General features: G+C 40.0%; 3 protein-coding genes across 4 annotated transcripts; 2 read left to right on the plus strand and 1 right to left on the minus strand.

Annotated features, from left to right (window-relative positions):
* Positions 1-47,398: 47,398 nt before the first annotated feature.
* ADAM23 (ADAM metallopeptidase domain 23) lies at positions 47,399-200,675 on the plus strand. 2 transcript variants are annotated; one of them, XM_079781845.1, is made up of 26 exons: positions 47,399-47,943; positions 49,053-49,270; positions 83,850-83,926; positions 122,332-122,395; positions 131,220-131,302; positions 132,376-132,439; positions 137,384-137,456; positions 138,787-138,863; positions 141,459-141,524; positions 147,132-147,203; positions 149,312-149,475; positions 150,934-151,018; positions 151,949-152,039; positions 154,324-154,372; positions 156,548-156,647; positions 160,286-160,357; positions 160,977-161,066; positions 162,671-162,751; positions 169,251-169,301; positions 169,898-169,961; positions 171,259-171,364; positions 173,963-174,082; positions 175,643-175,811; positions 178,028-178,139; positions 189,790-189,880; positions 197,120-200,675. In XM_079781845.1, the coding sequence occupies exons 1-26, from the start codon at positions 47,733-47,735 to the stop codon at positions 197,166-197,168; spliced, it is 2,499 nt and encodes an 832-aa protein (XP_079637971.1). In that variant the 5' UTR covers positions 47,399-47,732; the 3' UTR covers positions 197,169-200,675. The 2 variants fall into 2 exon arrangements, with proteins under 2 accessions (XP_079637971.1, XP_079637972.1); XM_079781846.1 differs by lacking the exon at positions 189,790-189,880.
* A 20,173-nt stretch (positions 200,676-220,848) lies between these two features.
* FAM237A (family with sequence similarity 237 member A) lies at positions 220,849-221,316 on the plus strand (the record flags this gene model as incomplete). The annotated part of the gene is made up of 1 exon (XM_079783098.1): positions 220,849-221,316. The coding sequence occupies one exon, from the start codon at positions 220,849-220,851 to the stop codon at positions 221,314-221,316; it is 468 nt and encodes a 155-aa protein (XP_079639224.1).
* Positions 221,317-227,742: 6,426 nt separating this feature from the next.
* On the minus strand, positions 227,743-273,599 carry DYTN (dystrotelin; the record flags this gene model as incomplete). The annotated part of the gene is made up of 12 exons (XM_079783099.1): positions 227,743-227,846; positions 234,495-234,996; positions 236,608-236,782; positions 251,290-251,417; positions 252,773-252,884; positions 258,683-258,846; positions 259,090-259,161; positions 262,157-262,257; positions 262,774-262,859; positions 264,965-265,163; positions 268,595-268,669; positions 273,581-273,599. The coding sequence occupies 12 exons, from the start codon at positions 273,597-273,599 to the stop codon at positions 227,743-227,745; spliced, it is 1,737 nt and encodes a 578-aa protein (XP_079639225.1).
* Between the last annotated feature and the right edge of the window lie 5,081 nt (positions 273,600-278,680).

The raw sequence follows: 278,680 nt of genomic DNA on the forward strand, positions 1-278,680 counted from the left end.
TGTCTGACTCCTTTTGCTCAACATTTGTCGGTAGAGTCGTCCACGTTTTTACACGTAGCTGTAGTTCCTTTATTTTCATTTAAACTTGAAATTGATTCCTTACAAGCAGCCTTTCCTCTAATTTTTAAAAAAGCTGGGGATGTGTTTTACTTATATCTCTTAAAAGCCATATGTTTATCAATATGCATACTCTGTTGGCTCAGTCATTTGTAGATCAACCAGAATCTGTAGGCTTTATGTAGTCACAGAATTGTCCTAGGCAACTGAGAAAGCCTCAGCCACACGCAAATAGAAAAATATCTAGGCAGGAAGGTAACAAGATGGTCTAGCAGTAGGTACCAGGCATAAATACTAATATTAGCATTTTCCCTGAGACCTTCCAGAGAATGTTATGATTTAGTGGAAAGGTTATAATAGTGAGGGTTTCAGGTCCTATGTCAAGTTGGAAGTGCAAAAATTTATGGGCACATGCACCTTTCAATATCTCTCAAATCATACAATGTAGATAGGTGACTGCTAGTTTTGAATTTGTGAATAATTGGTTTCAAATCTGAAAAAGCAGTGTCTTGCGGGGAGTTAGAATACTTCTCATTTTATGAAGAGCATTGAATTGAGCTTATCTGTGCTGAAGAGTTCATTGTGCTGAAGAAAAGCCAGTGAATTGGCATGTGAACAGAACGCTGCTTCACACCCAGGACCCACCTTTCCCCCAACTAATCTCCCCTCCCCTCCTCTTTCTCTTTACCTCCCTTCCCACTTGCTCTCACATCTGCTGGAACTCTTTGCAGAATTCATTGTTCAGGCCAACTCATTTTGACATAACTGGCAGGTTGATGACTCATGTGACTAGTTAAGTTAATCACCAGTTAGAAGTCTGTCATTATAGTACCACATTAAAGCTATCAAAACTCAAATGTCTTTTGAACAAATTTTCTTCCCCTTGTCTTCAGCTTAACATCTCATTTCCATTTGAAATGAGAGGTTCCCCGAAACTGTCTTTTCTGTCTTGCTCACTATGCTGGCTTAATTCAAAATCTTTACTGCTGAGCTAATTGGAGTTGGAATGTTATTTCCTCTATTTTGGAAGAGATATAACATGGTTGGAATATGGTTTACCAGTAAATAATATAGTTTCTGCAAGATGTACCTGTTTTGCAGTAAGCACAATTATCATAATCATTTTTGGGGCATATAAACTGTTCAGATCAGGGTTGGGTCATAGGTCTTTGGAGCTCAAAGGAGCTCAGTTATAGTTTAGTTAAGAGACCAGCCTGTTCTGGAGTAGTGATTTGGTCACATTGGAGAGCTTTTTAGTAGCTAGTTAGCAGCTATACTTTAATGCGAATTAAACAAAAGGAAAATATTATGGATATAGAATATGAGATTCTTAAAACTGGAACCCATGTTTATTCATTTAAAAATATTTTTATTGATATATATAGAGATGGGGAGGAAGAGGGAGAGGTGGGCCTCCCGCACGCCCCCTACCTGGGATGAAGCCTATAACTTGGGCATGTGCCCTGACCGGAATCGAACCAGCAACTTTTTGGTGCACAGGGTGATGCCCAACCAACTGAGCCACACCAGCCAGGGCTATGTTTTACTTATTTTTTATATATGTAAGTATTTGCTAAATATATTATTGACCTGAAAAAGTTTCCCTTATTTATCTCCCTTCACTTATCAGACAGACACCTGTGTGATTTAAGAAATACTGAAGGGTTTATTTGCCCCCCAATTTTTGCCATTTCTGTTTGACATGGTGCCTGAAATCCTCACCATGATATTCATTATGTTAAATTAAGTCATTCTCCTGGAAGGTCTCTGGGAATATGCAAACATTGGTACTTCTGATTAGTACCTACTGCCATTTATCTCTAGTAAAATTCTCATTATTCTTGATGTTACCCTCCCTTTACCCAGTCAAACCTTTCATACCTCCTTCCTCAGAACTTCCGTAGCACATTGTGTATTTAACCAGATGGTGGTTGTTTCTGCCTCTGGCATGACCTCCACCACCCTTGAAGTAGGAATTAGTTATTCTTCACATTCCCCGAAGGAATATCTACTCTGCACAGATAAGGAATATGACTCAGAATTTCATAAGATAGATTGAGGAATTTAAAAAGGAAGATTCACAGGCTTTGAGGAGCCTCCTACTAGCTTCTGATATCTGATCGGAGAGTTAAAAACTGTGAGTCATACTTTCTCATAAAACATCTAATATTGTCAGGCTATGATTTTCTTGAGATAATTTAAATGGATTCTTTTGATGGATTTTATTTTTATTGGAGAAGTCAGTCATTGGATTTTAATCTTTTTTTTCCAATTATAGTTTACATTCACTATTATTTTGTATTAGTTTCAGGTGTACATCATAGACAATCATATACTTTTACAAAGTGTCCCCCTGATATTTCTTAATGGGTTTTAAGTTGTAGAACTATCAAATTTTAAATGAAAATATTCTTCTGTCCTCCCACCCCCCACATCTGCTTCAGAGTTGCCTCTATCATGTTTCTCAATACTTCAGAAGTCCCATTGTTTGGAAATAAAAAGTCAGTCAAAGATTCTCACTTTCGCATAACAGAATGCCTGTAGGGAGTTCAAAGTGTTTCAACGGGAGTGGAAGAAAGAGGAATTGCCTAGTAGAGAGTGATAATCAAAAAAGTTGGATTACAATGACAAGATTTTTTTTGAGTACCCCTCCATCCCAAGAATTTTACTATACTTTTGACACCTCAGAATGTTTCTGGAGTCTTAAAAAAATGCGCGTCATTTCTCTTCATTTTACGTTTCTTTTACATTTATCTTCACAAGCCTGCTATTCTAAAAATGCCCACATGGACCTCAGCTGCCTATCTCAAAAGTATCCTTTCATTTGTCACACTGTGTCACTTTGTTCCTGCTCCCAATTTAAGACAACCATTGAGTTTTCTTCTCGGTCATCTTTGGCACTTGGACTGCAAAGAGGTTGTGAATACAATGAAGATATTCCTGAGAATAAAAGGGAGAAATGCAATCTGCGTAACGATGGAAGAACCATCATCATCCCACGAATAGCCCCCAACACTTCTATTCTCATACAGACGCATCAGGAGTTTTGAGATTGTTAAGATTTGATGTCATATAAGTCTTCTGAGCCAACCTTAAAGACCTGTGTCTACGTCTTTGAGAAAATACCTGTAACAAAGGAGTCAGATTCCTCTGAGCCAGGCAGAAGGGTTGAGTGCCGGTGGTGAGATCCCCTTTAGCCATCTGGATAGAAATGGCAGAGGCAACACCAGCGGCCATGGAAGAGAGCGGCAGCTCTGTGGAAGCTGCACCTGCCATTGTGACGACACTGTGCTAGAGCAGAGAGCAGACGGGCTGGGGCTACAGAAGCAGCAAGAAAGCTGGAATGACCTCTCATGAGAAAACCACCAGACCCTCTGTCTTGTCAGTGGAGAAGATTAGAGGCACCCACAAGCCTTGTGCATCTGTTGGAGATGAGACCTGCTGGGGTCTCCTCCCCTGACCCGGAATCTCCAGAATGTCCCAGAGTATTGACAAGGAATAAGACTTACACACCATTTCCTGACAAGATGAAAGCCAACAACAACAGTCCCGATGATGAGGGTAGCTAACACACGGTGCTTGCTGTGTGCCAGACACAGGTCCAAGGGCTTCGTGTAGATATTAACTTATCCCTACTACCACCCTCTCTTCCTCTCAACCCCTCAAAGGCACCTCGTGGCCACTGCCAGCCTCGCAAGACAGGAGGGCAGTGAGGATTGTGTTGTGGGAGGGGCAAGTCGGTGTGTGGATCAGGTCTTTCTTCCTCTGAATCTACTCTGCTAAATTTTGAAAATGGCTCAGGAAACTAATTCTTTTTTGCTCAATTATTCTCTTTTTATTCTAAATTAGGAAGTAATTTTCATTTGGGAATGGCATTTATGGGTCCCAGTGGGGAGCAACTAGGATAACAGATTAGTGCTGGGCAGTTACAGCTTGTATGACACATGGTTTATGCACGGGTGGTTTCCCACAAGAACAACAGACTAATTATGCTTCTAGGACTATCAGTAGAGTTTTCATTAGTAGCTGCCTATTTCTGCTTCTATTCCTATCTTGATAAAAACTTTTTTTTTTAAAGTGAAGTTTTCCCCACAGGCTACTGGGCAATTATCCACTGCTACCTGATAAAGCACGACCCTTAGTATATTTGGCAAGAAAAGCAATTTTTGTATTTCACAATTTTGACACAATATCAGTCATTGCCTCCTTGTTACTTGATTGTCAAAAGAATGGTCAAAACACCGTATTTTTCAATGTAATAAATGCTTGAGTTGGTGCTAGAGGAAAGCCAGTGGAAAATCAGCTGCAGAAATTGATTGTGTCCCTGAAGGTGCTCAATACTCCGTAGCTTTTGGTGTATCCTTAAATGAGACTGAACATTTTAAGGGTGTGGAGTAAGTGGATTCTGTAGCAGCGGGGGGCAAAGCAAACACGAGGGCAATAGCTGTAAAAATAGCCATTTCCAATTTTTACAAAAAGCATCGCATATACAAGAATCAATATAAACAGATACATAAGAGCTGGATATAGTAATATCTAAGGTTTATCCTGAAGAAGTGTTGCTGCATGTTTTCCCTACAGACATCTTTGATTTTTAAAACAATCTTTAGGCAAATCTTCATAGATGTGAAGGTTAAACCAATTTAGGTAAAACTACATAAATAATCATTCTTCTTAGAAGAGAGGAGGAAGAGAGAAACATCGACTGATTGCCTCAAACCTGAAACCTGAATAAGTGCCCTGACCTGGAATCAAACCCACACCCTTTGGTATACAGGACGGCATTCCAATCAGCTGAGCCACACCAGTCAGGGTAGCATTCTTCTTTTTTTGAAGATTAGTATCATTTTGATGATTTTTTTTGATGATGGTTATTATCCTTTTTGGTTGAAATTGTTGCTGTCGAGTTAATATATCAAAGTTTTAATGACTTTAAAAGAGAGATATAAGTTCTAGTTAGTTGTAAGTGGACAATTTAAAATGATTGATATAAATTACATTTCTTAATCAAGAGAAAGGGAACTCTAGTGCTTCAGCTATTATTTTCAGGTTCTAAAATGGTCTTGAGGGAAATTATCCCGAGGTTGTATGGACTATCAAAAAGACATTAAAGCTCTTTAGAATGTGGGACAATCAGCACGCCAATTAGAAGTAGGAGAGAGCATGGCTTATTTTCACAATTAGAAACAAAGTAAAGAGTTTTGTTTTTCAAAACACAAAAGTTTGACTATAAAATGCATTCGAGCCCTTGTGTGCTTCTTGCTACTCTAGTATCCACGCACATGTCTGCATAACACAACTTTACGTGGACAGAAAGCATCCCAGAGTCCTCCATGCTTCAGCCCTCTCCACCCAGTTAGAGCGGACGCTACACGATGTCCCCATTGTGATAGAGGGAGATACCACTCCAGGTTCTCCTAACTTTGTGATGTATTCATGGCCATTTTTAGGCCAGTAGTGGCCTCACTCCTTCCCTGGCTGTCTGGTGGCCAGGAGGCTTGATGAAGCCGTCTCTCTACTTTTCACCAGGCCCCCACCAGCTATACGTGGACGGCCATAGTTCCATTGAACGAGGCCAAGGGATGAAGCCGGACTTACCTTTCTAAACTGCAGGTGGGATCATACCACGTCCTCACCAGTGGTTTAAACACCATTCACATCCAGTCTCCTGGCGAAGGTGCCAGTGTGCACGTCTTTTGAAAAGTGTTTGCCAATATTTATCAAGAATTTAAAAACTATATCTGTCTTGTGACTCAGCAGTCCTATTTCTCAGCAAGCAGTCCTAAGCAAGGTGCTTTATAGACAGAGATGCTTCCTGCAGCGTGATTTGTATAATAAGGACTTGGAAATAAACTTAATGTACAGACATATAGGGGAATGGTGAAGTAGCCCCTGGTCTACCCAATGAAATATTTCTCAGCAACTGAAATACTTAATTGCATTATTTTACAGTATAAAACGTGCTTATGCAACAAAGTTTAGCAAACATATTAAAATACAGAACTGTACTAAGTGTCCAAAAACACAAAAGACAGAAAAAAGTTTCCTTTCCTTCTTCCATCTCTGCCACCCCAACCTGAGGTGAGATAGAGGATGATCAACCTCCTCTTGCCTCCAGCACTGACAAAAGAGTCTCAGAAATGCCCTGCCTAAGGAATCGACTTAATCCAATGAGAAAGAAAGAGAGATTTTTAAGGCTTTGCTATTCCCATGGAACCAGAGTGTGGCCCTCAGAGACGGGTGGCTCTGATCTTGCAAAAGGCCCAGCAGGCCTCCGGGAAGGGTGTGTAAACCGGGGTATTAGACGTAGTTGTGGGTGGTGCGGCTGATGTTGCTTTGCGTAATAAAGATAAAATGTTATCTTCAATTTATACGAAAACCATATGGACTCACATTTAGGAAAATGTTTCTCTAAACCCTTGGTATGAACCGAGACTGCTCTCTATCTGAGGAGGGGTGTGTGTCTACCAGGAAGAAAGAAGAGGCATCCTTTACCTCACAAGGGTAAACAGACCCCTTTCCATCTTCCGTGGAGCATTATTCTGGACGGAGGAACTCAGACTTGGCGTGTCCTGTAGACTGGCCGAGGGAGGAAGGAGGCGGAAGGCAGGGTTCTGGGTCTGCACTTACGTGTGTTTGGGGTGATGGTTCTTTTTTCTGGACTAGGAGAGCAGTCACATCTGGTGCATGGTTTGCATTTTTTCTTCTGCTCTGCGATTCCCTTTCATGACCTCCAATCTTCCAGAAAGCCCATTATTCTCCTCCAGCCTGTGTGGTATTGTTGAGGGGAGATTAAGGGGCGGGTCGGTAAAGGCCGTGTGGGCCCCTTTTCACTTCACCCGTCCCCTGAGGTCAGCGGCACAGAAAGCAGCTTTGGGGAGGACACTAGGCCTGAGTGCCACGCGCTGGCGGGTGGAGGAATCAGCATGGCCAGTGCAGAGCTGGGGAGTGGAGGGGGTAGTCCTCCACAGGCCGAGCGGGCAGCCAAGGGTGGCTCCACAGGGCACTGAGACCATTAGCTTCTTCTTCAAGGAGATTCAACAGAGATGCCACCCCAGGCTGCTCACTGGAACCACCTGGGAGTTATCAAAAGCTGATGGTACCTGGGCCCCACCTCATAACAGTTGAATGAGGATCTCTGGGGGTGGGTCTGGCATCGGTGTTTTGGAAGAGTCCCCCAGTTGGTTCCAATGTGCACCCAGGATGAAACCCCTGCCTTCGAGGTGATGGGGAGTGGAGAAGCTGACCTTGGGTAGTACATGTCGCATGCAAATCTGCACAAAAACATCGCAAACAAGTTCTGCATATTTAAAAACCTAGAAGGAAACACAGTAAATTCTCATGATGGTAGTTATGTTCCATAAAGCCTGGGAACATAACTCGGAATGAGCTAATACTGATTCATTGCTCCCAGGGGAGATATGTGCTTATATATACACGTACCTCGCATAGATGATAATCTTTAATCCTAAAAGCACGTCATCCTGGTAGATTCTATTTTTCCTTTATTTTACAAAAGAGAAGAAAGGAAGTTCAGCGGTGTTAAAGTGATTTGCCTGAGACCATCCCAATAACAGGTGCCAAGGTTGAGTTTGAAAGCCCGTCCGGACAAAAAGATAGATACAGAGACAGTAAAGCATCAAACAGACTGTCAAATTACAGGGGGAAGGCTAGGGAGAGGTGGGGGAGATAAGAAATCAAACGAAGGACTTGTATGCATGCATATAAGCATAACCAATGGACGCAAAACTTTGGGGGGTGAGGGCATGTATGGGTGTGGGGTGGGGGGGGCAATGGTAAGATATGTACACATATAATACCTCAATAAAAAAAATAATTAAAAAAATAAAATGACTACCTTTAAAAAAAAAAAAAAAAAAGCCCGTCCGGCTGACCGCAGAGCTGGTGCTTCTTGCACTGCACTGCACTGCCCCCTACTGACTCCCTCCTCGGCCACCGTGCGTGAGGGGGGAACAGGAGAGCTGCAAGCAAGTGCAAGTCTGATGGGCCACTCGACATTTTTCACTGCTGTGTGCATGTCCACGAGTATTGATTTTGGACTTACAAAGAAACTTTAGGGAGTAGGTGAATTCTTAAATATGGAATCCACTGATAATGATCAACTCTATGTAACTTACAGTAGTTGCATTTGGATAGAATTAAATGACCTATTCTTCCCCATTTATCTGTTCTCTAAAATTCCTATTAAACTACATGTTACTTTTATAAGGAAAAATGTGAAAAACAGACTAAACACCATTTCCATGGCATCCCTCTGTCTCCAGCCCTATTTCTTCTCAAAGTGGCCTTTCCATATTTACATCAGAATCACTTTAAGGAATAACTGAAAAGGTACATCCCTGTCTTGTCCCTTCCAAAACTACTAAAAAAGAATCTCCAAGGACCCAAGGAAGTACAATTGACCAATTTCCCCAGATTACTCTTCTGCGCACTAATGTTTGGAAAACATTTGCTCTTGCAGCCTCCAAAAAGTTAGAATGAAATAAAGGTATTTCAGATAAAGTGGCTGAAAGAATTTCCCACTCATAAGCCATTGCTGAGAAAGCTACCGAAGGGTATACATTACTATATAAGAAAGGAATTAAACCTGCGATGAAAGAAGCAATGGTGAGCAAAACAATAGAAGAAAGGACTGCGATGCAAGAAGCAATGGTGAGCAAAACAATTGCTAAGCATGTGGTAAATCTGAATAATTGTCTAAAGCAGTGGTTGCGGCTCGCAAGCCACATGCGGCTCTTTGGCCCCTTCAGTGTTCTAATGCCACTTCTTCAAAACAGTCTCGCCCAGCCCGAAAACCGACTTCTGCGCATGGGCCACGAAGTTTCAATCACACTGTACGTGCGCGCCCGCACGTGGCATTTTGTGGAAGAGCCACACTCAAGGGGCCAAAGAGCCGCATGTGGCTCGCGAGCCGCGGTTTGCCGACCACTCGTCTAGAGTAAAGAAAACAAAACAAAGCGAGAGGAAATTAAAATGAAATGGAATTAAATTAAAATGAAGGACAACCAAAGCATGGGGCAAGAGAATGTGTGATTGGTGTTAAAGCATTCTAAAATCTTTGAAGCATTTGGGAGAAGAAAGAAGACACCGATTAAATGTTTGGAGGGAGGTCATAAGCATGACTTAAGAATAAGTGGATAAAAATATAAAGTATAATTTAAAAATCAGTAGGAAAAGAAATTTAAAAATGGGATAACCATAAAAGAAAGGAAAACAGAAGAAACAAGCAAAAATCGGAGGAAAGAACAGTTCAAGCAAAGAGAATATGTGGGCAATAGAACAAAAGTAGAAAAGGGGCTCTGTTGTCAGGTCTAAAATTTGATTTTACTCTACTCACATGCAAATAACTTTGCCTGTTATGGTTTCATGAATGTTGCAGAAGACACAAGATTCCCGGGTGAGATACAAAGGACTATATCACTCACAGCCTTAGCATAAGCATCCGTCAGCATACTTGTGACAGTTGCCTTGTTTCCTAAGCCCTGTGACAGGGACACAGAGAGCCGAGATGGATGTTTGAAACTGAAGTGAGCTGTATAGCAGGAGAGAAACACTAGCTTGGAAACCTGTTGTTTTATAGCAAGCAGTAAGCAAGCCTGCTCTGAGAGAGAGAGAGGGAGAGAGAGAGAGAGAGAGAGAGAGAGAGAGAGAGAGAGAGAGATTGATTGCCTGATTTCCAAAAGTTGCTTGCTGCAGACATAACTCTAAGAAATAGTTCTGGTAAAGATCAGTTAGGGCCTTGCATTCTTGGCACACCCAGCATGATATGCAGGAGCACAGGAGGCCCACGGAGGAGTATCTCCCGAGTGAAAATCTGAGTCCATTGGTTTGGGGAGGAAGCAGAGGAGTGGGAAGAAGTAGAGAGCAGTAATTTAAAGCCCCACTGCTAAGGGCCTTGTGTGGCAATGAGGGATGCTATGAAAAACACCATAGGCTGGATGGCTGAAACAGTATTTATTTCTCAGAGTTCTGAAGGCTGAGAAGTCCAAGATCCGGGTGCCACCGGGGTTGATATAGCATCTCAATAAAGAACAATAAATTTTTAGAGAAGTGACCAGACAAAGGAAGAGGACTTTGAGCAAATTGTGGAAGTGTGAATATATGGGGGGAACTACAGGAAGATAACTTCGTTTCAGCAAAGTTTGTTATTTAGGCTTTTCTGGAGCCATCGTTGGGCTCACAAGAGTCTAGCGTTGTCTCCAATGATTAAGAATCATCCTGCCCTTTTTGCTAGAGAGGTGGAGGGTAGAGAGTCTTGTGTCTGCTTCTTCTCAATTGCTTTCAGCTCAAAATAATCCTTATGCGGAAGGGCCATATTTTGGGGTGCCATATTCTGAACCCCTTCAACCACTACATTCATTCATTTATTATGTACCTTTAAAAACATACATGAAAATGAATTTAAGAATGAGATAACTATATAAATGTATATTGAATAATAATTTGAATATTTTCTTCCTTTGTTGCACTAGATTGTTTTATGTACCCCTGGTGTGTAGAACTCAATTGGGAGACCAATGGAGTTTAGCATAGATATATTTGGAAATGTATTCATGACATCATAATTTATTTTCTACTAGTATAATCCACTTACCCCCCCCCCCAAAAAAAAAAAAATAAATTACACTGAACATCCTTGGGCAGATATCCTTGTTTAAGTCTGTAGAGTAAATTTTCTTTTTGTAGTAGTAATGTTGAGTCAAATGGTATGTGCATTTTACATTTTGGTAAATACTCTCAAATTACCCTACAAAGAAAGCTGCACCAATTCCCATTCCAAATGATAGTCTATAGAAGTCTCTTTCCCCAAATTTTTTGCAAAAGTAAGTTTCAATCTTTAAAATTTTGTCAAATCTAATAGGTGAGAAATAATATATTGTGGTATGAAATAGCATTTCTCCTCCTCCTCCTCCTCCTCCTCCTCCTCCTCCTTCTTGTTTTTGCTGCAAAAAGCTTTATTGTTTCATTTGGTCCAATGTGTGGGAGAGAATTTCAGCATGGTTAAAAGAATGGCTAGTACAGTGGTCGGCAAACTCATTAGTCAACAGAGCCAAATATCAACAGTACAACAATTGAAATTTCTTTTGAGAGCCAAATTTTTTAAACTTAAACTTCTTCTAACGCCACTTCTTCAAAATAGACTCGCCCAGGCCGTGGTATTTTGTGGAAGAGCCACACTCAAGGGGCCAAAGAGCCGCATGTGGCTCGTGAGCCACAGTTTGCCGACCACGGGGCTAGCAGTTTCGGGAAGAGGCTCAGGTGAAAGCCAGACACCAGGGGATGCAGAGGGGCCCCTCAAAGGCCTCTGGGCTCCACGGGCTCCTAGTCGTGCTTGAGGGTGAGCCTCTCGAAGATACTCGCCCAGCCCAGCCTGGGGGCCGGCTGCCTGCGAAGGTGAGGCAGGTGTCGCCCATCTTCTTGATGAGTTTCACCTCCTCACCCCGGAAGTGGTTCTCCCGGAAGTCACGGAGCTGAGGGTCTGTGCGGTAGAACTAGGGCAGGCAGCTCCACAAGGGCCTGGGTCAGGCTCCTCTCCAAGGCCAGGGCGGCCTCCATGGCGCCCTGCGTTTTGCCCACTCACCCTGGGGAGGCTCCGGCACGTCCTGGAGAGAATGCGACCAGGGAGCTGGTTTTGCATCTTTAAGAGCCGCTCAGCGCCCTTCTGCTTCTTCTCCGCCAACTCGTGGAAGAAGCGCCCAGGCCCCTGAGAGCCACATCTTCACGGTGGAAAGAGAAGCCCAGACAGAGGTAGGTGTGGGAGGCTCGTAGGAGCAGATGATGGCGACTCTAACCATGTGGAGTAATTCTGACGAATTTGGGAGCTCATGGTTATTCAGCAACAAGAAGTTAAGAAAAACCAAAACCAAAACAGTGTTGTCTGGTCTTGGAGGCTGAGGAGGTTCCGAAGGTGGTGACTGGATAAGACGCTGGGGGGTGGTCCGAGGCTGGAAGAAGGGGTGTCCCTGGGTCTGTTCTGTCCAAACACAGTTGAAAGAAGAGACAGATCCAGGACCACTGAGGGCACTGTCTCAAACAGCATTTCTTTAATTACGATTAACTTCAAACATTTTAAATTGGATTGAAGCCTCTGGATTGCTTGTTGATAGCCCATGCCAATTTTTCCTGTTTTGGGGGCACATATACCTAAGAGCTCTGTGTAAATTAAGAAAATTAGACATTTGTCTCATATGCTATAAATATTTTCTCGGGGTGCCTTTGTTTGTTGAATGGTTTGTGGCCGTGCAGAAATGTTTGACTTTTAAAAAATATGTGGTCAAATCAGTAGCTTTTCTATAGGCACTTGTGCCTGGAGCAGCATGAAGAAGGCAGTAGCCTCGGCATCCACTTCCTTGAATGACAGATTAGGAGCTGGAGTGCAGAGGGGAGGCCTTAGGGTTTATGATGTGAAGGGTCAGGATACTGAAAAGACCAGCAAAAGGGAGGCAAGTTAGGAAACTCTTAGGATAGCCAGGTAATTGGGCCACATGGGGAATATGAATAAAGGCTTTAGAATCAGGCTTTGTGGGTTCAAATCCCAGGACTAATGTTTATAAAATAACGTGGGGGTGGGGGTGGGGGCAGACAACAGACTTTTCTGTGCCTCAGTTTCTTCATGTAGAAATTATCAATATTTTATCTGAGGCTTAAATGAGATAAGGTACTGGCACAGTGTCTGGCAGATGGTCAGAAATAAAGAAATAAAGAGAACTTGGACCAGGTTGTGGGGGAAACAGAAAGGAACAGATATATGGAATGAAGGCCAGCAAGATCGAGAGCAATGAATGGCCCCCTTTCTGTGGTTAAAATCATAAGCATATGAATTAAAACTACAATAAACACAGTGATGTTGTGGTATGGATATTCGAGGAAGAGACCCTAGAGCTCGACTTGTTCCAAGTTCCAGCTCTACCCCCTATCTAATGACTTAATGTCTCTCTACCTTGGTTTCTTCAGCTGAAAGTGTGGAATAATAATTATGCTCACCTTATAGATGAGGAAATGAAAAGTGAGTTAATATATGTAAAGCTTGGAATACTATCGGGCACAGAATATGTACTTAAAAATATTAGCTATTCTTCTTATTTGTTTTGCACTGTATCAGTTTTTTTCCCCCACCCTCTCTATCATCTCATTTGAGTTTTCTGAGATCCTTTTTCCTTTTAATATGCATTCACCAATTGCCAAGATGCTTTTTCTGATTTCACCAGGTTTTAAATTTTGGGGCTGATTTAAGTCTGTCCTTCCATATCATGGATCTTTCTTAGTCCCCGCTAAACTAATAATATTCTATGTAATTAATAGGCATTGATAACTTCATGTTATCCTTCTCTGATGACATTTGCATTTTAACAAGAATTTTCAAGGCCTTGACTCCAAGGAGTGAGTAATGTGGTTATTTTAGGTATCTTGGCAGAGAAACAGTCCTTGAGCTGGGAGAGCTCTCCTAAACTCTAAATTTATATCAAACCAGCAGCTGCCTACACTGCTCACTCAGAATGTGGTGTGGGGGTTGTATTGGTAATCAGGGAGCGGTTTAGATCAATTAACCAATATTTTTATCACTTGTTATATGCCAGGAACTATAATAATTAATGTGGAGAAGAATATAAAAATGAATAATTCTTGTTTCAAGAAATTCATAATCTAGCTGAAGAGATCAAGATGTAGAAAAATGAAAAAAGAGAGTTATTCTCATTGCCAAGGTCAAAATAGACCTGAGAGTATTGCCGACTGGTCGTTAGTTGAGGTCTTAAGAGCCAGGTCAAACCAAGAGGAAAATTACCTGGAAAGCTGCTCATATGATTATTTTTTCCCTAGAGTCAAAGCTTGAGCAACTGCTTAGAAATGGAGCTGGCTCTACAGTCAGAACCATTGAGGGGGGATACTACACTGAGTTATGCAGCCACTGGAGTGTCTGGATGAAGCATTAACAGAGATGGAGAGCCTGGGGCAAGGACTGGGGCCCAGCGTGAGTGAAGGTGTGGGAATCAGGTAACCTAGTGGAGGGCCTCTTTTACATGAGCTCTGCATGCTTTGCTGAGGTGGGGATGGGTCTTAAAGGAACCAAACTGGGATGAACAAATAATAAGATGTTGGCTCATTTGTAAAACGGGGAAGGTTGAAACACGAGCAAAAATATTCTCCAGCTCCAGTGTCTATAAGTCAATCATTCCAGGACCAGACAAAAGGCAATAATAAGTAATATTTAAATGAGCCATATAGACTCGGGTTTTTCATCAGAGTTCTTGCATTCTTTTGCTGTGAAATCATTCAATTTTCTTATACTATCACTTGAATGTGTTAAGTAAATGTAGATTCCTTAGTTCTTCAAAACTGAAGTGGTCTCCTTTACAAATTCCTGCAAGGTAGGAGAAAGAAGAAGAAAAAAAACCACAACAAATTTAGCCCAAATGCAATGATTTAAATAGTCTTTTTGCTCTTTGGTCTTTCTGTTTTTATCTCTGACCAAACAGTTATCAGAGCACAGATTCCCAGTACTTGGTGTATGGGCTCTTTTTTACCGTAGTCATCCTGGCTCCTGAGGCTTGCATGTAAGTAGCTCTTAGAATATGTGTACAGCCTCCTGACAATAGGTAGCTGCTACTGTGCCAAGAGATAAAATTGACTGAAATTGACCACAATTTACTGTCCAAGCTTTTCCTGGAAAGTTGCAAACCTTTAGTAGACTCCAGAGTTCAAAAAATGTTATATTAGACAGACCTTGCCAGTACAATTGTTGCCTAGGTGAGGAAACTGATTCCTGGTGCTTTCTACTCTGCCATATTCCCAGAATCCTCTATCCACTTAATGATAACTAAAATTTGGACCACATAAAAGATGATTGGAATTCCCATAATGCTTGGAAGAACTGATTCTTATGATTGCATCATCAGTGTTGACTTGAGTTGGTAATGGTTTTCTAGTCATTCATTTAATAAATATTTATTAACATACCTGAGACATTACCATTAGGTTTTTCTTTTGTTAGATTTTTCTTGTATCATCATCTTGATTAGTCTTCTTAAATTCTTTTTCCATTGGAAATTAAGAATAAATAGCGTAAATGGGCTGCCATAAAAAATGTTTGAGATGTGCCAATATAGTCCATGAGTCAATGGCTCAATTGGTTTGGAAAAGCTTAATGGTCATTTAGGAGAGAAAGATGGCATAGGGATTTAAACTGCTATTTAATTCATTCACCACTTGGGAGAACTGGCGATCTGGCCAGGGCTGTGGCCCATAAGGCTAAGGGATAGAGCGGGGACTCCCAACTTAATTCTGTGGTGAATTTAAAGTCAGAGATGTAAATAAAGCTGAAAACAGTTGCACAGCTCTGAGATTCAAGGGGTTGTAAGGAAAGCCTTGGGGCCAGTCACAGCTGAAACACTAAGGCAGCCAGTCTTTAAAACAAGAGTCACGACTTCTGTGATCTCACTTCTGGGTAGCAGTCAGAATTTTTGAGTAGGTTGGGTGTTGTGAGTATATTGAGTAGAATTAGACAGCATCACCCAGTTAGTCTCCTTCAGAACCACCTGAGCTATCGCCTTCTTTTGCTCTGTCTCCATGCCTTTGCTCAATTGTACTTAGAAAGCCAAGTTGTTGCAATCAGGCTAGCTGTAGGAAGGGCAGGTAGATATCCTGGTGAATTTTTTTTTTTTTTTTTTTTTTTTTTTTTTTTTTTACCAACCTCACCACCTGACAATCAGCCTGTTGCGGACTCCCCATTTTCTGGACTGCTGAACTATCTCCACTGGGTAATCAGAAGTCCTGAAGTATTCCCATAGAGAAAGACCTTGGATAGCAGTTGGTCAGCTTCCAGGAAAAGCAAGACTCAAGAAAGGCTTCTCCCTCGATCCTGTGTGTCCATAGGTAACTATAGTTAACCTAGAAAACTTGGGAGTTTGCTGGTTTTCGCCTGGAAACACAGCTGCAGTCCCTGAACCCTTGATTCTTAATGTGCTGAGAGTGAGGCCACCTGTCCCTATATCTGTATTTTTTTTTTTCTCAAAGAGCTGAGTGATTGCCTAGAACAGCTGTGGGTATTTGTGTTTTATTTTTATAAGCCCTAAGCAACTGAGTGAAAAGCAAAGGCAATTATGTCATTGAGTTCTTCAATATGTATGAACAGAATAGCAGAAAACTGAGTTAGCCATGACAAACACAAGGTTTACATAGAAGAAGAAGCACTGAATTTTACAGGGGAATCAGTGAACAAAAGAGGCAAATGTTTGTTTTGGGGAAGACTTTTTATTTTGTTTATGTTCGTTTAGATAAGACCTTTAGACACGATTTCTTTAAATCGTACAAATACTGAATTTATCAATACAAGATGACAGAGGCAGCCTGGTGGAGCACGTGCTACATACAAGTCTAGCCAAGAGAGTTAGGTTTCTATGTGTAGTAACCCCGACAGATTTGTTTGTTCTTTGGGCTGTTTAAAATACCTTTCCCATTTTCTTTGAATTATATGGATTTTAAATATTACCATAAAGTTCAACATCCACCCTGAACACTTACTGGCAGCTTCATAGTATTAAGTCAAGAATTTGGATACTTGGAGTTCCATTTCTGGCATTTATATAAAATGTCAGAGGGCCTTTTGACCACTGGCTACCAACAGAGTCTTCAAGTCAGTGTATGTGAGAAGGCAGACTTAGTGTGTGTAGCATCTTATTTGGAACTACAAGACTTTTGGATCCTGGGAATCCACCACTACAATTTTAGTGGTGGTGATGATGGTGAGGGGTGACACTTTGGGATGTCAGGTAGAATTTCTAGTCTTAATATGAAAACTTATAGAATTCTTCTATCTAGGAAAAAGGCCACCAAAATTGGGGCATTTTGCTCTCTTTTTCTTCTTATTTTAAAGTAAATCCAGTTTGTCTCAGTTATGATTTTTTCCATTATGAAAATACTACTTTTAAAACTTTGGAAAATACAGAAAAACTGAAAATAAGAAAAAGCCTATCCAGAAGGGCAAGTGTTATTAGTATCTCTGTTAATCCTGACCTAGGTCTGTGTGTGTGTGTATGTGTGTGTGTGTGTGTGTGTGTGTGTGTGTGTTTTCTCATAATTGAGACCATATTGTATGTATAATTTTGTATTCTTAAAAAAATTAGCCGTCACAAGCTTTCTCCAATGTTATTAAGAATTCTACCTCTTCCTCTTTTACGTCTCCTTCTCTTTCCTTCCATTCTCTTCTTTAAAAAGTATTGTTACTTTTTTTTTTCTTTCTCCATCAAAATGCCATTAGGGAGAATTTCGCTTTTGGACAAGAGAATAGGGACTGAGTTTTCCCTGTAACCTATGAGGAGATGGCAGCCAAGGGGGCCACAACAATTAGAGTTCATGGAGAAATGGAGAGATGTTGGTTAAAGGCTATAAACTTCCAGTTATAAGATGAATGAGATTTGGGGATACAATATTCAGCATGATGGCTATTGTTAATACTGTATTATATACCTGAGAGTTGATCTGAAATGTTCTTACCACCCATGTATACAAAATTATAGTTATGTGAGGTGATGAAGGTGCTAAGTACCTTATTATGGTAATCATTTCACAATATGTATGTGCATCAAATAATCATTTTGTATACCCTAAACCTTTATATTGTTACTTGTTAATTATATCTCAATGAAGTTGGAAAAATATGTAAATAAATAAATTAATGAGAAGACTAGAGAAGTCTTCCTTAGAGTACAAGGCCAGCTACTAAATGTAGAACTGATGATATTAGAAAAACCTCCATTTGGCAAAAATCAGAGTAATAATTAACATTAATGGATGTCACAATTAGAATTTTAAGTAAAAATGTTTTAAAAATTCTGGAAGCATATTTTTATTGGTTGTATAATATTCTACTTAATGAATCTACTGTAGTTTCCTTAGCCTAGTGGTTCTCAATCCTTAACATGGAAAACCACTTGGATAGTTAAAAAATATAATATCTGCTCAGAGCCCAACTCCAGAGATTTTTATTCAGTTGTTCTAAATGAGGCCAGAACACCACTATTGCAAAAATAAAATTCCCTAAGTGATTCTAATATAGAACCAGAAAAACCAGAAATGAAAAACACTAAACTAGGAATGCTATGGCAGTAACCAATCCCTTAATATTGACTATTTAGATGGTTTCTATCTATAACATTTCAATAAGAATCTTTGTACATAAAACTTTTCCCTTATTTTGTATTATGCTCTTAGTATCAATCCCCAAAGTCAAAGGGTATGAATATTTTTAAGGCTCCTACTGATATTTTTTTCAAATTGTTTTAAAAAAAAAAACTGTCCAGTGTCTCTTCGACTGTATATGAATACACCATTCTAACATTTTTTTCACATCTTTGTTAACATGATATATAAAAGATCTGATCTTGTTTTCATTTTTATTTCTTTGACTTATTTATTTTTTATTTTATTTATTTCATTTTTTTAAACGAAAGTATTTTATTGATTTTTAACAGAGAGGAAAGGAGAGGGATAGAGAGGTAGAAACATCGATGAGAGAGAAACATCGATCAGCCGCCTCCTGCACACCTCCTACTAGTGATGTGACCGCAACCAAGGTACATGCCCTTGACCGGAATCAAACCTGGGACCTTTCAGTCTGCAGGCCGATGCTCTATCTACTGAGCCAAACCGGTTAGGGCTTCTTGGACTTTTTTAGAGGGTGACACATTTGCAATTTTTGTTGCCTATCAGTTTTTTCTATTTTGGAAATAATCTTCATATCCTTATCTATTGGAGTGATAGTCTTTCTCTGATAGTTTTGTAGAAGTGCTTTATCATTGTAGTTGCAGTATTTCCCCAGTTTGTGGTTTGCCTTTAAATTTTGGTCATTTTACTCTTTAAGAGAAAGAACACTTTCTTGGGAATCAGAAAATATGCTGCTGCAGCAAGAAGAACTGCCAAATGTAAGGCTTGTTCTATATCTGGAAGGAGTCCCTAAGACGAGGAGGAAGAAAATACTGCAGGCTGGAGCTAAGGGGCTCTGTATTTTGTGTTTTTGAGGTATTTTTGGGGTTGAGAATGCGTATCAAACCCATTATGCTTTATTTGGTTCTTAATCATAGGACTAGATTAGACCCGTTTCGAGGACTACCGTAGAGTAAATGACACACACTAGAGCTATTTTTTCTTTTTGGCCACTGAATAGTTGAAAAATAAGGTACTAAATTAATTGTAACATAGTTCTGAAAATAAAAACTTGCTCAAAAAAATGAATTCACATAACAAGTGCTGTGTGGGTTGGCAAAAAACATAGGAATAAGCAGATTGTACTCTCTGTTATTGAGAAAGATATTCTGGGCTAACCCAGTCATAATCACTGAAGTATTCAGTGTTTCAGGACAAGAACCCATCAAATAATGATGTTATTTCAGAAAACACTATAAAAAACGCATTGAAAGAAAGTCAGAATTGCACACAGACCTGAAAAATCTGGGAGAGCCTGTAAAAACCTATTCACCCCATCCGGCTTAGTAGAAGCCTGCAGCCACGTGGGGGAGCTCAAATCTCACTTCCCTTAGCTATTTCTCCACCCCCCAAAGAGGGTGACCGCAGACATTGGATCAGTCAAGTCCAAGAACACAGTTTAGGGCACAGTGCTAGGGCCTGGAACTTTCTGTGTTGAAGGAAAGGTTAACCCTGGTGGCAAAATTTATTTTTGGCTCATCATTCTGTAGGGTGTTCTCTTTAAGAAAATTGGTTTCCCACACTGTTGGGTTGATCAAAGAGGGCTCTGCTTAGATGGAAGTGCCTCCGGTCCCCCTGACTCCCCCAGAAGGTCTTGGGGGGCAATGGATCGTTTTTAGAAACTAAGAAAAGCTTTCCATCCCTTCCTCCCTTTAATAGCAATTTGATTGGAATTGTCTTTTTCTCTCCACCAGAGCCAAACAATGAGGATATCTGCGGGCCAAGCAACATCCTCTGGGTAATGAGACAGAACTGATCGTAATGGGTTAGGAATTAGTTCCAAGGGCAAAGGAAGGCTCGTCTCAAAACAGAGCGTCTCTGAGGAGAAGTTTGGACTGGTGGTGCGGCAGTTGTGGACTGGAGAGTGTTTCACAATCCAAGGGTTTGTTTTTCTTTTTATCCCCTGTTTCTCAACCTGGCTGACATAAATCCTGATAATGGTATGGATTTTGGAGCAATAGAAGTGTCCAATAAACCAGAGCTATGAAATCCATCACTTAACAGATGAAGAGGGACGAAAGCCCTCTCTGTTATCTTCCCCTCCCTCACTCCCTCCCTTCCCTCCTTCCTTCCCTCTTTCCTCCAAACTAGAAAACACATGGGAGAAGACCTTCCTTCCTTCCTTCCTTCCTTCCTTCCTTCCTTCCTTCCTTCCTTCCTTCCTTCCTTCCTTCCTTCTTTCCTTCTTTCCTTCCTCTTCTCCCTCCCTCCCTCCCTCCCTCCCTCCCTCCCTCCCTCCCTCCCTCCCTCCCTCCCTCCCTCCCTCCCTCTTTGTTCATTTATTCTTTTCCTTTTAGAGGTGGTTCTGTGTATGATATAAATTTTCCTATTTAAAATTAATTTTTAACTATATAAGTGATTCCTGAAGATATTCTCCTTCCAAAACACCAGGCACCTATAGTTAAAGCTGCCGTGAAGTCCTCTGGGACACTGTCCCACTATCCCAATGCGGTATTCCAGGCATTGTCGCAGAGTCTGCCACTTAACTGCCTGTGCAACTTTAGGCAAGTTATTTAACCTGTCTGTGCCTAAATTTCCTTATTTGGAAAATGGATGTGTTATTAATACCTACATCATAGGGTGGCTTTAAGGATTAAATGGAATGATATATGTCAAACATTTAAACACCATATCATAGCAAGTACTTAATAAATGTTAGCGACTATTATCTCACTTCTCACTTGTGACATATACTTTTCCCCAGTTCCCAGAACTAACCACTATTATGAGTTTTCAGAATGTTATTTTAGTATCGTTGTGTGTGTGTGTGTGTGTTTGGCAAAATGCTGTACTATTATGCATGTTATTCTTCAGGTGGCCTATTTCAATTAGCAGTGATGTTTTGAGATTTATCCATGTTGACACAAATGGATCTAGCATAGTCCTTTTAACAGCTATAAAATACACAATGGGTATCTACAATTTCTCTAGCTGTTTCCTTACTGGTTGGCCATTAAAATATTACTAATTTTTGTCTATTATAAACAGTGCTACATGGAACCTTCACATACGTGCCTGTGTTAGATGGTGCACAGTACCAGAGTTTCAAATAGAAACCTGTATGTGGAGTTGCTGGGGGTAGGGAAGGTGCAAATTGGTTAAACCAACTTACATTCCCACTAGTAATGTCAGAGAGTATTCACTTTCTCAAAACCTTGCAATAGCTCATTAATAAAATGAAACAGTTTTGCCAAACTAATGGAGAGAAATATTATGTCATTACTGTTTTAATTAGTATTTCCATGGTTTCTAGTGAGATTGAACATCTTTTCATGTATTTACGGGCTATTTGCATTTTCTTTTCTGGAAATCATCTGTTCCTAGCCTCTGTTCCCATTTCTATTATATTGTTAGTCTTCTTCTTATAACTTTGTAAAATGATCTTTTTTCCAACACGTGGCCGATACTTTCTCTCAATTAGTTTTGCTTATCTTTTAGCTTTGTCCATGGAGTCTTGGATAACACAGGCCTAAATTTGGCTGTAAACAAGTTGATCAAACTTTTTTTTATACCTTTTGTTTGTTTATCATTTTGTTTTTAGCATCTTATTTAAGAAATCTTCTTTACCACAAGTTGATAAGGATATCTAAATACTAGTATATAAGGATATCTATATCTGTATCTATAACTATTTTTTCCTAATGGATCCTTTCTATTCAGGGATGTGCCATCTGCTTGGAAAATATAAAGGCCTATGGCGCCAGAATACTCTGATTGTAGATATGTTGTGTTGAGAAGCTGGAATTGGTGTATTGAATTAAGAATAGGCAGTTTATAATTGCTGAATGAGGTAGGGCACAAACCACCTACACAGGGCTGCCAGGTAGCTCCCTCAGCTCATCCGAGCTCCCGCTTTGGGGAAGTGAAACCATGGGGTCATTTTGATTGAAGGCACAGTTCCAATATGCACACACAAAGGAAGTAGTCACAAAATTTATTCCTTCCATATTCTAGAAGCAGGGTGCCCCCAGTCCCTCTGCAAGGAGCTGGGGAAGGGCAGTCCTTGGTCCTAGGAGAGAGAGAGAGAGAGAGAGAGAGAGAGCAGGTAGCAAGCAGCTATGACTTAAAGGTGGTTGGTTAGTGGTTACTAACTTTTCAAGGTCTTAACTCTATGTGGTTGTTTTAAAAAGTGCCTAAGAAAACAACAACAACACCAGGAGTCCTTAACTCAAATTTTTACCTGAATGCCCAGACTCTGAAATGAGCAGCATTATCATACCGTCAAAATGCCTAGCAGCAACTCAGAAAACAAAACTTGTTTTTCTCATCACGTGTTTGCTCAGGGGCAGAGGAAAAACTGCAAGACAAAGAAAAAGAAGAATTCACAACCCTCTGTGGGATCAGAAAAGTATTGCTTGGGTTTTGGAAGCGGCAAGTGTGGAATGAGGATAGGAACTAGCTTTAAAATTCTTTTTGTCTTGAGATCAAGTGGAAAGCAAACATAATTGGTAAGGGTGACATCAATCAGACAAACAGCGCAAGCCTACATATTGTAGAGAAGAGTGGGACTAACTTAGGAATAGGTAGAAGTTTGGAAAGAAACATCTGACTCTACCTGATTAAAAAAAAAATAGGGATTCCTTAGGGGGACATGGAAATGGGACACAACAGTAAGGAATTAGGTTGGGCTGCTGCAGAAAGAGAGGCAGAGAAGCAGTATTTCTGTTGGCCTGAAAGGAAGCTAAAAGGCACATGGGAGAAGACATACTGATTGCATTTCTTCTGAATTTAAGGTCATGGGGGTTGATGGGATGGACGGACTCTGTAAAATAATATGGATTATTCTGGCAAGGTTTTTATTTATCTTTTCTTCTTTCTCTTTAGAATGTGTCTGTATTAGTCTTTTTTTTTTTTTAAAAAAAAAAACAACCCTATATTTTTATTGATTTCAGAGAGGAAAGGAGAGGGAGAGAGAGATAGAAACATCAATGAAAGAGAATCATTGATTGGCTGCCTCCTGCATGCCCCCTACTGGGGACTGAGCCCCCAACAGAGGCATGTGTCCTGACCGGGAATCGAACCTTAACCTCCTGGTTCATAGGTCAATACTCAACTGCTGAGTCACACTGGCTGGGCTCTGTATTCGTCTTATAGTAAATATGCAATTGAACATTATTCTTTCCCTCAGCCAACACACCTGCTGCCTTTGGTTAGATTACTTCTGTCTTTGGAAACAGGGCCATGCTTAAGCAAAACTCTAATGTCCTTCACGTTCTGACCCCTGATCTACAGATTTATCTACAGTTAACCCTACTTTATTTTTCTTTCCAGACTTCCCCCATCAAGTGGTACTATGAGCGTATCCTTAAGAATTTCCCCTCTGCTCCAAACTTAAAAGACAGTTATGGAAAAAAACACACAACCAAACCAAACAAACAATAGCTAAACAATTTTATGGGCCAGAAATGGAAACATTCAGCAGTAAGCTGGGACTGCAGCATAGGCTTGCTGGGCTGTAGCTCCAGAAATAGGCAGAATGGAGAGTGTGACTCCTGCTGCAGAATGAAAACCAAAGCGGCCCACATGTGGTGGGGCACCCAGGCCAGCATCACTGTGTAAACACAAAGGCTGGGCGGACCCGTCCTGACCATGAAAGGAGGTTGAAACAACTCTGATCTTTGCTTGAAGCTGTGACTTTATAAAGCCGAGTCCCTGCAGGGGACAGGAGGAAGTAGAGCAAGCCCAGTAACAGGACCTGTTTGGCTTAGTAACTAGATCTAAAATAGCCCCATCACTCTGTGCTTGGAGTTGTCCCTCCAGGGTAAGACCAGGTTATGGAGTTGGGTGGTGGGTCTCCCTGGGGCTGAGTGGAGGCAAGTGCAAAAGTTAGAACTGGAACTAACTAACATTACATTTTTCTTTTTCTCCTGACAGTCTTGAACATAAGGGTGCTCCTTAGCCCGGCTAGTATGGCTCAGTGGTTGTGCATTGACCTATGAACCAGGAGGTCATGGTTTGATTCCTGGTATGGGCACATGCCCGGGTTGTGTGCTCAATCCCCAGTGTGGGGCGCACAGGAGGTGGCCGATCAATGATTCTCTCTAATCACTGATGTTTCTATCTCTCTCTCCCTCTTCCTTCCTCTCTGAAATCAATAAAAAATATATTTTTTTAAAAAGGCGCTCTTTAGATCAATCCCTGTTTCTCATCTTTCTCCCTGTGTTACTGTATGTGTTTTTCCTACATGATTTGTTTTCTATGGCTTCAATTTCTTCCTATAGACCAAAGACCTGAAAATATTAATCACAAGAATAATTGTGCAATTATATATCACTGTACCATGGTAGATGATACATGGACCACTGTAGCTTTTATTATTGCATAGTTTGCTAGAATAGTAAAGCTGTTTTCAGCCAACATAATGCATTACACTTGGTACAAACTGGCTTCCAAAGTCTCTCCTGACTTTCTACAATAGGCACTATTATGAATAAGCTGAAGAACCTCCAAGTATTCAAATGACATATAAATTATATTTTATAGAATTAATCTGACAAGCTCACTTTTATCAATGTGTTCCCTTCCTAAAATTGATTGTGAATTTTGAAAATTGCCTATGAGACTCTGACTTTAACCTTACACACACCTACTTTGAGGATACTTCATCCTCAGAATTCAATTAAGGAGGCAGACCCAACTTCAAAGAGTTAATGTTGTTGAATGACCCAGAAAATAGCTTCAAGTGCCAGTAGAACAGGAATTAACAACATACTGGACCATGTATTTACTTGGAGCTGACTGAGAAAAAGGAATTTGGTTAGCGGATAGAATTTTATATCAAATTGAATGAATAGCTGTTCTCTGGACTGTAACCAATAATCTGATGACTTGGGAACCTGTGAAAGATGCTTCTTGTACCTTCCCAATCTCCCTCCTCCCTCCTTTTCTAATAGAACCCTGGTTTTGTTCAGGATGGCAATGTGTTCAGTCTTAAGCAAGAAGGATTCCCAAGTAAGACCCATGGTCTAAGTATGACGATGCTGTTCTCCACTTTCACAGCCTCCCCTACTCTTCCTTAGGGTGGCTAAGTTCTAGTAAGTAGGATGTAAACAGAAGTCTACTAAGAGGAAGAGAGATGTGGTTAGTGCTGCTCCTATATCTTTTCTTCTGCCTTGAACTTGATGTTTGAAAATGTGGCAGCCATCTTGCAACCATAAGGCAAAGACCAAGGGAATTGTAGAATACCAGCCCTAACATCCATTGAGCTGAGCAAACGCCAGAAGGATCCTACCACTTGACATTTTGTTAAGTGAGAAAAATAAGCTTTTATCAACATACTGTTAGCTGTACACAGTTCTAACAAATACAGTATGGAAATAAGATAGTTGGCTTCTGTATTTTGAATGACTAAACTGACTAGATCAATTCTAGGCTGGAATAAAAAAACAAACCATGTAAACTGACCCACACTGGAGAAGAACATATGCTCATAGAAAAGAGAATAGGAAACATTTCCCTCATAACTATGGCTAGAAGAGTTTTCAAATGGACATGTCAATCAACATGAACATATGAACCATGATAATGATATCTTGATTGAATTAAATGAGTTTTTTAAATGTTTAAATTACTATATTTTACAGAAAAGTGTCCTTTAGAATGGAGAAGCATATAATAACTAAAGAATTGAACTGAAGAGGGCATAGAGGGGATAAACGGTGTTGGAGAGGGGAAAAAAAAAAGAATTGAACTGAATGTGAATGTCTTGGGCTATCTTCCCTGTCACTTACTAATATCAATAATTGGCTTGCTTATTAATGTAGTTTTCAAATAATTTTAAGCTTACAGAAATGTTGTAAGATTAGTACAAAGAATTTCCATATACCCTTCACCTAGTTTCACTAATTGTTTTTTTTTAGTTTTACTAATTAACATTTTGCTACATTTGCTTTATCATTCTTTCTATTTAGAAGATAGATATAGATGTAAATATTTTTTCTGAACTATTTGAAAATAAGCTTTAGATCTTATGGTTTATTTACCCTTAAATCGTCCAGTTTATACTTCTAAAGAAGATGGAAATTCTCTTACATAACCATGGTACAGTTATCAAAATCAGGAAATAACATTGATAGAATATTATTATCTAAATCTATAGACCTTATTCTAATTTTGGCAATTGTTCCAACAATGTGACAGATGAAAGATAGATAGATAGATAGATAGATAGATAGATAGATAGATAGATGATGTTTTGTATTTAGTTGTCATGAACCTGCTAATTTTATAATTAAAAACATGCCTTATGCTTATTTTCTTAGATGACTATACACAAGTATAAAATAATAAATGCCACATTGAATCATATTCACTGTCCAGCTCATTATGTTGGAAATTGAGGGAGATAATTTGCAAGAGTATGGATATTGTCCTTAATGTAAGCTTTAAATTTGTACTGAAGTTTTAAACGTATTTGTTTAAATAGTCAAATAATTCCACAAGTTTCTTATGTAAAAGCAGCAGCCTCTTCCTGGACTTCTTTTAAATCTTCTCCATTCCTCCTTTCTCAGAAGCAAATGTATGAACTATTTTAGCTGATTGTGTTCTCTTCCTTTCCTTTTTGCTAAGGTATATACTAATTTTTTATGTGTAGGTTTTTAGCCAATTAATAGCACATTATTCAAGAATGAAACGTTTAATAATTAAAAGACTTTACCCAACAAGTTTCAGCAGAATTAGCTAGAAAACATTTTTACTCAGCCGAAAGAAGTACCTTTCATTATTAATACAGAACTACAGGGCATAGTGAGACATCAGAGGCTCAATCATCTAAAAAGAATTCCTAGGGAAACAAAAAAAAAACTTTCCATTTCGTTCTGTGACTGCTCTGTAGTGAGAGGAAAGCATTCTTTCTTTTTTGGCACGCTCTCTTTTCTCTCCACCTCAGGACATACGGACAGATGCACTGGCTGCTTTACAGACAGGCTAAAAGTTCTTGCTGTGGTTGATCAAAGTTGGAATGCCTGAGGAAATTACTCAACTTAGACAGCCCGGAATTATATCTAGCCAAATCGTTACAGTGCTCTACTTTTCCCATGTGTTAAAGTAATATTTTAGCTATCCTGGATGTAAGTTGAGAGAACATTGGTTTGCATCACATTCTGTGAACACTTGAATCAAATATAGTATGTTGAATGCCCAGCTTTAGTATCTGTGACAGTTCATTTTTTTTTTTTTTTAGCTGTTCAGTTACACAAAAGACAACATACTTTATGTTAAAAAACAAAACCCCACATACAACAGCATATGTATTAGGAACTAAGGCTTTTATGATCTCGAAGCATCCAAGCTCCCCTGGAAATGTCAGAATAAATGCCGCCAATGTTGATATTTGTTCATTAGAGCATTTGTTGATCTGGCATGCAATCCTCTGTCAACAAATGGAACCTCATTTGCTCTAATTTATTATTAAAATTTTTTAATAAAACAGCACTGCACATCTGTCCTTACTCTTCTATTGATCTGCCTAATTTGCAAATAAACATATAAATAGTTAAGCAGAAAAGGACATCATAGCAGTGTATGTTCATGTTTTTTAAATTAAGAGTCACAGAATCACAGCACAGAGACTTACACAAATCTCTAAAATAAAATATTGGCTTCAATAGACATGCACATCTGAAATAGTTTTAAACTTTGTTTTAGTTGGATTCTTTATGATGTCCGGGAAGAGGTTAGCACACATGGTACCTGAGATTGTTCTTTCCACATGAACTGCAGGAGAAAAGACAAATGCAGCTGTTTTTCCAGGAAAGTCAAAATTGGCATCCACTTACACTTCCTGTCAACCTAAATAATTACACCTTTCAACCATGTTGACAATAATATGGAAATATCACTGAATAAAAACCCAAAACCACACCCCTAACAGACCATGAACTTATCTTAAACCATCCTTCTATCAAATGTGAGGTGAAGACAGGATCAGAATTGGGGAGGGAAGAGGGGTAATACTAACTTATAAGTAGTAATTTATAACTATGCTTCTTTTTATTAGAACTCCACCCCTCTTTAATATGTTAACATCTGCACATACTCCAAGAAAGGAAGATGTAAATAAGTTCCTCACTCTCTGTTTTCTGAGAAAACGAATGCGTTAAAGCATTGGTGGCCTGTGTTATGGATATGCATGTCAAGGACTGTCAGGAAGTGAATACCCCACGCAGAAGGCTGGACCCACACAATGACTGCCAGTGAAAACTCCTGGCAGTGGGAATGGCCAAAGAACTCTTGTCACCTGGGGCGCCTAGGATTCAATGTTAAGTTGCTTGCTCTGCTCTAGTGAAATGCAATCCCTCATTCTTCTGACAGCAGATAAAGCCTGCTGCAGGAAACTGATCATTGTCAACAACCTTCATTGCTCTGAAAGGTCAGAGCTATTGCGCTCACTGCTTAGTTGAAACATTGTTAGCTGAAGCAGCCTCCACCTCTGTTTGTCTTATGTAAATTTGTGTTATTGGAGCTTCCTGCCCAAGGGCTAGGGGTGTATCCCATAGTCTCAATAAAAGGGATAGCAAGGCCAGAGCACCGAGTAGTCCTCCCACTAGAGGTGGGCTCCCACCTGGCCCCCAATATTCCCAAATTAATACTTTTCAAGTCTCTTTTCATTTGTGTGCGGCCTTCTCCAGAACCCGAACCCTGAACCGGAACCCTGAACCACGCGGGACGTGAAAGGGCTTCCACATCTGGCGCCTAACGTGGGACATCTGGAGGAGATGATTTTTTTCGCCTAGAGTGAAGGAGGGAAAAAATACACAGAGAAAAGGTGTGGAAAATTCACCGAAAAACAGGTGAGGGAAATTCACCGCACCAAAAGCCCACGGCCAGCTGCAGAAACCGGATCTGTAAGTAGGGTGGGAACATCTTTTTCAGCCAGGCTAATGGGGAAGAATTAGGTTATAAATATAAAGTAAACTTTATTATAGACTTTTGGTTTGCATGCTTAAAGAATGTGGTTTCTTGTTCAAATTAAAATCTTAGTTTGTATTTGGAATTTAAAATCTCTAATAAGAAGTGAAACTCCACTGCTGAAACCGCCTCTGGTGAGGAGAAATTCAAAGGTGGCAGGAGAGGGCAGGGCTATCTGCTCTCCTGCAATGAGATTACTCAATGCCTTGTTTAAAAATTATAAAAGAACTCGCAGGGAAATGCAGATCTTGGCCAAATTGGGTGTTAGTTATTACTTCGGAAAGCGAAAAAGAAAAGAAAAAATTTGAGATCTGTCTTTATTAAGCATGAAAAAATGTGTGGCCAGATCTGTTGCTGATGCTTCCCCCAAAGTAAGCAGGATGTGGGGGAAGGGAGACACGTGGAGATCCAATATGGAAGCCCACTCTCCCAGTATGCTAAGGAATGTGGTAATTTGCATTTGAATGGCTACAAACTTCCTCCTAACTCATTTGGCAGAAAAACATTTTTTTTTAAGTTTGCTTAATTATATAAATAATAAAGTTAAAGGTTTAGATATTTTGAAATGACAAAACGCTAAATATTTGACTTGCCAGCTTTACAAGTTCAAAATGCAAATTAAATGGGGAGAAATGATATAGTTGTGGTAATTAAATGCCTAAAGTATAAGAACTTATTTTTGAGAAAATAAAATGTTGTGTTTTCTCTAATAATTAGGAATTCAAAATAAGTTGCTTATTATTGGTCTAATTAAAAAAGAGATTAATTCTGTGATCTCAACCAAAATTTTTCTATGCAAAAACCAGTTTAAAATCTTATTGATATCTTAAGATAATTACAAAAATATTATAATCTTTAAATCATATATGGATATATATAATTTGATGGTTTTTTTCCATGTTAAAATTTCAAGGTCTTAACAGAGATGATTCTTGGAAAGCTCCAAGGGCCCGGAGTAATACAAGAAATTTATTCTGATGATAACCCTAATTGGTTTGGCTCAGTGGATAGAACGTTGGCCTATGGACTGAAAGGTCCCAGGTTCGATTCCAGTCAAGGGCATGTACCTTGGTTGTGGGCACATCCCCAGTAGGAGGTGTGCAGGAGGCAGCTGATCGATGTTTCTCTCTCATCGATGTTTCTAACTCTATCCTTCTCCCTTCCTCTCTGTAAAAAATCAATAAAATATATTTAAAAAATCAGATGATAGAATGAATGAAAAAATTAAGCAATGTTTTGTTCTTTTTTGAAGCAGTGTTTAGGATATGCTCTTGATGGGATTCCTAAAAATTATGTAACTTGACTTTCTTCCTCATTTCTTTCCAGATTCTGAATAAAGGCCTGAGTAGGACAGATAGATACAAACTTAAAGTTAAAAGGCAGTCTTTCAGATTGATCTTCAAAATATTAGCCTAGATTTTGCTGAGCACAGAAAAATCTTCTTAGCTCTTCATTTCTAAAAACAACACCCCAGTAGATGTTAGATTATAACATTTAGGACCCAAATGATATAGATCCAAACACACACACACACACACACACACACACACACACACACACACACACATCCCACACACATTCAATAGTCACACTATAAATCCAAGAGCCAGTAAACCTAATATCTCTATTAATATAGGAAAGGAAGACATTGTGCACTCAATCTGAAAGTCTAAATTGCTTCCACATAGACAAAATACAGGATTACCATCAAACCCACCAAATGACCAAATGTAGCTTTAAATGGCTCAAAGCTGAATTCCAAATCCTATATAATAAAAGGGTAATATGCAAATTGATCGAACCGTGGAATGACCGGTCGCTATGACGGGCACTGACCACAAGGGGGAAGACACTCTATGCAGGAGCTGCCCCCTGGTGGTCAGTGCACTCCCACAGGGGTAGCTCCGCTTAGTTAGAAGCCGGGCTGATGGCTCCTGCCTCTGCGGCAGTGCTAAGGATGTCCGACTGCAGGCCTAAGCCATCAGTCAGACATCCCCCGAGGGCTCCTGGAGTGCAAAAGGGCACAGGCCAGACTGAGCACCGCCCCCCCTTCCTCCAGTGCATAAATGTCATGCACCAGGCTTCTAGTGTAATATATTTTTGAAAGTAACAACTCCCAGAGCTAAATATGGGCTCCTATATGAAGCGACATACTCCTTAGTAATTGCCAAGTGTGGACTTGGACCTGTCTTCTACCAGATTCAGCCAATAGTAATACATCAAGTCAGGTCCATGTAAATCATCAAGAAATGGATAGCAAAGCGTGGAAAGTCTTTCATCTTCCCATCAGTATAAAGTAAAACATAACATGCTCAGTATAAAGTAAAGTGTTTTGACTTGGTAAAAAACTAATACAATGCACAGTTTTAGTGCAGTGTAAAATTCATCTAGAATATAATTGTTGATTCATTTTTATTTTTTATGAGCATGAACTTTGTGCTAGAGAGCATGTTTAATTTCTAGGGTCTTAGACAAAGAACAGATATACCCAATGTATAAAGACCAATAGTAAGTTCCTCTTCTTACCAAAGACAAGAATTAGTATCTGGATTCAAAAAAGTGTTGTTGTTTTTTTTGTTTTGTTAATCCTCACTCAAGGATATTTTTTCCATTGATTTCTAGGGAGAGTAGAAGAGAGAGGGAAAGACAGAGATATTGATGGTTGCCTCCTACACCAGGCCCAGGGCCCAGGCCAGGGAGGAGCCTGCAACCAAGGTAGGTGCCCTTTCCCTTGACTGGAATCGAACCCGGGACCCTTTGGTCCGCAGGCTGATGCTCTATCTACTGAGCCAAACCGGCTAGGGCTAAGAAAGTATTTTAACAGAGAGTGTAACTTTTACTGTCCCAGGCTCACTGGGCCCTACCTGGTGCTTCTTTGTTTGCATATGACCACCCAGAGCCAGTCTTCTAACTAAATTAATGTTGTAGCAGCAGAGCAAGCAAGCACATACAGCTCTTCGACACATTGTCTTTGGTCAGAGGTAGACATTCTTGGGGGAGGTGATTTTTCCTGCCTCCTCCCCAGGACATGGTTACTTGGCTGGATGCAACTCCATGAAGTGTAACTGTGTGTGTATGCCTCAAAAAAAGAAAAAAAAAAAGAAAAAAAATGTTTTGTATAAACAGCTGGAAAGCATAGACGTACTTAAGCACCACTGGAAATACTGCTGAACAGAAAGGCAAAAGAGGATATTTGACTGAAATAATCAATGATATCAGGGTGGAAAAAAAAGTAAAAAGAGCATCTAAAGTCAGAACTCCAATTTCATGCAACAAAAGCATTGTAAGTACTACAAAGGATAAAAGGTAAAACTCCTTGCTTCATACACAGAAAAACTGGACCTCGTCCATTAACAGAGAATAAAAGGTATTATCAATAGAAGAGAAAAGATTAGACCTTCAGCGGTAGTAGGTTTAAATTTAGACTCATTAGCCACATTATGGTTAATGGCACTTGTGTACATGTGTGCTAAAGGCATCAGGCTTTCAAATGTGTCCAGCCCCATGAGGAAGGGGGAGGGGAGGAGGAAGCAAGGAACCACTGAAATACTCAGCTACCCTCTGCTTATGAAAAGATGATTTCTGCAAAACAAAAGCTGTGCAGAAGAATAAAGATGCTCATTCATTTAAGTAATTTTCAACCTTCCAAATAAACAGAAATGACTGGAAAGAAGATATTCCTACTTTTTTCTGCAATAAAACCCAAACACTGAAGTAGAGTAGGGAGCAGGGTGTAATTAAGCATCTACTCACAAAGAAACCCCATATGGGAACTTGTTACAGGTTTGGTGAGAGAAGGGGGGTTAGGTCCATCAGCCCTTCCTAGTGTGTCTTTCTCTCTAGATATGGCCACATTCCAGCAGCAAGCCACACCATCTCCATGACCACTAGTCACTGATTTTTTTGGTGTTTACTTCATATCTCTGAATAACATGCCTTTATTATTACTTCTTTTTTTAGCAGCTATTATACATAATCTATTGATTCCCTGCTATGGAAGTTGCTATGGCAGAGGAAAACACACCCATGTACATATCCAACCTCCCAATAGAGTAATATTATAATTTTAGTTTGATTAATATTTGTAGTTAATATTATTATTGCTATAAAATGCTATCAGTAGCTGATATTATACGATGACTTGTCCTTTCCTGCTTTTTGCTTTTCTTGGACTTAATAATAACGTTGTTTTTCCTGTTTGCTAATTTTTTCTATGTATATGTTGCTAATTCCAGGCGAAATTCCTCCAGCTGTCTAAGTCTCTTTTTAGTATATTCACATGTATTAAGTCTTTTTATCAATTCATCTTCTTGACAAAAATCTCCACCCCCCCACACCAGCCCTCTGACCATCTCTCATCTGGATCTGTTACCTCCCTCTATCTGGGGACCACTGTCATTCAGGCATCTCTGGATCTTAGTAAAATATGTTGAAGATGAAAAAGACAACAAAGAGACATTGTATTTTCATTGTCTTTATGTCTGTTCAATAGTATCTTGTTTCTAGAAGTACTTTAAATTAAAAAATGTGACTTAGCTGGAGTTGTTTGGGATGGAGAGATAAGTCACTATCTGTAACAGTAGAGAAAATGTCAAAGTTTAACTGCTGTTTTCAAGTCTAACAGTGACTGCAGACTAAATTATGAACATGGATTTGAATGAAGTCTTTTCAAGCTTACAATGAGTCTGCTTTAGTCTCACTGATGTTTTTCTGAAAGATTTTTTTTCTTGCATGCTAGTTAGATGTTCCTCCAACTTAGCCTTATTTAATCTTCTACTTAAAAACAATTCTACCAAGTATTGCCTAATGGTTGAATTTTAAATAAATAAAAAAATAAAGAATTTTATTGCAGTTATCAATATAAAATTAATCTATTTTTATTGTGTGAAATAGAAAAATGCAAAAAAATAGAAAGGAGAAGGATAATTACCCCAATCTAATTACCCGGAGACAACCACATTTGTCATTTTGGAGTTTTATTTTCTAAAAATATACTTTAAAATATGCTTTTTACAGTAATAATATATTGTATTAAAATTATGTTTTTTGGAATCTCTGGTGAGATGTAAAGTGCTTATAACAATAAGTAAAAAAATCAAGATGCATAGTGTAATTACAACTCTTCTATTTGGACTGTGCAGATATCATTTATGTTAGCACCTCCAAAAATAAAATCTTAAGATATAAATCTAACAAAATATGTATACAACCTATATGAGGAAAACAACAAAACTCTAATGAATAAAATAAAAAGAACTATTCTATGTTCATGTATAGGAAGTCTTGATATATCAGTTCTTCCCAACTTGATCTATAGATTTAATGCTACCCCTATCAAAATTTTAGCAAGCCATTTGTCAGTATCAATAAACTGATTCTACACTTGATATGGAAAGGCATTACAATATTGAAGAAGATTAAAAAAGTTGGAGGCCTGATGCTACCCCAATCACTTACTATAAATCTATATGTAAAGCAAGACAGTGTGGTATCAATAAAAGAATAGACAAATAGATCAATGGAATAGAATGGAAAGCCCAGAAATAGACCCACATAAATATAGCCAACTGATCTTTGGCAAAGGAGCAAAAGCAATAGTCTTCAACAACTAGTGGTGGAAAAACTGGACATTGATATGCAAAAAGGTGAATTTAGACACAAAATTAACTCAAAATGGATCATAGACCTAAACGTAAAATGCAAAATTATAAACCTCCTAGAACCGTGGTCGGCAAACTGTGGCTCGCGAGCCACATGCGGCTCTTTGGCCCCTTGAGTGTGGCTCTTCCACAAAATACCACGGCCTGGGCGAGTCTATTTTGAAGAAGTGGCGTTAGAAGAAGTTTAAGTTTAAAAAATTTGGCTCTCAAAAGACATTTCAATCGTTGTACTGTTGATATTTGGCTCTGTTGACTAATGAGTTTGCCAACTACTGTCCTAGAAGATAACATAGGAGAAAATCTGGGCGACCTTGGGTATAGTGATGACTTTCTAGATACAACCACAAATGTACAATTTGTGAGAGAAGTAATTGATAAGCTGACCTTTATTAAAATAAAAAACGTATAATCTGCAAAAGATAATGTCAAGAAAATGAAAAACAAATATAGACTTGGACAAAATGTGTGTAAAGGTACATCTAATAAAGGACTGTAATCCCCAAATATACAAAGCACCCTCAAAACTCAACAATAAGAAAACAAAAAATTCAATTTAAAGATGGGCCAAAGACTTACTAACCAAACACTTCACCAAGGAAGATATACAGATGACAAACAAGCATATGAAAAGATGATCCACATCTTATGTCATCAGGAAAATGCAAATTAAAACAACAAAGAGACACCACTACACATGTATCAGAATGGTCAAAAACACAACACCAAAGGCTGGTGAGGGTGTGGAGCAACAGGAACTCTGATACATTACTCGTGGAAATGCAAAATGGGACAGCCACTTTGGAAGATAGTTTGATGGTTTCTTACAAAACTAAACATACTCCTACCATGTGATCTAGTAGTCATGCTTATTGGTGTTTACCCAAAGATGTGAAAAATTTATGTTCACACAAAACCTGCACACAGATGTTTATAGCAGCTTTATTCATAACTTACAAAAACTGGAAGTAGCCAAAATGTCCTTTAGTAGGTGAATGGGTAAATAGACTGTACTTCCCAACAATGGAATATTATTCAGTTAAAAAGAAATGAGTTGTCAAACTGTGAAGAAACATGAAGGGACCATAAAATGCATATTATTAAGTGAAAGAAGCCAATTTGATAAGGCTGTATACTATTTGACTCCAACTATATGACTTCCTGGAAAAAGCAAAACTATGGAAACAGTAAAAACTTCAGTGGTTGCCAAAGGTTGGGAAAGAAGGGGTGAATAGTTAGAGCACACAGATTTTTAGGGCACATACTTTGTATAATGCTATAATGCTGGATATATGTCACTATTCATTTGTCCAAACCCCTAGAACGTATAACACCAAGAGTGATTGTTATGTAAACTATGAACTTCGGGTGATTATGTATCAACATAGACTCATCAGTTGTAATTGAAGGGGGATGTTGAAATGCAAGTGTAGGAGTGGGGGTATAGGGAAAAGATCTGTTCCCCTCAATTTTTATTTTTTAAAAATCTTTATTGTTCAGATTATTACAATTGTTCCTCTTTTTTCCCCCCATAGGCCCCCTCCACCCGATCCTCCCCCCACCCCATACCCTTACCCCCCCCCCACTGTCCTCATTCATAGGTATAATATTTTTTACCAATCTCTTCCCGCACCCGTCACACTCCCTTCCTCCCGAGAATTGTCAGTCCACTCCCTTTCTATGCCCCTGATTCTATTATATTCACCAGTTTATTCTGTTCATCAGATTTTTTATTGACTTGATTTTTAGATTTACTTGTTGATAGATATGTATTTGTTGTCACTTTGTTGTTCATAATTTTTATCTTTACCTTTTTCTTCTTCCTCCTCTTCTTAAAGAATACCCTTCAGCATTTTATATACTCCTGGTTTGGTTGTGATGAACTCCTTTAGCTTTTTCTTGTCTGTGAAGCTCTTTATCTGATCTTCAATTCTGAATGATAGCTTTGCTGGGTAAAGTAATCTTGGTTGTAGGTTCTTGCTGTTCATCACTTTGAATATTTCATGCCACTCCCTTCTGGCATGCATCGTTTCTGTAGAGAAATGAGCTGACAGTCATATGGGTACTCCCTTGTAGGTAACTAACTGTTTTTCTCTTGCTGCTTTTAAGATTCTCTCTTTGTCTTTTGCCCTTGGCATTTTAATTATGATGTGTCTTGGTGTGGTCCTCTTTGGATTCCTCTTGTTTGGGGTTCTCTGAGCTTCCTGGACTTATAAATCTATTTCCTTCACCAGGTAGGGAAAGTTTTCTGTCATTATTTCTTCTAATAGGTTTTCAATATTTGCTCTCTTTTTCTGGCACCCCCATAATTCGGATGTTGGTATGCTTAAAGTTGTCCCAGAGGCTCCTTACACTATCTTCATATTTTTGGATTCTTTTTTCTTTTTGTTTTTCTGGTTGGATGTTTATTGCTTCTTCATATTTCAAATCTTTGACTTGATTCTCGGAGTCCTCTAGTCTACTGTTGAATTTCTGTATATTATTCTTTATTTCAGACAGTGTATGCTTAATTTCTGACTGGTCCTTTTCCATTTTTTTGGCATTCTCATTAAGATCCTTGAAGGTCTCATAAGTTCCTCAGAGGTTTCTAGAAGATTCTTGAATAATCTTATAACTGTGGTTTTGAACTCTATATCCAATAGTTTGCTTTCCTCCATTTCTTTCATTCATGACATGTTTCTTTGTCTCCACATTTTGGCTGCTTCCCTGTGTTGATGGAGTGGCTTTGTGTGGTAGGTGACCTATAGGGCCCAGTGGCTCAGCCTCCCCAATCACTCCTGGTGCACTCTTGGTGGACACTCTTGATGCACCCCTTTGTGGGCTGAGTGCACAGTTTTGTAGTTAAGCCTTGATTGCTTTTGGTATCACTGGGAGGAATTGACCTCCAGGCCAATTGGCTGTGAGGACCCGCTGTGTCTATAATGGAATAACTGTTGTGCTAGAAACACCCTTATGGGGCAGGACTTGCTTCAGTGGGGCTTTGGTGCTCACTGAGTCTGCCTCTTGAGTGTGTCACTTATGGATGTGAGGAATTGAAATCTGGTATCGTCTCACACTGACCACTAGGTATACTGGCTCCTGGATCTCCAAGGAGGTACAAGTCAGCTACTGCCTGAGGCCACCCAGCAGGCATTATAGCGAGATCTGCAGATTTCTCCTCTTTGTTTGGGGTTTAGAAGTTTTGGAGCTCTCTGACCCAGCTGCAGTTTGTTAGGTTAAACTGCGATAGGACAGGCCATTCATATGCAAAAGCCACTGCACACAGCTTGGGTGGGTTTGTAAACTGGGTGGGGTGGGGTCTCAGGGAATCACCAGAGTGTAGCAAACAGCAGTGACTGCCAGTCAGCCTTCTCTGTGTCTCCGTGTCCCCGCGTCCCAGTGCAGTAAACAATGATTCCTGCGAGCACCTCTGAGAGAAAGCCACCCTCACTTTCTGACCTGATGCCAGACAATCCAGTTTCTTCCTGTAGGAGTCTGGGTCCCCAGAGTCTTTCCGGAAACTGGAGTTCAGAGCAGTCGGGAGCTTGTAACTCCCTCCCAATTGAAAAAAACAGCGCACTCAGTTGCCAGCCCAATTCGCGCGCCTCCGTACCTCTGCTTTCTACGCCTCTGCACATCCTACTCGGTCTCAATGCGCTTTTTTCTTTCCTTCTAGTTGTAGAACTTCTACTCAGCCAACTTTCCCGTGGTTCTGGGTGATAGTCGTTTTGTCTTTTAGTTGTAGTTTTGGTGTGGTTGTGAGAGGCAGCACGTACAGATGTATACCTTATGCCGCCATCTTGGTTTCTCCTGTTCTCCTCAATTTTGATGTGAACCTAAACCTCTCTAAAAAATTATCTTACTTTAGAAAAAGGCTCAAGCAAAAACTTGCTTGACCACACTGAGCCAATCAAGTGTGCCTGGAAGGTGGGACGCTGTGAGTGGTCCATCTGGAGTCAGGTTCCTGATTCTAAATGAACAAGCTGTGGCTGGGTTTGTGGAGTAAATGGGGGAGCAAGACCATGAAGTACAGGCATAGTCACGAAAACCTGCTTCTCAGAATGTTTTCAAAAGTGGGGCGATATCTGAAGGTTCCCCAAGAGCAGTCTACAACTAATAAGTTTAACAGGATATGTGGTATTACTTGTTATCTGCCCAAAATTTATCTCTCAAACTTCAGATGCTACCTCTTCATTAAAATATTTTAGAATTTGGATGGTTATGTTCACTTTATCTACACTGTCTATGATTTTAAAGTCTTAGAAAATATTCTCTTTCATTCTTTACTTTACCAAATGGTATGGTTCTTGAGCTTTTAGGCAGCAGCTTGGTCATTTAAAATGCTTTTTCCTGGACGCAGCTGGTTTGGCTCAGTGGCTACAGCGTCGGTCTGCGGACTGAAGGGTCCTGGGTTTGGGCCCTGCTGGGGGCTCGTGCAGGAGGCAACACAATCAATGTGCTTCTCTCACATTGATGTTTCTTTCTGTCTTTCACTCTCTCTAAAAATCAATGGAAAAGTATCCTCGGGTGAATATGAAAAAATAATAATAAGAAATAAAATAAAATGCTTTTTCCTGGACCATGTCCAATTCCTTTTTAGGGCTTGAAGCCCATAATTTGGTATAATTTTTATAACATTTTCTATTGGTCATCTATATTGTTTTGTTGGCATTTTTAGATCAAGTTGTTTCATTCAAGTAACAATCAACTCAATAGTCTGTTTCTCATATGGGTGTTGAAGGATTGTGTGTGTGTGTGTGTTATTGCCAGCTGTAATTTGGGTAATAATCTATGTGTACAGCGATGTTTGAAGGTGGTGGGATGTATAGCTATTTTGATATATAAATAGTTTAGGTTACTTTTGCCAAAACTTACTTTTGATATTGAAATTATTTTATCAGTTTTCAGGCCATGTCACACAGCCCCAGAGAATTTGTTTATTGTTTATCTTAGTTCACCCAAACATTTTGTTACATTCAAGAACTTAATGTTTCCTGCAAGACAGGGCATTTCAACATGCAATGTATCCCTCTAGTAATTTATCAGAATAGCAAATAAAACTTCTTAGAACTGGACTCTAGAAAATCCTAGAGTTTATCTTTTCCTTCTGAAGAAGTGATCATCTGTCTCTATTATTTGTTTTTTATCTCTAAGCCATGTCTATATCCATGACATGAATAGTCTAGTCCCAAGACAATCAAACATAAATAATATAGCGAGTTCAGTTTTAATTTACGTGCTTGGATATGTATAGTAATGATGAAAGGTGTGCAAATGCGCGTCATATGATCTAAGGAGCTATAAAAATGTTAGCGGTTCTTTTTGCCTTAGGACAACAGAATAAAAATAGTTAATGACAGCTGATCAGGGTTTAAGCTTTCATAGTTATATCCTTAGAAATCTGAACATGTTAATGTGTTGGCAAAAGCTAATATTATAATTTGAGGCTTAGATTAATAAATGTTGCTAATTATAATATGATAATGAAACAAAATTTAATGGGTGGCTATGTTGGTTAATGTAAAACTTAGAAAAAATTAAATTATCTGGTAAGTGAGGCCTTCTTTTGTGGAGTAGTACTTCAATTTAAAGTAACAAATGTCCGCATCATAATCAGGTTTTGTTTTGGAATTATAAAATAATTGCATAATATCTCTAATGAGAAGTTGAAAACATAATTCAGAACAGTCCTGTGTATGGCTCAGTATGTCAGTGGTTTCAAACAGACAAAAACAAAATTTAAAATTGTATTTATAACCAAGTGTCATGATACAAAAAAATTATAGGTTTTTTTGAAGAGACTGTCTGGTGATTCGTTTGGGGACAGTGGTCAAATAGATTATATGACATCAGTGTCTTTTAAATCTAGTTATAAAAAAAGTTAATTGCTGATTAAGTATGGAATGGGCAGAGGATTAACTTGCAGTATTTTTTTGGTGAATTTTAGTATTAGTGGTGTTTGTGAGTCATTATGTTGTGGTTGGGAGTTTATGCTTTGGAGTTAGGCAAACATGGTTCCTGGCCCAGCCCTGCTTCATAGTAGTCATGTGACCTTAGACAAGTTATTTAACTTCTCCAAGCCTCAGTTCCCTCATCAGTCAAAATGGGGGTAATAATAGAATTATTACTTTCATAGAGTTGCATGAAAAAGTGCTTAACACAATATCTGGTACATAGTAGATGCTACATAAATAATTTCTCTTCTTCCTCTTCTTTGTCATTATTGCTATTAATTTTGTTTTTGTTATTTCCTATTTTCTTTTTTTGTTTCTCACCAAATTTGGCACTACCTAAATAAGTATTAGGGATTTAAGAAGCTGTAGTTGTTGAATTCTTAAGAGATACTGAGGGTAATACAAGAAACTCATCGCATGTACCTTGGAAATATTTGAGACACAAAAGACAAGGAAAATAGAACAACAGATATTGCATTTGGATGGATTTCCTCTAAAGATGTGTGGGATGTCTCTGACAGTACTTCTCTTTCATACTAGAGACCCGTTGCACGAAGATTTGTGCAAGAATAGGCCTTCCTTTCCCTGGCTGCTGGCACCAGTTTTCCTCCAGCACCCAGGACCCAGGCCTTCGCTCCGGCTGCTGGCTTCCGCCTTCGCTCCGGCCAGAGCCTTCAGTCTTTGCTCCAGCCGGAGCGCCGCTCCTGTAGCTCCCTCTGCCCCCTACCCTCCCCCTCATAACAGGCGTCCTGCCACGGCTGCTCCGTGCCTGCATATGCAAATTAACCCACAATCTTTGTTGGGTTAATTTGCATACTCACTACTGATTGGCTGGTGGGTGTCATGGAGGTATAGTCAATTTGCATATTTCTCTTTTATTAGTGTAGATTAGGTGTATGCTGCAGTGTGAGACTGTTTCATGCTGTCAAACTATAGAACTGGGCTTAAAAGAACCAGTGATGTTGGGACACAGACCTTATAGCTATAACCTTCTTTATCTCTACAAATCAGTGTCATATGTGAGACCAGAAATGGAGCTGTAGACTGACCAGAATTTTTGCAAGTCAAAATTTGTTTTTAACAAACCACATACAAAGCACAATGGGAAGTGCTAGAAAGCTAGAAAAAAGAAACCTGAATCCAGTCCCAGTTCTGTCAGAGATTAGTGTGACCTTGAGCAACAAGCTTAAACTCTGCAGCTTTGTTTCTGTAATTGTACAACAATGCTTTTCAACTCAGATGATCTAAAAGAACTCAAATGTTTTCTAATTCTGTATTTTCTAAGATCCTGAAGCAATTATACTAAACTAATTTTTAATTCTTTCCTAGTTCAAGGTTGACTTGTTATAAGAACAGAAATGAGAAGAAAACCTTAGGACTCAAATTTAGGGTCCTAATTCATATTCTGGTTTCCCAAGCTGTGTGATCTTGAGAAATCTCTTTACCCAATGTATCTTAACCCTTGGCCACACTTTTCAATTAATCTGGAGGATTTTAAAAACACTCATGTTTGCCCAGCCAGTGTGGCTCAGTGGTTGAGTGTTGACCTATAAACCAGAGGTCACGGTTCGATTCCAGTCAGGGCACATGCCCAGGTTTCGGGCTCTGATCCCCAGTGTGGGGCATGCAGAAGGCAGCCAATCAATGGTTCTCTCTCATCATTGATGTTTCTCTCTTTCTCTCCTTCTCTCTTCCTCTCTGAAATCAATAATGTACAGCCAGGAATGTTCCAAAACCAGTGAGCTTTAGTGTCCTTGTATCCCAGATGGAGCTCCTAAAAAGAATAGTAATAACTGCCCTCTCTGTGTCACTGAGTTGAGGATCAAATAAAAGAAAACAGATAAAAGTACTTTACAATATGTAAATGCACAGTAATTATTAAAGTAAGCATTACTAAAGGGCTTAGCTATTGTTATCATGCAAATGGCAGGGATTAGCATTAGTGTATTAATTCTGTTGCTGGAGTTCTAACCTTTTCAGATAAAATTCACTTGCTGTACATGGCAATTTACTTCTGCAGAGACTCCCAGTGCTGCTCTGTGACCCAGTGAGGGCTTAATAATTACATGTTGACTCAGTGATTATTCCTAATAAACACAGTCCTTCAAGTTTTTTCGTAGCATGTATCATCACCACAAATCATCCTGACATACCTGTTTATCCCTTTGTGCCACAGCTTGTAAACGCATCAAACTGTGGGATAAACTCTCCTAATGTTTATGTAGTGGGGGAAAAATCAACTATTTCTCAAATTTATCTTATTCCATCAAGAATTCCTAATTAACCTTCATTTAACGTAGTATCTTTTAAGAACTTAATTTATCTTTTTTTTTTTTATCTGACTTATCTCACTTAGTATAATAACCTCTAGGTCCATCCACTGGTCACAAATAGTAAGATTTTATTCTTTCTTGTGGCTGAGTAATATTCCATTGTATATATGTAACTCATATTCTTTATCCAATCATCTACCGATGGACACTTAGGTTGTTTCCATATCTTGGCTATTGTAAATAATGATGCAATAAACACAGAGATACATACATCTTTTCAAAGTAGTGTTTTGGATTTCCTTGGATAAATATTCAGAAGTGAGATTGGTGGGTCATATGGTTTCACTTATATGTGGAATGTATAAAATAAATGAGCAATCAAAACAGAAACAAACTCATAGATACAGAGAACAATCTGATAGTTGCCAGATGGGAGGGAGGTTGGGGGCTGGGTGAAAAGGTGGAGGGATTAAAAAGTACAAATTGGCAGTTACAAAATAGTCGTGGGGATATAAAGTACAGCAGAGGGAATATAGTCAATAATATTGTGATAACTATGTACAGTGTCAGACTTATATGGGAGATGACTTCATAAATTATATAAATGTCTAATCACTATGCTATACACATATAGTATTGAATGTCAACTGTAATTGAAAAATAAAAAATATTTTGAGATAAATTAATTTTAGGTTTCTCCAGTGGTTATCTTTCTTCGGATATTTTCATGCTTGGACTCTTTGGTACACTTTTATCTGTTCAACTATTCTACTAGGAATATCTGTGACCATTGCAGTTTAGATAATAGATACTTGTTATTTTCCCAGTAGAGTTGGAATAAGTCACACCTTGACTTCTGAAATTGGCCCACTGTGGTCTATCCTTCAGGATGAGCAGAGGTGCATTTAACACAGACTTGTAGACGTGTTTTTCATGAACTCAAAGCTTGCCTGAGACATCTCTGTGTCTGGGGAGTGTACTTGCTGCTACGAGGCTGCTCTTCAGGACTTGAGTGTGAGGAATCCAGGCCGATGACTGATGGTGACAAGCACCAAGAAGGATTGTCACTGCAAGGATTTGCATCCATTCAGCATCTCCGTGCTCACCGGAAAATACATCTTGGCAAAAGAAAAAGAAAAAACCACTCTGGGATCTCTCCAGTATCTGCATTTTTTTTTTTTTTTTTTTTTTGCAAATGATTTCTGACATTTCCATTGTCAAAGTCTGGGAATTACCTCTAAGAGAAGAAATGCTTCTTTCCTTAGGAGTCCCTTGAAGTGATGAACATCTATCAAGAATTAAGCAACTACTACTTATTCATGAAGTTAAATTTCAGTGAAGAACTAGCTCTTTTGGAATTAGACATGCAGACTGTTGCACATACTTTTCTGCTTATAGGAGATAATGCAGTTGAGGAAAGATTTTAAATATATATCTACACACACACACACACACACACACACACACATACACATATAGTTACATTTATATATATGTAGTTAAAATGGTAGGTTTACAAATGAGGGCCCGATTTTTACTTTTTTTCCCCAAGGGTTGTTAAAAAAAAAAAAAAAAGAACCAAAGAATTTATGTGTTAGAGACCACAGGGCACACAAGGCCTAAAATATTTATTATCTGGCCCTTTATAGAAAACGGCTGCTGACCCCTGAACCACGTGGAAAGTACCAATAATAGAGCTCACTCAATTTTTACTTTCACCAAGAAGGAGTACATTGTCTTCTTTCCTCGGAGGGATTAATTTCCACTTGTAATATCAGTCTTCACAGCCCTTCTTAAAAGAGAATGAGAAGCCTCGGATAGCTGGCTCCGAAATAGAATTCTCTGCCCCCAGCCACTCTGCTGTAGCTGCTCTTGAATCAGAGCTGCCACCCTTGGCCCCTGTGGGTGCTGTTGCTCTCACTCTCCCAGGCGGCTCCCCGGCACCATGGCCAGCCACCGCTTTGCTGCACACCTTGGTTGACCTTGGCTTTCTGGCCAAGTAATGATTGCGTTCTAATTGCTCTTGGGAATCTGCCGTGCTACAGTGCCCTAATTTTTCGCCGGCTTTCCCACTTTAGGGCCCCTCTTCTGTATCCCTTTCTCTACCTTCTCGCCCAGAATCTCAGCTCTGTTGAGGCAGGTGCCTTCCAAATGTAATGTTCCTACCCTTACCCTTCAATTGCTCTTGTCTAGGCCCAGTTTTCTTGCTGGTTTCAAAGCGGGTCCAGTTCTGTGCCCTGCGACAGATTATAGCAGAGAGAGGATTTCTGGGTGGTTTCCTTCACTAGGCCAACTGAGGCATTTTTGTAAGCAGTATTGATCCAATGGTAAGTCCCTTCTAAACGACTTAATGAGAATAATCTGATGAATATGTCACTTAAAGAATATTTAATTCTGTTTTTAACCTCCCGCTAAATATATGGTTTAAGGACTAAACTTACGGTAAAGTTTTCTGAGTGATTGCTCCTTTTCTGACTGACTAGCTCATTTACTGACACATCATCTTGCCCTCAGGCCTGCCTATAATCATTAAAATTCTGTAAATAAATGCAGCCTTTTTATTATAGCGCAGAAGACAACATCCTTCTTTGTAAACACGCCCACATGGAAATGTAGCTTTTAACTGGTGGGTGGTCAGTTGGTTCAGGCTGACTCATAGCTTTCATTTTTGGAATAGGCTTTGAGATGTTGCCACTCAATTGCAACAGATGCCTTTCAAGTAACTTTGTCTCTGGGCATCTTTTGCCTTTCATTTCCTTCTCCCTTCTCATTTCTTATTCACTTCCCTTCTCCCAAGTCCCTCTTCAATATTATATCACGATGTCAAATATAAACTGGGAACACCCAGCCAGGACACACTTGCCACCCCCAAGCACACTGACCTACTAGTAGGAACTACAGGGAGGTGGGGGTGTTCATTCATTCATGACATATTTTCTGACACCCTTCTTCGTGCTACAAACACCACGCTTGGTTCCAGGGAAACAATATTGAGCCAGAAGGAAAATGTTGCTGCCTTCATTTGGGGGAGGCAGCATCCGTCACAGGTTTTTATGAATAATAAATGTGTAATAAATTAATATCCTAGCTCTGATATAGAGAGGAAGAACTCATATTAGTGTTCAGCTCCCTAACAGCTGTGATCTCTGATCCCCGTCTGTGTGCATTTCTCTCTCCCTCCCCTCTTTTCCCTCTCCCTCTCCCTCTTTGTTAAATCAGGGTGGAGAAAATGGCTAACAACACCAAGTCTTGTCCTTTGCTGCATTGCTACAGTGCTTTATGCCAGTGGAATTCTTGATTTCCCCAAAAGTAGGTGCTATTATCTCCATTTTAAATACCAATAATGGAGTAAGACAACATTGCTATTACTCAGACTGTCATTGGAAGGGTGAATAAATGTATGTTTGCATTGTGGAGCCTAGAGGCAGAAATATGCCACAGCCCCTCATTGAAAACCATCAGATTTAGTTAAGGCTGCTAACCCACCTAAACCAGGGACTCTGGATTTACCAGGATTGGGTCTCAGAATTGGAGATGCATGCCACATGGTGAAAAAAAACAACACCCCACGATGCATTTCCTAAGCCAGGTGCCGCACACTCGGTCTCTAAATCCCTTTTTTCTTCCCCCACCGCCAGAAATGCCTAAATCCCTTACGAGTACGCCCAGTCATACTTTGTGAACTTTTGAGCAAACATCTTTAGCTTCTGTTTCCCCGCGGAGCCCCCAGGCACAGGCCCGGGAACAGAGGCCTGGGCGGAGCGATCCCCCCGCTGCGCCAGGGCTCCCTGCGAGGGGGTCTGGCTCGCTGGGGGAGGCCGCCCAGCGTCGGTAGCCACCAGCCTGCCACGCGTGAACGTGCTTCCCAGCCCTGGTTCCCCCCCGCGGCGCGCCCCCGCTGCCATCCCTTATAGTTATTTGCAGGAAGGAAATGAAGGCAGGATTAAGAAAGAAATGCTTGGTCTTAGTTTATTCCTGGGGGAGGGAGCTGGACTAGAGCGGTACGGGGTGGCGGAGAAGGCAGGTCGATTTCTCTGCAGAGCATCCTCGTCCCTGGCCTGGAAGCCTCATTCTCTCCTTCTGGCTAATCCCCGGCTGACGACTCCCCCTCCCCCCACCTCTCGAGGTGCCGCTGTCACCTCGGAGGCTGCCGGGGTTGCTGCATCACTCCGCTGCTTTTTTCTTTCCCTCTTCCTCTCCCCTCACAACAAAGCATGCGCAGTGCGTCCCGTGCCAGGCACCGCATCAGCACCAGCATCAGGACCCGAAGCCGCGCTCGCGCTCGGCGCGCTCCCGAGGGCAGGGAGCAGGCCCGCCCCGCGCGCCCGCCGCTCGCTCCCGCGCCGGCTCCGCATCCTCAGCCCCAGCAGCAGCCCCCGCAGTCGCCGAAGCGGCCGCGCCCGCCGCAGGGAGGGAGGAGCATCTGGGGAGGTTCCAAGTTGGCGGAGCCACTGGGACCCGCCCCCCCCCCCAGACTCTTCAGCAGCTGCTCGGGGAGGGCCTGAGACACGAGCAGGGCAGGGGGCACCGCCTAGTCCCTAGTCCCCGAGCCCCGAGCCTTGACCCCTGCCCGCGGCCGCACTATGCGCGCTGAGCCGGCGTGACCGGCTCCGCCCGCAGCCTCCCCGCAGCCTAGCCCGGCGCTCTCCCCGGTCATATCGAGCGGCGCCCCGGAGCTATGAGCCATGAACCCGCCCGGCAGCAGCTCCCGGCGGCCGCCCCTCGCGGGCTGCAGCTTCCCGCGAGCCTCCAGCGACCCCCGCGGCGGCCCCGCCGGCCCGGCGCCTGCCCGCGCCCTGGCCCGCGCGCCTCCCTGCCGCCTGCTCGTCCTTCTCCTGCTGCCTCCTCTCGCCGCCTCGTCCTGGCCCCGAGCCTGGGGGGCTGCTGCACCCAGCGGTGGGTATGGCCCTGGTGCCCTTTGCATTGCCTTGCCTGCGGGGCCCTGCAAAGGAAAAGAAAGGACGCGCGGGTCCGTGCGCTCCAGACACGTCCCCAGCTCGGCCTTTCCGCACCTCCCTGCCCGCCTCTCTCCCTTTCTCATCCTCAGACCCCACTTATTCCACTTCACTTTTGGAAGTTCGTTTGCGTTGCATTCACTAAAAACCCATTCTGATTACTGTCGGTCCCACTGGAAGGCATCGAGTGGGTGCTGGGCCCCTCTGTGCAACTTGGCTGAGGGGAGCCCGGTGGATGGGGAATGCAACGAGGGAGCAAGTTGCTTCTTGGGTGGTGGAGCCTGCCTGGGAATGCGGAAGGGTGTCCTGGTAATAGTGGGAATGTGTTGTTTCCTCAAATTCCCTTCTGGGTTTATCCCCTGCTGTTGGACTAAAAGTGGGGAAGAGAAACTTTGGAGATATAAACCTTTGGTTTGTAATTTCTCAAAATGCTTGTCATTATCATGAACAATTCAGATAATATAATGTTCAATACAATCGAAAATCAGTGAAAGCAGAAAGATGTCCTTGGCAGGATCATAAAAAGGAATTGGAGAGCTGCCAGCATCTGCATCCCTCTATGGCAAAGGAGTTTTGCTCATCTCAAAGTTAGAAGAAAAGGGAATTGTCCTTTTTGTTAAATGATCAGTTCCAGTGAATTCAGCACTAGAGTTAACGTAGGAGCATTCTTAGCTCTTAGATGGGAAACTCCTAGTCAGAGAGTCCCTTTGAGCTTCTGTGGACTCAGAGAAGGGTCACAGCCCCTCCACCCCCGACCCCATACTTAGAAGTCTAGATTTGAGACTGGTTAGAAATATCCATACAAAACATAAATCAAAACAAACAGTACATTAACGTAGAAGCCTTACTGGTTGTTAAACTTATCCAGGCCACTTCACTGTTGCCATAACTTGCTTTCCTGTGTGTCCACTTCTCACCTGCTTATCGATAGGAAACCTTGTTGTTGCCATTAATGGAAAAGTGCACTGTGGTATTTATGAATTTATAGGATATATATATATGTGTGTGTTTGTGTATGTTTGTGCCTCCTGCCCCCTTCTCCCCAACCAGCTCCACTTTGGAATGAAACTGCAGGAAAAAAATGGGGAGTCCTGGCAGATGAAGACAACACATTGCCACAGAACAGCAGCAGTAACACCAGTCACAGCAATGTCATGCAGAAAGAAATCACACTGCCTTCAAGACTGGTCTACTACATCAACCAAGACTCCGAAAGCCCTTACCATGTTCTCGACACAAAGGCAAGGCACCAGCAAAAACATAACAAGGTAGGCAGGGCGCTGGGTATGCAAAAGTGGCTGCCACAAAGAGTTACTTTTGATTTGATGTTCCGCCAGAATCTGATTTCACACATTTTACTGAAGCGTTTTATTAGGCAATCAATGAATATCACGATAGGGCAGAAACTGGAGGGACTTAACCTGGGCTGTCCTGGAAGAGGATTGCTCTTTCTCTTCTCTGGCTCTAAACTGGAGTTGGAATTTTCTCAGTGGCCTCATACATGTAGCAGCTGACATGTGGTCCCTGTATCTTTCAGGTGCATTGGACACTGAACAATAGTAAAGTGACTATGTTTATGATCCTGACTTATATCTGTGAGGCTTCATGTAAGGGTGCAGCATGCTCCCTCCCATGATGACAATTGCTTAACAGTCTGGACACAGACGATTCTAAGAAGAGGCTGTTTGGCTGCAGATTAACATAGAAGTTGAATATTTAAATTTAAGCAACTTCTCTCTATCTCTCTTTAATGAATCAATAGGAAAAAAATACTTTGTCTTATATTTTCAGTAGGTAAAGAAATTGACATTTAAAAAGACTATGGTGACTATAAAACCATTTATACACCATAGCAACCGGTTTCGGTCAATATAATCCTTCAGACTTTACCTGAATTCCCTGTAAGTGGTCGCTTTACTGTCTTTCAGGTTGGTTCAGAGAGTAGCCCTGAAGGTGGGGAAGGTGGAGGTGCTGACATCCAAAGACTTTAAGGGACTTTTCCCCTTGCTTACTATTCTTTATTTGAGTTCATAGTGTTTTGGACCCCAGCAGATGAACACATTGGGTTATCCGTGCCTCTGCTCATTATCAGGAGCAGAAAATTGAGTCTGTATGTCAAATATTTTCCTTTGGATTATCTCCGTTTAGTTGAGAAGAACAGTAACTGTCTCAACACCCAGAACTTTAGAAAAGTATCTATGGTTTACATTATTGTTTTTATTAGTTTTCTAACATAGAGGTAAATGGTAACTGTTTATCAAATGGGGAGTTAGAAATGTCAGGCTTTGAAGGGAACTGTCCCAAGATTGTAAAACAGCTCATATAAAAATTCAGAAGGCCTGAATATTTAAGTTTTACAAGCCAGGTTCCTGAGAAAATGCTTCCTTCGTACTGGTTATTATTGGAGAAGTTAATTTTGTTTCACAAGATTATGAAGTCGCTGCTACCCACCTCGGCTGAGAGGAATGGGTCTCTGATCTTGCAGTCCTCTTCCCATCAGCTCCTATGTCACGGAAAGGGTTGATTCCTGGATCACGTCTACCCATTTGTCTTGTTTCTAGGAGTGGTGTCTTTACAGTAGAAGAGTCCAGCGCTGTCTCCATGAATGCCTTGAGGCCCTTTTCATGGCTTTCCTAATTAAAGAGACCTTCCATGGTTAAGTGGCCAGTTCTCAAACTCCAGTGTCTTTGCATAAGATATCGGAGGAAGTAATAAAAACTGCCTCAAGGGCTAATTTAAAGAATGCCCAAGCCCTCCTGAGCTGAGACTTGAAAGAAATCTCAGGGGAACTTCTTTGTAACTCAGGTGTTGGAGGTTATGAGTGATGCCTGTCTTATAGTCTAACCTTGTGTGGTTGCTTTGTTGGTAGTACATGGTTTGACTACAATATGTCTGAATTTCTATGATAATAGGTTTGTTATAACTCCACCCACCACTTATGTTGAAGAATAGGTTTTTCACTATGCAACTCATACTTGTTGTTGGAATGATTCTACCTCTCCACTTTCATCCCCCAGGATAGTTGGGCTTCTTTTATCTTAAAAAGATGTTTACAGAGAAATTATATTTGAAAGCACTTTTCTTCTTTTTTTTTTAAAATTAGTTTAATTCAATAAACATTTGTTGCATGTTTCTATGTGCAAAGTACTATGTTGTAGATTCAGAGATAAGAGGTAAACGGTACCAGGAGGAATAAGACATAGTATGGTTTTCAGGAGACACAAAAATGAGATAAGCAACATTCTAAAAAGTGCTCCTATACAGTTATAAACTGTTCTTCTTAAATGGCACAGTCCCTGAAATTCCCCTTTGTGTTCTGTGACTTTACTTTTACTTCTGTTTTTAAGCATCTCTTGAATTAGTTGACAAAAAGAGTTTCCAATGCTTTCTGCTTGTATCTTGATGACTTGCCTAATAATAGTGATGATAGAACTTGTTAGTTTCGCTGCTTTACAAATACTTCAGTAAGAGAAGTACAGAATTTCTCCATTTTTTATTTTATAAGTTTTGATTTTAATATCTCTGTAGCATGTACCTTTTTTTCTTCCCTGATTTCATTGCACTCAAGCACATTTTAAGGAATGTCTGAGAAATGCTGAATCATTGTGCTATTCTCCTGGATTCTCATAGTTTGGGGGTAGACGTGGAGAGGTAATGTCCTAGATATAGGTTGCAAGGCAGAGCTCTGTATTTATTTCATAAATATTCAGTGTTGATCAGGCCTTATTACTTTGCAGCTGTGAAAGTTAAAATGTTTAACTCTTTCAAAATTGGCGAGTTCAAGAGCAGATGGTACAAAACACCTCTGTAATACCAGTGCTTTTGAAAACCTTACTGTTTTCCTTGTGGAATTGTTAATGGCAAATATTAGAGTTAAACCTCGGTTCTTGAGTTAGGCGAAGAAAGAATTCAGAGCAAAGAACTCTGATGCAAGATAAAGTTTATTTAGAAAGTCACGGAGGTTGAAGAAGTGAGCCAGTTGGGCTGTATGGACTTAGGAAACAAGTTACAGAGGCAAAAGAAGGGCCCTTAGAACTTGGTAGAAAGAAAGCAAAGGTACCTGCCTGAGAAAGAAAGTGCAGACGAGAGAGAGCGAGAGGGGGAGAGAGAGAGAGAGAGAGAGAGAGAGAGAGAGAGAGAGAGAGAGAGAGAGAGAGACTGAGACTGCACAAGCACTCCCTGTGCCCTTCATCTTAAGGATTTTTATTTATTTTTCAAATGCGAAAATTTTAGGTGAGGTCTCCGGAGGATCTCAATAGCATGTTTATTAGCTTTCCAATTGTGTGTCCTACTGATTAGTGGACACTAGGGTAGAGGGTTATTAGTCATTGCATCTGGTCCTGATGCCAGCCAGCCATGGTGTTGCTTGGTCTGGTTTTGCTGTTCTTCTGGGCTTGGAGCTAAAACACAATTGAGGCCTAGATATTATCTCTAGTTTGACCAAAACTCTGTCTCTGTGGTCCATAGACCCAAGGTTTTGTTCCTAAGATTATTTGATGCTGATTAGAACCTCATTGTCCTAATGCTTAATGCTTAAGGGAGTGGTCATGCGAGGACTTGTGTGGAAGTTGTCTGAGGCTGTTCTCTGGCCCCTTGTTCCTCCTTTAAGGGAGTCTAAACTGGATGACTAGCATCACACTAGGGGAGAAAACGTCACCCTGAGGGTCAGGTCCTAGGCGATAATAGTTGTTTTCTCTAGTGTTGCCTGTTGCTAGGTACCCAGGACTTTCTGCCCTAGTGACATCTTGTATCTGGCCTCTTCCTGCTCTGCTCATGCCTGTCTAACTGCCTACTCTATCAGAATCTTTTTCTTTTTTAAAGAATGTGTTTTCATTGATTTCAGAGAGAGGGAGAGAGAGATAGAAACATCAATGATGAGAGAGAATCATTGTTTGGCTGCCTCCTGCACACCCCCTACTGGAGATTGAGCCTACAACCTGGACATGTACCCTGTCTGGGAATTGAACCTTGACCTCCTGATTCATGGGTCGATGCTCAACCACTGAGCAATACTGGCTGGGCTCTATCAGAATCTTTTTATCTCCAGATAGGCTGATAGATGACTTATTTGTCCAAAGTACTCCCTTTTTGAGCGTGAAAGAGGGCACACTTAATAATTATTCCAGGACAATAGGCATAAACCAAGATGGTCCAGAGCAGAGGGGGAATGTGGTCACCTCAGTTCTAAGTAGTTACTGGTTTTTGGTGCTTATTCAAATTCAAGTTTCTTCATAGTTTCTTTTCTTTTTCTGATGATTTATTACAAATTTTTCTTACTAGCTAAGATGTCAGTTTACCATGTAGAAGTATTAGGGTCTGAAATGGAAAAATGTAGTTTTGCTTTTTTACCAAGGCATATGTTCTTCATTTGTAGATACTTTTATGAGCATAAACAGAATTTTTATGGTTACTAAACATAAGCATTTTATTAACCACTAATGCAATATATGAATAAAATGGAACATACATTTAAAAAGAGAGAAAAACTATTTAGATTCCTTCATTCATTCATTTAATCTGAGATAATTTTTTTGAGGTCTGTTCCTAAGAAATTTAATTTATCTGTGGGGGAGGAAAAATAAATATTTTCTCTACCCTACTAGGTACTTGGCCGAGACACACACTGTGTTAAAAGTCAGATTAACAGGAGAACAACAAACAGAAATTTAAAGCATGTTACGTAGGAGAGGCCCAGGAAAACTGGGTAACTCTTCAAAATGGCCCAGGCCATCACCTTAAATAACATCTCCTGCTAAAGACAATATCTTGGAGGTGGGGAACCAGTTGTGGGAGGGTACAGGGAAAGCACAATAAACAAGGTTAAGGTGGTTATGCAGACTTCAGTCTCTGCCTTCTCCATTGATAAAAGTTTCTAGAAATTTTAGTCAGCCTCCTCTTCCTGCTACATAGAGGGAGACAGGGGTGGTATATTCTGCTCCTGTTCACACCTTTTCCTAAAACTTTCCTTTAGTCAAAAATTATTGACCCTGGATCCTACTGTCTTAGGATTCTTTTCTCTTCCACATAAGAAGGGATGGATGAAGTACACTGTGCATAGCACAGGGTATCTGGGGACGATGAATGCCATCTCTTCTGACTCTAGTTGGCCTGCTTATGCTCAGTCTTTTGTTACTTATCTGCTGTGCTGGGGAGACCGAGCTGGTGTTTTGAATTAAGACTATGCAGACCATGTCCAACTGAAAGAGAGGGCACAGCAACCCACAGTGGGTAGGCAGGTGGTTCCCTCAGCCTCTGAGCTCCCACTTTGGGGAAGTGAAACCCACGGGCCTTTTTGATTGGAGGCTCAGTTTTAGTACACTCACACAAAGGAAGTAGGCAAAGATGTATTACAGATCCCCAAAGCAGGAATGGGGTGGGGAGGCAGTGAGCTGGGGGAAGGCCAGTCCTCCCTCCCAGGTCCCATCCCAGGTCCCGAGCCATCAGGAGACAGAGAGCAAGGTGGCCAGCCCCTATTACTCATAGGTGGTTGGGCTGAGGTTACTAAGGTTTTCTCAGGCTTCATTCGAAGTAACTATTTTAAAAGGTGTAAAAGCAAAGTGGGACCTTCTGGCGGGAATCCTAAAGTCTTCATCTAAATGTTCAGACCTTGGGTGTGAGCAGAGTTGTCATACTGTAAAATGCTTATGCAGCAGCTCAGGAAAACAAAAGTTGTTTTCTCAGCACCCCTACTCCCTAACACCCCAGGCTGAAGAGAGAGAAGAGAGATGCTTGAATTAATTGAGATCATGATGATCATCATTACTTGCTACTCTACTTCAGGACAAAGCCAGGGCCACATTCTGGACCATGCAGAAGCCAGCTGCCCCCTTGTTCTGGGTGTGGGACAGCAGAAAGACACACAGGGTCCTTTCTCAGAATTGGTAGAATGGCAGCTATTAGGCTACAGGACAATATAAACTTTTGTTTTGGCTTCAAGAGCCTTCCCCAATTTTCTAGGTCTTCCTGAGCATCTAGGAGAAAATTGCAGTCTATAGAATTCAGGCTTGTAGTGGTTTTACTTGGAATGTCTGGCATATAATAGGCTGTCAGTAAATATCTGTTGAATGAATTGATGATTATTAAACACTCACGTTAGAAAGAGTGCCGTGCTTTCTGTGCATTTTTATGTTATAATCAAATTGACCTTCAAAAGAGCCTCAAGTTGCTGTTAAGCATTTGACAGATCAGTAGGAGAGATAATGTTGTGTGTGCGTGCTTTTTTTTTTTAGCACTGCATAAATCACACCTTAACAGTTCTTAGATTATCCCTATCACTGACACCAGCACAATGAATGTGGCTAATCAAGAGCTGACCATGTGGTAGTTGTTGTCATTGCCATGGGTTACTTCTCAGTGTTGGAGCAACATGGGAGCAAGAGGTGTCCACTCACATAGTACCTAGTAAATTGGATTTGTATCTGTCAACTGTTAAGTTCTGTTTGGGTTAGCAAACATTTATCGAATACTTGTTTTGAATCAGGCACCATGCTGGACTCTGGTAAAAGTGATGACAAGGAACACTTAGTCCCTACTTTTACTCATAACTTGATGGGCATCAGAAAAAGCCAGCTGGTGCTGCATGGTTCATGTCAGTGCAGTTGCTAGTTGCAAGAACCAAAGGTTGTGGGCACTTAGGAAAGTCAAAAGAAGACTCACAGAGGAAGAAACAATTGAGCTGGCTCTAATTAGCCATTAGGAGGTAAGTTTTGGGGAGAGGGGCCCACAGAGTCAGAGGCAAAGGCTCTGGCCAGCTGGGAGGTGGTAGGGAATTTGATGTGGTGAACGTGAGAAGGAGAAACCCAAGAGTGGGAAATGTAAAAGAATTGGACATTAATATTACATTTGTAGTCAATTAGAGAAAACCAATTCCTCTGGAAACCCAATAATGTACATGTTTATAGATGTAGCCGTTGAGATTCATAGTTAGTGTCTTCAAAAGGACAAACAGCTAGGAAATATCAGTCAGGATTTGAACACAGGTCCTGTCTTGGCAGAGCATGTGCTGCAGAGTAGGGTGCGCTGGGAGGGGCAGGTAATGAATGTGAAATGTTGTGAAGGCTGTAACAGATGAGGGGTTTGGATTTATTCCCTATCAAATGGTTAAATCCTGAGAAGGCAGGAGGTAAGCACATCGTTGATTGAGCATTGATTTATGGCCAATTCTGTGGCTCCTCAGGGAATTGATCTTCTAGTGGGAGGAGACAGACCATAAACACAACAAGAGCAACAACAACACAAAGATTTCAGGTATTGACAAGTGCTCGAAGAAGAAGATGAAAGAGTATATATGGTAGAGGATGTGGGTGGGATGATTTCTCTTGAAAAGTCAGAAGAGTGGGCCCATGATCTTGGGTGGAAGTAACCCATCTGCTGTTCCTCCTTTTAGATGGGGGTAGGGATGAGCCTTTTCTTCAGTCCCCTCCACTCCTTGCTACCTAACACCCTTCTTCATTTTTGTTACTTGCCTGGTCTCTGGAAGTGTTTGAGTGTGGACCCTGGTCTTTGATTCTTCTCTCTCTAGAGTCTGGACCATTTGCGATCATCTCAGCCTGGATTGATTTGGCTGCCTCCATGCTTCCCAACAGGCCAAAGCTAAGCTGTGCTGTTGAAAGTCTTGCTTCAGCGTGTATCCCTGCACAACATTTTCTGCTCTCTGCTCATGGGTTGACTTATTCCGGCTGACTATATAACAACTCCTGTCATTCTGTCTTTTACTTATTCTCAGTTTTTGTTTTTCTTAACATATTAGGCCACCGTCCCTCTCTCGACAGCCAGTCAAAAAACAACCCAGGAGCACTTACTTGCCTGTTGGCATTGCCCAGGGTTGGGGGCATCACCCTTCTGAAGGAATCAGACAGGATGAGAGCCGTCCTTCCTGCCTTGCTCCTTTTTCTCAGCGGTACCGCTGCTTTCCTAGCCCTCTGAGAGTGAACCTTCGAGTCATCTTTGACTCTTTCCTCGCCTTCATCTTCTGTCTATAAATAGTCACTTATTAAGCCTTGAAGTTTCTCCCTTGAATCCATCCCTCCTTCTCTCTCTGTATTGTGTTCTTGTCATCGCCCGTTGTTTCTCCCTCGCTGTCAGTTCATCAGTCCCACTGCTGACAGATTAATCTTCGTGAAACACTTATTTCTCACGTGACTCCCTTTATCCTCATGCAACAAGCATAATGTCAGCTAGATGCATTTTACTTGTGGAGCGAAGGAGAGACTGAAGCGCTCTGGAAAAGCTGCTGCTCCCCTCAGTATACTACACATTGTTCTCCTTTTAGCATTTTTCCAGGCCTGTTTACCCAAAGGTCAGTCCCTGGCAGGAGGCAATTTTGTCTGGACGATCCCATTCATTTCTGTCCAAATTCTGGGACTAGTTATGGAAATCCCTTGTGATCAGTGATAACAGCTTAACCTGTCAGTAATATGTTCTTAGGCTTTTGTTTTAGGTTTAAATACGGTTAAATTCCTGCTTCAGAAGATCCTGTTGTCTCCATCTTTAAGACCTGAGTAATTAGTTGCTCCTAGTATATGTTTGCTGAATGAAAATATTTTACTCCTCTCAAAAATGTACATAATCATAAGGCTTTATTCGCACAAAGTACTTAATTCACAAGTGACGTGGGTACCCTTTAACCTTATGAAAGACTCATTGATTCACATAATTCACTCATTCAAATCCACTGAGCATGTGATTTTTGCAGTTTTTACAAAGGAGTCTTTGTATTTAGAATTTATATAAATTAAGGACAATTTTAATCAAGTCTAATGCGAGGAACTCTACTATAAAAGAATAGATCCAGTTATCATATTTTACTCGGAATAATGAGCTGTTAAATCAATCATGTTCATTCATAACAAATTAGGATAAAGTGTTTGCTTTTTATAGAGGAACGTGAGAGGTGCATTTCCCATCACTGGGCACTCGTCTGGGACAGAGCCAAACCTGTGGATTGGCTTGATGCTCCAAAGAAGGTTCTGTTATATAGGTGTCTTCTCTGGCTGAGGAGTAGACAGAGGCTACTTTCTGGACCTGGAAAATTACAAATTAATGGATTAGGGCACTACTTTCCATTTTATTGTGAAATACATTTATTTGTTAACAAGTTCTACCTTAACGCTAAACGCTCTCCAAGCTTTCTGTTTAGAAATGAAAAGGATGGAAATTAAAATAATCGCCTCTGTCAATAGACACTAATTACAGAGAGTTAACTTCAAGCAAACCAATGAACAGAATTGTAAATATGACCAGTGACTGGACTGCTCTTCAGCTTGGATCTATGGTCATCTGCTGGGGACATCCACCTCTTTCTTATCTGCATGACAGGGTCCACTTGAAGGGTCATCGTGGCACATTTTTAATCCTGAGAGAGTAGTGGGCACAAGATAATCACAAGCTCCTGGACCACCCCCTTCTGCTCTCGTGGGGCTGAAGATTAATTTTAGAAGTCAAATCTAAGCATGCCTAGAGGCATATCATAAAAAACATGCCAGAGCCATGAAGACATTGATTTTTGAGCATCTGCTGAATTCCAGTCTCTGCTCCAGTGCTTCCTTTCCCTTGGTGTGGATATTCAAGAATTTGCTCTATCTGGTTGTAGTCTGGATCACTTAATTGGGTGGTTTATACTACCTTTTAATTGAAAACAGGCCTGCTAATACCATATACTCCCAAACTTAATAGTTGTATTGCAGATGGCTCCATTAACAACATTAATGATATAAATGAATCAACACTGGGGGCGTGCCCATCCTCATGTCTCCTTGCTCTTTCCTTTTTCAGCTCAGTGAATGCATTAGATTAACTTGCAACTCATTCTGCAATACGCTGGTAATAACAATATGATGTATTTCTTTTGCAGTGAACCTGAATAGTTTTATACCTATAATCATACAGCATCCTCACAGCAATAACACACATTTAAATATTAGATGTTTATTATGTATGTGTTGTAGGTGAGAAAACTAGGTCCAAAGAGGCCAGGTCCATTGGTCCAGGTTCCAGGAATTATTGGCATGACCAGAATGACCAGACCTGGGTCTGTAGATTTCTGGTTCCTTATTCTCTTATCACACCACGTCTATGGGTTGAAAAGGGACGTTTCTGTCCATTTTAGACACCTTTTCTGTCAATGATCAGGACCTGTGAACTAATTACCCATGACTACACAACCATACACACACCGATCTGGCCTTCCTCCACAGCTGTTTGTCTCCTTTTTTTTTTTTTTTTTCCTAAATGACTACTCCAGAAATATAATCTTGTGTAAAATGCTGACATTTTTACAATACTTTGCTTACCTTTCCTTGGTGATCTTCCTTAACTTTCCTTTTCCTCTATCAGCTTCCCCGTCTTCCTTGTTTTCTGAAGAAGAGTGTTCACGTTTGGTGTTCCCAAATTATCAGACATTAGACTAGTCTAGAAAAACTTTTCTTTTGTTTGAAAAAATATGCTCTAATTCAGGCTTCTACAGCCTGATGAAATAGATCTTTAAAACAAGGTGGGTTGAATAAAAAGGAATTGGTTAGTTTACCCTCTGATTTTTTACTAACACCCAATCTAAACTTTTTTGTCCACATGCGATAACCAGCGTTTCTACACAGACATGCTGTTATTTCAGGGCAACACGGGGAAATTGGCATTTTAATGATGCAGTAGAGGCATTTATTTGTGGGATAAACGTGATGTGCACTAAGCTGTTTAGAACGTCAGATAGTCTTTGGCTTCGCTTACGAACTCCTTTGCCACATAATGGGGAAGAATGGTGGGGGAGTCGCATCCAGGGTGTGACAGATCTACTAATACCAGCTATTTAGGCTTGGGCAAGTTACCTAGCCTTTCTAAGCTCTTTCTTATCAATAATGTGGACATAATAATAGTGCCCAAACAGAGGCTGTGCCTGACTGAAATGACATCACCTACGGCGTGGTTTGCACAGTACCTGGCATACGGGAAATACTCAGTAAATGTTACCTATTCACTACTGACTAGACGCCTAGGGAATCCAAGTTGTGAACTGCTCTTTTATGAATGAAGGGTTGTTTTAGTAAAAAAGAAGCTGGAATAACGAATATAAGTTTAGAAGTACTGGTGAGGATGTTTGTGTGTGTGTGTGTGTGGGAGGGGGTGCGGGGGGGGGTGACTCAGGGTCTTCCTGGTTCTGTGGCTGCCGATGAATGGATTGCTTCACTGCCCATGAGAGTGGAGTGAATGCTTGAGGATGTGAGATGTTTTAGAGGCTGTAGTCCTCTGAACCAAGGCGAGGCAGTGGCCTGTCAGCATGGTGTTTGTACTCGGGAGGATTGGAGTTTTCCCTAAACCTTTGTCCATAATCAGGGCGCTCAGGGCAGGCTTGGAATTGGGCATTTTGGTGAGTTGAAATGTGAACTGTTTTCTTTGTGGAGCTAACTGTTAATGTGGGCATAGTGTGTCACCAAATACTATAAAGAGTACATATTCATATGCTCATTTCTATAAGAAATATCCCACCTCTATTCCTCCTGACAATTCTTCAAACAAAACAAAACCCAAGAAATACTTTCATCTGCCATTGATAGTTTTCTGGCTTTGGAATGCAGTGTAACAGTTATAACACCATGACAATTAGAATAGCATAGAGGACTCCCAGCCAGAAACACTGAACAGAACAGGTAAAAATATCAGAAATAAAATTCTATTCTGATTTATACACTGGGATCTTATTGAACACTAGAGGCCCGGTGCATGAAATTCGTGCACAAGGGGGTGCGGGGCAGGGGGGGGGGTGATGTCCCTCAGCCCAGCCTGCACCCTTTCCAATCTGGGATCCCTCGAGGGATGTCCAACTGCCCGTTTAGGCCCGGACAGGGATAGGGCCTAAACGGGCAGTCGGACATCCCTCTCACAATCCAGGACTGCTGGCTCCCAACTGCTCGCCTGCCTGCCTTCCTGATTGCCCCTAACCACTTCTGCCTGCCAGCCTGATCACCCCCTAACCACTCCCCTGCCAGCCTGTTTGCCCCTAACTGCCCTCCCCTGCAGGCCTAGTCACCCCTAACTGCCCTCCCCTGCAGGCCTGGTCACCCCAACTGCTCTCCCCTGCAGGCCTGGTCCCTCCCAACTGCCCTCCCCTACTGGCCATCTTGTGGTGGCCATCTTGTGTCCCCATGGGGGCAGCCATCTTGTGTGTTGGAGTGATGGTCAATCTGCATATTACTCTTTTATTAGATAGGATAGAGGCCTGGTGCATGGGTGGGGGCCAGCTGGTTTGCTCTGAAGGGTGTCCCAGATCAGGGTGGGGGTTCCCTTGGGGTGTGGGGTGGCCTGGGAGAGGGGCCTGTGGTGGTTTGCAGGCCGGCCACGCCCCCAGCAACCCAAGCGGAAGCCCTGGTATCTGGAGTTTATTTATCTTCTACAATTGAAATTTTGTAGCCTGGAGCAGAGCCACGCCTTCTGCTTGCTCCGTGGTGGCAGCCATTTCTGTTGGGATTTATGTATCTTCTATAATTGAAACTTTGTAGCCTTAAGCGGAGACTTGGGCCGGCCAGGGTGTGCAGAAAGCTTGGCTTCCTCCATTGCCGGGGAAACCCAAGCCTCCCTCCTGCTCTCTCTGGCCGTAGCCATCTTGGTTGGGTTTATTTGCATATTCGCTCCTGACTGGCTTGTGGGTGTGGCTTGTGGGCATGGCTTGTGGGTGTAGCAGAGTGATGGTTAATTTGCATATTACTCTTTTATTAGGTAGGATACTATGACCAGGAAGTAAAAATTTGGGCATTGCATCTTAACTGCCCTAACCAAGAAAAATTAATAAATACACTTATTCCCCTTTTCATGTAAATTATGGCAAAAAGAGTTAGTAAACTCTATTAGTGAACAGTTAGTTAATTACTTTGCTAATTATTGTGGTCTGCCCTGCCCAAAGCAATGAACTTTCATCTCTGCGAAATGTTCAGACTACAGTTAGAGGCATTTATCACTGTTGGGCAGCAGAAACACAATCACTTGTTCCCTTCAGAACCAGAGGGACATTGGGATGATGCTGTCTTGTTATTTTTGGCTTTGCAATGGTGAGTAAGACTCTTTTTGAAAATAGTTAACTATTATTCCTTTCCTTCCTAACAAACCATGTTTATATTTTTTCTCTTATTTTATTTGGGACATTAATCCTTTTAAGACCTACTGTTTCATTTTAGGATGATTACCCAAATAGTATAATTATAAACTATCCTGTCTACCTGTCAGATCTTAAATCGTTCTTCCATTTTAGTTTTCTAGAGTTCTTGGATATCCCCTAACATGGTTAAAACCCTAATGCGTTAAAGTGTATGAACTTATTGGACTTACTTTTAAGAAACACTTGTTTGTGATGGAACACTTGAGAATCCTGGTTTCTTCACAGAGTGCATAACCTCTCCCTCGATACCCATACTCACATATCTGACTGTTTATCTCGTATCTCCACTTGGATACCTGACATGTCCAAAACAGAACTCTTGCCTCTCACATCTCCTATCCCAACCTGCCCTGCCCACATTCTTTCCCACCTGAGTAAATGGAAGATCACCTTTCCCGTTGCTCTGGCCATTTTCTTTACCTTAAGCGATTACTTCCAACCTTGTTGGTTCTTGCTTCAAGGCTACGTAGAGCCAGACTATTTCTGTCTCCATTGCTGCCAACCTGGTCTAATTTACCATCACCTCTCCCTGGTTTAATGAAAATATCTTCCCAACTCGTGTCCCCGCTTTTGTCCCACTCCCATCACTCGGGCTCCAGTCTGTTTTATATGCATCAGGCAGAGTGATCTATTTATATATTAACTTGGAGCACGTCACGCCTCAGCTCAATAACATGCATTTGGAGAATCATTCAGGGTGACTTTTCCCCCTTCTCTTAATCACAGTTTGGTTACTGGCGAAAATTGAATTCTGAGGATCACAGTTTTTATTTCCATGAAGAGCAGTGCTTTCTTACTTCTTGGTAGCGGGGACATTGCTTGAGGCCAAAGAACAGAAACTTCTGCGTGGTGACAGGAGTCTTCACAGAATGTTTGGAAGGGGGCTCTTATGTCAGACCCGCGGAAATAATTGTACTGCACCCTCTGGGCCTCATGAGGAGAGGTTGATCACAGAAAGGTGGGCATCAGCTGAGGTTCTAAAGAGAATTGCTCAAAAGGAGTATTTGGACAAGTTTTGCTGGAAGCTGAGATTTACTAATTATTAGATGAATAAAACAAAATAATGTTTAAGAGAAAGAAGGATGAATAATTCAGTTTTTGCATGTTTAAAAATATTTTTGTGGTAAAATATGTATAACATAAAATTTACCATTTTAACCATTTTTAAAAAATATATTTTCTTATTGATTTCAGAGAGGAAGGGAAAAGGAGAGCAAGATAGAAACATCAATGATGAGAGAGAACCATTGGTTGGCTGCCTCCGGCATGCCCCCTACTGGGGATTGAGCCCGCAACCCGGGCACATGCCCTTAACTAGAATCGAACCCAGGATCCTTCAGTCCTGGTGATGGATGCTCCATCCACCGAGCCAAATTGGCTAGGGCCCATTTTAACCATTTAAGTATACATTTCTGTGGTATTAAGTATGTTTACATTATTGTGCAACCATCAACACCATCCATCTCTAGAATGTTTTCATCTTCTCCAACTGAAACTGTACTCATTAAATTCTAATTCTTCATTCCCCCTCTGGCAGCCTCCGGCACCCACCATTCTACTTTTTGCCTTTGTGAATTTGACTAGTTAGGTTCCTCATGGAAGCAGAATTATGCAGTATTGACCTTTGGTGACTGGCTTATTCCACTTAGCATATCTTCAAGGTTCATCCATGTTGTATCATGTATCAAAATTTCCTTCCTTTTTCCATTGTCTTGTATATACCACATTTTGTTTACCCATTCATCCATTGATGGACAGTTGGGCTGTACCACATTTTGGCTATTGTGAATAATGCTGCTATAAACATGAATGTACAAATATATCTGTTTGAGCCCCTACTTTCTTTTTTTAAAAAAATATATATTTTATTGATTTTTTACAGAGAGGAAGGGAGAGGGATAGAGAGTTAGAAACATCAATGAGAGAGAAACATCGATCAGCTGCCTCCTGCCCACCCCCTATTGGGGATGTGCCCGCAACCAAGGTACATGCCCTTGACCAGAATTGAACCTGGGACCCTTCAGTCTGCAGGCCAACGCTCCATCCACTGAGCCAAACTGGTTAGGGCTGAGCCCCTACTTTCAATTCTTTTAGGTATATTCCCAGAAGTGGAATTGCTGGATCATATGGTAATTCTATTTTTAATTTTTTGAGACATCACCAAAACATTTTCCACAGCAGTTGTATTATTTTACATTCCCACCAGCAGTGCATGAAGGTTCCAGTTTCTGTACATTCATGTCAATACTTGTTTTCTGTTTTTTTTTTTCTCGTTTTTGTTTTTTTGTTTTTGTTTGATAACAGCCATACTAATGGGTATGAAGTGGTATCTCATCATGGTTTTGATTTGCATTTTTCTGGTGATTAGTCATGTTGAGCACCTTTTCATTTACTTATTGGCCATTTATATATTTTTTTGGAGAAACGTCAGTTCAGTCCTTTGATCATTTTTAATTGGATTTTGAGGATTTTTTTTTTGTTTTTTGTTTCTTACTGTGCTGTGAGAATGTACTTTGCACAAAAGTTTTTAATTTTGATGAAATGCAACCTATTTTTCTTTTCTTGCCTGTGCTTTTGGTGTTATTTCCAAGAAGTCCTCACAAAGTGTAATGTCATTAAGCTGTCCCCCTGTATTTTATTCTAAGAGTTTTATAGTGTTAGCTCTTATGTAAGTCTTTGTTTCATTTTAGTTAATTTTGTAAATGGTGTAAATTAAAGGTCCAACCTCATTTTTTATATGTAGATACCCCGTTTTCCTATTACAATTTGTTGGGAAGACGGTCTTTTCTCCACTGAATGGTCTTGGCACCCTTGTAAAAATTCATTGACTCCATATGTGAGGGTTTATTTCTGGGCTCTTTAGTCTGTTTATCTATATATCTATTTTTTATGTTAGTACCACACTGTTTTGATTATAATAGCTTGGTAGTAAGTTTTGAAATCAGAATGTGTGAGACCTACAGCTTTGTCCTTTTCCAAGATTGTTTTGACTATTAGGGACCCTTGAAATGGATTTTTAAAATTTCTGCAAAATTAAAATTAAATAAAATTTTAAATTTCTGCAAGAAATGTCATTAGAATTTTGATAGGGATTGCATTGAATCTGTAGATTGCTTTGGGTAGTATTGCCATCTTTTTTTAAAAATATATTTTTTATTGTTGATAGTATTACAGATGTCTCCCATTTTCCCCCCTTTACCTTCCCAGTCCCTACCACCACCACCACCACCACCACCACCACCACCACCACCACCACCACCTAGATCACCACCAACCTATTGCCCGTGTCCACAAGCTATGCATAGAAGCATATAAGTTCTTTGGTTTATCTCTTCTCATTCCCCCAATCCCACATTAGTATTGCCATCGTAACACTATTAAGTCTTCCAGTCCATGAGCACAGGATGGCTTTCCATTTATGTGTGTTTGATTTAATTTTTTTCATCAGTGTTTTATAGTTTTCAGTGTCCAAATCTTTCACCTCCTTGGCTAAGTTTTTCATAAGTATTTATCCTTTGTGATGCTATTGTAAATAGAATTGTTTTCTTAATTTCATTTTAGGATTTCACACTGTTAACGTATAAAAATGAAACTAACTTTTGTGTGTCGATTTTGTATCCTGCAACTTTGATGACTTCATTTATTAGTTCCAATAGGTGTGTTTTTTTTTTTTTGTATGTGTGTGTGTAATTTTAGGATTTCTATATATAAGACTATGTCATCTACAAACAGTGATAATTCATGTCTTTCTTTCTAGTTTGCATGCCTTTTATTTTCTTTTCTTACACTGTCTAGGATTTCCAGAACTATGTTGAACAGAAGTGGCAAAGGTGGGCTTGTTTGTCTTGTTCCTGATCTTAGAGGGAAAGCTTTTAGTTTTTCTTCATCGAGTGTAATGTTAGATGTGGGGGGTTTTCTTATATGGCCTTTTTTTATGTTGAGGTAGTTTCCTTCTTATATTTTTTGCATTTTTTAAAATCTTACAGGTTCCTTTAAAAGAGATGCTGGAATATATACCAGTAGAATAATGAATTGGCTGTATATTAGGTAGGCAATTTTGGGCAAACCACTTACCTCTCTAGAATTGACTTTCCTAATTTTAAAAATAAGGAGATTGGGTTAGATTTGAGGAATCTCAAAGTTTTGTGTACATTGGAACCACCCCAGAGGTTGTTGAAAACAATTTGAGTTTGTTGATCTGTATGAGGTGCACTGGTTTGTATTTTTATATCTCAGGTGACATTGATGTGTGTGAGTTTGTCCTCAAGAGTACCTTATGGCCCTAAAATTCTGTGAAGTATCCTCCACTAAGAGCTGACTGGGTGTTCCTTTGAGGTGAAGAAATACAGATAGAAGTGATTGAGTTAGGGATTGTTCATTATTCCAAGTGAGGGCTGCATCTGTGGAGTAGCTGCTTCCCTGAGATGCTGGCGTGTTGGAAGAAGAGTAGGAGTTATTATTATTATTAAATATATTTTATTGACTTTACAGAGAGGAAGGGAGAGGGATAGAGAGTTAGAAACATCAATGAGAGAGGAACATTGTGGATGCACACCCCTGACTAGGAATCGAGCCCACAGCCAAGGTACATGCCCTTGACCAGAATTGACCCCGGGACCCTCATTCTGTAGGCTGATGCTCTATCCACGGAGCCAATCCAGTTAGGGCAAGAGTAGGAATTATAAAGTATAGATCTTACTATTGGAAAGTGAGGAGAGAGTAGCTGGCTCCAGAAGTAGTTGGTGCGAGGTTATTCAGGGAGAAAAGAGTTTTTAAAAACAGAGGCAGAGGAGGCCTAAGGAGCACTGTTCCACAGAGAGACTGCTGGTGGGGTGCTACTACCCTCTGATTTATCACCAAGGAATCCTTGGCGCGACAGTCCGGAGGGGGAATTCCAAAGAGCAGTGCTGGAATCAGAGGGAAGAAATGTTACAATAGGTGAAAAAATGGATGACCAATTTGCATACGTAAACATGCATACACTCACATGTAAACTTAGTATAAATCTTGTATGAAATTAGTACTTATTCTACTATATTTATTTACATGGTCTAAGCATTCAAAGTTCATAAAGGAATACATTGAAAAGTAAAAGTCTCTCTCCCATCACTCCCGAAGACTGTTAAATTTTTATTTTTAGTTCTTTTAACATTAAATAATTTATCTCTGCCCTATTTTAGATCCATCAACCTAAGATAGCTCCTTTTGTCTGCCTGCTCTGAAACGTGAAGTATATATCACACTATGTTGTGCTCTTTCCTTTGTTTCCCTACCTTCTGATTTTTTTTTTCTTGCACATTTAAAAATTCCTGGTAGTTTTATCAAGAACTTGGCAGTCAAAACGGACTTGGAGAGGGAGGGCTTAGGGTTAGAATTATGTAGCGAGCTGCTGTCTTCTGCCTTGGGAGAGAGAAGTACAATCAGAGACTCGGGAAGGGCGGCTGAAACCCAAGCAGCTCCCTTTGATAAGTGGCTAAGAGCTCCTGCTCGTTGTACAAGGCCTGGGAAGGTTGAGGGTGAGAAATTCTGTGGAGGAAAAAATTGCGTATTTTTTTTCTCCATTATTTTTTAAAGGTAAGAAGGGGCCAGAGGATGAAGGGCCCATTAGGATTTTGTTCTGATTATAATGGGAAGCCACTGATGGGTTTTGAACAAGGAAATAACATTCTTTGATTTATATTTTGCGAAGATCAGAGTTCTGGCAGCTTTAGAGCCCAGGACTGTAGAGGGGCAAGAGCGGCACCAAGGAGATTGGCGAGGAGGCACTCACAGGCAGAGTCCGCATGGCCTTACTGGGGTGGTAGCAGAGGAATGACAGGGAAGCAGTTGATTTGGGATATATTTCAGAGGTAGAGCTCCCAGATTGTTGATGATTGGCGAGGGTGGAGGTGGTGGACTAGAAAAGGAGAGGAGTAGTGATAGACAGGATAATGTCCCTCCCCCAAAGGTGTTCATATCCTAATAACCCAAATCTGTGAGTAAGTTGCCTTATATGGTAAAAGGTGGTTCTGATCAGCAAACTTCATTGTGTGGAGGAGTTCTGAAAGATGAAACAGAGGGCCGGAGACCATGGGATACCAGAATACAGGCTTTATTGGAGATCACCCTGCCAGCTGCATTCCAGAGGGAAAAGAGAGGGCGAGGCAGGGTGAACACGCCTTTTGAGGGGAGGAAAGGAGAGGACAGGGCTTAGGGTACTCAGCACACGCTGATTGGTGGTTTCATGTAAGGTACATGATTAGGGACCTAGGGACTTAGGAATCGGGGGCTTAGGGTATTTGGCAGGTGCTGATTGGTGGTTCAATGTACAGTCCATATAAGGTGTTCAGGAATGTCCGGCTGCAGGTGGAGTTTACGTCATACTCCGTCCATCAGTTGGGGGAAGGGAGGATCTATCAGGTTCCCCACACCAACAGGCAATTCTTGGGACACAGGGTCCCAAGAATTGCCTGTTGGTGTGGGGAACCTGATAGAAAATTCAACTCAATTCTGACACTATTTTTATCTAGAGATAGTGCCAGATCCCACAGGTTAAGGGGTCAGTCCTACAAGACTCCCTCCCACCACCCCGCCTTTCTGATGCCAGTTGCAGGTCCAAGTATGTAGCTGTACTTCCGACTGACTGACTATGAATAAGAAGTTCCCAGGACCCCCTCCTCTGGTTTGATTAATTTGTTAGAATGGCTCACAGAACTTGGAGACACATTTACTAACTGTCTATTGTAAAAGGTTATAACTCAGGAACAGCCAGATAGAAACGATGCATAGGGCAAGGGAAGTACCTCTCTTCATACCTCTCCATGTGTTCACCAACCCCTCCTTTTGGGCTTTTATGGAAGCTTCATTACACAGGCATGATTGATGAAATCATTAGCCATTGGTGATCGATTGAACCTTGAGTCACTCTCCCCTCCAGAGAGGCCCGGGGGTGGTGGGGAGGGGGGCGGGAACTGAAAGTTCCAACCCTTTATTCATGGTGGGTGCTTCTGGCAACCAGCTCCCATCCTCACGTGCTTTCCGAAAGTCACCTCATTGACACAGACCCAGGGGTGTGGAAAGGGGCTTGTTTTGAATAATCAGGCACGTCCTTCCCCTTCATGACTCTGAAGTGATTTCAGAAACAGGACAAGAAACCAAATATGACAAAAAAGCTCTCTTCACACTTATTGCTTAGAAAATCCCAAGGGTTTTGGGAGCTGCGAGCCAGGAACCTTGCATGAAGACCAAGTCTGTGTGAGAAATATATTTTGGTCCTCGGAATGACCAGATAGAAAGATTTCTTATAAATCACCACATCTCTCATGTCAAAAGAGACTTTGTAGATGTGATTAAGTTACGTATCCTGAGATGGGGAGGTTATGCTGGGATTTCTGGGTGGGCCCAGTGTGAAATCACAAAGGTCCTTGCGAGAGGGTCAGAGAAGGAGATGTTATGATGGAAGCAGAGGGGGGAGTGATGCGAGGAAGGTCACACAAGCTGCAGAATGCAGGCGCCTCTAGAAGCTGGAGGTGATAAGGACATTGATTTCCCCGCTGGAGCCTCCAGAAGGGACCCCCTGCCGACACCTTAATATTGGACTCTAGACTTTTAATTTGGACTTTTGAACTCCAGAAGCACGAGATAATAATATGTGTTGTTTTAAGTCACAACATGATTGAAATTTGTTACAGTAGTAATTGGAAATTAATACAGAAGTCAAGAATGACTATAAGGCTTTTTCCTGGGGAGTAGTGCTCCTTTTTCCCAGCATGGGAGAGGCTGGGAGGCAAGTTTAGAAGAAGGCGAAGAGAAGCCTTAACTTGTTCTCTTCAGGCGGACTGCTGGTCATCTACGTGGGTATGCAGATGATGGGGTGTGGTCTCAGGGGCAGGTTGGAACGAGATGGAAATGTGGGAGCCACCAGCATATAAATGGTATTTAGAGACCTGGGGTTTTATACCCACGGAGAAAACATATTACATTAATTACGGAAGGACAGCTTATTAGCTTCCAAACTGAGACCACATGCAGTTATTCCCCCTCACTTCTTGCTGTTTAAATTAGAGTTATTCTCTTTTGAGTCACCAAGTGACATTTCAAAAGATAAGAAGCTGCCACTTTGGGAGGGGGAAAAAAAGCAACTTTAAGTATACTTAAAAAAACAACAACACACACCAAATTTCTGGACTGTTGCAGCATTTCTTTATTATTATTTTTTTGAAGACTACATGTGAGCTCATTTAACAGATTTAAACTCATAGTTTAATTTGGGGAAATTTCTGTGGGTATAAATGTTTAAGAATTTGCTTTGGAGCAGATAGATAACTAACTTTTGAAAGAACCAAACTCCCTTTTTCTGTGGGTATCAGTTGCTTCCTGCTGTTTTATCTCAAGGGCTTTGGTGACAGCTGAAAGTGAGCTTTGAAATTAAGGTTACATATTTTGTAAAGGCAACACACCTAGAGGAATCAATATAAAATCATACATCTCCTGAACATACGGGTCAAGGGTTCTCAACTAGGGAAGTTTTGCTCTTCCCAGAGGACGTTTGGCAATATCTGGAGACATTATTGGTTGTCATACTGGGGATTGGATGCTACTGGCATCTAGTGGATAGAGGCCAGGGATGCTTCGAAACATACCACAGTGCGCAAGACAGATTCTCCTCCCCCCCCCCCCCCCCCCCACTCCCACACATCTAAGATGAATGCAGCCTAAAATGTCAGTAGTGCTGAGGTTCAGAAAGCCTGTTCTTGAACTTGTAAACCTATAGGTTAAGAAAATGGGAATTATTATCTTTCTGTCCCTTGACATATATGCTGTTTCCCAAATAAATGTGCTTAAGCACTGAGGCAGCAGACTTTGTCCTTTGCTGGCCTGACTTAAGGACTACGATGTTGGTGCAGATGCCATCATTTTCATTTTGTGAGACGCTGGCTAATTTAATGTTAATCAGAATGGAAGGCAGAAAGAAGAGGTTGCTTGAGGTCTTAATTGAAATGGCTTTTTCTTTTCTTGGGCTAAGATAAAAGTGTTAAGTTTATTTTAGTTTTATATTTTTAGAAAAAAATTCATATTCTGTAAGCAGCTTTTATTTTGGACTGTTGATCCAGTGTTACTAACATTCTGACCTCTCTAGTCATGACTAGTTAAATACTGCCCTGATATAGTTATTTGCTTACTTCAGGTTAAAAAAAAATTCATCCGAAATGACTAATTGAAATTGCTTTGTTTATTTATTACTCCTTGGCACTGTTGAAATAGCATTGTGATTTTAACAAAATATTGAAGAGAAGCCTCCTTTTTGTCATTTGCTAGTTTAAGTAGGAGTCCAAGGAACAGCTGTAGGAGTGAGGAGATTTGTGCAACTCTTTCAAATCTTTTCATTCATAGAGTTTGCAATATAAACATTAATTACTAAATTGGTTAGAGATTTTGAGAAGCCTACATTATTTAATAGGATGTCGGGTACGCCTTGGTTCTCTGCCTTAAGATCAGGCCCCTAAGATGCTAGATACAGGTAGTAAATTAAAATCAGTAAATGTAAACTTTCTTTTTTTTTTTTTTTCAAAGACTTCTTACTGATTTTTAGAGAGAGAGGAAGAAAGAGGGGGAGAGAGAAACAGCAATGAGAGCGAAACTTAGGTCAGCTGCTTTCTGCACGCCCCCTACTGGGGATTGAGCCCACAACCTGGACATGTGCCCTTAAAATGAGGTACATGACAATGTATGTCTAAAAGCAGTGACAAGTTTGAAATATTAAAAGCAGTTAAGATAGTATGACTTCCAGAATATAGAAATGGACTTTTGGGAAATCAAAGACAACATTGTGTTGTTTCTTAAGAATTATATATATATATATATATATATATATATATATATATATATATATATATATTCGTGCATATAACCCTAGTGGTTTGCTGGAGAACTAACATCTTCATTTGCTGAGCATTCCTTTGTAATTTTAACACATACACAAGACATCTAAGAATGATGCTTTTGGACTTGAATTCTTTTGGGAGCATTTGTAGTGCATAATATATCTCTTGTGTTCCAAAGTGACACGGTTTAAATTGAAAATGTTATTTAAAAACCCAGTGAGTGGGTTATTTTGTACTGATTTTACAGTTTTTCCTACCCAATTATCGTAGTTTTCTCTTTTAAGGTATAACTATTTCAAACAGTAAGTTGTCTGCAGAATTTGAATTATATTCTCCTCCTTAGTTCTTTTGCCATAATTTTTTGTATCTTCAATATTCATTCACTTATTGACTCATTCTTTCATATGCTTAACCATTCACTTGTTCATTGTTTCTTAATTCACTTAATTCTTCAGTAAATGCTAACTAAAAGATGTCTCTATGTATGCCTTATATCTAACTGCCTATTCCACCTCTCCACTTGGATGCATAACGTGCATACCAAACGTAATAGATCCCAAACAGAAGTCCTGTATTTCCACTGACATCTCCTCCTCCTCCTCCAGTGTTCCTCACCTCATAGCTTGCATCTTCTGGTTATTCAGATCTAAAATTCTCGAGTTTTCCTTTCCTGCTCTATTTCATTCATAACCCATATCTGATCTGTAAGCAACTGCTGTTGACAATGCTTTTATTGTCTGCCCAGAATCTGACCACTTCTCATCAACTCTGCTATTATTAACCCAAGTCCAACTCACCATTAACTCCTACCTGGAGTATTGCAATAGTGTCTTAACTGGACCCTCTGCTCTCTCTTGCCCACCCTTTCCCCACCTTTACTCTCTTGTCAACACAATAGCCTGGAAGGCAGATCACATCACTCCTCAGCTCAAAATTCTTAGCAACTTTTTATTTCGATTAAGAGTAAAACATATTGAAATTTCAATACAGTGGCCTACAAGGTCCTACACAATTGACCCCTTGGACTGACTCCCCTTGATCCAAACTGGCCTTATTACTTTTCTTTAATGTACAAGTGTGCTCCTGCCTCAGGGTTTTTGTAAGTAGCTGCTCCTTGCCCGGAATTCTCTTTCTCCTGCACTCCCCAATCTTTGCTTAAATGCTGTCTTTTCAGAGTCCTTCTCTGTCCACCCTGTTTAATATTGCCATTTATCCATACAATATACTTACTAACTACCTTTGCCTCTTACCTACTTTATTCTTTTTTACCTATAGCATTTATTACCTTCTAACTTGCTTTAAATTTTTGTTGATTGTATTGCTTCTCTCTGCTGCTTGAAACATGGTAGACAGAAAAAGTATTTTTTTCTCCCCTTTTTTCTTTTATTGTCTAAGATTTTACACATGTCTCCCCCATCCCTTCCCAGCCCGGGCAAGCCCCCACCGCCCCAGTGTCTGTGTTCATTGGTTATGCCAATATACATGCATATGTCCTTTGGTTGCTCTCTAACCCCCTCTCCCCTACCATTTGTCTCTAGATTGATCTATTCTTGTAGAAAAATTATTTGTTGATTGAGTAAATGATTTTATACCTGATGCAGAAGCCAGTGAGGTAGCATGTAATCTGAGGAAATATATTCCAGAATACTATTATGTTTCTATGTCTCCAAGTTTCCATGCAATTCTGGGTTCTTATTTGGAAATAAAAATGGAGTTTTAATGGACCTAAAACATTCCATAGACATGGTGAGTCTATCATTTGCTTACCAAAATAGGCAGGATGTTCTGTGTAACGGTCAATATTCTAAATGTTAGTTTTAAAAATTAGGTGACTACAGGCTGAGTGGTTGGCATTTTGCAGAATTCTATGGAAGCTGAATGTTAGAGAAAATGAGGTCACGTCAATATTAGCTTTTCCACATCTAGCTTTGAGTAAAGTATGTACAGCACACATGATATTTGTTTTGAGTAAAATTGTGATACACAGCAATTGTGAACCTCTATGTCCAGGTGTTCCTTAATAGTGTTACTAGTGTTCCTGGGGAAGTCTGTTGGCACTTGTTTGTAAAATGGGAAAATCCACTTTTGTCTTGGCCTCCAATCTGAAAGTTACTCTTTCCATCCAAAAGGACAGAATGCAATCCATCCATGGTCATAGCTAAGGTCAGAAGTTAGAGCAAAGGACAGATCCAGACACAGCTGAGAACTCTGTAATCCATAGCTGGGTCCCTGTAGACCCAAAGAGGCTTCACCCCAGTAACACTCAACGCGTGGCACACAACTTGCCAAAAGTAATGAAGGGAAGCAAAGCCCTCTTAGGAATATCGCTGTCAAATAGCTGTGTATTTATGATGAACTGATAAGCAGATCCTAAACATTTTCTTCAAATGGAAATAACAGCTGGTATAGAGATCCCAACACAAAGCAGCTCTGGGCAAGAGCAGCATAAGATCCACCAAACAAGATCAAGACATCTTGAGAGAAGAGAGACCTGGCGTGGGCAGGTCTGCTTAGCTTCCCTTGGTTATCCATTTTCAGTAGCTTCTTAGTGAGGGAGAGCTGAAAATTAATATTTCCATTTACTCTATAGCATTTATGGTTTGCTGGATATAACAAGGCTCAAGTGAATTGTGTAATTACTGTATCATAAACCTCGTTTCGTATTCCAAGCTCATTCATTCTTGACTAATCCTTATGTGGTCTTCATAAAGATCCAAGTTAAAGAAGCTTCTTTTGCTCTAGGTAGGTATTTTTTAAAATAAAAAATTTTAAATACGTTTTTATTGATTTTTAGAGAGAGAGAGAGGAAGGGAGAGGGAGGGAAACATCGATCCGCTGCCTTCTGCACACCCCTTCCTGGGGATTAAGCCCGCAACCTGGGCGCGTGCCCTGACTGGGGAAATGAACTGGCAACCTCTCAGTGCGTGGGATGACACTCAACCAACTGAAAGACACAGGCCAGGGCTCTCGAGAGCTATCTGAGTGAGTCCACTGGGCTGTTGCAGCCAGCATCCCCAGGACCTGGGTGAGCAGACCAGGGAAGTCTCCTGGATCGCTGCCTCACGGAGGCTTTCTTCTTGCAGGGCAGTACTAACATTATATAAGCAACCATTTTTAAAAACTGCCCTGTAATGAGTCACAGACATTATGCATGGAGCTTGGTGTCATGTGCGTTCCAAAACTTACACCCTGTTTCTATTCTTTTATTTAAATTATTTAGTGGGTGTTCAATAATCCTGGCTGGGAAGAAAAAAATAGGTTCTCACTTTATGACAACAGTGTCAGCAGGGAGAGAAGCAGTCCTTGGAGTTGTGCAGTTCGGTGATGTAGGAATTGATGAGGAAAAAGAACAAGTGAATCACACCTCAGCCACTAGATTAATGCATCAAATTAAACGCTGCTATTCAGGAAGGCAGCAGAAAGGAACTGCTTCCATGGCAACTGTTGTCATAGTTGTATTTTTATTCGTCCTTCGGAAAATATATGAAAGCTAAATAATAGAGCTGTAGTGATACTTGTAATGCTTTACCCATTTTCAAATAGCAAGAGCTCTGAAGGCTTATGATTTCATCTCTCTTTTGAGTTGGCATTGTCGGTTTAATATCCAGCAAACATTAATCATCAGGGATAAATTTATAGAAGACGGTCCGCGTAAACGTCCAAAGATGTGTTGTCAGTGGATGTGTATTGTTACAGAGTTCTCCTGGGTTGCTAAGCGATCACTAAGGAAGATATTAGTGTGACCCTTTAGGGCTCAAAGACCACCCCCCCCTTCCCCAAATAATATTAGATATAACTTCTCTTCTTTGGCTGCCTGTGAGGAATGTAAAAAATGAAATTTTACTACAGCGAACTCATGATTTATTCATCGGAGTATCTGTTCGGATTGCCAATGCCATTATTCTTTCTCTGCAGTGCCTGTCTTTTGTCTGTATCAAACTTTGAGAGCACTTCAAACTGAGGGTAGTTAAGGAGGAAGATGAAACTGGTTTCTTTTTAAAATTGGTTTCTTTAGAAAAGGGCCCTTATAAAAGATTTGGGCAGATGTTAAAATTCAACACGCCATCCTTTTTTTTTCTGTGTCATCAGCTCGGATAATTGAATGTTGGCCAGATTTCTTTTCGAGTCGGAGTCCTATCTTTCTCGGCGAGGCTGGCACGGGGAACAAGGTCACAGGATGACCTGCGCGGTTTGCGGAGATGCTGATGCCCGCGGCCCCGGCTGATGTGTCGGTGTTGCGTCTGTCATCTCCGGCAAGGCTGGGACTCCGGCTTCCCAGTGGAGGGCTAAGGGATAGATTGATTAGCAAAATACACTGGTGTCTGGGGGGCTTGCATGTGTTCCCGTGACTTATTGATCTGGCGAAGTGCTTTATTTTATAATAAACTGCCATGTTTTCATTCTTACCACAATCCAAAACGTAGTTAATGCTCCAGAATGGAGGGCGCCGGGGTTTTCCTTTAAAAGCATGTTTCTTAAGTCTCTGTTAATTAGCTAACACTTAGAAACCCTTTGAAATTTCATTCTATTCCATCAGTCCCACAGCTATCTGAATTCTATCCCTTAACGCTGAGAAAAACTTCTCCAGGAAGCTTTCCCTCGCTCTCTCCGGCCCTCACATTCTTGCTCCTCAAATTTAAATGCGTTTGTTACCCAGACCATACCCTTGTTAATATTAGGGTAATTAATCATGCTTAAATTGCATGTGGCATCTTTACAAATAATATTTATTATTATTATTAAATTGAAGTATTGTATTTCCTACTTTTTGTGGTCTCTCATCTCCTTTCCCCTAACCAGGTTATACACTTTTGGATATAAATACTAATTCTTCTATATCTTTACATTTGCCACCGTATCTCACACAGGCAGGGGTTCAGTTGCCAGTTTGTTACTGGGTTAACCAATAATCCTGTTTATTGGAGCATGCTGGAAGGAAACGTGATGATGATATTCTCTCCTACATGCTATCTATTTAAATTCATCTTGGGAAGAATGTTCAGCAAATTACCTTAATTTGCAAAATTGCCTTTATCTCACATTTGCAGCTGTTCCACGTCTCAGGAAAATGATTCATATTATTTTAAAGACATGACGACTTGAACAAGGTCAAAGCATAATACCTGATGGTAATTAGCAATGAAAAACATAAAATTTGCAAATTTTGCAGAGGATAAATGCACATTGGATTTTCTAGGAGGTGATCAGCTATATTGAAAATTAATTTTTAAGGTGGAGCTGACTGATAACATTTCCAAAACGTTAACAGAGTTTCTTCTTTTTTTTCCCTTTCTCCTTCTACTTTACCACCCACCCCTTCCCAAATGATTGAGTTCCTTCTATGTGGCCAACCTTTTCTAGGAACTTTTATCCCATTATTATATAATTTAATCCTCACACACATCCTACTGGCAAGTTATTATTATTTATATTTCAGTGACCAGGAAACATTGAAGTTTAAGGATGTCTGGTGTGAACTTGGCATTTTTCTCACTGAGCTGAAGCAAATACCTCATCTTTCTTCCTTTGATGTGTGACATTCGATAAAAACATCATTTAACCTCTCGGTGTCTTGAAAAAAAAATTATTTTTAAATAAAAGGGTCATAAAAATATTTACCCAACTTAACTTCATGGGGTGCTGTATTATTCTGGATAATTGGATAATGAAAACACAGGAAACATAAAGCATTATTATTTTTATCATATGAGAGATTGATCACATTGGTGATTACCAATGTGCACATTTAGAATAAGGAATTAGAACGAGATTAACATAATTAAAAATAGTCTATTGATGTTTTCTGTTAGATTTTAAAACTCCCAAGATAAAGTCACGTATTTGAGTTTTTGCATTGCACAGACAGATCCACAAGCTGGACTTTTATGTTTTTCCAGCTTTGGAGGGATAGATCCAGACTAGCCATTTATAGAAAAGCCTATATGATCTGAAGAAAGTGACGTGTTTTTCTCAAACGTATTTCAATGTAAACGTGACAGTCTAATTCCTATTGGGACTTAATTACTTGGGTCACTGGGTTCTCTGTCTCCTGTTTTCACACGAAGAGAGAAACGCGCTGTGCAGCCGAGTGGGCCGCGCCTCCCGGCGCAGCTCCTTTCTTCCTCGGCGCAGCCCTTTCAAACAAAGCCGCTCCTTCCAGCGTCTGCCGCCGTTCCCCTCCTCCCTCCTCCGACGGTGAATTTCCAAATCTGCCTTCTCTGAAGCCCCATAAAATGTCCTGAATCTCAAAAGAAGGCGGTGTCTGAGATTCCGGGAACGTTTCCCACTGTATTTTAAGAAAAAGGGGTAGAAACTCTTGAAATGTCTGTTGAAAAAAAAATCATTAAGAGGAGGAGAAAACACCATCAGCAGAGAGATAAAGGGAGGGAACAAGACTTCCTGTAACAGTGATGGTGTGTACACACACACACACACACACACACACACCCATCCACACACAATCGCAACGTATCTATTTGATTTTTGAATGAACACAGAATTAGCAATATTATCAAAGCAATAAGGGAAATGAAAAACAGGGAAAAAAATTGCCTATAGTCTCCCTAGTCACCAACTATGTCATGTTTTCCTTTTTCCACGATTCCTTCCAGCGGAGGACTTCGGGTTGTGTTAATACAGGCGTCTAACACTGCAGCATTTAAAAAGAAATGTGTCCTTATTGTGGAAAGTGTCACGGATGCCCCCTTTTTTCTCCATCGCAGTATCGCAGCATTTGCTCTCTCCAGCACCTTCTTTCCTTGGAAATCCATGGCCCTCTTCTTGAGGAAGAACTCGAACCGTCCGCCTACGTCCGCTTGACAGCCACCGCGGCTGCTGCCTCCATAGGAAAGCGTTTTCTTGTCTTATTGAGAGGCCACCCCGGCTGTGTTTCCTTTGTTACTTAATGAGTGTCTCCTTAAATAAAGGGGATGCGTCTGAAGAGCAGGGAAACCCTTCCTACATGTTTCTCTGTTGCACAAACCGTGTCCATTGGAGAGCATTCTAAAGTAAAATGTATGCTCCGAGGATGCTGAATTGTACAAACCTCAATTCAAGTTGCTCACTTTCTCCTGAATTATGAAATTCAGTCTCAGAACATTTTCTGAAATCTGGGAAAGCATAAACTTTTCATTTCCTGTAGTTAGTTCCAGTTATCTGCCTGCTTCAGAGAACTCGCACGTCCCTGCCAGGCAGTAAAGAGGACTGATGGAGCGCTCATTATGTGTGAAACACTTTTGCATGCAAACATGTCCCCTGCAAATGCCTGCTTTATCTTTTTTATAAGTAGGTAGTCATCTTTTTTTCCCTCTTGTTTTCATCTTCATATTAAAGTCAACTTTCTTAGAATATAAGTCCCAAGAAGACAGAACTGTGTCTGTTCAGGGTATATAATGCACCTTACCCAAAGCTGGGCATATCCGATGGCTTCACAGCATGACATGGCTTCATAAGAGGCAAAACTAGTCTAAGCAGAGGAACCTAACAGTCTTCTAAACTTAATTTATTATGATACCATTTAGGTGCCATCTACTCACAGGAAAAAACAGAACAACAAAAGCACATTGTTAAAGATGTGTGAATCGTTCTTCAGTGGAGGAGGTTTGTGTATATAATTGCGTTCAGTTGTTTTTGTTTGTAGAGCTCCCGTAATTTCCCCGTGCCAGATTCTGAGTCAAAAGAAAAATATCGAAGTGCTTAGGCAACAGCTGTTCTCAGCCCTTCAGGGCGGTAATTCTGAGCCTAGGGCTGCGCATATTCCTATCGTGAAATGACTCTGACTGTAAAACCCTGCGTTCTCCACGGCGCGGGTGCAGCGACTGTCCTTGCAAAGCCAGGTGTTAATCATCAAGCCCGTTCAACGGATCTTGGAGGAGAAAGTAACGTGTTATGACCGCATGCATGTTCATGAACTCATCTCCAAAGTATTCCTATGGTCTGGCTCCGTATTACTGAACACGTTTCTGAACTCTGTTGCCTAGTTCCTTTTTTTTTTTTTTTTGTAAAAGAAAAGCAGTACTCAAGGTAGGCTTTGTATTTCAGTGAGTGGCAGTGATGCTGATCAGAGAGTCAACAACGCTATTTATTAAACCGTGTTGTGGCTGTACGTTATAAAATTCTCTGCTCATCTCGGCCATTCTTCTAATCTTTCTGTCATTTGGAAGAAGTGGGTTAATAAGAAGTAAAAACAAATAACATTAAAAAATATAATTTGTTAAAAAACAATGATGAGGACTCATTTACTTGATTTGAGAACATCTTTAAAATGGACAGTTATCAAAACTGGATAATGTTTTGTTAAAGAAGAAAATGATCCATTGGTATGGAATAGCTGAGGATCCAGAAGTGAAAAGCTCATTTGAGCATGTCAGGACAGCAGACCTCACAGAATGACAGGGAAAAGTAGCCTTTGTCAGGCATTTATTTTGATACAGAGAGGAACTGGTACTCTGTGCACAAATGCAGAATGTGTAGCAATGGAAAGAGAAACAGAATGTAGGAAAAATAACACATACCACTGTACTGAGATTACTAAAAATGAATACAGATATATTAGATGAACATACTAATTCCATTGGATGTATGTGCAAGGAAGATGCATGCTTGAGGAAATCTTAAATCACTTTATAGGAAATGTGCTGCCTGTTAGTGTTAAAGTAAATTAAAATATTATAACATTTTTACGATAAATGTAATATAACCAGATTCCTCTCCTCCCCTCCCCGCTCCCCCCCCCCCCCCCCCCCCCCCGCCCAGTGGAGAAACAGGAAGGTTGTCGATGGCATTGTAATTGTTTCAGTTGTGGAGAGGAACCTGTCAATAGGTTTGAGTCATAATGTTATTGTTATTGATGATGACGATGACAGTGATGATAACGACATGTGCCTGCACTGTGCTAAGTGGGGGATGTTTAGAGGAAAGCTTGCTACCTTGCCACACGTATGTATTTGTGATCAGACACGCCACTGAGCATGTCTCACAAAGCCCCACTGTCCAGCCCTCCTTTTTAGAGTCATTGTTTGTCATTTCCTCCAAAAGCCAGGAAACCACAGGCTATGACATTGCGGGGGAAAGATCAACCAAAGGACTTGTCTGCATACATATAAGCATAACCAATGGACACAGACACCAGGGGGGTGAGGGCATGAGCGGGGGTGGGGTGAAGGGGGGGTAAGGGGAGGATTAAGGACACATATGTAATACCTTAATCCATAAAGAAAATTTAAAAAAAGGTTTTTCCTCCCCCCTATTTCTTTTTCAGTCAGTTTTTCTAAATGTTTCCCCCCACACCTGAATGTCTTCTCCTGGCAGGTGGATTCTTAATCATATTTTGAAATTTTGTTCAAATCGCAGCGTTCAGGGAGCCTTGGTCCCTGTGGCTCTTAGACACACAGGGAGGCCAGCAGCTCCCTGGCATCTCCGGAGCCTGATGCGTCCTTGAGCACAGAGGCTGTGTCCTGACCGTCTTTACACACAGATTGGGACTGAACATGTGTGTGCGTGGAACAAGTGACCGGAAAAACAAAGGGAAATCCCAATATTAATATTATTTTCTAGCTCTTTCATTAAATTCTGTTAAGCTGAATCTTGTCACATTGACTTGCTATAAACCTACTTAGCAATGATCAAACTGTATAACTCCCAACAGTTCTATACAATGGGATAAGCAATCACCACTTGGCTGCTTCATTTTGCAACAGGGTTTTGTTGGGGTTTGTACTTGTCTCGTTGGTTATGTGCTCCAAAATGAGGCTTTTACTGGGTCACTGTCAGATGTTTCTTAGTATTTTTATAAAGATGCGCAAGGAGGTACATTTGCCATCACTTTTAGGTCAGGGTGCTATTTTTTAAACATATATTTTTATTGATTTCAGAAAGGAAGGGAGAGGGAGAGAGAGTTAGAAACATCAATGATGAGAGAGAATCATTGATCTGCTGCCTCCTGCACGCCCCTCACTGAGGATCAAGCCCACAACCCAGGCATGTGCCCTGACCAGGAATTGAACTGGGACCGTTAGTTGATGCTCAATGGAGGCACGCTGACTGGGCAAGGTCAGAGTGCTATTACTGAACTCTTCTCTGCTATTTAGTATTCCTAAGAGAAAATATGCGTAAGGACCTATCTTATTCTTCAGGAAGTAAGTTGTGTGTGTGTGTGTGTGTGTGTGTGTGTGTGTGTGTGTGTGTGTTTAGGCTTTGGGGATCCAGAGCTAAAAAATCTCTTCTTGTACAAATTATTCATCAACATAAAAACCTTCATGCAAAAGTTAGTGCCTTAAGACACAGAATCCATTTAGATTAAAGACTATATATGAATGGATTAGAGAGACAGAGGTTCTTCTGCAAATGATAGAGCCCACACTCGACAAGACAGAAATTTCTCACGTAGTTGTCTGGGTGTGGGGAAGCCCAGGTCAGGTACGATGACCCTGTTTTGCATGGCTGTTTGGGGTTGGACATGCTATCACCACGGTGTTTGGGATTCAGGCGCCTTTCCACTGCTTTGTGTTTAAAATTTCGTGATTGTTCATTTTCTTTTCATTTTATTTCTTGATTATTATGGCGTGACTATCTCATCAGCAGTTGTGCTTGACAAGAAGTCGTGGTTTACAGTATTTTATAGTTTTGGCATGACAGAAGTCTTGACAATAAATATTTGCTTAATTAATGGAAAGTTCAGATATTCCGGGGAAGGGTCATTAATCTGCAACTATTTGCAAGATGCTTGTGATGTGAGATGTGGCGCTCATGGCCCAGGGCCAAATTGGGAGCGCACCTGCCTGTGGGGGGAGGTACAAATAAAGTTTTCCGAAGCCTTGAGGATGAAGAGTTCATTTTCATTTAAGCTGGGGAAGCAGAGCTTCCTTGAAGGAGAGTAGGGTTTCAATAATCGGAAATGGAGGAGGAGGGGAATGAGGAACATGGCGTGTTGGGGGAGGGGGGAGTGGAAGGTGTCTGCTTGTTAACACTTCTCCCATGATTTGTGACACCCGCTGTGTTTTAGGACTGAAAGCTGGAGGAAGGATATTTTTGAGTAGGGGAGGGGGAGGAGGGGATGAATGTTTATCCTTGTCCTGTTTTTCCTCTGATAGGGTGACAAAGGAGAGTTTTATCTTGGATAATACTTTGGCAATACTTTATTGATTTGTTCATTTACATCACTGAAGATGATTCTGTGAGCTATGCTAATCTTTAACATCTAGTACATATGATTTGTGTTTAGATGAGATTATCTTTATTTGAATTAAGGCACAATAATGACAATATTTGTAAACGTGTGACTTGTAAAGGGGGACCTAAACGCTCAGTCTTGGCAAAGGGCCTGGTTCTAAGTGCTCCTGAAGCTGAAAGGTTGTGCCCTCCCATTTTACTGTCCCGTTCTGCTGATACATCTTTTAGAGAAAGTTCCAATTCCTGATGAGGAGCAGAGAGCTGACATGGTTTTTCACTTAGGTGTGCAGAAAGAATTGGTTAGCTTTGTGCACAAAGTAGGCTGAAATCAAGCTTTAATTAGTCAGACTTTTGCATAATTCATCACGGTCACTTTGTAAGTCCAGCTGAATATACTCTTGATTTTTATCATGATGTGTTTATTTTAAAGGACTCACTGACTTTCAGTTAGTTTCTTGATGCACAAATACTCAGGTCTTCCAAGTACAGCCGTGACAGTGCACCCAGTCTCGTTTTAAAGAAAAATACATTGTTACATAAGGATCCGTAAAGAAGTGAATCAATCAATCTGTAAGGAAGTTCTTATTAAATATCATTCTTGTTATTGATATAATCAGCTTTAAAGACAGGAAAGTAAACTAAGGACTTACTCTGTCTTTTTTGGATCCATAGGCTGTCCATCTGGCCCAGGCAAGCTTCCAGATTCAGGCCTTCGGCTCCAGGTTTATTCTTGACCTCACACTGAACAAGTAAGTATTTAGTCATAATCCTGTTAAGCAAGTGCAATAAAATTTCACTTCATGGTAAGGGTTCAGTCAAAATATTGACACTGATAAGATGTCATATAACACTTCAAGAAAAACATAAAAAGTCTAAAGTTAATTATTTTTTCTTTTCCTGGAAGAAGAGGCATTTAACATTTAGCTTGTTAAGTATCTCAAGTACACTACTTAGAGAGTAAGATTTCAAATGAAATACATATCTGAAGTAAAGCTAGTTAATTAAATGTTAACTATAATCATTATTATATACAGGAAGCATGATAAATTACTGACTCAAGTATAACATTTTCTTCCAATTTACCTTACATTATACAATTCTCATATTGTATTGCAATTATGAATAAACAAAGAAAAAGATGACTTGCAAATATATTGAGAAGATTCTTTGCTTTGTAATTTGCACTCATATGGGTCTTTTCAAATTTTTGGTCCTGATAAAAATTTACCTGGTTTTTCTCTGAGCATTTTAAGTTTATGTTGATACTTAAATGCTGTTTTCTAAGTTGGAACTCATTGGCACAGATGTCTTTCTACAAAACATGGGCAAGAGCTGTTGACAAAAGCAGTGAGCTTTCTTTGGTGAAAGGGATTTCCTGTATGGGTGTCTTTAGTTTAAGAAGCTCCCACAGTATTTTAAACTATCATCAGTATTTTGACCAGGACTGCACCTTTGCCAAAAAATACCATGTAATGCTATCAGACACTATAATGTAGGTGACCACAATCAATATCAGATAAATTGCAAAGGATTCTAAAAAAGAACTATTAAATTTCTTGTATGCCAAATTCTGTGAACACTGCAGAAAAAAATGCAGAGTCAGCTTAGGTGCTCCTTACTCAAGTGTTATTGCAGCTTTAAGTCAGAATGAATCAGCAAAACTCAGAACTTCCTTTGTTAAAGGTACTGCAGGTTTCCCTTTTTGAGTCTGCTGAGCATTGGTTGAATTCCTTTCCACCGCCTGTGTCAGCACTGTGCCTGCCTAAGACATTTGTCTTGCCAAATCTTAGACTGTGTTGAGAAGCGAACTATGGCTAAATTTAGTGTTTTTGTCCTCTATTCCTTTAATTCTTACTGCAATGGAGACTGTCGTTGCAGACTGTAGCGTGGCATTAGCAATCAACATTGCTAATGAGTTGGTTGAGGCTGATGGCCACAGTAGAACCTCCCAATCAAATGACTGAGGAAGGGTCATGTAGGATGTCCAGGGTATGTACAAGTCTGGAAACATATCAGTAGGTTACTTATCACTGATATTTGACGTGCAAAGGAACCAAGTTGAGCACCTGCTATGAGCAATCCTTGCCTTTAGGATTATAGTTTAGTTGGGGAAGCTCATCAGATTAATATAATTTTTGATGAGTGAAATTTGCTGTACTAGAGATAAACGTGGAATGCTATGGTATATGTACTAGAGGAGATAGTGTGTGCTAAGTAGGCAAGGCCAGGGAGCAGTGTGGTATGTTAAAGGAGAATGAGTCGTTTGTTGAACTTCATGGTAAATTATAAGACTGAGGCAAGGGAAATGAGTCAGAAGAGGTGGGCTAAGAGACAACTCAAGTCTTGGAAGATCTTGTATGTCATGCTCAAGTGCTTGTCCATTATCTCCTAGACTGTGAAAAATGAAGGGGAATAAACAGAAGTTCAATTCTCATTAAGTGTTGAGGGATACAGTGAGGGAATGCAATAAATACATATCTACAAATGAATCTGAAAACCAAACGAACGAGAAATCTAATGAACAAAATAAGCTGATGAATAAAATAGAACCAGAAGCATGAAAACATGGAACAGACTGATGAATCTCAGAGGGAATCGAGGTGGGGGAGTGTGGGAAGAAATTAATCACAGGTAATATATACATTACCTGTGGACACAAACAATAGGGTAGTGAAGGCCTGGGGTGGAGCAGGAACCAGGTGGAGAGGGGCAATGGAGGGAGAAAGGGAAAGATCTGTAATACTCTCAACAATAAAGATAGAAAAAAGTAAGTAGATGCAGTGGGAGTGAGGCCACAAGAGGTCTAATCATGTGGCATCTCCCCTATGCAGATTTCTGAGCCATCTGAGGACAACACAGGTGTGCGAAATGACCTGGAGACAAGGGAATTGTACTTTATAAACGTATGACATGTGTTGACCAGGGTGGGTGTCTGGTTTAACTAACTTTCAATGTCTGGGATTAACTAAAAAGTCTGATCCACATTAGAATAAACTTAAAGAGTCAGAGAAATTAAAAAAAATATTTTTATTGATTTCAGAGAGGAAGGGAGAGGGAGGGAGAGAAACATCAATGATGAGACTCATTGATCGGCTACCTCCTGCATGCCTCCGACCAGGAATCGAGCTTGCAACCTGGGCTTGTGTCCTGACCGGGAATTGAACCATGACCTCCTGGTTCATAGGTCGAGGCTCAACCACTGAGCCACACTGGCTGGGCCAGAGAAATTTTTAATCAGTCACGGAGGAACCAAAAGAGCTTCGGAGGAAAGAGGAATCTCATTCCTATTATTGGGTGGACATTGCCACATGATTAACAACAATTTTATTTTTTTAAATATATATTTTTATTGATTTCAGAGAGGAAGGGAAAGGGGGAGATAGAAACATCAATGATGAAAGAGAATCATTGATGGGCTGCCTCCTGCATGCCCCACACTGGGGATCGAATTCACAACCCAGGCACGTGCCCTGACTGGGAATTGAACCATGATCTCCTGGTTCACAAACCAACACTCAACCACGGAGCCATGCCAGCCGGGCTATTTACATCAATTTAAAATCACTGGAGGAGGGAAAAGGCAAAAGGTATATGATAAGTATATGGGCTCAGTGAAGGAGTGAAAGCATAGAGAGGTTAACCGATTGCTGGCGGATCACGAGCATTCTCGTGTTTCATGTTACACGGTGTTTTATATAAATGTGAAAGGCACACCTTAAAATTAAATACCCATTGCATTTCGAAGTTGTTTATTACATGTTCTTACAAGCTAATATCTTTTTAAAGTATGATACTTTGTAAAACGTTTTTTGTACTCGTTCAATAGAAACTTATCTGGCCACTGGGTAAAGCTAGCAATAAAACTACTGGTGCGCAATGTGCTAAAATAAACTAATCAAAGTGGTGACCATAGAATCTAAATGGCTAATGTCCTCACCAGGCCTGGACCATCAGCTTGGGAAAATTACCTTGATGCGAGTTCCTGAGAGGAAAGTCTTTTTCCGTTTGTGTTCTCCTAGATTGAACAGGGGAGGCCTTGGCTTGCTGAGGCATCTTATGGCAGAGGTGTGGGTTTTATTTATTTCTTCCTCGAACACTGAGTGAACATCTGCTCTATGCCCATGGCTGCTGTAGGTGCTGATGCTGCTGGGAACAAGATAGACCAGGTCCCTACCTCCCCTGATGGAGCATCATTCCAGGGGAAAAGGCAGATGGTGAACCGCTAAATAAAGACAAGTGCATTGAAGGACATACAGCTGGGCTATGTAATGGAGAGGGACTGTAGGTTGGGGCGGCTAATGTTATTTAAATGTCACAGAAGCCAGAAGGTCTGTCTGAGGAGGGGCAGTGAGCTGAGACCTGATTGTCAAAGAAGAGCCACCCCATGCAGCTGGAAGGCTAAGGATACCTCACAGCTGGGACAGTAAGACAGCAAGTGTTGAGGAGAATATGGAATGTTCAAGAAGGACAGAGGCAAGTGTGACTGGAGTGCAGTGGGGCCGAGGGGATGGTAAGAGACTGAGGAGACAAGACCAGAGAGGAACCAGGAAGCCAGAACATTGTCCATGGTGAGGCATTTGGGTGGGAAGGCATTGGGCAATAAGCATGGATGCCATGCCATCATTTTATTTGGCTCAAAAGGTCTTAATTGTGGCCTTCGAGGACCTTCGGTCATATTCCTTTTAGGGTACCCTCCTTTTCAATTTTGTTTTGTTGTGTTTTTTTTCCCCCCTCTGGAATAACCATTGTTTCAAGTTACAGAAGGTTTAAAAAGGATTAGGAGATGAATAATTCTTTTATTTATTTATTATATTTTATTGATTTTTTACAGAGAGGAAGAGAGAGGGATAGAGAGTTAGAAACATCGATGATAGAGAAACATCGATCAGCTGCCTCTTGCACAACCCCTACTGGGGATGTGCTCGCAACCAAGGTACATGCCCTTGACCGGAATCGAACCCGGGACCTTTCAGTCCGTAGGCCGACGCTCTATCCACTGAGCCAAACCGGTTTCGGCGAGATGAATAATTCTTAATTTTTATCGATCCTTTGAAATCCTGGTGGGGGTGGGGAGGGATCTGAGGATTGTCTTCCCTATGTGTATGATTGGAATTATGCCATAGCCCGTATTACCTGTAATTAAATTTGCTGGTGTCTTCAGCAAATGTGTATTGGGAATAACTGTGATCAGAGCCATGTCATGGTTGAAAGCACAGGTTCTGGAGTCAAACAGACCTAGGTTTGAATCTGGGGCTGCCATTTACTTACTTTGTGACCTTGGGCAAGTTTCTTAGTTTTTTATAATAACAGCATGAGATATAGTTCACATGCCATAAAATTCCCTCCTTTGAAGTGGTTCTTATTATATTAGGAGTTGTGCAATTATCACCACCATCTAATTCCAGAACATTTTTTGTTGCCCCCAAAAGAAACCTTGTACCTACCTGTAGCAGCCACTCCTCAGTCTCCTTCCCCCCAAGCCTCTGGCAACTACTCATTTACTTTCTGTCTCTAAGGTTTCGCTTATCCTGGACATTTTATATAAATAGATTTATATGACTTTTGCTTTGTGACTGACTTATTTTATTAGCATAATGTTTTCAAGGTTCACCTATGTTGTAACTGAATAATTTCTCATTGTATAAATATACAGGGTGGAGCAAAAGTAGGTATAAGTGGAAAATAATACAATAATTAATAAATAATAATGTAAGACTAAACTTCATGTTTCACGTACTCACAACTGTAAACCTATTTTTTGCCCCACCCTGTAATTTTCTTAAGCTTTAGTGTCCTTCCTAAGCTGTAGGTTATTGTAAGGATTAAATGAGATAATGTGTGGTACTTACACATGCCTACTAATTGGAAGGACATGTTCAATGTTGTGGACTGAATGTGTCCTTCTAAAATTCCTGTTTTGAAACCTTAACACCTTAACTCCCAACATAACTATTTGGAGGTAGAGCCTATAAGGAGGTAGTTAAGGTTCAGTGAGATCATAGGGTCAAGCCATGATCTGATAGGATTAGTGTTCTTATAAGTAGAGACACCAGAGAGCGCTCCCCCTCCTCTCTCCCTCCCTCTCTTCCTCTCTCTCTCTCTCTCTCTCCCTCCACACATCCCCCCACCCCATGTGAGGACACAGCAAGAAGGCGGCTATCTGCAAGCCAGGAAGAGGGTCGTCACCAGGAATTGAATGAGCCAGCATCTTGTTCTTGGATCTAGTCTCCAGAAGTATGAGAAATACATTTCTGTTGTTTAAACCACCCAGCCTATGATGTTTTGTTATGGCAGCCTGAGCTGACTAATACATTCAACAAATACTTATATTTATGGTTCGTTATTATTACCACAGCAAGGCAGTCACTGGGCTGGGTGTTGGGGGATTCAGCACTGAAGAAGAGAGTTGCTGATCTCATGGAATTCATGCTCTCATAAAAGCAGCACCATGAGTCTTTGTCCCCCCCGCCCCCCCCCCTTATTTTTGGTAAGTGAGAAGAGGGTGATATACTGAGAGTGGACTGGAGGAAAAATTAGAGACAATTTGACAGGCCCATGGTTGAAATGGACTGAAGGTAATGAGCACTAAGAATTTAGACAACATACTTCTGCTGAGTTAAAAACATATTTGTAATACAGTTGGTACTCCTCCACGTGTCCTGCAGCCATTAAAGAACATGACAAGACTTGCAAGTCACTGGATATTTGGATATTGAACTTTCCAGGCCATCTGGCTGTGTCTGCTGTGATTGCTCAGGCCCTCAGTGTGCTCTCCTGCGTGCTGTGAATTTCTGTAATCCTTCTGACCTCTGCCCGGTGTTGGGGGGGAAGCAGTCTAAGGAGGCATCAGAGGTAAAGCCTTGGTTGATAAAGCTTCAGCGTGTTCCTAAGAGAACAGTACTCTAGTGAGAGACTGTGGGGTTGTACGAGCCTCTCCTGTACATTTGCCTTGAACACGGTACAGGAGAGCTCTGACTGGGGGAAATCAGTGTAAGACATCAGCTGGATGCTAGATAGCCTAAAACCGAGGAGTGGCCCTGAAACCTGGAGAGGAAGGGTATGGCTTCCTCAGGGGCTGAATGGAGAGGAACCATTCTGATGTTGGTGGAGAGGCCGGAGAAAGTGCTGAAAGTTGTATCACTATCATTGTCAAGCCTGTGCCGAGCTAAACTCGTTGTGCATGTGCAATTATCAGCTGCTTATGGGCTGCATTCCACAGTGCAGTGTGAGCAGAGGGTTCTTCAAGGAATGGGCTGCTCTAAGGGGAATGCAGGGAAGCCTTGAGATGAAGAGGTATGTCTTTGGAGGATGCTCTTCTCTGTCTCTCCATTTCCCTGAGAGGGTGATGGCCGAGGGATCATCCCCAAGCAGGGCCTTGGATAACGCGGGCATCACTGGAGATGTGTAGCCGTATCATGAAGATACTCTCTGCGTCTCTCCCTGCATTCTCATCTTACCACCCAGGAGAAGAGGACCCCTGGGAACCTTCCTACGTTCTCAGAGAAGTTCTAGTGAAGCAGTCCCGCCCTTTTCTGTACCACTGCTTGTTCCTCCAAAGGGGGAGAGATCCACAGGCTTGCTAATCTAAAATGATGGAACTGGGCTTGCATGGCGACTCACACTAACTATCTGCTCCTGGCCTGGCTGGTGTGACTCATTTGTTGAGCGTCGACCTATGAACCAGGAGCACATGCCCTGGTTGTGGGCTTGGTCCCCAGTGGGGGGTATGTAGGAGACAGCTGATCAATGATTGTCTCTCATCATTGATGTTTCTATCTCTCTCTCCCTCTCCCTTCCCCTATGAAATCAATACAAATATATTAAAATATCTGCTCCTGGGAGAGATGGGAATCCCTTGGTGCCTGCAGAGTCCACTCAGCAGTCCGAACAAATATTCAGGTACTTGCTGTCGTCATTCTAGCTCCTCCGTTTGCAATTGGGTAGCGAGGCCGAATCAGTCTACCTCTGTAGTTGGAGGTGCCAGCCACATTCTCACTTGTTAGGAAAATTGTAATTGGAGGCTAAACCCTGTCCCACTCAGCCCCATCATTTTGTGTACATACTCTTTTGGTGAAAACATAGAGGGATGACTGGCATCTCAACAAATACTAAACCTTCTGTAACCTCTGACAAACCCCACGGGGAGACACTGCTAGACCTGGGCATGTCTAGGTTGAGCTTTGTCATACATATGTAGATAGTGGTGACATTTGAGGTTGGGCTGCCAGGAATGTCAGAAAAGGAAAACTGATGAAGCATCCCCAGTGCAGAGAAGTACACAGACCTCAACTACAGCGCTCTCCTCTGCAGAGACATTTGCACTGACCTGCAGTGATGGTTCCCTTCCCCAGCTAAGACGTGCTCTCTGGGTTTTAGTCCGATAGAGTTAGGCATGATGGGTAGCATAGCTCTGCATTTCAGGATTCCGTGTCTTTACGATGCTGCTAACTCACAGGCTAAATGCTTTATTTCCTTTATTCAGGGATCTGCATAAGGAAGGCTTTCTGTTGCAAGAGTTATGACGGCGACAGACACTGTGCTAAGCCCTTTACCCGCATTCTTAAATTTTAAGTTCTTTTAATAACCCTGCGAGGAGGACGTGATAATCTCCATTCTACAGCTGAGTAACCCGAGGCCTGGGGAGAGGCAGTCACGTGCTGGCATTCAGCATGGGCTGTCCATCTGGAATCTTCTTATGTGGTTGCTTTGATCACAGCATTGGACTATCAATTTACAAGTGAGCCTGGCATAATCCTAATGATTGCTCATCTGTTCAGATTAAGTGGGAAAAGAAGAATTGAACAACTTGAGTCAATTTTTAACAATATAAAGAAAATGCAGAAGGCCCCAACTTAAAATAATCTTATTTGTTGAGCCAACCATCTGTTATGTGCTAAATTGTCTCCTCCTCCCCCTGCCCCAATTCATATGTTGTTGTTCTAACATCCAGTAACCTCAGCAAGGAACCATATTTGGAAATAAGGACTTTAAAGAGGTGATTAAGTTAACATGAAGTCTTTAGGGTGGGTCCTAATCCAATATGACTGGTGTCTATAAGAATGGGAAATTTGGACATAGACATGTGTGTGCACAGAGGGAATACCACAGACCATGTGAGGACGCAGTGAGAAGGTGGCCATCTGCAAGCCAAGGAGAAAGAAATCAACCCAGCCCACACCTTGATCTGGGATTTCTAGCCTCCAAAACTGTGAGGAAATAAGTTTCTCTTGTTTAAGCCACCAGTGGTACTTGTTAAAGCAGTCCTAGCAAATTTATACCCATCCTAATTTTCATTTATTGCTTACTTATTGCATTGAGACATTCAACATTCAGTTGTTCCTGGTAATGGCTAAATCTGTTTGTTTCTCATAGTTAATACTCGTACTACAATTTCCTCATGCATTTTGAGAGATTATGGTCTCTTTTACCTTTATGTACTTTAGGAAGAGTGGAACTATTTTGGTAGTTTTGGTATTAGCTGTGATAATAAGGAATCTTTAGAGGCAAAGATCCCCAAAGATGCCATAAGTATTGATTGCCACTGTGATGTGTAATATGATGTAGATGAATATTGCTTTTTATTTGTCCTAGAGGCCCAGTAGTGGTCTATGGTTTCCTGTGCTGGCAGAGATGAGTTGCTGTGGGGTTTTCTCTCCTTAAGGCATCCTTTCCTGTCTAGTTCTAAGCATTTTGATTAGCTCTTCTTTTTGCCATAGGGTTTTTTTTTTTTTTCTGATCAAATGCATACCTATTAGGTCTCCTTGGGCAATTCTGATTGAAGAGTTAGCCCTATATTGAATGCTTTGCATGTAATCATTATTATTACCTTTTGATGATGCATCTTTATGCTGGTAGATCAGGTCCAGAAACTCTTGAAAAAATTTATAATAAATTAAGGATTGCCTAAATAGGTTCTAGTTCTATTTTTTTGGGGGGGGGATGGTGTATCTGACCTATGTTTCAAGTGGTTTGATAATGACCTTTATAATTATAAAACACTAGAGGCCCGGTACACGAAATTCGTGCACGGGGTGGGGGGAGTTGTCCCTCAGCCCAGCCTGCACCCTCTCCAATCTGGGACCCCTTGAGGGATGTCCAACTGCCCGTTTAGGCCCGATCCCACTGGGACATCCCTCTCACAATCCAGGACTGCTGGCTCTCAACTGCTCTCCTGCCTGCCTTCCTGATTGCCCCTAACCACCTCTGCCTGCCAGCCTGATCACCACCTAACCACTCCCCTTCCAGCCTGATTAATGCCTAACTGCTCCCCTGCCAACCTGTTTGCCCCTAACTGCCTTCCCCTGCAGGCCTGGTCCCCCCCCAACTGCTCTCCCCTGCAGGCCTGGGTTCCCCCCAACTGCCCTTCCCTGCAGGCCTGGTCATCCCCAACTTCCCTCCTCTGCCGGCCTGGTTACCCCTAACTGCCCTCCCCTGCAGGCTTGATTGCCCCCAACTGCCCTCCCTTTCAGGCCTGGTCCCTCCCAACTGTCCTCCCCTGCTGGCCTGATTGCCCACAACTGCCCTCCCTTGCAGGCCTGGTCCCTCCCAACTGCCCTCCTCTGCTGGCCTGATCGCCCACAACTGCCCTCCCTTGCAGGCCTGGTCCCTCCCAACTACCCTCCCCTGCTGGCCATCTTGTGGTGGCCATCTTGTGTCCACATGGGTGCAGGATCTTTGACCACATGGGGGCAGCCATCTTGTGTGTTGGAGTGATGGTCAATCTGCATGTTACTCTTTTGTTAGATAGGATTAGATAAGATAGAGGCTTGGTGCATGGGTGGGGGCCAGCTGGTTTGCCCTGAACAGTGTCCCGGATCAGGGTGGGGGTTCCCTTGGGGTGTGGGGTGGCCTGGGAGAGGGGCCTGTGGTGGTTTGCAGGCTGGCCACACCCCTCGGCGACCCAAGCGGAGGCCCTGGTATCTGGGATTTATTTATCTTCTACAATTGAAACTTTGTAGCCTGGAGCGGAGGCCAAGGCAGGCCAGGGCAGGCGGAAAGCTTGGCTTCCTCCATTGCCAGGGGCAACCCTAGCCTCCTGCTCTCTCCAGCTCCGTGGCTGCCGCCATTTATTTTGGGATTTATTTATCTTCTATAATTGAAACTTTGTTGCCTTGAGTGGAGGCCTGGGCCTGCCAGGGTGTGTGGAAAGCTTGGCTTCCTCCATCGCCAGGGAAACCCAAGCCTCCCTCCTGCTCGCTCAGTGGCTGCAGCCATCTTGGTTGGGGTTTATTTGCATACTCACTCCTGATTGGCTGGTGGGCGTGGCTTGGCATGTAATGGATTGATTGTTAATTTGCATATTACTCTTTTATTAGATAGGATAATTATATATAATTATAAAACATAATAATAGCAGAAGCAGCAAAAGTAAAATGACAATGAAACCATTGGTATTTATGCATGAGTCTTGATTTTCTTAGGTGGATGAGATCTCGTATAACTTTTGGGTGGTGAAGGGCAGTGGATGTTTGCCTTTACCTGCAGTAAGTGGCTTCCTTACTCCCATGCCCTCTTGCCTGTTGATAATAATTATTTTGGATGAATGGGACCCAGGGAAATTAAACACCAGGCTGAGGGAATCAGGAGGGCCATAGGAGCTGGATTTAGATTCACTAAGTTTCAAATGAGAAAAATGATTGCCTTGAAAGGGAGAGTCTGCACTATAGTCTCTAGCACCAAGGAGGAAAAAAAAAGGCATTAAGAATTTCTAGCAAAATCAAAGCTATCTAATTGTAAGTGGGATCACATTGTACTGTTTATTTAATTTAGGATGTAAAATACATAAAAGACTATTTTTAGACCAATGGAATAAGAGATGCTTTGCAGGTGTTTACCCCAATGCAGAATATAGGCGAATAAAACTTGAACTTGATTCATTCTTCAGAACTCTTGGTCTTTTGAAAACAAATTAATGTATAAAAATTGCAGCAAAAGTTAATCATGGCAAAATATTGAAAATTACACAGGATTTGGTGTTACTGGGCATCTGTAAATGAGTTATTTACAGTAGCTACTGAATTTAGATCTTATTTTTCTGACAGTTAAGTGAGGAAGACCACACACTGGGGTATATATAATTCCCATTATCTGATAAAAGAAGTTTATCTGTCTGTCTAGAGAGATAAATGTTTTCCTATCCAGGAGAAATTTATCTCTTTAGTTCAATGTAGCGGGACATTCAGTAGCATAATGGTTAATGCCCATAACCATGGTTTTGTGAATGACCAGAATGTTACTTAAATGGACTTCTCATATTGACCTTCTGTGAAAGCCAAATGCACAAAGCTCTTTCTAACCTCAGTGGATTGATCGATAGATTTCCATTGATTGAAGCCTTTTATGAACCATTCCAAACACTTTTTATTTCAGAAATGTTTATTGAGTACCAGCTAAGTGCCAGACACTCTGGAAGCTGCCAGAGAGAAACGCTTCCCTCATGCAGCTTACAGAACAATGCAGGAAAAAAGACAGCTCTACAGGCATTTAAATTATGGTTAGAAGTTTGTGGTGGGCTTTTATCCCTCACTGGAGGGTGGGAGTAGATAAGGAACTAAGTGTTTATGGAGCTAAGTGTCTAAGCTCAGACTAAAGCTTAAGATTTGGCCAGACAAAGGTTTGAGGGTTACAGATTGTGAGAGCCTAAGCAAGAGAGGTGAGGCATGGAGTGGGAGAAAATACAGGCATGGAGAAATTAATAAAACCACACAGCTACCAAGTGACAGAACCAGAATCAGTAATCAGGGAGTTGAGACATTCTTCAGTGATGAAGCAATCCTGTTGCAAGTGGGGAGCTCTCCATGTCCCCATCTGTTGCTGGGGGAAGTTGGGTTCTTGTGATGTCACAAGAAAAGGAATTTTTTCTGAGACTTGCACGGGAGGATGAGATAATTGTAGAAAGCGTTATTTCTGTGGAATCAAACCCTTGAGTTTCCAAGGTCCTGTTTCCCTCCATCCAACTAGGGGAAAAGTCCCATTTTGCTTTCAGCAGAGCTAGAGTTTCCATTCCATGCCTGCACAGTCCACTCCAGCATCAGGCTAGCTAAGTTTGTGTTCTCAGCTGCAGTCCATCAGTCCATTGCGTGTGGGGTCCGCAGGGCCACATGGCTATGGAGGGAACACGGGCAGGAGCAAAGCCAGAGGAACAAGAGAGCCAAGAGCCAAGAGAGCGAACTCCTTTGTTTGGGGGATTATGTGTTCCCAAATTTTCATGGGCTTGAAGTGGCCCTGCCCTCTCTGGCCAATGTTCTCTGTTCCCAGGTTTGATTGACAGGCATCTTCCTTTTGTCACCCCAACTTTACTGCCCACGCATTCATCTTCCCTTTGTTGGACTCCTTCCCTCAGTGTTCTTCCAGGAACGAACCGGTGTTTTCCCTGGGGAGTGTGAAGTTGCAGCTTCCTGGTGAAGCTGCCCAAATGACATGCCCATAATGTCTGGCCTCCCTTTTGCTCCTTCCTATTGTTAATAACTAAGCTAACCACAACAGTAACAATCCAATTGAAGTTATGTTTGAAAAGCTCTACAAAAATGGACCTCAGAGAAATAAATTTTATATTATTTCCCTTTTTCATATTTTGCTAACTTTTTGCTATTTCTGTTCCTGGCATAAATCTAGCCCCAAACAATAATTTATTAAATTCTGATGCCAATAGGAATTGTGTTATTTCTAGACCCATTAAAAAAAAATCCTCACCCAAGGATATGTTTTTATTGATTTGAGAGAGAGGAGAAGGGAGAAACATTGATTGATTGCCTCCCGTACATAGCCTGACTAGAGATGGAACTCGCAACCTAGGTATGTGCCCTGACTGGGAATCAAACCCACAATTTTTTGGTGCATGGGACCATGCTCCAACTGACTGAGCTGCCCAGCCAGGGCTAGAACCATTTTTTGATGATTTATAGACTAGACTCATCATATAGAGTCATTTCCCCAATTTGTTAAAATTAATTGTTAAATTAGAATTCTAACCATGGTTTAATATGATGTATTAATAAAAGTCTTCTCTTTAAGTGATTAGTTCTAATTTATTTTCCATGATATCCATGTGCTTTAGTATTTCGATTGTGCTTTAAAACAAAACAATCTATATGGGCTTTTCTATAAGACCATTTCTGCCAAAAGTTTCAATTCCTCATTTCAATTAAAATAATTTTAAAATTAAAAACATATTTGTCTTTCTTATGGAATATCTTATATAATAAAAGCCCAGTGACCAGAACGGCAGAAAGACCAGAACGACGGCTCAACCAGTCACTATGAGGTGCACTGACCACCTCTCAGTCCCTTTCTCTGGCCGGCTGGCTCCCAACACCCGATGGCAAACGGGGACCCAGGGGTGGGTGGCGGGGGATGTGGGACGCACCAGGAAAAGGCCCCCACCCTGCTGGTTGCCCCACATACAGAGGGCGACCCATGGCAGGGGCAGGGCCACAAGTGGGCAGGACCGGCCGACCTCTTGGTCCCTCCACCCCCGGCCATCAGGTTCTAATTGCCCGATAGCAAACTGGGAACCAGGGTGGGTGGCAGCAGGGGACAGAGCCGGCTGCCGGCAGCTGGGGAAGATGGCCCTGATCGCAGGCTAACCCTAGGGACAGTACCCGTGCACGAATTTTATGCACCGGGCCTCTAATCCTATATAATAATATAATAAAGAGGTAATATGCAAATTGACTGTCATACCCTTGCACAAGATGGCCACCCCATGTGGTCACAAGATGGCTGCCACAAGATGGCCGGCAGGGGAGGGCAGTTAGGGGTGACCAGGCCGGCAGGGGAGGGCAGTTGCGGGGACCAGGCCTGCAGGGGAGGGCAGGTAGAAGCAATCAGGCCAGCAGGGGAGGGAAGTTAGGGTCAACCGGGCCAGCAGGGGAGGGCAGTTAGGCATCGCTGGAAGGGGAGTGATTAGGGGGTGATCAGGCTGGCAGGCAGGCAAGCGGTTGGGAGCCAGCAGTCTCGATTGTGAGAGGGATGTCCGACTGCTGGCAGTCAGACATCCCCCGAGGGGTCCCAGATTGGAGAGGGTGCAGGCTGGGCTGAGGGACAACCCCTACCCCAGTGCATGAAATTCATGCACTGGGCCTCTAGTTTTTCAAATAAGAGGCTGAAAATCTCTAGCACATTGTAGAATATACAGTTTATTTCTCTCTCATTTACTTTTTGCCCAAATGACCTCACACGTAATAGACTAAACTATGGGAATAGAAGGATCTCATAGCACAAGGACAAGACTATGTCTCTTATAAATCCCTGGAATTTCTTAGAGACTTCATTGCATCAGAGGCTCTTCCTCATTATTGTTAATACTTATCCATTAAGTGCTAACTGACTTGGTACTTGACCCTAAGGAGATGCCTTGCTCTTTAAAGCTTCAGAGAGTGGCAAAGGGCTTCTGTACATGACTATTAGCACTTGCTCATCCTCCCTCCCTCTATCCTCTGTACTATGCTAAATTATGAGGAAACAAAGAATGAGTTGTAGTCTCTAAGGAGACCACAATTTAGGGTAGGATCAGGGAAAGCTAATGAGGAGGGGATGGTTGAGCTGAGCTTTGAAGGATGAGTAATTCAAGGATGAATTACTTTCAGTACTTTTAGATGGGGTAGGGAGCAATAACTCTTGAGCACTCATTTATTTTTATTGGTGAGTCAATATCTCATATGGAATGTTCCCTGGATATATACAAGTGATGGGCTGTTGATTCAGGGTAGTTATTTCGCATTGCTTTTCTCACTGGTATCAAATAGCCAGGAGCAGTTTTATGAGCTGGAAAAATGAAGAACTCATTTTCTTAAGGTTAAAAATGCATACGTGCCCTTTTTCCTTTGGAAGGGTTAGTTAACTCTGCTCCTATGAAATCATTAATGTACTCATGCCTCGGTGTGTAAACACTGAGTGAGAGTGATACTTTCAGAAGTAAATAATCTACCTTTCCATCCAGCTTTGAGCACCTTGGTTCTTTTTGATTTGGTGAACCATAAAAAAATGAGCAAACTGCAAGACACTGTTAACTGTTCTTTTTCATAAAAGCAGTTTGAGACAAGGTTGCCAAGTCTGCAGCTTATAGGCAATAAATGTTTCCTGTACATGGCACCATCAACAAACACCCTACTACATCTTCCTTGTTTTGATTTCACGGCTCTCCTCAAGATAGGCTGTTTGGAGGTACTTTCTGTGATTAAAATATTACATGACTTGTTTGAAACATTATTCTTTTTCTGTTTTATATGCAGGAACTTCTTCTTTCTTCCTGTAAGGCCCCAGTGTATATGGCTTGCTTAATGCCTCGGTCAGATGCTAATGCCAGTGTAAGAGTACTCATAGCATTGTACTCATTGTATCTAGAGCTGTATCCAGAGCCAAAAGAAAACCAGTCTTTTTGGCTCTTTCCTTGAAGGCCACTTTAAGGAGTAATTAAATTACATGGCTCTCAAAGTACAAAGCCCCACAAATCCCTAGGTGTTGCTCAGCATGTGTGGGTGCTTGGTAATACTAGCAAGGCATCTCCTGTGGGTGATGATATTGCTACGGTACATTCATGAAAAATGGCCATTAGGAAGGAAACAAAACCTTTTATGTGACTAAGACTTAGCTCTGACACAGTGGATGATACAGACTCTGCAATCAAACCGGAATGTTTCTCTTCGTATAATTTGACGGATGAACAGCATGGCAGCAATGCGTTTTGTGGAGCAGCGTAGATGGCCCTGTCCTCTCCTCGGTCTTGTCTTTGCTCTACTCTTGGCATCAAGGGAAGTCCAAGAACTTGAGAGGAAGGGTCATCTGCCCTGTGAGGGGAGTCTGTGATTAGCTGGGGGGTACCTTCCTGCCACGCTTTTCCTCCCACCGTAACCCCTCTGTCATCGTCACACTTTTGATTTAGGGCTTTGAATGTAGCAACCTCCCACTTTTTTTAAAAAAAAGGATGTTTCCATACTATTCAAAGAAAGCATGATCTAAATTATCTTTGAGAGTTGGATGGCATCGCAAAATATTTCTTATTCTGGTGCTTTTCTGAGTTTAAAGATAGAAATTTCCTTTGTAAAGCACTTGTTTCTTGTATTCAAGGAGGCTGAGTTGGGTGAGTTTCCCACCTTTTTTTGACTTGGATAAAGTGTGTAACTTCTGAATTTCCACCATGAATTTGGAAGAGTTTATAAAGGCTGTTGATTGTATTAAAAGAGCTTTAATTTTGACACCTGAATGAAAATTATTACATATACGTTTGTGTATTTGGTTCCTGTCTCCAAGAACACCTTGCAGATTCTTCCCTGAGGTTCCTTTGAATAATGAGAGGTGGGAGTTAGAGAAATCCTTAAACATCACACAGTGCCACTTCCTGGCTGACTCTTAAATCTCTTCTTTTCCCCACTGAGTAGTTTTCTATGGTTTTCCAGAGCACCACTAGACCTGAGGTAGCTGATTGTCAGACTGTGCTGACTCATCAAGACCTTTCTTTCTATCTTTCTGTAATTCTTTTACCTCCCAGTCTGAGTTTTGTACTTCTTTTTTTTCAGAGTGAAGCAATTTATTTATTTAATTATTATTATTTAAAAAAATATATTTTATTGATTTTTACACAGAGAGGTAGGGAGAGGGATAGAGAGTTAGAAACTTCGATGAGAGAGAAACATCGATCAGCTGCCTCCTGCACACCCCCTACTGGGATATGCCCGAAACCAAGGTACATGCCCTTGACTGGAATCGAACCTGGGACCCTTCATTCTGCAGGCCGGCGCTCTGTCCACTGAGCCAAACCATTTAGGGCCTGAGTTTTGTACTTACAAGTCACTCGCTTATGGAGACTTCCTGTCCTGAGATTCTCTTGTCTCCCCGTCCCCTTAAATAGCCAAGATTCTCTTCCCAGGTGTTCACCTAGAACTCAAGATGAGAATATAGGTAATTTTCTAAGTAGAAAAGACTGAAAAGTTATAAAAAGAATTTTTCCAATACTTGAAAAGTGCTATTTTTTAAGCATGTTGGAAGTTATTTATAGTTTCTCCCTGCCAGTGTTCAGTACTATGAAGCAGTAGAAGCTTTTTGCAATCTAAAAAATGGTATTTTGAAGGCTGTAAGAACTTTCTGCAAGGTGAGAGCAATCTCAGGTTGAATTCTGCCAGACTTTTGCTGCCTCATTATGTTTTATAGATGAACTTATACAGCCTAATAATATACATCATTATAGATGAACTTATTACAATCTGTAAAACAGTTAATAAATAACTACCCATTAATAGATATAAAACCCAATGTGTTAAATATAATTTAGTTTTATTTCTAAAATTGCATTGAAATATAAAAAAATATTTTAGCATTCTGGTTAGAATTGAAATGCAGTAACTTATACATATTTTAAGTGTCTTTTTTGGAGAAAATATTAGGCTATTTAAAAATGAAATTTGATGGCAAAAATTAATCTGTATCTGATCTGATTATCTTGAGAATACTATCAAAACCACATTAACTTCCCCTTTTTTGGAGAGTGATGGTAGTGAATAGAAACATAATTTAAAAACCATCACTATAAAATACCATACCTTTAGATTTATTATTTATTGTATTTATTAGGATTAACACACCCACCATTTAAATCTGATCAAAAATTCTTTTTTTTTCATTCACACAGCAGGCATCTGAATATAGTGTGTGCCCTTTAAGTTAGCTAAGTATTTGGCCATTGTCTTTGTTCAAAGCAGGTCACCTTCTGATTTTATGTAAAAACATTTTATGAATAGTTGTTGTTACTTACCTTCTCCTGTGTTACCTGTGAGCCAGCAAAAACGTTTCCTCTGTGTTTTCAGGATTTAAACATTTTCTTCCTAAGGAAAAAAACATGTATTTTTTTTCAATAGCATGTTGTTTATTGAATCTTCACTGTGTAAAACAAATAACAATGGTAAAAATCAGTATTTTCCATGGACTTTGAAGAACTGTAGGAAAGAAGTCGAGCACTCGTAAATAGCATGCTGTACTTGGATGATTATGACTGATATCCCTTTAATTTTCACATGAACTTCAGGTGGTTGCTATGACACAAACATGCAGGCCATTCATCATCTTTCTCATTCGTGGCATGCTCTCTCACTGGTCTGGGCAAGGTCTCAATATTGTGTAATGTTTTCACTCTTGTCATTTCCAGTCCCCCTCTGAATTCTCCACCTCTGTCCTAATGAGCCAGCCAGCGCAAAGTGTCTTACATGATCTTTTATTTGTATGTGTTCTTATAAATATATATATATATATATATATATATATATATATATATATATATATATATATATTATAGTTTGGGACATATAATTTTATTATATCTAAATAGTGTTATGCTGTAGATCTCTACTCAGCACAGTATTTAAAGATCTATGCCTTTAACTGTATACTTCCAGTCCATTATATCTGAGGAGACCCTTTGGAGTGTATCCAGCACTCTTCTGTTTTTCCCCAGGGGGAGAAATCTGGATTCCTTTTGGCTCTCTGCATCCACAATCCATATTGTAACAGACCCGTTGCCCATGGACCTGTATAAGGATTTCTCTGCTACATATACCCAGGTACAGCATCCGGGACACAAGGCGAAAAGGCTCATGGAGTCTATAAAATCACTATTTTAAAGGCAGGACATCTCTTACACTTGGTTAGAGAAGACCTCAAGTCTTTATTCAAGGTTACTACTAGTAATTATTGATTTACACCAACTGCTAACACATTTGGTTATTTCTTTTTCTGGCTATAACATTAAAAAGCAACAAATGAGTACAAGCTGGGCTGATAGGACAGGTATATACTTAATTTGATGAAGTACTGCAGAATTGCCCTGCAGAAAGCCTGCACTGGTCTACTCTTGAGCAAAGCATGATGCTTAGTAGAGTATTCAGATCCCATTCATTCGTGGGATGGACCAAGTGACTTTTTACCCCTCTAGGCATAGTTATTCTCGCTATGTTGGGAAGCTAATTGCTTATTTTTATTGGATAATGATTTCAGAAATATAAGATTAAATCTTAAGAGGTGAAGCAGTATAAATTAGTTCCCTTGGGGTTGCATTAATTTGGTCAAGCTACTTTGATCCTCAGGGAAATGGAGTTTTCCTCTTCCAGTGCACTGTGTTGTCTGATGTTGTCATGGTGCTAATTTGAAAAGTTAGCTTAATTAAAAAGGAGAAGCATATTCACTTTGCAGAATTGTATTTATATTTATTTAAAGGTAAGGGTCATGCCATATACCAAGAGAGGGACTGGTACCTGTGGGATAAGAATAAAGTTTATGTGAATGATTTCTTTTTTAAAAAAATATATATTTTTTATTGATTTCAGAGAGGAAGGGAGAGGGATAGAGAGAGAAAAACATCAATGATGAGAGAAAAATCATTGATCGGCTGCCTCCTGCAGGTTTCATACTGGGGATGGAGCCCACAACCCAAGTATATGTCCTGACCAGGAATTGAACCATGACCTCCTGGTTCATAGGTTGACGCTCAAACATTGAGCCACGACAGCAGGGCTGGATGATTTCTTATAATAAATGAGATAAAAAGGCACTGTCTGAAGGTTGTTTGAGAGGAGATAGAGGTGAGAAAAGGACGAGAGGTGAAGGAATACATGGTCCATCAGCACCTGGAGCCATGCCTGACTCTAGGTAGAGGGCAGTAGTTACTTGTGTGATGAATAAATTACTCCTGTGGTGTGGTGAAAATATGATTTACGTTTATAGCATTCTGATTGTGCCACTTGGGAAAATCATATAATTACTCTGAGCCTCAGTTTATTAAACTGTAGACTGAGACTGATGGGAGGCCTAACCAAGGTGCGGTATGTGAAAGAGACCGACATGTATAATAGACACTTAACAGGTATAATAGACACTTCAACAAAGTGCACTTTCTATTTCCTGCCCATTAATAAACTTTTGCAAATATCCTGTCATAAGTTGATTCTGGTCTTGGCCTTTTTGATGGCTAGGGTAAGGGTTTCTAAGCAGTCTCTTATTTTCTATTTTTCTATTCATGGAAGCACTTGATTGAAAACTATAGTAAGGTTCTATTTAAAAACCACTCAAAATTATCACAGTTCCACTTACACATTTATGTTTGCTGAAACTATGTAAATTTTGACCTATTTTCCCCCCATCTCCTAAAACCTATACCAGGCTATTTTTTAAAGGTCTTATATTGTGAATTTTCATTTATATAAGGTTGCTGGGGACTGGATTGATTTATATTAAGTGGGGTTTCCAGGTAACTAAAGCTTATTCCTTGATATAGTAAAGGGTCATTTTTGAAAAATCCTTCTAAAATGGGTTAAATAATTTCCTGTTTGTTTGATAGAATATATATTAGATATAATTTAACTTTAAAAAAATATCCAAGGTTATTGTTTCGCCTGGTTGACCAGCTATATAATAGATCTCGTGTCTGTTTTCTTGCTGTAGGCTATAACTTTTGCTGTCAGGGAACCTGCCCTTTCAGCCCAGCTCTTAACTATATTGTTGCTTCTTAATGTTGCAGAAAGAGAAATAACCAAAATTATTAGCATTTTATGCAAATCGAGATTTAGTAACTTTGAATAAAGACTTGAGGTCCTCTCTAGCCAAGTGTAAGAGATGTCCTGCCTTTAAAATAGTGATTTCACAGACTCCATGAGCCTTTTTTTTTTTTTTTTTTTTTAGAAATAAGATGTCTTTTTTTCTTTTTAATATATTTCTTTATTGATTTAAGAGAGGAAGGGGGAGAGAGAATCATTGATCGGCTGTCTCCTGCACGGGCCCTATTGGGGATCGAGCCCGCAACCCAGGCATGTGCCCTTGGCCAGAATCGAACCTGGGACCCTTCAGTCCGCAGGCCGACGCTCTATCCACTGAGCCAAACCTGCGAGGGCTCCATGAGCCTTTTTGCCGTGTGTCCTTGATGCTGACCACATTTAAGAGGCTCGGGAATCTGAGGCCTGGAAATAAAGAGGTATTGTTTTATTTTGTAACAGAATAACTTTATAAAGGTAGCTATCCATTTGAGTAATACTTTGTACACTTTGCCCCTAAATATTTCAAATTATTTAAATAGTAAAGATTAAGCGGAAAGAAGAATGAGTATATCAGAAATGCGATGAGTATTCTGGGACTGAGAATGTAGGTTTTGAGCTGTTAAGTACCAAGTGATTCCCATAAGGTTTCCTCTTCAGATGTTGGTAGAGCCCTGTGGCTTGCTGAGGAAGAAGGGACTATGAAACTTGCCAGTTATTGAATTTGCAAGTCGTATATATTTGCAAACTAAGGCTTCTCACAATGATGGTTTAGATCTGGTTTTCACTTTCAGAATTATCAGCAAATGTTTACAAATTTTCAAAGAAACAAGTGATATTAAAGGAATTGATGAAGGTCAGATGAGTATTTCTTTATAACAAGAGATGCTACTTGCTAAAAAAAAAAAAGTCCCAATAAAGTTGTAAAAACATTATTTGTAATCATTAACTAGATTGTGTATTTGAGTGAGGAAAAATTAACATACTTCCACTTCTTCTTACCTTCTTCCTCCCCTGTATTATAATACTTTACATTGTCAAGGTTTATAACATGTGTATGTTGGTCAGTAACCACAGTTCCCACAATGAGCATCAGTTCTTAAGGGGTTTCGTGCCCATCATGAGTCCTTTTACCATGGTCCCTTCATTCTTCCTGGATTATTTGTATTTTGCTTGCCTGAAATTAATTGAAAAGTATATTGTTCAAGATAGATTTTAGGGTATTATATTTCATGATGATTCTTGAATGCTTGAAAGTGTTGGTTTATTATTCTTGTACTTGAAGAGTATATACTTGGCTGGATAGGAAATTTTGGCATCATACTTTGCCCAGGACTTTATGGGGATTGTGTCGGGGTGTTGAGAATTGCTGTGAATGAGCTTGAGGCAACCTAGTTTTCCCTCTTTAGAGAGCTTTTTCCCCCCTGCCTTACACGATTATGTGGTTTTTCCTTATCAGCAACTTTCCCAGGATTAAGGACTATTTAGTGTTAATGGTGCTTTAAAAAGTTTTCCAGGAACATGGTTTGCCTTTTAGAACTGCAAATTCAAGTCTCTCTTTGATTTTATGTTCTGTTTTTGCCTATTTTTTTTCTCTTCCATGTGTTTCTTTCTGTTCTTCAGGAATATCAACAATGTGTTTATGCTACCTTCTGTGTCATCTCTTTCATTTTATCATTGATTCCTGTTTTTTCTTTTTCTGTTTCCAACTTGATTTGCATCCTTATAATGCTTATTTTTTTCTCTGGAGATTTGCTAGTTTCCTTTCTATCTTAGCCTATTCTTTTTATTATGTTTCTCTGAGCTCCTTTTAAAAAGAGGTCATTTCTGTAATTTTTTTTTTTTGAGGCCATAGAGCAGTGTTAATCTGATCATTTCCTCTGTTTCCTTGTGATGTGATATATATATATCCTCCATCTCCCCGGCTTTGGCTTCCTTCTTTTCTTCCTCAGTATCTGTGCTCAAGTCCCCTGCTCATTACTTTTTAGTTATGGCTCCATGCATGGGGCTAGCTGTTTGCTGAAGCACAGTGAGTGGAGAAGCAAGCCTGGGAGGGAGAGATGAGCCAGGGCCCCACAGCTTGTTTGGGTTTGTTGCTGTCCTCATTCCTTGCCAGTCAGTGACTCTCCTGTGGGGAGGCACATCTCCCCGTGGGGTCAGGAAGGGCTCTGTGGAAATTATTGCAGAGCTTCCTTTGAGCTTTGTGGGGTGAGCACATGTTGGCACTTTCACCTCCTTCACGTCCCCTCTGAAAGGCTTTGGCCTGTTCATATTCTGGGGAGCTGGGTGATGGCTCAGATTTCCCAGTATTTAGCTTCATAGTTTTTAAAAATTAATCTATTTTTATCTTCCTGTTGTTATTTATGAAGAGTTTATATATGTTGGGAATGGGAACATGGAAAAAACAATCGATGATAGTCAAAGATGGAAAATGAGAAGGAGGGAAACATTTCCGGTCTTTGGAAGTATTTGACCATTATGCACTACTTCTCTTGGGTATGCTATAGTGGCAGTAGCCTTGGACTTATAGAAAGGTTCACTTGGTAATAATGAGGGTCTAGTAACTTTCACTGAGTTATCTAAAACTAGATAGAGATGATAGGGATTGTGGGTGTTTAGATCATTCTTTCAATGACACCTGCGGTGAAATTTAGGCAACTCTAGAGAATGATGCAATATCTACAATCCAGATAAAAGAGTAAAGAGAACTGATATCCACATGCGTGTTATCTGAGGTTATGTGATAAAAAATTAGAATTAACTTTTAAAACAACCTATTTAATATCATTTTAAAGGATAAACAAACTAATATTCCTTTCTAGTTAAGAATATAGGAAGGATCAGTCATGAGGCACAGAAAAAAAGGAAGAAAGCTCGTTATGCTATTACTTCATTCATCCCTTTCTGATTTTGGATTGCAGCTTAATGTGGGTATTTACATGATTAGTCATCTCAAAAGTATCCTCTGGTTTGAGATATTATTAGTCATCCAAAAGGGCTGTTAAATGTCATTACATGGCCACAGAATTTTAAACATTGTGTATAAAAATAGAGCAATTTATAATATTGATCTGACCTTCTGAGCATGCATGTGAAAACACTCTTAGAACAATCCAATTTTCAGAATTATTGGATGTTCTAAATGTCTAACAATGTAATACAGGCTTCTTGATGAAAAAATAGGAACTCTGAAAAAGGTCTTACCTTGTTGAGCATATAACATAGATGTGGCTTGTATTGTATAATGTGAGTCTACCTTAGTATAGTTGCAGCCAGCTCTTACTTGTCCTTAAACCCACTGTTGGTGGTGTCATCCATGAATTCCACCTTCCTGTGTACAAATAAATCTTATAAACAATGGGAGAATGTGGGAGTGAGATCGGGAAGACAGCTGTATGCATTAAGAATTACAAATGTTTGTAAGTGATTATGAAAACAACCGAGATTGGTATTTTCCAGCCATGGCAGTTTTGGTTATTGAAAACAAGGATTTCTTTTTTAAAAACTAAAGCCTTTAGATTATTTTAGTGACGGGTATGAGATAGTATCACCTACCATTTTTTAAAATCTTTACTCGAGGATATGTTTTTATTGATTTTAGAAAGAGAGGAAGGGAGAAAGAGAGAGACAGAGATACACAGAGAGAAATATCAATCAGTTGCCTCCTGTGTGTACCTTGACTGGGGATCCAACCTGGAACCTGGGTATGTGTCCTGACCGGAAATCAAACCCACCACCTTTTGGTGCATGGGACAATGCTCCAACCAACTGCGCCACTGAGTCAGGGCTGCCATTTTGTTTTGAAACCAGTTATTTGTGGTGACAGCACTCTCTATGAGGTTTAGGTAACCTTGCACCACCCACATTCTTCACTGTTTTAATATAATTCCATGGAAAATCGGTGTCTGCAAGGGTTATGTTTGTCTCACCCCTTTAATCTTTTGTTTCTTTAACTCTGTCGTTTGAGAGTTAAATATTTTGAAAATAAAAATCACATGTAGCTCACATCCGGTCAGGACTATTACATTTCGCTACATTTCTGTACTTTCCTTTTTCATACTTTGGTATATCCCAAGAACTTGTCCCTTTCTGAGTTTTACTCTTTTAATAGAAATGGGCTCCTGCATGAACACTGTAGTCTAAAAATGGCCTAATAAGCCTACTATTTTAAGAGAAGGAGAAAGTTCTTTGCCTTTTGTTCTCTGTGCTTTTCACCTCCCACATATCCTTTAGAGTTTTCCCCTCTGGTCTTGGTAGTGATAGCTTTCCCATGCTTAGATGCCTTTTCCTTGGTCCATTTCTGGCCCAGTTTGTCTCAAAAATTTTAATGTCAGAATTGTACTGAGCTCTTCTGCTTCTATGAGTTATAGATGCTTTGGGTTCCTTTTCCTTTAGTTTATTAAAATGATGAACTATACACATAAAAGAGTAGAAATACATTTTTACATCTCAAAGAATAATATAAATGTGGACATTCATGTATACCCACCGTTCAGGTTGAGATATAGAACATAATAACGAATTTTCATAAGAAAATAAAGAGGTGGAAGCATGTTTATTCCTTGTATGCTATAGAAGGAAAATGTGTTTAAGATTGTGAGGAGAATTAACAGTCCTTATAAGGGTCCAGCTGTTTGTGCTGTCTCACTGAAATTAGAATTAGGCTAAAATGAAAGGTTCAGAATATATAATGAAAATATTCAGTGTGGTGGGAATGCAGACTGGTGCAGCCCCTGTGGAAGACAGTATGGAGTTTCCTCAAAAAGTTAAAAATGGAACTCCCATTTGACCCAGTAATCCCACTTCTAGGAATATATCCCAAGGAAATAGAAACACCAATCAGAAAGGATATATGCACCCTTATGTTCATAGCAGCACAATTTACAATAGCTAAGATTTGGAAACAGCCTAAGTGCCTATCAGCAGATGAGTGGATTAAAAAACTTTGGTACATCTATACAATGAAATACTATGCCGCTACAAAAAAGAAGGAACTTTTATCATTTGCAATAGCATGGATAGAACTGGAGAGCATTATGCTAAGTGAAATAAGCCAGTCAGAGAAAGACAAATATCACGTGATCTCACTCATGTGGGATATAATGATCAACATAATTTGATGATCAAAAATAGATCCAGAGACAAATGGCAGAGTAGGTGGTGGTGGTGGGGGTTAGAGAGCAACCAAAGGACTTGTATGCATACATATTAGCATAACCAATGGACACAGACACTGGGGCAGTGGGGGCTTGTCTGGGGTGGGAATGGCTGTGGGGGAGGGTAAAAAAAAAAGGAGACTTATGTAAAACTTCCTACCTAATAATAGACAAATATGCAAATTGACCGTACCTTTGCTATGCCCGCGATTGGCCAGGAGGCGCGGGGGGGGGGGGCGGGACTCAGGGTGGCCGGGGTGGCCGATTGGGCCGGTGGGACGCTGAGCTCGCATCGCCAGCGGCGGCTCAAGCTCAGCGTCTGCGCCATGGCTGTGCTGTGGTACAGAAGGGGCTTCTGGGGCAGCAAGTTCACGTCCCACCGCGGACCATCAAAAGCGTGGGAGCTGGGTGCCTGTCCGCTGGTGCACCAGGCCTTTCAGAAGCCTTCGCCGCGCAGGAGGCTTCTGAAAGGCCTGGTGCACCAGCGGACAGGCACCTAGCTCCCCCGTGATCGAAAGCAAAAGTGTGGGAGCTGGATGCCTGTCCGCTCAGGCACCAGGCCTTTCAGAAGCCTTCGCTGCGCAGGAGGCTTCTGAAAGGCCTGGTGCGCCAGCGGACGGGCACCCAGCTCCCCCGTGATCGAAAGCGAAAGCGTGTAAGGGACCCTACATGTGCATGATTCAATCATGCACTGGGCCTCTAGTTAGACAATAAAAAAAAAAAAGAGAGAAAATATTCAGTGCACTGTCACCCAGCATTCTCTTGTCTGATGTTATAAGGAACAATTAGAAATGTCCTATTTTGGTCTGCCATTTTGAGAGCACACAATTTCTCTTTGCCTCATTGACTCCTGATCCTTGAGGAGATACCCTAGCAGTATTCCCATGTCTTACTGTTTATTATAGGTTGTCCATTAAGAAATCACCAACACACACACCTTTCATAAAGTTCTAGGTAGGTGTTGAAATTATAATGAGGACTGCCCTTAGAGTAATCTTCCTCTCACATCTGCTCCCATCCTCCATTCTTCTTTCAGCCATACATTCCTTGGGATTGGCTTTTGACTTCATGGATACTTATCTGTGAGATAGAGACAGAAAGTAGTCTGAGTCTCAAAGCTTTCTTCCTGCCTCTGCCAGTTCTGTCTAAGGCCCCACCCTACTTACCTAGGGGCTAAGTTCTGCTGGGAGGACCCTCAGCTGCCCGCGGATTCCTTGGAGTGGAGTGTGATATACCAACTTATCTTTTGTTTCTTCTGAGTTTCCTGGATTATTGACTCTTCATCAACAAAACTGCATTAGAATGCCCCCTCTGTGTAGGCAACAATACCGAGAACATAGTACCTGCCCTTTATGTGGGATGGTAGTTTGGAGAATCTCATTTTCTTATCTGATGTTTACCTGCTGGTATGACCTCTAGCCTCCACATACATTTCAACTGCCGATTATTCTCTTGACCTAGAGTTTTGACTATACCAGACTACTAGGTTCTGATTTTTTCTCTGAATGTAGTCCACTTTATTTTCCACCCTTATTGCAAGTTACTCACCTTGGTATGACTTTCTTGGATATGATTTAATTCACATATGAAGGATCTTTCTCCTTCCCCATCATCTCCAATCCTACCCACTAATGATCCTGTAACTTACTATTGATACTCAGTGAATTTGCCATTATAGATCACATATAATTATTACAATTTCCACCAGGGTTCTAAAAATATCTGGTTTTAAGATTAAACTAAAAATAGTTTCTCTAAAAGGATCTAAATAGAGTAGTTTCTCCCTTTTTTATGTGTCAGTCTCCCTGGGATTTGGCTGCTTTTAGAGTCTTATAAAAGTTTTGCTTTGGTCCAAACAGTGAGAGGCATTTTAATGGTGAATGGATAAGACTGTCTATATGGGCTTAAAATTTTTAGACAATTTAATGAAAGTTATCTGGCTGGAGGAAAAGCTCATTTATAGAAATAGACTTAAAAATATGATTTATAAATCTACTTTTTTCTACCACCATTGATTTGATTTGATTACTGGGACATTAAATACATTAAAATAGAAGGAAGGTGTCTGCCTATAAATTATTTTAAAAGACTTTTAAATAAATTTAGAAAATCAAGTACAAATACTTAATGATGTGAGTAGCTTTTAAAAGATGAAAATTCAATTGTTGTATTACGCAAAATGTCCAGGTTGTATAATTAGACTGGAATAGATTAAGTTGGTAACCTGTAATCACTGTTTTATACATGTCTTTCCAAGTGACATCACATCTCATGAAATTTGCTTATCATAAGCTACTTATCATAAGTACTTATTTTTCTGTTACCCTTGGTTTTTCATATCTTTATGATAAAGCATGTTAGTATGACTTTAAATTTTGGAATAGTTTTAATTACAATGAAGTAATGGTTTTGTGTTGGGTTGTCTGATTTTCAACACACCACTTAAATAAATTGGTATTAACACAAATGTGGCTTTAGCAGACCTTGATCATTAGCTCTCAGATTAGTTTCTTTGAAAATCTTTTCTGTTCTTTATTAATATAATGTGTAGAAAGAGTTTATTACTTCACACCTTAGAATTGAGGTGCTCTTTTTTGGTTGAGGTACAGAGAAATACGTAGAATTAGAAAAACATTATAAAGCAGCTCTGTACAGTAGGTACGGAGCCATGAATGGAACTGTTCTTTCAGCACCATCTGGAAGGGGTCGACCTGAAGTCCCAGCATACTGGCCCAGTAGACGGACAGTTGATTATTTGACAAAGCCTGTAGCAAATGGATGAGATGTGTGCAGGAATAGCCCTCAAGTTCCAGCTTAGCATGGGTGTGTTTTTAGGGTAGATGATGGCAGTCATGCTCACATTCATGATGCTAGAGTTGGAAGTTTCTTTAGAGATACTATAATCTAGTGTTCTTACTAGGAGGAAAACTTGCTCCACAATCTCAGAGATGGTCAGTGGCAGAGAAAGACTAGGAATTGGATCTCTTGATTCCTGTTTACCCACTTATTCATTAATTTATGCTAATTCATTCACCAAACAAATAGCTCTGGCTGCCTGCTTAGTTCAGGCATTCTTCCGTGACTGAGGCTGTAACAGCGAGCAAAACGAAAAAGGCCCACTTAGCGCTCCGATAAACCACATCGAATCTGCAATGCACACTGGTTGGAAGAGATCCCCTTGCCAGAGAAGCTCCAGATGAATGGTAGTTTTTCCAATAAATTCTGTCATTTTCAAAAGTCTGTTATCTTCTTCTTATTTTGAAGTGGTACATAATTTGGAAGAATGAAAAATCCTCTTTGGTTGGACAAATTAGCATTTAGGCACATTATGGCTTTTTTTTTTTTTAACAATCAAAGGCTCAGTGAATAATTTTCTAATAAATGTGCTCAGAAGGTGGGATAAGTTTGAAGATCATTTTTTTTCTAAATGGTAATTTAAAAAAATTGGTGCCATTTTGTATGATAATCATTTTGTACTTGCTTGAAAAAAAATCATTAAAAAGTTCTTTTCCTTCCTCCCATTTTTGCTATGTTGTGCTCTTACCTGCCATATTGGTTTGATATGTTTCTAATTGCTACATTGGGATAATTTCTTAAACATTTCTAATATTTAGGAAGACTATGGTTATCTTTAAATGTGCCTGTGTTATATGTATGAAGGGTACCATAATTGCACAGCCTTGTCTTTGCTTAGTACAGAGAAACCTTAGTGCAGTGACAACTTCAAGCGCCTCTTCCTTTATAGGGCTGTGCAGGCTTGTCTTTAGTCTGTCATCTCCTGAGACTTGCTCTGCAGAGGATTTGGGTCTCAGTTCAGCCAGGAGATACCACGCATGCTCAGATTGTGGCAGCAGGAGACAAAGGGTTAGCCACCTCGGTAGGGTAAAAAGACAGGAAAAGAGCACACAAAAGACAATTGTGGTTATTTTATACAAATCTTAACGCTTTACTAAAACAGCATAAAATTGCAAAGTTCGTACTAGCGTTTGCATAACAAGTTTTAGGACTAACATCTGATTTACAATAAAGATATTTAAACAAATGAAAATATTGAAGTAAAAAGCGGAGCAATCTTGAATCTTTGCTCGTCTTGCCTTTGACTCTCATTTGCTTCATTGTTTTTCTCCCATTCAGTCTTCAGCCATTAATTGAATGAGTGAAGGAAAGTTAAAGCTACAGGTTTGTACATGTGGAGAGGCCTTTTCTTGGTGCCTTAGCTGGGCTCTGGCCATCGTCTCCCGCTGCTAACATTAATTACTTTGCAGATGGCTCTAATTGACCCGCTAAAGGAACAAGTCTGTTCAGCCCTTCTCAGGCCCTCAAGTCTGGGCAGTTTCTGAGGACAGAAATGTACTACTTGCTCTCAGCTCTTATAAAGGGAAGAGCCATGTTCGGCCTTCCAAGCTCTGAGTCCTGGCCCTAGAGTGCCCTTTGCTTTCAGAGTTTCAATTCTTTGCTTAAACCTGTGTTCTGTCCTGTCCCAAATCTGTCTCTGACTCTTTCTCCCCTGTGACTGATGCCCTGGCCACGCTGGACTTCTAGCTGCTTCTGTATGGCTCTCAACCTTTTCCTGCCTCATGTGCTTGCACACCCTGATCCCTGTCCATGTGACCTGCTGTGTCCTGCCCATATGTTCCTGTCCATATTTTGTTTTGGACCTGTCCTGGCCTGCTTTCTTTTTTAAAAAGTTCCCGATCCTCTTAGTGGAAATTAATTTCCCCTTTGAAACCCTCGAAACTTTGTTACGATATTAGGGTATTTGCTGCCTTGTCTTATTTTGATTAGGACAGTGTTCGGCAAACTCATTAGTCAACAGAGCCAAATATCAACAGTACAAGGATTGAAATTTCTTTTGAGAGCCGAATTTTTTAAACTTAAACTTCTTCTAACGCCACTTCTTCAAAATAGACTCGCCCAGGCCGTGGTATTTTGTGGAAGAGCCACACTCAAGGGGCCAAAGAGCCGCATGTGGCTCGCGAGCCGCAGTTTGCCGACCACTGGATTAGGACATTATAACCACGTTGAGGCTAAGGACTGTCTTTTGTTTCGCTTCTGTCCTCGCCCAAACTTCCTTCTGGTGTTCAGGGAATGTTGGTCTTACTGAGTTGAGGGGGGCAGAGGTGGCCAGGCCGGGCTACTACTCCCTGTGTGGTCGGTGGTGGTATTGTCAGCGTCTGGGCTCATTTCCTTTCTTGGGCCTGAAATTAGTCAAGTCCCTTCCTGTTTCTCTTCCTTTAAAAAGCATAACTTGTAGTTTTTTACTTTAACAGGTAAAACATTCATTGTAAAAACCTTAGGAATTATGGGTCAACAAAAGAAAACAAAAATCATTGAAAGTTTTACAGGAAGCAGTAGCCCACTATTATATTTGTGTGTATGTCTCTGCAGATATTTTTTCTATCTGTGAACATACATATAGAAACATACTTTAAAAAAGTTACCAAACATAATGTAATATTTTCTCATTTGTGTTTTTTTTTTTCACTGAATGATGTTGTGAACATCTTTCCCATCTTTCCCAGTGTCTGTGAAAACATAGAAACCTACTCACATCTACATCATTTGAAGAGAATAGCTGTGTGCTTGCATGCGGTATTTGTTCTTGTTTAATTATTTCCTCAGGAAATCTTTATAAGTAGCACTTATCAGATTATAAAAACTTTCGGATTTAGAGAGCAAACATGCTTTCAGGGCTTTTGATGGCTATTGCTAAATTGCCCTCTGGAAAGGCATATTACATTAATTCATGTTCCCAATAGTAAGTAAGCGTGGAGTGCCTGTTTTCCTCTGTTCTTGCCAGCTCTGGCTAATATCATTCATGTTTACTTTCTAAACTGATGGGGGAAAGTGGTCCCTTATGGCTATTTTAACTTACAGGTCTTTTATTACTAATATAATTGTAGATTTGTATATGATTGATCACCATTAGTATTTTTTGTTTGTTTTTTTTCTTTTCTGTGAATTGCATTGTGTACTAGTACATTATATTTTGTGAATCGTCTGCCCATGTTCTTTGCCCACTTTCTGTTGGCTTGTTTGCTTTTACTTGTTTTTGGCTCCTTATGTTAAAGGTAGTTAACCCTTTGTTTTTCATATTCTGTATTTTGTGTTTTGTTCTCAGTTTGTCTGGGAAATTTGTTTATGGTATTTTTTAACTTAAGAAAATTTAAGAAATTTTTATAGTCATTTAAAAAATGATTTCTAAGTTTAATGTCATACTTAAAATGGTGTCTCCTTAATATGCAGCTATATTTTTATAGTAAATGTATGGCTTTACTTTTAAACATATATTCCTTTAATAACTATATTATTATTTGGTATAAGATTTGATGTAAGGATCTAATTTTCCTAAAATGTTTAGTCAGGTCTTCCAAACATATTTATCCTTTATTTACTCCCTTCTCTACCAATTTAAAATGCCATTGTTTCTACATTTTACATTTTTTATGTGAACTTTGTGAAAAATGGTTCACCTATCCAAATTTCAATTGATGGAGGAGGAAAGAGAAGCATGGCGAGAATGAGACTTTTAATAACACTCTCGAGAGCTGGCACCCATTGTACAGGATCACATGTAGGGCAGGGAACGTAGCCTATGTATTTAGACCCTCCTCCAGTTCCTCATTGGCTGAGGACTATTTGATCACCTATTTCCTAATAGGTTGCCTAGGTCTTGCTGTCTCCTATTGGGTTATTTAAAAAAAAAATGGGCTGGGGCCATTCTCTAGTTGCCTCCACCTCCCTTTGTCTAGGGAAATCTTCCTAGGACATGTGCTATCAGCCACAGGTACAGCTCTCATCCTCTCTCTCCACCCCCACGTCCTGTTTGCTCTGGGGAAATTCAGCAGCCGCCTGGCTACATGCTGTTTCTTTACTATGAAGATAAGTCAGAGGCATATTTCTTACAACTTGAATGTCTTCTCAACTTTCTGTTCTGCCGTCTGGGCTGTCTCATCAGACCAGTGCTTGCTGTATCTTGGTTACTGTTGTGGTATACTGTAGTATGAGGTCCTATTGCCACTCTTCTTTTAAAAAAATGTTTGGGTAGTTATTCTTTAAGATGAACTTTAGAATAATTTTGTTAAGTTAAGAAACTTTCTGAAATCTTGTTTGGTATTAGATTCAATTTATAGAGTGTATATATATATATCTATACATATGTACATATATGTATTAAGATTCCCATACATCATACACATGTTAAATTTGCTGCCATTGTTGTCATTGTTAGCAGAAACTTTCCCCCAGAGATTATTCCTAGGTTGTTTTACGGTGCACATAGAAATGTATTTTATTTTTGCATGTTTATCTTATAACCATGCATGCATACCTGGGAAGAATGAATGCTGTATAAGCAAATGTGCACTTTTTCTATATGTACTAAAAATGGTTGAAGCAAGGAGTTCTTTTCTAGGATGTGGTAAGAACTGGACTTGGAGGAAAGTCATTTCTCTGGACAAGGTCATTAGAAAGCAAGCTTGATAGTAATGGATGCATATCCATTCCCTACAATTTCACTATGTGTGATGCCTGGTTTCATACTCGTGTAACTAAATATTGGGCAGATCAGAACATAACCTGGATTAGCAATATTCGACAAACTATAATATTCATTATTTGAAAATTGTTAAAGCGTTTCAGTTATGTGTAACTGTGTTCAAAAATTACGTCACCTTTATTTGGATGCAGTTTTCTTTGTGTTTAAAATTTTTTGTTTCATGACATATGGGGTTGTAAAACCACACATGTGAGAATAACTATAATTGTATCATAGAGGAATTTCAAAATTACTGGTCCACTTTCAGAGATACTGGCAGTCATGTGTTCTAATTTAAAAGTCGGAGAAGAGAAATTGAACATCTTTCTGTTTTATGTAATTAGATGTGTTTCTATTGGTGCTACCTTCTCAGAAGGGAATTCTGAATTGGCGAATCAAGCTAGCTTGAGTCAGGGTGCTCAGCTGTTATATCACCTCAAGTTTGTCCCTTTCCTCCCTCCTAACATCTTCTTTCTCTACTCCCCTTTCTATTAACTTGCAGCCTGCCTGTGTTTCCTGTTTTTAATATACTAGGGTGTTCTTAACTGTATTATGGTGCATGGGACCATTACCTCTGAGATGCAGGAGTGCCTACTCATTAAAATTCTGCTGCAACCTCTTATGTGGTTTAGGAACTCATTAAATTCCCACTGTGACCCTTCAGCAAGCCTACACCCCGACACCTCCATCCTGCTTGTGCTAGGATGTTCTCCACCTGCAGCTCTGTGCCTATGAGGTGTGCCCACATTCCCCAGCCCTGGCCTAGCAGGCCACCTTTGTTTGACCGAATGCAAAGCCTCAATTCAACCGATAATTACTAGCATCCACTTAACATATTTTTACGCCCTTAAGTCCCAACCTTTCCATACCTACAATATTTTAACACAGCTTAAAAGTCTTACTGTATTGTACCCAAAGGAGTACATATCTTCTAGTTGAAACTACTTTTTTTTTTTCATTAAGGTATTATATGTGTACATATCTTACTGAAACAACTTTTGGTATAAAAATACTTGAGGGTGGGATGAAATCAAACTTAAAACCTGAGAAAAGTGATCAAAAAATCATTTTACTTTTAATTCTATTGTTTTCAAAAAGGGAAGCAAGGTAAGGGTAGAAAGATTATTGTAAGGTTACAGTCTTATGTGTGTATGAATGTGTGCCGAGTTTAAGTTCTGTGTCTCTTTTCATTGCAATTTATAGTATTGGATAAATTAAAAATATTTATGTTTAATAAAAGAAAAAGAGAGAAGCCTGTAGGGTAACGAGGGAGCAGGCATGGTGCTTCATTGTACAATGCTCTTATGCTTGAAGCTCCACGAAGTTGAGAATATCCACAGTGACCAGCATTTGTTGTCATTAAATACAAATGTGAGACCTGGTGGGGAGGGTGGCAGCAGACTTCTTGGGTGAATCTGTTAAGGGCCATTTGAAATGATCCAGGGCTCCCAATACTGAGAAGTTAAACACTGTCAGACAGAGGATAATCATGTGAGAGCATTATGAAAATGGGTATTAGCGGCATCCCTTTCTTTCTACGCATAATTTTTCATTCTTTGTTCACATAAATATTGGCTTCTGCTCCAATTCCAGTTTGAACACATATGGAAACTTAATTTATGTGTTTCACCAATGAGACTTGAATTAGGATATTTGTGCTACTGTTCACTTCAGAACAAAGGCATTGTGTCGCACGGCATGGCGGGTCAAGACCTGACAAGTCCAGGCTGCTATAGTGACCCAGCTTCCCAGCTTCCACATCTTCCACTGCTCACTCCTCTCCCAATAGCTACCTGCTGATATCAGGCGCCGAGAAAGAGAAACTGAGGTGCCTACTCAAGACTGTCTTAAAACAGTGGCATGTAAAGCAATTACAGAACCCAAAACAACTGACAGAGGAGACATACTCACACACAGCTTGCTTAGTAGCATCTCACCTTTAGAGTGTTTTTCACCCATAGACTCGCCTGACCTCTCATGTGGAACTTGATGTGCGTACCTGAAATCTGACCTTTATGTAACCAGGTGTCCCACTTTCCCCAGAACTGTCCTTCCTGATGTATGTCTGTTGTCCTAGCATAATTATTAACATACCTCTTTTTTCCTCCCAGAAATGGCCTGATTTGGATAAATAATGGAGCACCCCGTTGTTAAGCCTTGGTGCTTGCTACTCTTCTCCTAGGTTTTCCTCAGCTTTGCTGGTGAGGGAAAGCCCGCCCGCCCTGCTGGCTTCTAGGTCCCCTCAGAAGGGCTTGTTCTGCTCCCAGCAATCCACTCCATGAACTCATCAGAGATACAGCCCGAGGGCTCAACCTGCTCATTTCAGAGACTGGTAGTTCCACTCTGTGCTACAGGGAAGTGAATGAATTTTCGCTCACGGAGAACAGAGGGTTTACCTGGGGCCCAGTGCCGGTCTTTCCTAGGAGTCTTTCTCATCGCCTCTGGCCCTGTTACCTCTGCTGTCTCATTCTGAACAATATGCTTGATTATCCCACTCACCGGCTCTCACGACAGGGTTACCTAAAAGAAAGCACGTGGTTCATTCTTTAGAGCAAGGGATTCAAGTTATTTTCCAAAATACTAGAAGCCATTCACCCTTCATGGTGCGGGCCTGATGTCTCGTAGATGTTGGTTGATGTTTGCTCACACAGCAAATGTTGATTAGGGTTACTGTGCGCTAGGCATCATGCAAGTGCTAAGGATGCTGCGATGAGTGAAAGAAAGTTTTAAGGGAGGGATAGCTGTGGTCAGCCAGGAGGAAAGGATGGAGCAAATGGGGATGTGTGCTATTTGTAGGAGGTGGGAAGGTGGGGTAACGGGCCATGGGAGCATACGGTGTCCTTTTATGTCCAACTCAGTGTCTGTCACAGGCTCCTAGAAAAGGAGCTGTTTTTCTTCTTTAATATTCCCCAAAGCAGTCAATACCTGAAAGAAGTGTGTAACTTGGGGGAGTGGGGTGGAGGGAGAGGCCCTTTAAAATTGAAAAATAGAATAATTAAAGTGACCTTTATCAGACCTGGCAGTTAATGGTTAGAAAACCATCTGCCTTTGTAATTACAAGCAAAAGTAGCAGTCTAAAAGAACTTTTATTTGCCACCCTTAGACATGCTCCAGTGACTGTGTGGTTGAGAATTTTGAAAATAATGAATTACCTGTAGAGAGAGGTAATTAGAATGCAGTTAGCGCAACCTCTCTGTCTCCTGGTGAGACAGGAAGTGTTCCTCAGAGAAATGTTATTATCAACAGCCCTGTTTATGTATATTCCTGGTGCTGCTAGCTGACTTCATTAACTAGATATGAAAGAAGTTTCTGCACCCTGTCAGGTATTCCCAAGTATATAGAGTGAAGAATTGTTACTTTGATTATTATTTAGATTTTAAAAGGGAGTGAGTATGTGCCGTGTAGAATCATCAAGAGGTGCACACATTTAATTAGTAATTCCATTAAAAAAGCCTGTCCAGGGCACAGGCATGTGCTTATTTCTGTGTTGTGAAGGCTGCCCTTTGGCTCATGTAGGAAACCATGCCAGATGCGCAGTGCGACTCCCAGGAACTCTGCTGACTGACTCCGACCCTCCTCCAGCCTCCTCATTCGCTCATTATAGAACTGCAAAATCATTGAGTTCTATCCTATGTTGGTTAAAGAAGTAGTGTCAAGAGTTCCTAACAAGAAAACCTACAGTTAGGTAGAATCACAGAAAACAGACTGTCCGAGCAGGAAGGGACCTGAGATTTCGTCTGCTCCAGCCCTTCCTTTTGCAGAAGAGGAAATGGAGGCCTACATTTAAGACACACATCTGGCTCGTAGCAGAACTACTGTTGTCCTTTAGTTACCCTTAGGACTGTATGAGTTAATACACAGTGCCTAAGACATAGTAAGTGTTCAGTAAACTCGAGTTATCACTTGTTATTACTTCTAGTGGCAGAATTCAAATGAGAATCCAAATGCCCTAAAGCAGCCTAGCGTTCTTTCATATTTTGCATGTCCCACGTTGTATACAGAGAAATGTGTTTGAAGAAGTTGAGTTATGTCAACAGTGACAGCCTCAATGCCATTGCTGAGCGCATGCTCCGTGCTGAGTTATGGGCTAAGCACTGCATATGCGTTTTCGTTGAATCCTCAGTGTCCTGTGAGAGTCACACTCTTTCTCGTCTTCATTTGACTCTCATAAAGGCCGATAGGTAACTTGTCCTTAGTCACACCACGATTAAGGGGCTGGGCTAGGCTTTAAATCCTACTTTGTCTGACTTCAAAATCTATATACATAACTATGATTTTATTTCAGGAGTTGGCAAATTATGGCCCTTGGACCAAAGTCCGGTCCTATCTGGTTTTGTATAATCCTGGATTGAGAATGTTTTTAACAATTTTAAATGGCTGATCAAAAATAAAGAAGAAGAATAGTTCACCGTGTGTGAAAATTATGTGAAATTCACATTTCAGTGGCCATAAATGAACTGTATGGGAACATAGCAGTGTTCTTTTGTTTGCATGTTGTCTGTGGCTGGCTCTGATACAACAGCAGGGTTGAATAGTCGTGTGGCCTGAGCAACCTACTACCCAGCCTGTATTCTATCCTCCTTCCCGGAGATTATGTTTTATGAGATTCTAATTATTTAGAGAACTATAGTGGGATTTTACAGGGCCTAACGCCTCCTGTTCCCTGCCTTCTTTGTTTGTTCTATGTTAATTGACATATCAATCAAATGATGGATAGTGTGTATAAAAGAAGCTCACCCTTGAATACCTGTATCTTGTGTTTTTGAACAGACTGAGGGATGATTCGTTGCTGGACAACCTTGAGACTTGACGATGACCTTTTTTGTTCTCTGGACTGTAGCTACTTGTCTGTGGTGTACATGCCTCTCATATCCACTTACTGAGCTGATTATTTTTCACCCTCCAAGTATCTTAGATGCAGAACTCACTCTGTTGTCTTTCCTTTGTAGTGGCTTGCTGTCTTCTGATTACGTGGAGATTCACTATGAGAATGGGAAACCGCAGTACTCTAAGGTACGGTTAACCGCGTATGAAGTCCTGTAGTATAAATAGACTTAGTCATAGGCCTGGTCAAGGCACACTGCATGGTTTTGATATCTAGCTCAGTAAAAGTATCTGTCGTCTTATACAATGGCCCAAAATGTTTACATTTTTAACTTTAAAGTACACTTAGAAGAAATTTATTAACACTTCCAAATGTTGAAGATAACAGTAGAGATTCAGTATATTTAGGGCAGTAAAGAAACGTTTGTTTTGGTTACACGTACAGTATATTATGTAAGTGAATGGTAAAAAGAGCTCTCCAGTCCCATATCAGCATTTTAAATTAGTAGATAACCAGGCTATGGTCCTAGAAACTGAATGGCAAGATGGGGTGGGTCAATAAGAATGAGTATTTAATCCAAGTGACTTCAGTGCCAGAGAAGGGCAGAGGGCAGGTAGGGGAAGGAAGATTTAGGGAGCACCCTCCCTCTTAATCTCCACAACAATTCTTTGAGGTGGATATTATTATTTCTGTTGTGCAAAGGAAGAAATGAAGGCAGAGAGAAGGCACATAAACCTGCCAGCAAGCATTGTAATAGAAAGGTAATCGGGTGCTTGATTTCCTTCAGTGGGAGGTTAATTTTTGTTCCCTTCAATAAGGAGCAAGTGGGTTTAGATGAGAACCAGAGGTGGATTATTTGTATGGAAGGAACAGTGATTTCTGCCAGTGGAATGGCTCCATCCAGACTCGGATCTGCAGGAAGTCCACAGAGTACCATTGAGCCGAAGCAGTGTCCACGGATACCACAGGCGTGGGAGAGGACACAGAGGGAAACAAACCAAAGTGGGGACAGTCATTGGATTCTTTTTTTTTTTCTAAATTGCTAGAATATCAGTAGAAAAGTGGACCTTTCATGTGTGGGTTTGCTGGGTTGTGCAGCACAGAGAACTGGGTTTGTCAGTCTGATAGCCTCGAAACAAATACTTACTTGTTAATACTGCCCAGGGGGACATGGCATTGCTCAGGATTTATAACTGTCCCATCAACAGTGGGCACATTTGTGATTTGATGTGCGTTCTAAACCTGTGAAATTTTCCGCCACAGATTAAGGATGTCCATATGTTATTTTTACTGGTCCGTCAGATCTTGCCTGAGGCTGCATTTGGGGAGGGGGGAGGGGGTGTTTGAGTCTCCCTAAAAGTTAATGCTGTGGAAAGTGAGCAGAAATGCTAAATCAAGCAAGGTAACGGTGCTTCCTGGCACTTGTACAAGCCACAGCTCTGTCCCCATGCCAGGGCTGGGAGCACTGCGGATGCTGAGTCATGAGTGTGGCGTAGAGATTGCAGAGAACTTTATAGACTCAGCAAACAAGCCACCTTCGCAGGCTGCAGTGACCTGACCTAAACTAATCACTAAGAAGTTTATATGTATATTTTAGAAGCAGAATAGCTAACGGCCTCCAGAGGTCATTGGAGGTCCCCAGAGGAGGTCTTACCATTAGTAAGACACGCCAAATCTTGTGTCAGTTGAAACTAAAATTTAAAACAAAGGGTAGTTCAACGCTGGCCAAACACGTGTTCATTGCAGTTTGTGTTTGTGCTCATTGCTTTTCTCTTATTTATGATCCATTTTCTCCAAACAGCTCATATACCCAATCTCGCTTCATATATGATGAATTAATGGTAACCGTCTGTTTTTTTATGTCTGTATCTGTATATATATATATATATATATATATATATATATATATATATATACCCCTTCCCCCCAAACTTATATGATATGCCCCTTAAATATCTTGTAGCAGGATTTTTTTAAAACTAACAATATTGTAAGTATTTTAGCATACATTAAATAATCTCCTAAACTTTTATTTTAAAAAATACATGATATTCTTTCCTATTTATTTGCTATAATTTGTTTAAAAATCCTAAATTAGTAGATATTTAGATTGTTTCTAATCTTTCACTATACAGCCAACTCTAAAGAAAGGCTTTTCAGACATATTTGAACACATCTTTGATCATTGCTTAAGGATTAATTCTGATAATGGGATTTTTCTGGGTCAAGATGGGCATATTGTTTTAAGGCTTTTGGTACATATTGAATTTTTCTTTCTGAAAGTTTATATAAATTCACATTCCCACCACTATTATATACATATTTTTAAAAACATTGTTTTAAAAACTTCACATTGCATTCCATGTTGTTTAAGAAAATCTTAAACAGAGTACCAGAAATTAACATAAAAGATTGGCTGGGTTAAATAGACCTCCTTTGTGCAAACCTTCTTCCAAAGATCTCAAACTCTTTAGACAAATGTACACATACACAACACACACACACACACACACACACACACACACACACACACACACACACACAGATGCATGCACACACATACACATATACACTATGATTCACATGATTAGAGAGAAACAGATTCATGAATAGCCTGTTGGCTTTCGAGTTAAATATAAATGTGGACATTTAAAATATTCTGGGAATTAATTTGAAACAAAGTGACGAATCCATACTTTGTGAAGCTTGTCTAGGTTTTCCTACTTCATCATCGCCTGGCTCCTACCTAGTTCCCACTCCCAGCTAAGAAGGGGCTCATGTCTTAGGCTTTTCCTTTTGCTGGATGAAAAGACTTCTTTCCTTGTGAAGCAAATATAGGAACTGGAGAGGTCAACCACTAAGGTAACATAGCCTTGGTGCCAGATTGTCAGTAAGTACATAGGGGAGACTTTTGTTCTGCACCCGACATTTCTATTAAACCCCTGTAAGGTGAACCATTAACTCTTAAGTGCTTGCTAATACTTTGGTTTCTCTTCTGCTTATAAAAAGAGCTGCCACCTGGCCAGCAGTGTAAGATGGGATAGAGAGATGCAGTGCTCCCACCCCTACTTCCCTTGACCTTATTGGGTAGGGAAATTGTCCTTTCCTTGCTCTATTCTTTCACCCTGACTTCTTCCTGCTCCCTTGCTCACTCCTGCCCAGGGTCAGAAGAGCGACCTGACTGGTGGGAAGGGGTTGGTCATGACTGTGTAATCCCTTCCTCTCTTTTTTGTGTGATATCACCTCCCTACAGGAAGAGCACCTTCTCTCTACTTTGCCATGCTCTCAGTTGTACAGTGGCCGCCTGGTGTGTGTGTGGGAGGGGAGAGGTGAGAAGGGTTGGTTGCCCCATGTTGTCTGTGCCTGGGTGGGTAAGTCTGGCTAACTCAGAGTGTAGCCTTAGCAGGCCTATTGGATTCTCTGTGAATCCTCTCCTCCAGTATAGTGCTGTCAAAAATGAAGGTGATATATTTTTTATCTGTTTCAGTCCTGTGTCACTCTTTTTGGTTCTAAACTTCATTGGGTACCACTTCACATCCTCTAGGATTGCTATAATGAAAAAGATGGACAATAACAAGTGTTGGCAAGAATGGAGAACTGGAACCCTCCTACACTGCTGGTAGGAATGTAAAATGGTGGAGCTGCTTTGGAAAATAGTTTGGCAGTTCCTCAAAATATTAAGCATAGAGTTACCTTATGATCCAGCAATTCTAAACCCTTACATATCCAAGTGAATTGAAAACATATGTCCAAGCAAAAACTTGTACATGGATATATATATATAGCAGCATTATTTATAATCGCAGAAAATTGGAAACAACCCAAATGTTCATCAGTTGACCAGTATATAAACTAAATGTGGTATATTCACACAAAGAAATATTATTCAGACATACAAAACAATGAAGTACTGATTCATGCTACACCATGGATCAGTCTTGTAGACATTATGCTAAGTGAAAGATGTCAGACACCAAGGACCACATGTTATATGATTGTATTCATTTGAAATGTTCAGAATAGGCAAATCCATAGAGATCAAAAGTAGATTAGTGGTTGCCAAGGGCTTGCGGGGTGGTGGTGCAAAGAAGGAATGGGGAATGACTGCTGGTCCAGTATTTCCTTTGTGAGGTGATGAAAATATCCTGGACTTAGATAGTGGTGATGGTTTCACAACCCTCTGAATATACTGGAAACCACTGAATTGTACTCTTTTAAAGAGGGAATTTTATGGTGTGTCAATTATATCTCGAAGGAAAAAAGCCTCAAATAGGGGAATGGTGGTTTATTTACCTACCTTCTCAACAAACATCCATCTTCTGCTCCGTTAGGATTGGTTTTGCCACTTAGGCGCATGAATAAGCCATTCTTATTTATTAGGTTCCAGGTGCTGGATATACGTCAGTGAACCAAATAGATACAAATCTTTGCCTTCTTTCTTTTCTTTATCACTGTAATCACATCACCCTCCTACAGTGTTTTTTTGTGCTTTCCTTATCAAATCTGTACTGTGGCACAGCTCAAGTTCCCTTCTTCCCCGAAGACTTCCGGGCAGGAATTGTCAGAGGGAATGGGCCTTCGTGGGCTTGGCTCAGGGCAGGCCTGAAAGTTAAAAAAAAAATCCCCATGAAATCAAAGAAAGCAGACAGTACTGGCTCCTCACAAAGCTATTTTAAGTTTGAATTGTATAATTTTGTGTGAGCTATTAAAAATTTATATGGCATTGGTACAGCCAAACTGTTTTCATACTTGAACATCACTGCCCATCCCCCCCCCCTTCAGTTTAATGAAGGTAAATAATTAAACTGGTGTTACGGTCACAAGTTCTCTGATTCTCTAAAATATTTTTTCATTTTCTTATTCTGCCACATTCGAATTCAGATATATGTGTCCAATTATAGATATTTTTTTTCTCTTTTGCTTACCAGCCCACTGATTTATTAAATAGGATTGATACACCCTGCTGGTTGATAAGTCTGAGGAATTTAAAGATATGCATATAGAATAGTGAATATATTGTTGTATTTAGAAATAGAGCCTGGAATATCAAATAGGAACTAAGGGCTATGTAGTTTCTTTTCAAACGTTTATCCACATGTTCAGGAGTTGATTGACAAAATCAGAACTTGGTCACCATGAACGGCCGGGTTTAGGAGAGTTTCTTAATGAAGATGATATGAACTGGGTGATAGAACTTGACTGAAGCAGATGAGATCATCAAACAGACACAAAGGTGGGGCAATTTTAGAGTAAAGTAAATGGAAACAATAGGTTTCATTTTCCAAAAGGTTGTATTTAAAGTGAGTAGAATAAAAAAAACCCCATTCCTTCATTTGATCCTGGGAACCAAATCTTTTGCCCCTCTGTGTTATCAGTAGGCTCACAGAGTCGCTGCCCCAGCCACGTCTGATAATGAAGTGTTTTCAAGGATGCACATGGCTTCCATGTTTCCGTATTTGCAGGAGTGGCCTGGTGGTTTCCAGGGGACTCCTTAGCTTGGCAGCCTTGTGGAGCCGTGTCCGTTACCGGAGCATCACCTGGCCATGGAGCGCTCAGCTCTGTGCCAGTGGAAGGCTGAGAAAGTTGGGAGCATACTACTAGGATTTTTAAGTTCCTTTGACTAGCCAGTAACTCTCACTTATCAGGTGTTCCACTTTGTTCAAATTAACTAACTGTTTTGTATCCCCAAATGCCCCCGGGGGGCCACATAGACTTGTGTCGTGTGCGGAATGAGCCCTTTGAGGCCCCCCTCCCTACTGTTTGCCTGGTCACAGGTGTGTGCCACTCATAGGCGGTGGTCTCCGATTCACTGGCCAGCACTCTTGAGCTGCTTGAGGCCTTCCTTACTAATCCGAGAGCCTGAAGATGTGGGATTCATTTTGGCTTTTGCTGCCGTTGGAAGGGCATTTTAACACTGTCTCCCTCTCTGTGCGTGGAGATAGTGGTTACTGTGAGATAGTGGGTGTTCAAGATGGCTAGTTCTCGTGTGGAAGGCACCCCAAGCTGACTGCCCAGTGCCACTGGGGACAAAGCCCACTAGAAGTGGCCTCTTTGTCTGCTCCACTACTGTTACCTACCCTGTTACCCAAGAGGGAATGCCTCTTTCCAGTTGGGATTTATGTAATATGAAATACCTCAGGATGTTCCTTCGCAGTGGTATTTACAAAATGCTGCATAGATCCGGAGAGTTGCCAGATAGTATTTCACTGGTAATGCTTTTTTGAAAACTTGGTATATATTTAGTAATTGGTAACTCAGAAAATCCTTTAATACTACTAACACCCATACAGAATTAGAACCTGCCAAACTATTTATAGTGCTTAGTATAACTACATAATTAGACATTAACACTTTCTTGTGATGATAAACATCAGGGATTGGATGTTACCTCAAGTCTCGTTTGAGGTCTGGAAAATATGGTGCTTCACATTTAAATATACAGGGAACTAAAGCAGTTTCCTTCAGACAATACCCTGCCTTAATTAAAACAGGTAACAATGGCCTTTATACTGAGAGAGCATCAACCTTCAGTTTCCAATGCAAGTTAAATCTAAAAAAGAACTTGGGAATATTTTCTGGGGAAAAATGAATATTTTTAGGAGTATCTGGAAAATACAGTTTTTCTTAGAAAGGTCAAGTAAATACGACAGTGTTTGCTATGCATTTCTAATAATCATCTGATTTAAGATAGCCTTTTGGTATGATACAAAGTGCTAAATAACCAGATTGATGGAATTTGCAGTTACCTGTGACTGTTTTTAGAATCATGTGAAGAGTCTGAAGTTTAGTTATAGAGTCATGACCTGGATTCTGAAAGTGCTGAGATGGGTGATACCATTTGTCCTTATATGTTCCAGAGTTGAATTTGCAAATAGAATTTGACATATTATATACAAGTTAAAATATATATTCAAGGTTGTTGTATGAGAACTGAAAAGCAACCCTTTATAAAATATTAACAGGGTTATAATACCAAATTTAGACAACCAACACTGAAAATTGGTATTATGCCCTGAGGCTATTGTAGTACAGTATAATAAGCAGTGATCAGAATGACTATAAATCATCAATAAAAAGTCAAAGTATGTCCAGTATATTCTATTTAAGAAAATAAATAGGAAGTTTCTGGTTAAACAATGTGACTTCAATGCTTATATTTATTCCCTTCTATAACCCACTCAAATAGCAGTTAAGAAATAAAAAGGGCAAGCCAAGAGAAGAAATGCTAGCAGATGTGAGGTGTCCATAAAATTGTACGAGAGAGAAAATGGATGAGGAGTAATTGTCTGAGGTTTGAGCTTTTCCAGCTCTCCCAAGTTCTTCTGGGCAAACTCCAGAAGCCAGCCAGCTCATGTCACTTCACCCAGAAAGGCTTAGGAATTACAGAAAGGTTGGTTAAAAGTCTGCCTAGAGTCTATTTAAATCCCTGATATACTCCATACCTCTTATAGCCAGATAGCCATATCTTCTGTACTCTGGTAGAAGTCAGTTTTTAGAGAAATATGGAAAGGGGGGAATTATCAGAGAAACAGAAGTCTCCCAGAACTGAAGCACATGCATTTTCTTGATTAAAAGGTATAACAGAATGCCCAGCACAATGAATAAGCAAAGACCCACACCAATGCTTGTCATCAGATTTTATGAAAATGGGGATAAATAAAATTTCTCAAAGTCTTCATGAAAAGGGAAAATAGATACAATCGAAGATACTATCTATCATTAAAATTACATCCAACTCACAACAGGAACATAGAAGTTGTGAGACTATGCAAAATGAAAGTAATCTCTAATCTAGAATTCTCTACCCACCCAAATGATCACTCAAGTTTAAAGACAGAAAAAGAAATTTTCAGTTGTGCAAGTTCTCACCAACTTTATCTCCCATGAACACTTTTTCAAGAAAGTACCAGAGAATGTGTGCCTCCAGAAAAGGGGAGGGTGAGATAATGAATGGAGAAGACATGGGGTATAGGAATCAATATAGCAGGTGAGCGAAGGGAGTTCACAGGGTGATGCTGCAGAGAAGTCCTGGCTGGCAGGTATGCCTCAGGCCTAGTAGGAGGTCAAAGGGAAACCATAAGGATGTCTCCAGGAACAAAATGTATGTGATAAATTACCTGATACGTTTGATGATAAGAGGAGAGTTGTAGATAATATTTTAGATAGTGGGGCTATTAAATACATGGGAAAACCAGCAAACAGGAAAACAAAGCAAACATACTTGAAAAAATTTAAAATGGAGCAAAAAGAATATGTAATCACAGTGGCACAACTATGTACAATTTTTGCATAGTTGTAATAGAAACACTAAACATCAATTTAACCCAAAACTGGTGATGCGTATTGGAATGTATTGAGGGCAAGAGGGTTGTTAAGATTCTATATTAGGAAGATATTTCTAAAGTGAAATCAGGACAGAGGAGTAAAAATGTTCCATTTAGAAATACATAGGTAAATGACAGAAGAAGCAGATAAAAATGATTGTTGTGGAGGTGAGGAGAGAGGGCGGAAGGAAATAGCTATTTTTTTTTAAAAAAATAGGCCTTATAGTTACTATTTGATTTTGAAAACGAATTTTTATATTATTTCCAAATTTTTTTTAAAAAAAACTAATTTTTAATAGTAGGAAAGGAATTAGTAGCATTTTATGTAAATTTCCATAAGAAATGATTACAAATTACAACATTGGGGTCTGTCCTCAGTTAGGTAGAGGACCTTATTCCAAAACAGTTTCTGTTAAGTATCCACTCCCTTCCATGCTTAAGAAAGGTATATAAGTTGTACCAGTGGCATTGGTGACTTATTCCCATAAAGCCTTTTCTCCTCATTAAATTTTATAGGCACATGCTTGTCATAGGAAAGTTGAAAAGTTGCCTAGCGCTCTTTGAGATTTCATATTAACCAGGAGGAGGTTTGAAGACCATCCTCACAGTTGTTTTTGCTTTATAGACGTGTCCCAAAGAGTGAATCGTGCAGCAGAAAGCATAATTTCTCAAACCTTCTGCGTTGTAGGGTGGAGAGCACTGTTATTACCATGGAAGCATCCGAGGTGTCAAGGACTCCAGGGCAGCTCTGTCGACCTGCAATGGACTTCAGTACGTGGGACTCTCATTGGGAGAATGGACTTGCTTCCATCCATTCGTCCTTTCCATCTTTTCTTTCATAGATATGTCTTGTAGTGACTCTTCTGCGCCAGTCCCATGTTAGGGACTGGATACGGAGTGATGAACAAGGAGGGCATAATCTCTATTTTCCTAACACTTAGAGATTCCTAGACTAAACAAATGATTACACAGATTAATATTTAATTTGCCTTTTTGGTAGGTACTGTGAAGGGGAAGGGCAGGGACTTATAGGGTGACCTAACCTAGATCCAGGAATGTTTCCCAGAGGTAGATGCTGGAGAACATATCAGCTGGATCAGACCTAAGGATAACTAGGCGTTAGCCAGGTGAGGGGGGTGTGAAAGAGAGGAGCTCATGCATTGGCTTTGAGGCAGGCTTTAAAAAACACCTGTAGCTGCCTTTAGACCCGAACACAAAACACGCCATGTAAAGATCTATTTGTGCTCATGTGAAGAAAAAGGATCTTGAAAATCTGATCTCTGTACATAATAAAAATTTCTGTATCTCCAAAAATTAAGTGTGATTTTCAGCACAGAGGCATTCTGCTTAATGGAAATTCACAATTTGCAAGCGTAAAGATCCTTCATTTGCCTCTTTCAAATCAGATGGTTTTAGATTATTGTTACACATGAAGAACCTGACTATTTTCTTACCGATGATATTGGATTTGCATAACAAGAAATTTGGACTAGTTGTGCATTATTCTGGAGAAATAATTTGCAATACTGGAACTGCATGAACAGTCCAATCCCAGATTAACCTTCTAATCTGTCCATTTAATTAAAAAATTAATCATATCATGTATAATTTGTCTGCTCTTGGTGTATACTTTTTGCACCCTGTGTGGCCTAGAGGCTGTCTAGTGTAGTGTGGGGATCACCATGGGATTCTGTACAAATACATAGTTTAGGTTTGAGGCAGTATAAAGGTATTTATGTAGATATACTCTTTCTTTTTAAAGATGCAATATGCAGCTCCCCTGCTATTTCTTGCTGTTTGCTGTAATTGTTAATTTTCTCCTTGTGTGGTTTCTCGCACTGCAGTGGTATGTTTGAAGATAATGCCTTTGTGTATATGATTGAACCACTGGAGCTGATTCATGATGAGGTAAGTCTGGCTGTGACATCAGTTTCCTTGTGATGTTTTATTCTTTTAGCATCTTTGCCTTTGAGCAATAAAGAGAACATAATGTAGATTTCAATGTGCATTTATACATAGCACCTTTTTCAAACTTGGGGGTGGGGAGGTGGGGGAGAGAGAGAGAGAGAGAGAGAGAGAGAGAGAGAGAGAGAGAGAGAGAGAGAGAGAGAGAGAAACATTCTTGTGACACATGCCCCGACTGGGATTGAACCCACAACCTGGGTATATGCCTTGACTGGTAATCCAACCCACCACCTTTTAGTGTATGGGACAACCCTCCAACCAACTGAGCCACACTGGCCAGGGCTAAACTAGCTTTTATTCTCACTCCTCCTTTAGATAATTGTACAACTATTAAGCATGTACTTAACTTTTGTGAGTCTGAGAATCTTCAATGGGGAAATTTGTGGGTTGAACTATGATTATATTTAATATTTAGGTTTCTTTAGAGGTAGGGGAGAAAATAATGTTTAGAGTCATTCACAGGCCATCAACTAGACAAAAAAATCATGAGGACATTATGCTAAGTGAAATAAATCAGGCAGACAAAGAGAAGTACTGTATAATGTCACTTATCTGTAGGGGCTCTAAAAAAAACAACTTATAGAAATAGAAAACAGATAAGTGGTTACCAGAGACCAATGGGGAAATGGGTGAAGATGGTCAAAAGGTACATTCTTCCAGTTATAAGATTACTAAGTTCTGGGAGTGTAATATACACCATGGTGACTATAGTTAACAATACTGTATTGTATATTTGACAGTTGCTAAGACAGTTGATCTTAGTTCTCATCACAAGAAAACATTTTGTATCATGTGAGGCGATGGCTGTTCACTAAACTTATTGTGAAGGTCATTTTGCATTATATACATATATCAAATCGTTATGCTCTACACCTTAAACTTAGACCATATTGTATGTCAATTATATCTCAATACACTCTAATAGTGTTGCTCACTAATAGTATGTAGACAAATTTAAAATTTGATATATGTTCATCAAATACTGTAATGAGAGTTACTACATGCTGGGTACTATTTTAGGTGCTGGGGATAAAATGGTGAACAAAATAGATATAGATCCTGGACCTAATGGATTTTATAGTCTACAGGGGCAGACAGGAATAAACAGGCTGGATAATTACATATGGTATATTAGACAGTGATACATACTAAGGATTAAAAATGAAGCCAAATGGAGTTAAACCTTCACTTTAACTATCCAGGGAAGGGCACAATGGGAAAGTAGTTTTGAATGAAGACCTTCAAGGCATTAGGGAGCTGGAAGGACATTTCAGGAGAAGAGCAAATGCAAAGGCCCTGAGCAGGACTGTTCAGGGAGTTAAAGGAACCCAGGTTGGAGAGGAGTTAAAAGGGTGGGCGGAGGGGTGGGGGGAGGGGAATGGTAGCCGACAAAGGCACTGAGAGGTAACAGTAGGGAAACTATGTCAGTGGAAAGCACTGCTACTGGGGAAATATTGTGAGAGTGAAAGGATCAGAATATTGCAATCATTTGATGGGGAGCAGAAAATGATTTTGATCTTCAGAGATTTCAAATGTAGAAAAAATAAATTTTGAAACAGGTAGCCCGGCTGGTGTTGCTCAGTGGTTGAGCATTGACCTATGAACTAGAGGAGGTCATGGCTCGATTCCCGGTCAAGGCACATGCCTGGGTTGTGGGCTGGATCCCCAGTAGGGGGTGTGCAGGAGACAGCTGATCAACGATTCTCATCATTGATGTTTCTATCTCTTTCTCCCTCTCCTTTCCTCTCTGAAATCAATAAAAATATATTTTAAAAAAGAAACAGGTAATAGTCATGTATGTAGGCTATTGATAATAACATTTGGACACATTTTATTTTTTTGTTGTGGCAATGTATGAATATGGGGTAAGTTTCAAATTTGAGACAGAAAAGTCACTAAATTTTAAATGGTAAATGTGTGAATAACCCTATATAATTTTTCAACTGGTAACTATAAAAACAGATAATGAGACAACACCACCTAGATAAAGACATTTTGATTAAGTAAAATGTTTGTCCTGTACTACAGTGGTAGGTAGAAAACCGGTATATAGCAAAATAATTTGATGAGTTCAGCAAAAAATTAACTTTGATTTCTGGCATTAATTAATAGCCCTCTTACCCCCCAAAAAACAAAATAAAGTAAAACCTACAGAACAAAACCAAAAAGTAACAACTCCCTGCCCTAACCACTGTGGCTTAGTTGGCTGGAGAGTCGTCCCATGCACTGAAAGATGGTGGTGAGGGGGATATTCGGTTCCCATCAGGGCACATACCCAAGTTATGGATTCGATCCCCTGTTGGGCCACTTGTAGAAGGCAATGCATTGATCTCTCTCTCTCTCTCTCTCTCTCTCTCTCTCTCTCTCTCTCCCTCCCTCCCCTTCTTGCTCTCTCTAAAACCTATTACAACAGCAACTCCCTAAGCCTTAGAGTTTTGTGTGTTTTTTTAAAGCCTTGAGATTATTTTTCAAGACATTCCTAATAGGGCAATTTTGTAGATTTGATGAATTAACAAATGTATGTGACTGTATCTACTAAACTATTAAAGAGATTTATAAATATAAGCTGCTGTTATCCTAATGGTTATAGCATTGACTTTGCATCGTTATGCCCATAACCCTATTCTTCCAGGATTGCTTGTTACATGCTTAGAGCTATTTTCTTTTTGCCTCCTTTCTTACTGCCTACCTTTTCTTCCAATTTTTATTTTTACTTTTTTCGGTTACAGTTGACATTCAATATTATATTAGTTTCAGGTGCATAATGGTGAGACTTACATAACTTAGGAAGTGGTCCCCCTGATACATTTAGTACCCACCTGGCACCATACATAGCTATTACAATATTATTGACTATATTCCATGTGCTGTACTTTACATCCCCATGAATATTCTGTAACTACCAGTTTGTACTTCTTAATCCCTTTCCCTTTTCCACCCACCCCCTAACCTCCCTCCCATCTGGCAACTATCAGTCTGTTCTCTGTATCTATGAGTCTGTTTTCTGTTTTGTTTGTTCATTTATTTTTGTTGTTTAGTTTCCACAAATAATTGAAATCATATGGTAGTTGTCTTTCTCTGTTTGACTTATTTCACTTCATGTAGCAATTTGTCCTTTTCTTCACCACCAGTGGAAGGAAAGGAACAGTACTTGAAACTTTAAATTAGTCAGTTTTAAAATTGTGTTGCTAAACTAGTTGTGTCATTACTCTAGGCATCTTTTTACCTCTTATAGGAATTAAGAGTTTACTATACTCAATTTTAGATTTTTTTGATATTTTGTTTATTATTATTAATTTTAGTCTGCTTTATAATAACTCAAATAATAAGGATGGGATGCTTCTAATGAGAATTTGTTATCTGTTAAACAGTGAATGGATACTAAAACTCTTAATTATTGTAAGCCTTTTATGTAATCTATTAAGAACACTTTTTCAAAAACCAATTTTCTGATTATAAGACTGATATATTATAGGAAATTCAGAAAAGCAAAAATAAGCAAAAACTTTACAAAACATTAATTACATATTATCCCATCCCCCAGAAATAACTTCTCTTCGATTTTCAGTGAATTTCTTTCACTTTTCCAAGATATAGCCCCACATACTTAAAAATAAATTGGATCATTATTTTGTAATATAATTTTAATTCAGTAATGTATCTCTCTGAGCTTCCATATCTTTATTTGTAAAATGGGGATGAAATATGCACTGTATGGAGTTCTTGTGAGAATTAAATTGTGTAATGTGTTCATTAACAGTGCCTGGCACATACAATGCACCCAGTAATGGGAGCTAATAGTAATAATAGTCATGGAAATAAGTCATTTCTAGAAGTGTAATTTCTAGGGGAAAGGATATTAATGTTTTCAAGACTGTTGATAGAATTGCTAAATTTCTTTTTGAACTATGCTTCCAATTTTCTCCTACCAGCAGTGTATAAGAGTACTTTTCGCCTTGTAGCTATAATTAACTTTGGTTATCATAATCTTTAAACCTTTGCCAACTTGAAGGCACAAATTTGTATATCTTTAAATTTTTTTTCATTTTGATGAAATATTAAAGAATTCATCATTTTTTTCATAAATGCACTGGCTATTTGTGTTTCTTTCTTAGGAATATCCTATTCATGTCTTTGGAGAAAGCTCAGACTTAAGAGTAACTAATAAAACTATTGCTTTTATCTAAGCTGGAACAATTGGATGATACTCTATTTTAAGTTTCAATACAACATATATTTTTCATTCTTTAAGTGTATATACACTGAGTGGCCAGATTATTATGATCTCTGAACGCATAATAATCTGGCTACTCAGTATATATATCTCAGAGGCCCCGTGCATGAATTCATGCATGGGTGGGGTCCAGCCAGCCTGGCCAGGGGAAGGGGACATGGGCGGTTGGCAGGCCTGCCTGCTGGTCGAACTCCTGGTCGAGGCGACAATTTTCATATTAGCCTTTTATTATATAGGATATACACTGAGTGGCCAGATTATTATGCGTTCAGAGATCATAATAATCTGGCCACTCAGTGTGTGTGTGTGTGTGTATATATATAATTGATTTTAGAGAGAAAGGGAGAGATAGAAACAAAAGTGGTAAGAGAGAATCATCAATTAGCTGCCTCCTGCATGCCCTACACTGGGGATCGAGCCCACAACCTGGAATCGAACGCAGGGGCCCTGCCTGACTGGGAATCGAACCATGACCTCCTGGTTTATGGGTTGACGCTCAACCACAGAGCCATGTCGGCCGGGCTATACTTTTAATTCTTGGTAGCTAAAACATTAGCGATTGTAGGAAGGCTTTTAAGGAAAGTTCTAATACTGTTCTGTAGAGTTATAATCACATCCTGCTTTTCAATAGTCTGCAATTGTTTTTGTTTCAGAAAAGCACAGGTCGACCACATATAATCCAGAAAACCTTGGCGGGACAATATTCTAAGCAAATGAAGAACCTCAGTAAGTTTTAATTCAAGTAGCCATTCTATTTTGTGTGATAGGAGCTGTGACTTGGTGGAACTAGGTAGGCAGGCAGGCTTGCTGGGAGGCAGAGCTGACTTGAGATCTGGAGTGAGCGGTGTGGTGGGCTGTGGGGTGAACGGTGGCTTTCTTGTATTGAGATGTGGATACGTATAAGACGACTGGGCGTATAAGATTTTCCTGGGTTAAAAAGTCATCTTATACGCCAGAAAATACGGTAGTCCAATATATCTAATCCATTATATCTAATCCCATCAATATAATCCAATATACCGTATTTTCCGGTGTATAAAACAACTTTTTAACCCAGGAAAATCTTATACGCCCAGTAGTCTTATACACTGGAAAGTACAGTAGTTGTTTTCAATGGAGAGACTGAAAAATGAAGCCCGGGAATGAAGTGGTGTTAGGAACCAGAGTGTAAGGCCAAATTTAGGAGTAATTTACAGTGAGGTTCATACTTAAATTTCCCTGGCAGTTTACTGCTCTTCAGCCAACTTGCATTGTCTCTCTTTTATGTCTCTTTCTTAAAAAGACATCTTAAGCATGCTGATTTGCAAAAGCTTCTTTTGGATTATTGCAGTACATGATGTTACTACTTCTGTATACTGATGCCAATAGTCTTTAATAATTTATGCAAAAGCTTATGGCATACATTATTATTTTTTAATTTAATCCTCACCTAAGGATATGTTTCTTGATTGATTTGAGAGAGAGTGAGACAGAGAGAGAGAGAGTGAGACAGAGAGAGAGAGAGAGAGAGAGAGAGAGAGAGAGAGAGAGAACCATCGATGTGAGAGAAAAACTTCAATGCATTGCTTCCCGTATGCTCCCTGACTGGGAATCGAACTCTCAACTTTTTGGTGTACGGGACAATGCTCCAACCAACTGAGCCACCCAGCAAGGGCATGGCATACATTATTTTTAATTCTAAAATGAATTATATACTTAATATATACTAAACTGTAGAATGCTTTAAAATTTTCAGAAATTGAGGTGGTTATAGGTAGTTATAGGTCAAATATGCATATTCTAATGAGTCTTGAAAAACTCATTATGTTATTGATGGTATTTGAAAGAAAATTATGTTTGAATTATATTATAATTTATTAATTACAAATTGAAATATATTTGTGACTGTGAGACTATGAAGTGTTTATTGATTAGTGTGCATTTTCCACTTTCATTTTGATTTTAGATGAAATATGCTCTCCAGGCTGCTCTGCCTTCGTATAATATTTGAAAAACATACTCCCATTGAAGTACAGTCGAGCATAAGTTCTGGTATTCCTTTTTTTTTTTTACTCAGGTGTGGAAAGCAGTGATCAGTGGCCCTTTCTATCTGAATTACAATGGTTGAAAAGGAGAAGGAGGAGAGCAGTGAATGTGAGTGTGGCATTAAGCCACAGGTGGGGCCATTTCACTTTGTTAAATTGTTGCCTGTCATCATACAGTGTTTAAGTGTACCTAAAACACTTTGGATTTGGGCAACTTCCTCTGACACACAAAAACAACAAGCCCAAACCCCTATAAGTTGAGTTTTATAGACATATTGCTTTTTATTCATCTTTCCCTACTAACAATAACAAGCTGATTCCGGTGTTCTATGAGCCCTAGTGGTCATATAAGGAATGTGTTATTTTAGTTCTGTTTTTAAATGAAAATTGCAGTGCATATTTTTCTATTGAAAATATAGCTGACTTTTAAAAAATATGTCTTGTATAGCATCATATAAAACATTTCTGTTAACAAGAGAAATAGGGGAAGGAGTTAGGTTTTTAAATGTTGGCTAATAATGCTTTTTATTTCTTTCAAATTAAAAACTCCGTTATACCAAACTTTGAAGCTGGATGTGTTTTTCTGAACAGAATGAATCTACTTGACCATTAGTATTATGATAGTTACTAAATAAGAATTGTGTAATTATATAATCAACAATTGTCTTTTGGCTCCCATGTATTGATACTTGTATAGGGGCTTTGTAACTGAAATTATGTTCCTGGTCTTTTTAATAGATTAGAAAGCTGTAATGATCAGGACTGCCTAGTAATTACATGGTGAATGCTATGCAACCAATAATTAATTCCACAGCATATAGATTACATGGTAATTTACTAGATAACTTAATAAGTAATTATCCTGAAAATTGTACATTTTAGATAATGTTTTGGTGAATGTATTTTTGTGTGTGAAAAAATTAGACCTCCAGCCATCAAAAACTTAGTTGCAGGTGGAATCATCCTCTTTTTTATGATCCTATCTTTGTATTATGGTGATTATGGATACAGGTGTGTGTTTTTTCTTTTTATTCATATTAGAGATATGTTTTGCTTACTCTTAAAGATGTGGTTGGTAATAATAAGTTTTACATAGGCTAATGACATTTCACTAAAGTCCACCTCTACCAAATGTAAAATGATCAGTGACCTTGTAGTTTTCTACTAGGAAAAAGAAATAGAAGTCCAAAATAATGGCTAACATATTTAGCCTTTGCTCTTAATGGATTATCTAGTAATAATAAAAATCTAGAAGAATTTAGAATATTGTAATTATTAGCATTTGTTCCTGTGAGAAGTTGTGTGTTTAAGAATTAGTACATTACTAGAGGCCCGGTATACGAAATTCATGCACTCGGGAGGGGGGGGTCTCTCAGCCCAGCCTGCACCCTCTCCAATCTGGGACCCCTTGGGAGATGTCTGACTGCCGGTTTAGGCCCGATCCCTGTGGGTAGGATTGGGCCTAAACTGGCAGTCAGACATCCCTCTCACAATCTGGGACTGCTGGCTCCCAACCGCTCGCCTGCCTGCCAGCCTGATCACCCCCTAACCCTAACCACTCCCCTGCCAGCCTTATCGATGCCTAACTGCTCCCCTGCCAGCCCTATTGCCCCCAACTTCCCTCCCCTGTTGGCCCAGTCACCCCCAACTGCCCTCTGCTGCTGGCTTGGTTGCCCCCAACTGCCCTCCCCTGCCAGACTGGTCACCCCAACTACCCTCTCCTGCCGACCTCCCTAACTGCCCTCCCCTGCAGGCCTGGTCACCCCTACCTGCCCTCCCCTGCTGGCCTGGTCACCCCAAACTGCCCTCCCCTGCAGGCCTCGTCTCCCCCAGCCAATTGCCCTCCCTCCCCTGCAGGCCCAGTCGCCCGCAACTGCCTTCCCCTGTTGACCTTATCACCCACAACTACCCTCCCCTGCCAGCCATCTTTAACCACATGGGGGTGGCCATCTTGTGCAAGGGTGTGAGGGTCAATTTGCATATTACCTCTTTATTATATAGGATTATTAGAATCTCACTCCGCTGAGTTAAGGTTTCTGTTTTACTACATTGGTACCTTTTCTCGATGAGCTCTACTATTCTTTTTTTTTAAAATATATTTTATTGATTTTTCACAGAGAGGAAGGGAGAGGGACAGAGAATTAGAAACATCGATGAGAGAGAGACATCGACCAGCTGCCTCCTGCACACCTCCTACTGGGGATGTGCCCGCAACCAATGTACATGCCCTTGACCGGAATCGAACCTGGGACCTTCCTGTCCGCAGAGCAACGCTCTATCCACTGAGCCAAACCGGTTTCGGCAAGCTCTACTATTCTTGTTACATAGGTTTTCCTTGAACTTTTAATAGATGTGAATTTTTGTCACATCTTAATTGAGATTATTTACTTTTACAGAATTATACTGTACATTTTTCTCTAGGATATTTTTACATATAGAAATCATAAAAACAACATGGGGCTCTGTTCTCTGTCTTAATGAATACTTTAAAATACTTAAATATTGTTCTTTTCTCAATATTTGAATGTTCACTCACACCTTATGGTCACTTTTTTTTTTCTATTTTTCTGAGCAAGTTTCCTCAAGGGTGTTTATAAAATAGGCAGCAAAGAGTTCTTCTGAAATTCATAGTCAACTTACAACTAAGCAATCATCCTCAGAGAAGGTGCTATTATCTCTGACCATACATTTTTATTTTCCACAGCCATCTCGTGGTGTGTTTGAAGAAATGAAATATTTGGAACTTATGATTGTTAATGATCACAAAACGGTAAGAGTATAGAACCAATGGGTTTTGAACCCAACAGCTTATTTGAGAAAAGAATACACTTCACTTTATATTCAATTATTATTTGTTACTTTTTAAAAGCAAGATACTTAGATGCTTCATTTTTTGGAAATATTAAATGACTTCCTTTATTGTATGGTGTTTTGGAACACTGGGTTTTATAGAAATTTCAGAACTCTCAACTTTCTCTGTTTAATAATGATTGTAATTGATGGATTTAACTGTGTGGCATTTCTTACTTATCTTCATTTAAAATTCTTATTCTCTACTTTTCTCTATCTATGTATTTAGTCACTGCTTTCTAATTTTATTCCATGTATTTGCTCAGATAGCATATTATTTTTCCTTACTAATTATTATTTTTTGTAGCAGATGATATAATTATAGGAAATAAGCATATGTAATAAAGACATATACAAAGAGACTATCTTTAACTGATTATTTAAATACTAGAAAGATGAAGGTCAAAGTAAAATGTGATTCAATGTGGTTTTAAGTAACACTTAAAAGATATATGAAAAAAGATATATAAAAAATAGTTATTACTCTCCATTGGCTTCTCGCAAAGATAAAGTAGAAACTTTCTTAACCATATTCTACTTCTCCATTTCTCTCTCTCTTACCTTCACACAAGAATATGTTTTTCATTGATTCTAGAGAGAAAGAGGAAGGGCGAGAGAGAGAGATAAACATCCATGTGAGAGAGAAACACGGATCGGTTGCCTGCCATACTCTCCCCAAACAAGGTCGAACCTGAAGTCTGGATATGTACCCTGACTGGGATTTGAATCCGAGACCCAATGGTATGGGACGATGCCAACTTAGCCACACTGGACAGGCCTTAACCATTTCTCTTATAAAATATCTTGGCTGAAGCTTAGAGCATTGATCACTAGGCTATTTGTTAGTACACCAAATAATTTTGGCATGTTGGTAAATGTTTAACACCTGGCTCTTTGAGAAAAAAAAAAAAGCCTGATTTAACAAACTGAACTAGAATAATTTACATGTTTTTCAATATCTGAAGATTTGCTATTGGGTTTTGGAATAATGATCCCACTAAGAGTACTTATCTTATAATCTTTGTGCTAGATGAGGCAGCACAGTTATGTTGATACCTGTCACCCTTAGGTTGAAAATCAAGCTCTAATATTTTTAGAAAACAAACTTCTTAAGGATTGTATTTGTTTATGAAGAAAAGGCAAATGTGACACTTTAAATGTGAATTATTTTCAGTAATCAGAACATGTGAAAGTAAGTTTTATCATAAATGGAGATTGAACATTTTTCTTAGTATACAAAATTAGTTCTCATTCATGCAAGGAAATAGAAATATTGTGCTACATTTACATTCAAGGTTACTTTTTTAATGCAGAGTAACCTAATATTGGCTTCCTGAAAAAAAATGCCCATATCTTATTTTGAACAAGCATCATATCAGTGGATTTCATTAGACAAAAAAAAAAAAAAATCCCTCAATTTTGTAGAAGTATCTTAGTAGCTGGCTGGTGCAACCTAATTTGTGAGCCAATTATAGCCTTGATAAGGGTCGGCAAACATTTCTTTGAGCCAGTAATCTAAACATAAATATTAAAAACCATATTCTAATTGAAAAATGGTTGAAATACTTTAAAGTGCATGAAAAATGTTTTGCTTACATTTATTGCTCTATTCTTATGTGTACATCAGTAAGTGAAAATGTAATAGCTCAAATATTTTTCAATTTAAACCTCATTTGTTTTTTTTAATTTAAAAACTATTATGTTATTTATTTTATTTTTAAATTACAGTTTACATTCAATATTATTCCCTATTAGTTTTAGATGTAAAACATAGTGAAAAACTACTACATATTGTAGGTACCGAATAAATTGAGAGTTCTTATTAATAATCATGATTTATTAGGAATATACACCCTTTTATAAGAATTGTTGACTGAACAAGTTTATTTCCTATCTCAACCCAAACTAGCCATTGAATTCCAGTTGTATGATTGTGGCTATTTTTATTTGTCCTCTCTGAGCCTCACTTTCCACATTTATAAAATGGGGATAATAAAACCCACCTCATAGAGTTGTGAGGAACAAATATTTCTTGTAGGAGAAAGACTTATCATAGATCCTAGTACATGGTAGGTGGTTAATTAACTGGAAATTCAAGTGAACACACCCTAGTGCTCATCGTGTCCTTATCTTACTTGCCCACTCTCTCAGCAGCACTAGACACAATCGATTATTCTCTCCTGTTTGAAACATTTTCTTCATCTCTCGGCTTCTGTGACGCAACAGCTCTCCCACTTCACAGGCCGTTTCTTCTTAGTTTCTTACATCTGATCTCTAGAATTATAAGAGTGCCCTACAGCTTGGCTTGGGGCTCTATTTTCTTTCTATAACTCTCCCCCAAAATGACCACTTCCAGTCTCAAGTCTTCAAATAATATCATGACTTAAACTCATCACTCTCATACCTCTTACCTTCTGAGTTCTATAGTTACATATTCAACTGTTTATTTGACATCTGTACTTCAATATTGAATAGGCATCTCACTTTAACATTTCTAAATCAGAACTCTTCGTTCCTGGGTCCTAAACTTCTTTTATATTTTTATTGTTGATAGTATTACAGATATCTCCCATTTCCCTCCCATTTACCCCTCCTCCCAACCCCTACTCACCCCTGCTCCTATTGCCCATGTCCATGGACTATGCATATAAGTATATAAGTTCTTATAATTGAGGTCTTTGAGTTTAAAGTGAGGTTCTCTCATTATTTTAGATGGCACCACCATCCCCCCAGCTATTCAAGTTCAAAGCCTAGGAGACATATTTTTATTCTCTTTTCTCACCTTTCACAGCCTCTATAGATGTCCAGCCTTTATTATCTGCTACCTGGACTATTGTAATAATTCCTCAACAGGTCTCTGTTTCCGTTTTTGAACTTATCTAATTCACTCAACTCAGCAAGCAGAGTGATCTTTCTAAAAGGAAAATCAGAGACTTGAAAATTACAAACATGAAATAAATGAAAATCTCATCACATTTTGATAGACTTAAAAAGACTTTTATTTTACAACTTGTGTGTCATCTTTTTCTTGACCTTTATTCTATAAAAAGAGATTTCCAAAAAGGACAAATTAATATTCAGAAGGAAAATAAAATGTACCTTAATAGGTGTGTAACACCACTGCATAGAGGAGGTGTCAGCTAGTATTTTCCTTTTTGTGACGTGTGCTTCCTAATGCCAAAGCTTTTTTGTTAAAGTGTACGATTCAGTGGTATTTAGTACCTTTACTAAGTGGTAAGCCATTACCTCTATCTCATTCCAAACATTTTTATCACCCCAAAGAGACTTTAGCTTTTTACTTTTAAAGATAGGCAACAAGTATCACATGATCTTACTCAAATGTGGAATCTAATGAACAAAATAAACTGATGAATAAAATAGTCCCAGAGACATAGAAGCATGGAACAAATTGATGAATCTCGGTTGGGGGGGGGGGCGGGGAGGGAGTGGGTGGGTAAGGTGGGAAGAGACCAACCAAAGAACTTGTATGCATATTTGCATAATCCATGGACACAGACAGTAGGGTAGTGGAGGCCTGGGGTGGTGGGGGGAGGGGTCTATAATGGGTCAATGGGAGAAAAAGGGGGATATATGTAATACTTTCATCAATAAAGGGTGTTTTTTTTTAAATAGGCAACTTAAAATGCTGAGCTATTTATAGCAACTTCTTTGTGCTCTGTTTATTAAAAAACCACACACACACACACACACACACACACACACACACACAACACACACACATACACATACACACCTGTTAAAATGTCCTTCTGTGTCTTTATGGTGGAAGGGACTAGGGATCTCCCTGGACCATCTTTTATAAAGACATTAATCTTATTCATGAGGACTCTACCCTCATGACCTAAGTACTTCCAAAGCTTCCACATCCTAATACCATCATTTGGGGGGTTTGAATTTCAACATATGAATTTTGGGGTAGATGCAAACATTCACACCAAAGCAAATATTGCAAATATAAGTGTTGTATTTATAGACACATATAAATTACAGAATGCTACTAATAACAAACACAATACTAATTTATTGAACATTTATCATGGGCTGGTTATTGTGCTTAGTAGTATAAAAAATAAATATCAGAAATGTAAGCATTAAGATATACATTCTTTGTTTAAAAAATATAGTAACAAAGTTAGAGAATGACATGGGGAGAGTCTAATACATTTATAATGTGAAAGTGGAAAAGGAGAAAAAAAGTATATCATGGTTTTCCAATGTGGAAATGTTTTTAATCTTTACAAAAGGTACATTATTTTAATAATTATAATTGAAGCACAATTTTAAAACTTATGGTGCAAATTTGATAGTTTGGGAATGTTTGTTCTTTTTGCTCAGTAGAGGGCATGACCCCCCTGTGTAGATTTTTGTTTTTAAATATCCTCTCTAAGACATTCTAAGCAAAGTACTCCTTGCTAAAACTGTAGCCCTTCAGATATTGCTTCACAATTATTCTATTAATTTATTTTTTCTCAAATGATCACAAGCTATCGTCACATTTCACTTTTACTTTATGTCTCTTCTTTGTTCTAACTTTGAGCAGTCAAAAGCAAAAGGCTTCATTTGGAGGAGGCATTATTCTGAAAGAATATACTAGAATGTATGACAGATACATTCCATATCATGGACAATATTTAAAGTGCTACCTAAGAAATTTTCTTGATCTGTGTATGGCCTTGAGTTTAAAGTGAGGAGGGTGTTCTATTGGGACTAAATTTATTGGTGTAAGCCCGTTATAAGCCGGGAAGGTCATTTCATTGAAAATGAAAGGGTTGTATTTATAGACATTAAGACTGAAATAACTTCCTTCTCAGGAGTAAAGCTTCTCACCCATATTTCTATCGGCCCTCTGTGTTACCTGGAATATCCTGGGTGTTATAGATGATCAGAGTTTTGCTGCCTAACACAGAAATTAAATAAGAACACCACCATATCCACTAAATTATGTGTTTTTAATCCCCATTTTCTACTGCTGCTATGAGATTCCTGCTTTTATAGAATTTTTATATTTACCATTAAATTATGATTTAGTTCGTTTTGTTCATTGAATGCCACATGTAACTGAAATCATATGGTACTTGTCTTTCTCTGACTGGCTTATTTCACTTAGCATAATGCTCTCCAGGTCCATCCATGTTGTTCCAAAGAGCAGTGATGGACTCATAGATAGAGAGCAGTCTGACCACTGTTGGAGGGGAGAGTGGCGCTGGGGAGGAGGGGGAGAGATTAAGGAAAAGAGGGGAAAAATGAGAAAAACTCATGGATACGAACAACAGTGTGGTGATTGCCAGGGGTAGGAGGTGGAGGAAAGTAGAGGAGGGTCTAGGGGGAATAAATGGTGATGGGTGGAAACTTGACTTGGGGTGGTGAACACAAAATACAGTGTACAAATGTGTTGTAGAATTGTGAAACCTGTATAATTGTGTTAACCAGTGTCACCCCAATCAATTCAATAAAAAGGAAAAAAATATGATTTGGCAGTGACTGGTATATCTTTTTTCCTCTCCAGTACAAGAAGTATCGCTCTTCTCATGCGCACACCAACAACTTTGCAAAGTCTGTGGTCAACCTCGTAGATTCTGTAAGTATCCCCGTTTTCTCGAACCTCTGTTTCCAAGGCGAAATGCTTTATCTCTCTATGTGCTTACTTGTTACTTTAGTTCTTGCTTGAGCAAAAGTAAAAATGCCATCCTTAAGTTCATCTGGCTGAGGAAATATGGAGTGGTCTGCTTCACAAAGAGTAGTGTTGTCAGAGTTTCAGGGGACTGTTGAGTTATTCATGGAATTCCAAAAATCCATGGGAGTTGCTTCTAAGTGATGTCTGGACCTCATTGTCTCCAGAGCTTAAGGAGGACAAAAATACTGGAGAAAATTAGCCACCAAGAAGAGTGTCAATTCAACCTGACAAAGGAGACTTTGTTCAAAATAATCAATTGAGCTTATTGACTTAAATATATGGCAGATGAACTAATAGATTGAGGTGGACCATGTTTGAAGGGTATAGGAAATAGAAAAATAAATTTTTTTTTAAAGAACTCAAATTTATCTTCTTACTGTTCCCCTTAGTGGAATGCTTCAGACTTCATTTCCAGGTGACAGAATTAAGTGTGTCCCCACACAAAACTAATTTGAAACAGTAAAATACATATATATCTCCTTACAAAGACCTCAAACTAAAAACTTTTATATTGGTAATTTTTTTTCTTATTTTGTAAATTACAGGGAATGATGGTTAAGATTTTCTTGCTTTTTCCTGTTAGGTAGGCACTCCATAGATGTGAATATTATTCATTGTGTTCCAATAAAGTGCTCATTAGACTAGTCATCAATTAAAGATAGCATACTACTTTGTGTATGCTAATGTTAAGTGCTATTTTGTTCAGCTAAATATATTTTTATCTGATATTTATTGTTATGTTCCCTCTTAACTGGGGGGGGGACCTTTTTATAAATTGCTGAATACTTAAATGATACTTATTTTCTCCAAAGAACTGCCTTCTTTTCTGCCCTTTAAACAGTCCCAAACCCCCAACCCTATAAAGACTCATAGCCTAGAATGCCTGGTAGGCACAGCTGGATGGGCACAGAGTGTCGTATGGAGTTAGGATTGAAATTCTGAAAGCCACTTTGTACCTGGTTTCCTTTAATTTCAGCTCTTGTCAGTCTTCTGAGAGGAAAATTATAAGTGAATATGGAAATGAGAATATTAAACACACCTTTCCCCCTGCCAAAGCTGTTTACTTGGCAGCATTCCTCTGTTAGTCATTTCAGCATGATTGAACCGAATCACATCTTGCAAAGTGTAATTTGTATTTTGGATTGCCATATAAGGTTCTGAAGCTGAACAATTGATTTTGAAAAGACATTACATTTCACTTGCTCCTTGTAAAAATCATTTCTGCTTCAGGTTGATTTAGGCATGCTGCGACTCCCGCTCTGCAGTGTGTTCAAAGGTCAGCCGTTATTTTCTTAATTAGCTTGAAAATAGGACAAAATGACAACATTCATTGAAATTGCTTAATTATGTGAATTATTTAGCAGCCGGGCCTAAAGTAGAGAAAGAGAGCGGAGAGACACAATGGAAACGCTGTGAGTGATGCCACCCTGTGGTGAAGGTGAAATGGTGATACAAATCTGCTCTTTCCTCTTCTGGCCTAGGATCTGGGATTCTTTCCCAGTGCTATTTTACTTTTCATTCCACAAAGCATCCAAGGGCAAGCCAGCCATGCGGTTGGTGCTTATCCAAGGATTTAGTGATCTGTTCCAGTCTTGCAGAAATAACTGGTCATACTACACTACCTCGGGCTGATGTATTTGGTTCCAACCTGTTACCTCCTGTGAGGTTTTGGAGGGTGTTTTTTTTTCTGAGCGCTGTTTGGAATTTACATCCAGGCTTTAGAATCTTGACATCCCTCCTATCTATCGTGAAGTGAGATGCCTGGCCACTAACTGTGCTGATTTCAGATGGAAACAATCTCATAGGAGAGGCCAAATTGTGTGATTGTTCATTTTTATTATTTTTTGCTCTTGGAAAATGGAAAGGAAATGAAGATTCTCTCTGATGAGCTAATTATGACCTCGTGTTCTCCCCTCCCCTCCCCTCCCATCTTCCTGCCGACTCTGAATCACTGATTGTGCACGTTTGACCCAGTGTTTTCCTCCTGCGCCTGTCCTGTTGTGTCCCCTCAGATTTACAAGGAGCAGCTCAATACCAGGGTTGTCCTAGTGGCTGTGGAGACCTGGACTGAGAAGGATCACATCGACATCACCACCAACCTTGTGCAGATGCTCCATGAATTCTCCAAATACCGGCAGCGTATCAAGCAGCACGCCGATGCTGTGCATCTCATCTCGTATGTGCCCACCGTCTTTGGTTTGACATTGGTCCTTATCCCTTTATTTTATGAGTTAAGTTCTATATCAATATATCAATTTTGAACAAGAGTGAAGCCCTAGCTGGTTTGTCTTGGTGGATAAAGCATCGGCCTGCAGACTGAAAGGTCCCAGGTTCGATTCCAGTCAAGGGCACATGCCTGAGTTGTGGGCTTGATCCCCAGTAGGGGGCATCCAGGAGGCGGCCAGTCAGTGATTCTCTCTCATCATTGATGTTTCTATCTCTCTCTCCCTCTCCCTTCCTCTCTGAAATCAATAAGAATATATTAAAAGAAGAAAAAAAAGTGGTATTGATTCCTCTCTCTGTTAAATGAGAAGCATGGAGGTAGGCTGTCTGGTGCTGGGAGGCTGGTTCCATAGTCCTTAGATCTAACTTCAGAGCATATCCCTACCTTCAGACCTTCCATCCACAAGGTCACCTCATAATTCAAGGTGGCTGCTGGTGCTCCAGCCTCCATTACAGGGCAGGAATGATGGTCCTGGGGGATTGCAAGAGGGCATGCCTTCCAGCTGAATTAGTTCATTTGAAGCAGATTCCTTGAAAGCTTGCACACATCAGTTTCACCAAGAAATCATTTGTTAATTTTTTTTTTTAATCCTCACTCGAGGATATTTTTTCCATTGATTTTTAGAGAGAGTGGAGGGGAGGAAGGGGAAGAGAGAGTGAGAGAAAAGCAGAAACGTAGATGTGAGAGAGACACATCAATTGGTTGCCTCCCACATGTGCCCCAGCTGTGCCGGGGATGAACCCTTGACTGGCCATCGAATCTGAGACTCTTTGGTGAGCGGACCTAAGCTCTAACTGCTGAGGAACACAGGTCAGGGCTGCTAAATCTTACTCATATGGCCATATTGAGCTGCAAGAGAGGCTAGGAAATATAGACTTTTCAAGTGAATTACTGAATAAAATTGAACTTCTATCACTAAGAAACAGAGGTACCATATTTTCTGGTGTGTAATAGGTGTTCCCCACTTACGATGAGGCTGTTTTCAGACAGTTCTCTAAGGTTCTCTCCTGGCATCAAACCAATCAGTTTCCTTCCTTTCCTCTCACCTTTACTGTTTACTATCTTTTCTTCCAGTCTTTAATCAACATTTTATAATAGTCAGCAATATTTTGTATAACTACTAGATAGTCTCTATTGGAAGAAAATCAAGAGTTTGTGTCCTCAATCCTGAGCTCGTACATAATGCTTAGTAGGGGCTCAGTTAATATTTGCTCAACTGAGATTATTAACATAACATAAATTTAAAGGTTTTTATGACAGCTTAAATTTCAATGTTTTTAAAATGCAGTTTTTGATTATTGTGAAGGAGGATGACTTGGGGGTGTTCAATGCAGGAGAGTAGACATGTTTTTGGAGAGCTTATGTGATGGTCACTACACTGGCTTCCTAATACCGATTTTCTTCCTTAAGGCACGTGACATTCCACTATAAGAGAAGCAGTCTGAGTTACTTCGGAGGTGTCTGTTCTCGCACAAGGGGAGTTGGTGTGAATGAGGTAAAATCTGGCAGTGTTCTTAAAGTAGAGCTTTATCTTTGCATCTGATCTGATCCCTTCCCCTGCCCCCCCCCCCCCACCCCGTGGCCCAGTTTACATCCTTCCTCTGGCCTGTTTAGAATGATAATGACGAGAATAGAGTATGAATGTTTATAATAATAAATAAACCTTGTAAGAAAAGAGGTATTGTTTCATTTCATAATGATAGTTTTCCTATTTATCAGGCAAGTGCAAGCCAAAGAGGTTTTTGGGCCTCTATAGATACATTTTTACAAGCTTGCTAATCCCTTACAATTATTTTTGAAAATTATAATGCTCTTTTGCCCAAGTGAGGTTTAACTCATTTACATAAAAGAATTTGTGATTGTATCTACTCAGCATCTCTGTTTTGTCCCTATGTAAATTTTTTTTATATTTATGCCTTCTACCTACCTATCTGTAGATGTAATTGAAGCAATTATTTCCTTAATCTCAGTATCTTCATTTATGTAAAGAAAATTCTGATAACAGTTGGCAATAGCACCCAAAGAGCTGAACCAACTGTATCTAAACCTTGATCCATACCAGAGTATTCCAGCTTATCCTCATAACCATCCTTCAGTGGAGTCCTCTTGACACCCTTCTAGGAAGTTTAATTTATTCTTGGTTTGATATGAGTTGAGTTGGGGCACAACCTTTTATGACTTGTATGTTACGATACCACGTGAGAGGAGAGCATCAAGTTTGGAGGGGTGCCATGTAGTAACAGAGGCTTTCTGCTTCCTGGGCCCAGTTGCCAGGAAGGAGTGATAAAGGAGCAGATGCTGCTTTCTGATGCTGTGAGGCTCTACTTAGGGAACTGAGATGTTACATGGTGATGATGAAGAAATAATAACTAGTTTTGTGCACTCTCTCAAATGTTTCCCACACACTTTCAACTCTGAAAAACAGTATGGTCTTCCAATGGCAGTGGCACAAGTATTATCGCAGAGCCTGGCTCAAAACCTTGGAATCCAATGGGAACCTTCTAGCAGAAAGCCAAGTATGTACACCGACCTTCTTACTCACTTGCATGTCTGTGTAATGCATGACCAGTTAACAAATACGTATTTTTCTTTTCCAAGTCATTGTAGTTTAATTGCAGTGTATCTCCTTCCTCTAAAATAATGATAAGATGAGCAACTTAAGGTAATTCTCATTATGTTTGGGTTGTAGAAATGTCTTTTTTTTCAAAGTCCCTAAAAACATACTCACTTTATTAGAGTGTGATCAGCGTTCTCGTACTGTGGAGTGTCGGGGTGGTGACACTTCACCCTTTGGGTCCTAACCACCTGAGTATAGATACACGATGCCCCAGGGAGGGGGCTCCTCCACTAGTTTAATAAGAGTACAAGTGGATCAGGAAATAGCTTAGATATAGAGTCAAAAAGGAGCTCAAACTCAACTTACCCACCTACCTACCTCTAATTAAACTCATCCACCAGTCCCAGCAAGAAACGATAGAGAAGAAGCCTCCTGGACAGGACCCTGGTCCAGGGCCTTGTGAGCATGGGGGCAGGTGGTAGAGGATATACTCTAGTGGGCAGGCAGGGCTGAGAGGAGTGCAAACAGAGCCACAGATCCCAGCCGGTAGGAAAATGCAGCCAGTGACTGGGGGGTGTTCCTCTGGTCATTGATCAGACGAGAGGTGGATGGAAAGGCAGACCTGAGTTTCCAGTGACAAAGTGTCTAAGGCCCACGGTAGTGTTAGGGGTCCATGAAAAATTTTAATTTCTTTAAAAATCAGAATAAAATCCAATGTGGAGTATATTCCTCTTTATACCAACACAATAGTAAAATATAATTTCTAATACATTTTGTGGTAGTAAGGCAAAAGTGCCTAGGACTCACATAATGCAATCCCGTGGAAGGAAAGACCAAGGTGTTTGCTCAAATTATTCTCTTAATTTGGAATGAAATGGAAGTTTCCTTCCCCTGTGAGAATATCAGACATCAGGTGTAAATATTCCTGCTCCCCAACCTCCCCAGAGAAGGAGGAAATGTACCTTAATATTTACATTTTATACTTTTTGACTACTATCAAATAATTGTCCTTAATGCATAGTATTATGGAAACTTGAAGTAAAAATCCAAGAGCTTCTCTTTACTCTTTATGGGCATCACATTATGGATATGTTAAGTCTAATGGCACTTATCTCCACAGACTTTCATTTATCAAAATCTTGCTCAGAGTATTTGCTTTCCCAAGAAAACAGTACACACAAAAGGAGGTTCATCAGCTGGCTTAGACGCCTTAAAACCTGAAAGGAGTAGGACCAGGTTTACCACCTTATTTGCAAACCCTGAAGCCGGGAAGAGGCCAGTGCTGGGATCAGCTGAGAGGTGTTACTGAGTTGGATGATGGGATAGGGTGAGAAATAAGTGTTCATTAATGCCTGGCATAGTTCCTTCTTCCTAAAATTCTTAATTCCTCTGTGAATTGTTTGTTTAGCTAGATAATTATTAGTTCTGAGCTTTTAATTATAAAAAAAATCAATTTGTAAGTCTTTCTTTAAATTTATGATAGAAAAGAGAATAGGAAAAAATAAGTGACAAGAATAACCCGTCACAATATCAATATGTCAATCTTTGGTATCTATGTTAATGGCTGTTATTTACTTTAAATGATTATTTACATGTCTATTTTAGATTGCTCTCTTTTACCAAACCTTTTAGCCTAGCGTTCTTCAAGTCTCTGGCCGATCCTTGTTCTGACCGTAGCAAATTGGACTCTTTAACTTCCAGTATGCTCTGGGAGCCGGACGGCGATGATGGCTCATTGCATTTGTGCCATAGAGCAGTACAGTGGACAGAGAGCACACAGGTTACCACGTCATGTGAGGCCCAGGACCACCCTGGCGTCTAAGCAGAGAGACACCTTCCCCATTTTAGAGATGGAAACACTGAACCCCAAGACATGCTAAGTCGCTTCCCTAGGGGACCCTTTCACCAAGGAGAACTTGGACCACAACGCAGGCTTTCTGTTGTCCAGACCAGGGTACTTTTCATTAAACATTGGAACTAGGGATTTAATTGAGTTCTCTGAGTTACAATAATGAGGAGAGGCACAATTGTATTTCTTGCCCGCTGTTAGGAGGTGACCTTTACTTCTGGAAAGAATGAAGACATATTGATTTAAAGGAAGTCGATTTTGCTCTGTGAGACGTCACTGTCTGTACCTATGAGTGGAATTAGAATTAAGAAATTATTGAAGAGCTGTACTGCAAATGACAGATGTGACTTTCGTTGTTTCTCTTTTCTTCTGTTGCTTTGTTTCCTCGGACTAGAATGTGACTGCACAGAATCCTGGGGAGGCTGCATAATGGAGGAAACAGGGTAAATTTTCATATACGTGCGTTTGATGAATGTCTTTCACTGAAATTGCTGCATATAATTAGATACACAGTCTCTCGGTACTGGTCTTTTAGGCTAAGCACTTAGTATAAATTCAATAATTAATTATCTGATATTTTAAAAATGAAAGGACTAATTTACTTTATATTTTAATTTTTTATTTAAAGTTGATGATAAGTGTAAGACATAGTAACTACTTCTACGTCTATTAACCCTTAAAGATAGCACAGTATTAAATGCTTCTAAGTTTAATAGAGGTATTAATTTTTTAGTACACTTAAAATAAAAGCTGGTTGTCTACCTGAAGCAGTCAGTGAAAATCAATGTAGTCATCAATTTATATCTTAAGGAACTCGCCAATAGATATGTTGCTGTAATAAAAATTGTACTATACTGCTTATATAATCAATAAATTTTTTTTTTATTAAGACAGGTCGTGTCTAAGTTAGGTAGTCTTCTATGGATAGACATTTGAACATTTCCTCACCTACCTCCTCTCTGCCCAGAGCTTCCATTGCTGCTAGGCACCAAGGCCTGGAAACATTGCTCTCTTTCCCAGGGACCCTTCGTCCATGGGAACCTCTGCCCCAAGGCCCCCTGAGCGAGAACCTTCTCCTTATAGATGGGAGAGGTTTCTCGCCCTGGTGCCTCTCCTACTTCTTGGCCCCATTCCCAACATCTGTTCAACACATCGGCCATTTCGAGTGCTACCCCCATCCCTAAGAGCCCCAGTTGCCAGAAACCTGAGCTGCTTGGACAGAGTCCCTTTCTTATTCTTCCACCAGGAGTTCAGCTCATAGGACAAACAGGAGTGTGAGCATGAGGGTTTGCAGAGAGAGAGAGTCAGCCATTCTGCCTGCTATTTTAGAACACAGAAACTGCATGGTCCCCTTGCTGTTGAACCATATTTTAGTCATATTATGGCTTAAGCAGGCTTTTTGGAGGACTGCTATAGGAAAGTAACACTGCTTATAATATTGTAGAGGTAGCTATCTAAACTCCCAATTTCAAAATGACTTCTTTCTTTTTATTAAATTTATTGGGGTGATATTTGTTAATAAGATTATATAGGTTTCAAGTATAAATTTTTATGATACATGATCTTCATATTGCATTGTGTGCCCACCATCCAAAGTCAAATCATCTTCCATCACCAGGTATTTGATCCCCTTTAAATGAATTTTCGGAGACTACATATAGGATATGATAAAACTAACGTTAATATGTATTTTTTCAAGTACACATTTCTGTGCAGTTCTTGTAAGAGATCACTGTCAACAATGGCAGATTTCACCTTCTTCCATACACTGCCCCCATATATCAGGATACAGAGAATTATTGGATTACCTCCTGGCATAAGTGGCCTTTCAAATTTCAAATCAAGTACTATTACAAATATGCTCAAGGAATTAATGTGCATGATTTAGTTTAACCTTGACTATATGTATAACATTCCCCTCTGTACTGACTGACATAGAGATAGTAATTTGATTAATCAAATCATAGAGAAGCTCATATTGTAATCCTACTAAATCATGAATGTCACCTAATAATAGTATTTGTGATTGAGAACAGGGAGCTATTATTCACAGGAGCTTACCCTAATTCTGTTTGTATGGTGTGTATGTACACTAAAAGCATAAATGCATATACACCCAGATATCCATGGTCTAACACATCCTTTTAGAGCTTTCTTGTTTACCAGAATTGTTTTGCTAAAACTGGCATTATATAATCATTAATAAATTGACCCTTACAACTCCCTCCTCAAAATAAAAAAACAATCCAGTGGGTTCCTGAGGTCTGTTTATTCAGGACAGAGGCAAAAAAGTGCCTACCTTTACTGAGACAGATCAAATAAAAATGACCACATTTTAAAATGCAGACTTAACGAAGAAGTTTTGTGATGAGCTTTTCAAAAACTCTTGGAAGGCCAGGCATGAAAAAGCTTGGATGCTGAGGAGGTTGTCACCTAGCCCCAGGTTATTTTTATAAACTCGATCACACACACTTCTTTGCCGATTTGAACACAAGTACCTTGTCAAAATTTGTGTAGAATCACCTGAGTCCAGAGTGAATGTTTTGTTCTAAATCCAGGGTTTTAATTTCCTTCTCCGATGACTTCTTTTTTACATAGTTGATTCTTTATTTCCTCAGGGTATCCCATTCCAGAAAATTCTCAAAGTGCAGCATTTTGGAATATAGAGACTTTTTACAGAGAGGGGGTGGAGCCTGCCTTTTCAACAGGCCAACAAAGGTTAGTAACCTAGGAAGTGTAATTCTCTCTCTCCATCTTCTCTCTCTCTCTCTCTCTCTCTCTCTCTCTCTCTCTCTCTCTCTCTCTCTCTCTTTCTCCCTCAGTGGAACAGTGCCAAGTATCAGATACTTGTGTTGGAAAGCAGGGTTGTTGTCAATAGATTAATATTTAGTTATCAAAGCCTTTCTCATGTTGAAGACTGAGACACTGGGACCTGTTTAAATGAACTATAGTTTTACTGTTCTTAATCTGTTTTTTAGTGCTAGCTGCTGCACTCTCTCCCAACCCTCTCCCCCAAACAGTCTTTTAATTAAAATATATCTGAAATTTCATGTTAGGGTTTTTACCCTGCTGCTAAAAAATAGTGGGTTACATTAAGATATATTGCTTTAAGTTATTTCTCTGACAAAAATTCCATTTGCCCTTAACATTCTCTCTAGGGGTATAACTAATGTCTTCACCCTCCCCTCCCCTCCCCCCTTTTCTTTTCCCCTTCCCTTCCCTTCCCTTCCCTCCCCTTCCCTCCCCTCCCCTCCCCTCCCCTCCCCTCCCCTCCCCTCTCCTCCTCCCTCTTTCCTTCCACCCATCCTATCTTTTTTTTTTAAATATATTTTTATTGATCTTCAGAGAGAGGAAGGGAGAGGGATAGAGACAGAAACAGCAATGAGAGAGAGACATTGATTGGCTGCCTCCTGTACAGCCCTCTATTGGGGTCAAGTCAAGGGCCCTAACCGGGAATCAAACCACAGACCTCTTGGTTCATGGGTCAGTGCTCAACCACTGAACCACACCAGCCGGGCCTTTCTTCCTCTCTCTCTCTCTTCTTCCCTCCCTCCCTCCCCCTTCCTTCCTTCCTTCCTTCCTTCCTTCCTTCCTTCCTTCCTTCCTTCCTTCCTTCCTTCCTTCCTTCCTTCCTTCCTTCCTCTCTCTCATAGTCTATTCTCCCAGAAAAGAAGCATTTCTAATATCAGAGAGCCAAAAAAATGGGCCAAGTATTTAAGGATCCCATTAACACATATATGTATTTATATTATACAGTCTCTTTACTTGAGAAGGTCCACATTGTCAATTGACATTTCATTGAAGTTCATATATACAGTGTCATAATCCCTTATCCACAAATTCCTTCATTCAAAAGCTCTGAAAATTGGAAGTGTTTTTTATGAGTTTGCAGAAGACACAATAGACAGTGACACTTGTCCTGAACTGAAAATCTTTATCCCTCATAGTGTGAATATTTGTAAGTCTTACTGTGGAAATATTAATGTGTTTGATTATAGGGCATCTACCAGGCTCCTCAGGGTTATTACATGGAACATGGTAAATGCATCATACTTTTCTAAAATCCAGAAAAGTCAGAATCTTCAAATTCACTAGATATAAAGCTTTTGGTATGGGACTACAGACCTATAGTAATATGTTTAGAAGAAGTTGCTCAACAGACAAAAAGTCAGGGTTGGTGCTAATTAGCAGATGGTATAGACATTCTAACATTGCACATTTCATATTTCCTTTTAAGTCAAAACAAGTCCATTGCTATACAAAGTGTTTAACACATTGCAAATTGAGAGAGCAGTGAAATCACGTTAGCCTTTTTTTAAAAATCAGTACTAATGTGGGTAACTGACAGAATAATTTATTCCTATCCCCATAATTAAGTGATACTGCTATAGCCAGGGGATGGTAGTTTGATGCCTGACATTTGTATAGAATCTCAGTACGGCTGCAGAAAAAGAAATAGGAATTTTAAAGTGAACTTGCATCATTAAAACTTGGCTGCCTGCCTTTTATGACATTCATCTCAATGCAACAGAAACCTGACAACTCCAGAGTGTATAAAATGGATGCAATGAGTAATGATGAATTAATGTGAGCAACTGGTATTTTGAATGCAATGCATGTGGCCAATTTTACCTGCCTAGCAGCTCACCAACTAATTATAAGCATCACACGTGAGGCAACAACACTGAGTTGTTGGGAAAGGTTAAGATTTCGAGTGTGTGTGTATAAGGATCCATCACTAGATGTCTGACATTGCCTGTGAGTGGAAAGAAAATGATTCCAGTAAGCTGGAAACTAAATAAAAGTAACCATCTACCTTTAATTTTAAAAGTTAGTAAATATGAAATTGTTTTTCTTTTAAAATGGCATATTAGCATGTTTTTTAAAAAGCCCCTTTGGATTCCAGTGAACGAGTTTGTATGCATGTAACAAAGAACTGACTTCTTTCAAATGTTTTCAGTCAATGAATGTATGGATGCACGTTTTATGTGTTTTTACATGACCTATGTGCATCTTTTTCATGCTGTGGGGACCTTCCCAAGGCCATGTTTTCCATGTGGTGTGCCTCAGTAACCTGTCTCAAGAGGAGAGTCCTAAGGTTACATGTTCCGGTCTGCCCTTCCTTTTTCCATTTTCTCCTGCTTGCTGATCAAAATACCGCAAGCATTAGGACTGTTGATTTCATTCATTGGACTTGCCCACTGGGGAGTCCCACCAAGTCTCCTGGAAACCTTCCTTGTTTCTTATAATAGTTCTCCTTCCTGGAAGTGGAAGGAGGATCAGATCTTTCTCAGGTGGACTCAGTGCAAGCCACCCCTGGCTTGGGTATGTGATGTTGGTGGGGAAGGAGTCTCTTTCTCCCTCTCCTACTCATGGCTCAGAAAATTGGGTTGGGGTGTGCTGGACATGCACAGAGGAATCTTGCCCAGGTTAAGGGAAATAGGAATGGTTCCCATAAACAATCAACTGCTTCCACAATTGGTTGCAATAGTGTTTATCTGGTGAGCAAGTTCATAGCATCAGGGGGTGGTTTATTGTAGACAGTTGACTCTTCCATTGCTCCTGGAAAGACCGAGAGATTTCTGTACATCCATGTATATGTTTGCATATGTACTTAATATGCTTCAGGCAATATGGATTTATTTTCAATGAGAATGATGGGAGTGGATTTCCAGCCACATTTTTTTATAAACTTCTTTGTATTTACTTGATTGTATATATCACATTTGGCTGGACTGAAATATTTTTATCTTTTTGACAATTTTGATGTCTTCTAAGCTGGCTTGGGATAAGTCAGAAAATTAGATATATGAGCCTTATTAGCAATGCACCTTAGCTCCATTAGCAAATATGAGAATTGATCCATTCTTATTGACAACTTAACTCCATAAAAAGTAACTGGGATAATGGAGGTCTCCTCTGGAGCCCACCACCATAGAATCCTCCAAGAGATATTGCCCCATTTAAAACATGGGTTTTAGCCCTACCGGTTTGCTCGGTCTGCAGACTGAAGGGTCCCCAGTGCCCGGGTTGTGGGGTTGATCCCCAGTAGGGGGTGTGCAGGAGGCAGCCGATCAATGATTCTCTCTCATCATTGATGTTTCTATCTCTCTCTCCCTTCCTCTCTGAAATCAATAAAAATATATTAAAAAAATAGAACATGGGTTTTATAAGTGTTATTAATAAGTGAACAGTATTTCCCACACAGACATCATTTATAAGATGCCATTGCAACAGATCACAAAAAGAATATCACAGGATAGCTGATTCAAGGGCCATATATGTGGCCTGATTGGTGTGCTGATTTTCTGTGATAAATTAAAATGTTTTTCCTTTCTCTCCCTAATGGCCCTCAGCTATTTGAGCCCACAGAATGTGGAAACGGATACGTAGAAGCTGGGGAGGAATGTGATTGTGGTTTCCATGTGGTAGGTATAAGAGTACTTTTTTACCTTCAGCACAGCACCTACGCAGAGCAAACACGAATAGCATTAGTGAGACGCCTGCAATATCATTCACTGTGGTCTCGCTGCCTTTCTTTCTGATCTTGCTCATCAATGCTTAATCCCAGCTCAGACACAGCATTAGAATTAATCATGTCCTTACGGCCCTGTCTGAGAAAACCTCATGGATCCTTCTAATCAAATTCCCTACCTCTTAAAAATTCATAGCTCACAGTTATCCCAGACAAGTTTTACCAGATCACAAAAACAGTCTTTCTGTGTTGTGTATTATTTTTGTCTTTATAAAACTGGGTTGAGTATTAAGAATGTAATAGAGCTAGCCAAGGGTGGGATGGCCGCTAAGGAATAAGGTGACATTTTGGTAGAGAAGCCCTTTCATAGAAGATCATGCTTTGTTGAGAAACAGGGCAGGAAGGAATGTGTCATTGCCCAAGTGATTAATTCTTTCCTGAAGTATTTGCTTACTATTGTATGAATCCCCTCATCTGGATTATGCGTATGTCCTACGTGGAGAGCGTGTTGAATGGGCCGGTGGGGAAGCGTCCTGACGTACCTGACGTACTCACCGAAGTGCTTTTTCTAGGAATGCTATGGACTGTGCTGTAAGAAGTGCTCTCTCTCCAATGGGGCCCACTGCAGCGATGGGCCCTGCTGCAATAACACCTCATGCCTGGTGAGTTTCCCGACAGCTCCGTCTCTCTCTTCATTGACGTATGGGCCACATATCTCACTGTGTACATGTAAAAAATGGAGTCCTTCTGAAATAAACATTAAGAGCTGTCCTGTTGATATATGCACCCCTATGTTCATAGCAGCACAATTTACAATAGCTAAGATTTGGAAACAGCCTAGGTGCCCGTCAGCAGATGACTGGATCAGAAAACTGTGGTACATCTACACAATGGAATACTATGCTGCCATAAAAAAGAAGGAATTCTCATCATTTGCAGCAACCTGGATGGAATTGGAGAATATTATACTAAGTGAAATAAGCCAGTCAATGAAAGAAAAATACCACATGATCTCACTCATTTATGGATAGTAAAGAACATTATAAACTGATGAACAAAAAGATAGATACAGAGACAGTAAAGCAACAAACAGACTTTCAAATTACAGGGGGAAAGTTAGGGAGAGCGGGGTGGGGGGAGATAAGAAATCAAACGAAGGACTTGTATGCATGCATATAAGCATAAACAATGAACGCAAAACTCTGGGGGGTGAGGGCATGTATGGGTGTGGGGTGGGGGGGGGTAATGGTAAGATATGTACACATATAATACCTCAATAAAAAAAAATAAATAAAAGAAAAAAGAAAAAAAAAAAAGCTGTCCTGTTAACGCAGATGAGAACCAGGTTAAATGGTTGAATAGAAGAGGGACAATCCCTGTGGTCTTTTTATTTTAGACTCTGAGCATAAAAGCTACGTGCTCATAGTTTTACATTTGGCTTTTTAAATCCCCTATCAAGGCAAAAAAAAAAAAAAAACTAGATGAGGAAGTCATGTATGTCTATATGTGTGTAGACACATAGTTGCTTCTACCTATAGAGACCAGTTAATTTTTAAAAAGTCATTAAAAAAAAATCTTACCTTTTCTCGCCTATAAAAACCTCTAATATTCCTTTTACCTATAAAATTACACAATTGATTATTCAATATCAATGGGTATTATACATATGGTAGTCAAGAAGATTCCAGCTTAGTTTATACTCACCTTATGTGCCCTACCAGTTTATACGTTGCTTGCAGGTAATTCCTTAATCTTTTACTTATCTCCAATCAGGCCAACCAAATGCCTTGGATACAGTAGGCATCCACTGGCGTTACTGAAGGAAACCATTGACATTTGATTGCATATATTTAGTTAAAGCAAGATTAACATCCAAGTTCATAAAGTTAATTAGTAAACATTGGGTGGGTACATACACCTCCAGAGAAATCTTAAATGCTTGTATTTTAGTGTTTTGCCACTCGTTTGTCTCTAGCCACACCAGTGTTTCTTCTTTACATAACTGCCATTACATTGTCTTTTAAAAATAATACTCCGAGACAGTAGGTTTTGAAATCCAAACATTTACTCTCTTGGTTAATGATTCATATTTACCACAAAGAGTGAGAACTGGGCCTTGCCCTCCTTCTGCAACTATCTTGCTAATTCATACAAAGAGTTTGGTGATGGTTGTGAGAGAGTATCAGAATTACTGGTGAACATCAGAATGCTAACTCTAAGAAATATTAATTAGTACTAGCTCCTAACATTGGTTTTCAATTTGCAGTTTCAGCCACGAGGATACGAATGTCGGGATGCTGTGAATGGGTGTGATATTACCGAGTATTGTACTGGGGACTCTGGCCAGGTATGGCAAACTGAGGTTTAGGTAATACATTTTGCTTGTAAATGCACATTTTAAAGCTTTCCATTTGGATTACATATGTGCATATGCTTTGGCTCCTTTGTTGTTGTTTTTTTGTGTTTTTTTTTTTCTAGTAGTTTTCCAGCCTGCCTTTATTTTAGGAATCTCTTTTTCTTCCAAGTTTCCTTTTCATAATTAGTTCCCTTTATATGGTTTATACCCGACTAATTGATTCTTCTTTCTTGGTTCCCACATCTAAACCACTAATGAAGCACTAATGTACTGTTTACAAACATTTTTAAGCCACAAAACCCTTTAAAAAAAATTTTGGGGTGGGAGCCTAAGATAGAAAGCAGGAAGCAAGCAGCACTGCTCTGGGTGAAGTGGGACTGGGAGCAGGAGTCCTGCCCTCTCCGCTCTGTAACTGTCTGGTGACATGGCTGATGTGCTTTGGCACGATCTTCTCCCATTAAAATTATTGTAACATATAATTAATGCTGGCTTATAACATTCCTTCTTTATGTAATTTGTATGCTTTTAAACATTTATGTCATGTCATTTTAAGTCTTTATTTGTCATTCATATGGACATTTTTTGAGCACCTACTATATGGCAAGCACTGCTGTAAAAGTTGGGATGTGATAGGGATCCCGATGGACAGTGCTTGCTCTTCTGGAAGTTACATTCTGCGGGGTGGAGAAAGGCAAATGAGTGAACAAAAATGCCAGAGGGTGATAAGAGCTAAGCATAAAATAAGGCGATGTGCAAAACCCGATGGAGTGGGGTTTCAGGTGGAGTGCTCGGGTATATTTTCTTGGAGGAGTAGGCATTTACATAGAAACAGCTAATCAGGAGCTTGGCAGAAAGCAGCAAGTACAGGAGGTTGGCTTCTTCAAGAAATGGAATGAAAGAGAGGAGACTCGTGGGAACATTCAGAGAGGAAGCCAGGAATCAGGACAGGTAGGAACTTGGTAAGAAATCTAGATTTCACTGGACCTTCGTATTCATTCTGACATCACTGAAAAGCATTTTCCCATACCATGACACATTTATTACATAAAAATCCTTTTTACGATTGCATGAGAGTCTGTCATGTGTATTAGTTGGTTTCTGTATCCAGTGGTGGATATTTAGATTTTTGGCAACTTTTTAGAATTAGAATTAATATGACTGTGAATACCTTTATGCATTTTTAAGACTGTTTTTTTGTTGGGAGTTAGCTAATTAGGGTAAGTTTCTAGGAGTAGAGTTACCTATTGCCAGGTTTTGTGCTATCCAAGGAGCTACCAATAAATAGAGTACAGATGCAGGCCAGAATATCATTTTTATAATTGAAAATGGCCAAGATAAAAGTCATAGCTTAGTGTGAGGCTAAATGGGCCTCTTTATAGATCCCAGGTTCAGGCTGTAGAACAGGTAATTGAAAAAATTGGGTCTGGAGTGGCCTCTCCCTGCAGAGCCTGGCCTTGCCTTGCATGTCATGTAGAGAGAGTATGATTTATGTGAGTAGGCAAGAGAGAATGGCAGAACTGAGCCAGAATGCCCAATTATTCCTCCCAAGTTTATCAAGCAGTCAACCACTCTACCTCCTGGGGAAGAAGTGAATAAAGAAAGAGCAGAGAGTGGTTGGAGTTACACTGAATTTCCTTCAGTGGAAGGACAGGAGGAGAGGGAAACAAAGGTTCCTAATCGACCTCTTTGAAAGTTCTCGATATACACTGAGTGGCCAGATTATTATGATCTCTGAATGCAAATAATCTGGCCACTCAGTGTATATCCTATGTAATAACAAATTGTCCGCTCGACCAGGAGTTTGACCAGCAGGCAGGCCGGCCAATCTCCCATGTCCCCTCCCCCTGGCTAGGCTGGCCAGACCCCACCCATGCATGAATTCATGCACAGGGCCTCTAATATATATATATATGTGTGTGTGTGTGTGTATGTATATATGTATATATGTGTGTGTGTACACACACACACACACACACTGAGTGGCCAGATTATTATGTGTTCAGAGATCATAATTATCTGGCCACTCAGTGTATATCATGAGACTCCATCCAAGTGGACCCTTGTAAGGATATGGTACACTTGAAATGTGTTCAGGCTGTTCTTTTATGATTTTTCTGTGCATCTCTTTTTTTCCCCTTATATATTTTTATTGATTTCAGAGAGGAAGGGAGAGGGACAGAGAGATAGAAACATCAATGATGAGAGAGAAACATTGTTTGGCTGCCTCCTGCATGCCCCACACTGGGGATCAAGCCCCAAACCCAGGCATATGCTCTGACCTGGAATTGAACCGTAACCTCCTGGTTCATAGATCAATGCTCAACCATTGAGCCAGGCTGGCCGGGCCGCATCTCTTTCTTATATTTAAATATGTAAATTGGATTCTTTGGAATTTTCTTACAATATAGTGGCAAAATATAAGAATTGTGGACTCTGTTTCATGACAAGTATACTGACATTCCTGAATTACTGTTTCACTGAGTTATATTTTTAGTTTTGTAGGATAATACTATTTTTATACCCATCATATATTGTTTTTGGTCTGCGTATTCAGCTCTTTTAGAAGTGTTTTTTCCATTTCAACCTTTAACTCCTGAATTGCCATAGAATTTATCAGAAATAAGGCTTTTATAATAAGAGCTCTGTGTTCAACTGAATATTTTATTGTCTAAATTTTTTAAAATGTGATTTTTAATCTCATTTATCTAAGGTAAAAACTGTACTGTTAATTTCTCAGTGGCATATTAGAATAACATGTTCTGTTAGGAGTAATTTCTTTATATGATCTGAATGAACCTGAAATAGATCATTGGCGGGAAAGGAGTTAAATGCCCTCAAATTCTTTGGCTTCGTAAGAGGCAGCAAACTTTAAATTTAATTGATATTAATAATGATTAAGAAATTGTGACCTCTGAGAATTTCTGCATCTCTGAGAATGAGTATTATTGGCAACATTATGACTTTATCTCTTTTATCTCATAGTATGTTTTTGCTTAATTTTGATATTAGCATTAACTGATACCTTTGAGCTACTTTTATTTTTATTTATTTATTGAGTTTAGAGAGAGAGAAAGGAAGAGAAAGAAAGACCGATTTGTTATTCTACTTACTTATGCATTCATTGGTTGATTCTTGTATGTGCCCTGACTGGGGGTCAAGTCCTCAACCTTGGTGTATCAGAATGATGTTCCAACCAACTGAGCACCCAGCCAAGGCCTGAGCTGCTTTTTAAGTTCACAATTTAGAACAGAATAAACAATACTGAGAGAACTCCTTGGCAAACAATACTGGCTGATATGACAAATATGTTTTAGGAAGATGTGGGAAATCTTTTTTTGTTAGCACCATGAAATATGCCATCTAATGGGGTAGTAGGACACAACTTAAAATAAGCCCATTTAACTGCTATTTGCACTGTGGAAGTCTGCCTCAAGTGAACCCTCTTGTACAGCATAAAGGTGGGGACTGGCATGGCTTTTGGAGACCAAACTATACCAAAGGCGTATTACTGCATGGGCAGCATAAGGTACACAGATTTATGGTTCTTCTGCTTTAAATGTCTCCAGAGACCATAAAACAGTCCATAATTTCCCTTGTTAAATGTTTCAACGATAAGCAACTGGCTTTTTATTAGCTTAAACTGAACATAAATTGATTGGAAATCTTCTTGCATGTAGCTATGACAGCTTATAATTAGGTGAAGTAAAGCATTTTTTTTCATTAGTAAAGAATTCTGTGAGTTCTTTCCTATTGAAACATCACAAATATGACAAATTAATTTTAGACCCTGATGTGCCTATTATGGTAGCGGCATTTCTTTTTCATTTTTGCTCAGCGTGGTTGTATTTGTCTTGAAGTAAGTGAATAATTAATGTTAGTTGATTAATACGATAATAGCTGTGTTTTGAGTGGATTTGGATGAACGAAAGAGACCACAGGGATCTCTGATTTTTGTGTAGTTGGCCCAGTATGCCAGGTTTTGGGCTGGTAATTATATCCTTTGTATAGTCACCATCAGGTTGAATGAAAAGCTGTGGTGAATAAAAGCTTATATAAGAGTCAGATAATCTGTAGAAAGATGTAGAATCCAACCACTTGATCTCAACGTGTTCCTTAGTAAGTTACTGCTTCTTAGCAATTCTAAATTAGTTCTGTTAGCTTTCTGTAGTGAACTTGACAAACAGCTTGATATGTACAGAATAGAATAACTTAATTGTATCTGTATGGCTGTTCTATTTATTTTCCCAGTCAGCCAATAGTGATTGAGCATCTACTCAATAATAATTGAGCCCAGTTTTGTTCTAGGCACCGGGGGAGGCAGCAGGGAATAAAACACAAAATCCGTGTCTGCATGGAGCTCTCATTAGGATAGGACAATAGATATACAAATAAGTAAAATACAGTAGGTCCTCACCTAACGTCGTCAATAGGTTCTTGGAAATTGTGATTTTAAGTGTAAGGACGTCTAACAACCAAGTTTACCAGAGGCTAATTGATATGAACAAGAGCTAAGTTCCTGTGGCCCTTTTCTTGTCACAGAGACATCACCAAACTTTTAAGGACCCACAACACTTCTTATATTAAACATTAAAATAAATGTGAGCCATACAGCTATTTAAGAAGGATGAACAAAAATAAGTAAGATCATTCTTTTTCAACCCACTTATTGCAGTTCATGGTCATGGTTGCCTGGAGCCTGTCCCAACCCTGGTTGTGCAAAGCGGGAACTCTTCTGGGCAGGACACCCTCCCATGCGGGGCGCACTCACACCCACCCACGCTCACTCACACTGGGACACTTAGACAGGCCAATCACCCATGTGCACATCTTTGGGATGTGGGAAGAAACCGGTGTCCCTGGAGAAAACTCCTGCAGACACGGGCAGACCCTGCTAACTCCACACAGACAGTGGCCCTGCCTGGGAATCCGTTTTTATTTTTCTTTCTCATCAATGTTATAACAAAATGACGTTATTCGAGGACCTGCTGTATATGAATAGTCAGTTGCTAATAAGTACGATGGAGAAGAAAAACAAAACAAAGGAGGGAATGGGGAGCAGAGAAGGCCAGCCTGGGAGGGGCTACGGTTCTGAAGAGCATGGTCAGGGAAGGCTTCTCTGAGAAGCTGATACTTGAGCAAAGCCCTAAAGAAGACGAAGGAGTAAGCCATGCAGAAATCGGGGGCGGGGGTGGGCGGGCAATGGAAGGAAGAGCCAGGGCAAAGGCCACAGGGTGGCAGGATGCCCGGCACCTTCACGTGGAGTCAGATCAGTCATGGCAGAGCGTAGGAATGAGGTCAGGGAGAGGATGGGGTCGGGGCAGCATTGGAGCAGATCGTGCTGAACTTGGAAAGCCGTGAGGAAGTTGGGAAGCCACTGAGCAGAGAGGTGGCACGGTCTGGTTCACGTTTTTTAAAGGGACACTCTGGTAGCTGGATAGACTACAAGGTGAGGAGGTGGAAGCAGGGGAATTGGCTGGAGACTGTTGCATAATCCAAGTGAGAGATGGTGAAGGGTTGGACCAGGCGTTTCCAGTGGAGATGGAGAAAAGTGGTCAGGCAGTAATGACATTTTGAAGGGTGGGCTATTGGGAATTTTTTTGACGGACTAGAAAAAGAGAGGTAGAGGATGCCTCCAATTATTTGAGGCCTGAATAATTGAAAGAGTGCGACTGTCCTTTACTGAGGAGGCGACAGAAAACCGAGGGAGGTCTCGGTGCATACTGCTGTGTTTCTTACTGACTTGCCACACCTGTGTATTTTTTTTTCCTTTTCATATTTGCTTTGAACACTGTGGTGGAGACTTTGAATTGAATTTTTTTTTATCTCTCCTACATGTGGTAAACACTTCAACTTAATGTATTCAGGGTAATTTGGGGTGAAAAATGAAGTGTACTTTAAAATAATTATTTGATAGATAGACCTGAAAAAAGAAATTTCCATCACATCAGGATTGTTCTAGTAACAGGGCTGTGGTTCAAGAGGTCATAAATGTAATGGAGATTCGTCACTTACACTGAGCTGAAAGGCAGGGTATTTTTTTTCTTTTTTAATAATGTGGCCTCGAGGTGAGCGTCGTGGGTGTCAGATATAGATTTGACATTTTTCACAGAGCTGAGCCAGTCTGTAAATTAGTTCCTGAATGTGTCCACTCCTACATCACAAGATGACTCATATCCTGTCATTGTCCATTTTAATCCCTTCTACTTTTCACTCTGCAGGCAAGTGAATGTAAGTTATTATTCTAGTCTATTTCGTGGAAAACAGAGAAACAAAAAAGCACCCACTGCGTGGACCTCATTTATTTATTTTTACCAATAATGGGAGAATTAATTTGGATAATCTACTTAAGGAGTTAGTCATAATTTTTAAAGCATTTCCAATTATATGTTCACCATGCTTGATTTTTTGTGTGTGTGTTTTTACATATTGTGCACATAACCTGAAGGAACTTAACATGATGAGCATTAACTAAAAAGATTATATTTTTCAGTGCCCACCAAATCTTCATAAACAAGATGGATATGCATGCAATCAAAATCAGGTATGCTGGGCTATACATTTTAAGTGTTAAATTTAAAAAGATTAGTTTGCTAGGTGCTTGTTTTAAATAAATACAAGTTTGAAAGGAAATTACAACTCAAACAATAGTAAATTATTACAGTGGTCCTCTGATCCGGAGTTGCTTTGTGTTGTACCACATACTAGCTGTATTATATTTACCTCTGATGACAAATTGTCCAGATTAAGGGCAAGAATTAGGAATCTAATTTATTGAGTTGTGACTATCTTCACTACCAGTCTATTTATTTTGAAAAAATATGGCAATCTGTTATAACGTGGGTCCCCTCTCCCCAGAGCCGTGTTATGACCTAACTATTCACAAACAAAAGAAGCTAAAAATCATCTTGGTATCACCCAAAGAAATTTAGCAATTGCTGTTTACCATAAAGTTTTAAATTTTAGAGGATTGGATTTAAAGAGCTGTACTATGAGGTCTGTTCTGAGTTTTAGATTTTAGCTGTCTGTTACTCTTCTGCTCGTCTGAAGCTGTTTGTGCTTCTCATTTTCACTGTGAACATTTTGGGGGAAACAGAACTGGCTCCGTGTGCCTCATAAGGTGTGTGTTCTTGTCCTCAGGGTCGCTGCTACAGTGGGGAGTGCAAGACGCGGGACAACCAATGTCAGTACATCTGGGGAACAAGTAGGTTGCGTTTTCCTGTTGATGCTCACACGCAGGTTTCTCTTCATATTGTCCTTCTCTGCCTGCCTTGCTGAGAGAGATGTACAGCTTGGAGTGAGGTTTTAAAAAAATCTAGAAAATGGTGAGATAAAGAGAACTGTGAATCTTAGTCACAGAACCACAGGGACACCTGCTGAAGTTGGGGGCTTGCGTGAGAACCCAAGAGCGCCATTCAGTGCTCGTGGGGGTAAGAGAAGGGACAGTACATCCATGCAAAGATCGGGTTGAGCGCAGCGGTCACGTTCGTTACCCAGCCACTTGCGTAATTTATTTTGTATCTTGGATTTACCATTTATCCCCCCCCCCCCAACTTAGCTGTCTGTTCTTTTACCCCAGGAAAGTTCCAGCTCTTATTTTTTAAATTCTGTAATTTGCTATTGTCAGTGTGAAGCGAAGAAATGCAGGTATGGCCCAAAGTGCAGACTGATAGAGATTCGGATCCATGGTCATGATTCTCGGCACGTTCCCTGCCTCTTAATACATGTGTTATCGTCCTGACATTTGCAGCGCCTCCCAGTGAACTTCCCATAATGAGGGCCAGACCAGAGGAGAGAGAAATGGGTCTGCTCTGCTGGCTGAGGCTGGTCACCCCCAAAGATACAGAAAGCACACAAAAGGGGGAGATAGAGGCCTTGCACAGTGCTTTCAGTGTTTGGCAAATACCATCTACCTGGAAGATTTACTTTGGGGGCTTCAGTTTTGACCCAGGGAAGGTAATAGAGGCATATTTTCTTTTTTTTTTTTAAAAAAAAGGTTTACATGTTAAAATCCAATTTTCAAGGTAAAATTTCAGTCGGCTAAGACTTTGTGGTGTCTCCTAATATTAATATAAAGCAGGACTAAGTGTGTTTATATGTTTTCTATGTGTCACTTCACTAATTTCTGCTGATGATCATTCCTAATTCCTCCCCTCAAACCTGCCAGCAGGAATTGGGAGTACATTTGTTTCTCAAGTTACAAGTAGCGGTGTGTTGGAGCTGTCTTGCCTTAGCTTGTGAGAGCCAACTGTTAAAAATGTCAGGACTTTCAGAAGCCAGTTGACAACACACTGAGACCTTGAAGTTAGCCATGTGTCACACCATGGAAATTTACATAATGGTATTTACACCAGGGGAACTGGTAAATGCTACAAATGAGGATCTTTTTATAATTTTAATTTTTTTTTTGGAGAATCAGTTGTCGAACGTTGACCAGCACACAGCTGGTTATAGATAACAAAGAGAACTAAAATGAATCTTCTCTTGCTCGTCTCCAAAAGAGGCTTCAGGGTCTGACAAGTTCTGCTATGAAAAGCTGAACACAGAAGGCACGGAGAAGGGAAACTGTGGGAAGGATGGAGACCGATGGATTCAGTGCAGCAAACAGTGAGTGGTCCGCTTTGGGGCCCGATGAGCGGATGGAAAGGCCTGGTTCAAATGTGAAATGGCACAAAATAAATGTTACTGGTTTTTTTATAACGTTCCGTTATTTCAAATTTTAAAGAATGCATATAAAAACACGTTGGGATATCTAGAAGCAGATGGCCACGGACTGACCTTTCTATGCACAGACTCACATCATTTCTGTAAAATTCAGAATATTTCTCATATACTTTATTTTACTTGATGCTTGTTTTGAAGAGATACATTGCCAAGGGATGACAAATTAATATTAGTATATACAGAGTTCTATAAGCAACATATGTAGGCCTTTTATATTTTGGGGACCATTCAAAGTAAAATAACATATTGTTGGTCATTTCATGAGTATAGTACCATTTGACTTAATTGAAGATCTAATGTCTGTATCAGAAGTTTTTATTCCCTTCTGAAAAGCAACTATTTAGGGCATACTGGAGGCATCTTTACTTGAGGAAATGAGATATTTTCAGAGCCCATCAGTGATATTTTCCCTTTGATTAGTTGAGGAAAGTAAATATTGTGATTTAATTATTAACTCAGTGACTTGGATCTATGGGACCTTTAGGTTATAGGCCAAAGATCCTCTGTTTTCCTTCCATAACAATGAGGATTCTTCCCCCAGTTTTGAAGCAGAGCAAGGATTTAATGGAAGTTTTTATTTCTCTAGTTTATGGTTTCTATGTGGAACTTTACAAAATTTTGCAATTCCATTTAGTTTTTGGTGATGGATCAGGCTTTACAAGACAACAAATCTTTGATGATAATTTCTTAAAAATTAACCCAAGATATAGAACAGAGCTTCCCACTGGATGTCTCACGAGTAGGGTACAGATTATGTGCAGTGTTCAGCCCTTGAGGTGCCAGGGAGTAGGAAAAGTGGGACCCAAGGTTGTCAAAGTCCATGGGGTGGGAAACCTCTGGATTAGATCAGGTTTATTCATTAACTCAATGTCCTAGACAGATCTGATCATTTCTCTGTGTCTTCAAAAAGTTTTGGAGGCATTGGATTAGACCATTGTAAAATACAGCTTTTGAATATCTGGTAACAGAATATCCAACCACCACTGAGTTAAAGAAAATCGGTTTTCTGAAACTTTTAACAATTGTGAAATATAACAGATAAATAGGAAAATGAATAATACACAAATATTCATTCTATCAAATAATTAGGGAGTGGCCTCCCATGTAACCTCTTCCTGGATGAAGATATAGAACATTGAAGCATCCCAGAAAATTATCTTCCCCTCATTTTGACTTTATGGCAGTCTCTTTTTTTTTTGGCTTTTCTTTAGAGTTTTACTGCCCAACTTTTCATCTCTAAATGATGTATTTTGCCAAAAGTTTTGGTAACTTTATAGAAAAGGAATCATAATTTCTGTGTTATTTTGTATTTGGCTTAAGTTCATTTTTTTGTTTATTTGTTTGACTTCCATTCATATTCCTAGTAATATACCACAGTTTATCCCTCCATTCTACGTTGGTGGCCATTTAGATGTTTCCATGTTTTGGCTATTAGGAGCCATGCTGCTGCAAACATTCTTTACATGTAACTTGGTACACATTTGGACACATTGATCTAAGTCCCGTACCGAGAAGAAACATTACAAAACCGTGGATGTATATTTTCAGTGCCACCAAGTGGTGTCACACTGTTTTCTTTGTAAGTGGTTGTACTAGTAAACCCTACCAGCCGTCAGAATTTGTAACAACATTCTCACCAGTGCTTGGTGTTACAGGCTTTTTGCTTTTATCTGTTCTGGTGGGTGTGAACTGCTATATGGTTGTGGTTTTAATTTGCATTTCCCTGATTACAGATGGAATTTAGTACATTTTCATGCATGTTTTAGACAATGGATTTCCTTTTTTTTTTTTTTTTTTTTTTTTTGTGAAATGTCGCTTCTATTCTTAGTCCCCCCCCCCTTTTTTTTTTTAAAGAAATGTATTGTTTACTTAAAGAGGCTACAGGTAGATGCCATCATGATGGGTGAGTCATCATTTAATAATGCCACTAAGGACCCAGATGATTCTGCCCCTCTGCTCTGTAATCCATTGCATGTTGCGTTTGGACCCTTTATGCTTGTGAACTTAATAATTGCAAGTTAGCTGTAGAGGCTCCACATTCAAAGGCAGGAAGCAGGGGTAGGAATAAGGATCCTCCTGTCAGGCAATAACCTTTTATCCAGAAAGCAAATTTTCCCAGCAGCTTCCTAGCCAGCTTTTTCTCACTTCTCAACACCCAGGGGCCACTTTTAGCTCTCGGAGGAAAAGAAGGAGGGATGGCTAGGAAAGAGGGTACAGGAAGTGGAAGGGCATGGCTAGCTTAGATGCCAGTCACGGCATCTTTCAGGGCTGAGCACTTTGCTTCCCCCAAACAAAATTGTGATCCTGCTAGTTAGGAAGGAGGGGCGTCATAGGCAACCAACAATATCTGATTGAGTGTTTTTGTTTAGAAAGAAAGATAATATTTTCATATTTTGAATATATATGGACTGAATAGTTTTGATTTTTTTTAGCATGATTCCTCTTGTCTTATTCTTTTTTTAAAAATTTTAACCTGTTTAGTGATGTGTTCTGTGGATTTCTACTCTGTACCAACCTTACCCGAGCTCCACGTATTGGTCAACTTCAGGGAGAGATCATCCCAACTTCCTTCTATCATCAAGGCCGGGTGATTGACTGCAGGTAACATATTAAATATTGGAAAAACCTAAAGAATCATGAGAATTACAAATTTAGAAAAATCAAAGGACATTTTTCCATTTCTTACAAGAGGAATGTTGATTGAGATTTTTATTATCACCTTTCATGTTAAGAGTCATTTAAAAACAAAGTTTTATCTAGATTTGCAAATTACATTTGTTTAAAAATTGTACCAGTTATTAGTAGGAGACATTCTTTGTAATTATAATCTGAAGAGTAGAATTATGTTATCTATTTTGACCCACAATTAAAGCTTTAAGCATTGGAATATGTCACTATTTGAACACTATGTGTATTTTATTTTTTATGACCAAAAAAAGTTTAAGCTTTACTTCATTCAGACGTGTCTGATTTAGAAGATGGTTTAATAAATACTTAATCATTTAGAGAAAATATTTATTAAAATATTATTTATAGCTAGAGACAAACGTTTTATATCCAATTACCTATGAGCACAAGACACAGAAAATATGAGGATTATTTTTAAAGCCAGGGAGTCATATTATATTCCAAATAATCCTTGTCCCTTCAAAGCAGTCATAATTCTAAGATGCTGTGCTCTCGTTCAAATAGTACTGAAAGGGTTGCTTAAAACACTTTTGGGATCCCCCCTACAGAATTGCCTTCAGCATCTGCAAATTTTTATCCTTAGTATCCCCAGAGGGGCAAACCTTCATCTTATGTGAGTGAATATATAAGATCAAGAAACAACCCAAAAATTTTTGAACAACATTTAATAAATAGATGGGTAACCAAATTGCATAATGCTGTCTTGAGCAAATGATTGCTGTTTTTCTGTCTTTTAAATGGCTCTGAAGGCAATTCTAACAGGATCTTAGCAAGATCCTTCCTGGAATAAGTTTGTTGTCTTCAAATATAGTTTGATGCACACAAGCTTCCTTTGAATCTGTAAGTTTTCACATGTCTCTACATATAATAGCCTTGTTAAATTATGTTGTTATATTTTAAGTTGGTATATTTGTAAACTATTCAGCAAGGTACTCTATTAGTAATTATAGCATTGACTATTATTTAAATTCAACTTGTTTCAAACTTTAAAATTTTAGTAGTAAATATCAATAGAGAGGAACCAGTTTACTTTTTCAAACATGAACAATCCAATCCTCTAAAGTAATAATAATTTCCAAAATGGTTTTCATTTTGCTATTTTTGCTCAACTTCTGCCTTTTTGTACTGTGACCCATCTGAAAGCCTTGGAGAGCTAATGATAAGATTACCTCTCTTATCCACTCCCCTTGTCTCATCGTTGGTCTTGAAAACAAGTGAAGGTTTAGAATACACTTGACTTATTTTTTCCTGTGACGTGTGGTATAATAGTGATAAGGAAAGGTAGTTTTCTTCATCATGCTCTTTGATTAAGGAGAGGTGGGGGAAGGAGGAAAGGAAAAGTGGAGAAATGCTAGGAGAAATTCATGTCCAATCACAGCCTCTTCAGCGTCATGAAGAGCGAGGCTCATTCATATTGAAGTTGTATTTCCAAGAGTGGTGCTAATGACTGTATGAATATCTTTCTCCTTCCAGTGGTGCTCATGTGGTTTTAGATGATGATACAGATGTGGGCTACGTGGAAGATGGAACGCCATGTGGCCCATCTATGATGTGCTTAGATCGGAAGTGCCTACAGATTCAGGCCCTGAATATGAGCAGCTGCCCACTCGATTCCAAGGGTAAAGTCTGCTCAGGCCATGGGGTAAGTAGGCATCAGTGTTCCAGTTCAAACTTTCATTACCTGGCATCCTTAAAGTTCACAGTGGTTAGATTTCCAGTGCAGCCACTCTCCCTCTGAGGCTGTTGCCAATATCTATGCATTGACTATGATTCTTTTCTTTTTTTGAAAAATACTGTATTTTTTTTTTTTATTAACTTCAGGGAGAGGAGGAGAGAGGGATAGAGAGATAGAAACATCAATGAGAGAGAAACTTCATCAATTGGCTACCGCCGGCATGTCCCCTGCTGGGCAACGAGCCTGACTGGGAACCGAACTGTGACCTCCTGGTTCATGGGTCAATGCTCACCTACTGAGCCACACCAGCTGGGCTATGATTATTTTCTTAGTGCACTTGTCTGCTAACAATAACACCGTATGCATTGATATGGTGTATTTTATTGTTTCTTTTATCACTGGCTATTTTTCTTCACCACATTCTCTAGATATAGTCTAACGTCTAAGGAGCTGGATAAAAATGGATAAGATTTTCTGTAAAGACCCAATGTGATTACTTTGTGATTACCATTTGAAGTAAGTTAAACCCTTTCAGTAAGTCCCTTCCAGTTACTCAGCATGCATGCTGGCTATCTATGTGTGCAAGGTCATACCAGACTAAAGGTTGGATCACTGATCCACTGATATAATCCACAGGTTTACAGTTCTACGGTTATGTTTGCATCATTGCCAGTCAGAGAGCAGATGCTCCCTCTACCCGCATATATCTTTAATTCTGTGGACAAAGTGTTTGGGCAGACACACCTGGCAAACCTAAGCTGAATATCTAAAACGAATCTTAACAATTATTTAAATTCGGCTTAGTAAAAGAAAAGTATTTCAAAATTTATGCAGACCTCAGAAATGGATAAAAGAAACATAAAGGAACTGAGAGAAATAATATAAAAGGAAGATGCTGGAATGAAGGTAAAAAGAATCCAAAATATAGGTAGCCAAGCAGGTGATGTAGAATCAAACAAGATAGGAAGGCCTGAGAAGCATATGCCCATCAATTATGTATGGTTTCAGGTTTGCTTGAATCATAGGCTCACAAAGGAGGCGGTATAGCCTAGTGATCAAGAGCATGGATTTGGGGGCGAGAAAGAATCCTGGGTTTGAATCCTGGCTCTGTTTCTCACCATCCCAGTGACTTTGGGCAAGTCACTTAACCGCTCTCATTTGTCAGGGTGCTAGTGTGAATATAAATGAGATATTATACATAAAACACTCAGCTCAGGTACCTAGCACATAGTAAATGCTCAATAATAGCTGCAAGAGAATAAAAGCACTGGACAGAACCTTTCATTATTCAGTCATTGCTTTGTAAGCATTATGAAATTTAATGCATGAAAAGGGCCCTTGACTCTCTACTCTCCTTCCCACTTTTTCATCTTGTTAAAAAAAGGTCAAATCCAATCTTGTTCATCATAATCACAGTGTTATAACATTTCAGATTAAAAAGCTTCTTATACTAATAGGCTTAAGTTTGATTTGATCGCCTCTAATAATCTGTTTCTGACTGTATTTCACAGGCAGATAAGGGCTTAAACTACTCTGCCTCTAGTTTGCAGATGGTTATTTATTTCATCTAAATGACAAGTCCATTCCAGCATGCTGCTTGGTCCCTAGGGGATCAGAGAGGAGATAATCACTTTCAGAGGGTCTTAGCCTGGCCGACAGAGAGAAGACTGTGGGCAGGCAGGGAAGGTGGGAGGGGTGCTCGTTTAGCTGGGAAAGGGCCACCAAATGAATTTGGTGTTGAACGTGGTGAGGCCCTGCAATGCATTGGTGATTTATGTCTCAGGGTCTTTATCTCTGACTATGTCTCTTGAGCCCAGTATCTGTTAATTCCTTAAATTTAGCATACATGTTTCTAAACTGTGGTTCTAGAAACAACTACTTATGAAATAAACTACATTGTCAGACATTTGTGTATATAATAATATCAACATGAATAATTAACATTTAATTACAATTATTTTTCTTTTCATCTTTTTTTGGTAATCAACTGACAAACTACCACTCAACTATTTGACCCATGCATGATTTTCCCTTATCTAATACCTAAAACTGTGGGAGACTTTTAAAAAATTCCAAATGGCTTTTAAAGTGTTTGCCTGGCCTATGTCTCTTTTACATTTATCACCGGTATATTCTACAAAGCGCAGTGAAAATGGCCCATCTCTGTTCTTTGTTCTTCACAGGTGTGTAGTAATGAAGCCACCTGCATCTGTGATTTCACCTGGGCAGGAACAGACTGCAGTATCCGGGATCCGGTTAGGAACCTTCATCCCTCCAAGGATGAAGGACCCAAGGGTTTGTGTGATTTCAGTTTCAGTTCCCAACACACTGAATTCATTGGTATTTATCATATGGAGCCAATAGAACAACTTAATAGATTTGAAAGGAGACCCACAAGAATATCTCGTTAGCCTGTAAAATGTATAGCTCATGTTACTGCAGAATTAAGGATTCTAGTAGTATATCATATTGGAAAATATATTTGAATTATCCCTTAGTCTAGAATTCAGATGAGGAAGAAGTAAATATACCAATTTCCTTTCTTTTCTTTAAACCTCATTCTTTTTTTTTTCTTCATAATCACAAAGGTTAATCATTTTAAAGTTTGTCTAATCTATGTCGGTTTTCTAATTGAGAAATCTTTTTGGATGACATGTGACTCCCGTCATTCCTCAATCCTTGAAAAGTGAAATACATGGAAGTTTTCGTCTTCCATGCTGTGTTTTTTTTATTATTATTAATTTTATTTTATTGATTAAGGTATTACATATGTGTCCTTAACCCCCCATTGCCCCCCATCCACCCCACTCCCGTTCATGCCCTCACCCCCCTGTTGTCTGTGTCCATTGGTTAGGCTTATATGCATGCATACAAGTCCTTTGGTTGATCTCTCCCTCTTACCCCCACCCTCCCCTACTTCCATGCTGTGTTTTAAATACACTTTTGATTTAGGAAGAAGTTGGAATTTTTCATGGAACTTAAATTCTTCAAAGAGGACATGAACAATATGTACCTTTGTTTTAATCAGCCATTACAAGGAGAGAAATTAGAATTTTAGAATTAGAAGGAGACTCAGTGACCAACTAACTACACCACCCTCATTTTGCGGATGAGCGCACCCAGACCCTGAGGTCAGGAGACATGCTATACTTACCCCAGCAACCAGAGGCAGCGCTGGGACCAGGACCTAGGTGCCCAATATCAGGCCCATTCTCCTCTGTTAGGTCATGTTATGATGTGGTCTGTGTCATCCTGAATTTGGTAATCACTTTCCCATTATTCTCCCTGTTCCCAACCCATAATGATTTTCAAAGACCAAGAAAAGTCATCAGTTGCAATAGGCTTTCGGTAGCACCTACAGCACTGAACATACCTGAGAAACCAAGGAGTCACTAGAATGAATGGTGTATCCCAGTGACATTGCACATCAGGTTCTTTCTCATGGCACTGCTAACAGTGTCTTATAAATAACAATCATGACTTTTTCCTGCAGGTAGGAAAAACACATAGAGAAATAGTGTCGTTTTGATCTGCTTAGTTTGGGATAAAAGCTCATTTAAAGACTCTGAATGTCATTATGGCTCATATGGGGAAAATACAACTTCAAAAGCATATGAAGCTCTATAGCCCTCAATTCCTGAAGAGATTTAGGCTGATTCAAGTGCACGCTGAATGTTCAGTAATAGTGGGTGTATTAAAATACTTTTCATACATTTGCTTAATATGCCCATGATATTAAAATGCGATAAGAATCATAATCACACCCTCACAATCTATTTCTGTTCTTCTTCTATTACTAAAAAGGAGCCAATTCCACTTTTACATGTAGTCTTTTGTTACTTTGAAACTTAAACAAAAAATTCTTAGATCCACCTTCAGAAGTTAGATGTAGAGAAGATTTAGACTCTGACAAGAGATGCAGAGGTTCATTTTTTCCAAATTTTCTCTCCATAGCATCCTTGTGATTCTCTTAAATATCTAGATGCTCTTTCCTCCAGGAAAGTATAAAATAAACGTGCCTGAGCAGAGGAGCAGAGTTCCGTTGCCTTAGGCTCTGCCTTTTTCATTCGGTAGGGTAAGGGATTATTAATTGCTTGACTCTACTCCTCATTCCTGCACTCGCCCAGACCTAGAAAACTTAATTGGAGGCATAAAGTGAACAGTTCCATTCTAGAGAAGAAGATACTCAAGCAGTATTTGTTTTGTTTCTCTGTATTTAATGCGGTGCTATTCTACAATATCTTTAAAGATAACCTTTTTGATCATTCAAATAATACATGTTTATTGTAGAAAATTTTGGAAATACAGAAAAGATGAAAAAGAAAGTAAAAATCACTCTTCATTCCACAACTCAAAGGTGGTCAACATAAGCATTCTGGCATATTTTGTTCCTGTTGTATTTTCCCCCCATTCTTACCGAAGTCAGTGGAGTCACTAGAGTAAGGGTAACATAACCATGGGTTCTAAAATTGTTAAAATTCTTGTGATCTCTAGTAATCTTCATTAAACTGAAAAAAAAAAGCCAGCAATTGATACATATATGAAGAACAGTTATTATTAGATTTCCAGAAAAGTCAAACAATAATAGTACACTAAATAATAGCTTTATCTTTATTTATGTCTTTGCAGCCTCTATAGAAAGATCAGCTGATATATTAGTAAAATGGGGAATACCAGAAATCAAAACTATAACACTTTGTTGTAGGCTTTATTATTTTATTTTTGATATTCTGGTTCAGAGAAGATGATGAGAGAGAAACTATGTAGTTATATTTTTATCCAGATAGCAAATATTTATTGAGTGTCAACTATTTAAAAGACAAGCACATCCTTGGCCCATAGTAGGCCCTCAATAAATGTTACATCCCTTCCTTTTGGGAATATGTAAAATAAATGAAATGCTGCATAGTAGTGCTGATTTCCAGCTTAGCAGTATCCATGTGTTATATTGCCTTGAGAAAGAGTAATGGGTAATGAACTCAAGATATGTTAAAACAGTACTTTCTTTTTTAAAAAAATTCTTTATAAGAGTTTATTTTAGCCAAACTGATGACAATTGCCAGGAAGCAAGATCTCTAATGCTTCCTCCAATCATTTACTTTCTTAACTGTGGGTTCAGCATCTGTGTGAGGAGCTAAATGTTTTTCTCCATAGCTGAATGCTGAATGTTCTTTCTCAAGATTGAATTGGTTTGACTGGCACTTGCTTTACTGAATTTTGTGTTTGGGTCCTCTCCAAATGCTTGCCATATACAGTGAGCAGCACCCACAATAATCAGGCCGGTCATATCCATTAGATGAAGGATTTTCTGTATAGATACAGTGAGACAGAATTAAAAAACAACAACATAGTTTTATCTAATTTCATTGTACTTCCTTGTTGTGGAGAAAAAAAATATCAAGAAGCAAAATGAAACTATTGCCTTTTATTTTTTAAAATAATGAACACTGGCATAAAAGAGAAGTTGTACCCAACTGCAGCCCTTTGGATCAAGACCAAATTAGTAAAAATATAGGTGAATTCTGTGATGGTTTCTATTGAATGGAGGCTGTCAGAAAGGAACCAATGTGTTTTGGATATTTCCTTCATTTTAATTACAAATTCCTGGAAGAATTAAAAACTCAACCTCTCCATCTGGGTAGGAACTAAAAACACAGATAAAAGTATTGCCATTTCAGTCACTCTGCACAAGCTAACATTGTCCACTTTCACCCACTGATTAAAGCACGCTAAATAATTTGTTCCAACTTCTCAAATAAAAGATATTAAAAGGGAAGAGATAGGATCTCAAAGCAAAAAACAATGTGAACACTGATTTGAAAAAAAAGACTTTTCATTACATATCACTTTATTATTTTTGCATTGCTATTTATTTTACATACAAAGGTTCTTCTGGGCCCTCTTCTCCCAGCTTGCTTCCACTGAACTCACTCGAAGATATTATTCTAGTTTGTTCTGCAAGGGGAGCATACATTTGAACTGTGTTTAAGGGACCTAGGATTCTCACCTGCTGTGGGGAGAACCAAGTCAAGTACCCATTTTGTCAGTTTGTAGGCATTTTTGCATGGTGCTGATTATGGAATATAATGGAACTTCCTTCATTGGCTGGTTTACATCACCATTATAGGAGGGAAGAGAGGATACTGGACCCTGTCACATATTTTCATTGACATGGAAGGTCAGAGAGCTGTCCTAGGAGCACTGTTCAGACCCTCCCATCATGACCATAGTCATTAAATCAGAGCTAGAAAGGCCTTGGTGGCAGTTTAGTTCAGACCCATTGTTTTACAGATGAGAAAACTAACTTAGTTATCAGGGTTAACACAGAGTTAGGGGCAGAGCCAGGAATAAAATGTAGATGACCTGATCTTGAGCCCAGGGCGTTTTCTCTCATTGCACACTGCCTCATTTAAAGCTGAGTATGTATTAACTTATTATGCTGGTTCTTATAGCACAGGAATAAGTAGAAAGGGTGAAACAATAACCAGGTAATGATTAAGCTTAGCTGACCCAGTACGTACTAGCATTTAGTATTTTGCAAACAATAATTTCTGTCTTAATAGGTTGAGGAGTATTAGTTAATATTTACCTTTTGCATATGTCTATTTAAAAGCTGAGTTTCTTTGTGAGTGTACAAATCTGTGATTTTATATGAGATGTTATGGTTATCATATGTGATTATGCTCATGTATATTTATATCTCACTTAGGTATTTTTTTCACTAATAATAGCCTCATCATTAACATAAGGGTTTAACAGATTTTAAAATTTTTCAATAACTCTGAGTTTTATTTTGTTTGGGTTCAGAAAAATGCCATGATATTTTTATTGACAGCTAAACTGACTGAATTAATATTCTTATATAAATTAATTTATTTTTCATTCCTTTAAATATTTGTCCCTGTGTATTCCCAAATGTACTTATTATTATTATTATTTCCTGGAAAAGAGTGAGAGGACTTGAGTGTATGTCTGACATACTGAAATATAGAGCTAGATAAACTATCTATTTGTCATGCCAATATGATACTCTAAGGTATAAAGAGTACATTTAGTATTTATTTCTAATCTTAAATTTTAGGAAAATGATGAAGAAAGAACTTTGGTCCACAGAGTATAAACGATGGCTTTGATGCCTCCCGTCTTTTAAGTATTAAGGATGTAGGATTATAGCTCCTTTTGGCTCATTGGAATCATATGAACTAAATAATGCACCTTCCTGTTTCAGAAATTCTCTAAAAGTAAGAAAAGAAAAAAAACCAACCACTCAGTTTTTAAAACACAATGTCAAAATGTCTGAAGCATGCCCTGTCTGTGGAAGACTTCTACATATCAAATAGAAATTTTTAAAAAAAAAGAAAATTCATTGTTTTATTCTCGATACTATATACTTCTCAAAAATTCTACCTTTTAGCACATATGAACCTAGATAGCAGGGGCCAAGACTAAAAGTGATAATAATAAACCAACAAACAACAGAAATAAATAAACAAACATGAAAACATACTGCTAGGTAATAAACAGTTTCCACAATCAATCAAGTTACAATGAGTGTGTCAAAGAGTTAGGGAGCAAAGTTCAGTTCCTGATATGCTGATTGTGTTCTTAGCTAGAATCTTTAAGAGTTCCATCTTCAGGTTTGGTGGCATGAAGGTTAGCACCCAGCATAGTTCCTGGGAGAAAAAGGCATGTAGTAGAGAATGAATGAGTAAGTGAATGAATGAACAAATACAGTTACATAAGAAGTAAATTAGTACAGAAAACCAGAGTATACGTCTCCAAAGGTCCAAGGAATTTCTTTCCATTGAGATGATAAGTTCTTTTTAGCTGTGCAGAAGTGCTGAGACCTAAGTTTGCAAGTGTGGCCCCTGTCAAAACCTACCCACCTGTGAGCCACACCATTCGTTCATGTCAGTTTGAAAACAGATTGAGAAACTACAAACTGAAGAGATAACCCTGCTAAGTATCCTGATAAAGAATTAAGTGGAATTTGTATATTTTCAATATAGTAGACTTTAAAGTCACGGGAGGCAGGGAGAACAAGGAGGGGAGAGGATACTTTTGAAAAAGCTATTTTCCCCACTTTTATCTTGCTTTGGTGTTAAGGATACCTACTTATCAGTTAAGAATTTGGAAATGATTATTCTTGATCAGTGGAGGTTATACATTATATCTGTTTATTTTGGATGCGTATTTGAAGCATCTGTAGAAATATCTTGTTCCTCTCGTTGTGTTTCTAACACTTACATGGTGAATTGCCTTATTCTCTTGATTCAGCAGTAATAAATCACATCCTTAGCAAATATAAAAGCCTTACTAACTAGTTATTTCATCATTCATAGTTACTATAATTTTAAAAATATTAAATTTTTACTCAGCATCACGTTTCACAGGAGTGTGTGTTTCCTATAATTTTGCATGTGGCTTATATAAAGATTAAAGAGTTAATAGGACTCTTGTGTATTTTGGCTCTGAGAGCCAATGCCTAAAACTTAAGCAAAAGAAAAAATTATATACATATATATCCTAGTTAATTTAGTATTCTGAAAGCAATGATTTTCTGAGGTCTTAAAAAAAATGAGGCATTATATCTGGCATAGCTTTTATCCCAGTATTTGCCTCTACAATTTGGAAATCTGAGCTAGAATTTAGGTTATTTTGTATTATGTATTGCCATATTTGGAAAAAATTACCACCTTAGATGTTGGTCTTTTTTCCTTTCCCCTCCGTGCTCTCAGTAGTAGCCTTCCTCTGTTTTCTGTTGTGCTCCCACCTTTTTTTGTTTTGTTTTCAAGAACAACTCAGGTTGAACTTAGTTAATGATGAAACTAGAATCTCTCACTCATATGATTTGCCCTGTGGTAAAATAAAGCAATTGTGCAGTTGCTCACGTGGGTTAGAGATCTAAGGTTCTCTCGAGATCCTTTGGGAGGATATTTAGCTAAAAAGGTCAGTGATCCCAATGTTAAGCCTTACTAGTAAGAACTTGCAACTTCCAGTTGTGGCTCTTTGCTTGTGTCACTGCGTCTCATGGCACAGCCTGTGTGAGTGCAGCCTTGTGGAAGCTAATCTCTGTTTTCATTGGTGAAGTGACATGAAGCCAGTACTTGTGATTCCCTTGGAATGTGAGATCAAGTGCTTATATGTCCCGTTGGCAGGCACATACAGATGCACAGACACACTCAACCATAAATATTCTGCCTTCTTACTTCAACACTAAACTTCTTTCTTGCCTGTGCAGAGAGAACCTTGGGAACTTGGGCTTATTCCAGTCCCGTTTTGCAACGAAAGCTGTACGCAGAAGCAGTGATGTGCAGGCATTGAGTTCTCCTCAGTAATTGACCACTCCATAGTTTGAAGCAATGAATACACTTTCCCAGAGACCCTTACTTTCTCTCAGTGCAAAGTTTATACACTGCAGACTATAAACAGAAATCTAAATGTCCAAACATTGTGGAGTTATTTGAAATATACTTTTCCAGGTAAAATAACTCCCTGGGGTAACAATGCATTTAATTTTAAAGGTACTCTCTTTTTAAACATGTAAGGATTTCCACAGAATAGTGTAGGTTTTAGATTTTTTTAAAAAAAAATATATAGCTTCTTAGGCATATTTTATAGTTTGAGGATTTTTTAAAAAGTATACTAATGGTTTATAACTTTTGAATTAGAAAACAGATTTGTTGCTCGGCAGTTTAAATTACATTTTAATTTCACTTCACTCCTTATAGGAACTGTAACTCCAATTGGATTATTTCTTTGTGTAAAAGTGTAAGACATTATGTATTTAACTACAGTTTTTGGAGTTGGAAAGTAAATACAAGATTATCCTTGAATATTTTCAGAGTGTATGTAGAGCTTAATAAGCAAAAAAAAATTTAATATATAACTGACTTTCAAAGCATTTCCTGAATAGATGATTTTGTACGTTAGTGAAATCAGTGTGTGATCAATTTTTTTGTTTTGTTTTGTTTAAAAAAAAAATCTCCGTTTTTCCCTCCACACAGTGAACCTGGCCACAAGCAGGCTAATAGGTGCTGTGGCAGGCACCATTCTGGCCCTGGGGGTGATTTTTGGAGGCACGGGGTGGGGAATAGAGTAAGCATCTTTTTGAGTTTCCGAGTGTTTCCGTTTGGTTCCCGATGTGTGAGCTGACCCTCGACCCCTGACTCCCCCGTGTTGTCTCGTTGATGTGTTGCCCGTGGTGGTGCTACTTGTGCTGTGATTTGGACGTGTTTGTGTCGTGTGGTTTTCTCGTGTAGTGGAGAACCTTCTCCTGTCTGGAACAATGTGGGGCATGACGTAATCCTGGGTGCTTATGATGTCTTCACCGTGGAGGCCATGGTCCAAAAGCTTCCTCCACTTGAAAAGTAATGCTAAGATACAGACTTTTATTATTATTTTTTTTTACTATTTATTGGCAAAAATGCTTTTATGGAAGTGTTTTATTAGGACTCTTATGACGAATTGAATCATCACCAGTCAAATAGATTCACCTATACAATTAGGAATTATGAACCGTTGTAGCTCTTTTTAAGGGTAATCTGAAGGATAGCCACTAATATTTTCTCCGTTGATTGAGAGGGCTAAAGGAAGCTTCAGCTTGTTTTTACAAAGAAAATACTTAGGACATTGCCTCTTTTTTTAATAAAATAGGTTAATAATTCCAATTTGATGCTTACATAAATATTTGGGAGCAAACAGCATTAAGAATGAAGAGACATTTAATCCAAACTTGCAAAACTTTAAGGGAGCAGTTGCAAATTACCTGGTGGGTTCGTCTTTTGAGGAGCCAGAGTATAAATACGTGGCCTGCATGCACTTGCCCATGGAGCTCTCCAGGTGCCTCTATTTAGGTTGCTCTGCACTTGATCTATATCCTCAGAATAGCTGTCAGTTCTCCATGGGCTATTGCTTCCATGAGATTGCCAGTGTGCATGTAGACTAAAAGATCATTGTGATTTCCCCCCTCTAATTTCAGAGAGAGCATTTACAAATTACAAAAACACTCCTTCGCATGCTGTCTTTTCTGCTCACTGGGGTGATGCTGACACTCACAGTGGCCCAGGAACAAATTGCTAGTATCTTAAGGAATCGCCAGGCAACCTCCACTCAATCAGACCAAACCATAGGCACGCTGAGGACATCGCTCACGGTTCTCCTTAGTCCCATTGGTGGCAGCACACAGATGTTCTCCTTTCAGACTGGGTCTGGGAGGCCCAGGGCTGGAAAGAAATAGCATGAAGAGGGAGGTCCGTAGGTCACAGGTGGTGTTGATTCCCTAAATCTCACCTGGCTTGAAGGGCTTTGACTAGACGTGGATCTTGTAACTCACATCCCATCAGTATGGACTGTGAAGCTAGTTAACCCCGGGGAAGCTAGAAGTCCTTGAAAAACATATTTTGTTTCTCCATCTCCGTTAGAAAATAAAGTATATGAGAAGTAAAATATTTCTAGAAAACAAACTTCTATAAAACTTCACGTGGGTCTGTTGACTGGATTAGATATAGAAGTAACATTCCTTTTCCAGGGGGAAATTCCACACACACATTTATGTGAAATTCCTCCTGGGAAGAAAGGTCGTTTTTTAAAAACCATTCCAATTCCATTTTTTAAATGTAATTTATTGACTGTGCTAAGGGAAGGGGTGAACGTTAATAATGTTCCCTTTGAGTCTTAGAGCTAGGCAGGATCCGGGAGCTTTGTTGTAAGGCACAGTCCTTGTCCTTCTTCCCTTCCAGTGTTGTTGGTTTGTGGCTATTTCTGGTTGTGACAGGTAAGTCTGTATACATGTATATATATTTTTTTCTAAAAATAGATGTTATTATTCTTGGTGTATACACTGTTGTTGTCTATTAGTTTACTGATTTTTTCCCTTTAAATTCTAAATTTTGCCAGAGTTGCTAAAATAGTAAATACAGTTAAATTTAGTAAATAGTAAATACTAGTTAAAAAATAAAATAAAATCCACATAGTACAATGTAGTTTTAATGCCTCCTAGTTTGACCGGCAGTTGTAATGTCATTTGGTCACTAAGGATTCCAAGGACACAGGCCTTGTTTTGTTTTGCTTTTGTTTCCACTCCTTAGTTTATCATTGTAAATCAGGAATTAATTCTCAGGGGTTATGTATTTATTCTAATTCCAGCCTGTTTTCTGAGCCAGTAAGGTGCAAATCGTGTCTAAAGCATACATTCTGTACATGGTAATATAAATATTTTTAAGTGTTTTAAAATTTGAGTCCCTATTAAGCTTTGCGGAGGAAACACGTATACATGGAATAATGTTGCTGTAGTGGAGGGGTTAGTAAACTCTGTAACAGGGCAGATGGTAAATAGTTTTGGCTTTGCCGGCGACAGGATGTCTGTCCCAACCTTGTGACTTTGCTCTTTTAGCCTAAAAGCAGCTGTAAACCGCATGGGGATGAATTAGCTGTGTCCCAATAAAGCTTCTTTGCAAAAACAGTCAGCAGGGCCAGATTTGGCTGGTGGGATGTAGTGTGCTGCCCCTTGGTGTATCCCATAAACTTTAGAGTCAAACACATCTGGGTTCAAATCTTGCCTCTGTCACCTGTTGACTTCTAGAAGCCCTCTATTTCTCCATCTGTTAAACAAGGGTAGTCATAGTCCCTACCTCTTAGGGTTTGGTGAGGATCAGATGAGATAATAATGCCAAGTGCTTAAAAGTGCACCCACATCGTCAGGACAGTGAATAGTAGTTAACCAGCTTTTGCGGCTCTCATTATTATTTATTATTATGGCTGTATCTCTAAAGGCCACTGAGATTTGCATTCTGTAGAACCTCAGTGGTTAGTGTTAAGGGTGTGTCCAAACCCGGGAGCCCCAAGAGAATTCATCCCTGAGATGCCCGTTGTAACCCCCATCCACCTTTCCTCGCACCCACAAGCACCAGGTGGTCTCTGAGTGAAAACATAATGCGGCACACAGTTTCATTGCTGCTGAAAGTGGCATCCATTTATGTACACAGTCGAGGGCACTGATGTGAGCAGAAAAGAGAATCTTTTACACAGCAATGAACGCACACACAAACCCGAGGATTTCAGGGGAGCTAGCAAAATGGGCCCTGTGACCTTGGGAACAGGGACATAGGGCGCTGTACCTGCATATTAGCATCCTGTACGATGTGAAACTTAAAATAATTCTCATACTAAAGTGAATGTTGTCTACATGTAAAAAGAGTGAGCCCAGGTGTTTCCCATGTGAGTGGAGAGAATACACTGTAATACCAACTCTCCCTCAAACACTGGAAACTCCACTTTCTTTTTTCATTTCCCCAAAATTACCCAATGAGTTTTATACGTTCTTTATATCTTGCCTCTGGAAGCCCGTGCTGCTGTTTAAACACTGCCTGGATCTGTGCAGTGAAGAAATATATCTTTGAGAACAAGACTTCCAAGCCAGATCTTTATTGGTAACCTCCTTCTGACTTCTGAATTTTAACTGTCTCCCAGTGGGGCATAAAACGTGTAGCATTCAGACAACTTTATGTGCGGCTTGAAAGAACACTTCAGTAGAATATTTCCTTTTCATGCCCTCGTTTGCCAGCAGATTGAGCTAGTTCTAATGCAGTCGCGTTCTTTATGCGCTCTTTTACTTGTTTGATTCATGGTATTGGGAAAGGGGAGGAGAAGAAAGACGTGCAATGACAGCAATTGGCGCCCATTTGCTTCAAATTCTGCGAAAGGTGGATTTAATGGAACTTAATTGTCAGTGGTGCAGAAGCTGCAGATGTAAAGACATTCAAACCCCAGCAGTCGTTATCCACAGCGTGGAAAGTGAAATTAAGCTAAGTCAAAAAGGTGATTTATGTGTTTAGCAATCTTTCATGCAGGATATTGACTTCCTGAAACCGCTCAACTGCCTTTCCCTTGTGGTAACGAAAGTGGTTGGCTCATATGACTTTCTTCCCATGATCCTTTGTCACAGGTCCTAGTGCCACCAATCTCATAATAGGCTCCATCGCTGGTGCCATCCTGGTAGCAGCTATTGTCCTTGGGGGCACAGGATGGGGATTTAAGTAAGCAACGCCGCATGCCTTCTTCTCAGTGGCTCTGGCACTTCTCTTTTCTGCTTACATAACCAAGTTTTGAGTTCCTGCTACAAGTTTTAACAGTAAGACTGAGAAAAATATCTCATTCACAAATGGGTCAGAAAAGAAGAAACATGGAAACACCAATGTCATCTTCAGGCAAGTGGAGAAACGTGAAATGTGAAAGGAATTCACATGCACTGGGTTAAAGAGAAAAAGTGGGAGTTCTTTAACAGAAGACGGTCAGCTTTTAGGGGCGAGCATTCTGAGAGACATTTATTAATACACAGGTCTGCGAGGAAACTGTGCAGTTGGAAATGGTGGACATAAACTCCTTGTATCTGTTTTAAACTGGTTTATAGTCCATTGACATTTTGAAATTTTCACACCCCAAGTAACCATTTGTTCATCATTACACATCATACTGTATGTAGCTTTATGATTTTAAAAGCTTCATTACTTTATAAAAACAGATTTTCAAAAATATTTCCATTAATTCCCTAACCACCTGAATTGGTTTCACATTGGAATTTAAAGTGTAGTTTTGTGATACTTAATATTTTCTAATTAACTGCAAATGTTGGCGTGACTGGTAGGCCTGGTGTGTCTTCATAGTAAGTACCCTTTTAGTTTGGATTGTATATTGATCACGGAACTAAGTTCATTTAAATAGATGTGCCAGATAATCACAAATAATCCAAAACTTCAAACCTAATTTATTCAGTATTTCTATACCTCAGATTCATTGGGTAATTACTTTCTATAGCTTTTCGTGCTGTGGTGACTCACGATTTGTAAATAAGACCTCTTATGCGAAGTATTCCTTGTGATAAATTACATTTCAATCAGGTCTATAGAAACAAATTTAAGTGGGAAGTAAGACCATTGCCCAAATTCAAAACCCACTTCGCCTTCATCTGGTTACACAATTGAGGATGTTTTTGACCTGAATTGTCTGAATAATTGCCTTAATTAGGAAGTTTAGTCGGTTTTATATTTGATGTCCTGAATTCTGTTTACATAAACCAGTTAAAATGTTATGATTAGAAATTGATTATGAAAGAAAAACAATCCAAAAGATGATTTAAATTAATTCAAGCCTGCAAGTTTTTGAGTGTTTTCAACTTGGAAGCTGTTATCAAATAGTACCTCTTTTCCACAGAGAGATTTATAAACTTGAACTTGTTTGATGAAACATGAGTTTTGGCATCAATGCGTTTTCAAAAACACACTCCCAATAGGCAACTCATGTTTGAATTTCTCATCACAGTATTAACCAGACATTGCCCAGATACTGAGTCACTCATGTGGCACGTGACAGAATAACATGTTTTTGTTTGGACTGGCCAAATTCACGCAAATATTTCTTAGTGCCTTGTTACTTACTGTAAACAAGCCACTGTACATGACAGTTGTTCCATGATCCATTAATTTATAATGCCCCCATTTAAATATGCCTCCAGGAAAAGAAATTTGGCTCATGCTCAGGCTTGGAAAACAGCCTACTGTTCATCTTTGCCATCCAGCCGCAAGCAAATATCAAATTTCCCATCTCAACATTTGGAGATAAGAGCACAATTCTGTAGCAGGACCTCAAAACGGCGGCCTGGCCTAGCTCACAGCTTGAATTGCATGTTTCTTTGGGGGAAAAAAAATGGAAAAGCCTTTTTTTATCACTGTGTATATAAGTGGATTAGGCCCTGTTCAGATTAATTAAATCTGAGAGAGATGTCTAATCAGCATAACAGAAATGGTGGGTGGGGAGATGGGCATTGAGTGGGGTGAGAAACAGCTGTGGGATTGCTGCGCAGGTGCGTACCGCTGTGCTAGGTCAATGTCCCTTCCGGTGCCCTGCGACCTTAATGAAGAAAAACATTGGAGAACAGTGTGAAGTAAATTTTTTATGTTCTGAAAGGAAAAAAAAAGTGAAGTCACTTTAGGAGTTTAGATGTAGAGAAGCTTCTGCTTTTCATGCTATTGGTTGCTCCATGAGGATCTGAATTTGCTTTCAACTTTAATAGTAGCTACGTGGTTTATATTCAACATGAAAGATCTACGACTTTGCAGTAAAAGACTGTGGGTGCTGAATGATCAAGTTTAGGTTTTCTCACCATCTGGGCAGTTTGGGAGATGATTAATCTAGACATGCTTTGGAAGTATAATTATTTGCTAGTTGAACTGAAAGCCTTTGAGTCTTTCATTGAGTTCAATGAAAATACTAAAGAGATTCCCTTTAGAAGCAGAAGTTGAAAAATAGTTTGTAAGAAAGATCGCTCTACATACCTTTATTGGACATCCCTCCTGAACCAGGTTTTTATTGCTAGAGGAGACATTAACAAAGTAACCTGCAGAACCGGAGGGCACACAAACTTCCAAATGTCTGAACTGCTCAGGGGGAGTGCAGCTCTTTCCTAACGTCACGTGTCCTTGGGCAGAACACTGTGAGTGACGTAGACGTGGAAGAAGGGTCATGCCATGCCTCACCCATTCAAGTACAAATGAGAAATACAGCAATGCTTTGGCCCCTGACACACTCGGCCATTTTTTATAGTTTTTTCCTTTTAAACCATATTTCCTCTGAAATAGGTGGTAAAAAAGCAAGAGTGCATGTGAGTGTGTGTGCATGTGTGAGTATAGGTACCTTTGTGTGTGTAAGGTGATAATGAAGGTTTATCAAGATTATTGTGGTCAAAAATGATATAAATTTATATTACTTCTTTGTAGCAGAGTCGTAGAGTCTGAAAGCTTTGCTTAATGAGAATAAGACTTTCATGAGCAAGGTTATAGACTTCCTGAAAAGAAAAAAAAATGCTTTATTTGGTAGGTTATTTTATTTGCCATATCCTGATCTATTGGGCAATGTGGTAGATATACCTTAGTATGTCTTTAGTTAATTTCATACTCTGAAAGTATGAGGTTTCTAAGGGATGGTTTAGTCTGTATATTTCCAGTCTTTTGGGTCTTTAGAATTGTTCTCTGAGACATCCTGTGCAAAATAAATATAGGTTCTTGGCATACCAACTTGTCCAACATTTCCCCATATCTGCATTTATTTACCCTCACCCCATGCTCCTTATCCTCTCCACACCTACACACACAGACTAATGCTGTGGTGTAGAAGATTGCAAACTCTGTCCTGACTCATGGGCACTCCGGTCTTCTATCCAATCCTATCTAATAATAGAGTAACATGTAAATTACCATCACTCCGCTACGCCCACGATTGGGCGGCGGGAGGCTGGGGGGCGGGACTTGGGGTGGCCTATCTGGCCATTGAGAGGCACGGATCCACTGCCACTGAGGGGGGCTACCCTGCTGTTGAGAGGCGCAGGGGGCGGGACTCCCGCCCCCTGCGCCTCTCAACGCCAGATCCGAGGCCGCTGAGGGGGCCTGCCGCGGACACCCAGCTGCGCCTCTCAACAGCAGAGTAGCCAGGTGTCCGCGGCAGCCCCCTCAGCGGCCGTTGAGAGGCGCAGGAGGCGGGAGTCCCGCCCCCTGCGCCTCTCAACAGCAGGGTAGCCCCCCTCAGCGGCTGCGGACCATCAAAAGTGGGGGAGCTGGGAGGCTTCTGAAAGGCCTGGTGCACCAACGGACAGGCACCCAGCTCCACCGTGAAAAGCGAAAGTGTGTAGGGGACCTTACACGTGCATGATTCAATAATGCACTGGGCCTCTAGTGTTGTGTAATAATCTACTTGATTAGATCATTAGAGCTGTTGCTTTTATTAGATTTTGGAAAAAATCATGTACATGAAGGGTCATTTTAGTAGCATCTTCTCTATGAAAAGAACATTTCATATCTCCATTGAAAGTGAACAGAATTTCCGTCATTACCTTGCACATGGCTTTTTAACTGCCAATTCCTAAATCTGAATACAGAAAAATTGATGTGAGCTATGGCCATTTATGTGCACATAAAATATATGAACACCATAGTTGATGCTAGTAGGAAAGAGAAATTCTAGGTGATAGTAGAAAAATTACTTGAAGGTAGGTAACAGTGACATAGTTTGGTGACAATGCAAATCACAAGATTTTAGGATGAGTGTTGGGTTCTTTCAACTATACCATAATGTTTCAGTCTGTGGAACCCCCTCCCCATGTCCCACTATCCCACTCCTTGCTCTCTCCATGGGGTTCAGTGACATCAGTGGCCATACTGGCCTGGTGGAGCTGCTCTTGACATTAAAGTAGTTAATTTAGTAAGTGTAATTATCATATGTGATTTCTTCTCTATGAGAAGTTTCTTGGGTTACACATTCTTACTGAGCCTGACTTTGTAAGCAGTTCCATGTGATCCATGTTTTACTTCACTGGCCATGGTAAAGCACAGACTGTTTAGGTACTCACATAAATGAAAACTTAAAGGACCCCATCTGGATGAATACAAGGGAAGTTAACTAAATTGTTTGAATGTCAAGTTGGATGAAATTGGAAAGGAACTTAATATTGCTAATTATATTTTCTCAAAAGAATACATGTCTTTTTTTAAATTTGCTTTTGGTTTTTACAGAGTTAGGAAATGGGGTCAATGTTACCCAGGCTTTCCATGAGGAGCATAACCAGACTTGTTGCTTATCCGAATTCCATGACCGGATCCCAGTGCAAAATTCCCCCGGTGCCCGCTGCTCCTGTGTTAGCCAGTTTCTCTCTCAGGTTGCCAGGAGGACTGAGTTCAGCCCCCTGACTCAACTCCTGGGGAAGTGAACTCAGTCTAAGGTTGCCTAGAAAGGGTCAAGAGAGGGGTTTTTGGTGGGTGGGCAAGGACTCATTGTGGAGAGATAAGAAGGTGATAGCAGTGGATCAATATACCATTGAAAGATCTAAAGTCTTTACAGTCTGAGGTGGTTGTTGTTAAGATGAAGAGTTGTTTTAATTTTGTATACATGTATGTGTGTATACTATATATTGTGGACAAAAGTACAGGTTTTTCAGAAGTAGTAAAAGTTAATGAAAACGGGGTCAATGCAAGGTTTGTGGTTTATGGTAATATTTTATAATGATCCAGAAATACCTTACAGGTTATGATGAGAAAGTTAATTGCCTCACAGTCCTAGTGAACAGAGGATATTCAGGTGAGACAGTCGTGGAAGGAAAACAATAAGTACATGCCTACGATAGTTGTGCTCTCACATTGCAATTGAACAAAAAGACTTAGATATAGAAAATTCAGGACAAGCAGTTGTCAACGTACAGCAGCCCATGGTGGTTACAGCTTATATGTGAGTGACCCTCACGGTGAGCCTGCCATGGGAGTGTCCCTTTCGTCCTCATCGCGGAGGAAATACGGCCCCAGAATCCCCTGTTGGTACGCAGATGCTATTTTCTGATAAGTACATGGTTCAATAGCATGGTTTAGCCTCCTGATCAGCCTGGGAACCCAATCACCCTGTTGGACATTGTTTCTATTTTTAAAAAAATGCAACCTAAGCTTCAAAAACTGACTTTTAGAAGAAGCACAGAGGTTGCCTATATGTCGTGCTGAAGTGGGATTTCATATCTCCGTTTAGAAGTGAACTGGATTGTAGTTATGACCTTGGGCATGACTGTTCACCTGACATTCCCTGCATTTGAATAAAGGAATTTAGATGTGGGCAATATAGTCATTTACATGCATAGCAATAGTTGGCTTGATATTTCCTCTACATTCATTTTAATTGAGAAGACATTAGTTTAACATTTCTCTTGAGTTCCAGTAATGCATAGCTAACTAGTAGTCCTTCAGGATCATTTTACAAGGTCAAGCAGTCCCTGTTTCCCCCCACCTGACTCACTGGAAGTGTGGTTCCTAATATACTTACCTTCAAGGGCTATGATCATGGATAGTAGATGCACTGCCTGTGCTCTGTTGCAAACTCAGGGACAGATGCATTATGGGATAAGTCCCTCTTGGTCTCATCTCTATTTCTAGGGCAGCGTCAGCAATGCATGCTTTCGAGAATATTGACTCAAAGGAGGGTTGTAAGGTGGTGGGTGATAGGGAAGAAAAGGAAGTAGCACTGTTGAAATAGTGTTTGCTGCAATGGATTACCTGCTAGGTCAATGAACCACGTGCTTAAGCCATTAATGATGTTTTAATGAAAACTTTCAAAAAGAAAAGGAAATTTTTCTTTAAAGATTTTTACATGTGATAGTTAAAAAAAAAAAGCATCAAAGTGGTCATCTTGGGGGAGTTAAGAACTTTGCAGGATCAGCTTTGAACTTTGGACTTTGGTGTTATTTTTATTTTAAATTACCTAGAGGTGAGGAGGAATATACTGTAATCCTCTTGGTACTGAGGGCTGTAAGGGCATCCAGCTGCCCGGTGAGTGGGCAGGGGAACGAGAGCTCCTGGGGACTCCTCGGTCTCCAGTTTTGCATGATGCCTCGGTGGCAGCAGCGTTGCACCCGCCCAGTGCGCAGATTAAATGCATGAGCCTCTTTGCTTGATGCCCCACATGAAACCAGACCATGGGGAGGTTGCAACCAACTCTTGTTGCCTTGTACAAGTGTCTTGCCGGTTCTTTCTTTTATCTCTTGAAACATCAGAACCATTTTTTTTAGGAGACTGGACACTGTGAGCGAGGCATTTTAACTTGTTTCTTTCAACTAAGCTAATCTGCTGCATTTGCTTCACTAACCTGAGCCTGTGTCCATTCTCCTCAGAGTGTACTCTCTCGCTGTGCACTCTGATCTTCAACTTTCTAGACATGAAAAATGCTGGTTCCACAGTGTGGTAAGAACTCACACAGCCAAGGCAGCAACATCACTGGGTAGAACAAGGCGTTTTGCCATCTTGGCAAAGGCTGATTCACTGATACTGAACTCACAGGTCCTGGAAGGAATCAGCTACAAGACCTTCGGAGTCCTAATAGCCCCCGAAATGGAAGAGCCCTCCATATAATAATTTTGATCCAGCTACCATTAGCTCTGTCAGTTACTTCTGAAATAAGAGACAAATTGGGCTCCTGAGACTTTCAGTGATTTCAAATGAACAACTGCAAGCTTCTTTTGATCTTCACAAATGAATGTATTCTAGTGGAGATGTTGTCAAGACATTCCAAAGTGTAAGAGGTTCTGTGTTTCAATTTCGAGTTATTTTGGAAAATCTGCCTCAGTGTGAGTTGATTACTTTGCTCTGGAACTAGTGTTGTCATTATCATCACCCTCCTCTGATCATGATCTGACTAATATTGTGGATTTCCCCCCCTCCCCTCCGCTTGCATCTTCTTTTGACGCACTCGGGAAGAAATGTCAAGAAGAGGAGGTTCGACCCTAGTCAGCAAGGCCCCATCTGAGTCAGCTGCGGCGGATGAACGGCGTCTCGCCCTGCTGGATTCTGGACGTGACACGCTTTCAGCAATGTTGCCGGAACTGTTAAGTCTGTAAACAAGAACACTGGGTGGTCATGACTGTAGAACTCAAGTTGGGGTGACCGGGATGAGGTCAAAGAAAACTGTTCTTTTTGGAAATCATTTCAAAGAACTCCTCCCACCACCTGTCAATAAAAGGGGAGCAAAAGACAATGTTCTAAAATGAACTGTTTCAGAATCTCTCTTTTTTTTTTTTCCTAAAGGAAGAAGGAACAACAACAACAAAAATTAAGTGCAATAAATGAACCATTAAAGATAGCAAATGACTTTTTTTTTCTTCTTCAGCCTGCTGGCACTTAATATCTTCTAAATGATCTGGCATGATTTCTTTTCTCTTTTCCTACCAATGACACACTCCAGTGGCATGAAGATCTAATTTTCGAAAGGGTAAAATCTGCATGGCATATCTACAACAAGCAGCTAGCAAGCCAATCCGCAGCCAAACCTGCAACTGAATTCCTAAGGTGGAGATGACAGGTGAACATGGGGAAGCTGCCTGGCCCCGCCCCCTAGTCTAGACCAGGCCACCAACTCCCTGCACTTGTTGATTCATTCTCCCATTCATTTTCTCTTGGACCAGGCAGCCGTGGGACACGGGAGCTGGGACTTAAGCGTGGATACTATTGTATAGTTCTTTTATAAATGTAAATATGGAAATAAGAGATTTTGACACATCCTGTCCACTTGTCAGTATTGAAATATTTTTCTTGTAAAGGTTCTCTGTGAATTTGAGTTCATTGTTTGCTCCCCATCTTTTTGGTTCCTTTTCGCCATTTCTTTGTCTCTGTCCTTCTCTCTTGTAACATGTTGTACAGTGATTGTTGGGCTTGTTTAAAAAAAAGACAGATGTGGCCACAGATACAAGGAGTTTGGGCAAAAAACAGGTGCAATTTAAGAAAGAAATGTTTGAATGAAACGAAATGCTTTGAAACCAAAAATAAACAAAAGATGAGGGAAACACACAACAACAAAATGACCCATATTAAAAACCCAAAAATTATGTAAATGCAAATACATGTACTGGTAAGTCTCTAAAATACTTTTGTTGTCATTATAAACAGATGTATATAATGTAAGAAAGTAGACACCCTTTCAAATTAATCACTAAAGTGCCAAGCTCATGATGTTAGTGTTTGGTTTTGACAATTTTCCCCCTGTCTTTAATGTGAAAGGAGGATAAACTTAAAGCCTTAAATTAAAAAAAATAATAATAATTTTTCAATGGTGAAAGCTTGGAAAAAAGTTAAGCTTTCCATTTTATTCATATCTATTACTATCAATATTTCATTCATGCTTCATCCTCCTGCCTCAAAATATATATGGTAGAACCCCACTGTAACACTAGTGATGAGGCAGAAACAGCAATCCCCTTTCTGTGAGCACTGCTGGCATAGCCTTTACTTCTGCGTGTTGTGTCTTCAACAAGCCTTGTGGGGCCCATGGTGTGCTGCTGGCCTGTGGATAGTTGCGCTGGCTCCCAGCGGGGTTCTACTATATATACAGAGTCACCTTCTTTTCCCTCCAGGAAGATTTGCAGATGTAACCTGGATTCCCAAGTCCCTCTGAGTTTAGTTCACTTTCACTGAGGTTTCTTCTTCCATGAATAAGCTCATGATCGCTTCCGATCAAGTGTTATATACATGAATAGAGAAACTTGGTCCCGGCTTTGTTTTGAATGTAAAACATGTACATGATCCATTCAGTGAGTGTCCATCTAGAGATGAGCTTTCCTGGAGGCTCCAACATACCCATACTTCTCTAGCGACCTCCTTTTAGGAACAGGACATCAGTTACACTATTCCCTTCATGACAACCACGTCAGTGAGCTGTAAGTCCCTTTTTCAGCACGCTTCATGACACTAGTCTCACAACCTTGGCTTTGACTTTGGAGAGGATTATGTCCTCAAAATGTGCTCTTAAAACAGTGCGGTTTTTCCCATATATATATTGTTTTCTTTTTCCCCCCTTTTTTTCTCTCCCATTTCCCTCTCCCTTTCCCTCTCCCTCTCCCCCATCTTTCCCATATATTTTTAATCACAGTCCTAGAGCAGAAACTTTACTTTCTATCTGCTACAGTAGACCATAACCTAACATCTTCCTCCTGCTGTTGCTTTCTGAGTACTAGGTGCTACACAGGTACGCAGTCTTTCTCTAGAGCTAGCTGTATGTGTCTATTGTGCTAACAGGGTTCTTTCTCTACAAGGTAGACCAGCCTTCTTCTTGGCTTCCTAAGACACAGGTTGTACATATCCCTTCCCTAGTGGCAATGGCTCTGTCACCTCCGAGGAACTCAGATTACTCGGCATCTCTTCCTGTCGCTGCATATTTCTGTCTCTGTTGCTGGATCCTACTCACTCGTGGATGCTCAGCCACTGCTGAGTCCACCATGTACATTTCACTGCTCTTCCAGAGGCACCACGTGACTTAATAGAAACACAACCATGGTGGATACAAAACAAGTTAAATCTTTGCCATTAACTTTTGAGCATTTCACAAACAACATTGTAAATGTGCGATGTTAAGTTTTAAATCAGACCACAGTGGTCCCCAAATATTATGTACATATGGCAAATGTCTGTGTAACTTTTTGTTACACTGGCAGTTTCATAGGTAACTAAACCTATGCTCCAATGTTAAATTAATTGTGTGTATATGTAAAATACACAAGCTTTAAGCTGTGTGTGTACGAATATGAAAGATTATGCAACCATACCAATCGTAAACCATGGATTCTAATTATTTTTGGTGGTATTAGGTTATGTAGTTTCCAACTCTGCTGTATTTTCTCTTGCACATGCTGTTCATTTGCTAATTTTTGTGATGTGAAGAATCCTTGTTATTCATTTGAGCTCAAAGCACAAGTATTATCACCATTTAATGTTACCCAACAAGAGTTAGTGTTAAGTAATGACAAGTTCCCATCTCACCCACTATATGTTCGCTGCATTAATGTACAACACATGGATGAGGAAATGTAGGCTAACTTCATTGCTCACCTAGGATACTGCATGAGCCCACTAACTTAGAGCTACTCCTATTAGATAAATGAGCAGTACACATAGGTGCATGCTATGAAACATGAGTCACATAGAGTTGCAGAGTTTTACCAAGTGGTATGTGTGTTTTTGGTTTTCTTTTTTGTTTCCCCTTTACTATGCAAAGATGGGAAATGCACAAACTTTTCAAAGACTAGTGTCTGAAGAACTTTACAAACAATACTTGAACCCTTTCTTTAAAATCATCCCATCGTATTTTATAATCGTTCCTTCCATTGTTGATTTTCATTTTTAAGTGGCTTGTAATTTTTTAAGTACACAACCTGAAGTTTTGTTTGAAGTTAATAAATTCATTGATAATCTTATAGGCTGCCTATGAATGGAGATTCAGTACTCATTGTATGCATCTTTTAGTCAAGTCTGTATTAAAACTTTTGTTACCATAAATGTTGCGGCTTTGTACTTTGATCATTTATCATAACCCCCTTTCCTGTGTTCGCTGGGATTGTTGAATAAATGGCCATGTACAAGATGTCATCAAGAGTTTTAGCACAGGTCTCTCTTAAATGCTCCCTGAACATTTAAGCAATCAGTGGAGCAAAATAAAATAAATTTGAGTAGGGATAAATATAATCCTGATTAGGATTCAATTTCATTGGGTTTATTGGAAATGCTTTGCATCTCATAAACCAGAAAAAACAGCTTAGAATCACACCATGATCAGTTTTGTTCTTTTTTTTTTTTTTAATCCTCATCTGAGGATGTTTTCCAACTGATTTTTAGAGAGAGTGAAAGAAAGAGGGAAAGACAGAGAGAAATATCAATGTGAGAGAAACACATTGATTAGTTGCCTCCTGCACATGCCCCGACCAACACCAGGGCTGGAGAGAAGCTTGCAATTGAATCAAACCTGGGATGCTTCAGTCCTCAGGCCTATGCTCTATCCACTGATCCAAACTGGCGAGGGCCAATTCTGTTCTTTACTGGTGCTCTTCTGTGTTTAAAGGGGGTGGCTAGTAATAACATTCACACTTCTGACCTGGTACCAAAATTACAATCAAGCTGTAAAGAAAATTGAAAGTGTTTGTTATTCAAACTGTGTTATCCAAAACATTGTAAAAACATTGTAATAAGGGTATTTCCTTGCACATCACATGGAATTGCTCATCAAATGACATTTCTTCATGACTGTTTTTCATAATGTCTCCTCTTCATCCCCTATATTAAATATAAAATGTAGATATCTTATATATCCACTGCCCTGATATCTTGCTTCTCTGATGAAAGTTTGAAGGGGCTTTCCATTTCCTATGGGATAAAGTCCAAACCTAATAAGGTGACAAACTTCTGCCTGCCTTTTATGACTTCCACCTTGTTTATTTAGCCTTCATTGGCTCTTACTCTCTCTCTTACTCTCTTATTCACCCTACTTAGAGTTCCCTCAAAGCATCCCTTCTAGCCAGGTCTGAATAATCTTATGTAAATTTTATGTCCACTCACCATAATTCATTTGTTTCTATGTCAGTTCATATAATAAAAAATATAGAAACACTTAAAATAACATGAATATTATACTTTAAATCAGAAAGCATGCTATGTTTGATTTGAAAAGGATTAACCTGACTTTTGATAGGTTTTCCTTGAAGTCATTCTGTTTTTGAGGTTGACATGGAAATGAGTTTTACTCCATGACCCCTTGGTAACTGATGAGAAAGGTGACCCAGAAACCAGAACTTTCTCGATAGGGGGACAGCAGCCCTAGAGTTAAAACTTTGATGTGAACAATTAGATGATCCATATGCTCACGATGGAAATCTTAACTAACTTTTGAAATTTAAGATAGACACCCGTTAGGGACTGCTATTCATTAACTTATTAATTCAACCAATATTTATTAAGCCTGTATGTCAGGAACTCCTCCTAGAAATTACAGGAACAAAAGGCAATTCTTGGCCTAAAGTTGCTCACAATTTAGCTGGGAGATACAAATGAGAAAGATGATAAATTAAATTGTGAACGGAGTAAAAACTTATGAGGGGCAGGTGGAAGAGGGATGAGGAAGGCTTCCTGAAAGAAGTGATTTTGAACAATGTTGAAAGATGACAAGAGTTCACCAATCTAGTAAAGTGAACAGAAAGCAATGTGTGCTGGGAGCCAGGAAGAGGAGCTCAGACCCTTGGTGTAAGTAATGCTGAGTATCTGATCCATCTGGCCTGTGTTTCCTTCCATCCTCCTTCCTGCACTCCCTCCTTTCCTCATCTATAGAAATCCTGTACTTCTGGGCCAGGTCTCAAGAACATAATGCTGAGCTCTCAATCTTGTGAGCAAGCTGCAACACGTAAATACATGTGGTAAGTGCCCTGACAGACAGACATATTAGGTGCTTCAGGAGAAGAGAGGAGGGAACTCTGTCCCTGCCTTTGAGATCAAGGAGGGTTTCACAGGAGAGGTGACATTTGAGCAAAAAGCTGTGCAATTGGACCAATATTATAATCATTCATGTTTAACCGGGGCTCATTTTGGTTGGTAGAAGTCCATAGATGCCTTGGAGGAAGAACAAACTGTGATGTTCAGTCTAACTTTCTACTTCAGGTATCTGGGTTCCTTTTGCTTGTGTGAAGATTTTTACAAGGTTGTCCACCAGAAGCTTGTTTTGTTTGTTTGTTTGTTTGTTTGTTTGTTTTTAAGCCTCACCCAAGGACATGCTTAGAAAGAGAAAGGGAAGAAGAGAGAGAAAGAGTTGCCTCCTGCACATGCCCCGACCAACACCAGGTATGAGAGGAAGGGAGGAAGGAAGGAAAAGCGCGCGCGAGAGAGAGAGAGAGAGAGAGAGAGAGAGAGAGAGAGAGACATCGATGTGAGAGAGAAACATCTATTGGTTGCCTTCTGTATTTGCCCAGTGCCCAAACCAGGAACTGAACCCAAAACCGAGGTATGTGCTCTGACTGGGAATCGAACCAGCAACCTTTTAGGTGCACAGGATGATGCTCCAACCAACTGAGCTGCACCAGCCAGGTAAAAGCTTATATTTTTAGGTAATTTCCCATTGATGTGCTCATCATGGATCAGTCTTAAATGTTTGGTATTGTCAGTAATGACAAAAAGGGCTTTTTGACCGGACCTGTAAGCCTCTAATATTTTCTTAACATAAAGATCCCTGGCTAATTTCAGTCTGGAGCGAGGGGTGGATAAGAACCATAAATGTTTTTAAAGCATCATTTAGTAAGCCCTTCAGTTAATGAAGGGTCAAAATCATTTCTCCAAGTGCAGCTGCATTTCCAGTCCACTACAGTTAGTGTTTATCTGTCTTATGCCTTGGAAAGGCTATTTGACTAGAACAAGTTCTAAGCCACGTACATGACTTCCGGAGAGGAAGGGAATGTCATGATCCCTCATTACCTGAAAACAGTTGTCCTGCTGGGACCTGGCGATGCTCCTTTGCCAGCTGATTTCCTGTGTGCGCCCACACTTGCCCTGGTGTGGCTACAAAGACTGCATTTGGGACCCCACAGAGTCTAACCAATGAGAGCATTTATTTGATTGTGATGATCACTGAAAACCAAATATAAGCTGAGTAAATCAATTGGTCCTACAAAATCAAGGCAAAACAAAGCAAAAAAAAACCCCAAAAACCCGAAACAAAACAAAAAACAAACTTCATCCTGAATGATCAGGAGTATATCAAGAGTTCTTCAGATCTCTTTGGAGCTGTAAATAGCTTCCAGCCTTAGGAGGTAAATGAGGTTGCGGCAGAGCTCCTGGCTACGTCAGGTCTCAGAGTGAAGACTGGAACAGGTATAACGTGGGTGTACGTGACGTCAGGAGGCCTCTGTTCCGCAGCAGCAGACCCAGCTTTGCAGAGTCACCGTGACTCCCGTAGAGACAGTGAATGGATTGTCTGCAGTAGGTTTAAACGGCTTTTCCTGTGTAGGTGAGAGAGAGATAAAGCACAGTGGCAAACCTTAAGGTCTATAGACACCCATGTGCAAGATGAGCAGAGCAACCCAGTATAGGGGACACGAGGGATAAGGGAGTTGGAGCTGAGCTGGAGAGCACACACCCTGTCTCTACTCAGCTCCAGCCAATTGTCACCATTGTCCAGCAAACTGGCCCCTTCCATGTATTTTTTTAGAGAAGCCAGAAATCCATACTTGTATGTAAAATTTCTATTTTTAAATTATGCAGCCTGTTTATATTTTAATAGCACTGTGTGGATCAAGGAGGTACAAACAGAACCTGTCTTTGTGTAGGATGAAGCCTATTGGCCCCTAGTAGGTAACTTCTGCATACATTAATGAGACATTTTCATGTGTGGCCCCTGGGAATCCTCTGATAGCTCCAGGGAGTACAAAGATCAGCCTTGCTCCCAGTCAGGTGGGCCATGTGAAGAGGCCTTCGCAGGAGCTGCCACTTTCAATGTTGACTTACTGTTACTTTGTGTGGCTGAGGAGCAGACACTGACAGCCAAGTATGGAAGGCAGCCTGCCTGAGGTATTCCCTTTGGTGGTGCTTTGTGTGTTAAGTTTATTCAAATGTGCTCAATTGTGGGAGAACAAATCATGGATAGGTAAATCGGCTTAGTCTCAGTGCTCATTCCTCAATGCTCACTGAGGCAGCTTAGTGGCTGCCTGCATCCTAAACCATGTCTACCATCAGACATGATGCTGTGATTGATTGTGGATGTCTGCTGCCTGGCAACCAGAGGTATCTCAACTAGATCCGCACAAATCTTAAGATGGTCTTTTTCTGACTCTCAAGGTCAATTGGACATAGGGGTGAACCAGCCACCCCGGCTAATTCAGAGGTCTCTATAATTTTCTGGGTCCAGGGAAATATGGGAAAGAGGCTTGAGCGAAGCCGAAAAATCCAGCAGGGAGAAACAACTTAATTTTTATTTTATTTTTCTGAGTAATTATGAAAATCTGCACATTTATTGCAGAAAATTGAAAAATAATAAAAAAAATGTAAAGAAAATTAAAACCACTACAATCTAATCACCAAGATGTAACTTCCATTAATACTTTGTTAATTTATTGAAACCCCCGCTCCCCCCACCACCACCACAGAATCAGCCCACAAAGGTAGGCAGCAAGTGGGTCTCCCTGAGAATCTGTGTTTTCATTCCCCTGCTTATGTATATATGTGTGCGTTCTATGTACCATGTTCTATGTTCTACTGGTTCCAGAAATGCAGAAATTGGTGGGACAGTCAAATTATTAAGGCAAAGAAGTACTTTCTAGCCTCTCGGTCTTGGCTCAGCCTGTTTCCTCTCCTGGGAAGACTTCCTCTCTCTCTAGTGCCCCCAAATTTCTATGCATCCCTAAATGTCACCTGAAATATTACCTCCTTCACAAAGTCTTTCCTGATCCTTTGATAGCTTTCTAGGTAGGTCCAGGGAGTGTGGGAGCCCCAGTTAGTGTTGGAGCTGGGATGAAACAACAGGTTTTGGGGCTCCAGAGTCCATGCTCTAACAACATCACCCTGTGTTCCCTCTTATATTTCCACTTTCCAGTTGAAAAAAAAAAATCAAATTTGAAGAGGTTTAACACCTTCCTTGAGATCACCATTCTTGTAAGTGCCAGGGCCAGCTTCAGGCAGTCCAATTGAGGATCCTTTTCTGAACCCAGAAGAACAGGAAACAGGACATTGACAGGAAAAGATGAGCAAGAGGGTAGAAGCTATAGGGAACCGCTTCCTGCCTGCTCACCTTTGTGGGCTGCTTCTGCTAGGAATACTGCTGGAACCACTCCCTGCTTGTGGCCAGCACTAGGACATGGAGGGAGTGTCCAAGTTTACAGGATCTGTATTATAAATGTAATTTCTTAACCTTTTGTTAGAACTAGTGAAAGAGAAGATAGCAAGACCAAAGGAAAAGGCTGAAAATTTATTCCTACGGCACTCCTCCTGAGAGAGAATATGTTAACCAATTTGGAGTAACTGCAGAAAGTTAAGTGAGAGAAGAAATGGGGTTTCCTGTTATCTCTGATGAGTGAAACACTTTTCTGTTATAAAACTCAGAAGTGAAAAATACAGAAATGCCCTTTCCTCTCTCCCTCCCTCCCTTCCTCCCTTCCTCTCTCTTTCTCTCCCTCTCTTTCTCTTTCTTTCTTTCTTTCTTTCTTTCTTTCTTTCTTTCTTTCTTTCTTTCTTCTTCTTTCTTTCTTTCTTTCTTTCTTTCTTTCTTCTTTCTTTCTTTCTGGAAACAAGAGGCACAACCCCAAGGCCATTTAAAATATATATATATATATATATATATATATATATATATATATATATATATTGATTTCAGAGAGGAAGGGAGAGGGAGAAAGAGATAGATACATCAATGATGAGAGAGAATCATTGATTGGCTGTCTCCTGCACGCCCCCTACTGGGGATTGAGCCCAAAACCCGGGCATATACCCTTGACTGGAATCAAACCTGGGGACCCTTCAGTCCACAGGCTGATGCTCTAGCCACTGAGCCAAATCAGCTAGGGCCAGAAATGGCACAGCCAATCTTATATTAAAAAAAAAAACAACAACACAAAACTTCATTGAGTCAATGAGTAATATAGACATCTACAAAATAAAAGGTCTTTGTTAGATATAGTGAGTCAGAAAATATGCCCAGATGCTGCTCTGCAGGAAGGATATTTAGAGTTTCGTTGAGGGGCTGAGCAATGGAGAAAACATGACCATTTGTGATGAAAGTGTCATACTAGGTTAAAAAATACAGGTAAACTACTATGGAAGATCAGCAGAGGAAAATACTACTTCCTGTTTTAGGGGTATAGGAAGGAGATCAACAAAATTCTCTGGGCGAGATGCATTCCATTTTGGATCTGTTGGATTTGAGGGGCTTGAAGGAAATCTAGCTGAAAATGTCCAGCAGGCTATTGAAATGAAAATATACAACTCTTTATAGAAGTTAAGATGGAAATATTTACTTGAGAACCATTTATAGATGTAATAATTTAAGACATAAAGTTAGAGACAATTTCTTAAGGAATTATTAGGGGGGAAAAAGGATGTGAGTGGGGAGAGAAAGGACTGAAGATATTTAGAAAAAATATGGAATGAATGCAATGGAAAAAGATTACCTTCATGAAATCGGCACTATGTCCTAAGAGATTAATGACAGCAGACCTAAATTCTGTTTGTCCCAAGAACAGAACTTAGTATGAAAGGGTGAGTCTGATCTTCTTGCTGTAGCCATGATTCCAAATGATATGGAATCAATAATGGCTTACCATAAAGCGCAACATACATCTTAATTACCAGAAACCCAGGCCCTTCACTAGGATATCTGAAATTGTTTTTAGAGAAACTGGGTTGTTCACATTGGAACTTTTCACAGTATCTTTCTATAGTAAAAGGACAAAATATATTTTTTGAAAACCTTGTACTTCCATTACTATAACCATAAATGCACTTTAGTCCGAAACTGAAATTACAAACATTTGGCATTCCAGGAACAAGAGATGAGGACGACACTCCCATACTTATTAGAAACCAAATATGGATTTATCAGCAGAGTAGTTGTTTATTAATAACATCATGATAACTCTCAACAGAAAAATGTTATTCCTGGACCACTACAGCATCAGTGTAGACAATTGGTATAAGGTGGAACACAAGAAAGTTGGCAATTGTTCTTGAGTCTCAAAATTACATTCTCAATGCCACACAAAGAAGAGGCTTAAGGCATTTTAAGAAATATGAGTTGAACATAGAAATGAAAGGAGCCAATCTAAGTAGAAAGTCATGGTTACAGGTGACTCTGTATTTCAAAATGGCTTTGAAGTTCCTTGAGTTCTCAGAAAGTTGTTAACCTCCCCTTTCGTGGCCCAGAGCCATATTTCATTGGTTCAAAATAAAGAAATGTAATTCTCTTTATTAAAGTTAAAAAACTCTGAGAAGGTCTGTCCTCAAATACTTACGAGACCAAGCACTCAGATGAGAGGAGGAAAATGTAGTCAATCCAGTCTATTTTTGCTTTGTTCTCAGGATATACATGGAGTAGGTAACTGTTCATATGAAATAAAAAACGTTTGGGTTTTTACAGGTGAATGAACTACAGATGAATGTCTCTAGAAGCAGTCCTCTGACTATCCAAGTCTGTACAATTCCCAGTCAGTTACCCAGAAGAGCAAGCAATTAATATATCCACAAATCATATATCACTGATATTAGTGGACTATTACAAATATTTTATAGATCACTTCCCTATTTGGTTGGCTTTCCTGCAATATCTTGACAGTTAGCTACATAGTTTTGCAATTAGTTGGGTTAAAAGGCTTTGTATATATTTACTTTTATTAGCGTGAAAGATAAATTTTGAATTCCTTGCCTAAACAATGGTCGATACCTAAAACTAAACTCCTTGTACGTGATTGACAACTAAAAATAATATTGACATCTTGATTTTAAAACAAGATATTTTTTCCCACCATGGGAAAAGTAAACCCTGGAAGCATCTCTAACTGCATAATCCAACCCCTTATACTACCCCCCTCCCCCAATATATGAGGGCCTGAGAATGCCTCCAGCATCCTGTTCAATGTGAGAGAGGCTGTTCTATAGGATGTGTTATGAGGGACCATTTTAGAGAAAGGCAGTAGTGTGGTGTCAGAAAGCTACTGGGATCATGGTTCTAGACAGACTATGGCTAAACTATGGTGATTTAGAAATGAGGTGGGTCATAATTGTAAATATGACTTCTCACAAATGGTGAGAAAGACAGGGGTTGGGTCTATTAGCAGATGAGCATGGTTTTAACTTTATTATGTTTGTTGTCTTTATTTCTCCCTAATTCTATGGTTTTCTGTCTGAAACATTTACAACTGGGGAAGGTAAGGAAGAGGTTTAACAGTCTTCACAACCAGCAGCTCACCAAAGTGTTTCAAAAATAGCCAGGTATTTGATGAAATGTTTAACACAAGTGCTTCTGATGTTGAAGGAGATCTCTACAATGTTTGTATGAAAGATCTCCAGTACAAGTCTCCCACTTATTCCTGTTGCCTAGTGAGAAAGAAGTGTTAAACTGAAACCTCAAGAAATTTATTCCAAAATACAATTTCTTTCACTGCCAGGGATGACAAACCAGGTTGGCGATTAGCAGATGTCATGTCAAAGAGCAGAGGTGGTCAGCTTTCTGACAGCCACTCTAGATCAGGTTTACCAGTAGAAAAAAACTTACAAGCTTATATATAGAAATTTGTAAATATCTCACTAAGATTTAATCAATGCATTGGCTGATGTCACAACTTAGAGTCTAGAAGTTTTCTGCATGATTATTAATTCAAAGCCTTGTATGAATGGGTGCCCCCAAGAAGTTGTCTAGGTGTGAAACTTCATCTGAATATGGTATCCCAAGATGGGATGGATATACATATACATATACATATACATATACATATACATATACATATACATATACATACAAACATAATATTTGAATATGTAACATACTCTTCCAAATCTATGCTTATATAAATTATGTATACATTTAAATTCCCTTAAGATATAAGCTCAGATAGGTCAGAAGTATGGAGCCTGTAAAAAGAAATTTACTCTTCTTCAAGAGTAGCTGGCCATTACAGGTGGGGGTGAGTCACCTAGCTTTCTGAAGGTTTCCAAGGAAGAGGTGGGGGAAGGGTTTAAAAGGAGCCTGATTGCAGAGTGGCTGAATGGTGAAGAGGCTTATGCTCTCCACGTATCTTGTCAGGTTTCAGCAGTTTCAGATGTGTGTACCTAATGACACTTGAATCAGTTGATGCAAGTCAGCCTCATAAGCATAAGGGGCCTCGAGCTTGTTTGAATGAGCACTGATGGAATCTCAAAGCTTGCAGTGTTTGAAGGTCTTAAAAAGAGGCCTGAAGTCATTTGTGCTCTAAAGCAATGTTTTTCTTCTCAGTCTCTATTATATTACATGATATTTATTTTCTTCATTTCACTTTTGCTCTTTTAAATGATTTATTTACTTAAATATTGTTAGTGTTCCTCAGTAGAATATAAATTCCGTAAGAGCAAAGACTGCTTATTGTTGGTCTTGTTCAGTAAATTGTAAATTCTATAAGAGCAAAGAATGCATATATATATGCCCCCCATGCCTACAACAGTGTGTGAATGTGTGTGTGTGTGTGTGTGTGTGTGTGTGTGTGTGTGTGTTGAACAAATAAATTGCTTTGGTTTGGGTATATGTCTCAAACCAAAGAAAGTTGGTAATTGCTCTTGCGTCTCAAAATTACATTCTCAATGCCACACAAAGAGGTTTGGCTGTCTTCATCTGCTGTGTTCCCATTAGCTTATGGATTCATCTGTGGTTTAAACAATATATGAATGATCTCTCATTGCACCATGCAGAGGACATGCTCTGAAATAGCAAGTATTCAGTCATCTCAACAATCTCCTTTCTGCTCAGGAAGATGCTATGGATGGACCCTCACATCTCACTGTCCTGACCTTACTCCAGAAGTTAGGACAGAGGTGGTCAAAGAGAATAGAAAGTGACTGTCATCCCAGGAGGGATTGGGGTTCAGGGCAGAGTGTGATGTATTTCTGGTTTGCCTTCTTATTTTATTAGCACTAGTTAAATGACCAGGTGCTCCAATAGAAGACATCCTAAGTAACCAAGAAATTCTACTATTTTTGGTAAATGAATTTTTGTATCATTTGTTTTACATGAGGAATGAAGAACATTAGCTTAAGGTCTTTATTTTAAAGACCTTCCATAGATGATATATGGACTTTTAACTTTTTTATTTACAGTTTACTTTCAGTATTATTTTGTATTGGTTTCAAGTATACAGCATAGTGATTAGACAATCATATGCGTTACAAAGTATTACCCCTGATATTTCTAGTACCCACCTGGCACCATGCATAGTTATTATAATATTATTGACTATATTCTCTATGCTGTTGAACTTTTAATTTTTTTCACTTGAAGTTTAAGTAAACAGAATGGAATTAATCATAATCCATGGTTCTTGATACTATTATTAGCCCATTGACCTTTTGTATGCATGTATATATTTATTTACTTACCTACTTATTTATTTAAAATCCTATAGTATTTATAAACCTTCTATTCAATGTGGTAATTAGAACATTGACAGTAACTAACATTGTTTATATGAAACTTCTCCATGCTGTCCACTGGAATCCTCCCTTCTAATGTAATTACTATGTTGATTCTTATAATAATTTCACTGCCACTTGGAAACATACATAGTTATTTTTTACATATTCCTAGTAAATGCATGGTTTGGTTTCAGTTGTTTAAATTTTATGAAAATGATATTGACATTTTGTATATAATATTTTGGGACTTTTGTATTTTCCTTCTCAATCCTATATTTATAAAACCATCCATGATGTTCCAACTGTATTCCATTCATTTTAACTGCTGTGAAATAGTCTATTGTATGAACATACTGCCATGTATTTATTTATTTCCTACTCTGTGCATTTGAGTTGTTTCTGAATACTTGCTATGTAAATAGTGTCTCTGTAAACATTCTTTGTATTTATTAGTATACAAATGCAAGGATTTCTTTGGTGTTTGTATTGAGGAGTATAATTGCTTACTCATGAGGTATACCAATGTTTAATTCCTTTCTATAGTGATTGTACTGCTTCTAATTCTTGATTTCAATAATTTTCTAAGCTCCAGGATTTCTAGTCATTTATTTAATTAATGGATTATTGCCACAATCATAGAATAATACACTGTAAAGCAGAAATTATTTTTTAGGTGATCTAATTGAACCCATTTAGTTTACAGAGAACATTGGTGCATAGGAGAGACAATGATTTTCTCTAAGTCTTAGAAACAAGGGATTTTCAGATGCATCCTCAAGTTGTATCTTCTGTTTGGTAAATAATAATAAAACATCCATGTTAAGATAAAGACATTGAGACCTAAGAAAATAAAAAAGACAAACTGCAAAGTAGTTATCCCAATTTAGGGTTAAAGTTTAATTTATTCAATGCATAGTTTTTCCATCAGCTCACATTGCCTTGTGGGGCTGACTTCTCTAATTGTTTCCCTGAAACCCATTTCCAATTCCATGGACAAAGTGCTTTACTGTCTCCCACTGCAGCTCTTTTCCCCAGACTTATTCACATCTATAAATGACCATGTGACCTACTTGTAGCCCATGAATTTACACCTAAGTCCACTGATGAGGATTATAGAAATACCTTTACTTTCTTCATTAAAAAGTAACAGATATGGCTGAGCTGGAACAATATTTCTATCTACTTTCAGCTTTGAATGTAAATGTGATGTCTGGAGGGGTGGCGGCTACCCTGTGAGTCTAAGGTAAGGCTAAAGGATTCATAAAAACATAGGGCCTGATATTATTGTGCCACTGAACTAATATCAGCAGTCACGTGTCTCCAGACTTCTTATTAGGTAAGAAAAATAACCCCCTTTTTATTTAAGCTACTATGGTCAGGTTTCCTGTTACTTGTAGTTTAATGCATTCCTAACTAATATATAATTTATAAAAATGGTCTCCAACTAGTTTTAGAATGTTCCTTATTTTCCAATGACTAAAAATTAGAATCTTGCTATTGAATGGGAAGTGTTTTCCCCCTTAGGGAAAATAATTGTAAACATTCATACTTAGCATCTACTTTTAGATTATAATCTTTCAATCCAAAACTCCATTTCAGATGATGTGCTCATACTCACATAAAAGTAATATCTACATTCAGCAAAAGTGTAATAAGAAGTTTGGCCACTGGTGAAGAAAAAAAAAATCTAGACCCTAGCTGGATAGCTCAGTTGGTTAGAATGTCATCCCAATACCCCAAGGTTGTTGATTCCATCCCAGTCAGAGCACATACAGGAAACAACCAATGAATGCATAAGTGAGTGAAACAACAAATTTATGTTTCTCTCTCTCTCTCTTCCTTCCTCTCTCTCTAAAATCAATTTTTAAAATTCTTACTTGGCAGACCTATATTTTAATTTCTTTGTCCATACATGCAAAAGAAATTTTTATTAGTGCAAAGTTGATTAATGCAATCACTACTCCAACCCAGGTTCAAAATGAGACTATTCTCATACGTAAGTCCAACCAACAATGGTTAAGAACTTATTATATGTGTGTTGGGCTCTAAAGCTGAGAGTAATCGGACATGATTCCCACTCTGAAGGGGCTGAATGTGGTTGGGGTGGCAGTTTAGAGGAGAGACAGAGAAGCATGTATAGCAATTAGAATATAGTAAGTGCATAATGAAAGTATGAACAAAATTGTGTAGGAATCTAGAGAAGAGCAGAGCTAACTCCCTTAGACACACATAAGTCAAGGAAAAATTTATCTTCCCAGGAGCTCTACTTACATTGTAAGTTATTTTGTGCCTTCAATATATCAGTCTATGTCCTTACTTGTCCTTTCACAGATGTTTCTTCTTGGCAAAAGTCAATAGGTGTCTCTGGACCCCTGATTTTCTGAACTGTGAATTCCTCCTCTCTTTTTATATGTGTTGATATAGAGAGGCTATGCTGTTTTGTGCTACTCCATCATAATTGAAGCCTTAGAAAAAGAAATTTACTAGGACCTTGGTCATTGTTGCCTTGGTATGTAGACCAAATTGAAAACAGATTACTGTAATGTAGTTTCCTTTGAAAATGAGTAGCCCAAAAGCACGAGACAATTCTGAAAGCTGATACTTACAATGGTCACTCTTGAAATGTTGGGGTTATTGCAAGAGATAAACTCAACTCTTGACAAAGCCATAAAACTTCATAGGGGCTTTTCAACCTACCGGAAAAAATGGGCCAAGGTTAGGTGTATCCTGAAAAGTGCCCTAGAAAGAAACCACCATTATATCTATGATTACAGCTACAGTATCTGCATTTGTACAAGCAGGAAAAATATGAATGAACTATTCCTGTATCCCCAAGTAACTTTCCTTTCTCACACATTTTAGAATTAGAATCAATGTCCAATATCATCTGACTACTTCATTGCAACTTGTCCTTATGAATTTACTCACACTTACTGACTCATCCACTTACCCCAGTGGGCATTCCAGGAAATTGTCCTTGTTTATTGCCATCTTCAAATGATGAGAAAGCATAATAGAATGAGAGAAAGTAATTATTTTTACTATCTGATCCGAAATGTTAAAGAAGCACCCTGTTCTTAAAGGTTGTCCCAACCATTTGCAAGTTAATGCACCACTGAAGATGCAAACTATCTATATAACTGCTTTAGAATTTCATTAAAATTAATCGGAAGTCCTTTTTAATGTCTTTGAGAATTGCTTCAAGTGGCAAAAATCAGAAAAGCTATCCATGGGGCACATTCAGCTAATTGCAATTTACTTCTCAACTAGTCATTCTTTCTCTCTAGACTGCAACCGCATAAAACTGAAACAACTCCTTGGATGACAAATGCCAGTCAAAACCAGTTATTTAGTATCATGTACTTTTAAATGAACTCATTGGTGTTCTAAATTTTTTTAATAAGTCAGAATGATGTGATAAGCTGATTCTTGGTAAAAGTATTCTCTAAGTTGAAGCTGCCATATACTCCCTCCCAGTTGGTATTGGGGAGCAAGTAAGGAGGGTAAAGATAAACTATATAGTGAAGAGAGATGAGTGAAATAGCACATTTAGATAAAAATAAAGCCACCACCAAATCATTTGAATGAAACATTTTATATGCTGTTGAACATATAAGAATGCTATCTGATCCTAAATGTTAAAGAAGCATCCTATTCTTAAAATATTCCCCAAAGGAGAAAAAATATGCAAGTCAGTGATCATAAAGTAACCTTCTTTACTCCTCTTATACCTGTTTTGTCCTTTTAACGAGACCTCCAGTTTCCTCCCATTTCTTCCCAGTCTGACATCTCTCTACCCTAGACTCCTCTCTTTTTCTGATCTGCATTTACCCTTGATTCCTTTGCATCCTTCTTCATCAGTATTTACCCAACAAAGCTCTAATGCTGAATCAATGTAATAATGATCTTTCTTTTCTCTTACATTTAGTCAGATAAGCACTCCAGGAGAAAAAAATAATAACAAGCATTTATCAAGTACTTCTAACAAGCAGCACCATTCTAAGTGTTTTCCATGTATGTTATCTTATTTTATCTTCACTAGCCATTAGGGAGATTTTTGCCCATTTTACAGGCAAGAAAACGGTTTTACAGAGGTTGAGTAACTTGTCCAAAGCATTACATCAAGTCAAAGACACCATCAATTGTAGACATCCTTTTATTTTAACAAAGCAAAAGAAAATGCTGCAATTCTAATTGCAAGGTGCCATCAGTTGATAGATACATCCTGATTTCAATAGTGTTAAACGTAAAAATAAAGTGCATCTAAGAATCAATGAAATACGACAGGTGAGGGAGTCATGGCGCAAACCCAGGCAGTTTGGATCCAGAGCATAGCAGTCTCCATCATTATGCTATTCTGCCTCATAAAAACCACACAAGCTTGCAAGTGGTTTGTTACCAATTTATGGTCTCAAACTTTGGGCTTTTAGTACTTTCTTTAGTCTCTCTCCTCTCTCTCTTATTTTCTCTCTCTTCTTCTCTTCAATGATTATTCCAAAATATGTTCTCTATCCTTAAATTTCTTACTTAACACCTTCCCTCATTCACTTTTTGTGGATGACTATGGGTCTTACTTCCTTAAGAAAACTGAGACCATTGGTCACCATCTCTCTCAATTCCTGCTTCCTGACCCAACATACTACCTACAGACAAATTCATATCCAGAGACAGCGTGCCTTCCTCATGTTCAGAGAGAAAACTATCCCCATTTCTGTTAAACGTTGGTTCCTCCTCATTCTCTTGCCCCTATTACTTCTTGTTTCCTCTGAGATTGTTAGTCACCATTCTCTCCTGAATTTCAACTCCCTCTCTAAGGATTTCTTTCCCTCAGCCTGTAAACATGACAGAGACCCAACCACTAACCTCCTGTTCTAAACTCCATAGTGTTTTGCAGGGCTGTCTACCTTCCCTCACTTCCCATTTCTGCTTTTGTTCACCACTTCTCCCCCCAACACTCAGTTGAAATTGAATTAATAATTAGCAACTCAGTGACCTCCGATTTTTTAGACCTCATGGACATTTTTTATCTTCATTTTCTTGACCCCTTTTCTGAATCTGTGTGATGTGGTTGATATCTTGCCCTTTTTAAAAGTATCTCTAGCTCATTGGCTTCCAAGGCACCAAGCTCTCCTGATTCCTTTTAACTCTATTTCTTGATCATGTAAAGGTTGGCATTTCTCAGTTTCTATCCTCAGGCCACTTTCCATACTTTCCTTGAGGGTTTGAACTATTGACTAGAGGTAAATCCAACCCCCAAGTCTAGACCTCATTCCTGTGCACTATTTCCCAAGTGCTTATCTTTAGTTCCCACCTTTTCCCTGCCTATGCAGCATCTCCATGTGGATATCAGCCATCTCAAACTTAACATCTTGAAAGCAAAATTATTGATTCCCTTTCCCCCAAACTATTACTCAAAACATTTTTTCCTCTCTTGGCTGATGATAATTCCAAACTTTCAGTTGCTTAGCCTCCCAAACTTAGAGTCATCTTCAGTTTCCCTTTGTCTTGAACTGTATGTCCAGTCCATCAATAAATCCCGCTCTTTCTACCATCAAAATATATTCAGAATCTGATCACTTTCATTGACTCCACTGCTAACACCTTTATCTCATTTACCATCACATATCATCTGGATTGTTGCACCAGCTCCTAACTGAACTCCCTGCCTCTGCCCTTGCTCCCCTCCAGTCTGTTCTCGAGGAGCCAGGATGGATTTTAGACCACCTTTCTGACCTCATCTCCTACTGTTATACCCAGAAAACACTCTTCTCACAAAAATGCTTGTTCCATGCTTCCCTCAGTCCCCACCTGGAACATTTTTTTTCACATGTATATGAGACTCACTCTTTCACTTCAGTAGGTCTTTCCTCAAATATCTCCTCATCAGGAAAGGCTTCTCAGTATTCCATATAAAATAACTGTTCTCCATCATCCTTTTCTAATCCTGCTTTACCTTTTGTTGATGATCATCTGCTCTTTCTTATTAGACATTTTTCCTTGGGTTTCAGAATAATAGATAGAATCTCATTATTGATTCATGCATGTCACTATTTACTTACACAATTAGCTAGTAATGTGTTTGCTTTTGATGCATAGCTGTACACTCACTGTTCAACATAGAAACTAGAAACACCAATCAGTATACTTTTATATAACTTAAAATGTAAAATATAAATTTTATTTCTCCACCCCCAGTGAAATGTAAGTTCCCTGAGTACAGGCACTTTGTCTTACTCCTTCTATATACACAATATCTAGAATAGTGCTTGGCACATAGGCACTTAAAAATAAAGTCAGCACTGCATATTTCATACTGATGTTTTCAAGGGGAATAATGCAACTATCGACATGTCCCAAATCAGAATTAAATTCCCACATTCCTACCTCTGTTCTCCCTTCTCTCTCTACATTCCTTTCTTTTGAATGCTCCCTCCATGCTTTTGCTCATGCTGACTTCTCTGTCTGGAGGAGACCATTCCCTCACTTTTGGCCTCAGGACACCTGTGTAACTCCTTCTTCAAGAGATTTGCCAGTCACCTCTTCCAAGATACCTTCACTGTCCCCTCCTTTCACTCTCCCTTTCTTGGGGTTCTCTCATGTCACACTCTGTCCCTGTGCACACACACTGTGTTTCTCTAATGACCTTCTCCAAGAGGCTGAGGGCTCCTTGAAGTTCAGGAAGCAAATCCGAGACCTCACCTAGGATCTTTTCCCATATCCTTAGGATGTAATTTAAAGCAGGCATTGGTATGCTCAGATCACAGATTGAGAAATGGAAGTACACTTCATCCAGTTTCAGAACAGGAGAACCCCTTAGGAATAGTCTCTTCCTGTCACTTCAGTAGAAACGGGTCTCCGTGTCTTCTGTAAACCTGGTTACAAGTCTGGTTCCTCCCTGTGCCCCCTCTGGAAGGTAACCATGGATACTGTTGAGCTGGCATAAAAGCCTTCAATTAAATGGATACTACAAGTGGTTTTCAGGATGCTTAGAGGGATTTGACGTGGGGGACAAAATCTGGAAACACTTGCAAAGGTAGGAGGTCTTTTGCCTCCGGTCTCTGGGCTAGGAATATTCCAGTTAGGGTGGACGCTCATGGTCAGCGGAAGCCAGAAGGACTCTAGCCCGGGCTGGGATCTTAACTAGCTGTGAGCCCAGAATCAAAGGCAATCCCAGCCGGTTCCTCTTCTTGGAAAACAGGGACCCCGCTGTGAACCTGGAGCGGTGGGCTGACTCCAGCTACTCCAGTAGCAGGCTGGGCTGGAGATAAAGGGATTTCCTGAACCCAGCCAGGAGCTTCCAGCAGCTCCACGCCCCTACCCACACCCTAGCCGCAGCGGTGTTTTACTAGGAGACATTCACTCCAAGGAATGTCCTTGCAGCCCTTACTGACCGAGGGGAGGGCGCCCACGTGCCTTCCCCGACTTTAGGAGTCCGGGGTCTTCTCTCTCCGCTATTGATTCCCAAGCAAGGCACACCTGGGGAGTGGGGATCTGGGGACTTCCTCTCACTCCTAGACCTGCTTGGACTTTCAACTTTCCAGCTCCTACCTGCAGCGGTCGGAAAAGCCAAACCAACCGCACAAAGGCTCAATTCCGCTGAGTGGAGAGTGGGTGTGGGTCACGGTCAGTGAGTGTGTGTGTGTGTGTGTGTGTGTGTGTGTGTGTGTGGCTAAGTCTGCTCATTTCCTGAAGTGAGATCTTCGAGGGAGGGAAGCGGGGGGGGGGGGCGGGAGAGGATGTGGGAGACAGACTTGGGGGCGAGGGGTGGCGGCAGTTTCCCGGCGCTTTGACGTAGACTTGGAGAGGCGCGGAGCACTCCCACTGCTTAAGAAGAGGCACCGTAGCCGCCAGGACGCCGCCACTGGGGACCTGCACTCGCTTGGGAGCAGCCTGAGCATCTTCTCTCCACTCGCTCGCGGGAATCCAGACGGGGCTGGGCAGGTAAGTGCGGAGGGGCGCCCTTCTGTCCCCTGGGAGTAAAGGCGTGGAGTAGCGAGGCTAGTGGGGCACAAAGGACACACAGAGGGTCCCTGGCAGCTCTGCTCCGAGGAGGGTGAGGCTGTGGGACCTGGTGCCGGGCGAGACGCACCGGGCTCAGCGCGGGACTCAGTGTGGCGCACGGAGGACCCCGGGGTTGAGGAACTTCCAAGCTGGGGAGGGCTCTCCTAACGGGGAGACCAGAGAGACGCGGAGAGCGCCAACTTCAGCACGCTGGACAGCGCCTCGCCCGCTGTCTTAAACTTAGCATTGGCATCCTGGACCAGTCCTCTAAGAAAACGCAACTTTGGCGCCCCTCCGCTTTGATAGTTTAGTTCAGAAGAGGACAACTGGAATGTAATTTTGTTCAGGTAGAGATCTTGTGTAAATGGTCTGAAATACAGGGTGAACATTTTTGGATAATCTTGTATCTAACACACCTCTTCAAAACAGGAACGTACTTGTTCAAAGACGGTTTATGAAATATCGATTTAAGGGTGTCTCAATACGATCTGCTGCTGTGCAGGAGGAAAAGATTCCCTATTATGGTGTTATCATTAAATGTTTCAATATAGATGTATTTCCACGAGCTGTGCCCTGCTTGCCTTCATGATACTAACATCTAAAATGTTAGGAACTATAAGGTAAAGCTGAAAGTGACCCCCCTCTTGTGCAAAATGGGATACATTTTGTATAGTCTGTGAAGAGTCAGATATCCTTTCTGTCTGGGAAAAAATTAGGTTATTATTATTTTAAGGGTATCATTTCTCATTGCACGTGTCTGAAGTGGAACATAATTTCAAATTGGTATATGGATGCCTTGATTTTATTGCAACAGGTTTTAATAGCTAGAAAAATTTATTAAGAGGCAAATTATTTTTGTTAAAATTCTTGAGATTTATAGCAAGAAAGGAGAAATGAGGAAACATCATTTTATGAAAGTTATATCAGAATTGGAGAATATTTTAGGTGTTGGTAAAATGTCTATCGAGTCTACTCTAATGGGTTAAATACATGTCCCTTGGTTCACATACTTTTTGGCACACTATCTCCTGTTTGTTTTTATTTACAACACTTTACAATTCTTATGAATTTTTTAAAAATTAAAATTACCTGAACAGGAAAGCATCCAAGGGTGAGATATATTAAAATTCTTAATTGCACAGGAGTCCTTGATTAGGATAGCTAAGCTGAATTATGATTTTGTAGAAGAATGAAAGCCATGAAACAAGATTTTAAAATTTCACTTAAGATCTTTTAAATTATAGTCCTTTACTAGAAAAAATGTGTTCACTCATTCATCTTAAAGGATGAGTGTACATCTTAGGAGTACATATTTACTTCTTAGTCTACATATCTTGGTTTTACACTACTTGGCTGAACAATGAATCATTTTAGATAGAATAGTGCTTGTGATATGGGAAAAAACGTAAGACTTCCTAGGGACAATGGTGTGTCTCCTTTGCTGTCATCAAGGTTCTTAAAGGCATAATTGTTTTCTTTACTGAGTGGAGCACAAGCAGGGACTCACGTGAGATATTTCCATCATGTGCATTTTCAGGGCCATGGCTGATCCTGGAAACAGAGGAGGGGTCTACCGTCCCTTGAGCCTCACCTGCTCCCTGCTCATTGTGGGAATGTGCTGTGTGTCTCCTTTATTCGGTCAAAGCCAGACAGACCTGCTGGCTCTTAACCAAGCCGATCCCCAGTGCTGGGAATCTTCCTCAGTGCTCCTCCTGGAAATGCGGAAGCCTCGGATTTCCAACACTGTGTCAGGTTTCTGGGACTTTATGATCTACCTGAAGTCATCTGAGAACTTGAAGCATGGGGCACTGTTTTGGGATCTGGCCCAACTCTTCTGGGACATCTATGTGGACTGTGTCCTCTCCAGGAACCATGGCTTAGGAAGGAGGCAATTGGCTGGAGAGGAAGAGGAGATCTCTGCAGTGCATCCACCGCACTCAGGGAGGAAACAAGGTGGTCAACCCTGGGTCCCGGGTCTGGAAAGGGTCAATCCAGGATGGATGTGCTAAATTGTGAGGAAGAGGGAAGTGGCTTTAGACTGATCAATTGCCACATGTATTCCTCCCAGGAGTGAACCCTACAAGCACACACGTGATAAGAAGATAGATAGTACTTCCTCCTGTATTTCATAGTAGCTATTTATATTAGAATATTGTCCTCATCCTTATACATCAAGGAAAAGTCAGAAAGACGAGTAAGGGAAAAAGAAGAGTCCCAAAATGCAACATAAAATTATAAAAGGATGCCCCCAAATTAACATTTTTATTTTTTTTTACCATTAGCCTGAATATTGGGTCATAACCTGTGTTTACTTGCTATGGACTTGGGAAGATTTGAATATAAACCTGGGGAATGTTCACAAACACATAAGTGTTGCCACTTTTAAATAAAACAAACAGAAAACACATTGCTTTCATGTAATTGGAAGGACTCCTTGAAATGTACTTAGTTGATGAAGTAAAAGGTAGAAAAAATGGCTGGCTTACAAAGTCACTCCTCATGGCTTTTTAAACAAATCTCAAGTAATTAACTTCCAGCAAGCTGAATGATTAATATTTAATAATTTGGAACTTCCTATAAATTTAGAGGTTTTCATGTCAGTAAATATTATATTAAAATACAGTCTTCTCTGAAGGTACTAGAAGAAATGTCTTTTAGAGAATTAGGATGAGGGGGAGTCAGTCTGGAGTAAGTTGAGAGATACCTTCTGAGCCTTATACATATTGCTTTTGCTCCTTTCTTGGCGGTGTTTCAACTAATGAGCTTCCAATGCTTGCAGCAAGGGCGGTTTGAGTGGCAGTGAATTAGTAAATTAGAATTATATACTTTAATAATGAAGTTATTTAATTATAAAAATTAGATTTATACACAAGTAGAACATTAAGGCATAACTAAATTTTGCATGCATACATTTTATTGTGAGAATTTCTTATGTATTTCCATAATTTCTTAAAATAGCCATCAACCATAAGAGTTTCAGATGAATACTTTCCCCAGATATTGTAGAGCCTTTATATATCTAGTTTGTTTTCACCTTGGTAACTAAAAATCCTCATGATTTGCTGATCCATAAAGCCAGATAATTCACTGATATTATTTATAGATAAATTTATTATTTTAGCAGGTGTTATTGAACTTAAACTAATTTTATTTTTTAGAGGAAATATTTTTTTCAGCAGCTTAGCTTTAAAGTAGAAACACAAAATGAGTGTCTAAATGTTTGTTATTAATATTTAAAAATATTTTGAACAGAGGTTGCCAAGACATCAGTCTCAGTAGGGACTGTATATTCTCCTCATGTACCTGAATAGTCTAAGACTATTTTTTTAAGCATACTTCAACATGGCATTTCCATCCTCCATTAACTTCAGCTTTGGAAGCCACTTCCTTCTTGATACAGAGTTGCTATTGACCCAGCTGGTCTGCAAACTTTAACTGAGTTGCTACCTACGCAAGTAACAAGAGTGAACTTTTCACTTTATTGAAGTTGTTTTAACATCTGACATAAGCAATTGTTTGAAGATCAGGAAACAGATCTTCCACTTGCTTTGTACAATTATAATGAAAGAGTGTCTTCGGTCAAGAAGACACTATATCTAAAAGTTAAGTCGTGGCAGGAACATTGAGATTTCATCTCAAGAGGCTTGATTAAATCTCTAGTGGCTCAACTGGCCCTGGATGTACCTGTACAAATTCCGCACTAATTTTTTCTTTTGCTACCAGGTCAGGATGGGGATGAGGGTGAAGAGGTGTTAGTCTCTATTGTTCTCAGGGAAATCAGAGAATCAGGGAAATCATCAGAACAGAAGTCAAGAACTACAATAAGTGCCTGCATAATATGCAAAAGGTTCTTATTACTTCGATGTTTTGGAATAAAATAGTTTAAATACAGTTAAGAGATGCTTTAAATCATGCTTTGTTAAAAACAAAACTCCTATATACTTGTATATGTTAATATGTTATATTTGTTAATATTGGGCCAACAAGTATAAACAATAGATATCAAATAGCTATGTAATTGGGCAAGTTAATTAATTTATTTAGCCTTCAGTTTCTTCATCTGAAAAAGAGGGGTATAGAAAGAATTAGATGATCCATAAAGTCTCTACAGGCTCTCAGTTCTAATGTTCTGTGCATCTACAGAAATACAAAAGGCATGTATTTCATTCTGGAAAGAATCTGGAAGAGCTTTACCCCAAGGACAGCTTATCCACCAGGGTGATGAATGTCCTGGACATCGTGGTTGTTTGTAACAATGATAAGCAGGAACAGAGGAAGTCCAGAAATGAAATGAGAATTCCAAAAACTCTGAGGGCTAGAGACATCATTTGTGAAAAAACTCAAAAGATCATTGGTATTTAGTCTGGAAAGATAAGAGCTAATAATTGAATGCTGAAATATCTGGAAGGTGTGAGGATGGTGTATCAAGGCTTAACCACTAAATTATGATGAATTATATAAAGACATAGATGGAGAAGAGGAGGGTAGAAAAGAAGGGGGAAGGGAGATGGAGAAAGATAAAGATATTAATTAATTTAGGAAAAGAGTAGGCTCATGCTAACTCTCAGATAGAAAATAACAGAATAGTGGTTAACTCATGGATTAGTTTCATGGGGCATGTGCCTTGATGGGGAATCAAACAGGCAACTTCCTTGTGCATGGGACAATGTTCAACCAACTGAGCCACACTGGCTGGGCGATACTGCTTATTTTTTAAACACAAAACAGAAGAGAAAACAATGCTTCAGATATATAAATAATTAAATTACAAATGCTTGATTTTCTATTTTACTCCAAGAAATTTCCCAAGTAACATATTCAGAAATTACCCATCTAGAAATCTATTCTAAGGAGACATTCAGAGATGTAACCAAGGATGCAGTATGAGGCTCTTCACTGCAGTGTTATTTATAGCAACAGGAAATTTGAAAGTAGTCTAAATGACCCATAATAGGGTAATGGTAAACTAAAGTATGGTATAAAGTGTGTATGCATAAAACTATCGTTATTTCTGGAAGATTATGCTAAGGGTGGCTTAAAGTTTTTTCCTCATATTTTTATACCAAAAATTATATAATGACCATTTTTATTTTTTAAGTCAGAAACATATCTTAATACATATTAATAAGGAAATGTATTTATTATAATTTAATTTATATAACCGAACTGCATAGGACACAAAACTGCATAAACACATATTTACATATACACCTCTGGAGTACATTTATACAGAATTTTGATAGTAGAGTGGCAGAAACAGCAAACTTTCTTTTAAAACGAATATATTGATATTTAATTAACCTGAAAAAATTTGGTGACTTAATGATTCGTTCCTTTTCTCTACTTTCAGGTGCACATTCTCAGCAGCCAAGAATCCGTTCCCTGAAGAAGAAAGAGATTGAAGATTTGCTAAGCCTGTACATACGCAGGAGAGGGTCTAAATTAATTGGAAAAGCAAGCAGTGGCCTTGAAATGAAGAGAAAATAAATCTAACTTCAGAGCTAACTCAAGTCTTGGAATTTAAAAAATATATATATTTTTCTTGACTATTGATCATGTATTCACTTGAAATGGTGGGAATGTCCAGAGATAAATATTAAGCCACAATCAGAGTACTTAGTTTCATTCGTTTAGGCTGCTAGCATGTTCCTTCAAATGATGACCTTTCTGCCAGATCATCCCCCAGTCTGAAAGAGTTAAAAGAGCTTTCAAGGATGAGTAGGGGTTCGGGGATACTCAGATTCTTTGTATTCATTTTGACCATTTGTTTTGGGATGCATGACATTGTTAATAAACTAGAGTGCCATCCATTTAACTTGAATATGTTGCATGACTTCCAAGCCATTAACCACGGGATTGCTTATGCACAGGCATGTTAATTAGCAGTTATTGATGACCTGTGATACCCGAATCTTCTTTGAAAGAATATTTTTGAATATTTTAACTGAATGATGCAAAAAACAAAAAACAAAAACAAAAAAAACACCTGGTGAATAAAGAATTCTTCTAATGAAAACAAAATTAATAAAAGCTCTGGACCCCAGGCAATATTATTGAAGTCTCTTTATTTCAATATTTAATGTTATCATTAATGATGATCAAATCACAAAATAAAATGAGCATTCAGTTTGTTATTTCCAAATAAGCATATTTTCGGTCTGATTAACTATGAAAACTTTATAATTGATTAGACTTTGTGTTGAAAAGCAAGCTAAAAGTAAAATGAACAGCTTTATAAGAAAATTACCAGTTAGCATTTTTTTCCCCTTAAAATAAGCAGGCCTGAATGAGGTTCATAACAGAGAAGTCCAATTAGCAAGCTTATTTGAGTTCCAGACACATTGCTCTTTTTATATCATATAATTATTCTATTTTTCCAATCATTCTATGATAACCGATGACTGAGAACCAGTTTGAATTTCAGCTATGTTAGCAATTTACTTGCTTTCTCCAGGTCCAAAGGAAACCTCGGTAAATATTTTAAGGAAGGTTTAGGGCCCTCCCTAAGCTAAAACTCTTATCTAAAGGGTTATTATTAGAAGACTCAGCAGCATCTGAGGTTTAGCCAAGCCCTTCAATGGGGGAAGCAGGTCTGGGGGAGGGCAAGGGAGGGACCCAGCCCCAGCTTCTCTTGTTTAGAACGAGCACATCAGAGGCTGCCACGCTTCGGCTGCCATTTCTACATGGGTGCATGGCTTTGCTTTCATGCCACTTTCTCTAATGTCTTTAATCATATTCTTTAAAAACATCACACAAACTCATTACCTCTTATAAATTGTTAAAAAGATGCCACTCTCATGATGGTTATAATACCTGCCCATCACTCCTATCTCACAACACCTGTGCTGCCCAAGTTTTCTTAGAGGGTCAGAAAGTAAATATTCTATGCTTTGAGGGCCATCCAGTCTCTGTTGCAACTCATCAATTCTGCCTTTGTAGAATGAAAGTGACTGCAAACAAGACCTAAATAAATGAGCATGCCTGTGTTCCAATGAAACTTTTGTTTATGGACCCTGAAATTGGAATCCATATCATTTTCAAGTGTCACAAAATAATTATTCTTCATGATTTTTTTTTTCATTATTTAAAAAGAAAAAGTCCTAACCACTCTTCGATCATAGCGTGTGCAAAATCAGCAGCGGGTAAGACGTGCCCTTGGCTGTAGCTTGCTGACTGGCATGCTTACAAACGTGTAAGGAACAAGCTTGGATGAAGGAAGAAGGAGGCGATACATTGAGCAACAAAACTAAAATAAAAAATTTGTGATAAGCTGAAATGCAAATTTAAATATATTAGGATGACATTGAACAGAGATAACTTAGTCCTAATCCTATCCAATTGGACATTGCTTCACTCTGGAAACAGTACTAGAAATTATAGATCACATAAATAAAAGTTCAAGCCTCTCTAAACGTAACAGGGGCTATTCATTAAGATAATTGGTAAAACAATGAAACCATAACAATTTTTATTGAGAGAAAGTAAAGAGCAGTGGGTTAGAGTATAAGCTTAGGACCTGGGTTTGAATCTCAACTTCTTTATGCACCGACCAAATCACTTGGGACAAGTTGCTGACCCTCTTTGTGCCTCAGTTTTCTTATAAAATATCCACTTGCTAGGTTTGTTGTGATGATTAAATGAGTTAGTGCCTACAAGGTACTTAGAAGCAAAGTGCTCTAATAGTAAAAAGTGTTAGCTATTATTTGGACATCATTAAATTAAGCATCTACATCCTCATTATACATGCAGAGAAAGGAGGCACACAGGTACTTTGGCCAACCTCATTGGAATGGGGTCTTACAGAGAAACAGTCATGTTTTAAAAATAAATTTGAGATCATTGTTGATTTATATACAGTTGTCAGAAATAATACAGAGGTATCCTATATACAGTGCATCCAGTTCCCCTCAATGACAACATCTTGCATAACGATAGCATAATAATACAGCCAGGAAATTGGTACAAACCAGTTTATTCAGATTTCACCAGTTCTCAGTGCACTCAATTATATGTGTGTGTATTTAGGGTTTTTTGGTGTGAGCTTATTCTCCAGCAAGAGCAACCAGATAGAAAATTAGCTCATCAATTCAGTAATTTAAATGTTGTTAAAGAAGATAGTTACACAACTTCATTTAGATCACAGACTTGAATATTACTCCCAACGATTTTAAAGTAAGAATGGCCCTCTACTGGAAACTCAGCACATCCGGATTGGATTCAGCCTCTTCTTTCCATTTCCCTCAACCACCCCTCACTCCCAAAGGCTTTACCCTTAAGAACTAAGACACATGAGTAAGGAGATGGAAAAAATAAAACTTTCTTCATGCTTCACACCAGACTATTGAGAGAGAGGGTAGAGGCTTAATTCTTTCAGTACAGATTTTGAAAATACGTTTCTTCATCACCCCAAGGGGCCTTTGAGACTGGACTCCTTTTCACTTCCAGTTGGGCAAGGTGATTTGATCAACAAGGGCAGAGAAGGCCCTGCTCACCTGCTCAGCTCCACGATACAGGTCCGTGTTTACGGAAGATTGAGGATCTGAAATCAATAAACAAGAGAGTCCTTCAGAGAAGGTACCTGTAGGTTCTCAAGCTGATATTTATAAAGCTCCAGGACAGGGAAGAAACAGAATCCACCTCTCTTCAGTTCCTGATGATAATGCACTCTCTCTAAAGTAGCTGGCAAATGAGGTAACTATTATTTACCAGGATCAATGACCCATCCAACCAGATTGTGGGTTCTTCAAAAGGCATTTCCCATGACTCCAAGCACAGATCTGAGTAGTCAGAAAGCCCATTCATTCTGGTGTACATCAGAATCACCTGGGAAGTGTCAGAAAAGACTGCTAGTTCCTACCCAGAATTCTGACTCAGTATATACGATGGTTAATTTTATGTGTCAACTTGATTGCCCAGATATTTGGTCAAACTCTATTCTGGGTGTGTCTGTGAGGGTGTTTCTCAATGAGGTGAACACTGAATAAGTAGACTGGATAAAGCAGACTGCCCTCCCAATGTGGCTGGACCGCATCCAATCAATTGAAGGCCTGAAGAGAACAAAGTCTGAGTAAGGGAATTTCTTCTGCCTGCCTTCCAGCTGGGATGTCAGTTTTCTTCTGCCTTTGGACTCAAAATGAAACATCAGCTCTTCCTAGGTCTTGAGCCTGCCAGCTTTCGCACTGGAACTACTATTTGGCTCTGCTGGCTTTGAGGTTGCTGACTACAGATGTTGGGACTTGTCAGCCTTCATAACCATGTGAGCCAATGCTTTAAAATAAATCTCTCTCTCTCTCTCTCTCTCTCTCTCTCTCTCTCTCTCTCTGAAATGTTGTGCCACATTTAAAAAAATGACATTGCTCAATGTCTAAGATATATTGTCAAGTGAAAAAAAGCAAAGATACATATGGGTGTTCCCCCAAAATGTACACACACATTTTGAATAATTATAAAGTCAGTGTTTATTAAAATACATTTCATTTTCAAAATTGAGCCATCAGCTGTTAAAGCGTGTATACATTTTTTGGGGGGACACCCTGTATAGGTAGAAAAAAAGGATGAAGGAAAACCGCACTAAACTGTTAACGCTAGTTACCTCTGCAAAACAGGTAGCAAGGAGTGGAGGGCATGATAATGAATTCATTTCTTTAAAAAATCTTTGCTTAGGCATTTTAATTTTACAATGAGCATGTCATATAATATTGTTTGTGTAATTGATTAAAAAAAAGATCACAGGCAATGAAAACATGGAAAGGCTTGTTTTGTTAGTTACACACTTGAGTTATATGTTTTCTGTTGAACATAAGAGGAGAGGTTTTATGCCTTATTTATTCTATCTATTTCCTAACATTGTTCCAGAATGACAAGGACTTTGAATAAACTGTATTTTATTGCCTGAATAAAAAACCTTGTCCAGAGGCAAACTTATTGTAGGATATTCTGTTTCTCAGCCCACAGTGATAAATATTTAAGACATGGCAATAAAGAAACAGGGAAGCAATAATCCATTTTATGTATGGAAGTTTTTTCCCATTGTTTGGTTGTTTTCTTTTTAAGCTCCAGTCTCTTGGAATGTTAACAATAGCCAAAGATGTGCACCTAGCATGTGGTTTGGCATACATTTGGAATTCAGTACATATAGGGACTGAATTTCTATAGCATATAGGTGGAAATGTTAGACATATCTGTGAAATCAATAGTCCAGAAGATATCAAAATGAGAAAATAATTTCACTCAAATGTTAGTAAAAATCTATCTGGTCTCTGAATGAATCAAGGATGAAGGAGACGGCTATCAGATTGACAGCTATGGAAGTTTAAAAGTATTAGGTTAGTGAGTCTATGATTACCTTTCCGGGCAACTGAAATACTGAGCCCGTGTCTTCCTTACAACAATAATTAATTAAGCAAACCAATAGGAACGGATATCTACTGTACTCAGGCCTCTCTCTTGAGCTCCAGATGGTACATGTTGATTGCCATTCTGATGCATCCATTTGCATATCTCTCAGGCAATTCACACTTAATGTGCTCAGAACAGAACTCGTGATTTGCCCACCTCCATCTCAGTGTTCCCAGCTTCCCGCATTGCAATAGTGTATCACCATCCACCCAGGCCAAGCCACCATCACATCTTGCTTAGACTGCAACAGGCAATAGCAGTCTAAGTCTGGTCTCTTTGCTCACCCTCTTGCCCTTCTGCCAGCCACATTCCATACAATGCCAGAGTGTTTCAAAAACATATATCTATTTCAAAATGAATGGCAAGCATCAAGCAAAGCATGTGGCACATAGTAAATGCTGGATGACCATTTGTTAAATGAATGAATGAATGAATGAATGAATGATTCCCAGGCAACATTTGAGAAGACTGCCTTCTAAATAAGTGAGACAAATACAGCGTCGAATGTCTATTGCTGGGTTGCTAACATTCTGTTCTGTATTTTCCTACAATTTGCTAAAGTTCAAGCTTCATTTTATGATTATTTAAAAAATAAGAATTTAGATGTTGGTTCCAGAGGAGAAGAAAAGAACAGGAATAGACGTCCAACATCTCCACCCTTAATGTCATCCCTCTACTCCCTTGCCTTCTCATCCTTTAAACCTATAGTGGCAAATAGATGGCAAAAAGGGATGGGAGAGGAGCTGGGAAAAGGATTTCAGATATACACAGTATATTTTACTCAAATTAGAAAGAAAATAATTTAATGAGAAAGTAAGACTAGAATATTATGTCCTTTTCTTTTTTTTTATCACCACTAAAGCAAGTCCTGTTAGATGTTCTTTCAAATCTAATCCCTTTAGTGAAAGTTTGAACAAACTGCTACTGATTTTTCAATCAAACACTTGGAATTTCTAGAGGTTTGAGACTCTCTTTCTATACTTTCTCTTTTCTATTAAGCTTTCATAGGCTTTTAAAATCCTGTTATCCTAGGTATTGAGACTGAATGACTATTCAGTTAATGTCAACAATCACCCCCAAACTGACCATCAGGCTTGCTGTTTTAATCTTATTAAGCCTTAAGTAATATAAAGGTCATTTTAATTTCCAAAATGTGTTGACTCCTTAGCAAAGCTCCAATCCAATAGGGTGATCACTAGGATAATCACAACCCTGGGTGAATACGTTAACGCTGTGTGAGTAAATCTTAGCATATTACAAATAGTAGATCTTTCTAATCTTCCCAACAATCCTCAATTTAAAAAAACACACACAACTGGGACAGTAAAATTATCAGAAACTTCCTGATGTGGTCTGATTCATTCATGACAGAGTCAGAAATAAAACAAAAGTAAACAATACCTTAATTTAATTTATTTACCTTTCCACATCTTCATCAGGGTGGTTATCATGCTTCTGTCTCCAATAAAGTTTGAGGTAATTCTAGTGAGCATCCATAGATTACACATAAATTATAGAGTGTAATATTTAATTTTTATTTATTTATTTTAATCCTCACCTGAGGATATGATTTTACTGATTTTAGAGAGAGAGGAAGGGAGAGAGACACACACACACACATCAATGTGAGAAAAACCAATTGGTTGCCTCCTGTATACACCTAGACCAGGGATTGAACGCACAACCTTTTGGGTATATGGAACAATGCTCCAACCAACTGAGCCACCTGACCTCTAATCCATATTACCAATGGCTAAGGAGAACTTACAAACACGATCATATTCAATACCAGACTAAATAAGGACATAAAATTAAGAAATATTTAAGTGAGAGATGGCAGTGTTTAATAATTGCAAATAGTAGCCATGAAGGTTAATATAGATCTGATGCCTAAAAGCCTCAAAGAAATAAGACTAATATAAAATAAACTAGAGGCCTGGTGCACTGATTCATGCACCAGTGGGGTCCCTCAGCCTGGCCTGCACCCTCTCACAATCTGGGACCCCTTGGGGGATGTCGGACTACCGAGCCGAAACTGGCAGTCTGACATCCCCCGAGGGATGTAGTAGTGTGCGAAGTGGCAGGCAGCCGGGGAGGAGCCTGAGCCAAGGCTGGATGCCATGCCACTCCCGCTCATCCTGGCCCTGCTGCACCTGCTGCTGCCTCTGCTTGGTAAGCTCGCTGAGTGGCGCTCCCCCTGTGGGAGCACACTGACCACCAGGGAGCAGCTCCTGCATTGAGTGTCTGCTCCCTGGTGGTCAGTGCATGTCATAGCAACCGGTTGACTGGTTATTTGGTCGCTTAGGCTTTTATATATATAGATTACACTATAAGTTAAAATCTGATCAATTAATGTTTGCTGAATAATCATGAAGTATATAGTACTCTAATAACAAAAAGGGAAAATGTGCATCCCTTTAATATAATAATGCATAATTTCTGCATAAGTATGTCAGTGTTTCTATTTTGATTGTAAATGCAAGTAGAGGAAAAATTTTTCAGACATATATTTTTATATTTTCTACATTATTTAACATTGCTAATTGCATCTTTATTCATTATTACATCATCTGAATTAAGCAATAAACTTTACTTTTTCATGATTTTCCTTTAATGGTTGGCTTTGATAAACCTTAATAAAGTCACTTAAAATATGCATGTCTTGCCTTAGCCTGTTTGGCTCAGTGGATAGAGTGTCGGCCCAAGGACTGAAGGGTCCCGGGTTCCATTCCCGTCCAGATAAGGGCACGTACCCTGGTTGCAGGTTTCCCAGCCCTGGCCAGGATATGTGCAAGAGGCAACCAATCGATCGGTCTTTCTCACATTCGATGTGTCTCTCTGCTCTCCCTCTCTCTTTCACTCTCTAAAAGTCAATGGAAAAATATCCTTGGATGAGGATTAACAACAACAACCAAAAAAAGGGGGCATAAATCTTTTATCTTTATGTATCAAACTGAACACAGTGTGGGGTGTTATCTTCCAAATATGTGTAGATCTAGTCTATGAGGAATCTGAACTGTGCAAAATAGCCAGCTTACATTTGTTGTGGCTGACCAACACAACATTTTAGAACTATAAAAAGGTCAAGTGGATATTGACTTTGCTTTGAATACTTATCATGACCCCAGTGATGTTTAGATGGAAATACAGTGGGTGGAATCTTGTGTCAGCCTAAGAATCAGGCACAAGGAGTTCCTATGCCATCCTTGTCTCAGGCAGTCTGGGCATACTTCTGGCATCTTTGTGATGCTGTTCCTCTGATACAACAATAATAACTCTCATTCCCTTCACAGTAGAGAATTTAGACTCGCCAAATAATTACTTCATTGACTTGGTTCTACCAAGTTCAATATCCAACTGACACTATGTATCCATTTTATAGTCTACTATCTGTTATGGTCTAAATTGAAATTTAGAATGTGACTCAGTACCTCAGAATGTGACTATATTTGGAGGTAAAGTCTTTAAAGAGTTAATTACATTAAAATGAAGTTTTAAGGGTTAGTTCTAAACCACTATGTAATGTCCTTATGAGAAGAGGAAATTTGGATAGGGGCATGCAGAGAGGGAAAATGGTGTGAAAACACAGGGAGAAGACAGCCATCTACAAGCGAAGGAGAGAGGCCTTAGAAAATACCAATGATGTTGACACCTCAATCTCAGACTTGCAGCCTCCAAGGCCCCTAAGGAAAAAAAATGTGTGTGTGTGTGTGTGTGTGTGTGTGTGTGTGTGTGTGTGTGTGTGTGTGAAATGTATCTATCTACTTATCTATCATTTTATTATTACCATTTTTTTTTGCTTAAGTCAACCAGTCTGTGGTACTTTGTTATAACAGCTTTAGCAAACTAATATATCAACTCAGAAATATTTTGATAAGACCTCCTGTGATGCAGAAATACATGAGAATGTTATCCTTTGTTTTATCACAAGTCTCTAGAATCTAGATGTCTAGATGAATTGTACTCAAACATAAAAGATCTTAGGTTTTCTTAAAAAGAAATGGATATATATATCCATATCAATATGCTAAGATAACAAAACGCTCTATAAAAAAGACATCATGCCAAAACAGAATAAATAAATATAGGAAAAAAGACCCTTTAAAATTTAGCAATTAGTCATAGTTTATGAAGAATATGATGAATATAATGATGATACTACTTATAATATAGAAACCTTAACCAATTATCCTCTAGAAATAAAGCATAATTTTTACCTATTTTTAAATGGTAACATCAGGCTGAGCAGTTATATGTGTTAATACTATTGATAATAGTAATTGCAATAAGAAACTAATAAGCATTTGCTGAATTCTTGGTATGTGACTAAAATCTCAGATGGTTTATCACCTTTCATGCTCACAACAACTAGAATGAATTAGGCAGTACTAGAAATCATGTCCAGAGATGCTACTGATGTGCAAAAGATTCACTACTCTGGTGATGAATTGTACTTTCTAGATGAATTGTAGCTGTTGGACTAATGTTATAAAACCAAGTGTGTGTTTTTTTTAATTCTTTATTGATTAAGGTATTACATATGTGTCCTTATTCCCCCATTACCCCCTACCCCCCACATTCATGCCCTTACCCCCCTGTTGTCTGTGTCCATTGATTAGGCTTATATGCATGCATATTAAGTCCTTTGGTTGATCTCTCCCCCTTTCCCCCACCGTCCCCTACCTTCCCTGAGGTTTGATGTTCTGATTGATGTTTCTCTGTAAATCAAGTGTTTTTAAAAGGCGGCTTAAAAGGCCATCACTATCTCTATTGATTGTGAAAATCTTACCTGATGGCATTTCTAGAGTGAAGGCATCCATAAGTTTTGATAGCAGTTCTTGCAGTTCCTCTTCATCCAGCTCATCCTTTTCCTCCTGGATGTTAACTGTCTCTTTCCTTTCCATGGGGTCCAGAGTAGGACTGTTGATTTCCGTAGGAGCAATCTGGGGGGTCTCCTGTAGCAGTTCTTCCTGGGGACTGGTTGGGGAGCTAAAGATTTCCTTTGAGGTCTTTTGTGCTTGGCTTTGTGCCCTGGTGCTTTGTGTTGACCTTGGCTGCAAAATGGCCTCTGGTGATTCTGAATTTGGTAGAGCATGCTCTATTTTTGCTTGACTTTGTTGACTTTTGTCAATCACAATGGGGTTAAGAAGAGGTTCCCATTCTGGACCATCCACACTGGCATCCTTGCTCTGGGAAGAATCTTCTTCCTTCCAAAACTTTTTACCCTTTTCATGGTCACCCTTGGAAATCATATTTTGATAGGAAGATGGACGGAGTGGCTGAAACTTTGCCTGGAGAAAAAATAGCTTTATTTATGAAGAAATTAACACTTATCTTGCTTTTTTAATACATGCATTTCATTTTAATATTCCAAAAGGAAATTGTAATGTGCTATTTTTTCTGCTCTCTAAATACATTAATCTTAATGTATGCTGTTAATTCAATATCAACCTAAAATTGCCTACAAAAGTTAAAACAGCTCAGATATTAAAATATCACAGGGAATAATCACAATGAATTTGAAAAATTTTAGGTTCTAGACACTCACATCCTAAGATCATAAGGAATTTCTGAAAACATCAGCCTATATTGAATTGATAGATTAAAAATGGAGTGTAAAATAGATATGTTTTCATATTCAATATCCTTTAAGAAACAATTTCTTATGTTTTGGAGTAGTATCAAAGAAGATCTCCAATTACCTGAAAAGTCTATGAAAATACTCTTTTCAACTGCAAGTTTGTGTGAGGCCACACTTATTCATATACTAGAGGCCTGGTGCACAGATTCATTCACAGTGAAAGGAAATTAATTAGAAGGTGGCCGGTGGGATGGGACTGGGGGAGATGGGCCAGACATGCCCTGGAGCCAATCTCCCTTGGTCTCTCCCCAGCATCTGTGGAGTGAGCGGGATCCCTCTGGCAGGTGGGGTCCCTCAGCCTCACCTGAGGGGATCAGGCCAAAACCGGCAGTCTGACATCCCTTGAGGGGTCCCAGAGTGCAAGAGGGCACTCTGCAAAGTTGCTGTCGCTGAGCAGCTCCTCTGTTGAGTGTCTGCCCCCTGGTGGTCAGTGTGAGTCATACCTACTGGCCAGTCGGCCGGTTGCTCAGCCTTTTATATATATAGATTTCAACCAAAACATCTTCCCACAGATTGAATGCTGAAGCAATCATGAAAATCCAGCTATTTTTTATTAAGCCATATATTAAAGAGGTTTCTAAAAATTGCAAAATGATGCCACACTTCTCAGTCTTAAAAATATGGAGTTACTGCTTAAAATTGTTACTTATTTTATTTTTTAAATCCTGATCCAAGGATATGTTTATTATTGATTTGAGAGAGAGAGAGAGAGAGAGAGAGAGAGAGAGAGAGAGAGAGATTTGTTTTTCCACTTATTTATGCAATCATTGGTTGCCTGTTGTATGTACCCTGACCAGAGATTGAACCCTTAATCTTGGCATATCGGGAGGATGCGCTAATTAACTGAGCTACCCAGCCAGGGCCTCCATGGCTCAGTTTTAATTTTGATTATGGCAAATAGTGATAGATATAACCCACAGAAGCTCCTCGGGAACCCTAAAAAAATTTTTTAAAGAAGGTAAAAGGGATAATGAGACCAAAAGGTTTAAGAATGAAAGCTGTAAAGAACCTCGTTGCCCCAGGTCTATTGTTTCTAAATGGTACTAATTCTGTTCTCTCCCAATGGCACTACCTTCACGAAGGGGGAGGACAGTGTGGAAAATGAAAGCTGGGGTGGGTCTGGGTATGAAGAGGAGAGGGGAAAGGAAGAGGCTGATCAAGGTGATATGTGAAGTTTCAGGCTGCAGCCCTCCCTTGACCAGAGGATTCGAGATCAGACTTTCAGGTGGTCTGTGTGGCCAGGGTCTCCTACATTTTATACCTGTGACTCCCGTCCCATTTGCTGTAGCTTGGTCCATAGACGGTCCTGGTTGGCTGTGAGTTCGTGAATCTTTGTTTCAAATCTGCAACATTTTCCTTCTTGGGAGGTGTATATGGCTTGCAACTTGTCTTTGTATCGGTTTAACTGTTTTTTAAGGAACCTGGAAAAAACAGGTCTGAATGGGTTGAAAGGGCAAGGGGCCAGCAGACTAGGTAGAGGCGTGTGTAGCAAGATGTACTCCAGGTCCCCTTTGTAGGGCAAGATGCCAGAGAAGCCTGTGCCTTGACTATTATCTAACACTAGCATTCCTGTTGCAGGAAAAATCCTGCAATAGGGTTTCCTGCTGCACTCTACCCTGCCCCGCCTGCTTTTCTCCCTTCTCCCCCGCCCCGCCTTCTCCGCCAGCCTGCCTGCTCTCCTTCCTTCTCCCCCGGCCCTGCCTCCACTCCTCCCTTCTCCTGCCCCCGGCTTGCTTGCTTCTCTGCAGCTTTGCTCCCTTCTGCAGCTCTTGGCTTCTTTCTAGGCTGTCTTGATATGCAAATTAGCTGCCATCTTGGTTGGGGTAATTTGCATACTCGTCCTGATTGGCTGGTGGGCGTGGCTTGGGCGTAGCAAAGGTGCAGTCAATTTGCATATTTTCCTATTATTAGGTAGGATTGTGCACCGGTCCTTCTGGTCTATCGTGTACCCGATTCCACTAAGAATTTCACTGGCTTTGAGAGGTTTTAGAAAACCCATCATGCAAACCTTCACCAGGTACTCAAATCTGAACATGGACTTTATTCATTACCATTTTGTCCAGAAATACTCCAAGTAAAGGATAGTATACATGCCATGGCTAAACTCCTGACACCTGTACTCCGCTAGGTGCCGGGAAGGCTTCATCCTTGTTTCCCCAGGAACCCTCTTTCCCTCGGGTTCTTGCTTGGTTCCCTCTCTCCTCCTGCAGTCTTTGCTCACCACCATGTTCTTAGAGAGGTCGTCCCTGACTACCCTACTTGAAATTGCAAATCAGAGTCCCCAGCATCCGCTCCAGGACCTCCCATCCCCTTCCCTTCTTTAAGTATCTCCATGGCCTTTTATGTTATCGAATTGCCACAGTGTGAAGAGATCTTAGATTCTGACTTAGTCTCCAGCCTTCAAACAGTCACCTTACGTGACATAAAGCCTGTGTGTGTTTTTTTAAATATATGATTTACTCTGTTACTTAATAACTACTTACTGTCTCTTTATTCTGGCAACTTTTTTTTCTTGTTGCCATGTCCTCAAACCGTAACCTGCAATAGTCCCTGTTACAGATATGTGCACAGTTCAAAGTGGCTTACTAACGTACAATCTCATTCTTTGATCAGTGCTGTTGGCATGTTTATTGAATTTGGAGAAATGTACAATCTCATTCTTTGATCAGTGCTGTTGACATGTTTATTGAATTTGGAGAAATGGGCTCTCTGGTGGGAAATACAACATTTTTCACTGTTAGAGCCTTTGAAATTCCTATTTGCTCCCAACTTTGGAGAGCTCCTGGAATTTAGTTTGGGCTTCCATCAGAAGCAGGCATTTCTAGAGGCTGGCCTTCACACTTCCAGACAGTCTCACTCAGGAGAAACAGGAGCCTGACTCTAAATTCCAGAATCATAACTGAAGTTTCAAGTATATCCTTATGGTGAGTTTTCAGAAAGGAGTCGGCCCAGGGATCTGATGTTGCAGACAATCAACCGTTCTCAGAAGGCCTCCCTAACAGTATCATCTGTGCCGAATGTGCTTGTTATGACCACTAGTGATGCCGGTTTCTCTTTCTCCCATGTTGCCCCCCAACTCCTGTCCTCTTTCTCCTCTCTCTCTGGGCCATCTTCCATGTACCTCCTTCCTTCCACAATCCAGGTGAAAGTAGGTAAAGCCCTATTCAAAGTATAGTTATTTTCTTACTCCATTTTTTTTTAAAGGAGAAATTCTCCTGCAGAGTTTTTGATGAATATAATTTACCCGATACCAAGATTTCCAGCAACTGGGAGCCCAGTACTTTCCAGGCAAATATCCATTGTTCACAAGCAATTCAGATTGTCTGAGAAATAAATCCTTTCAAATGATCTAAAATCTTCTTTTCTACACTTTAAAAAATCTTTATCTTTAGCTTGAATCTCCCTTGTAATGGGCTTTCAAATAGAATGGGAACACTCCCCGGCCCAGTGACTCACACACAGAGCAATTTCGTTCCTTGATCAGCACCTAGCGGAGGACAGAGTAATAAACAGGTAACTAATGATGGAATGGTGCTCTTTTCTTTTAGTGTAATCTGAGTTGCCTTTTAAGTAGCCAGTGACACAATGTTGGCTGATATTGAACTTAGTTAACTATATATCTCAGGTCTTTTCCAGACTATTTGTTCTGAACATGGGCCTGTAATTGTAGAACTTGCATTTAATCCTTTACAATTTGGTCTTTATTAATTGCCCCAAATGTTCTAGGCTGTCATATTTTAGTGAGCCCATATTGTCATTCAGCTTATTGTCTAGGCCATCTGGTATCATGTCACACACATTTGAGAAGCATACCCTCTACTATTTTACCCAATTCATTGATACAAATAATAATGCAGAGAGAAACAAGGACAAAGCCTTCACACAGATTCATTCATTAATCAGCCTCACACTTTGGTATACTTTACGTTGATAAATACCTTACCAGGAGACCAATGATGTATATATTTAGTGGGTAAGAATTATATAAAAGGAAATAACTTATTTTAAAATAATTAGTTTGAAATACTTATTCTAAGAATTAAGTTTTAAAGAAATCAGAATTGCCTTTTTATTGCTACGCTACTTTCTTTAATTTTATTTCTAATTTATTTTTCTTATACCATAAAAAAGATTTGCTTTTAACATTTGAATCATTTAACTTCTTGGAAAGTGTTTGTAAGCATCTTTTCATGAGTTATCACAGATTTTTAAAATGTCCCTTATCTGTCATACATTTATATTATGAAGCACATCTCTCTCTCTCTTTCCATATATATTGAGCATCTGCTAAATAACAAGCATTGTGCCTGAAAATCAAGGTCTTCCCTCAGGGGGAACTTCTCATTGAGGATCATGAATTCCATCTTCTAAAGAAATGACAACAGGAGACAGGAACTCAAGGAATAATTAATCTCTTGAGACACAATAAGATGGTCGACAGTTTCCAACAAACCTAATAAACCTGGTAGAAAGTGGGATGCTGTTGGGGGACGTGTACTGATTTCTTTAGAAGAAGGGAAAACACACACACCAGGCACACACAGAACCGTACTTCGCTGAAAATGCTTAACCAATTTTCAAGGACTGAGATAAAAACTCAAACCACAATTCAATTAGCCAGTTGATCTCGGTTATGTTTAACTATTCAAATAGAGATGAAGCCCTCTTTCATCTTCATACCGGAATCATAGGATTTCTCTGTTTAAGAAATATCTTCTAGGTTTAAAAAATCATGGTAAAATCATTGCAGAAAATTTTTTATAAAAGGAAAAAGAAATGCTATTGATTTGTTTCTGCTGTCAGTATTTGTGCATGCCCCTGCTTCCTACCTTCTTTCCCTATGGAGCACGTTAATATATTCATGAGTCCTCCACAGTTCATTTCTAATGCTGACTGTGGCCTGAAGAAACAAGAAACAGAGAAAATAAGTTTTTGGTTTAAATTTAATCCGCATTCCTAAAAATTCATCATAACAAAATAATGATATTTAAAAACATTTCATTAGTTACTATTTTTAAATGTGGCTAATATTTGGGTTTATGTCATCTAAGTGTTCATATGCTCAAAGTATCTATATATATAAAACCCTAATATGCAAATAGACTGAACGGCAGAACAACTGAACAACCAGTCGCTATGACATGTGCTGACCACCAGGGGATGCGTGCAAAACATGTCAGGCATCGGCTGTAGCAGGATGGTGGAGTAGGTGAGCAGGGGCACCAGACCATGGCAGGGCGCCAGTCACTGTCATTGGGGCGAGCCTCTGGTGGTTATTGAAAATTATTTGCTCCTGCACACCACGGTCCTTCTTGGCGCTCGCACCTGCTGCCGGTGCCAGCTCTGCTCACATCCACTGCTGGCACCAGAGCCACCGCTCACACCCACTGCTGGCGCCTGGCACCAGCCCCAATCACTCGGTGCCGTTAGTGGGTGCGAGTGGTGGCTGCCAGCCCTGATCACCCCTGAGGACTTCTCCCCCTCCCCCTGCTCCTGAGGGGCAATCGGGGCAGCAGCCACATGCATCCGCTGCTGGTGCCGGCCCCAATCGCTCTGCTCCATCAGTGGGTACGAGTGGGGCTGACGCTGTCAGCACATGGTAGCAGGGCTGCCAGCAGACAGGGGACTGAGGGCCACAGCATAAGGGGCCTGGCGGGGGCACGGAGAATGGGCTGAGACTTGCCCCTGTGCCCACCGCAGCCTCGCGGCCCACAGTTCCTTTCAAAGTGCACAAATTCGTGCACTGGGCCCCTAGTAGTCACATAATATTGTTTTTACATAACAATTTCCTTTAAAGAGATTTAAACTTAAAAAAGAGTTTTAGGGGTGGTTTTTGTTGTTGTTTGTTTGTTTTAATATATTTTTATTTATTTCAGAGATTATAGGAGACGGAGAGAGAGAGAGAAACATCAATGATGAGAACATTGATCTGTTGCCTCCTGCATGCCCCACACTGGGGATCAAGTTCACAACCCAGGCATGTGTCCTGACCAGGAATTGAACATAGGTCGATGCTCAACCACTGAGCCACGCCAGCCAGGCAAGTTTTAGGTTTTAAAATTAAGTTATAATAGTCTTTTGCTCAAGTTAAGTTGCTGCCCAGGACATCTCTTTCTCCAAAGGCATATGCCAAAGCAGTTGGGTCACTTGCTTTCTCTTGGCTCAAGAAATCTTTCACTTCTATCTTCCACCTTCTACTTAAACTTTCATGTCTTTCCACTGATGCCTAATTGGATGTGTACTTTGCATCATCACTTCTCTTCGAATCCACCAAGTCTCTTTGAGTTAATAATGGTCAGCTCCACTCTCATTTAGAATCCTCCCACAAAATCTTGTCTCTCACATCACACTCTGAAACCCAAGTGCAAGTCCTGACCTAACCCAGGCTGGCTCTGGCTCCTGGGGCACCATGTACCAGCCTTTGGCTCCCACACATCTGGATGGGAGATTAGATTTCATTACTCTACATTTGTAAGCAGCTGTGGCTACGCTCCATGACCTTCTCCCAATGAAATTTTTTCAGCAAATGGATTGGAAATGCTTCTTGGTTTTTTAAAAGTGTACATCCTGCAAATACTTGGTCATGTGTGCACTTTTGAAAATGCATAGAATAAAGTCTGCAAAAGTATAACTCTAACAGATTACATTTGGGGAACTAGGGACCAGATCTGGGTTGAGAATTGTAGTTGAGAAGGACTTTACCTTTACCTGTGATATTTTAACTTTTTATAAGACAAACTGATTCAGGTGTTATTTATATTGTTAAAGGTGTTTGTTTGTTTTTTTAATCAAAGAAAGATAGGCTGCAGCAACTTTAACAATGAAAAAGAGATGCAAGGGATTAAAGGAGAGTAAAATAAAGGACAAAAACTCAAACAGCAAAACCTCTTTAAAATTTCTTCCTCAGAACAAATACACGTTAAAGTGAAAAACATTCTGTATTGTGAAATGGCTTTTCTTTCTCTTTTCTTGGGAGCAGGAAATACGTATATATAAAAATATATACATATATATCCTCTGTCCTCACACATGTAATTTCAGCTCTCTGCCAAGTGACGCCAGGTGTTCTGAGGGGTGTCTGAGGGGCTCCATTTATGGAGCTAATGACGAGCATGCACACAGACCTGAAGGAACATCCCAGAGGCAGCCACACAGGCTGTGCATCAGTGGGTGGTCACAAGACCTACTCTCCATTCACACTTCTACCCAGAAAAACGTATTGAAATATCATTAAGGGTCCAGTGTCCCAGGGTTTTACTCTTGAATTCTGGTAATTGTTAAATAAATTGTACTTATGTAAGATAAATTGTTTTAAAGACAACAAAAGATGAAAAATGACTAGCTGCTTAATGTAACCACCAAAATTCAAATTCTCAAAACTGACAAAGATAGTATTGAGAGAGAGAGAGAGAGAGAGAGAGAGAGAGAGAGAATGATACTATTCTAACTCGCAAATTGCAATTCTAAATTTTTAAAACACGAGCAAATCAAATTTAAAGTGGATTTAAAGCATAATCCACTACAAACAAATACAGCTTTTGGTTCCAGCAATGACAGGGATGTTTGCTATCAAGGATTCTATTTGCTAATGCAATACTTCCAATAGGGGAAAACATGGGATAATTTTGATTGATGCTAAAAAGGTATTTAAAATAAATAAATTCGATGACTTCTGATTGTGTACCAAAACACTTAAAAAATAGGAAAAGAAAATGACTTCCTCCTCATTGAAAAGAATCTCAAATCAACAACGAGCAGCATAATATTTAATGGAGAAATATTAGAGAAATGCCCCCATTAAATCTAATCCCATTGAAGATAAAATAAGCTGCCCCATCATCTCTTGCATTATTCAATTGTTCTGAAAGATCTGGAGTCTTCCAGGAATGGAGACATAAACAGAACTAAGAGGTATAAGTACTGTATAGAAAGAGACCAAAACATCTTTTTGCCCCAGACCACTTAATTTTCCACCTAGAAGCAAGAGATTAAAACTAAACAAATATTTGAAATTATTAAGAGAATTCAGAAAGGTTTCTCTTTAAAAGATAATTATTCAAAAATCTATAACTTTGTAATATGCCATCACCAATAATTAAGAAAAAGATACAAATGAGAAAGGCCTTTATTCACAATAGCAGCAACAAACATAAAATACCCAGGGTGCTCTAGTGAGAACATAGAATGATAGGAAGTAAGCTTATCTTGGAATGCTGGCAGAACCCAGCATGCCCTAGGTGCCAGGGGGCCACTGAAAACAAAGACAGCATTTTGAACTAGCACAAAGTTTTAAGAGTTCATTGAGGAAAACATGTGTATGTATACCCTACATATATATCCCACACGTATATCAATATATACATACTAGAGGCCCAGTGCATGAAAATCGTGCATGGGTAGGGTTCCTAGGCCTGACCAGCGATCAGGGCCGATTGGAGCCTTCTGGCTGCTGGCCAGGGCCTTCCTTTCCCAGCTGCCAGCTGCCGACTGGGGCCTGCCTTCATTCTGCGTCTCTCCCTGGTGGTCAACGCATGTCATAGCGAGCGATCGAACTCCCAGTTGGTTGAACTCCTGAAGGGACACTTTGCATATTAGCCTTTTATATATATAGATATCCCACATATCCTATATAATAAAAGGCTAATATGCAAATTGTCCCTTTGACTGGGTGTTTGACCAGGGGGCGGGGCTGGCTGGCCAACTGCCTGCGGCCCCTCCCCCCAGATGATCCCACCCCTGATAAGCCCCCCATCCCAATCTGGGGTGGGACCGGTTGGCCAATTGCCTGCAGCCCCTTGCCCCAACTGGCCCCACCCCTAATTGACACCACCACCCCCCCCCCGATTGGGGGCAGGGAAGGCTGGCCAACCACCCACGGCTCCTCCCCCTGGCCGGCCCAGCTCGGCCCAATCGGCCCCGATTGGGGCGTGTCGGCCGGCCCCCACCCGTCCACGAATTTGTGCACTGGGCTTCTAGTATAAAAATATATACATATATATCCCATACCTCAATGGCAAAAAAACTAATTAATAATATGACTTAAAAATGAGCAGACAATATGAATAGACATTTTTTCAAAGAAGACATACAAATGACCAGCAGGTACCTAAGAAGATGCTCAACATCACTTGGGGAAATGCAAATCAAAACCATAATGAGTGACACCTCACACCTGCTGGAATGGCTATTATAAAAAAGACAGGAAATAACAAATGTTGGTGAGGATGTAGAGAAAAGGGAACCCTTGCACACTGTTGGTGGGAATGTAAATTGGGGCAGCCACTATGGAAAACAGTATGGAGGTTCCTCAAAAAATTGAAAATCAAACTATCATATGATTCAGCATTCCTGCTTCTGGGCACAAAAACAATATTCTAGAACAAGTTTTCTCTATTATATTTTTTTCTATTCAAACTGCATTTCTATATGATCTTACACACCATCAATTTAGTTCATATGGGATTATTTACAAAGTAACCCAATGTTGATAGTTTCCTTTTTTGTTTGTTTTATTTCTATTGAGATAGTAAATTTTTAGAATATAGCAAAAAATCAGAAATAACCCAAATACCAAATAACAGAGGTGTTCAATAATGTTAAGTTCATTTAAGTAAAAATTGAATGGTTATTCAGATTGTTTCTGAAGAACTGTAATAGCAATGAAAATTCTCACAACATAACTTCCTATATAATAAAGAGCTAATATGCTAATTAGACCAAATAGCAGAACGACCATCCAGATGACCTTCTGGACAACTGTCTGGATGACCTTCTGGATGAAGCCAGGGCTGCAAGGGCCGAGCCTCTTGCATGAATTTTGTTCATCGGGACTCTAGTATATTGATAAAGAACTCTATACCCAATATGATATCAATTATATTAAAAATGTTAGCAGGAAAAATTATATTAGTTAACAATGGTTATATTAGGTATTGATTGTAATTTTGACTTTAGTCTTTGCTCTTTTATAACTTTTCCAAATTTTCCATAATAAATATGTAGCACTTCATGACTGAAGTTAAAAAGTTATTTTAAAAGTATGTTCCCAGATTTTTCTTTGATCACATGAACATCTTGAAAATATTCCCCAAACTCGGGAATGATTCACGGAATCTGACTGCGTCATTACAGAATGGCCCAGATTAATTGTGCCTTACAACGGCTCCTTTCCCTTTTGGACTCACCTGATGATGTGGGCTGCTGTCATCAGTTTGTTGAGCCTGAGACATCCTTTGACATATTCGTTTGGAAGCCTTCATGGCAGCTGTTTCCACTGGACCAATTGGATATTGGATGGAGAGCCTGTTATAAAGGGGAATTTTATGAGAGGTTGTAATAATTTTTAATATCAGGTATGACATTAAGGAGAGTCTAAGAAAATGTTAAATCATATATTAAATTTAATATCCAAACAATGGCAATAAAATAGCCCAACATTTTTTCTCTGTGCTCTTTCCAACTACTCAGTTGATAGTCAATTACCTAATAATAGGAACGGAAATTCCTCCTCCCTCCCTCGCCCCTCACCCCCCCCACACACACACACACACTCTTGACCATCTAGAAATAAGAATGCAAAGAAATTCAGGGATGACTACAGGAAATCCCTAGGTCATCTCGTCCAGGTCAGATACTAGGAGCTCTAAGCACAGCTGTGGGTTTATGATGTCATATCTGAAAGAACATAGAATAGAGCAGACTAGTTTAAGGTCAGGCATGTTCCATTTTATATAACTTCATTTCCTTTCACTCCTTTATTCAAAAACTATTTAAAGCCTCTTACCATCTTGAGTTATTGCAGATTTAAAAAAAAAAGATTTTTAAAGGAAGCAGAGAACTCCCTGTTCACGGAGACTTCACATCTAATAACAAATAGACAATCATTTTTTGACATAATGTGATTCTTACAACAGAATTCAAGGAGAGTCAGGAAAAGAAGCAATTATTCTATAGCACATTTAATTATTTGTTTAAAGGGGTAGGCAATTTGGGGTAGAAAAACAGGATAGCCCGACACTTCTTTGTCATGCATCTTGTGAGTGACAGGCTCTATTCTTACCCCATCTGAGATCATTTTTATTTTATTTTTAAAAATATATTCTTTGATTTTTTTTTTTACAGGGAGGAAGGGAAAGGGATAGAGAGTTGGAATCATCGATGAGAGAAAAACATCAATCAGCTGCCTCCTGCACACTCCCTACTGGGTATGTGCCTGCAACCAAGTTACATGCCCTTGACCGGAACCGAACCTGAAACCCTTGAGTCCGCAGGCCGACGCTCTATCCACTGAGCCAAACCAGTTAGGGCTGAGATCATTTTTAATAGCTTGGGGGTGTCCAACATCATTTTCTGTACTCATACAAATATTTACAACCATCAAAATACATATTTAATTTGTTTTTGAAACAAAATGGCATTAGTCCATGCACATTATTCAGCCACTTGCCTTTTTTCTCTTAATGTATGATGGTGAATGCCCTCTAGTATAATAAGTACGTACTAAAATTTGTTCTTAAGTAGATTCATTATGTTTGGTTGTATGTCTGTATCATATATGTTCCACCATTTTTTTACTATATGAGAGTTGCTTTTTTCCTATAAGACAGAGTTCCAAAAGTGGGTCAAGGGCCAAATCTTGTATATATTTTTATGTTGAGTAGATACCACTCTCCTAAAGTCAGTCCCTCCACATGTGCACTAGCGTCCATCCCTTCTGGACTGCTGAGCGGATCGCTCCAACAATTCTCCCCTCTTATACCAAATCACCAACTTTTCTCTCTACAAAATCATCCCCTCAGTACACTAACATGCTTTATTTTTTCCATTATAACAAAACATTCTCTTGAGTCATTCTACCATTTAAGACAATCTCTTTGCAACTTGTACCTAAACGTTCTGAAAAAAAATTATTATGTAATATCTTCAATTCTTCATCTCCCATTCTCTCTTAAATTGCCTCTAGTCTGATCTTTCAACTATCACTGTCCTACAATGCTATTTTTGAGGACATCAATGATTTCCTTATTTCTAAATCCAAAGTCAATTCTTATTTGACCTAGCAGCAGCATTTGACACAGTAGACCATGCCCTCTTCCTTGGAACACTTTCTTACCTGTCTTTCAGGAGTCCTCATTTTCTTGGTTTTCCTCCTACCTCATTGATAACTCTTCTTCAGTAGCTCTTGCTGGCTTTTCTTCTCATCAGCTTTGTAATGTGAAATATTGCAGTGCTCTGTCCTCAACTCTCCTCCCTTCTTCATCTACACTCTCTCTTGGGTGATCTAATTTGATCTCATGGCTTTAAAAGCCAGATATGTTAACAACTTCCAAATTTGTATCTCCAGTAGACTTTCTCCCAAATTCCAGACATGAATAGCCAACTGCATACTCAACATCTCCACGTGGATGTCTAAGAGATATCTCAATCTAAACATCCCCCCTCACTTTTCTCTCCTCTCCACTATGATCTCCCCCACTTCAGATGACAGCAACTTTATACTCCTACATACTATACCATCACCCTAACTATAAGATTTAGTACAGATACAAGAATTGATCCATGGATCTGAAGATGAGAATGTAAATTGTATTAATTGATCCAAGTATATGAAGAAACCTAATATGTGAAAAAGTTGGTATTTTAATTAAGTGGGGAAAAGACAGCATAACTGGCTATCTATCTTAAAGAAAGCAAAGTTACACCCTTGCTAAAATAAATTTCAAATGCATTGCAAATAGAAACATTTGAAGAAAATTTAGAAAAACATTCACATAACCTTGCTCCTACTTTTGCCCCCTTTCGTCTATTCCCAGTATCTCTTCTTCCTTCATTCCATTCAGCTACACTGGCCTCCTCACTGTTTTTTGTTTTGTTTTGTATATGCCAGGCTCACTCCTGCTTTGAGCTGCTGTCTTCTCAACTTGCAATATGCTTTTCTCACTTACCAGTGTGATTCACTCCTTCAGCTCCTTCAAGGCTTTGTTGAAATATCACCTCTCACTCAAGCCCACTATAACCACCTGATTGATTGATTGATTTTAGAGAAAGAGACAAAGAGATAGATAGATGATAGATAGATAGATAGATAGATAGATAGATAGATAGATAGATAGATGATAGATAGATAGAGAATTGAGAGTTCCAGAGTGGGGACAGAGCCTGAAATGTTAAGTGGGTGTCAGGAAAGGCCTTAAGGATGAGAGGACATTTGCGCAAAGAGCTTTCATGGGTATTTAGGAGCTAAGGAGTCAAGCCATTCAGGGAGGTGGTCTAGGGGTATCAATTCTTTAAAGTAAAGGTTTAAGTTTTAAGAGAAAGGGATCTGGCTTAGTTTTACGGGGAAGAGGGAGGAACCAGGGCTGGAGCAGCAAGAATGTAGGTGGGGACTTGGGGCATGAAGGTGACATAGAGAGGTTATCAGGGTGGTTCAAATATGCAGCACTTTTCTATGTCATGTTACAATTTTTAGTTTTTCGCTTAAAACAATGGAAAGATAATGGGGGGATTTAAGGCATGGGACTTTGGGGGAGATCAACATGTAAGAAGTGTAATCATATTTGTGTTTTTAAAGATGAGTCAGGCTTCAGTGGTCAAAAGAAATGCAAATAAGAATATAGAACTTTGTGCTCTATGACAATGTAGGAATTTAAACGAGATTTCAAGTATCCAATACATCTGGATGACTAATTGACTTATTTTACTGATACTCTGCTAGGGAAAGATGAAATAAATGGATTGAAGGAGACAGATACATTAGAACCTGAAATCTTTGCTTTTATTTTAAACTAAAATTCTTTGTACTCTATTAAAGATATACACCCAAATGATATACAAATTTTATAAGAATACTAGAAGCCCGGTGCACGAAATTCGTGCATGGCAGGGGGTTGTCCCTCAGCCCAGCCTGTACCCTCTCCAATCTGGGACTCCTGGAGGGATGTCCCTCTCACAATCCAGGACTGCTGGCTCCCAACTGCTTGCCTGCCTGCCTTCCTGATTGCCCCTAACCGCTTCTGCCTGCCAGCCTGATCACCCCCTAACCACTCTGCTGCCAGCCTGGTTGATTCTTAACTGCTCCCCTGCCAGCCTGTTTGCCCCCAACTTCCCTCCTCTGCCAGCCTGGTCACACCTAACTGCCCTCTCCTGCAGGGTTGATCACCTCCAACTGCCCTCCCTTGCAGGCCTGGTCCCTCACAACTGCCCTCCCTTGCAGGCCGGGTGCCTCCCAACTGCCCTCTCCTTCTGGCCATCTTATAGTGGCCATCTTGTGTCCACATGGGGGCAGGATCTTTGACCACATGGGGGCAGCTATATTGTGTGTTGCAGTGATGATCAATCTGCATATTACTCTTTTATTAGATAATATAGAGGCCTGGTGCACGGGTGGGGGCCAGCTGGTTTGCCCTGAAGGGTGTCACAGATAAGGGTGGGGGTTCCCTTGGGGTGTTGGGTGGCCTGAGCGAGGGGCCTGTGGTGGTTTGCAGGCCGGCCACGCCCCCTGGCAACCCAAGGGGAGGCCCTGGTATCTGGAATTTATTTTCCTTCTACAATTGAAACTTTGTAGCTTGGAGCAGAGCCAAGCCTGGGGCTCTGGCAGCCATTTCTGTGGCAGTTAATTCACCTTCTACAATTGAAACTTTGTTGCCTTAAGCGGGTGAGCCCAGCCAGGGTGTGCGGAAAGCTTTGCTTCCCCTGTTGCCGCCAGCAACCCTGGCCTGCTCTCTCAAGCTCCATTCTGCCGCCATTTGTTTGAATTTGTTTACCTTCTATAATTGAAACTTTGTAGCTTGAGTGGAGGCTTAGGCCTGCAACGGCTATGGAAAGCTTGGCTTGCTCTGTTACCTGGGAAACCTTTCTCTCTGTGGCTGTAGCCATCTTGGATTGGGGTTAATTTGCATAGTCGCCCTGATTGGCTGGTGGGCGTGGTTTATGTAGCGGAGTGATGGTTAATTTGCATATTACCATTTTATTAGAGAGGATATTGATATCAACCTGCTAGAAAATGTGATACAGACACAGTGAATGCCCTCTAATTGATTTAAAGAGCTAAAAATATATATTTAATTCTACCAAATTGTAAAGTGACAAAATAACCACAGAAATAGGGCCTGGGGTTGAGATAGAATTTTACTGGTGGATGCCTGAGAATTACAAAAGAAATCAACAAATTAATACCAATTTAAGCTGATCTTTTCTTCTTCTCCCAGGGGTGCTGCGGTGTGCTTTGGAATGACCCCCTGGAGCATAATTTGGCATTCTGAATTTTGAGAATTAAAAAGAATTCACATTTTTGACCCAAGATTTTACTTGAGTAAATTTATCTTTAAAAAATGTTAAAAGTATGGGAAGATACGTGTATAGGGATGTTGATAACAGAATTCGGGGGGATAAAATTTTGAGAATAACTACATTTTTCAATGATATAAGGGATTGCTTGTGAATTGTGGCACTTCCTTATAAGTATAAGAGTTAGGCCATTAAAAATGACATTTTGGAAATTAATGAGATGGGGAAAGCTCTTCACTTAATGCAGGTGAAGAGAAGAATGAAAAACTGTACCTACAGCGTAATTCCTGTTTTAGAACACTAAAGTGTGAAAAGCATTCATCTGTGAGTGATGGAATACTGTCTTTCCTTTTTTTTTTTCTTCAAGAAATATTAATTCTGAATTAAGCTTTCAAAGGCAAACCAACTAAAAGTAGGTATATGAAACAAAGCTTTTCCAATACTCTAATATTAAAAATCTTTTGTCTCTGACACCTTCTGTTGGAATAACTCTAAATAATTGGATGGGCCGTTTGAAGGTATTTTTGCCTCTTTCTACTTTAACATGAAAGCTCATTCCGCCCATTCCTCCTGCCTTTCTTAGGATCGTCGGCATCATGGAAGCTGCTGCTCTGGCCTGGGCTGCCACTCTGCACGGCTGACGCTCACAGACACTCACCTGGCCCTTGGCTTCCCCGGATCCAGCAGCCGCTGCCTTCTCGCAGCTTCTTTCCTCCGCCAGCACTCTTGGAGCAGGTTGCTCCTGAGGGTCCCCAGGAGGAGTTTGGTGTACTCCTTTGCGGACATCTCCTAGAATGGCCAACATTACAAAGGGCCTCAGATCCATCTCAATACGGTCTCCTTTCCTTATCTGGGCAGACGGCTGCTGTGAACTTTCTTACTACCTGCATTTCTTTACGTTCTCTGTGTCTGTAGGTACACAGAGCATACCCCCCCCCCCCACACACACACACACACACTTCCACAGTAACTCTTCTCCCTTCGAGCCACCACCCAGTATTGTGGGATGTTAAAGCTAGAAGGGGGGACGAAAGAGGACTAAGTCCATGGTCATTAACATTTGGGTTGTGGATTCCTTTGAGAATTGGGTGATCAGCCATGGGTTTATCTCCAGAAATATGCTCAGACCACCTAAAGTCCACCCATCAACCCCACATTAAGAACCTCTGCTAAAAAAAAAAAAAAAAAAGCAAAGAAGGAATGCAATGAATTGTTGAAATTTTCAGCACTTAAAATCTTAGGTGTAATAACAAAGTGGCCACACGGTGTCAGTCTAACACCAATAAGCCTATTTCTCCCCAGGCTTTTACAAACAGATCTCAGGCCATTGAACCTGGGGATTTGGGTTAATAAAGTTTAGCAAAGCAATGCCCACTGGGAATTATTTGGCAAGATGCAGACACTTGACTTTTGTGGACCATGTGGGTTAAAGGGGAGAACGAGAGAAAACTGTCCTCTGAAAAGCTAATCAAGACACTTCATTCACTATTGTGGCGTTTGAGGGTGATGTCATCTGTGATGAGAAGAAAGTGCTCTTTCTGGAAAAGTTTAAATGCTCTTTGTTTAAAATGTACTATCCCATTTCTCTTTCTTCTTAGAAAGATCTGAATTCTCTTGCTGATTGTTAAAATTTTTCTTTTAAAAGTCTTAGTTTTATAATCTTCCACTGAAAACTGAGATAGTTATCTTTCTCTTTCATTTTTCTTTGAGAAAAAACACTTGACATTTAGGACTCAGGAAAAAGAGGTTAAAAAGGAAAACTCCCCAAATGTCCTAGCAACTAGAAGCCTTGTTGCATCATCTTTGCCAACCAGAGCCTTTTCGTTTTAATCCGCACCCATTTCCAACGCCTTGTTCCTCTGACACAGCAGACATTTTCTAGTCCACAGTCTGGGATCGATGGCTTCAGACTGGACTCAGTTTGGCCTTTTCTGGTCCCCAAAAGGTTTTACTTAAATTTACAATATAAAGAAAACATTTATATTGAGAGATATTTAAGGTTCCCTTTGCCACTTCCTTAGTCATAAATATTTCTAACGAAAGGAGCAGACTCTGGTTTTTCTGGAGGGAAAGTGTCTAAACTGCTATAGCTGGTACGGACACGATTCAGGAGTGGTTTGGGACAATAGGTTAGGTGTTACCTGGACACAGTGCTCAACCACAGGGTGAGACGTCGGGTGGGGCTTGCTGTGGAGACCAGATAAGAAACACATCTGGCAGATGTCGAAGTTGAGGCACTTCAGGCAGCGGTATCTGCCAATGAAAATGGAAGCGGGGCTGGCATCACTACTAGTAGGCGAACAAGGAAAATAATATTCAGGTGGAAAATGAGCAGGAACATGCAGGGGATATCTGAGCTGTCAAGTGAGCATGAAGTTTCTCCCAAACTTTGCAGGGATGGATGGTAAATGACTCTGATATGTTTATTTAATCAAAGAAATCCTCTTTTGACAGTATTTTTATAATATGGAATTATATACATATAGTTTTAGCCAACAAACTCGAGTTTGGAAGTCTCATTCATTTCTCACTCCTTCCCCCCAAATACTTGTATATGCAGGGCAATGTGTGCTACAATCCTCAGGACAGACCTCATGTTGTGCAGCTGCACAATGCATTCAGATATTTTTAATTTAGTTGCCAACCTAAAAACAACAACACTGATTTTAATAAAGTTTGAATTCTGCCTTCTGTTGAAATTTTGCAAGATGTGATATATTGGACCTGCATTCCTGAATGGTGCTGGAGAGAATGAAGCTATCCTATATAATAAAAGCCTAATATGCAAATCGACCCAATGGCTGGTCACTATGCTGCACACTGACCACCAGGGGGCAGACACTCAACGCAGGAGCTGTCCCCTGGTGTTCAGTGTGCTCTCACAGGGGGAGTGCCACTCAGCCAGAAGCTGGGCTTACAGCTGGTGAGTGCAGCGGCTGTGGTGGTAGCCTCTCCCACCTTTGTGGCAGTGCTAAGGAGCAGTAAGGAGCAGCAAGCTGGCAGGCAGTAAGGAGTGAGGGGTCCCAGACTGTGAGAGGGCATAGGGAAGGTTGATGGACTCTCCCCCCTTCTCCCCCCAGTGCACTAATTTTGTGCACCGGGCCTCTAGTAGATAAATAATTTAAAATACACTTTTGTCATTTTCTAGAAGTCTGTCCATAGAAAAGAAAATAAGTGGAGGAGGGGGAATTCCCCTCCAGCCAAAGTGAGCATCATACCCACGTTTCCCAGTACTGCAGGCTTCCTCTTATGAACAGTAGGAACCTTAACTCTCCTGTGTCAGAAGGAGAAGAAGGAATCTGAGGCCCTCTGGTAAGGAGGGGTGTCTCTAACACTCTGGGAAAACATCGTGATATTGGGGGAGGCTGGTGAGACCTCATAGTCACGAATTCGTAACTTCTGAGGGTATTGGAGTGGTATCATATTGTTTGTAAAAGATCAGAGATCTATACTCCCGCCCACCCTCCAATATTTTAACTATCTTCTCCAGCTGCAGAGTACGTGGAATAGAGCTCTGTCTTCTTCATCAATGGCATCGATCAGTGAGGCCTATACAGCTCCTCCTCCCAGACAGACTCTCCTCAGCTCACCACAGGCCCTACCCTCACTTCTACTCCTTGCCTTGCCTCTAGTAGCATTTGAGTTTGCAATCCTTGTCTTCAAGCTCACACACAAAAATGGGGGGAACTATGGCAAAATCCCTACACTCTTCACATTTCATATCTTGCTGCAAAGAGACAATACTTGAGGTTCTAACCAGCCAAGTTAAGTAACGTGTGATTTATGAGCTGGTGAGAGGCATGGAAAGTAAGTGTGATGGGGAGAGAGAGGGGGACGTTCCTGTGGGCTGGTATGGTCTGAAAAAGTGAGGCATGCCATGCCGTGCAGTAAGCCTGGGCTGGACAGAAAGGTGGGGGAAATCCCAGAGAGAAATCATAGGAGGAGTAAGATAATATGAGCTGGAGTGAAGAAGGGTTTGGAGCAAGTCAAATTGGTCAGACCTGCTGATCACTCTGAAGGGCAGAGGCGTACAAATTTGGAACGCCCCCGGGGCCAATGGCGGAAGGTCTTGGAAGTCTGACCGAAGTCATTTAAGGCAGAGCCGGAGAATGTAAGTGCCACGAGACCAACCCTCACTGTCCTTGTTCACTGTTGTACCCAATACCTGGTCCCATGGTAAGATATTAATAAATAGTATTAAATAGCTATAATAGTAGCACTTACTATTTTTGAGCACTTACGATGCAGCAGGCAGGGTACATGTGTGGCCACGGTTAGTCCCTTGGAAGTTCTTTAAGGTAACGTGTTCTTCTTCTCATTTTACAGATGAAGAAACTGAATCAGAGAGAGTTCCACAGCTCAGACAGCTACACAACCCCATGGTAAGTTGTAGAAGCAGGCTCGGAGCCCAGGGATACCATCTGACCAGAGAGCCAGCTATGTTAGCCACTAACATAGACCACCAAGGCAGGAGGCTTGAGTTTGATTTCACAGACACCAGTACTAGTGACCTGGAAGTGGAAATGTAAACTCCTGTTTTGGAGGACACCTGGTCCATGGGAAGTTTTCAATAAACCTAAGTCCGATGAAGTTAAATGAATCACAGTTTCTTCACCAGGAAAATGGACTGGTAAATCCTTCTTTCTCAGCGTTGCAAAGTTTTTACAAACATGCATAATTGGGAAGACTTCCACTTTTCACATGAAATGTATAATAATAACATATTTTAATAAGGTTATTTGATAAGCCATTTGCTTTATCCAGTATTACATATGGTTGCGGTTGACTCATCTAGGACGGTACATTGACCCTAACCTTGCATTAGTTCCTCTAGGCTCTGAAACTGCCTGCAGGTTTGTGAGAAAGGGTGTAACGTAGATAATGAGATTGGCCTGTCATTGATGCCTTTACCAACAGAGAATCAAGTTTCTCCCCAATCCCATCTCAGCCTTAATGGCTATGACAGAGCATAAATGGGACACATCCTGCTAAAACATAACACTTGGCTCAGGAACAACCTTGAGTCTTTGTACTTTCTCTTACTTTAGAAGGTCAAGTCCTTGCCCTCTTCCTGCTACCTCCAGATCTGAGAACACTTCTCTGAAATGGCTTTATTAAGCTCACTAAAATGAAAAGCCTTGAGGCTACTGTTGGAGTTTACGAGAGCCCAAAACACAGGATTAAGGTCAGGACTGTAACAGCACTGAAGCCATTTCTAATGGATTCAGAGGGTTACAGCTAAAAGAGGCCAATGACATCATTTGACCCACCCCTCCTTGTTTTCCTTACAAAGAGCTGAGGCTCAGAGAGGATACAGGCCTTGCCCAGCTCACCCAGCTGTCTCATAATATGAGAACTGTGCATGGCCTCAGATGTCTAGGAGGAGAGATGGTTCACATAGATGCTCTTCTAAGAAAAAGCTTAGCCTTCTGAATAGATAGAGACATAATCTAAAACTGAAAGTGTGGTCCTGCTTGCCCTCTGCCGCTGCTGTTTTTTTTTTTATATTTATTTTTTTATTTCAGAGAAGAAGGGAGAGGGAGAGAGAGATAGAAACATCAATGATGAGAGAGAATCATTGATCGGCTGCCTCCTGCATGCCCAACACTGGGGATGGAGCCCGAAACCCAGGCATGTGCCCTGACCAGGAATTGATTGAATCGTGACCTCCTGGTTCATAGGTCTATGCTCAATCACTGAGCTACCCCAGCCAGGCTGCCATTGCTTGCTTTTGAGTGACTTTAGCAAGTCATTCAAAGTCTTTTATAAAATAGGAATAATAATATCTGCTATATGCTACACATAATGATTTTGAAAAAAATATTTCAATAGAAAAGTTGTGTTTGATATAATTGCAGTGAATTTTGTACCTGGCCCAGTGCAGGACACATAGTAACTGCTTAATCAATACTTGTCTATTGGTTAAATGATTATACTACATATATAACATGGTAAATAATATTCATGCTCCTCCACTATCCTGTATAATAAAAGGCTAATATGTAAATCAACCAAATGGTGGAACGGCTGGTCACTATGATGCACACTGACCACCAGGGGGCAGACATTCAATGCAAGAGCTGCCCCCTGGTGGTCAGTGTGCTCCCACATGGGGAGCACCGCTCAGCCACAAGCTGGGCTCACGGTGGGGAGTGGACCTAAGGCATCAGTTGGACATCCCCTGAAGGCTCCCAGACTGCTAGAGGGCACAGCTTGGGCTGAGAGACTCCCTCCCCACTCCCCCTCACCCCCCCCCCACCTTGCATGAATTTCATGCACTGGGCCTCCAGTCCAATATAAACAGAACATCTTTTTTGTTGTGGTGTGGAGATTTCTTTGGCTTGGCTCGTTTGGTTTTCAACAGCCTTGTTCATTTATATGTTTTATTGCTTAAAGTTCAGTTATTTGCAGAATTTTTCATTAGTGGGGTTTCACTGTGTACTCAGAATTCTTTTCAAACCCAATTTATTTTTTCAGCAAAATTAAAACCTGATTTGCAGTTTTTTAGTGGGCCCAGCAGACCTATTTTATGTCTGTGGGGAGCAGGTTTAAGGTCCGGGGCTCGTTAAAACCTGGGAGCACGGAGGAGATGGGAAACAGTGAGCAGGAGCCAGGCCCTGCGTCCTGCCCCTTTGACTTGCTTTTAGCGATAGATGTAAGAGTCCAGAATCAGCCTCCTTAGGATGTGCCAACTGGGCATGCAGAGTCTTTTGAGCTGAAAACAATTAAAGCTCAAGAAGACGGTCTTTTGTTTGTTTTCTGTCCCCTTACCTGCCTAAAGGATTTCAGGTAGAAAACCTGCTTCGGGAAGGGAACCTTAGCGAATGTGAATTAAACATGGCAGACAGGGAGGATTCAAGCAAGTCTGTTTGTTCAATTCCCCTGTGTGTCCAGTTGTTTCTGGGTGGCCACGCATTTGTTTTCCACGTTTGCTCTTTCTCATCTGCCTGTGAACTGCCCACTTGAGACCTCAGACCCCTGCCTCCCTCTCCTTGGTCCAGCATGGCATAGAAGCCTCAGCTGCCCAGTGTGTCTTTGGGCCTCATATTCTTATGGAATCCCTATAAAAACATACGTAATAGATTTGGTCCTTTTGTCCTGTTAATCTGTCTCCTGTTAATTGGATTATTAGTCCAGCCAGAAGAACTTAGAAGCATAGAAGAACAAGTATTTTTTCTGCTCCTGTAGCTCCCTGCAGCCTCTACACCTGTGTTCACTCATCATGATAATGGCATCCCCGTGCCTGGCTTACACCTGTTGGTTTCTTTCTCTTCCCCCCAAGTCTTTAATAATAGTTCTAATTTCCCTTCCTTATTGTTTTATTTATAGGAGGCATATAACACCCTTCCCCTAAGATGGGATGTTGGCTGTCATTCATAAAGATCTGTCTTTCCTACTTGCAAACCTAGCTTTCAAATACGCCCTTTCCTGTCTAGGCAGAGAGATCTGGAGTTAGTCCAAGGCGTGTTCTCCGTTCCCTACACAGGGGGGCAGCATAGCATCATGATTGAAAGCAAGGATTCTGGATTCAGACTGCCAGGCTCTGCCACTTGCTAACCCTGTGAACCAGAGCAAGTTGTTTAGCTTCTCTGCAAATCAGAGATAATAATACCACCTTCTATAGAGAGTTATAAATGAAATAATCCACGTGAACAACATGGATTATTTAAATCTAATAGTTTTTTTTTAAACACTTAATAAAGGCAAAACTTATTGTTTATATTATGGATGGCTCCAAAGAATTTAAAATGATTTTCTTTTTTGTAACAAAGGACAAAATATATTTTCCCTTAAAGAAATAAAAATGTGTATGGTCAGAGTATATATCAATGGAATAATTAATATTCCATTAATTACAGAAGATAAAATACTTATTATCAACCAGGATCCCTCATGCAGGAAATTCTGACTCCCCCAAATCAACCGAGTTTCAGATGTGTCAGAAGAAACCACAAGAGAATCTGGAGAGACACAGCTACAGCTCCGGACTCATTTGGAGAATGACTTGGATCTGACATTATTGTCTGTGTATTACGGATGAGCGACTGTACCTCAGTCCTGTGATTGGGAAGTTCCTGCATATTCCACACCGAGCAGGGTGCGTGACCATCTCAGTGGCCGACAATCGGTAGCAGGTCGGGAGCCACAGGAGGATGGGAGGCTCAGACTGTAACCAAGAGAGGAATTTCTCCTCTTTGATTGCTGGGCTCAACACCTGAAAAACAACAGCACACTTTGATGTGTTTCTAGAAGTGACTTTGGTCTCCAGTATAGATGAGATGTGTATTCTCATCTTTTCTGGCTCTGTTTCTGTGAGCTGTGCTGTAAAAGTTCATTGCGTGAAAAGTCAAAGGCAAGTCTACCTCCTCCATTAGGTTGTCTGGGGTGCTGTGTGGAGTAATAGTTCTGTAATGTAAATTGGTCCCCCCACTCCCAGGGACATTTGCATGGCACTCACCCCCTGGAAGCAGCTGCGTGTAGCACTTTCCACCGAGCACAGAGAGCGGCTCTCACCCACGACAGCTGGGATCTGCAAGAGGCAAGAAACCCCATGTCAGCTGTTAGAAGTGGAGAAATCTGTGCACACTGACATCAGCATGCCTGCTGGGTGGTGCTCACAGCCCTGGAGTCGCAAGAATTGGGTGTCGGAGATTGGATGAACTGTCTCAATCCAAGCATACAAGAAATGTATGGGGTTGGTGCAATGTATGAATAGAGACAACAGACGAACAAGTGGGGAGAAGTGGAGCAGGGAGGAGGGAGGAGAGTGAGAAAAAAGTCTGGCAATTGGGGCAATACATGACCAGCTTTCATTGTTTCTTAGGATCCTAGTCAAATTACTTTAACCCTTTTTTTTCTTTGCCCTTGTATACCTATGAATTATGTATAACGATACTGTATTAAAGTTCAGAGGAGTTTTTTAAAAAAACGTTTTCAAACTCTTCCATATCATCTCGTTTTAACAAATGCCAAGTTCTGGGGTAGGGCACTAACCATTATTCTTGTTTAAAGCAAGGGCTGATTGAGATTTGATATTTTGCTCAAGGTTAAACAGAGCAAAGATATAGCTACAGAATTGAGATCTCTCTCCAAGACTCCTTACTCTGTTGAGGGGTTCTCACCAAGCTCTGTCACACTCCAGCCTTATGTGTATTCCATAGGCTCAGTCTGCATGCCCTTCGTGGTTTCCATCTTTCAATCACAGTCACCGTTAGGAGGTTAGCTAAGGGACCAAGAACCCCTTGTGGCTGTCAAGATGGCCAGGGCTTGGATCTGACATTCTCTATGTGCGCATTTACGTTGACTTGTCACCTCCGTTTATGCCTATTTGGTCGGGGTCCTAATTTTGGGTCTGATGTCTTCTGCAGCACAGGCTGTCAGCAGGCACTGCCTGCAAACTCAGAAGTAATTTCAAAGACCCCCCTGCTGAGTCCATCAACCCGAATAAACATTCTTCTAATCAGGAAAGTGGCACTTAGAACCACTTTGCTGACAATTAGCCAGGCAGAAGTCAACAAACATTTGTGTAATCGTGACAAGATGGCTTGTGCTTTACATTGATAATAACCCCATCCCCAGCTGAACATGAGTAACTACTCCCTATGTTCTTCAGCCTTTGTCTGAAAAAAATAACTCATCATCCAGCCTGTGAATGCTGGTGAACTCACTGGACCAGCATTCACAGGCTGGGTTAACCTTGAGCCCTGGAAAGGGGGGTTAACCTGATTTGTGAAATAAGGAAAGTGTCTCGGATGGGACTGACCTGCCAGCTCTGTGATTCTGACACCAGTCAAAAGAAAATTCACTTCGGCAACGGGTTTTAACCAAATTTTTGCCTTAAGCGTGTGCACAAAGATTTTGTGGGCGAATTGCCCATTTGACGAGTTTCTTGCAGGTGTTCTGTGGAAGAATTGAACATGACTAGATGACATGCTGGCACAGGCAGAACGCCACTTGAAATGATCATTTGAATTCTTGGGGGAGGGATTTGAATCACAGAATGGGACCTGGAATTTTATGGGACTCCATCCCCGAGTTCTTAATGGAACTCAATGGGCTGATAATTTGTTATGCAAATTTCCAACCTTCCTCGCAGCTTTCTCAGGAGCATAATAATGTGTTGGGGGAGACAGCTCTGTGGGAGCTGCCATTTCAGCAGCTCACTGACCTTAGTTGAGGCTGAAACAAGGGCAGATGTTCCTGGCCTGGTGGACAGGGTGATAGCCTGAGGCCAGCGACAGTAGTCAGGAGGCAAGCACAGGATTTCTACAGGAGAAGGAAAATGGCCCTTAGTCCATCTTCTTCCCTCACATCCACCTCCACATGCCAGGCTTACAAGTCTGATTATGTAAATGAATTGACAGACTTTCCCACTCCCTCCGGCTCCCCACCAGCCTGAGATGTGAGGCTTGTTGAAGCAGTGGCTCCCTGAGGCATGCCTGGGAGTCAGCAGGAAACTGGCAATGAGATCCATGTGCTGCCACAGCCGCCAGAACAGCCCTGGAAGAACTACGCCTGATGCTTTAACCTAATTCATGTGCTAAAAGTTATTACCGTATTTTCCGGCGTATAAGACGACGGGGCGTATAGAAGATTTTCCTGGGTTAAAAAGTCGTCTTATACGCCGGAAAATACGGTACTCTTTTAAGAAATAGGAACATCTTAAACACTGTTTGGAATTTTCAGAATAAATTAAACATTATTACGATCAATAAGGACATGAAATATTAACATTAAGAGGTATTTTTGGATAAGTAATTTTGGATAGGTTTTTTCTAACCATATTCTCTCTCCTAGAGTTCAACAACCTTCCTACATACCTACTCCCCACCCCCGTCATGACCATCCCCAGTTCAGAATCCCTGGTCCTGAAGGGCAGCAGAATATATCACTCAAAATATACCTCTTTGGCATATGAGTTATTTGAGCTAAAGGCTATTGAGAACCAATGAATGCAGGAAAAACTCTAAAAATAGGGCACACATTTTCCTTTTGTAAATAAAGTGTACATTTATAAAGGAAACTTCCATGTGCCAAAGGTATCATGGAAGAGAACTCTTAACAACACTTATTAATGAGGAAGGAACAGACTAAACCTGAATAACAAACCTTGTTCACCAGACTTTTCATGGTCACCTTCTCATAACCTGCCTCCCCCACTCAGAAGCTCAGAAACTCTTTTCGTTGTTTAGCTTAAGGCGGTGTGATGCTAAGGTTAGGCTTTCTCCCATAGACAAGAATGGCCAATGAAGAATTTTAGGCATGAGGGTGGCATACGCATTTTGGAAGAGTCACTGGCTGTTGTGTGGAGGCAGAGTTGGAGAGAGGAGAGGCTTGAGTTGGGGAAACCAATTAGGAAGTGATTGCAGAAATCAGACCTAAACTCAGACGGTAGCAGTGGCTGTGGAGCAGAGGAGTTGCATGGAGAGTTCTATTAAGGTGGACTTGACACTGAAAATCAGATTCTTTAATAATGTGGCTGACATCTGGAACAAATTTAAAATTCTTAAATATTAGAGATTTACCTGCTGTAGATCTGTTAGTAGGTTTCTCAAAGTCCTTCGGGTCATACGTGCCCCGGAATCATAACCTCCCCTCTTACTTTCTGCATAGAGCTGAAAAAGAGCTAGATACATAAGGGAGAAAATATCTTTACATTAAATTCATGCAATGTATCTTTGAAGAGTATGTGCTTTGAATTCTAAACAGTGTATTTGTGGGTATGAAGGAAAAAAAAAAAGAAAAGTTCTCTTCTTCATTCTTTGCTTTCTGTTTTGAAGGCTTCCCAAGCTAGATAATTTGATAACTACTGAAAACCCATTCTCATTTCAACCCCTTGATAATTCAGCACGTCGATGTTGAAGACCAGGAGGTTGGTAAACAGCAATGTGAGGAGAGTCCCAGCCTTTAGAGGAATAATAACCACTGGTGTCAATTATCCCTACACAAATGAATACCCAGGGTAACCAAGGTATGAATAAGTAGAAAGCACAGATCAACATCTTGAAAAATTCCAAGTCGGGCTGAGTGTATGCCAAACAAGAACCACGTGGCCGGGACATAGGAGCAGGTGAGGAAAATAATGTGTTGGAGATTTGGAGGCCATTGAATTTCAGACACTCAGAACTCATGTGAGTCTTACCTCTGTATTTTGTAAGAGGGCTGTCCCCCGAGAGGGCAATCAGGGCAGCGGCTGCAGGTGTAAGCTTGAGAAAGCCGGTTCCTGTGCTGCATGGCAACAAATCGCAGAGACAAGAATGGGAAAGGCAGGGTGATTCTTGGTGAAGTGGCTTATAAAAAATGTAACTATTAATGGATGTTTCTGACATGGTGTTACAAGTTCAAGTCTTTCATGGTCTGCTTTCTTATATCTAGAATTTGACAAGATTAATAATTGAATTAAAATATTTAATCATTCATTTATTCATTCATTCATGTGCTCAGCTAGTATTTGCTGGGTGCCTCCTCTCTGCTAAGCACTGTGCTAGGCACAGGTGATCCAGGGCTCCTTCCTGTCTCCACAGAGCAGGTAGTTTCACTTCCTTAGGCTTCACATATCTGGAAACCACACAACAGAGACAAGGGCCAAAGGCAGGCAAAAGGAGCAAACATTTATGTATATAAAAATCCACCAGTTCACAGGCCCTCACTTAGAGCCTAATCATCCTTTGCCACTAGCTTTTTCAGGTGTCACACCTACAAAACAATGTATTTGAAAGCAGGAAGATTGTTAGGGGCAGGCACTGATACCAGAAATGGCAATCAAAGCTTAATGTTTAAGGAGACTGCAATCATGAAAAAATAACTTGAGAACAGTTTATATGTTATTTGTGCAATTAAAAAATAAATAATAAACTAAAAAAGAAAGCACTGTAAGGAATTTGCCAGATGGTTACCTGTGCGCTTGCCTCTATGAGGTAGGCTTTTGGGTGGTATTTCTTCTTTATTCTTTTCTGCTCTTTCTACGTGTATTATATTCACTATAATTTTTTTTACTATGTTTTTATTGACTTTTAGAGAGGGAGGAAGGAAGAGGGATAGAGATAGAAACATTGATGAGAGAGAAACATCATTGATTGGCTGCATGCCCCTTACTGGGGATGGAGCCCCTAACCCGGCCATGGGCATTGACTGGGAATCTAACCAATGACCCATTGGTTCCTGGGTCAACCCTCAACCACTGAGTCACGCTGGCTGGGCTCACTATGAATTTTTAAAAGTCCATTCTGAAGGATGAGCCTTGCTGGGGGAAAAAACAGAAAGTTCTTTCCTTGATTCTCTGCTTTCTATTTTGAAGGCTTCCTAAACTAGACAATTTGATAACTACTGAAAACACTATTCGAATTTCAACCCTTTGATAATTCAGCATAAATTAAACAGAATGAAGTGAGACAAAGAATGGTAAGCTCCAGAGCCAGGGAGACACCAAGAGAAACACACATCCCTGCACACACACATGCACACACACGCACGCACCACTGACTCCAAGGCATCCATACTCAAGCCGTTGGCATGGTCTAAACTGGTGTATAAGTGCAATGAACTGAATGTTCATGTCCCTCCCCCAAGATCCATAGGCTGAAATCCTAATCCCCAATGTGATGGAATTTGGAGGTGGGACTTTGAGAGACGATTAGACCACAAGGAGAGAGCCTCCCTGAGATGGATTAGTGCTCTTATAAAAGAGGTCTCTGAGCACTCCCTTGACACTTTGCCATGTAAGGACACAGGGAGTAGATGGTCCTCTATGAGCCAGACCTCCTCCTCACCAGACCCTGGCTGGCACCTTGACCTGGACATCCCAGCCTCCAGAACTGTGAGAAATAAATTGTTGTTTTAAGCCACCCAGTCTATGGTACTTTGTTGTATTAGCCCAAACAGATTAAGACAATAGGCTAGCCATCCATACACAGGTTATTCAAACTTGTTCCACTTAAGAAACAAAACAAAACAAAATTAATAATTGGTCACAAAGAAATATGCGAGGAAATAAGCTCTAGGGACTCAAAAGAAAAGTGTACGTTTTTGCATGCATACGTGTACAGTTGCCATAGCAGAGGGTGCGCATGGTCTCTAGAACAGAAACGGGTTTGTATGAGAGAAAGTAATGTGGATTTTTTTTTTCCTTTTTGCAATCCATGGGTCACTTGTGTTGGTAAAGCTGATAAACGTGTCTTCTTCGTTGCCCTCCAGAATGAGTAGTACACGTGTGGAAAACAAAGAAGCCATCTTATACATCAAACCGTAAGCAAACATTAGACAACACCAAATAGTCGATGACCAGTGGCAACCGAACACTGCCCTTGAGGTCCGTGTGCCCTCTGCACCCTCACCTGTCATACATCGCCATGAGCAGGCTCAGAGTGAGTTCCGCAGCCCCGGGGTGCACGTGGCCTGGCTTCTCCCTGGCTCTCTGGAACAGCTCCTGGAGGGCCTGGAAAAGATGCTGCATGGACAGGGGGCTCTCTTTGGCTTCCCAGAAACTCGGACGTAGTAGGACATGCTGAATCTGGGAACTGTCAATCAAGTCCACTGTAGAAAGCAAATGGAAAATTGAATCTGATTTTCTGATAGGAACGAAAGGCTTCAAGTAAAGCAAATGTCACCTGTGTTTAATTAAGACTTTTATTTTTATGGTAGCCATTTCCTTGAAAGAAAATAGATATGACCATTATTTGGATGCATGTCTCTTGTGCAAATAATTCAGGCATTACTCTTCTGACAGCCGATCTGACTGTGGAAAAGTGCATCTGTTAGTAAAGCACAGTTATAACATTACTTCCTGTATAATCTCTAGGATGGTACTTTATAGAATGAAGTTGAAAGGAGAAAAAGTGACAAACTCGAAAAATAGAATTTCCAAGGAATTTAGGACCCTCTAGTGAAAGGTTGGGGAAAACATTACTGTATTTTTTAAGTTGATTGAGTAAATTAGCTTTTCGTGTTCAAATATTGTTCTTCCTTTCTACAGCCTAGCTTTAGAAGAATAGTGTGTGCGATTGTCTTAGTTAAAAACCCAGTGATATTTATATAAGAGCAGTTGCTGAATTTAAACAATTTTATTGATTGATTGATTGATTTTTGAGAGAGAGAAACCACAATTTGTTGTACCACTTATTGATGCATTCATTGGGATTGAACCCGAAACCTTGGCATATCTGGTCCATGTTCTAACCAACCTAGCCAGGTTATACTGGGCCAGTAGAGGTTATACTGGGCCAGGGCTGAACAGTTGTTGAATTTAATATCAGACTCTTTGGGTTTCACCCTGCCTCAGTAATATTTATTATATTTTTTATCTTGGTTCCATTAGTATTACTATCTGAGGAAGGCACAAAATAAAACCAAAGTTGCTTATAAAAAATAATGGGTTATTTCCTGTATACTTTTATCACCTCTTAAACATTTTACGAGGCAATGAATATAAGGACGAATGAAATAGAACTAACCCTATGGCTTCTTACAGATGGAGGGTGACAGACAAAATTAATAAACACCCAATTGTATCATCGGAGAGATGTGGATGTTGGTGGCACCAAGAGCTGCTGGCACTTAAACTGCCTCAGCCTCTGAAATGATAAAACCCTGTGCTTTTCTCTGCTTCATAAATCAATCTCGCAGATAAGAAATCTAGCAAGTATAATAAAATATTTTTATTTGTTCTCTGGTGCTGCTTTTAAGGGGAGAGTCTAAAGAAGTGAGGAGTAGGTTCCAGGATGTGACTTTAATGAAAACCTGGCTGCAGGCTGCCAAACCTTTTATCGTTACTCAATCGCAAAGCCTATCGCCTCGGCCTGGCGCGCTGCACACGGGATGAGGGCTCTGTATTACAGCAACACAGATAACACCGGTGTCCATTAATCTCACCACAAGATTCATGCAGCGATGCGCCCCAGGTCCTGCCGCCTGGAACTCACAGCATGCTTTATCGCTGTGTATGGGGCTCTTTTTGCTTTCAAATTTTCATGTGGGTATCTTTCCTGGGGTAGAACTTTTCAACTACTAATTTTGTGTCTTATTAATATTTCCCATGAGTATTATTCCTATGTACTGTTTCTGATGCCAGGGATAATAAGAAGTACAAAAAGGAACGTCCTCAAATTACATTCTTTGTACCCAGGCAGGAATGATGGAGGCTTATATAAACACTAGAGGCCTGGTGCATGAAAATTCATGCACTCAGGCGGGGGGTTGGGGGTGGTCTCTCAGCCCATCCTGCACCCTTTTGCAGTCTGGGAGCCTTGGGGGGATGTCTTCGTGGGGTGCAGGCCTAAGCCGCAGTCTGGCCTCCCTCTGTGGGAGGCAACTGGCGGACTGATTGGAGAACAGCACCAGCCTGCGAGTGGCAAGCCCCGCCCCCCAGTCGCCCCTCTGCTGCCACTGTTCCCCGATCGCCATCCCTTCCCTCTGCCTGCTGGCACCCACCTTGGCTGGCCAGCACTGCCTGCTCATTGGCCCTGCCCCCCCAAACTGGTCGTTTCACTGTATGGTCGATTTGCATATTAGGCTTTTATTATATAAGATTTGCTGCTAACTTTCTTTAATGGGAGAAATTCTCTAAGAAAATAGCATAACTGAGGATGTATTTTTTAGTGTGCCTATTCTGTCTTTTATTAATCCCTGGAATAACAAATACTAGTTACAAGTGATTTTGTCTAAATCAGGGATTTTTGTTGGTTTGTTTCTTTGTTTTTGTTTTGTTTTGTTTTGTTTTGTTTTTTGTCAAGAATCCCTGCTTCAAAAGACCCTTATACAGAAAGGCAGTATGGAAAATAGAGAAATACAGTTGTTCTGGTTGAGGAGATGGTTTCTGGGTTTTCCTGGGTTGCCTATCCTTCCTTTCCCACCTTGCTAACCCTTTCGTGTCCTACATCATATCCATCCACAAACTGTTGTGAAGCACAATTTGAAATTCATTGGTCTATATAACTTATTAGGCAAAAAGGAAAATACAAAAAAGTTCAACCTTTAGGAAAAAATGTTATATATATATATAACATAGCTTCTTTTATGTCCGATATAATAATATCATAAATCACTTCACATAAAGTGATTTTTAAAAAAATGTAATAAAGAATTTATTAGAAATCAGTAAGTTTAGGTATGCTGAATGCCTATTGCTTTTCACAGCCAAGACCCAATTTATTTCATGTTGGAGAATTTTTACAGCATAAATATTTTTTAAAATGTATTTTTATTGATTTCAGAAAAGAAGGAAGAGGGAGAGAGAGATAGAAACATCAATGATGAGAGAGAATCATTGATTGGCTGCTTCCTGCATGCCCCTACTGGGGATCGAGCACCACAACTTGGCATGTGTCCTGACCAGAATCATACTGTGACCTCCTGGTTCATATGTCAACGCTCAACTACTGAGCCACGCTGGCCAGGCCAGGACAAATGTTTTTACAATATTTACTTTATTTTGTTTAGATAACAGTATCGGAAAAGAAAACCATAGCATTCAATCAGATCTAAGTTTAACACAAAAGAGCAGTTCACAGGGAATTCTCAAAATAGTTTTAAAATTTATGGCCCAAGGATTATTCACCTGAACCCACTTTTACATGTTCAGAGAGATAAGTACAACTTGAAAATGCAAATCTTATGGGGTAGAAGAAATTTAAAAATGTTAAATTTAAATCTACAAGTACAGATTTCTAAACTAACCTATTTTGTAATTTTATTTTGTGTTAATATCAGTATCCTGAAAAGAAAACCAACATTTTTTTTATTTTTTGAAGAAACTAAATAGGAAAAAAAAACTTCATCCAAAAATCATTTTCTATTTCAGTCTCACCTAGTGTCACCTCCCCCTCCATCTTCTCTGTTACAAGTGGAGGAAATGCACAGATCCAACTTCTGGAGTCTGACCTCACTCACATGAGTTTTGGTTTGCTTTGTGAATTCGCACAGTGTATCAGGATCCGATTATTTCCAGTGTTTCAGAGAGTTCTACTTACATTGACACGTGGTTTGCACAGATCGTAATTTGAAGGCTGTTCTATAAATGGAATTCTCAATACTATTGAGAGCATCTGTAAAGAAAACATGAAATAACATGGATCAATGATCATCTTATTAGATAAATCCCACATTCTGGAAGGCAGTCCTAGGGATCATGTAGCCCCACTTTAGTTTGCTCTCTTTCCCATCCAGGAACAAATACTGATGGTCTACAGAATCTTAGGCTGCACGGGACCTTAGGCTCACCGTCAGAGTCCACCAAACTAAGGAATCCACAAAAAGTGAGGATTCCCCCACAAACCTGTCCATGTTTTTATAGGAGGAAACAGCCTTATAAACAAATAAAATAAAGATCTCTTGGTAGCCCAGCCAGTGTGGCTCAGTGGTTGAGTGTTGACCCATGAACCAGGAGGTCACAGTTTGATTCCCCCCGGACAAGGCACATGCCCAGGTTGGGGGCTCGATCCCTAAGAGGGGGCATGTAGGAGGCCACCGATCAATGTGTCTTTCTCATTGGTATTTTCTCTCTCTCTCCCTTCTTATCTCTCTAAAATTCAATAAAAAATATATTTTTAAAAACTCAATGTAGAATATAAACTCAATTTTCTTAATATATTCTACTCATATATACACATATCTTCTCTAATAAAATGGTAATATGCAAATTAACCATCACTCCGCTACATAAGCCACACCCACCAGCCAAGCCACGCCCACCAGCCAATCAGGGCGAGTATGCAAATTAACCCAAACCAAGATGGCTACAGCCACAGAGAGCAAGGTTTCCCAGGTAACAGAGCAAGCCAAGCTTTCCATAGCCGTTGCAGGCCTAAGCCTCCACTCAAGCTACAAAGTTTCAATTATAGAAGGTAAACAAATTCAAACAAATGGCAACAGAATGGAGCTTGAGAGAGCAAGCCAGGGTTGCCGGCGGCAACAGGGGAAGCAAAGCTTTAAAGCACACCCTGACTGGGCCCACCCGCTTAAGGCTACAAAGTTTCAATTGTAGAAGGTGAATTAACTGCCACAGAGATGGCTGCCGCCCCGGAGGGAACAGCAGGCTTGGCTCTGCTCCAGGCTACAAAGTTTCAATTGTAGAAGGAAAATAAATCCCAGATACCAGGGCCTCCGCTTAGGTTGCCAGGGGGCGTGGCCGGCCTGCAAACCACCACAGGCGCCTCGCTCAGGCCACCCCATGCCCCAAGGGAACCCCACCCTGATCTGGGACACCCTTCAGGGCAAACCAGCTGGCCCCCACCCGTGCACCAGGCCTCTATCTTATCTAATAAAAGAGTAATATACAGATTGATCATCACTGCAACACACAATATAGCTGCCCCCATGTGGACACAAGATGGCCACTACAAGATGGCCAGCAGGGGAGGGCAGTTGGGAGGCACCCGGCCTGCAAGGGAGGGCAGTTGAGAGGGACCAGGCTTGCAAGGGAGGGCAATTGGAGGTGATCAACCCTGCAGGAGAGGGCAGTTAGGGGTGACCAGGCTGGCAGAGGAGGGAAGTTGGGGGCAAACAGGCTGGCAGGGGAGCAGTTAAGCATCAACCAGGCTGGCAGCGGAGTGGTTAGGGGGTGATCAGGCTGGCAGGCAGAAGCGGTTAGGGGCAATCAGGAAGGCAGGCAGGCAAGCAGTTGGGAGCCAGCAGTCCTGGATTGTGAGAGGGATGTCCGACTGCCCGTTTAGGCCCGATCCCACCAGGATCGGGCCTAAACGGGCAGTCGGACATCCCTCCAGGAGTCCCAGATTGGAGAGGGTACAGGCTGGGTTGAGGGACAACCCCCCACCGTGCACGAATTTCGTGCACCGGGCTTCTAGTATATATATATATATATATATTTATGCATATATAAAAAGCAATTCAAATACTATCCATGCAATCATTTAACAAATATTTATTGAGCTCTTGTTATATGGCCCTGGCCCTTGTTATATGATTCCAGGCCCTTGAAAAATAGCAGTTAACAGATAAAAGTCCCTGCTGTGTGGAGCTTAATTCTTAGCGGCATTCACCAAATTGGTAGTAGTGGGTATCTCTGGGCGCTTGAATTCTTAGTGTTCATAGTTATTTTCTTTCTACTTGGTGCTATTACCTAAATTTTTTTATAAAGGCCTATGTTATTTTTATAGTTAAGAAAGAGAAATTTAAGAGAAAGAATGAGAAGTGAAAGCCAATGAAACCAGGAGATAACAATAGTAACAAGGCCGAGGAAGATGAGTTTCAGAAGGTAGAAACAAGCCAATAGTTCAGTATCTGGAAGCCACAAGGACATCAACTATGGGCTAAATACAGCCTGTTTTTTATGATTAACTGAGTGGAGAGAATGGCTTGGAGGTGTAACTACCGAGATCAGAGCTAGGTTTGGCAAAGATATCTGTGTCCAGTCTTAACGGGGAGTCTCGTGTCTTTAAGTGGAACCCAAAGCCAAAGACAAAAATATAGCAAGTGAGGGTCATGATGGCATTTCAGACCAGATGCTCTGACCACTTCAGACGAGACGTTCAGGATAAAAACCTTAGAGGCTTCCGTCTGTCTCACAGAGATGGCTTCTTCCCAGACTTAGCTCACTGTCAATTTCATGCCAAGCCACAGTGACTGCATTTTGGTTTGGAAAAGGATGCCTTGCCCTTGAAAGTCGTGGAGTAAAGTTCTATGTATTACACGTTTGGGTGTTGAGTACCAGGCACTATGCTCTACCCTGGACTGGGTCGGACCCATCCTGGAGGAGTTGAAGCCCACCAAATGCCTCTGCCTGAATATACATTGATTCAATGATCAATATATGATTATGAGTCAAAGCACCCAGTTCAGGTGAATGTAGACTGTGCCTGAAAATGCCACCAATACAAGCAATCTTGTTTAAAAAGCTTCACTTTTTTTTTTCTTTTTTGAACAAGTGCCCCTATATAAAAAAACAAAACAAACTCTCAACAAAAAACTTACAATTAGTTCTAAATCTTTTGTCATTTAATGTGTCCTTATTTTTAAAACATACTTTCTTTCCAGATAGGAGTCTAAACCTAGAGCATAGGAGAAGTGAGAAACATCTCTGCTCTATGTTGGAAGTAAAACAAATTGAGAATAGAGATAATAATAGTCTGGAAATATTTTACAAAAGCATAACACCCATATTATTGTTTCCTCCTAGAAACTGGCCCATTTTTATGCTCTCAGATGTATCAAATGAATACAGAGAATCAGTAAACTAGGGGTCTTGCAGGTTCCCAGGTGCTGCTCTTGGAGGAAGAGTGACTCTGTAGCTGCTCTACCATCTGGCCCATCACCCTCGGGTCAGGCTCTGTTCTGCAGCGTCATCTGATGAAGTTATACAGCATAGCATGGCCGGCTGCAATACAGCGCCGTGTGGAAAGGCATGCACAGCCCAGGGGCTTCACCACAGCCCAGCTTCCTCAAGGCTCCCCATCCCCTCGCTGGTGGGAGGAATTCAAGAAAGGAAAAAATTGCTAGACATACCAGGCCCAAAGCTATGAACAAAGTACTCTTAGATGCTTACAGAAATAATGCAAGCTACATATGGTCTTGACTGGGAAATGTGTTTTGCTTTAAATGATTCTTAATTTTGTTTAGCCAAATCAATATGTGTCATTTTCTGCAGATACTAAAAATTTAATAAAATCGCTTTCAACTGTCCATCGTCTATTTTGATGATCCAGAAATAGGTATTTTAGGTCAGTGGTTGTCAAAGTGTGATCCCAGATGAGCAACATCAGGAATTTGTGGAAATGAATTCTTGAACCCCACCCTGGACCAACTGGGGCACTAACTCTGTAGGTGAAGCCCAGCATTTTAACCAACCCTGCATGTGATGCTGACACACTAAATTTTAAAAACACATCTTTAGAGACAGAGAATTTGGCTTTGAATACATTATCTACTGTTCTGTGTTAAGCTTATTAATATGAGGGTCTAAATTTGGGAAACCCAAAGATAATTTGAATTACTCAACTTGTTGTTTTAGATAAATAACTTGAGTTATTATAGAATTTTATATAGAACAAGTAAAGTTAACAATCTAGATTTTTAGCTAGGGGCTGCAACTAGACCCACCAATAAAAATGTCCTAGACCAGTCCTGGGCCTAAGCTGGCATTCAGATGTGTTAAAAGAAAGGGGAATTGGTCACCCCCCCCCCCCACATTTGTTTATCAAATATTCACATAATGATAGCTGTGAGATCTTTCTCCCAACTTTGGGCCCACATAGTACTGGGAACTTAACCTCTGACATGAAAATTTCTTCAGTGATATCATTTCAACAGTAAATTATGAGAATAATTTAAAAATAAGCCACTTCTTGTAATTGAAATGTAATTATATTGAGACCAAGTAATTTGTTAAATTATTTGGATGCTTTGGAGACAATAGACCAAATATTCTTAAATATGAATTTCTGAATCATCTGGAATGGCTAAGGGCATTTCCCCACACCTAAAGATTTGCATAGATGATTGCTTGCTGCCAGACAGCTGAGGGCATTTCAATCTACATGTTTTTGCCTCTTACTGGCCAAACACCTGAACAGCCGAAGGCAGTTCCCCCAATCTGACAATGGATTCTGTATACTAAACCTTGCCTTTAATGTATATCTACCTTGCCTTAGGACAATTTGTGTTAATAAAAAGCAAGGGGTCCAGAGTGACAGGAGAACTTGGTTTCTTTAGCTAAGTCTTCTCTGGCTTCCCAAAATGCCTTCCAAAATTATGTTTTGTCTCTGGACTCTTGATTAATTTACAGCAGCCTTTCCCAGATTCCTGAACCCCTTTCAGATGCCGAGAATCACACACTGGCACTGTTTAGAAGAAAAAGTCTCTTAAATCACCCAATAGTCTCTTTTTCAGCCAAAAATTTGCCAAATGTCTACTCTGCTGCAACTCAGAAGTCTGAAAATACAACATCTGTGCCTAATTTTTTGTTTATAAACTATGGTCAGAAACTTGACAAAAATGCTCACCTTGATTGTCTGGGTCCATTTCAGGAGTTTCTTGGAAGGGTGGATGGCAAGAGGGTCCTCCTAACTGAAAATGAACCAACATTTTAAGCAGAAGGTTTTGCAGTGGAAAAATGGGGGGTAGGAGAACAAACAGGCAACTAAAAGTTGTTTCACCTGTGGAACAAGAACGTGAGGTTCTTGTATAGGAAGACTATAGTCTACTGAGAGGAAAGAAATAAGGACCATAGTGGTAGAAGCTTCTCATACAGGTCACACTTCTGGAAGTTAGAGCTGTAACTCAGAAACTGAGAACAGCTCCTGAAACTAATACCATGACTACTTAGAACTTTCGAGGCATTATCATTTCAAGAGTAAACTGGATCCTTACCTCAAGAAAATGTAGTTTTACTTGAATGTTGAAGGACAAAATTAACAATTCTACATATTAAATTTCTGACAAATATTATATCCATTTAAACACCTTGTCACACAATTATACATGTAGAATTTAGTCACTATTTCATTTTAAAAAGAGTAGTAAATTAGCTAGCTGCTGTTTCATGTTGTAACTATTGTTCAAACTCAATATATATACACACATATATGTATATACATTTGCTTTGAACAAAAAAAATGCTATAAGAAAACATTATACAATTCTTTAAAAAGACATTTCTTAACATGAACAGTGGAAAACTGTTTTTAAAAGTTACATTATAATCAAATTTAAATAGTACTTTCCTCCTTCTAGTGAATGAATTAAGGACAAATTATTGGACAGATTAAATCGTATTTTACAAAGAGAGAAACTGAAGCAAAAACTGATAACATTCGGTCTTTAAAAATACAACAGCAATAGTGATTGCAGATTTGTCAAAACTAGGGAAGTTTCAAATACATTCAAGTAACATTTGTTTGGAAGGTCATATGAAGTGGGATCAGGTAAGAACTCCTCTTGGTGCAAAAATGCTCCCCCAAGCTCTCCCTGAAGCCCCCAGGCAGGTGCGGAAGGACCCAGCCTCCTGCCCGTCAACATGACCGTGGAGATGCAATCTCCCTGTCTCCACCCCAGGTCCTTACCTTTCTTCACGTCCTTGAAGAAGCATTGTAGCCAAACATTCTGCATAAATTACTCAGCAGTTTTGGAAGAGGGAAAAGCTGAGTAATAACAGATTCCCAGATGTGGCATTCCCAGTGAGAGCGGATGTCTTGTCCCGACGGCCCAGCAATTGCATGCAAAACAGTGGCATTGAACCTACACTGTTTTTAAGGGCCCACAGAAGTGCATTCATTAGTAATAAAGATCTTGAATAATTTAATACCACTCCAACATCTCTGTTTCCGTATTAATTTCATGTGTAGGAGCGGCAAGGAAAACTTCTTCTGTGTGCTCTGAAGGGCAGCAGTCACTATAGCGCTTAGAAACAGTAAGAGGGGCTCTCCATCCCAGGTAGCAGGCTCCTTCCTGACCTAGGTAAGAGTGACCTAGGACTGGAGTCTATTTTTTAAAAATATATTTTTATTTATTTCAGAGAGGAAGGGAGAGAGGGAGAGAAAGATAGAAATGTCAGTGATGAGAGAGAATCATTGATCGGCTGCCTCCTGCACTCCCCACACTGGAGATTTAGCCCGCAACCCTGACTGGGAATCCAACCATGACCTCTGGGTTCATAGGTTGATGCTCAACCACTGAGCCATGCTGGCTGGGCTGGAATTTAGTTTGTTTGATTAATTCTTTTACAAATACAGAGGTACTGTCACATATTTTCAAAAGGCACCAAATGTAATGCAAGCTTTCAAAAGGATAATAATAATTTGTTACAAAGTTACATTTCCTCATAAGTTTTAATTATAATCTAAAAATGTATTTTTAAGAGGTTTGAATTATGATTAAAAATAAACATGTTCTAATCCTAATGGAGTTATAAAACAAAAACGTGTCACAAATGTATTAGAACTTTGTCAATAATGTCTTTAGGCTGCCAAGGAGGTAAGGAGTCAATTTTAACATGTGTTTCAAAAAAGTTAAAACTAAGCACAGGCATAATACTAATGAGCGGTACCCAGAGAGCCAGAATGTCTGTGAGTCTTTGGTCCCAGTGGAGGCGCTTAAAACAATAATGATACATGGTACCCGGCAGGTGTGGCTCAGTGCTTGAGCACCCACCTATGAACCAGGGCACATACCCTGGTTGGGGGCTCGGTCCCTAGTAGGGGTTGTGCAGGCAACTGATCAATGATTCTCTTTCATCATTGATCTCTCTCTCTCTCTCTCTCTCTCTCTCTCTCTCTCTCCCGCCCCCCTCCCTTCCTCTCTGAAATCAATAAAAATATTTTAAAAAATAATAATGATAAATGGTCACTAATCTACTCTAGAATGTCTGATAATAAAAATCTATTTTGAAAAGTGGGTATGATATCCTAGCATAGCCAATTCATTCTTTATTTTTGAAAAGTATTAGAATCACAGTATTGGTTTCTTAAAAACGGGAAGGTGGGACACTAAAAAGATAAAAATAGATTAGTAATGAGGCAAAACGGGGTCAAGTGGAGGGGGCAAAACAATTGATTGCCTTTCTCTATATAAATCTATTGATTTCCTGGGAGCAGATAAGAGAATGTAGGAAGACAGTAAGGATATCTCACATGAAATGTATACCTAAGCTAAGTGCTGCAGACTCAAAATTGAAATTATACTTAAAATATTTTGTATTTCATTATATCTGCATCAAGATATATCAGAGGTACTAGCAACAGAGGGAGCTTGGAATGCTTTTCTGAGTGCTGCCCTGTGGAAAGGTGAGCAGATTTCCGGCGTTGACTAATTCAGGGGCTCAAGAATCTTGATACTAAAAATAGAGCAATTATAATAATACTAGAGGCGTGGTGCACAAAATTCGTGCAAGAGTAGGCCTTCCTTCCCCTGGCTGCCGGCACCAGCTTCCCTCTGGCACCCGGGACCTGGGCTTCCCTTCGGCCACCCCACTGGCAGGCACCTGGCACCTGGGTTTCCCTTGCAGCCCCAGCTTCATCCAGACAGTCTTCCGGAAGGACATCTGGAAGGATGTCTGGTCTAATTAGCATATTATGCTTTTATTATTATAGATTTTATAATAAAAGTTATGTAAATCTCTCCTCTCTCTCTCTCTCTCTCTCTCTCTCTCAAAATAACTTACTGTACTGTACCCTGTATACAGCTTCTCACTTAAAGGAAGCCCTTTCCGGCTCCTCTATGGCCTGTCCACATTGCCAGCATCACTATCTTGCACTTCGGGCCATTATGAAGTAAGATGAGGGTTACTTGAACACCAGCTCTGGGACACCTCGGCAGTAGATCTGATAAGTGAGAAGCTACTAAATGACAAAGGGGGATGTGGGGATTGTGTATACAGGGTGGAGACCTTGGACAACGGAAGGATTCATGTCCCTGATGAGACGGAGCAGGATGGTTTGAGATTTCATCATGCTTCTCAGAACGGCGTGCAATTTAAAACGTATGAATTGCGTTATTTCTGGAATGTTTCTTTTAATATTTTCAGACCACAGTTGACCACGGGTAACTGAAACATCGGAAAGTGAAACCATGGATAAGGGGAGGTGGGGGCTACTGTTCCTTACTCCTGATATGATTCTGTGCTGTATGTTACTCTGGGACAAATGTGTGGTGGTAGGTATGGTGATTAAGATCAATTTGCTCTGTTCTCCTAGGGGAGGCTCTCCTGGAGCCTCCGGGTCGTCCTACAGTGGTTCCGAGATACATACTTCATATTCATGCTGGGAAGTACAGCCGGCTGGGGATGGGCTCCATGCTTCCCAGCGCCCCTACAGAGGAGAAACTCCGCCCGCATCTCTCTCTTCCTAGATGTTCACCTATTAGAGAAGCAACTGATTTTCTGATTGGTCAGGGCTTGACATCCATCACTCAGCAGCAGAGCCACTGCCTTGAAACATGATGTGTGTTCATGGCTGTAGTCTCTGCTCCAGCTTTTCCACCAGGTTCCTGCTGCTAAGTGACTGGCACTTCTGACTCAAGGGGAGCGGAGCAGGAAGCTCTGCTTGGATTTCGCGGTCTCAGTCACACTTTCCAACCGAACTCCATTTTAGCATGAAGAAGCCCTGCATGTTGAGGGGCAACCGCCACGTGCCCAGCTGTGTGTGGAGCACCTGGTGTCTTCCCACCCCGTTCTTGTTCCTGTGCTCACACTCCTTTGGTTGAGGTCCCCACAGGGAGAGGCAGGGGCAATAGTAGGATTAGGGCACAAAACCCCAACCAAACAGACCTTAGGATTTCTTCACAATAACAGCAAAGGAAGTGCTGACTTTGAAAACAAGCGAACGTTAGTCATGGTTTGGAGTCATGATAGTCAGAAGCAGCAGCTGATGTTTCACTGAAGTTTCAGAAAGTAAGGTGTATCTTAAGACCGATTTAAAACGACAGAGAAAGCACAGACATCAACAGTTTTTACAGGACTCCTGGGCTTTCAAAATGTCCTCCTTGGCATCTGTAAAGGGTTCTATTCGCTTAAAAAAAAACCATGAGCATATTGGTTTGACTACTACTGCTTTAATAAAAGACTGTGATTTTTACTTAAACCATGCCATGCAAGTATATTGTAAGAATATTATCCTTTTCTTTCAAAATTGAGGCCACATCTAGTGTCACAAAACAGAAACGTATTCAATCTAAGCTAAAGTCGGACTGTGATTTATTGTAAAGATCATTAAACCAAGGAAATCCGGTGCACACCAGGTCTTATGGGGGTGGCGAACCTGGCCAGCTCTGCAGGGCTCATGGGCAGAACTTAGTGGTCTTCTCTAGTTCACCACCATCACCATCACTCACACACCAACTTACTCATCCATTTTTCTCAGGTTCTTTTTCCTTTTTTTTTTTTTTTAAGAGGAAGAGGAAATCTGATTGGTTCTCCTTGGAGAAGGTGTGTCTATCCTGGCCCAATCAATTGAGGCCAACACGATAAGAAAATCTGAGCAAACGTGCCCCCCCCCCCCAGGCCCATATTTTAGGTATCACCTGCAGGAGGAAGCAGGTTCTCTCAGAAGGAAGTACAGGCAGGGGCACAATGAGTGACACATGGTTTTATTGTAGTTCAAAAAAATAAC

This window comes from Cnephaeus nilssonii, assembly GCF_951640355.1.
Source record: "Cnephaeus nilssonii genome assembly, chromosome: 10".
NCBI lineage: Eukaryota > Metazoa > Chordata > Mammalia > Chiroptera > Vespertilionidae > Cnephaeus > Cnephaeus nilssonii.

What these genes read in the sequence shown, in the direction of transcription:
- ADAM23 (XM_079781845.1), top strand. Translation starts at nt 47,733, where the DNA reads ATGAACCCGCCCGGCAGCAGCTCCCGGCGGCCGCCCCTCGCGGGCTGC. An exon ending in GGGGGCTGCTGCACCCAGCG is followed by an intron (nt 47,944 to 49,052) that starts GTGGGTATGGCC and finishes CTCCCCAACCAG; the next exon opens with CTCCACTTTGGAATGAAACT. An exon ending in GAAGGAGGAGAGCAGTGAAT is followed by an intron (nt 138,864 to 141,458) that starts GTGAGTGTGGCA and finishes TATTTTCCACAG; the next exon opens with CCATCTCGTGGTGTGTTTGA.